Source organism: Lutra lutra, chromosome 4 (genome assembly GCF_902655055.1).
Source record: "Lutra lutra chromosome 4, mLutLut1.2, whole genome shotgun sequence".
Lineage (NCBI taxonomy): Eukaryota > Metazoa > Chordata > Mammalia > Carnivora > Mustelidae > Lutra > Lutra lutra.
The window spans coordinates 170,488,015-170,776,372 of record NC_062281.1 but is presented as its reverse complement, the minus strand read 5'-3'; the positions used below and the strand labels follow the sequence as shown (position 1 = coordinate 170,776,372).

Genomic DNA, 288,358 nt, shown 5'->3' with positions numbered 1-288,358 from the left:
GTTGACTACTTCCTGTAATATAGAAACACAGACTGATGAATCTGATTATATATGATTTTTTTTTTACAAGTAATGTTTTCTCTTTTAGTCTTTCCTTTTTTTAATGCTTTTTTTAAAAAAAAGATTTTATTTATTTTTTATTTGAGATAGAGAGCACAAAAGAGAGCACAAGCAGAAGGGAGGTGCAGATAGAGAGGGAGAAGCAGATGCCCTGCTGAGCAGGGAGCCTGACAGGTGCTCCATTCCAGGACCCTGGGATCTTGACCTGAGCCAAAGGCAGATGCTTTATCAGCTGAGCCACCCAGGTGCCCCAGTTTTTCCTTTCCATATTATTGTCCCTATCCCTCCCATCCCACCTACACCTTTGTAGGTAGTCTTCCATGTTTTTCTCCAGTGCTTCTAAAATCATTATTTGCATAAATGTATACAGATAAATATATATAAGGGTTTTGAAGCTTTTAAAAAATTATTTGTTCAACAGGTGGTATCATCATATACATAGATTTTTCTGCCTACCTTCTCTCACTTAGGAGTACTTCATGATATCCTCCCACCTCAACTGGGAGAGCTCCAACTCTTTATAATATCCCATGATTTAGATGTACAAGTCATCTTTTGCCCTGGTAGGCATTGATATTATTTTAGGTGTTTTTTTTTTTACCATAATAAATGATGATGCATTAAAAATCCTTTAAGAATGTCCTTATATGGGTTAAAAATGTCCATTTTGTATGTATACATAGATTATGAAGAGTGGGTATTGTTCAGTAAAGGTATGTGTAATTTTAATAGATGTTGCTTGCCTGCTTTTCAAAATTTGAATGCCTTACATTTCCATGAGAAATGTATAAGAACATCCCCCCATCCCATTAATGTATATTTTAGTTCTTCTTCAGGTGTGGCAATCTGGCAGATATGAAATAGCACATTGTTAACTTTATTCTGCATTTTTCTTAACTCCTGTTGAATTGAATTAAGCAGTTTTTAATAAGTTCAGCATTTGGACTGGCTCCTCTGTATTGTCTAATTATAAATATTTGTTAACTAAATAAGTATCCTTTGCCTGTTATCTTAAAGTTTTTTCATGACAATTTGTAGTCTTTTAAAATTTTCAAAAAAATATATTTTTTAAAGATTTTCTTTATTTGTCAGAGAAAACAAACGGGAAGCAGCAGGCAGAGGGAGAAGCTGACTCCCTTCTGAACAAGGAGCCTGATATAGGACTTGATCCCCAGGACCCCAGGGTCATGATCCAAGCTGAAGGCAGACGTCCAACTGACTGATTCACTCAGGCATCCCTAAATTTAAATTTTTTAAAAGATTTTATGTATTTATTTATTTAGCGAGAGTGCACACATGCACACATAAGCAGGGGTAGGGGCAGTGGGAGATTGAGTGAGGGATTCCCAAGCAGACTCCATGCTGAGCATGGAGCCCCGACAATGTGGGGCTTGATCTCAGGATCCTGAGATCATGACCTGAGCTGAAATCGAGTCCAAATAGCAACTGACTAGCCACTCAGGTGCGCCAGGCTTTTTTAATACTGTAATATTAGTTGTTAAGGTGAGTCATAGTAGGCATGGTAAAAGATAAATCTGAAAGAAGATTCAGGTATACTTTTTTTTTTTTTAAGATTTTATTTATTTATTTGACAGAGGTCACAAGTAGGCAGAGAGGCAGGCAGAGAGAGAGAGGAAGGGAAGCAGGCTCCCCGCTGAGCAGAGAGCCCGATGGGGGGCCATGACCTGAGCCGAAGGCAGAGGCTTAACCCACTAAGCCACCCAGACGCCTTCAGGTATACTTTTAAAAAGATAAGTAGTCATTCACTCAGAAAATTTAACTTTTAGAATATGTGACCTACAGTTCTTTAAATAATGGAGTAGGGGTTTTTGATTTCCTTTTTTTGGTTTCCTTTTGTTTGTGTCATCTTCTCCTAAACAAAATTTTTTAAAAGACTTTATTTATTTGAGAGAGAGAGCATGCAGAATAGAGGGACAACACAAGTAGGAGGTAGAGGGAGAAATGGACTCCCCGCTGAGCAGGGAGCTGGATGCTGGACTCGATTTCAGAACTCTGGGAGGCCAAGTCTGCTCAACCAGCTGTGACACCCAGGTGCCCCTAAACAAATGTTTTTAATATAAAAAAATTTGATCTTTTTACAATCACAGTTTGCATTCTTGGTTAAAAAAGTTTTTCTTATCCTTTGAATATATGCTATCCTAGTTTCTTGGAGTATGTAGAAAATACTTTTATAAAATATTACATACAAAATATTTATAATGTGAGCTGTATTAAAAATAAAAACCCTTGGCTTCACCACCCAGCTTTTAAAAAATGTGCATCGGGGTGCCTGGGTGGCTCAGTGGGGTAAAGCCTCTGCCTTCAGCTCAGGTCATGATCCCAGGGTCCTGGGATTGAGCCCCATATCAGGCTCTCTGCTTAGCAGGGAGCCTGCTTCCTCCTCTCTCTGCCTACCTCTCTGCCTATTTGTGTTCTCTGTCAAATAAATAAATAAAATATTAAAAAAATAAAATAAAAATGTGCATTATTGTGCTTCATGCCAATACTTCAGTTCCATTTTGTTCTTCTCTCCAAATAGCTATTCTCCTGGATTTTGCTTATTTCCTTGCTTTTCTCTATACTTTTTATGATCTCTACATTATTAACAAGGTATTCTTTAGTTTTGCTTGTTTATGGACTTTGTATTGTTTTTGAATTCTACTGTATATGTTACCACTTTCTGTTTATTATATATTCCTGAGACTTGACTATACTGTTGTATGTAGCTGTCATTCATTTATCAGTGATTTGTATTTATTCATTAAGTACATTACAATTTAAAAAAAATCATGGTAAAAACATAAAATATAGCATCTTAGCTATTTTCTTTAAAGGTTTATTTATGTATTTATTTATTTAGGGAGAGAGAAAGGGAGCACCTGTGTGAGTGGCTGGGAGGGGCAGAGGGAGAGTAAGAGACCAAAGTCTCAATCAAGCAGGCTCCCCGCTGAGTGCGCAGCTGGAGATGGGGCTCAATCCCAGGATCCTGAGATCTTGCCCTGAGCTGAAACCAAGAGTCACCAAGAGTTGGCTGCTCAACGAGACGAGCTATCCAGGCAGCCCCCCAATCTTAATTATTTTTAAGTGTATAATTCAGTATCCTAAGACTGAGCTCTTTAAAGGTGCCTTTAAATAGCCCTTTCAAAAAGAACTTTTGTTCAAACCACAGTTGTAATGTCAGTCAGTTTAGTTCTTTGGGTTGGGTTGGGTTTATCTCCCCTCAGATATGAACATACTTCAAAGATTCCCCACCTGTAATATTTGGGATCCAATTTCTTTATTTTAGGGCCCTGGAAGTCAAATTGTAGGAAGTACATTGATTGCTGTTTTAGGCAAGTGGTCTAAAATTACTGTTCTTTGTTTCTGGTATTGAAAGGTCTTGTTACTTCCTCTCTACTTCATGAGTTTAGCAGAAAATGTTACAGCTCTCATTGTTACCACTGCAGTAAATTTGCTGTGATGGAGGCATAATCTGTGTCTCAGTGTAGTCATAGGTCATACTGTTTCTATTGTAACAACTCAGCTGTGCATTCTTGGCAGGTATATAAGGGTATTAATGTGTCTGTTTCCAGTAAAACTGTGGACACTGAATTTTGAATTTCACATAATTTTCCATGTGTCAGGAAATGTTTCTTGTTCGGTTGTTGGTTTTTTTTTTAACCATTTAAAAATATGAAAAGCATTCTTGGCTCATAGGTCGTACAAAAATACTCCCCTCAAAAAACAGGTGGCTTCTGGATCTGGCATGCACACATAGTTTACCTACCCTTGTTCAAGAGTATATATGGGAAGGTGATCGCTCAGTCCTATCCCGTGTATATTCTCAACTTAATCAGAAATGCAGAATTTATTTTCCTAAGTAGTTTATCTATTTTCACTTATACCATTGTGTTCAGAGTTTTTTTCACTGTGCATCTGGCCAACACATGATGATATTGGACTTTTAAATTTTGTCAGTATTGTAGATATAACATGGAATTAATATTTCTTAAAACTTCGCATTTCCTTGATTAGTAATTTAGTTGAATTTTTTCATGTTTTTAGCCATTTCTGTTTCCTCTTTCACAAAACACCTGTTTAATTAAATGTGTTGTCGGGGCTCCTGGGTGGCTCAGTGGGTTAAGACTCTGCCTTCAGCTCAGGTCATGATCTCTGGATCCTGGAATCGAGCCCTACATCAGGCTCTTTGCTTGGTGGAGAGCCTGCTTCCCTCTCTCTTTCTGCCTGCCTCTCTGCCTACTTGTGATCTCTCTCTGTCAAATAAATAAATAAAATCTTTAGAAAAAAAAATTAAATGTGTTGTCCACTTGCTATTTGGTTCTTGGTCTTTTCTTAACTGAATTGGAGAAGTTCTCTAAATATCTTTAAGAAAAATTCACTTAGTTATTGCAAATAACTTCCAATTCATGACTTGTGTTTTTAAAGTTTTTGCATAAGGAGAAGTTAATTTTAATGCAGTTGAATCATAGTAAATATATAAGTCTTTTCCTTTATGTTTGCTTTTAAAAAAAGTTTTCTTTTGGAAAAGCTTATCTAGGCTGAGATAAGAAAGACCTTGTATATTATTTCCTGAAATAGTCATTGATTTTATCTTTCACATGTAGCTCTTGAATTATCTTAGATTTAATTGTTTATATAGTTTGGGTTAAGGTTTCTTAATTTGATTTTTTCATAATGCTAACAGATTGTCTCACCACCATTTATCAAGTAGTATTTCCTTTTCATGGTGATCTACGAACCTACTCTATAACATGTATCTGGGGTTTTTCCCACATTTTTGGGTGGGCTATTTGTTTATTTCTGGGCAGTACCATGTTGTTTTAATTAATTTGATGTATGATAAATCTTGATAAAATGATAGTTCAAATCCCAGAAAATTGTTCTTTAGGAATATTTTGCTGATTCTTGCCAGTGTTCATTTTAGAAATATTTTACCAATTTCCTTTAAATAACACAATAAAATAACAAAATCTTGCTGGGAATTGATTGGAATTTTCCTGAGTCTATAGATGAATAGAGGATTTGTATGTATCTAATATTTAATCTTCTATCTATGAACTTGGTATGTCTTCGCATTTATTTAAATCTTTAATGCTTTTCAGTAACATTTTATGACCTGTAGAGGATTACCTTGTAAGCTTTTTATGTTTTAGCATTTAAGTCTTAATAATTTGACATTTATTTTTGGATGTAGGATAAGATTAGGATTCACTTTTTTTTTCAGATGGGTGGCATATGCTACCGGATGTTAAATAATGCATCTTTCCATCTAAATAGTTGATCTTTTTGTCACTGCGCTGAATTGGCACTGAGATATATTTAAGTTCTATATGTGTGGGAATCTCTTTTTGGAAATTGTTAAAATTCTGTTAATATTTACAAAATTATATATTACTATATATTAATATTTATTTCTATACCAGTGTCATTGGTTTTATTTGTATGTATTATTATAAAAAATATTTTATTATTACTATATATGCATTGGCTTTGGGTATAGACATTTTCCTGCTGTGTTAAGCCATTGCCTTAATTTTATCCTTTGTTCATTTTATTTTATTTAATTTTAATTTTATTTATTTTTTTAAGTAGGCTCTATGCCCATTGTGGAGCCCAAGGAGGGGCTTGATTCATGACCCTGAGATCAAGACCTGAGCTGAGACCAAGAGTGGGACACTTAATTAGCTTAGCCATCCAGGTGCCCCATCTTTTGTTATTTTAGTTTTTTAAAGAGAGGGGTGGTTACAGGAAGAGGGAGAGAGGATCTCAAGCAAGCTCTGCCTAGCATTGAGCCTGAAATGGGTCTCCAACTCATGACCCTAAGATCATGACCTGAGCAGAAACCAAGAGTTGGCCGCTTAGGCATCTGTACCACCCAGGTGCCCCTAAATCTAGTAGTATTTTATTTATTCATTTATTTATTTATAAAGATTTTATTTATTTATTTGACAGAAAGAGAAATGAGAGAGAACACTAGCAGGGAGAGTGAGAGAGGGAGAAGCAGGCTTCCCACTGAGCAGGGAGCCCGATGTGGAGCTCCATCTCAGGACCCTGGGATTAGGACCTGAGCCAAAGGCAGATACTTAATGACTGAGCCACCCAGGCACCCCTCTAGTAGTAAAATTTGTAGTAGTAGTAGTAGTAGTAAAATTTGAATCTGTAGTTATCCATACAAAACCCTATCAACTAAAATTATTTTATTTCTCTTTTCCAGTGACTGCTCAAATTATATAATTTATTATTTTTGCTAAATTTTAGAGGATTACATTAAATGATAATCATGGTAGTGGTCACCATTGACTAATTTATGAGTTCAGTTAGTTGGTTCTCATATTTTGTTATTTAGGGCTAATTATTGTTAGTTTGTATCACTTAGGCTTTATTACATTTTTTTTAAAGGTTTTATTTACTCAAGAGAGATAGCATGAACTGGCGGGAGGAGCAAGGGGAGAGGGAGAAGCAGGCTTCCCGCTAAGCAGGGAGCCCCATGGCAGAACTCGATCCCAGGACCCCAGGATCATGAGCTGAGCTGAAGGCAGATGCTTAACCAACTGAGCCACCCAGGTGCCCTACATTTTTAAAAATATATTCCCAGTTTACCTTGTGGAATGGCTGAAAAATACTGGTAATTCATATGTTCCTAGGTTCCATTTGTTAATATTTTGTTAAAATGGATAGTTTGTTTACACTTGGAGTTATAGCTTTATTAAATGTTTCCTAGAATTCACCAGTGAAATTTAGGCTTGGAGATTTCTTGGTGTGAGAATTTAAGTTATAAATTAAAATTTTCAAATAGGAATTAAGTTTTTCTATTTTTGTATTTCATTTTTTGTCAGTTCTGGCAAGTTTTATTTTTCAAAGAGTTTGTCCATTTTATTTAAGTAGTCTTTTTGTCTTTTGAATTTGAGGCAATTTAGTGGGAAGGACAGTAGCATCTAATTGTGGTTTTAATTTGCATTTCCCTGCTAATGATGTGTCAATTCTTTTTAATGTGTGGATTGGTCATTCTTAAATGTTCTTTTGTGAAGTGTCTGTTCAAATCATTGCCCATTTTAACTTCGGTTGTGTGTGTTTTTGTTATTAGGTAGTAAGGATTCTTACATGTTTTGGATGCAAGTCTTCTGTTATATAGACCAATAGATTGAAATAGGTAGGGATATTTATCTCCATCTATCTGTATTTGTCTGCAAATTTCTTCATATCCATCCATCCATCCATCCATCCATTTATTTCATGGCTTGGCTTTTCATGACCTCAGTGGTGTCCTTGAAAAGCACAGTTTTTAATTTTGATGAAAAAAACCCCTCATTTTTGTAGGAGGCCACGGTAAGGCTTGAGAAGAGGACCAAACCAGGCCCTGACTTGTGCCTCCTTTAAAGTCCGAATAACCTAACAAAAGGTTTAGGACGGGAAAAGTTGAGTAGCACTGAGAAAGGGTCTGTGCTATGTGTTGTGCGCTTACCTACGTGACTTCCCACACGCTTGCTAAACAAATGAGAACAATTCGGTTGGGGTCATAAGTTCATGGCTGGTCCTTGCTGCCCTAGTACAGCCCATAAATTACTTTCAGGTTTGCTGTATCAGTACACAACAATTGTACTGGCATCAGCCATTTGGCATCACAAGGTCTACTTATAGTCAGTGGTGAAACTTATTATGGGAACTCGTGGTTGTTTAACTAGACACAGATGTATTGCTTCTCCTATGGTAATATCACTATATATATGGCCTTAATGCTTTGAATAAACTTAGCACTGTTGGACATCCTCCTCAGTGCTCCTCCTGCCCTCATCTCTCTGCTTCTCAAGTTCTTTTCTTTATCCTCTTACCCTCACTCACGTTCCTGGTCGATTTGTCGCACCGGCCGCGACACATTTTATTATTATTTCTCTATTTTTGTGGTCTGTGTTCTTTGTGTTCTAAGAAACCTATTCCAAGATCATGAATATTTATACTTTTTTTCCCCCTAGAAACTTAATGGTTTAGCTTTAGCTTTTATAATTAGGTTCATCATCCATGTCAACTTAGTTTTTGTATATAGTGTAATATAAGAGTCAAATATATAATTTTATGTGTGGTATCTAGTTGATTCAGCACCATTTATTAAAAAGGTTATTCTTTTATTGCTTTGTCTTGGTACTTCTGTTGAAAATCAGTTATCTGCATGCTGGGTCAATTTCTGGGCTCACTATGTTCTGTGGATCTATAGGTCTGTTCTTAGGCTGATACTGCACTGTCTTGATTAATTTTATATTAAATCAGTTATCCTAAGGCATATTTTTCAAAGTTGTTTTACTATTCTAGATACATTTTTTTAAAGATTTTATTTGTTTATTAGAGAGAAAGCATGAGCAGGGGCAGGGGCCGAGGGAGAGGGAGCAGGGAGCCCACTGCAGGGATTGATCCCAACACCCTGGGATCATAACTAGAGCCTGACGTCAAATGCTTAACTGACTGAGCCACCCAGATGCCCATTCCACCTCTGTTCTTTTTTTTTTTTTTTAAATATTTTTATTTTATTTATTTGACAGAGAGGGATCACAAGTAGGCAGAGAGGCAGGCAGAGAGAGGAGGAAGCAGGCTCTCTGCCAATCAGAGAGCCCAATGCGGGACTCAATCCCAGGACCCTGAGATCATGACCAGAGCTGAAGGCAGAGGCTTAACCCACTGAACCACCCAGGCGCCCTCCACCTCTGTTCTTAAATACTGTTTTGTCTGTAGAAGTCCTTTGCATTTACATATATATTTTGGAATTAACATATAAATTTATACAGATAAGCCACTAGGACTTGGATTGGAATTGCATTATCTGTAGATTAATTTGGGGGAGAAGTGACATCTTAAATATATTCAGTTTTCTTATTTAGGTCTTCTCTAAATGTTTAAATAGTTTCTAGATTATTTTCTAGATTATTAAGTTTCTAAATAATCTTGTACTTCTTAGTCTATATATTTTGCACATGTTTTATAAAATTTAATATAAATAAAATATAAATAAATAAATACGTGTGTGTGTATATATCTATATCTATCTATCTCTAGTCTTTCCAGTATCTTGCCTGGATTTTTTGTTTGTGGATAAATTTATGGACAGCTTTCCCCCACGGAGATGGCCAGTTATTCCTTCCTTAGTTATTAAATAATAATCCTTTCTTTGCTTCCTTCAAATGTATTTCTACTTTTTATTACATTATAATGATTGAAAATTCTTTTTTCTGGTTTCCAAATGACCTTTATTATCTTTGTAGATATACTCCCTCGTCTGAGGACTTTCTCTTCTTTTTATATTGTTTGCTCAAAGATTTTTTTTTTATGAATGAATATTAAATTTTGTCAAATGATTTCTTTTCATCTACTGAGATGGTTTTGTTTTTTCTTTTATTGTGTTATATGGTGAACTGACTTATTTCAGTACTAAACCCACGTTGCATTCATGGGTTAAATCCTACTTTGTCTTGATGTATTATTTGTCTTATATATTTTCATTCAGTTTGCTAGTATTTTAAGTATGCTAGTCTTTTAAGCATCAATATTTATGAGGGATATTGGTGTAAAGTTCCTTTTTTGTTGTTAAAGATTTTTTTTTTATTTTTTATTTTTTTTAAGACTTATCTATTTGACAGATGGAGATCACAAGCAGGCAGAGAGAGAGGAGGAAGCAGGCTCCCTGCTGAGCAGAGAGCCCGATTCGGGGCTCGATCCCAGGACCCTGGGACCATGACCTGAGCCGAAGGCAGAGGCTTTAACCCACTGAGCCACCCAGGCGCCCCAAAGATTTTATTTATTTATTGAGAGGGAGAGAGAGATTTTGACTGGGGAGGAGCAGAGGGAGAAGGGACAAACAGATTCCATGCTGAGCTTGGGGCCCCATGTAGGGTTTGATTCCAGGATGCTGATATCATGACCTGAGCTGAAATCAAGAGTCCGTGCTTTCCCCGACTGAGCTACTCAGGCTTTGCAAGTTCTCTTGTAATGTCTTTCTTTGGTTCTGATTGCAGAGTAATACTAATCCCATAAAATTAGTTAGGAATTACTCCTTTCTCTTATATTTATTGAAAGAATTCATGTAAGATTGGTATTACATTTCTTTAAATATTTAATTTGTTAGTAAAGTTATTTGGGCCTGGTGCTATTCAGATTTCCTTTTTCTTCTATGTCTGGTTTGGCAGTTTGCACTTTTCAAAGCATTTCCTGTAAGTCAGCATAGCTGAAAGGAACTTTGCTGATGATGGAAGTGTTCTGTATGTACACTATTAAAGTATAGTAGCCACTAGGTACTGTGGCAGTTGAGCATTTGAAATGTCATGAGTACAGAACTGAAGTTTTAATTTAATTTAAATAGACATAGGTGGCTGGTGGCTTCCTTTGTTGGACAGTGAAGATCTAAGCTGGCACATTTATTTCCATAAAGTTCTTAATAATTTTTAAGTGTATTGTCTTTCAGTTTATAGCTTTTAAAAATTTATTCTTAATTAAGTTGTTTATATTTTTAAGAGATTTTACTTATTTATTTGAGAGTTTGTGTCCGAGAGCATGAGCAGGGGGAGGGGCACAGGAAGAAGCAGACTTCCCTCTGAGCAGCAACCCCAGTGCGGGACTCTGTCCCAGGACCCTGGGATCATGACCTGAGCTGAAGGCAGATGGATGCTTAACCAGCTGTGCCACCCAGGTGATCCTGTTTATTTTCAGTCTCTATGAAATCGTCACTACTGTGATACTAGTAATTTTTTCATTTCATTCCTGATACTAGTAACTTTTTGTTCTCTCTCTCCCAACTTCATATTAATTTTTTATTAACATATTTAATTGTGAATATACATAAACTGAAATTTACCATCTTAGCTTTTTTTTTTTTTTTTTTGAGAGAATCTTAAGTAGGCTCCACCCTCAGCATGTGAGCTTGATGTGAGGATTGATCTCACAACCCTGAGATCATCACCTGAGCCGAAATCAAAAAGTTGGATGCTTTATTGCCTGAGCCACCGAGGAACCCCTACCTAGATCTTAGCTATTAAAAAACAAATTTTTTTAAATTCATTTATTTATTTGATAGATCACAAGTAGCAGAGAGGTAGGCCGAGAGAGAGAGAGAGAGGGTGAAGCAGGCTCCCTGCTGAGCAGAGAGCCCGGTTTGGGGCTTGATCCCAGGACCCTGAGATTATGACCTGAGCCGAAGGCAGAGGATTAACCCACTGAGCCACCTAGTCGCCCCGATCTTAGCCATTTTTAAGTGTATAATTCAGTAATGTTAAGTACACTGGCATTGTTGTGCAACCAGTCTCCATAACATTTTCCATCTTGCAAAATGGAAACTGGTATCTTTTAAATAATAACTCCCCACTCCTCCTCCTTCTAGCTGTGTCAGCCACCCTTCTACTTTCTGTCTATGAATTTGACTACTCTGGGTACCTCATATAAGTGGAATCATACTATGTTTATGTTTTTATGACTGGCTTATTTCACTTGACATAATATCCTCAAGGTTCATCCATGTTGTAGCCTGTGCCAGAATTTCCTTCCTTTGCAATTAGTAAAATTGGTGTATCTTTTGTTTAATGAGCTCATAAGAGTAACAGAGTGAAAGTATTACAATTTTACTGATGCTATCGAGAGCAAAAAAGTACATGTCAATCTGTACAGTCTTATAGCTCTTAAAATTATTTTAACATTGCAATTTTTTCTGGCTATAAGGAGTAGGATAAAAAATTAGGTTCTGGATATGAACAGAACCTGTTTATCTCATAGAAAGCGTTATCAGCTGATTCTGGTGGGCAAGAAGGGAGAGAAGATGAAAATTAAAAGTTTCATTTTAGAAATAATATAACCATGTTACAGAAGTTTTGGAATTAGAAGGAAGAATAGCGGGAATGTATAACTATAGGACACAACTGGAACTGTTTCCTCATACTTCTGTGGCATTGTGCTTCCGGAGCTATTGCCTAAATTACTTTTACTTTTATGATTTTTTAAAAATTTCATTTTATTCTGCTTTCAAAAATAATATGCTTTGAAATACTGAAATATTATAAAAACATGTAAATGTTTTACTTCATTAAAGTGTATGAGATTCTGTTATAGTGATGTATTTTAGTTTCAATAGACCTTGGACAGTTTTTAGGTATATATGGAATGTATCAATTATTTTATTTTATTTTATTTCATTTTATTTTACAGAGAGCGAATAAGCAGGGGGAGTGGAAGGCAGAGGGAGAGGGAGAAGCAGACTCCCTGCTGAGCAGGGAACCTGATACAGGGGCTCCATCCCAGGACCCTAGGATCATTTCCTGAGCCAAAGGCAGATACTTAACAACTGAGCCACCCAGGCACCCCAGTTTTCTTTTTTGTTTTGTTTTGTTTCTAACAGAGAGTACATGAGGGAGGGGAGGGGCAGAGAGAGAGAGAATCTTTAGTAGAGTCTGTTGAGTGGAAGGAAGTCTGATGGCAGGCTTGATCTCACTATTCTGAGATCATGAGCTGAAATCAAGACTCAGTCATTCAACAGACTGAGCCACCCATACGCCTCTTCATGTATCAGTTTGTAGATATTGCTGCTTTCTTGATCATTACTTTTAGAGCACTATAAATATCAGTGAACATTAAATAAAGTAGTCTTGCCTTTAGTTGTCCTCAGTGAAGAACAAATGGTTATTTGTTTTACAAGGTGTTTTATAATGTGCTTTAAAATCACATTTTTTTACCTTAATAGTGTACAAAGTAGACTGTTGAAATCGATTATGTGTCATTTCTGTCAAAGGTATTTCAAGTGTCAGCATTTGTTGGTCACCTTTTAGTAATAAAATCTTTTAGTTATAAATAAAATCACATCACTCTGAATATTCCCCTGGTTTTAAACTTCACCCCCCACCATGGGAAAGATAAAAGCAAAAATTAGTGAAAGTAAGTTCTGTGAATCTCACCTATGAGTCTCATCTCTCCTATTGAATGTGTAGAGGTTACAATGAGATACTTGAATAGTTCCACAATAACAATGCATAATTAAATACAAACAAGAAAATAGAGCTGTAATCTTCAGTTGGGACTTCTTGAGGTAACTCATTCATCTTCATTAGGACTTAACAGTCATTTCTGGTGTGGTAGGACATTCATTGGTTCATCTTTGTTGGTAGAAGATTCACTGGACTGGGTTAGTGGGGTGTGTGTTTGTGGAAGAAATTGGACCATCTGATAAGGAGCTTGACTTGACGAATCTGAAGATTGCTTTCAACCTCTGAGTGTGGTGATTTATTATCTGCATAGTTTATTTATGGCTGGCTCATAAAAAACTAGAGCCTGTTACTCAAGGGGTGCTCTCTGGATCATCAATATTAGCATCACCTGGGAGTATCTTAGAACTCAAATTCTGGCTCTCATCCTTGACCTACAGAACGAGAATCTTTTGGGGGGTGGTGTGGAATTCAGGTATCTGTTTCCAGTAAGGTCAGCAAGAGATTCTGGTGGCCGATAATCATTGATTAAGCTTTGCTTTAGCTCAGTGAGCCTCAAGCATATCTGTGCATTAGAAGCAAGATTATCTAGGGGGTGCTTGTTTTTGTTTTGTTTTTGAATTCTTTAAAGTGAGATAAAATTCATATATAACATTGCATTAGTTTTAGCTATGCATCATATTGCTTTGCTTTATGTGTGTATTGTAAAATGATTACTGTAATAAGTTAATATCCATTGTCAGTTATCTAACTTTGACACATATAGAAATATACTTTATGTGGAGACCTATGTGTATACAAGCATTTTTTATAGTATTACTTACTGTCACTCTGAATGATGTACTTCGTTTTCTATTCTAGCCTTTTAAAAATTTTTTTTTATTTTTTAAGTAATCTCCACGCATAACATGGGGCTTGAACTCACAACCCTGAGATCAAGAGTCATATGCTCTACTCACTGAGCCAGCCCTGTGCCTCTTCTATTCTAACCTATTAAAAAACAATTTTGTGGCCCTGGCTTGCTAATGGGAAATAACCTGCAAGTTGAAAGAACACTGGATTGTTGTATTCTAATTATTGTCCAATTTCCATGAAAAGTTTTCTGTTGTTACCGGCCTATTAATAGCCAATGGTTTTTAGTTTAGTATTATATATATGAATTACCATTCTTTGTATTACTGTTAAGGGTACCCTAATGAGAATCAGGGTCTGTCAATAAGGGCGGAAGTTAGAATGACTGTTGAAAAGTGGCTAGTAGTTTCAGACAAAGCCACATAAATTCAGCTTTGATGAATTTCATGTTTACCAAGAGTCAGTTGTCTCCAAACCTATTTCTTTTAGTAATACTTGTCATAGTAATTGTAAGATTTTAATTGTTTTTACACTAATGAAGTTTACTCTGAAAAGTGAGTTGTTTCTGTGAATAATTTGAATGCTTTGGAAAAACTTAGTAGGTAAGTCAGTAAAAACATGGAGGTGCAAGTGTCTTTGTCATCCTGCTTTAAAGAAACCAAAAGAGCAGTCATGAACTTTGCATTATGAATGGGACTTGTAAGAAAGAACTCAGATTAGCACGCATCTTTTGCAAGTCTTGGTTGATCATCAAATGATTGGACAGTGTGCCTTAATATATCCCAAATAAAAATAAGTGTTTCATTTTTTTAATGATTCCTGGCTTTATTGGATTTTAACTATTAAACTACATTCTTGATTTTATAGTTCAATGAGGCTTTTATTATTGAGGAAATTGTATTTTAATGAGTCACAATCACCTCTTAGAAATATCTCAAAATGAACCAAGATTACCTTGTTTTATGCTTATTCTTACTTGTTTTACATGCTTCAGAGTTTTTCTTTTCTTTTTTTTAATCTAAGAGAGAAAAGCAACCTTAGTGTCCCCATCCCTAGAAATGATACCTTGTTGAAATGATACCATGTTGAAGAGAGAGAACCATGATTTTTATTTTAAGATTTTATTTGTTTATTTGAGAGAGAGAATGAGAGAGAGAGAGAGAGCAATAGAGGGGACAGGGTCAGAGGGAGAAGCAGACTCCCCACTGAGCAGGGAGCCCAATGGTGGGATTCGATCCTGGGACTCTAGGATCAGGACCTGAGCTGAAGGCAGTCGCCCAACCAACTGAGCCACCCAGGCGCCCGAGAACCATGATTTCTAAAGTTAAAATTAGAATTAACCTTACTTTATCTCTGAAAATTATGCTTTGATTAAGAGCAAAAATGTATGAAGGCATCAAGTAATATATTGGCAATGAAAGCAACAGCCTTTTGCACTGTTCACTTACGTGTTTATTGCATTTCTTGGTTGGTGTTTGTACCATCATTTTAAGGTATGTTGATTCTTAGGTATAGTGTAGAAATATCAGTATGCCTCTTAAAGCAATGACTAAGCAGGAAGACCAGGAGTAAAAGCTGACCTGGCATCATGAAGTTTACTTGCAGTATCAAATGAAAATATTGTACTTAAATTGCTTAAAATAACTTTAATTCTCGCGGCACCTGGGTGGCAGTGGAAGGCAGTGGGTTAAGCCTCTGCCTTCGACCCAGGTCATGATCTCAGGGTCCTGGGATTGAGCCCCGTATCAGGCTCTCTGCTCAGCAGGGAGCCTGCTTCCCCCTCTGTCTGCCTGCCTCTCTGCCTACCTGTTCTCTCTCTTTCTATGTCAAATAAATAAATAAAATCTTAAAAAAAAAAACAAAAACAACTTTAATTCTCCTTTCACGATGTCTTACAGCTTACTTGAATTTAACGTTAACATATACTCCTATCATTCTTTACGAAGGAGGTTTATGTACTGATCACATCCCCTGTTACACACAAATTTTTCTTCTGAACTCATTAGTTAGTATCTCTTATTGGGTCATTCCCATGAGTATACTACAAGCTGTAATATTCTCCATCTTTTAAAAACAACAACAACAACAACAACAATTCACCAGAAAGTAAAAAAATAACAAGGAAAACAGAACAAAAATATAAAGTCAGAAAGAGTCTTTACTGCAGATTATAATCCAGTTTCTGCTTATTTTCTTTATTTTAGAGCAAAATTCTTTTGGAGAGTTTTCTGAACTTAAGGTTCCCCACTTCTCTCTCCTCTCTCTCTCTGTTGGGGTCAGCCCTCTCCAGTTTGCACACTCATTTTTCCACTGATAAAGCCCTTGTCAAGTTAGAAGTTCATTTCCACATTACCAATATTAATAATCATTCCCGATCTTCATTTTATGTTTTATCTCAGTAGCTTTTGTTATGGTTGCTCAGGCCTTTCTTGTTGAACTACTTTCTTCACTTAGCGTCTTTGACATCAGTCACCTGGTTTTCTTCTTGCCTCATTGGCTGTTGCATCTTAGTTCCTTTTCCTGATTCCCTCCTTTCTACCAGATTTCTAATGTTGAAGAGGATGTTTTAGCTCTTTTCCATCCATAGTAAATAAATTTGCTAGGTGTTTTCATCTAGTCCCATTAGTTTTAAGTACCATCTTTTCATTGATTTCCAAATATACATGTCATTGCTTGGCAAGAGCCTCTTTAACTTCTCTTTTTTTTTTTTTTTTAAAGATTTTATTTATTTATTTGACAGAGAGAAATCACAAGTAGGCAGAGAGGCAGGCAGAGAGAGAGGAGGAAGCAGGCTCCCTGCTGAGCAGAAAGCCCGATGTGGGGCTTGAACCCAGGACCTGGGATCATGACCTGAGCCGAAGGCAGCGGCTTAACCCACTGAGCCACCCAGGCGCCCCTTTAACTTCTCTTTTTAATGTACGTCCAGTTTGAAGTTCTCGAAATTAATAAGGCCAAGATCAAGTTACCCTTTTCCTGTCTGTTCCTCCCTTAGTGTTCCCATGTCAAGAAATGATACCTTGTGTTAACCTTTGCTTCTTTCATATCTGACCTCTTATACATCGGGAAATGCCACAGACCTTTAAAACATACCCAAATCTGACCGTTTCCCCACATTCACTATTACTACCCTGGTTTTAGCCACCAATTTTTCCTTGGATTACTGCAGTTGTCTCATAACTATTCTTTCTGCTTCCATTCTTCATTCCCTGTAACATTTAACAGGCTTGAAGAAGTCATACTGAAGCATGTTAATCCTTCAGGATCTTTTAATGACTTCCTTTCTCACTTGAATATATTGCATTTTTTTTTATGGTCTGCAAATTCATAATAAACCTATTCTCTGGCTTTTTCTCTCTTCTCATTTTTTAGCACTCTTCCTCTCACTCATTCAGTTCCAGCCATATGGTCCTTGCTTTTCCTCACATATGCCAAGCATGTTCACAGTGTCTAACAGCTAGGAGTCTTCCATGAGAAATTTATGCTTTCAAGTGTTACACTTGGTTTTGTGATTCTCAAATGAATGTAGTGTCATGTAGATTTAGGCTGTGAAAAACAGAAGCCATTTCTTTTGTTTGATTATTTGGGCTTTAAGGATGAGTAGAGTTCTTGTCCAGTTAATTACATGTCTTAATATAACTAGTACTTATGTTTTAACCTCATTAAGATTTGTTCAGCCTACAGATCTCTTGTGTGATAACTAGCAAAATTTCAAATTCAAATTAGATGTTTTATTAAAAATTGTTGTCTCTGAAGAAGCTTTAAATCTCAAGTGCATTTTCAAATAAGGGTAAAAAATTTTTTTCTATAAATCATAGATATATGTGCTTCAAAACTCAAGATACAAAAGGTGTGCTTTGAAAAGTAGGTGCTCTTGGGGGCGCCTGGGTGGCTCAGTGGGTTGAGGCCTCTGCCTTCGGCTCAGGTCATGGTCCCAGGGTCCTGGGATCGAGCCCCGCATCAGGCTCTCTGCTCAGCAGGGAGCCTGCTTCCTCCTCTCTCTCTCTGCCTGCCACTCTGCCTACTTGTGATCTCTTTCTGTCAAATAAATAAATAAAATCTTAAAAAAAAAAAAAAGAAAAGTTGGTGTTCTGTCTTCTAGCTACCCAATTATGATATTCATAGAAAATCAATGGAAGATATTTTTATATATAAATAATTATACATACACATAAATTTTTAAAAGTAAATCAGTGATATCACTTAGATATTTCTACTTAATTAACCTGGGAAACTCCTATAAAACTACCTCATTCTGTTTTATGACCACATAATATAATATTGTAGGTATGTCTTGTAATTAATTTACCCCCATTGATGAATAGATGTTTCTAGTCTTTACTGCTATGAATGTTTTTTTCATAGTTCTCTTGCAATATTATATCTGTTGGTCTAATAAAACATTGTATGCTGACTCTACTGGAATTAAAAAATGAATAAAGATTACATCTGTAGGATAAAATCTTAGAAGTTGAAATGCTGGCTCAAAGGTATTAGTATATTTAAAGTATCATATATTTATCTCCTGGTTCTTTTATTAGGATTGCACTAGTTTATATTCCTGCCAGTAGTATTGGATGGTAGCAATTGGAACTTTTTTTTTCTTCCAAGGGCCAGATAGTAAATATTTTAGGCTTTTCAGCTCACATATGGTCTGTGTCACAAACTCTTCTTTGTATATATTTTTTGTCTTTGGGCCAAAGTCTGGCAGCTTTGGCCTACATCATAGCTGCTAGGCTGTTACCAAAACCTTTTGTCATTACAAACCTGCTATGTGAACATGGTATCTCATTGAACTATTACTTTGCATTTATATCTTTCATGTTCCTTTTCTGTGAAATGTTCACTCAAATCCTTTTATATGTGTATTTGGTTGTTTCTGTTTTTACTGAGGTATAAGAATCTTATTTAATCTTTTATTCATTAGAGAAATGACCCTTTCTCATAGAATATACGATAAAATCTTTTCAACCACTTTAATCTTTTGATTTGCTTTGGGTTTTCTTTTCCTTAGGAATTATTATTATTTTTTTGGTTTTACTTATTTTAGGGAGAGAACGAGAGAGTGCATGAGTGGAAGGAGGGGCAGAGGGAGAAGGAGAGCGAGAAGCAGAGTGTGGAGCTTGACTTGGAACTTGGTCCCATGACCCTGAGATCATGACTCAAAATCAAGAGTTGGATGCTCAGCTGACTGAGCTACCCAGGGACCGCTAGGAATTTTTTAGTCACATTTGATCTGTTAATTGTTTTACTCAATAAATTAGTTGGTTTTTTTTAAGATTTTATTTATTTATTTGACAGAGAGAGAGATCACAAGTAGGCAGAGAGGCAGGCAAAGGCGGGGGGCGGGGAGCAGGCTCCCCACTGAGCAGAGAGCCCAGCGCAGGGCTTGATCCCAGGACCCTGAGATCATGACCTGAGCTGAAGGCAGAGGCTTGACCCATTGAGCCACCTAGGCACCCCAATAAATTAGTCTTTTATTCTAGATTTTGTGTCATTTTTAGAAAGACTTTTCCTTAGTTTAAGACTTAAAATAATTTTTCCATTTTTTATGTCAGTATTTTATTTTTAATGTTTTTTCAAGATTTTATTTATTAGAGAGCAAGAGAGAGAGAGCGCGAGTGCACTTGTGAGAGTGCACTAGTGGGGGGTGGGGCAGAAGGAGAGGGAGAAGCAGACATCCTGATGAGCAGGGAAACCCAGTGCGGAATTTGATCCCAGGACCATGCGATCATAACCTGAGCTGAAGGCAGATGCTTAACCTTCTTAGTCACCCAGGCGCCCTGATTTTTTATGTTTAAACATTAAATACCTCTGGAAATTATTTTGAGAGCAGTTAAGGATCCGCTTTTTCCAAGTGGTACCCTTTTCTTCCACTACCACTACATTTAAATGTAGTGATTTTGAAAGTTGCTTGCAATATTACTTTTTACTATTGACTTCTCATATACTAATACAATTTGGATTAAGCTGCTGGCCATATGAAATGCATATTCTTTCATCATGAACTGTTACTGAGCATGTGCTATGTGGTCTGGTCCTAAGGATAAAGTGTTGTTGAAGGCAAGAATATGGTTGCTTCCTATATGTTCATGTAGATGTCCACAGTAAGAGATGTTGAGTGTTGGAGTAGTGCCATGTGGAGAATATTGGAGAGATATTAAGTAGTACAGTTGATAGAATTTGTCCAGAGGGAAGGAGAATTGGACTGATTCTCTTTTCATAAGCAAACTGCTCTCTTGGTGATGCTGTTAATTAAGTGACAGAAATATAGGAAGAGTTTTAGAATGGGAACATGATGAGCTTGGTTTTAGAAGTACTACGTTGGAGATCCCTGGGGTTTAGAGGAGCTAGGTGAATGTAGAGATCTGAATCTTGGAGGAAAGGTGTAAGCTAAAGTGCTTAGGAAGTTCACAGCAAAGGTGAAAGCTACGGGGGTAAATTAATCAGTTCCGAGTGTATAAAATGAGAAGACAGCTGGCATATTGAGGGCAACAACAGAGGAAGAGGTAGTATGAAATAAGTTAATAGACTAGTTAGAAAGATAGGATGAAGTATAGTGTCATAGAAACTAAAGGCCTTTATTTCAGGAGGCATATGCCACATGACAATTGAAAAAAATCAATTGGATTTGATCATTAGGAAATCACTGAAGATCTTAATGAGAGCAGTTCCAGTGCGAAGTTGGGACCAAAGTTGCATTAAGTTCAAAGGATTAATGACTGGGAGATGAAGTAAAAACAAACCAGTGTAGACTTTTTTCTAGAGGATTGACTGTGAAGGAGAGCTGAATAAGGGCTGGGAGATTTTTTAGTTTTATTTTGGAATGCGAGAGATGTAAACATGTAGTTTCAAACAGTAAATAGTTTTTAAATTCTGGCTTGGATAAATTTTATTCTCTATGTTTAAATATTTACTGTTGTAAACATTACCTGCTGTTTTAGAGTTAAACCAGAGACAGTGAGACTTTAAGACCAGAGACCTGGGTTCTAATCTCACTTCCCCCAGAATAATCACTATAATAATTAAAACTATCACTTTTCTGTTCCTTCTGTGTATCAGTCACTGTGTTAAAAGGCCTTTTATAATACTATCATTAATCCTCACCACAAATTAATCTCCAAGGTGAGTATTAAACTGTTTGATAGATAAACCTGAGAGTTTACTTCTCAGGATCACATAAAAGATTTTTAGTGATCACACTATCATTCTAACACAGATATGTCTGATTTTGAAGTTGGTTCTCTCTCTCTCTCTCTCTCTCTCTCTTTTTTTTTTTTTTGTATTATATTGCCTCCTTTCTGACCCAATATAGCTTATCAAGTTTTAGGTCCCTGTTTCCTTTTCTGTCACATTAGGGAAGTCGTATCTGTCACACCTGTATCAAAGTACTAAATGAATACTGTGCTCTTATTTTTCTTATATTTTGTTTGAAAAGAAAAATTATGTATTTGGTTAAGTACCAGACAGACCTTATAAATGTGGTCATCTTTAGCACTATCGTTTGTCTAAACAGTATTTTACTTTTTAAGGTGGTGGTATCATGGATACAGAAATGTCTGAAGATATAGACCACAACTTAACTCCTACCCTTGACAGCATGTCTTATGGAATGCCGAATCAAACAGGATCTGAAAATTCATTGCTGGATGAAGATGATTATTTTTTGAACTCTGGGGATCTTGCAGGAATTCCAGTCGTTGGTAGTGACAATGAGGATGAACAGGATTTTAGTTCAAAGGACAATCTTGTTTCTTCAATTCATACTGATGATAGCTTGGAAGTAGAGAGAAGAGTCACACAGCATGAATCAGACAATGAAAATGAAATACAAATTCAAAATAAATTAAAAAAAGACTTTCCTAAACAGTTTGATCAGGTTTCTGTCTTTAAGTCAATACGGAAAGATTTTAGTCTAGTAAGAGAAAACAGCAAAGAGACATTTTCTGGAAAGGAGAAAAATAGAGACCTAACTTATCATGAACGTGAAAAACGGTTGGATAAACCCCATAAAGAGTTGGATTCAAGGTTGAAAAGCAGTTTTTTTGATAAAGCAGGTAATAATTGTTGGAATAGAGCCATAAAACACAATAAATAACGACGTACTGATAATAGTATAACTTTTATTACTTGTGATGCTAAGCGAAATATGAATAGTTAAATTCATTGTAAGCTTGTCATTTTTCTTTTATCCTTGTTCTTTGCAGAGTGACTGAATTTCTCCCAGTAACTTTTGGTAATGGTAAAAATGATTGAAAAATAGCTCTAAACCTCATTTCTCCCTTCCCTGGTTGCAATATTTTGATGAGAAGGCAAGATACTCAAGTCACCTGTTCATTTTCTTTGGTTGAACATTGGAACCTGAAGTTGGATTTAACTTCTTTGTGCTGTAAGCACTAATTCAAACTGCTGTCCCACAGATTAGTCCAACTTAGGGAGGGTTTTTCTACTTGATAACATTTCTATTGTATGTTTTAGAAGTTTCTCTCTTGAGAAGAGGCCCTCTCTTGAACCTCTTTGCCCAGTATATCCTATACTGTAGCTCCAGTTCCATTCTTGAATATGTCACATATTTTCCTATTTCTCTGCCTTCTTTTCGCCCTGCTATTCCATTTGTCTGTATGTCCTTTTCTTTCTTTGTATATATGCCTGTAAGAGTACGTCTATCCAATAGTACCTAAGTCAAAAACCTCTTCTACTCTGTAGTCATCCCTAACCTCTCTACATGAAGAATGAATTATTTATCTGTATTTCCATAGCATTTTGTTTATACTTCATTATTTGTAGTCCTTACAGTATTATACTTCTGTATTTGTTTTGCCTTACTTACTAGCCTAGGAGTTTATTGAGAACCAGATTGTGTCTTATTCATCTTTGTATTCTTGGGGCCTAACCTGGTGTAGGGAAAATAGTAATATTAACAAATGTTTAATAGATGTGAAGGAAAGCAAGGTATAATATAACAATCCTTACATTTTTTCTGACAATGCTGGGAACATATGGTAGAAAGAACAAATTAGTATCATTAAAAAAGAACAATTAATTTATGTATCTATTATGTACCAGGCTGTAAAGGGTATAGTATATTTTTCATTATATATTACTCTATATATATTTGATATTCCTACAGGGGATAAATTATGAGGGTATTTTTCCTCAAGGAACATAATGTCTAGTAGTATAAGGGGTAAATCAAGTAGTAGAAGCATCAGTGACCAGTTGAATAGCATAAGATTTAATTTATAATTAAAGACAATGGCAGAAGATTTTTTTTTACAAGATTTCTTTCAAAGAATTGAAACAGTGCTTTAGGTGTTCTTAGAAAAAAGCTGATTTTTTAACTCAGTGGTCAGTGAAGATTTATAGAGGACAGGTGGATTTTGAACTGAGGAGAATCTGGAAGACTGTATAGGGATTAAGATAGATAGCTGGGCCTTGAAATGATATTAGCAGAAATGGACAAGAACAAACACAAGTAGTTTTCAGAGCATAGTGATTAAAGTAACACTTTATTTAGGTTTGAGCAAGGAAAGTGTAAGATGAGGCTAAAAGTAAGATGGGGCCAGGCTTTTGAGTGAAGCTATCTTTTGGGTATTTGGGGGACCCATTTCATTCTAATAAGCATCTTTATTGGACAAGAGAGGTGATTATCAAATGACAGCTTTTTAGGTCACTCTTTATAAGATTTGTTATTCATGTACATGTGTTTGTTTTTTTTTTTTTTTCCTTCAATAGCTAATCAAGTTGAAGAAACATTACATACCCATTTACCACAAACCCCAGAAACAAACTTTAGGGTAAGTTTTCAGTGTGTATGTAGATTGCTGTAACTGTGGCAAGTGTCAAAGTTTTCTTTATGTCATTTTCTAAACTGTAACTATATGTGTTAGGTAGAGCACTGGTTTTTAAAAAAATTTGCTTTATTATTTGGTAAGGACATCTTTGAAGGTGTTCTAAGAAGCTTCAGATTCTAGTTTCTTTATTGTATTTGATATTTAGATAGATCACATTTACTTTTAGGCATAGGGACTCTAAGGAATATCCATAGAGTTCTTCATTTCCAATGAGCTTATCTTTGGGTGTTGAACCTGAAGAGGAATAATTTTTAAATCTGAATATTTATTAATCCTTTATATTGTGTTTTAGGATTCCAGCTATCCATTTGCCAATAAAGAATCCATTGGTTCGGAACTGGGAAATTCCTTTGCATCAAATATTAGAATTAAAGAAGAACCTTTGGATGATGAGTATGACAAAGCAATGGCACCACAGCAGGGACTACTAGACAAAATAAAAGATGAACCTGACAATGCTCAAGTAAACATTTCACCTTTACTTTCCCCTTTCTTTTTTGTTCCACACATGAATTACTCATTTGAGAGAGGAAGTTCCTGATTAAGAAGTGAAGTAGTTTGTTGACAGTGTGAGAGGAGACTTTTAATGAAAGTTGAGGTAATTTGAATTATCTTGTGAGAATAATGCTAAGGAATCAAGAATTATATGAAACTTTTCCTGAGTAGTAATTTAGGCTTTTAATCCACTTTGTTCTTTAATACCACTGTTGTGTGATTTTTGCAGTTTCAGTGCAGGACTAGAGAAAGTGAATCTTCAAGGATTTGAAGGTGATAAGCAGGCATGGTTGAAGGTTTATGGTTGTTCATGAGTTTATGTTGTGATTGAGTTTCTACAAAGTAGTAATAAGCCTTTTGCAGTTATTGCTAATGAAGTACAAGCTCTATATGGATTTAAGGGTTGTGGGGGAGGAATTAATGGATAGGTTATCTTTGAAAGAGTTGTTGTAGAACCAGTTAATTTGATCAGTGGATAGAAGGTAAAGGAGGCTTTGGTGGGTGAAATGGGATTCCAAATTTCAGACTTGTAATTAATCAGGAGAATCAAGTTCTGCTATTTCAAGACTGCTCTGGAAGTAAAAGTTTCAGAGATCTTATAACTGAAGTCCTGAAATCAGTGAAGATATCTATGTAGTTAATGATGCTACAGTAGCTAGAATAGAAGAAAAAAATTATGTTAGGTGCCGTAATCATTTTGGAGTATATGAAGGGGACTGAGCGATGAGTACACCAAGTCAGTAATTATTTGAGAGTGTCTATGTTTTACACAGATGGCATTAATTTAGAGGCTGAGAAGTAAAGGTAGCATGAGTTAGTTATTTCTCTGAAATCACATTTGATCTGGAGAAAGGTTATCTTTCCATATATCTCTTTGGAGGGCTGAGAATGTGAGAATTCTGTAGAAGAGGTATTTTCATTCAGTTGTCTGTAAGCACAGTTTCCCAACCTTGGCACTATTGACATTTGGGGCCAGATAATTCTTTGTTGTGAGGGGCTGTCCTGGGCATTGTAGTATTTTTAGCAGCATCCTTGGCTTCTACCTACTTGATATTAATAACACTTCCCCGCCCCCACCCCAGTGTCTCCAGACATTGCCATATGTCCCATGGGAGTAGGGGGCAAAATTGTCTGCTGTTGAGATCCACTGTTTTATAGTAAGGAGTTGGAAGAATAGATACTTTGTATGAATCAGATTGATACCCAGTTAAGCAGGAATTTCTTGGTGTTCAGTGGAAGGTAGCTGTATAGGATAGTGATGATAAAGATGTAGGAGCTAGATGGTTATGAGTGTGGTGGCAACACAGAAGAAGATGGCGGAGTAGGAATATGAAAATAGTTACATACAGGAAGGCAGAATGGAGATCTTTGTTATCTGAATTAGGGTTAAAGAAATGTACTGGTAATCTAGGAAAAGTTCATGTGGCACTGTATGGTTCAGAAGAGTACAAACTTATCTGTATATAGGGAAGATTTCCTGTCTCTTACTTGCCCCAATGTGAACATGGGAAATTCATAAGAAATCATAATACTGGCAGGGATCCAAAGGCATCACTTTCTCTCTGTGACCCAGTGGTATTTTCCTTAGGATGGAAAGGCAGTTATTGCAAAGACCAAATAACCTTCAGGGAAGAGTGCATCAGGAAGGATTATTTGTATTACTTCTTTTAAAAAAAACATTCAGTGGTCTGGGAATACCAATAGGATGGAATTGTTAGAAACACCTACATTTTTATATTCTATTCAGAGAGTACTAATGTGTTATAAAATGACGAATGTGAGAGTTCATCATGATTACAGGAAAGAACTTCCTCAAAGGCTCAGCACCTGATTGATTGGACTCTTCAGAACCAAGCAGGAGTGTGTGTAGGTCCTGGGCATAAGGTCCAGAGTCATTCTTTACCCTGACACTCTAATAGGCAGTCCCAGGATTTTAGTAAACCTAGGTTAATAAACCTAGGTTTTCTCTGAGAAATCCTTTCGGTTATTACCACATCAATTCTGTGGGACCAGACCTTTTATAATTCTTCTAGAGATCCCTCTGGGGACCTTCTGTTAAGATACGTGGTCTTTCTTTTCTTTTCCCTCTTTCCTTACTTTTCCTTCCCCCTCCTTCTTTCCCACCCCTTTTCCTCTCCCTTCATTGTCCTGTTCTTTTAAGGTATTTCTCTGCCATATCATTGGAAGTCTGTATTTTTTGCTGTTCAGTACTGCCTAATGCATTATCACTCTTATTCACTTCCCATAGACTGGAAAAGGGAGTTCCAATGTAATAATCTCTAAAACAGTACTGTTAACCTAACTCTCATAATACTGATAGGTTTAATGGTTGTGGTCACGCTTTACTCTTGACTATCAGTTGCTAGTAGTAAACTTTTCTCGTGATTTAGTAAGATCATAGATTTAGCTCATTCCCCCTTTGTCAAACCTCCTTTGGATTTTCTCTTTGCTTAACTTGTAGTTTTGTTTTCAGCTCACTTCCTAATTCTCCTTTTTACATAATTCATTTTGGTGTTAATTTCATTGATTTCCATACTTTCTTTTCTTTCCAAAGTACCTAAAGTGCTGAAGTGTGTGCCTATATATTTAAAGACTTCTGCCCATTTGTTCTTGTTTATTTCTTCAGTTATGGTGTTCTGGGTTCAGTTGTCATTCTCTTGCCTCTGTTATTGACATAATATCATTTGGCCTTCCAGTTTCATTTCTTTGTTCAAATTCCCATCACATGTTACTATATTTTCTATAATAATTTTACAGGTATAGATGCTTTTATGTGTACCACGCTGTTTCATCTTTCTTACATAAGATGACCAGAGTAGGTGATAATTAATTCCATTCGTAAGTGAGGGAACTGAAGTTCATAAAGGTTAAGCTAGTTACTCAAGGCCATGTGGCCAGGAAGGAGCCACAATGGGGTCATAATCAAGGTCTTACTATTATTAGTCTGACAATCTTTATATAAATAAAAGTTGTATCATTTTTAAAAATGCCTAGAGAAGGTTTTAAATAGAAATTTTAAAGAGCCAGAGACCTCATTTTTCCTTTTCCCTTTTTCTCTAGGTTCTAAAAGTTTGAAATTCAGTGAATACTACATTTAAGATTTTTTGTTCTTTTTGCTCATAATAGAAAGCTAATTTTAATCTCATGTTAAAGTAAATGGATTAGGGTAGGGAAGCCAATCAATTATCAATAATAATGAGTCATATAGTTTTAGGAAATGGAATGCAATAATTAAATGTTGTGGCTTTCTTTAGGTATGTCAGATTAACTTGGCTGAAGGTGTACTGGGTCCTTCATTTCCAAAATACTGTCTTGGGGTACTGCTACAGGTCTTCCTTTATTGTAAAGGGAAGGTAGAGCTATTGATAAAGGATTTTTTTGTTTTGTTTTGACATCTGCTTTTCTACTTCTGAAAGCCTTTGAGTTATCAGATTTTCACTTCTCAAGTTATTAGTCATTGTTTATAATTAAAGGTTTATGAAGTTAGTCATTATTAGGGGGATACTGACATAAACATGATTCTGCTTTGAAGGCATTCTGGGGTGTATAAGTAGAGTACTTAAGATATGTACTTATTTTACTATGTTACAGAAGTAATATGTACTTGAGGCTTAAAGAAAAATCAGAAGTTTGGAATAATTGTCATAAACAGTGAGAAAAGGAGCTGACTGGAGACCATTAAAGTACGCCAATGAGTATTAATTTGGGGGGAGTTTCCTGAGATTAAAAAATTTTTTTTCTTCCTTGAAATTTTCTTTAATATACTATATAACGTAGGAATGTCAGGATGAGTCAGTATTAGGAAATCTTTTAATATATAACTTCAACTGGTCAAATAAGAGTATATGGGTGGATATGTAGATGCAAAAAGACATCGTAATTTACTATTCATTTTTCATAATAGATACTCTTGCTCATGGTAAGGAAATATCTACTTCAGATCAATAACAATCATTATTCAAGAGTAAAATGATGGAAACCTGTTAATAATTACTAAAAGAACACAAATTAATGCTGTCAGCATTATTATTTAACTTGTTGGATTTTTTACCTGGTACATGTTAAAGAAATAGAAGAAATGGAAAAGGGGAGAAAAATTATCATTGTTTACTAGTAAAGATCTATTAGGGAATTAATAGAATTCATGGAAGTTTAATGAAGTAGTTGAATTTTAGTTATATGAAAGCAATATTTCTGTAAATCATTGTTTCTCAGGTAATATGAAAATATATAGTATTCCCTTTGGCAAAGCAACTTTAAAAAAGTACTTAATGTCAGGTAAAAGACAATAGAATAGAGAGATTTTTTAAAAATGTAAGGTATTAGTGATTCCTAAACTAAGAGAGAGTTTCGGTATAATACTGAAAATATCAGTAGGTCCTGATGTTTTGAAGAATAAATAGGCATGTATGCACACAGACATAACATGTGTGTTCTAAAAAAAGTAGGCTGATAATGGTGGACTATTAAATGGTTAGACCTATCCCAATTAGGTTTATTAGGATAGTGTGATATCCTAAAATTAGGTTGATAACGGGGCGCCTGGCTGGCTCAGTTGGTAGAGTGTGCGACTCTTGATCTCAGGGTCGTGAGTTTGAGCCCCATGTTGGGGTAGAGTTTACTTTAAAAAAAAATTAGGCTGATAATGATACAGAATAGATTGCCACAAGACATTTTTAAACAGTTTGGTATATTAACAGTGAATGGAAGAAATTCAGTAGTTACTCAGAGAAGGGGAAAAAATGCCCTTTAAACATCAAAGTAAGTAAATCCCAGGTGGATTAAATTAGGAGTTGGCAAATTCTCAGCAGCACGCCGAATCCAGCCTGCTTTCTTTCTGTTTTGTTTTTGTTTTTCTGCACACTGTTCTTGTAAATAAAGTTTTATTGGATCATTGCTGCATTCATTCATTTACATATTGGGAGTACTTTTGCTCTACCAGGGCAGAGTTGAGTAGTTGTGGTAGTATGGCTTCCAGGGCTGAAAATATTTAGTATCTGGCCCTTTTCAGATAAAGTTTGCTGACCTCTCGTTTAAAGGACTATAACTTTATAAGAAATCAAAGGAGTCACAAAAGTAAAAATTAGATTTTTGGCATAGAAATGAAAACTTCATTACATGAAAAATTTAAAAAGTAAATATCGAAAAAATGTTGATAACATGCTACACAAAGTTAATATTGGTACATTACAATGCTGTTTTTGTAAGTAGATATTACAAAAAGAATTGCAGATTGAGACAACAGTGGAGAAAGACTTTTAAATGGCTTTTTACACAAATTGCTAGCATAAATCTAATTAAAACTTTAAAAAAAACTGTCATTGTCTATCAAGAACATTGACTGTGTTCCTTTTTACCTAGTAATTTCACTTAAAAAATCCTTTCTTTAGAATGTAATGCTAAGTATGAGAGTATGAGTATTCACAGAAATGTTCATCATGGTATTTCTGATTATACCAAATGTTGGGAAACAAGTGGACTGACATTGGGTTATGGTTATATATTCTCAGTGTTATGTAGGACCATTAAATTGGAGACTGAGGCCAAAGGAAAAATCAGTAATACTGATCCTGTCTTTATTTATATAAGTTTTCTTGTTTTGTTCATCATGGATTGTACATTTAAAAAATAATGCATTAAAATATTTATCGTGATTACTGAGATTTTTGGTACCTTAATTTTGTGCCTGAGGAAGGTTTCTCACTCATCTAATCCCAGTCTCATCCCTGTGTAATCTGATATGTCTATTAAATCATTTATCTATCAATATTTCTCAAATGTGAGTAATGCACCAGATACCTCTTACCACAAAAAAGGAGGTTATATTGGAGTTGTCTGAGAATTCCAAGAAAAAGAGGTCTGCTGGGGTTTTGCAAGTTTCAACGTGATAAACAATGAGTGAAAATAAAAGTTAAACCTGCCACTTATAGATTTCACAGTGAAATAATATAATTGTAAAAACAAATAACAGCACTGAAAACTTATAGTACAACTCAGTTATATGTGGTTATTCATGCTGAAAAATGTTTACATTCACTAAAAAAGTCATTGAAATAAATACACATTTTAAAAAAGTATTCTCTCAGAATTCTCAGACTCCCTAGAATACATCTGCAGACCACAGGGTCTTGGAATCCAGCTTAAAAAACACGGATGTAATAATAGCCAAATGTTCAGTTGACTCAAGTGATCAAGAAATCATTTTATTAGAATGATATATTCAGTTTAATTACTGAATATAGTATGATATATTCAGTTTAATGAATCTACTATGTAGAAAAATAAAGCCTCTGAATACAGGAGGGGAAAAGACTGGAAAGAAATATACCAAAAGAATAACAGTGGTGGTTTTGGTGTAATGGAAATCTGAGTAGAATTTTTTCCTTATTTCTGCTTGTCTAAATTTTGTATAGTGTGTATTACTTTTATAATAGATAAACAGCAACTTAAAATACTGTAATAAGAATTTTCAAAAATAATTTAAATTTCAAGTAGTGCTACAGACTGTAGGCTAACTTTCACTTTTTACCTCTTTCTTTCTCAGCATATACAAACTGATTATACCCTTATTGCAATTATAGTTTGCTTGCTATTATTTCTTACTAATGGTAATGTAGTATGAACATTTCCTCCCCGCTGTGTAGCCAAAGAAAATGTGTTGAATGTCTGGATTTCTTTATATACAGTGTATTTCTTCTTTTCTCTAAGTATTTATTTATTTATTTATTTTCTTTTTTGAAGGAGTATAGTCATGGCCAACAGCAAAAAACTCAAGAAGGGGAATTGAAGATTAGTGCTGTCTTTTCAGTCAGTGGCAGTCCTCTTGGTAAGAAACAGAACTGAGTAAATGCATCATGTTTATTTATTCTGACCAGTATGATAAGAAGAAGTATCTACTTGATTAGTAAACTAGGCAGTTCTCTGCCCATTTAGAATGGCTTTAATTGTATATTACATAATTAGTTTTGGATTTCAACACTAGTTCTAGAAGAGAAAGAAAGGATATATATACTTAAAATTCATGGCAAAAAGTAAAACATTAAATTTTTTGTTTGTTTTTTTTTTAAGCTCCACAGTTGACTACTGGCTTTCAGCCTTCACTGGCGTCATCTGGCATGAATAAAATGCTTCCTTCAGTTCCAGCCACAGCTGTCCGAGTTTCCTGTTCTGGTTGTAAAAAAATCCTCCAGAAGGGGCAAACTGCTTATCAGAGGAAGGGGTCTACTCAGCTTTTCTGCTCCACGCTGTGCCTCACTGGATATACAGTTCCACCTGCCCGTCCGCCGCCTCCGCCCACCAAGAAAACTTGTTCAAGTTGCTCGAAGTATAGCAGAATTCTAAGTTATCTCCTTTGTTTGTTTCCTTTTAAAGTACTTTGTTCTTATCTGTGTATTAATTTTCTACATTTCCATGTTTATTGAGAATTCCCGCAGCATGTTGCTGCTCTCAGTTTTGTTTTAAGATTTATTTATTTGAGAGAGACCAGGCTGTGGGGGGAGGGGAAAGGGAGAGGGAGAGAGGCAGAATCTCAAGCAGACTTCCCACTGAGAGTGGAGCCTGATGTTGAGGGGCTTGCTCTCCCAACCCTGAGATCATGACCTGAGCCAAAATTAAGAGTTGTACGCTCAACTGACTGATCTACCCAGGCACCCCTCTCAGTTTTTCTGAATACTAGGTGCTCAGCTTATTTTAAGTGCAAATAATGTGCCTTTTACATATTAAGAGATGTTTTTGAAACAAGCCTTCCCATCCTTGTTAGTTGAGATGCTTTATAAAACAAAAACTATGCCATCATGTAATACCACAACATTTTATCTTATAGGTAATAGAAATCCACAGATATTTGAAGTTGTATATCTTGTTATCTTTTCTTATCTTTAAAAGGTCTCCAGTGTATATATTTTTTATCTTCTCTGAACTACCTCAGAGGTTGCATTTTAGTGTTTAATATCAAAAGAATATGACCTTAGACCTTGATACAGTCATCCTGATATATTTGAAGAACACGAATTCATTTTGGCTGATTTGGTAAGGTGATCATTAGAAACCGCTTAAATAAGCCAGAGAAAAGTGAATAATTCTCTTGTTCTAAAACATTTTGGCTTCTATTTTTAAGCTACTCAAAACACAATTTATTAATTTAGGTATTTGTATTTATAGTTCCTAACATGGATCCTTTCCTTCCTCTGTCTGGAAAGGGAAGAAGATGCTCCCCCTTCTGGTTTAGTTGGAAAAAGGCATTTTATAGAGTTGATAGAAATTTGAATCTGGTTCCCAAGTCTTTCTCACAGTTAGTTATGTTGCTTCCTATTATGTTTCATGTTTGATTTAGTTAAAACAGACTTCTTTATTTATACTGTTTGAATTATAAAACATACTTTTAAAAGTGTGTACTTCATTTCTATATTCTCGTATACTTATTAGCAGGTTCTAAGATTAGATCAACTTGAAAATTATAATTTTTATAGGGTTTTTTTGGTTTTGCCATGAGATAATTGCATATAATAACTTTGTCTTATGCTTCTTTATTTAATTCTACTTTAGTGATTGGCACTTTCTAAAATTTGTTTTATTTCTTCTTTCATAATATTTTCAGAGATATATTAGTGAATTTTAAAATGACCATAGAACACTCACAGAAGTTTTAAAATGTGTGCCCTCTTTCTGTCTGTGTTTATAAATTCTTGTCCATACATAGTCTTTTCATCTAAATTTATTATATCCCTTTGGTTTGCCTAGTGTTATCTGGAGATAGGTCATTTTCACCTACTTGTCATATCTTACCCATCTTGACCTTACATAGTTCAGTTATCTTTTAAAATTACATTTGTCTTTTGTTAAGTTCGGTCTTATCCATAAATCTTCCATGTTTTCACCCTGTCATTCCTTGACTCTTAACTGTTCTATCTCTTCATTCATTCACTTATTCTACTTAACTCTTCTACTTCCTCATTCATTCACTTACCTGTTATGCTTTTTTCACCCCTTAATCTTTTCCATTTGCCTCTTACTATTCTCCAGCAGGTACTCCTTAACTGCCTGTCACCTCTGCCTTTTCTTCCCATTTGCTTCCTGACTTTTCTCCCCTTCTCATTTTATAGGATATCTTTGCTATTGCTGCTCGGCCCTCACCCATGATCAGTCTTGATTTTCCTTGCTTTCTGTTTTGCTTCCTGAACTACTCTTTCATTTCCTTTTTACCACTTTACCCTCCCTACCCTTGTTTTCCTCTTTTTTTCTTCTTCTTTTTTTTAACCCCCTCAACATTGGCTTGAATTCATGACCTTGAGATAGAATCTGACTTGAGATCAAGAATTGGACGCCTACGGATGCTTGGGTGGCTTAGTTGGTTAAGCCTCTACTCATCGAGTCCTACATCAGGCTCCTTGCTCAGTGGAGAGTCTGATTCTCCCTTTGACTGCTGCTCCTCCCTGCTTGTGCTCTCTCTCTCTCTCTCTGACAAATAAAATCTTTAAAAAAAAAATAATAATTGGACGCTTAACTGAGCCACCCAGGTGCCCCTGTTTTCCTCTTATTTACACAGTCATTACAGCAGTTTGGGATAGTCTGGTTTATCTGACTATAAAATTGTTCATTTGGATCATACCTTAAATATAAGGAAATTGGATTCAAAGAAGTTAAAAGATTTCCTCAGAGTCACATAGCTGGTTAATTTTACTAACCCTCTTCTACCTGCTGCCCTGCAGCTCCCCACCCCCCATAGTCTATATTTTCAAACAGGTTTAAATTGTAAGTTAATCCCCTGAAGGATCCCAAGAAGGATTTCAATTTAATTTGAATGGGTGGAGGTAGAAAAAATTTCCTTCCTGATAGCCAGTGCTATTTTTATAGACCAGTAGAAATATAGCAGCAGCACTTGGGTTGAAAGAAACTTATTAGCCATTTGAAGTAACAGTTTTATTTCTCTTAACCTCTTAACCAAATCTCTTAGCATCTTGAATTTAACCTAAACTCTGAGTATACTTTGGGTAATCATCATTTAATTTTCAGGTCTCCTTAGTAATAAGGACCTAACACTGTTTTTAAAAATCTATTTCAGTTCCTCCATAAAAGAGGTAGTTTGGAGGATAATTTTTTAAATATTATTAGAAAGATCAGATTACTTGATGTAATGATACTCAAGTAACTATTTCAGGATTATCTGTATCATTTCTGAATTTTTACTATTTGGAATCAGATACAATCTACAGTAAGATGTAATGTATATGGATGCTAGGCATAATAAGAGAAATAATACCTGCTTTTATTTTTCCTTGCCTTGATCCATGCTGCTCCCCAATCCTTATCTCCTTAACCTTCCAAAGCTCCTATTTTAGATATAGATAAAATGTCAGGTAGGGTAGCCTTTCATGTCACGTATTGTCTGAAATAATTATTTCTTCATTTTTGTTACTATTGTACGTTATGCTTTTTCATAATTATTTTACTTTTATATTTTTAAGGACACTTCTGTGATGGTATTTTATATATGTTACTGGTCTTTTTGTCCCAGTATACTGTAAACTTCTTGAGTGCGTGCTTGTACCATATTGTGACACAGGGTGTACTTAGTGCGTGGTTTAATAAAAGTGCTCAATAAGTACCCCTGTAAATGTACTATATTAAAATCTAAGGGCACCTGGGTGGGTCAGTTGGTTCAGCATCTGCCTTCAGCTCAGGTCGTGATCCCAGGGTCCTGGGATAGAACCTCATGATGGGGTCTCTGCTAAGTGGGGAGCCTGCTTCTTCCTTTTCCTCTGCCCCTCCCCCGCTCATGTTCTTTCTCTCTCTGTCAAATAAATAAACTCTTTTTTTTTTTTTAAATAAATAAACTCTTAAAAAAAACTAATTAAGGGGCGCCTGAGTGGCTCAGTGGGTTAAGCCTCTGCCTTTGGCTCAGGTCATGATCTCAGGGTCCTGGGATCAAGTCCCACCTTGGGCTCTCTGCTCAGCAGGGAGCCTGCTTCCCCCTCTCTCTCTGCCTGCCTCTCTGCCTACTTGTGATCTCCCTTTCTCTGTCATGTAAATAAAAAAATAAAATCTTAAAAAAAAACTAATTAAAAAATAATTGTGAAGGTAAAAACATGCAGAAAGTTAGAAGAGCCTACAGCTATTAAGTACAGAAGATGAGGTATGGAGTTATACACTCCATGAGTATATGCAAGGTATATATGGAAGGTATATATACAAGTATATACAACAAGAAGGTATTCCTTGTGATGATTCTGTTATGTTTACTATTTTATTGAAGTTGTAATCTTTTATAAAAAGTATTCTATTAGTATAATCTGTCTAAGATGCAAGGTTGAATATAATAATTTATATACTATTAATGTGGGTGTATACTCATGGGAGAGAGATACCTTTTAGAAAATTTCCATCAAGGTGTTTTTTTCCCCACTGGCTTTACCCCCGCCCCCTGAGAGAGAGTGCAAGCATGAGCCAACGAGGGGCAGAGAGAGGGAGAGAGAATCTCAAGCAGGCTCCGTGCTCAGCACAGAGCCCAACTTGGGGCCCGATCTCATGACCCTGAGTTCATGACCTGAACTGAAATAAAAAGTTGGTTGCTTAACTGACTGAGACACCCAGGAGCTCCTTCTTTTGGCTTTTGAAATGGTTTACACTTAATGTATTTAATAAACTGCTATGTGGGAACACTGGTTAGGGGTTAGGATAAGGTATGGAATGGTAGGGGGCCTTAGAAGTGTTAATCTTCATTGCCTTTGCTACTAATGCTTACAAATTAAATTATTATTATTATTATTTAAGATTTTATTTATTTATTTGACAGACAGAGATCACAAGTAGGCAGAGAGGCAGGCAGAGAGGGAGGAAGGGAAGCAGGCTCCTCGCTGAGCAGAGAGCCCGATGCGGGGCTTGATCCCAGCACCCTGGGATCATGACCTGAGCCGAAGGCAGAGGCCTTAACCCCCTGAGCCACCCAGGCACCCCTACAAATTAAATTATTTAAAAATAGAAGTACTCCAGGCACCTGGGTGGCTCAGTGGGTTAAAGCCTCTGCCTTTGGCTCAGGTCATGATCTTAGGGTCCTGGGATCGAGCGCCACATCGGGGTCTGCTCAGCAAGGAGCCTGCTTTCCTCTCTCTCTCTGCCTGCCTCTCTGCCTACTTGTGATCTCCATCTGTCAAATAAATAAATAAAATCTTAAAAAAAAAATAGAAGTACTCAATTTTATATAACCATGCTAGAATAGATACTGTGTAGCTTGAAATGTATTTTCACATTTATTTATTTATTAAAGATTTTATTTTTAACTAATTTCTGCATCCAACATGGAGGGTCTCTCAACCCCACGTTCAACAATTGCATGTTCCACCAGCTGAGCCAGGCAGGTGCCCTGTAGTTTTACTTTTTAAAATATGGTATTTCTAAAATTTTTCAAATGTGGTATTATTTTATAGAATATTTTGAAAATGCAGAATAGCCTAAAGAAGAAAATTAACATCTCTTATAGTCCTACCTACTAGAGATAATGAATGATAATTGTTTGATGTATATCCTTTTAGTCTTGAAACACCTTATACTCCCAACAGTTCTATGAAGTAAGCCATGTCTTAGTTCTGTTTATAGAACAGAATGTAAGGATCAGAGCAATTTATCAGTGTACCTGGGAAAACCGAGTTGTTCTTATTTAAATATCAGTGTCCTTTCCATATATATAATTGTCTCTGACTTATTTATTTATTTAAGATTTGAGAGAGAGAGATAACGAGAGAGAGCATGAGCAGAGAGGAGAGAGAGAAGCAGACTCCCGCTGAGCAGGGAGCTGGATGCAGGATTCCATCCCAGGCAGGACCCTGGGACCATGACCTGAGCCAAAGGCAGACACTTAACCAACTGAGCCACCCGGGCGCCCCTGTTTTATTTATTTTAACTGACAAAAAGGAAAAATACAAATGGTACTGTGGCTTATCTTATTTTTGTTGTCATTTTTAGAGATATTTTAAATCCAAAGGATGTGATCAGTGCCCAGTTTGAAAATAGCACCACTAGTAAAGATTTTTGCAGCCAGTCATGTCTGTCAACATATGAACTGAAAAGGAAACCTGTTGTCACCATAAATACGAACAGCATTTCAACCAAATGCAGCATGTGTCAGAAGAATGCTGTTGTAAGTCATCTTACTTTTGGGCAGGGGGTCCAGAGAGGTTAATGTTTGTGCTTAAGAACAGCTTTTGATGGTCTCTGCTTGTTGTTGGTATATTGTTTTTTAATTCCTAGATTCGACATGAAGTTAATTACCAGAATGTGGTACATAAACTTTGCAGTGATGCTTGCTTCTCGAAGTTTCGGTCTGCCAACAACCTCACGATGAACTGTTGTGAGAACTGTGGGGGTTACTGTTACAGTGGCTCTGGGCAGTGCCACATGCTTCAGATAGAGGGCCAGTCCAAGAAGTTTTGTAGCTCAGCGTGTGTTACAGCATATAAGCAGGTACATGACTGTATTTAACTCCAATGTCTTTGTTCCTTTTAGGAGGATCTACTTGTTTTGGTAGATCTTATTTATGAACATGTTGTCACAAAAATACTAAGATGTTATTATTAGCTTAATTAATATTTTTACATATAAATAGAACTTGTCAAATGAATATGTATTAAAAATCCACTTACAGAGTTTTATAAGTAGCATATTTTTCTCTTTGTGCATTTGAAATATATGTTTTTAGGGAATGGCATTGGTATTTAATATATGATTCATGTTTTTGAGCAATATTTCGAAAATGCACAAAGCAAAATAATGCATCTCCCAGAGAGACCCAGTCTCATCTTTTTGGTGAATAGCTTTTTCTGAAATACATTTTTGGTTTGCATATAAGTGTGTATACTTTATTATTTGACAAGGTAAGGTCCAAGTTAACATATATTCTTGCCATCAAATCCATATAGTTGAAATTGGAATTCAGAAAAAAAAATCTTAGGATTGTTTTTATTTTTTTATTTTTATTTTTTAAAGATTTTATTTATTTGTTTGTCAGAGAGAGAGAGAGAGATCACAAGTAGGCCGAGAGACAGGCAGAGGCAGAGAGAGAAGCAGGTTCCCTGCCGAGCAAGGAGCCTGACGTGGGACTCGATCCCAGGACGCTGGGATCATGACCCGAGCCGAAAGCAGCCGCTTAACCAACTGAGCCACCCACGCGTCCCTTAGGATTGTTTTTAAAAGGTTTTTCCTTTTCTTCATGAAATAGGAAAAAAAAAATGTACATCATATATTTTGTGAATTGATGAGGTTTATAGAAGATGAATTAGATGAATGCTGTATGACAAACGTCTGTTAGGTAGTTTCATTTTTACTGAATTTGTATTGTATTAGTAAATTTTGATCATAAATTAGATTTTAAAATTCATAAATCCAAAGGAATAGTAAAAACCTTTTAGATTTTAAATTTTACAGTGCCTTCCTGTTTCAGTGCATTAGCTGATCATTCTTTTTCTTAAAATAGTGAATTTTTATACAGTCTAACAAGATTCATGAATAATGTGTGAGAAATTTCTTTTAAATTCTTAATACTTTGCAGTATTCTGGTAATTTTCAGTGTTATACAATGTTTCTGTCTATTTCTTGTTATTATGGAGCACATTCAAGGGACTTAGTTTTACTATTTATTTCTTCCTGTAGAAACACCTTGGTTTTGCTTTCACAGGGGCAAAAAAGCCAGTATCTTCATGAGCTTATCCTTGTCCAAAGGACTGTTTTCTTGGTATTGTTTCTTGGTATTGTTTAAAGTTACTTGGATTCAGTCCATTGAAAGATGGTTCATATTCCACAAGAGAAGGAGAAATAGGTTTAATCATCTTAATTTTATTTTATTTATTTATTTAAAAAAAGAATTTATTTATTTATTTGACAGAGAGAAATCACAAGTAGGCAGAGAGGCAGGCAGAGAGAGAGAGAGGAGGAAGCAGGCTCCCTGCCAAGCAGAGAGGCTCATGCGGCACTCAGTCCCAGGACCCTGAGATCATGACCTGAGCAGAAGGCAGAGGCTTAACCCCCTGAGCCACCCAGGCCCCCACATCATCTTAATTTTAAATTAATTTATTATTTTTAATTTAGCCAATATCTATTAAATTTCTCACATATTAATATGTACTGTGGTGTAGAGAAAGAATGTGAATTTAGAAGTAAAGTAGATCTCTATTTGATTACTTGACTCTCTATTCAAACAGAATTTTACCATGGGGAAAGCAGTTAAACTCCTGGGTCCATTTTCTTATCTGTGAATGGATATTATACTACTACTGTTACTGAGATGTTGTTAGGATTATGTGAAGTAAGAATGAGAAAGCACCTCGTATAGAACCTGGCATATTGAAGATGGTCATATCTGCTGCTTTCTTTCCTTTTTCGTATATAATTTTTTTCCTTCTTTATATGTAATTGATTAAACAAACATTAGATGTGATTTCCTGTTTTGAGGGTCTACCTGTCTCTTGGGGGAGATAGACCTACAGCTGAGTAGAGATGGTATGATGGAAGTATTATGGTACATGAGGGCACAGAGGAAACATGACCAGTTCTACTTGATAGGACAAGATGAAACTATCAGCAGAAATTTCACAGAGATAATGAATACTGGATATACTTCATAAGATATCCTGAATACGTGATACATTAGTAGTATTTAGCATTGTTTGCTAAACAGACTCGTTGATTGCTTATATGTAGACACTTTGATATCCACAGTTTGCTCCCACTTCATTGCTTCCTTGCTTATTGCTTTGTGTGCTTTGTTGTTAATACTGGTAGAATATTTGGTAATGAATTTTCTAATAAGTTTATTCTCTTGAATTCACATTTTATGGCCATGGATAGCACCTTTTGGAGGGGGGTTCTTCTGATCTTTAGTATAATGTAAGAGCATGAATTGCCTGTTGTGTACTTTTTTAAAATTCCATTTTTAAAACTATAGTTACAATCAATTAATAGATCCCCAAATTAATTGCCAGGTTATGGTCAGCATTATTTTTTAATGAAATAAAATAGAATGGAAAATATAAACATGCGTCACATGCCATCATGATTTATATTGTTTTATGAAACTTTTTCAGTTTTATATACATATATGTGTAATACACAAGTAAAACTTCAAAAGTATGTATTGGGTCACTTTGTAAAATTTATTTCTTACTGAGGATTGTAATCATAAAAGTTTGAAAGCCACTAATTTAAAATATCTCAACAGTGTTAAGTATAAACATTTCAAAGAATTGTGCTTTTATTTATAAAATGAATGTTATTTTATTCTCTTAATAGAAATCAGCCAAAATTACACCATGTGCGCTTTGCAAATCATTGAGATCCTCAGCAGAAATGATTGAAAATACCAATAGCTTGGGAAAGACAGAGCTTTTCTGTTCTGTTAATTGCTTATCTGCTTACAGAGTTAAAATGGTTACTTCTGCAGGTAATACTGGTTTCATAAACTATATAATAGTTGACAAAAGTTATGGTTATTGCTCTTTTGTGTGGTACAGATTTTTGTCTAAATTTAATTGATTTTTAAGGCAGATTTAAAATATTTCAGTTCTGTGTTGTAAAATATCACCGCTTGCCTTGATTTCTTAAGTTACGTTTATTTGCTTGCCTATTTGTGTATTCCCCTTTTTCAAAAGAATTTCATATGGCTTCTTTAATATATCTTTTTATCCATACCTGATTTATTTTGGTATTCATTTATTTTGTAGTTTCAGGGTAGACTGTTCCAACTTTAAATTAACAGAAATGTTATTAATGTTAAGTTAGTTTTTGTCTATATGTGACATGATTTAGTTTCAGTTCCTGCAACTTGACCTGGCCCTTAAATTTTCATATACTGGATAATAGTTACTTATTTTCTCAAATATTTGTATACATTTGTATATATTACTCATTAGTTTTTATTTTGATTTGCTAAGGTGTACAAGTGCAGTGTAACAGTTGTAAAACCTCAGCAATCCCTCAGTATCACCTCGCCATGTCAGATGGAAGTATACGCAACTTCTGCAGCTACAGCTGTGTTGTCGCGTTCCAGGTACGGCTTCAGAAATCTTCCTCTCCTCCAGTCAGTGAGGCGCCTGCTATGTAGTATGTAAACTTGGTAGGTGTTTGCTCCTGTCCCAATTGCCTACACTTTCTCAGTCTTGTTAAACGTGGATTCTTTGACTTTTGGTGTGTTTGGAGGATTGTTGTTTAACTGCCTCCCATAACATTAAGTGGAATTGTTATTACCCAGATTATCTATTGGGAGGATATTATTTTTAAAGGAGGTTATTAGTTTGGGGCCCTGGCTGGCTCAGTCAGTAGGGCAAACCACTTTTCATCTCAGGATCAGGACTTCAAGTCCCACGTTGCACGTAGAGATTACTTTTTTAAAAAGTTTTAAAAATTAATAAGGAGATTATTAGTTACATTATTTTAGTTTTTGGATATAAGTGAAACTGTGCCCATTCAGGTATAAGCTGCTCAAAGATGGCAAATTTTGCTTGTTCATTTGAACAAATGATTACATTGATCATGTTGTTTGTTTCATTTTTCAGAATTTGTTCAACAAACCAGCAGGAATGAATTCTTCAGTAGTGCCCTTGTCTCAGGGCCAAGTAATTGTAAGCATCCCCACAGGTTCAACAGTGTCCACAGGAGCGGGGAGCACCTCTGCTGTTTCTCCTACTTCCATCAGTAGCTCTGCTGCAGCTGGTCTCCAGCGACTTGCTGCGCAATCCCAGCATGTTGGGTTTGCACGAAGTGTTGTGAAACTCAAGTGTCAGCACTGTAACCGTCTTTTTGCCACAAAACCAGAACTTCTTGACTATAAGGTAAAATATAGGATCCTGATAAAGGGTTTGAGTATAAGATGGCCTATATATAAAATCATTTCTGGCTTTTTATCTCTCAGAATTACATTACATGTTTTGAAAGTAAGAGAGAATAGAATTTCCAAAAGATAAACCAAATGTTTAATTAGTACTTGATGATTATTTCTTTGCAGGGTAAAATGTTTCAGTTTTGTGGCAAGAATTGTTCTGATGAATATAAGAAAATAAATAATGTAATGGCAATGTGTGAATATTGTAAAATTGAGAAAATTGTAAAGGAGACTGTGCGGTTCTCAGGTGCTGACAAGTCATTCTGTAGTGAAGGTAAAGGCAAGATCATCTTACTACTGTTGGTCCTTTTAAAAGTAACTGATGGTTTAAGCTGTTACTGTTTAAGCATATCTAGTTTATCCTATGTGTATGACAATGAAGCCTTTTGTTTACACTTGGTTTGTTTTCTTCTTCTGAGCTAGTCCTTCATATCACATAGATGGCAAAATGAAGGAAAAATCATTGAACTGTATTACAGAAGATGGTGGTGATATGAAAAACATTTTCTGTTCTTAGGTTGATAGGGATCTTGTAGTTATTGCACTTTAAAAAATCATTTATTTATTAGGTGGGGGAGGGGCAAAGGTAGAGGGAGAGAATCTTAAGCAGACGCCCTGCTGAGTATGGAGCCTGAGTCAGGGCTCCACCCCAGGACCCTGAGGTTGGTCATGACCGGAGCTGAAACCAGGAGTCGGACACTTAACCGACTGAGCCACCTAGGCACTCCTGTTACTCTTATTTCTAAAGAGAACTTCTTAAATTTTGTTAGCATCCTAAGATTATACTTCTGTTGTTTTAAATGGACATGTTTCTCAATAGGCAAATCAATGTGAGGTAGTTTGTCTTCTTTATTTAGATTAGTATTTTCTATGTTTAAAATGTTTTATTCTAAAACTATACACAATTGGCTTCCTAGACTAGTGGCTTTCAAACCTTTTGACCACAACACACAAGAAGAATACATTTTACATTGTGACCTAGTATGTTATCACCCACCCAAGCAAGATAAAACTTTTATGAAATAAAATTGGCTTTTATTATGTGTGATGCATTATAATGTTTTCTGCCCTGTCTTATTTTGTTTAATAAAAGAAAATGATATTTCTTTAAATTGTTCTCTTAATCTACTAATTGGTGAGGATCCAAGTGTGAAAACATTTTCACAGGGCATTTAAGTTTAAAGATGTAGATACTTAGTATTTTTTTCTCATGTAAATTTTATTTTTCCTGTTTTTAGGTTGCAAATTGCTTTATAAACATGACTTGGCAAAACGCTGGGGAAATCACTGTAAAATGTGCAGTTATTGTTTACAGACATCTCCCAAATTGGTACAGAATAATTTGGGGGGGAAAGTAGAAGAGTTCTGTTGTGAAGAATGCATGTCCAAATACACAGTTCTGTTCTATCAGGTAAATATAATCCACCTTCCTGGAGTTTTTCAAGTTAGGGCATACATTGCTTCCTTTTATTTATTTATTTATTTTTAAAGATTTTATTTATTTATTTGTCAGAGAGAGCGAGGGGGAGAGAGCGAGCACAGGCAGACAGAATGGCAGGCAGAGGCAGAGGGAGAAGCAGGCTCCCTGACGAGCAAGGAGCCTGATGCGGGACTCGATCTCAGGACGCTGGGATCATGACCTGAGCCGAAGGCAGCTGCTCAACCAACTGAGCCACCCAGGCGTCCCTTTTTTTTTTTTTTTTTTTAAAGATTTTGCTTCCTTTTATTTTTTAACGTAGTACGAAGGGCAGTTTAGTGATTTAAAACTTATAAGTGTTAACTATATGGCATTAAAGAAACTAAATGTATTATGTCCTCTTTCAGTATTAATACAAGATTTAGGAAGACTTTAATTTCACTGAAGTTACATTCTGTTTTTAAAATTTCCTTATAGAAGATTTACCAGTCTTATGATATTAAAGTATTTAAAATTAGCATTTTATTAATTTATTATTTATCTAAAATGAATTTGTCTTCTGATAATTTTGAAGGTGATTGTGTCTTATTTTGATTTCACTATGTTTTTAAATTACCCTTTATTGGCATCTCTATAATGTGACTTTTAATGTTTAGTATAAAAGATAAAAAATGTTAAATATTTACCATTTTAGGGTAATTAACCTTCAGTTTTGTGTTCTAGATTCTAAGTTAGTTTCCTCACTTGTCTTTTGTGTGCTGCTTTAATTCTGTCAGGCCACGGATAATTTGTTTTTTACTCCTTTACCATCTTATTTCATTTTTAGATGGCCAAATGTGATGGTTGTAAGCGACAGGGTAAACTCAGTGAGTCCTTGAAATGGCGAGGAGAAATGAAGCATTTCTGTAACCTGCTTTGTATCTTGATGTTCTGTAATCAGCAGAGTGTGTGTGACCCACCTTCACAAAACAATGCAGGTAAAATTAAACTTTACAGTCTTTGATCAGTGCTAGGAACAACTACTGTTCTACAGATTGGGAACTTTAAACAGTTGTTAATAATTTCATAAAATGCAAATTCACAAATTTCATTCTGTTCAGATGACATTAACATTTAAATCCCTGTTTTGTTTAACATCTTGGATTAAGGCTTTGTAAAAATGAGTTCATTATGTTTTCTCTGAGCACATTGAATTAAATAAACTCTTAAAGAACTATGGGAAAGAATGACAGTTAATATTTATAATTGTGTATATACACCTTGACTTCCTTACAAAAGGATTTGAGAGTAAAACAAAGGACGTAGAGTCTAATCACATGCCTTTTATCTATACCACATGCATAGTTGTGCAAGAGAAAGTACATGCAATACTTTTAAGTTTCACTAATTAAAAAGGTACACAAAAGCCCAGTTAATCCTAAAGTGATTCTTAGAATTTAACCTTGCTAAAAGCATCGTTTAACCTCCTTGAGATGTTGGTTTCTTTGTTTGTGCATATAAATTATAAGGTTTTTAAATTTTTGTTTATTAGCAAGTATTTCCATGGTGCCAGCTGCTTCAGCAGGGCCCCCATCTCTAAGAAAGGATTCAACTCCAGTTATAGCTAATGTAGTATCATTAGCCAGTGCTCCTGCTGCTCAGCCCACAGTGAATTCTAACAGTGTATTACAAGGTATGTCTGATTTGAAAGCATTTATCTAGCCTTTTGAAGTTGAATACAGTCAGTCTGTATCTTTTTTTCCCATCAGTGATCATTTCGTATGTTTGACACACTTACGTTATAAGTGGTGCCTCCTTATGGGCTGCTGGGCATTAAATAATGTCTTTATCACTTCCAGATATCTTTTTTTCATGTGACACTTTACATGTAGTATTCCTGTGAATTAAGATAATTCTTGTTTTTGTTATGAGATTTTGTGTCTGTCATTCCACCATAGCTTTAAATGCTGCTGTTTAAACAATTGTGTAAGATCCTAAGTATTTATTTTCATTTATATCAGGTGCAGTTCCAACAGTAACAGCAAAAATCATTGGTGATGTAAGTTTTATTCTTTTAACTGGTATTGCCACTGTATTTATGTTCCAGTTTTATACATATGAATATGTCTATGTTAATTTTCCTTGCTTTATTCTTTCTTATATGAAATAAATTTTATAAGCTCATTTAATCTTTGGGAACAAAATCTTCTGGTTATTTCATTAGGCCTTTTATGTACTTTGATTTCTTTGAATGCTTGTTATCTGTATAGTTACTGAAGGCTATTTTTTTGTTTGTTTGTTTGTTTGGTTTAGGTTTTTGTTGTTTTTTGTTTTTGTTTTTGTTTTTTTTTTTTAGTTTAGTTTAGTTTAGTTTTAGAGAATTAAATTTTACAGAATCCAGGTGTAAAAGGTATTTGAGGTGTTTTGTAATGTCAAATTATAGATGAAATATTTACAAAAAGTACTTTGTTTTTCACCCAGGGCATATTATCCTTAAATAAGCATTCTTGGTTTTTTACTCAGTATTTTTTTTTTGTCTCTTAAAAGAAGAAAAAAATAAATACAAGAAAAACTTATGACTAGAACAGGGGCATTTCTAAAGTGTTTTCCGGTCTCTGGGATAACTTTCGTATCTTTCTTTTACGTTATTTAAGTGACCCTAAGTGCTTCTGTTATTTCTAGTTATCTTGAAAACAAGGTCTTCTAAGACTCAACCCAGGAAGTAACAGTTCTCTTTTAAACATAGCTAATATTGTTATTGGCCAGCAGTATCTTACAATAGAAATAGTGTTTTTCTTGGTAAATAGAACTGTTAATTAGATACATTCAGAGTCCATATATAGTTATCAAACTATTTTATTACTCTTGCTATTTCAGGAACATTGTATTTCTTACATATTTAAGTAAGTTCTCTGTCTTACATGTAATACCAATATAGTATTTCCTTTGAAGTTATAATATTTCTTGTAATTAATCATAAGCTTTTGAAAACCTCTGGTTTCTGATTTTTTTTTTTTTTTTTTTACTAGGCAAGTACACAAACAGATGCCCTGAAACTGCCACCTTCCCAGCCCCCAAGACTTTTGAAGAATAAAGCTTTATTGTGCAAACCCATCACACAGACTAAAGCCACCTCTTGCAAACCACATACCCAAAACAAAGAATGCCAGACAGGTATATTCCTTGCACTTTCTTCCTTTAAATTTTTTTTTAGGGGAAAGGAATATGAAAGCTGCTTACATAGATTGAGTGTCTACTGTTTCCTGCGTTATGTATTTGGTTGCTTATATACTTTACCCAGTTTTGTTCTCACAACAGTGAGTTAGGTATTTTCACCCTCTGAGAATTAAGAAATTATGGCAAAGAGAGGGTTTTAATTTATAATACCATGCTTTGAATACTTCATTTTCTTTTGTTATTAATAACAATGTAATTTTATGAAATAAGCCTAGATTTTGGAATTATATAGACAGGGTCTTAATTAAGAAGAACTGTTGTTGTTGTTATTGTTTAAGATTTTATTACCTATTTGAGAGAGAGAATGGTGGGGGAGGGGGAGGGGAGAGGGAGAAGGAGAAACACACTCCCCACTGAGTAGGGAGTCTGAAGCAGGGATCCCAGGACCCTGGTATCACAACTTGAGCTAAAAGGCTGATGCTTAACTGCTTAACCGCTTAACTGCTTAACCGACTGAGCCACCCAGGTGCCTTGAGGAAATGTTGTTTTGTAGAGCATCCTTAGGTTTGAACTTTTCCACCCTCTGTTGTCGGAGGGCTTTCTTTTCTTATGAATGGCCTCTCCCCCAGGCAAAAGCTCTCAGCTACTTTTCTGGATTCTGGGTGTGGTGCTATCTTCTGATTTTCTCAGTTTGCCTCTCCTGGCATGGAATCTCTGCCCTGCAAGTGATCAGGGCCGAGGGTGATTGGGACCCAGTATTCTTGGCCTGCCATTCCTGCAGTAGGGCCTCTACCCTATAGGTGGCAACTGGGTGAAGAAAGGGAGATCCCAGCCTGTCAGCTGTACTCACTAGGAAATTATCCTTTTCAACTTGGAGTTGGAGGGGATGAGAAATGATGGTGGCCGGTTCCCCTGGTGAGGTATGGTAACCCTTGCTTGGGAGCTGAAGAAAGAGGAGCCCATTCTTTCTGGCCACACTTACCCAGCCAGAGGGGTGGTACTGTAAAATTAAGGTGGCTGAACCTGGGGTATGGAGCAGGTTGTGGATCAAATCTCAGAGTCTCCCAGGGGAGGAGCAGAAAGAGAGGGAGTAAAGTAGAATCTTAATCAGGCTCCACACAGCACGGAACCAGACGCAGGGCTCAATCTCAAAACCCTGAGATCATGACCTGAGATTCAGACACTTAACCTGAGCCACCCAGGCACCCAAAAAGTCTCAATTCTTTTTTTTTTTTTTTTTAAATATTTATTTGACAGAGATCATAAGTAGTCAGAGAGGCAGGCAGAGAGAGAGGAGGAAGCAGGCTCTCTGTGGAGCAGAGAGCCCAATGTGGGACTTGATCCCAGGACCCTGGGATCATGACCTGAGCCAAAGGCAGAGACTTTAACCCACTGAACCACCCAGGTGTCCCAAGCCTCAGAAATCTTAAACCAGAAAGTAATCCTAGATCTGGAAGGTTATCCTGTAGGTCAGTGTTTGAGAAAACATCAATATGCATATGCATTACTTAGGAATTTTATTAAGTACATTGTAATTTAGTGGGGTCTGAGGGTTTGACTTTCTTAAAGCTCCCATGAACCACATTGACTAGTAATGCTACAGATGACATTAGCCTATATTTGTATTGAATTAATAATGACTTAGTATTATGTAGCTTGGTTATTAGACATCGCTAATCAGGTGATTTGGGTGCTTTTGTTTTTGAGTATGGTTAACACATAGTGTTACATTAGTTTCATGTGTACAATTTAGTGATTTGAAAAGTTCATACATTATGTTCAACTCAAGTATAGCTACCATCTGTCCCATCACATTGCTATTACAGTATCATTGACTGTATTACTTACACTCTACTCTTTATTCTTTTTTTTTTTTTTAAAGATTTTATTTATTTATTTGTCAGAGAGAGAGAGAGAGAGAGAGCGAGCACAGGCAGACAGAATGGCAGGCAGAGGCAGAGGGAGAAGCAGGTTCCCTGATGAGCAAGGAGCCCGATGTGGGACTCGATCCCAGGACGCCGGGATCATGACCTGAGCCGAAGCAGCTGCCCAACCAACTGAGCCACCCAGGCGTCCCTCTACTTTTTATTCTTATCACTTACTCCTTCCATAACTGGAGGCCTGTATCTCCTTTTCTCTGTCACCCACTTTTCCCAGTCCCCTATTCTTAAGTAATTTTTTTTTAATGTCCACTGGACCATGGTAAAATTGATCCCATATTATTTCCCACCTCTGACCCTACTCAGCTTGTCAGTTTTTCACTTCTTGTCAATAGCATCATCTTTCTTTTACGTTAATGGTTTTATAATCTTCTAGAGTATTTTTCTGGCACACAGAAAGGACTCTGTAGGATACCTGCTAAATAATTGAATGAATTCTCCATCATACTCACTTTTTCCCTACTCATATTTAGGTTTCTATGTTCTATTTCATCTTTTAGTACCTCAGAACATCTGCTTGTATATATTCATTCTTTTTTATAGGTATCATAACCACCCTGGTTGAGGTCCTCATCATCATAGCTCTACACATTGCAATTGTTGCCTACTTTTATACATGATATTCTTCTTATTCCATGCTAAGAGGGTCTCCAAATTAAACTTTTTTAAGCAAGATTTTATTTATTTATTGAGAGAGAGTGTGTGTACATGTGCACATGAGTGAGGGGAAGGCAGAGGGGGAAGGAGAGGGCGAGAGAGAATCCTCATGTAGATTCCATGCTACCACAGAGCCCGATGTGGGGCTCCATCTTACGACCCTGCTGTCATGACCTGAGCTGAAACCAAGAGTTGGATGCTCAATTGACTGTGGCACCCAGGCGCCCCCAAATTAAACTTGTAAAATGACATTTTCTTTTTTTTTTTTTTTTTAAAGATTTTTTTATTTATTTATTTGACAGAGAGAGATCACAAGTAGACGGAGAGGCAGGCAGAGAGAGAGAGAGAGGGAAGCAGGCTTCTCGCCGAGCAGAGAGCCCGATGCGGGACTCGATCCCAGGACCCTGAAATCATGACCTGAGCCGAAGGCAGCGGCTTAACCCACTGAGCCACCCAGGCACCCTAAAATGACATTTTCATCATATTACTCCATGCTAACCAATCTGTAGTAGTTCCAGGTTATCTACTGGAAAGATTTTTAAAAGTTCATTATAGCCTCACAAAAATGGCTCTTCTGCCTACTTAATCTCCTCAACATTCTGTTCTTACTCATGTTATCAGTTTTCTATTACTCTCTTCTAAGATTACTGTTCCAGTTCTTTCTATTCATTAATCCAAATTATATCCTTCATTCACTGTATCTTCATATCAGTTGTTGTTGTGTTGACCACTTTTTTTTTTAAAGAAAGGTTGGTTTATTTATTTATTTATTTTTTAAAAGATTTTATTTATTTATTTGACAGAGAGAGATCACAAGTAGACGGAGAGGCAGGCAGAGAGAGAGAGAGAGAGAGAGGGAAGCAGGTTCCCTGCTGAGCAGAGAGCCCGATGCGGGCCTCGATCCCAGGACCCTGAGATCATGACCTGAGCCGAAGGCAGCGGCTTAACCCACTGAGCCACCCAGGCGCCCTGTGTTGACCACTTTTAACCACTGCTATCTTCAATCTTTTCTTCTCTACTTCATTTATTTCTACTTTTGTGGACTCTGAGTGTCAAAGATCACACTTACGTTGAACTATAAGTCTGTGTGCTTTATTTTTTATTTTTATATTTTAAGATTTCATTTATTTCTTAGAGCACAAGCTGGGGGGAGAGGCAGAGGGAGTGGGAGAGGCAGATTTCTGCTGAACAGGGAGCCTGATGTGGGACTCCATCCCAGAACCCTGGGATCATTGAGCCGAAAGCAGATGCTAAACCAACTGAACCACCCAGGCACCCCAAGTCTATGTGCTTTCAAAAGTTTTTTAATTATAATTCTTTTGGACTATAAATCTTTGTTCCTTTACAAATTTTTTGTTATTGGAATGTTTCTAACCCTCTTTGTTTTTTGTAATTTTTTTCCCCTTCATTAGAAGACACTCCAAGTCAGCCCCAGATCATTGTGGTACCAGTTCCCGTACCAGTGTTTGTGCCCATACCTCTTCATCTTTATACTCAGTATGCACCAGTCCCATTTGGCATTCCAGTTCCAGTGAGTAATCATTTAGAGATAAGACTGATTTAGTGCACGTATTCCTCAACTAAAATGTTAGAATGCCATAAAAAAACTCTTCACTTGTTTGTAAAATATTCCTGACTATAGTTATTATCATATCACTGTATTTTTTAATATGGAGTATGTGAAGGACTGCCTCTCTTTATACCCTGCCTTCTCAGAGAATGCTGTGATGTAGCCTGTTCATAATGTTTCATACACAATAAGACCACTCAAACAGAAAAAGAACAGAAACTGTGTGTATGTGCTAAAATTCTAGAGTGTAGCGGGGGTGAGAAAGTAAAAACTGTGATTTACATCATTCTTTTTCTTAGAAATGTATTCTTTTTTTATTGGAAACATATTTTTCCTTGGTGAATTCTTAAGGAAAATGGTTGTGTGAAACTGAAAATGTTAAGCAAGAATATAATCAGAAACAAAAATGTGTTAGATAATTACTCTTTTAGGTGATTCAGAAACACATTTTGTTGATTGTCCAGAAAAGCACTGAATTGAATTTTTATTCAAATGGCTCTAGTCTTATAAGAACAAACTAGCAGGACTGTTTTAATCATTAGTAATAGAAATACCTCCATTTGTTCATTATTTTAGTACTTAAATCATCTCACAAATAATAGTTTTGTTGACAGACATACTCCCCAGAAACTGTTCTCGGTCTTTCAGATGCCTGTCCCTATGCTAATTCCATCCTCAATGGATAATGAAGATAAAGTCACTGAGAGTATTGAAGACATTAAGGAGAAACTTCCTTCACATCCATTTGAAGCTGATCTTCTTGAGATGGCAGAAATGATTGCAGAAGACGAAGAGAAGGAGAAAACTCTATCCCAGGGAGGTCGGTATAATTTTAAAGTAAAGAAAGTAAAAAGTACAATTAAAAATATTTGGGTAACTCAAGTAATACTAAGTATTGGATAGTCAGGTGTTTCTAAATAGCAAGTGTATGGATTTGTTAAAATTGATAACTGAAAGTTCTATCCTTTTTATAAAATTAAGTATTAATATTCTATTTTTAGTTCTTAATCGTTCCAGAAAAATATCTGTAAATCAATTTTCATGATTATGTTCTGGCTTTATTCCTATATCCAAGCATGATGCCTATTTAAGAATTCCTGTTGTGTAACAGTAAGCATTTTGATAGAAGGTAAATAGAGCCTTAGGATGGGAAAATCGTTTGGCTCAAAATAACCTATAGATAAATCCCATGCTGTGAGGGTAGACCATCAATAAGAACAGTAGTTATGTGCTTACCATACCCTGGGCATGTCCTAAATGCACTATGGGCATAATCTCATTTAACCTTTACAGCAACCCTGTGGGATGAATACTGTTTACTTGAAACTCCTCATTTGGAAAATAGGATATCATACTTGCCCTGGTTATGCAGTCAGGATGTGATGGAACCAATTGAATTCTGTTTGACTCCAAAGCAAATGGCAGTAACAAGAGGTTGCAGTACATATCCAGAAAGGTTTCTAGCCTTAATTGTACCTCCTTGATTTGTAGGTATAAGAAGAGATAGAGAAAATGGTGTTTGGATAGTTGAAATACACGAAGGCCTTTTCCTGTATCACTGAGGAGTCAGGAAATTGTTCTTTCCTGACATATGTTTTCTTTTTTTCAGTGACAGTTTTTACGAAGCTAGCCACCAGGTTTAGATTTTGCATAATAAATGCTAGATGATTTTCAAAACACTGTAGCATTTGAAAAAAATGTCAGCTTTCCTCTTGTGTTGCCATTAAGTTTTAAAATCATATATATTCTCAGAGATGCATAAAAAGTTTATTTGTTATTATCTCAGTTTCTGTTCTCATTTTGCTCTCTAGTATATAATCTTGTAATTTGAGACCCATTTATATGTGGAATTTAATGTCTTAGGATATTGCCCCCTGTGCTTTATCTTCTAATTTCTGATACTTGGTTTAGAAGTTTGAGCACTTCCTGATAATAAACTTCATTTTAGGTTGGCATCTCCATTCACATTAATAGTTAACATTTTCAGGTGCTTCCTCTGTATAAATATTCTAAGTTTGCCTTAACCTAAAAATTGAGTCAGACCGGAAAAACTTTCAAAACTAACCTTTAAGAAAGATAGTTATAATCACTATAGTGTAAGTAAAATCAAATGGTTTAGAAACATACAGGAGAGAGAAATGAATTCCATCTGAAGGGAACTGGCTAATTTATATATTATTTCAGAGAAAAAAAGCAATTTTCCTAGGCTTTAAAAAGCATTTTTTTTTTTTTTTTAACTTTGAGTCCTAAAACTTTTTAAGTAGTTAATTGGTAAAACTCTGCTCTGTTCTTTTCAGTGCAGTGGTAAGGCATATTATATTTTGGGAGGAAAAAGCAATTCAAAGCATATTTGTCAATTTGTAAGTTGTGTGTGTATGTGTTTCATGATAAAAAAAAAAAATTCAGAAAGCACAGCAGTGTAAAATCTAAAATAAAGGTCTCTTTTGACCTGACTTCTCTCATACTACTACCTAGAAATATAACTACTGTTATCAGTCATAATTTCTTTGACTTCATTTACCACTAATGCCTAGTTTTATTAATGAATCATTCTTTCTGTATATGAAGGCTATTTTAGCATTCACTAGTACGATTCATTTATGTAATGCAGTTATTTCATTTGAGATCCAGTTTACTTTATGTATACATGTAAGTTGTTAAATGTATACCTTTTTTTTTTTTTTTCTTTAGGATCCCAAACTTCTGAACAGGAACTCTTTCTAGACACCAAGATTTTTGAAAAAGGTTTGTAATTCTACATATATTTCAGATCTTAGAATACAATCCTCGGGGCATCTGGGTGGCTCAAGTTGGTTAAGTATCTGCCTTCAGCTCAAGCGATGATCCCAGGGTCCTGGGATAGAGTTCTTGTCAAGTTTCCTGCTCAGCAGGGAGTCTGCTGCTTCGTCTTCCCTGCCCTCCCCCCGCTTGTGTTCTTTCTCTCATAAATATATAAAATCTTTAAAAGAAAATATTTAGTAATACAAATCATAAAGTATTAGTATCCTTGGATTTAATATTTGCAATTTTAGCTACTTGTAGGGTACATCAGGTGTTTGTGTATGCTAATATGTAATGCGAATAATAAAAGGTACCTCAGATACTGTTTTTTTTCTTTCTGGGTTTTTTTTTTTTAAGATTTTATTTATTTATTGGACAGAGAGAGAAAGATAGTGAGAGAGGGAATACAAGAAGGGCATCTGGGGGTAGGTGAAGCAGGCTTCCAGCTGAGAGGGAAGCCCAACGTGGGGTTTAATCCCAGGACCGTGGGATCATGACCTGAGCCGAAGGCAGACACTTAATGACTGAGCCACCAGGCACCCCTCACATACTGGTTTTAAGGACTAATTGAGATAATACTCTAAAGTGTATACCAAGAATATGAAGCCAGTTTTGTGAGGCTGCTGAAGAAGTTTTCATTCTTTAGTGTACCTAGTTAAATCAGCAATCATATCTCAGTTTTGTTATTCTGGAGTTCAAGAAGGTTTCTCAGCTATATAGAGTCTTGTCGTATTTTGAGTTTGTTTTCTGTCTGTTTCAGACCAAGGAAGTACATACAGTGGTGACCTTGAATCAGAGGCAGTATCTACTCCACATAGCTGGGAGGAAGAGTTGAATCATTATGCCTTAAAGTCAAATGCTGTGCAAGAGGCTGATTCAGACTTGAAACCGCTCTCAAAAGGGGAAACTGAGCAGGATCTGGAAGCAGATTTTCCATCTGGTTTGTGTGACATAAAATACTCTTGATTTTAGAATATTGGTGTTGACATTATGAAGCAGATATACTGTGTAATAATCTAGAACACAAATGATCCCTACCTTTGAAGGTTAAATAATAAATGGTTAATTTTTTTTAACCTTTCTATAGTAACCATGTAGGAGGTTTCCTTGATTTTTAAAGTTTTTAAGTGCTATATCCTTTCTCTTAAGAATATAAGTAAGTTATTTTATCATGAACAAAATAATTAATATAGAGATGATTACCTGATATTTCCTCCCCCAGTCTGTCTTTATATAAATCTGTGAGTTATTTACCTCAAATTATGCTTTCTGCTAATTATTATAGAGTCCTTTGACCCGCTGAATAAAGGACAGGGAATCCAGGCTCGTTCCCGAACAAGACGACGGCACAGAGATGGCTTCCCTCAGCCTAGACGAAGAGTAAGCAGTAGCTTAATTTTTTTACCATTTTCTTTCCTTCGGTGTTTTTTAGTGAATTCCATACATTGTTTTACACAGTCTTGTAGTTTTGTGCCTTTATTTCTGTCTCGTAGAATCAAGAGCTGTATTTTTGAATATTTTAAAGGGATGTGTAAACCTCGATGTTTCGGTAATAGAGTTGCTAAGATAAGTTTTCTAGGGCAGCACATGGCAGATGCTTAGTATGTGGTTATTATGTAGCTGCTCAGTGTTTGTTGCGATTGTCATCATCTGGATCATCATTATAAGACTTTTCCATCCGATTGAAGGGTTACCAGGAAAATTTGCAGTTTACTAGTGGATGGTTTGTTACTCTGTTCTGTTACTCACTTGCGTTACAGTAAGTCATTCTGGAGTTACCGGAGTTTGATGAGCTGGGAGCATGTACTTACTCATGGTCCAGGCTTCAGCCATATAGACACAAGAAAGGGCAGCATTCCTGCCACTCCACAATAGCGTATGAACAACACCTTTGTATGTGCCACATAATCATTACATTTTAATGAATTTTTAAAATTCTTTAAATGTATTTGTATTATAATTGATGAACTCAGAATAACAATAATATGACAGACAGCTATTGTTAAAAAAAGACCATTACCTTTTACTTTGTATTTCTTTTATCATGGTCTTTTTCTTTTGTTTTTATAATCGAGGGTGTTTAGTTCTATTTTACTTTAAAAAGTTTTTTATAATCCTTGTTGTACACTTTTTTAAAAGTCTCTAAATTTAGTTTTTTTTCTTTTTTACATATAACAATGAAGTTTATTATTTTTTATAATATAGTATAATAGTGAAATTCACATGGACTGTTTATTATATTGATAGGATCTTTCCATACTAAAACTGAAAGACTAATAGCCTTATTTTTAAAAAATTATCTCTTTGGAGTTATAATTGGATCCAGAAATTTATAAATTTTAAGTATAAAATTTGATGGCCTTCAACATACATATTCAGTATGTAATTACCACCATAACCATAGCTCTTCCACTGTCCCAAAAGCTCCCTCATGACCTTTGGAATCAATTTTCTCTAGCTCCTGATAACCACCAATCTCCTTTACAAATTGATGCAAAATGGTACTGCTTTGCCTTTTTAAAAATTTCATATAAATGGAATTACATAATTTGTAGTCTTCCCTGTTTGGCTTCTTTCACTTAGCGTAATGTTTTGGAGATTCACTTATGTTGTTTCATGTATCAGAAGGCCATTCATTCCTTTTTATTTCTGAGTAGCATTTCATTGTATGGACAAACCAGGATTTGTTTAACGGTTGGAAATTTTGGGTTATTTCCAGGTTTGGGCTATTTCAAATACAGATGCTATGAACATTCTAGATATAAATGTCTGAACATACAGTTTCATTTGAGGAAAAACACGCAGAAGTGGGATTGCTAGGTTTTACTGTATGTGTGTTTTTAACTTTGTAAGAAAGCTTATCAAATGGTTTTCCAGAGTAATAGCTGGTACCATTTTGAATTCCCATCAAGAATGTATGAGTTCCAATCAGCTCCATGACTTTGCTAATACTTGGTATTGTCAGTTAATTTTAGCCATTCTAGCCAGTGTGTAGTGGTATCTCACTGTGGCTTTAGTTTATGTTTTCCTAATGACTGATGATGTTGGGCATCTTTTCATGTGCATATTTGTCATTCTTATATCTTTTGTAAAGTGTCTGTTTAGAACTATTGCTCATTTTTTAAACTGGGTTGTTTGTCATCTCACTGAGTTGTGTTCTTTATTATGGACGTAATTCTTTTCTCAGACATGACTTTTGTTCCTATTCTGCAACTTCGTTTCTGTTTTCTTAATGGTGAAGAGCAGAACTTTTGTGATTTTGTAAAAGTCCTTTTTTATCAATTTTTTATTCTTTTATGATTCATGCTTTTTAGTATTCCATGTAAAAGTCTTTGCTTAACCTGTGAGAACTAAGATACTCTCTTATGTTTTCTTCTAGTTTTATACTTTAGCTTATATGTGTCATTCCAAGATTATTTTTATGTATGAATTGAGTAAAATGTCAAGGTTTCTTGTTTTTGTTTGTGATGTCCAGTTGGTTAGTACCATCTTGGAAAAGACTATGCTTTCCCTCATTGAATTACATTGCACTTAAAAAAAAAAAAACAAAAAACATTTATTTATTTGAGAAGCAGAGGGAAGGGGGAGGGAGAGAATTCCAAGAAGACTCTGCACTAAGTACAGAGCCTGACGTGGGTCTTGATCCCAGGACCCTGAGATAATGACCTGAGCTGAAATCAAGAGTTGGATGCTTAACTGAGCCACCCAGGCGCCCCTGTGTTGCACTTCTGTTAAAATCAGCTGACTGTATATGTGTCGGTTTATTTCTGAATTTCTGTTCTGTTCCCTTGAATAGGGAACTATGTCTATTTTAATATGTCTGTTTTGTATATTTTAATACAGTACGAAATGTCTTGATTATTGTAGCTTTATAATGAGTCTTGAAATCAGGAGTGTAAGTCTTTGAACTTTGTTCTTTTTCAAAATCATCATTTGCATATCCATATAAATTTTAGAATCAACTTGTCAGTTTTTACAAAAAAGTGTGATAGAACTTTGGTTGGGGTTGTTCTGAATCCATAGGTCAGTTTGCAGAGAATTGATATCTTAGCAATTTTGAGCTGTCTGATCTATGAAGATGGTATTTTTCTCCTTTATTTAGATCATCTTTAATTTCTCTCAGCAGTATTTTAGGGACCCCTGGGTGGTTCAGTTCATTAAGTGGCTGCTTTCGGCTCAAGTGTGATCCCAGGGTTCTGGGATCGAGTTCTGCATCTGGCTCCCTCCTCAGCAGAGAGCCCGTTTCTCCCTCTCACTCTATCTGCTGCTCTCCCTGCTTGTACTCTCTCTCTGTCAGATGAATAAATAAAATCTTTTTAAAGCAACAACAACAAGTGTTTCATACTGTTCAAGTCTCATACTTTGCTAAATTTATCTAATAAGTATTTGAAATTTATTTTGATCCTGTTTTAAGTAGTAGTATTTTTAATTTCATTTTCTGGTGTTCATTCTCATATAAAAATGGAGATTTTTTTCTTTTATTTTAATTTATTTCTTTATATATATATGTATATATATATATATTTTGTTTCAAGTTTTTCTTTAAATTCCAGTTAACATGATACTTTTTCTTTTTTGAAAAATTTTATATATTTTAGAGAGAGAGTGAGAAGAGTACAAGCTGGGGGAAGGGCAGAGGGAGAGGGAGAGAATCTCAAGGAGATACGCCTGCTGCGAGTGTTGTCCACTGTGGGTGGGACTTGATCTCACGACCCTGAGATCATGACCTGAGCCAAAATCAAGAGTTGGGTGCTTAACCCCAGCACCCCAAGATTTCTTTTTCTTTATCGATTATATGTACTATGATTTTGCTCGATTGAAATCTAGGATATTGTACCTAGACAATCCTGTTATTTGTGAATAAAGATTGTTTTACTTTTTTCCTTTCCAATCGTAATGCATTTTCTTTTTTCTTTTCTTTTGTAATGTACTAGCTGGGATTTTTTTTATGTATTGTACTGACTTCAGTACAGTGTTGAAATATTCGTGATGAGAGCAGATCTTCATGCCTATTCTCAATCATAGGTCAAGTGTTCAGTCTTGCCATAATAACTAATTTTACTTGTAGGTTTCTTGTGGATGGCCCCTATCAGGCAGGAAGTTCTCTTCTATTTTTAATTTGTTGAAAATTGTTTCCATTGAAGAGAGAGATTGATCTGTAGTCTTGTAATGATTCTTTGGCCTTGTTCTCAGCATAATGGTAGCATTGTACAGTGAGTTAGTGTTTACTCCTTTTCTGTTTTCTAAAATAAAATTGATACAATTTAACTGGTGGGTCTACAGGGGTTTTGTAGGAAAGTTTTAAACTATGAATTAAATGTTTATGGCTGTTTAGGTTATCTCTTCTAGAGCAAGCTTTGTTAGTTTATATCTTTCAGGAAATTCCTTCGTCTGCCTTATTTATGGGCATGACAGCATTCTCTTAACTCCCCTTTTAATGTATCTAGGGTCAGATATTGGTAATTTATGTTTTCTGTCTTTTTTTCCCTGATCATTCTAGCTAGAAATGTATTGATTTTTTTTTATCTTTTGAAAGAACCAGCATTGTTTTGTTTTTTTTTTTTAAGATTTTATTTATTTATTTGACAGACAGAAATCACAAGGAGGCAGAGAGGCAGGCAGAGAGAGAGGAGGAAGCAGGCTCCCTGCTGAGCAGAGAGCCCGATTCAGGGCTCGATCCCAGGACCCCGGGATCATGACCTGAGCCAAAGGCAGAGGCTTTAACCCACTGAGCCACCCAGGCACCCCAGAACCAGCTTTTTAATTTTATTATTTTTTTTTCTCTATCCCATTTTCATTGATTTTTTTCCTTATTTTTATTATTTCTTTAATTTTCCTTACTTTGGGTTTTATTTATTTATTTATTTATTTATTTATTTATTTTTAGTGTGTGGGTAGAGACAGAGATTGAAAGGCAGACATAGGGAGAGGGAGAGAGAATCCCAAGCAAGTGAGCAGGCTCCATGCCCAGTGTAGAGCCTGATGTGGGGCTTGATCTCATGACCCCAAGATCATGACCTGAGCTGAACTCAAGAGCCAGATGCTTAACTGACTGAGTCATCCAGGTGCCCCTCTTACTTTGGGTTTTAATGTGGTCTACTTTTTTCTAGTTTCATAAAGTAAAGCTTTGATTCTTGATTTTAGACTTTGATTTATTTTTCATAGAAACATTTTAATATTATAAATGTCATTGTAAGCTTTAGCACTGTGGGGGAAAAATTGATGTCTTCATTTTCACTGAAGTTCAAAATATTTTCTAATTGCATTTGTGGTTGCCTCTTTGACCATGGGTATTTATAAATGTGTTGTTTAATTTCTAATTCTTCAGGATTTTCTTAACATCATTTCATTATTGGTTTCTAGTTTGATTTAATTGTAATTAGAGAATATATGGGGTCTTTTTTGTATCCCAGAATGGATCTGCTCATCTGTTCCATGAAGTAGACTTGAGTGGTAATAACGGTTATTCATACCTCATTGGGTGGGTTCAGTATCTGGAACATAGTGAGTACTTGAATGTTAGAAATTATTAGAGTTCTGCATTTCAGCTCTATTTTTTTCTTTCCTCATGCGGTTTTGATTAACCTCTAAAACTCTTTCTAGCTTGAAGAACTTGAATCTTTAGGGTCTAATAGTTAATTGTGTGTTCTGTAAATTTATTCCCTTCTTTCATTGAGAACTGTGTTTCTTAAAGATTCAGAACTAAATTTTATATTCTGTGAATTTTTGAAATTCTTACAGGGACGGAAGAAGTCTATAGTAGCTGTGGAGCCCAGAAGTCTTATTCAAGGAGCCTTTCAGGGGTGTTCAGTGTCTGGGATGACACTGAAATACATGTATGGGGTAAATGCCTGGAAGAACTGGGTTCAGTGGAAAAATGCCAAGGAAGAGCAGGGGGATCTGAAATGTGGCGGTAAATACACAGCATGAATTTGTGTCTTGATTGAGAGGGTTGGGGTTATATAGTTCAAGCCATCAGTCTATACAAAAGGGATACCTACTAGGTAAAAAACTGCATAAAACTTTGGTTTTGGTGTTAAATTTTCCCATTTTTATTTAAACTTCTTATTTCTTTTTCTCTTCTTGTCAGGTATTGAACATGCTGCATCTAGCCCGTGTTCTGACTCTTTAGGAAGTTCTCAAGACCATGCACTCCCTCAAGAATCCTCAGACCCAGGCTGTAGAGGTAAAATCATTTCTCTCTTTGTAGTCTGAATTCTCTGAATCGCTTTTAATATTATTGCCAATTTTAAATTTGTAAATGGGAATATTTGAGATTATTTAAAATTTGGAGTTTTATGGTAAAAGAGAAATTAATATCCTCAATTATAAAGAGCTTTTTATAAAGGTAAGGTTGTATCGGCATGAATCTGTTACACAAATACGAGGAATTGTGTTCCTTTCTCTTACATTATGTGGGTGACTCAAATCTGTATTCTTGAGCCCTTATCTGTAAAGTAACCCACATGGAACCCAGTGTAACACTTCTGCTTCTGGTGGTGGTGTTGAGAAAAATACCTGGAAAAGCCTTCTTCCTCTTCTGTGGGAATTTTTCCTAATAATAACCTCTGTGAGACTGGGTGCCAGGAAATTTGGGACCCAATAAACAATTCACATAGAGCAGCAGTGTTTAATTTTAGAGCCTACTTTAACTTTTTTCCTCCCTGGTATTGAAGTTCCTATTCTAAACTTTTGTTTTTAGTTTTTATTTTCCTTTTTTATTATCTGTGTTTTATGTAAGATGCTTGCTGTAATCTTTGTGGAATGAGATGGGCATGGCAAGAAAGGATGAATATGTCTTTGTCACTAGATATTTTGCCTCTTTCCAACTATACCTTCTTTTTAACAACCAGGTAATTGCTTGCACTCTTGGCTTCATCTCAGTCTACCCTGCTGGCTTTTAGGTACATGTCACTCTCCTTATTGGAGCAGTTACTGGCTGCTGTGGTCTGTGACTGACTCACTGAGTTCCTGCAGATCATGTGTAATCTCTGCTGAGTGATAAAAGTATACTTCTGTTAGGGAGGTTTATTAGGCCCTTTAACTCCCAGTTTAAACCACAGCAATCTTTGTTTTAAAGAAGAAAGGGGTAGGGAGAATGGAGAGGTAATATTATATTAGACTACCAGGCCTAAATGCGATAACCACAGGAGATGCCTACTCATTTCTGCTATTCATTCATCCAAAAAGTACTGAATTTATGTACCAGGTATGTACCATGCATGGTAGTTAGTTACTTCGGTGAAAAGGTCAAACATGGTCCTTGCCCTTCTGAACCACCATTTACCTTTTGCAAAACCAAATCAGGGAAGCTCAAGTGCGTCTTTGAAAACATGCAAACATGTCTAAATCCAGAGGAGCAGTGACTAGAAAGAGTGCTTCCACTTTAATCCAAATTGAAGTAGGGTCTCTACTGGAGTATTTTCTCTACATATCAAATTGTAGGATCTGCATTTTCTCTAGGATCTCTGCAAATCAAATTGGGTCACTCTCCTGGTAAAATTAATTCAGTTCCTAGTTGTCTTCAAAGCTTTAAATATGCTAGGTTAGATTTACGACAATCTACCCTGATCTACCCTTCTTGATTTTGTCCTGTACATCTGAGTCCCCTCAATCTTCATTTTTCTGTATTCAGCATTTCTAGGGGCATGAAGATGTTGTATGTTATTTGAAGTGTTCTTTATTCTAATCTGAGTTAGAGGAAGTTACACAGCATTTTTATACAGATATTCTCAGAACCTTTAATAAACCTCTTTTTATATCTCTTCGAAGATTCTTTAGACACAGATATAATATGCTGCTGTTTTCTGAATTTATCAGATCTTAGAAATCTGGTTTTCTCCAGCTCTCATGTTACTGGTATTTTGTGGAATATGCTTTGGTGAATATTTTTATGTCCTTAGATTACAATTCTTTATTCATTTGTTTAAGTCTTTTAAACCTTTCAGGGTCTGGCATTTGTGTCGCATCCTCCACAATCTCACCTGACCCTTCCCTGTCAGATAGATGGTCCTCATTTGCTTTCCTAGAATCCTTCTTAAATTCAACCCCTGTCATAGCACCTGTTACACATGGTGCCCTGCATTGTTTTTATTTCTTTAACTGAAAAAGCCTTGAGATCGGGTTTATCTGTAATCCATGTATTCACCAGTGTACGCTACAGTGCCTGAGCCCACAGTAGTAGTCAGTAGTTTTTCAATGAATAATGTTACTGTGTTTCTCATAAGTTAATGTTTTTTAATAAGTTAATATTTCAGATGTTTTCTACCTTTCCGTAGTCCGTTCTATCAAGCTGAAGGAAGATATTCTGTCCTGCACTTTCGCTGAGTTGAGTTTGGGTTTATGCCAGTTTATCCAAGAGGTGCGGAGACCAAATGGTGAAAAATATGATCCAGACAGTATCTTATACTTGTGCCTTGGAATTCAGCAGGTATCAGTTTCAGTAATTGTTCTAAAATGTATTGCGTTTTTAATAATTTTGATAGCTCTTGTGATTCGAGCTGAAAAATTATAGTGTATGTGGTCGTTTGGTATTGCTTTTATACTCTGTTCTTAATGAACCACTTCCCTTGATTTAAAAGTCTTGATCATATCATAAGCCAAATTGAGACTGTTAGTAGAGTAACAGAAATTGAGGATAGTGCATTTTATTCAGTTATAGGCAAAAATAGCAAAATTCACAAAAAGTGACATAGGCGACTGTATGTGTACATGTGTTTATGTAAATCATGTGGTTTCATTAAAAATTTTTTAAATGCTTATTAAAATAACAGAGGTACCTGGGTGGCTCAGTCGGGTAAGCAGCTCTCTTCAGCTTAGGTCATGATTCCAGGGTCCTGGAATCGAGCCCAATGTTGGGTTCCCTGCTAAGCAGGAAGTCTGCTTCTCCTCTGTCTTTTCATGTGCTCTTTCTCTCAAGTAAAGAAATAAAATCTTAAAACAAAATAAAAAGATATGACATTATTTGTCTATCACATTAGCAAAAAAATTATAACAGTTTTTGTTGATATGAATTCTGTGAAGGGAATTTGCCTTCATAGCTGTTGGTAATTAGTACACACTTTCTAGAAAGCAATTTTGAACACGTTTCAGGAATATTTTTGAATGTTCATACTCTTTTGCCAGTAATACTTTTTGGGAGTCTGATAGGGCTAATACTCTGAAGTTCAGACATCGTTTGCACAAAATTAGAAATAACTTCAATGCCCCCTAGAGTTTTTTTTTTTTTTTTTAAGATTTTATTTACTTATTTGACAGAGATCAGAGGCAGGCATAGAGAGAGAGAGAGTGAGAGAAGGAAGCAGGCTCCCCGCTGAGCAGAGAGCCCGATGCGGGGCTCGATCCCACGACACCGGGATCATGACCTGAGCTGAAGGCAGAGGCTTTAACCCACTGAGCCACCCAGGCACCCCCCCCCCCCCCAGTATTATGTTTAAGTAAATTACGGTATATTTATAAAGTTGTATATTATGTAGCCAATAAAAATTATTCACAAAGTAACTTCTGATAACATGTAAGAATATAATATTAAAGCACTAAATGAACAAAATGAGAGTATGAATTCTGTGTGCTTTGGTATATGTTAACATACAGTGATTTAAAAACCAGTCCTATAAGTATATAATAAAATGAAATGCACCAAAATATGTTGATAGTGGTTATCATCTCGGGTGGTAAGGCTCTGGGTGTCGTTAATTTTTTTTTTTTTCTCTATTTGCCAGATTTTCTTCCATTTGTATGGTGGGGAGGATGTCCTTTTATTTAGGCATTCATTCCTAAAGTTTTGTTTTTAAATTATAAAAGTAGTGTGTGCTCAGTGTAACTGTTAAAACAGTGAGTTGAACGCATAATAGGGTAGTTTTCTCTCTTTCATTCCCAGTCTCTGATAACCAGTGTTGAATCTGTCCTTGTGTGCCACACATTTATGAGTGTGTATAGATGTTTTAGATGTGTTTAGTTTTTAAAATGGGGTTGTTACCATACACATTCTTTTGCAGCTTACTTTTCTCAATCTGTGTGTCCCTCCAGGTGAGTATAAATCAAATTGCTTCCCTTATAAAGGCAAGCTGCATAATATTGCAGAATATGAATATACCAGTTATTCACCCTTTTCTTCTTTTAAAGTCTTCAGGTTATTCCCCCTTATTCTTAAAAACAGTGCTTTAGTAAATATTTTACTTGAATGTCTGATGAACTGGCGCTTTTATTTTTAGGTTAAAGCATACATAGGTTTTTCTTTCCTTCTTTCTTTTCTTTCTTTTTTAAAAGATTTTATTTATTTATTTATTTATTTATTTGACAGACAGAAATCACAAGTAGGCAGAGAGGCAGGCAGAGAGAGAGGGGGAGGCAGGCTCCTTGCTGAGCAGAGAGCCCGATGCGGGGCTCGATCCCACGACACCGGGATCATGACCTGAGCTGAAGGCAGAGGCTTTAACCCACTGAGCCACTCAGGTGCCCCTCATTCTTTTTTTTTTTTTTTTTTAAGATTTCATTTATTAAGTTTATTTAAGAGAGACAGAGCATGGGCGGGGGGAGGGACAGAAAGAGAGGGAGAGGCAGACATCCCATTAAGCAGAAAGCCAGAGGTGGTAGGGCTCAATCCGGGGATCCTTGAATCATGACCAGACCTGAAGGCAGATGCTTAACCAACTGAGCCACCCAGGCACCCCCAAATATAGATTTTCATTTTACTACCGAGAATGGTTAATTTACAGCTTTACCAGCAGTGTTATGCATGCCCATTTCTTGAATTCTCCTCTTTTTAATGTTTATTATTCTGATGGCCTAGGCTCCAGTTTGTATTTTCCAGTTTTATAAAGTAGAATCTTTTTATGCTGTTGGTCATTCAGATTTTTCCTTTCCGTCTCTAGGATCTCTTTTATGTCGGGGATAGGAACTCTGATGTAAATGCTTGAAACAGGTTTTTCCAGTATATTTTTGTCTTCCAGTTTTTGTTTGTATATTTGCCATTCAAAAATTTTTCATTTTTACATAGTTTAATAATAAGCATTTATTTCCCTTTAAAATTCCTGGTTTTTCTGTGTTGCTTAGTATGGACTTCCTACTTTTAATTACTCAAATTCTCATTAATTTATTTCTAAAAAAATTTTTTTAAGATTATCTTTAATACATCTGAAATTCACTTTTGTACATGATACAAGTATATTTCTGATCAATAACGTTTGCGATGGTATCTAGTTATGCAAGCAGCGTTCACTTTCCCTAGATTCAAAAGAGTACTTTCCTTATTTAATTATTGTTTCCTTTATATTTTGGTTCAGTTTCTTGATTGTAAAATATATTTTTAAAATCAGCATATGAGAGGACTTTTATAGGTTCTTTCAACCAATAAAATTTATTACCTATGTGTGCGTTTTGGTTAGGTAAAAATTGTGAAGAGTCTAAGCAGACTTCCTGTACTTGTAGAGTTTATGATATTATGAATCTAAGGAACATTTTCTGGTTTTATCAATAGAGATATCAAGTGTGGTAGTGATTCCTGTTCTGATTTGAATATAATCAAAACGTTGTTGCTGTGATTTCAGTCAAAAACATTTGACTGCTTTGCATACCAAATACTCTGGTACCTATAAAATACTCTCTAATTTGTGAGACAAGTCATAAACTTATGAAAGTTTTTCCTAGTGTATTTATCATGTTTATAGTTACAAATGAGTATAAAATACTATTAAAAAGATTATGTAAGTTAATAAATTGTCAGCTGATTGTTTTAGAAAATAAATATTATGAGCCTTTTACCAATTTTGACAAATAATAACTTTTCCTTAACTGTAAAGAATTTTAAAAAGTTACTTATGTTGACATCTCAAATGTGCTTCTTTTTTTCTGATTATAAAAATAATTATGCTTATTGTAAAGAATTTTGGAAATACATAAAAATGTAAAGAAATAAACTAAATTCAATTGTAATATCAACACCTGGGCCACCACTGTTAACATTAGCCAAGAAGGGGGATGATTGACAAAAGAAACAAATAGACAAGTAACAAGGAAAATCAACAGACATAATGTACAGGAATGCCTAACAATCATTTACTGTGTTTGCTATGTATTAATATAAACTTATTTCATATTTTAACTCATTTATTTGTTGGTGTGCCCCTCTGATGTGTAAGGACTCTCATCATCACCATTTTCTGCTGAGGCACAGTGAGTTAAAACTTGCCTAAAGTCCCCAGGGTAGTAATTGCCAAGGCCAGGATATGAATCCAGATGGTTTATTTTTGGAGTCTGTTCTTACGATTACTTTGGTGGACCACCTCTCTAATATGAAGGGTGTTCAACTATAACCAAAGAAAAATTGCACCCATTAGGCTGATTAAAAATTGAAAGATTGAAAAGTTTGATAATACCAAGTATTAGTGAAGATAGGTGTACGTTTTTCTTGCATGGAGGCCTTTTCAGAGGGCAAGTTGATGTGACTATTAAAACTTTAAATGGATGGAGGGGTGCATGGCTGGTTCAGTGAGTGGAGTGTGCAACTCTTGGTCTTGGGGTTATGAATTTGAGTCCTGTGTTGGATATAGAGATCACTTAAAAATCTTAAAAACAAAACAAAACAAAACTTTAAATGCATGTAGATTCTTCCGTCTAGTAAATCCATTGATCAGTATTTTTCCCCAAAGAAATGCACACACTTGTACATACATATGTACTGGTATTTTCATTGTAGCATTGTTTTTAACAGCAAAAAATTGGAAACCATCTTTATGTTCATCAAAATAATAATGGTTCAATCGTCTATAACCTGTCTGTACTGTTGAATACTGTAGAGTAGTTAAAAAGCAGTGAATTGCTTTTATTTATATTTACATGGAAAACTCTTAGGGACATATATTTTTAAAGTAGTGTAGTGCAATATTTATATTATGATAAAATACACTATCATAAAACAACCATTTTGAAGTGTACAGTTCAGTGGCATTTAGTACATTCAGGATGTTGTACAATCTCATCACTATGTTGCTCTAAACTTTAATACCCTAAATGGAAATCTCATTCCCATTAAGTAACCACTTCCTCTTACCTCATCCATTTCATCCCTGGCAACCATAAATCTGCTTTCTATCTCTATGGATTTGCCTATTCATTTGAATAGAATTACACAGTTTTATGTGGCCTTTTGTGTCTGGCCTCTTTCAACATAGAGTTCACCTATGTTGTAGCATGAATCAGTACTTCACTCCTTTGATGTATGAATTATTTAATTCTTGGGTATACCACATTTTGTTTATTTACTCATCTGTTCATAGACATTTGAGCAAGTTTCTATCTTTTGGCTCTCACAAAAGGTGAATGATACTGTGAACGAACTGAACATTCATGTACAGGATTTTGTTTGAATGTCTGTTGTTAGTTCTTTTGAGTCTTATACCTACAGGTGGAATCACATGGTCATGTGGTAACTCTATGATTAGCTTGTTGGGAATCCACCAAACCATTTTCTACAGTGGCTGCACCATTTTATGTTCTCAGCAACAGTGTATGAGGGTTCTATTTGTATTCCATAGCCTTGCCAACATTTGTTAATTTCCTTTTTTCTTAATAGTCATCTAATGGCAGTGAGGTGATATCTCATTGTAGTTTTGGTTTGCATTTCCCTAATGACTAAAATGCCATTGAGCATTTTTTCATGTGCTCGTTGGCCATTTCTTTCTGTCCTCTTTGGATAAATATTTAAGTCCTTTGCTCCATTTCTGTATTGGGTTATTTGTCTTTTTGTTGTTGAGTTGTAGGATTTCTTTTTATATTCTGAATATTAAACTCTTTATCAGATATGTGATTTGCAAATATTTTTTCTTAGTTTCCAGGTTTTCTTTTCATTCTCTTATTAGTATACATATGTATGCATAAAAATACACATAAAAGTTTTGAATTTTGATGTTCAGTTTTCCTGTTACTTGTGCTTTTTTGGTGTTTTATCCAAGAATCCATTGTCAAATTGAAATTCATGAAAATTTACCCCTCTGTCTCCTTTTAAGAGTTTTATGGTTTTAGTTCTTATGTTTAGGCCATTGATTCATTTTGAGTTCTTTTTTAAATCTCATGCAAGGTAGGGATACATGTGAGTTAGGGATAACTGGGTATGTAGATATCACCTTTTGTTGAAGAGACTGTTCTTTTTCCATTGAATGTTCTGTCTTAGCATCCTTATTGAAAATCATTTGACATGTGTTTGTTTTGGACTTCCAATTCTAATACATTGGTCTGTATGGCTAATCATATGGCAATATACACTATTTTGATTACTGTTGCTTTGTACTAAATTTTGAAATAGGGAAGTGTGATTCTTCAAGGCTCCTTCCAATTCCATATGACTTTGAGGATTGGCTTTTCCCTTTCTGCAAAAAAATAAAAAAAAAATTGTGATTTTGATAGGATAGCACTGAATCTGTAGATTGCCTTTGGCAATATTGCCATTTTACTAGTATTCTTGTCAGATCCATGAATATGAGATTTTTTAAAAAGATTTTATTTATTTATTTATTTATTTGACAGACAGAGATCACAAGTAGGCAGAGAGGCAGGCAGAGAAAGAACCGGGGAGCAGGATCCCTGCTGAGCAGAGAGCCCAATGCAGGGCTTGATCTCAGAACCCTGGGATCATGACCTGAGCCTAAGGCAGAGGCTTTAACCCACTGAGCCACCCAGGCACCCCATGAGATGTTTTTCTTAAATATTCTTTAATTTCTTAACTTTTTTTTTTTTGTAGTTTTAAGTGTGTCAGTCATGTACCTCCTTGGTTGAATTTATTCTAAAGTATTCTTTCTGATACAATTGTAAATTGAATTGTTTTCTTAATTTCCTTTTTGGATTGTTCTTTGCAAGTGATTTTTCTGTTGTTTGTATCCTGTTAACTTTGCTGAATTCATTTATTAACTCTAGTAACAATTTCATGTGTGTGTATGTATTTAGAATTTTCTGTATATAGGCTTATGTCATTTATAAACAGGTAGTTTTACTCCTTAGAACCTTTCCTATTTGAATGCCTTTGTTTTTCCTGCCTGGTTATTGTAGCTAGGACTTCATATACAATGTTAAATGGAAGTGGCAAGAACAGGCAATTTTGTCTTTTTCCTGGTCCAAGGGGGAAAGTGATTTTTAAAACTTTTATTTTATATGATTCATGTGTTTGAGTAAAGGTATAAAACTCAACTCTGTATTTCTAATATGTAGTGAGTTGGAGTATGTCATTCTTCTACTTTCTCTGTATTTTAACTTTTTTCTGTAATGAGGATATATATTTTTAGGTTGTAAAAATTATTAAAAGAAGAAAAAGGTGAATACTTCTCAGCAGTAAAACTGTAATCTGGCAATGTCATGAATTGCTTTTGAAGAGGCCTATTAAGAATGTATGTTGAAATGGCATATAATTTTCACTAGCCAGAACAAATGTAACTAAAGTTTTTCTCCAGGTCATACATTGGATAGAAGAGCAGGAAACCAAAATAGCCATAGATAAATAAGTTAAAAATACTGAATCTCAAAAACAGCAGAAGATTTTCGGCATGTAATTATACCTTGTGTTGTTCTGTAAATGCTCATTTTATTTCCCTGAGTGATGTCATCTACCTGCCCTGTACCCTCAAGATGTTTTTTAGCAGTACTTTACCCACGTTGTTTCATGTTTCCCATTCTGTGAAATGATTCTTGATGAATTAGGATAGTATTATATCCTATAATTAGACTTGAACTTTCTGAAGGCTGGGTTGCAGTACAGAGAACTGAGAGCTGTTTAAAACTTGGGTATCCTTAGGTCACCTGACACTAGCTAACTGAATTATTTTAAGAAGTGATCTTGTAACTAAGCTAAAAAACTAAAAACTTCTGAGAGTACATTTGCATTCAGATCCTGTTAGTTTGAAAAATGATTTGGAAAATACAAATTAGAACCAGTTTTTAGTATATCAGTTTCATGAACTGAGTAAAAGGTACTTGTAGTATTTATTACAATTATTCTGTATCATGCATGTTTTAAAAAGGAAATAGAAAATTTTACTTTGCAAGCTCAGTGGTTGGGATATTGATAGTTCTTATATAAAGGACCTTATAGCTTGCATCCTGGTATTTCAAGGTGTTTCCTTAAAATGTTTCACAATGTTAAGGGCAAAAATTAATGGTAAACTTTATTCCTTCAAATAATCTTTTTTAAAAAGCTTGTGTTTTCTTTGTATCAACATATATGTTTCCATTTTTTCTCTTGTAGTACCTGTTTGAAAATGGTAGAATAGATAACATTTTTACTGAGCCCTATTCCAGATTTATGATTGAACTTACCAAACTCTTGAAAATATGGGAACCTACAATACTTCCTAATGGTAGGATGCTTATCTTTTGATTCTTTTCATGATATGCCTTCCTAAAGTACTTATTTTTTATGATTATCTTTTTATAAATTGTTCATTTATATTTTTGTCTTAATTTATAGCATATTTGGACTTCTGAGGAGAAACTCTTTGGTTTATTATTGATTTTAGTAAAATTATAACTTCCATACAGTGTAACAAAAGTAAAACTGGAAGTTGTATTTACTTTTTAGAAGCCATTTTTGGTTTGGTAGTGTCAGTGAAGTTGAACACTATACCAGCAGCTGACATATACTTTACTTCTAGACTATACCCATTTGCAGTGGACCTTCCTCAGTAGTTCATTATCAGTACCCTGTACTGGTTGTTAGAAGAGTTAAGTCTTCATCGTTGAATTATCTTTGGCCATACGTTGTTGGACAACTTCCTGATTTACTCCTGGTCTTAGGCTCCTTGGCTGTGAACAGAGAGGTTGAACGTGACGTTTAGGATTTTGTGCCCCTTTTGGGCAGAGAGCACCTTTGAAGCGTTCTGAGCAGTGTGGTGTCTTGATGCATTTAGCATCCAAAGAAGAGACAAGGGAGATAAGAGTTGGAAGTAATAAATTCATGCTTGTGGTTAGTCTCCCACTCCCACTAATAGAATGCATAAGCAGCAACAAAGAGGATTGGTGAGAACGTCAGGAAGGACCTGCGTTTAAAGGCTATCATGAGGAGTGTGTGCTTAAAGGTGTACTCATATTAATTCTTCTGTAGGACTCCTGCTTTTCAAAAAGAATCCCATATAAGTCATCACAGTAGTCACTCTTAATGTAATTTAAAATAAGAGGGTGTGTGAGGGAGGGAGGGAGCTAGCTGCCTTTTAATGATCTGAGCTAAAATGAAACTGAACTAGTTAACAGTAAGCATAATGATCTCAAACAGGAGTCTGCAGACTGCTTGATCTGGCCTGCTGCCTGTTTCTGTATAGTCCATGAGTTACAAATGGTTGGAGAAAATCTAAAGAAGAGTAATATTTTGTGGCAAATGAAAATTAAAATTGTATGAAATTTAAATTTCCGTGTATAAGTAAACTTTATTGGTACATACCACACCTGTTTATTTCTGTATTGTCTGCTGCTCCCCATCTTTGGTAAGAACAGAGTTGTTCAGAGCCTCTGCGTCCCATAGTATTTGAAATATTTACCATCTGGCCCTTTACAGAAAAAGTTAGCCAAACCCTGGTCTAAAATAACAATAGATTAAAACTGTTTCAGGGGATTGCTCATGGCATCTGCTTCATTGGACTTATCTGCTCTTTCTTTGGGGTGCCTTTTCTGATTTTCCATAGAAGGGAGGAGGGGAGAAGGGAACAATGGGTCACTTCCTTTATATAGTCCTGTCTGAGAATTTATTACTTGGTCCTGTCTAGCGGGAGCTTAGTACTGTTACTGCTTTCCCCCTTCTTCGGTGCAGGTTACATGTTCTCTCGCATTGAAGAAGAGCATTTGTGGGAGTGCAAACAGCTGGGCGCCTACTCACCCATCGTCCTCTTGAACACCCTCCTTTTCTTCAATACCAAATACTTTCAACTCAAGAATGTGACTGAACACTTGAAGCTTTCCTTTGCCCACGTGATGAGACGGACTAGGACTCTGAAGTATAGCACCAAGATGACATATCTGAGGTTCTTTCCACCTTTACAAAAGCAGGAGTCAGAACCAGGTGTGTGGTGGAGTTTGTGAGATTTTTATTCGAAGTCTGGTTAGTATGCAAATAGAGACTTACCACAGAAGGATAACTAAAAATTCTAGACATGGAAGAGTGTAGCTTTATATGTAGCTTTAAAGTATAGATGCTTTTTTATTGCCAAGGCTAGGTTAAAGACTTGCCACAATCACTTGCTTCTCTGTACTTTTGTTGGCTTTTAAATTAGAAATTCTGATTTAATGGTCAGGAATAGAGCCCAAATAAATCTGCATTGTAAAACTTTCCAGAGAATTTAAACACACAGCTAAGAATCAGAATCACTGATTTAGAGGAAATAGATCACCCAAATGCTAGTTTAAAGGAACGTAATTTTCAAACCTATTATTTCTAAATCTTGATTGATTGATTTTTAGTTAATTTTTAGTTAAAAAAATAGTTAACTAAAACTCTTTATAGTTAATATTAACTGTCAATTTCTGAAGAAACTTAAAACCTGGCCTAGAGTATGCAGATGATGTTTGACTTAATAATTTTTCAACTTTACAGTCGTGAAAAAGCTACATGCATGCATTCAGTAGAAACTGTACTTTGAATGTGGATTTTGGTATTTTCTTGGGCTAGTGGAATGCAATATGATCCTCACTTGTGATGCTGGGTGGCAACAGTCTACAGCTCCCAGTCAGCCCAAGGATCACAAGGGTGGACAGTATGCTTATAGCCATTCTGTACCCAGTCAGCCCTTTCACTTTCTAGTATTGTATTTAATCAATGACATGAGGTAGTCAATACTTTATTGTAAAATAGCCTTTGTGTTAGGGGATTTTTGCTGAGTTGTGGGCTATATAAGTGTTCCGAGCATGTTTCAGCTATGGTGTTTGAAAGGTTACATGTATTAAATGCATTTTTGTTCGGGGTGGATTTATCAGGTTGTAACCCCATTGTATGTCAGGGAAGATCTGTATCAGTTTAGTATATGGTGGAGTAATGTCAGCGGCCACAATTTTCTTAGAAGGTTTATGGTCTTACATTCCCAAAACAGCCTACTCAGTAGTAGTTTGTTTTTAACATTTAAAAAAAACTAACATATTATGGAACTAGAAATTAAACATATTAATTCTAACCAAAATTGTAAGTTCTAAAATTCCAGAAGTCAAGTTGTTACTTTCTTGGGATAAGAATGAAATATATATATGTTTTGAATGTGAGACTTTAAAAATTACTGAAACTAAACTCTGTAAAGAATAATTGTGATGTTCATGGTTGTTTTAACTTTTCTCTCAGTTGTTCCTTTCCTTTAGAAAATGTAACACCATTGTGCTTTCTCACCCCATGACTATGTCCTGTCTCCTTTATTTTGCTCGTGTATAGCCCACTTTATGCTCTTAATTGATATTGGGGGCAGGGAGAGGCAATCAGGTAACATTTCCCTGTTTTCTGATGAGGTGCTTTACAAGACTGGTAGTAAGTTCAGCTTCTTTTCTGAATGAATGAGTCTTTATATTTAGGTACCCTCTAAATAGAAAACTGGGGTGAATTTTAAGTAATAACTGATGCAGGAAGCTGGGGAAAGTTCTTTGCCACCTATTAAGAGCAGCTATAAGAAAAGAAGAAGAAAACCCTTTTCTTCAGGTTCAGATCCACCACCCACTAATATTCTCTTAAAGCCTGAATGGAGAAAGTGGGAAAGAAACAGCTCTACTTTCCATGTCTTCACCCTGGTTTCTTTTTGATAACCCTTGGCCTCTACAAAATTCTGTTGGTGAAAAAGGGCTTGCCCTTTTCTTATCAAATGGTCAACTTAGAATTTGTTTTCCCAACAAAGATTCCATTTTTCATAATACTGTGACAGCTAGAAGAAACTTGATAGTACCCACTGGACTCTGATGCCCCACAGTAAAAGTATTTTCAGGTAAAGAGGTGACAACTTCTCTCTTGGTCTGTTCTGTAGAAGAGCACTTAGAACCCTTTTTTCCCCCTTCTTTATCTTGCTGTGGCTTAAGATATACCCGATGAAATTTCATAGCAAAATCAGGTTCAGAATTAGGACCTAACTCTCTAGTACCATGCTTTTTGCCATGCTACACCCGTTTTGGTGAGCTGGAAAACATAAATTTTACAGAACAGTGGCTTTGATTTGTTCAGTCCTATTAAGCAGTACTTAAAACACTGTCTAGGGCCTCCGTAGGTGCTCAGTCAGTGCTCGTGGGAGGAGAAGGGACTGACAGTTCTGACTGGAAACAAAGCTCAGTGCCTGTCTTGAGACTGGAAGAAAAGATTCTTCTAATCTTTTGATTATTATTTCCCATCTCAAGATAAACTAACTGTTGGCAAAAGGAAACGAAATGAAGATGATGAGGTTCCAGTGGGTGTGGAGATGGCAGAGAATACTGACAACCCATTACGATGTCCAGTCCGACTTTATGAGTTTTACCTGTCAAAATGGTAAGCAGCCTTCCTCCGGACTAGGTTCAGCACAGTTCAAAGAGTAGTTAACATGTTTTAAGATACATGATTAACATGATTTAAGATACTTGAATATCCGAAATACAACTTTAGACAAAGGTATACCTTTAATCTCCTTTTTGTCCCTTTTCTCATATCTGCCTGGATTTTGGACCCAAAACCAAACTGCTTTATCTTGATAATTGTTTTTCTAAAAATCTCTTCAAAAGCAAGAATCACAGCTATTGTTTGATCTTTACAACTGTTGCTCACCCTTTATGTGATAACTATGTTGTGATTTTGCTATTTATTTAGGAAAAATTTTAGAGGAGAGGTTGTACTCCTAAACCTGTAAATAGAAAAACAGTTTATTTTTAAGGAATTTCTATTTTTTGAATGGTCTTTCTCTTATAGAAACTTTAAGACTTTAGAGTTATAGGAGCCACACTAAAGCACTTTTTTCTCAGAGAAATGTAGTGACTGGGTTTGCCCCGTGGTAATGTGTACTGAATGCTCCTGGGGATCATTGCAGGTTAGTGGGTGCTGAGGATATGTGGTTCTCAGCCATAGTGTCATATGTGAGTTGAATTTTTTGTTGCTCCTAATAATGTTTTAAATACTAAAGTTCATGAATGACTTATACTCTGTCTTCTGTTAATATTATACTCACCTCTGGTGAGTATAGAAAATGTGCAGTCACAGGTTGCACCAGGGGGAGTGTGCTTGTAAACTTACTTATCTCCCTGGGTGCATCGCTTATCTATGACATTAGTCACAGTAGGGAAAAAGGCGAGAACCACTATATTAAAGAGTAGTTACATATTTCCTACATTTTCTGATCCCCAATTTCCTTAGTTTCTTTCTTTCTTTCTTTTTTTTTTTCCCTGTGGATAGTTCTGAAAGTGTGAAGCAGAGGAATGATGTGTTTTACCTGCAACCCGAGCGCTCCTGTGTTCCGAATAGTCCCATGTGGTACTCCACATTCCCGATAGACCCTGGGACCCTGGACACCATGTTAACACGTATTCTCATGGTGAGGGAGGTACACGAAGAACTTGCCAAAGCCAAATCAGAAGACTCTGATGTTGAATTATCAGATTAAAGTGGAAGTGGGGTTCCTATTTTCATACACATGGGTATGCACCAAACTGTGAATGCATCCAGCTTTGGAAAACGATGTACAAGTCCAAGTCCTCTTGACTTGATTATAAGATAATGGAAAACAGATGACTCGTGAACCACAGTGTGGATGTACAAATGAAAACTGAAGGAAAGAATATGAACCTGAGAAATGTTCTTTGGCAGTGATAGAGTTCTTAGACATCTTCAGAATGACTAACCAATTTCTCTGAGTGGTGCATAATCTTATTTTGTTTGGGAATAACAAATTGTGGAATATTTTTAAGGAAAACTGTTGTATAAAACTCTACCATAGTAACCTTAGACCTTAGAGAGGTAGCTTTGGAATCAAACCTTGGCTGCAGTAGGCTACTTGGGCAAGCCCTATGTGCACGTCAGGGGAGAAATCAGTGCAGAGCTAAGAGTGACATCAGATAAGGACTGTGGGACCCAGACTTGAAGACCCAATAAAAATACTCAACTTTTTTTTAAAAGGTAGAGAGTGATGTGGTCTTGATTTTGATTTTCACTGCCAAGCCAGTTCTGTGAAGGATAGAAGCCTCTGGTGCTTTTGCCATGGGCCCCTCACATCAGGGAAAAAGGCCTTCACTGCTGTTCACACAGTAATGTGTCCCTTCACTTTCTGGGTCTAGCCTTCTCACCTGTGGGTCTAAATGTGGGTAAATTGAGGTAAAGGGGCTGAAACTCCACGAACTGATTATGCACACAGAAAATCTGTGGAGCCCATTAGACCCCAAGTGTCTTGAAATGTTTGTAGAAAACCCACTAAAATGCCCACTTCTCTGGGTGTCAGCCTTTATTGCTGCTGTCTCATAGCATGAGCTGTGGTACACAGAAATGGGGGTTCTTTTGTTTTCATTTTATCCCCAAATGGCAGCTTTTCTCTCATTGTTTTATCTTCCTATTTCCCAGATCCTCTTATTTTGTCTTTTGCACCAGTTTCTGGAGGCCCTTGTCATTTCAAAAAGAATAGTCTCTCTCCTTACTCTGGCAAACCTGTGAGTGATTCCACAAAGACACAGTATTACTTAGCTGTCAGAAGTATGGTAGAAAAGGTCCTAGTATGTTCCTGTAAAGCATTTGGAAGATGATCTTATTGCCCTAAGAAACTTGAAAATATGGATTCTGGGGTTAGGATACAAAGACATTGACTGTCTTGCATATCCACAGCAGGTCTTATAGCATTATTCCAAACTCTAGCTGTTTTAGTAGTTCTTTGAGGATTGCAAGTCATAGGTGTGTTTGGCATATCAGTCCATCTCCCTCATCTCCATTCTCAGCTTCTGCCCCCAGAAAATTTTGACTCAAAGCTTTTATGATGTTGGCCAATCACAGAACTTCTTTAGCTGAGGTGAATTTGACCCTGTAATAGAAATGCAAGAAGTCCAAAAAGCCTCTTAGAAATTTTAACCTTGAAAGACTTTTCAGTATATCCCATTTTTTAGATGGGGGTGGCAGGTGTTTTGGTTTTTTTTAAATAAATGAAAGTCATTTAAGTACAATAAAAGTTTAAAAGTAGGCCTTTTGACGTTGTATACTTGATGGTTCTGTCCCTCTGCCTGTAACAAATTTCGTTTTGGTTACCAGGAACTTTGTGAAAGAAGTAAATCTGCCCCAGTTCTGTATGATTAATTCCATCTGTGTTTGTCATTTCTGACTGGAAAACTTCTTACATCCAGATCTTGTTTGATATGGAGGAAAAGCAACTGGATTGTCTGATAAGTCTGCCAATAAACTATCCAGAAATATCAGTTGTAATAGCCCCCACTATACAAATTTTATGGTTTGTATAAACACTAACATTTCCCCTTCTGTAGTTGTATCAAGAACAAATATTGTTGGCATAGTAGATACATTTGTTAGAAAACACCAGAGAGAAAAAAAGAAATCTGTATCTTTTAACTGAGAACAGCTAATACCCAGGTCAATGACTGTATCAGGACTTCAATTGCATGTTAGTCCACAGAGTTATCCAGACCCTAAATTAATACGTAAAAGAAAATCTTGATTAATTATTGGTCATTCTTCATAAGCGTAGCTGTTGATATGTGTGTCAGACTATTTGCTTTTTAAAATTTTATTAAAATTATGTAATATTGCATTTTTATTTCCAGGGGAGGAAAAAAAAAAACATCAAACAAGCAAAACATCTAAATTATCCTTTCTGTTCTTTTTTGTTTTTTAACCACTTTTGGGTTTTCCCCTTGCAGAAACTACAGAAATATTCCCTTAGAATAAAATAGTATATTTGTATTTGATGGGTGAGTTATTCCTTTTCTTTGTCTTGAACGAATTTTAAATATTTTTTTTTCTGTTTAACCTTACGTGTATGAGCCAACAGATGGTATATTACTAAGAGAGAGCAGTTTTCAGGAAATAAATTATTTGGATTTTACTTAGTGCAGTAAGCATATTGTTTCATTGCGAAGTCTTTTCACTTGTTTTCTTTTTCCATCAAAAGACTCGTTCCCATTTTTAGTTAACTATAGGGAGACCCTTGAAAGCTTAGAAATACCAGGTATCCTATAGGTATATGTTTCATTTCAGGCAAAGTTTTTTGAGATTTACAAAGTTTGCATCATTTCACCTTGAATGATTCTGAAATTGTGAGACTGGGATAAAGAACATATATCTATTTCTTAAGGATAAATACGTAATTTGGAAATGTGAGACTAAATGGCATTTTCCATCAACTCTCACTCTATCTGGGTATTGTGCAAACCCACTATCAATTCCACATGGACTGTTTCTGTCTACTGCCTTTTGGCATTCCTAATTTAGTAGAACAGGAGTTTTCCAAGAAGTCTAAAGTAAAATGAATTTCTACGTATGAATCCCAGCTTTCTATTAAATTCAGAATTTAATTTTCCATGCAAATAAAAAAGTTCACTGTGGTAGTGAGTTGAAATTTGAGGAAATAATTAAGCACTAATTCACTAGTTCCTCCTGTGTATTATCATTGTTGAAAGAATAGTCATTGAGAGGCATTGTTACAGAGTAGGAAGATCTGAGGCTTTGGAGCCTAGTCTTTCTACTTACTGGTTGTATAGCTTTAGGTAAATCACTTAACTACTGTGTGCCTCAGTTTTCTTATAAAGTGGGAATAAGAATAACTTTTATGAGTTTGGCACATGTTAGGCTTTTGGATGTGATAGATTTTTTTATCATAACATTGCTAGGCATATAGCAAGACTTTAAATAAAGGTTAATCCCCTTCCTGCAGCCTGTATTTTCAAAGTTCAGTGCTTCCGATTCTTTTTTTTTTTTTTCCCAAGATTTTATTGATTTATCTGACACACACAGAAAGCACAAGTCAGGGGAGCAGCAAGCAGAGGGGGGAGAAGCAGACTCCCCACTGAGCAGGGAGCCCAGTTTGGTACTCGATCCCAGGACCCTGGGATCATGACCTGAGCCGAAGGCAGCTGCTTGTTTAACCTACTGGGCCACCCAGGCACCCCAGTGCTTCCAATTCTGCAAAACATAATATCTTATATGATTTGAACCAAATATTTAGAATAACTAAGTGCCTTATGTAATCATAAGTTCTTTACTCATGCTTATATACATATGAAGAGTAATTGACATCACAGAAATCCACTGATAACTTAATACATTGAAAGAAGGAGGAAATACATGATATACTTTTTTTTTTTTTTTTCAATTGCAGAAATTTCCACAATTGAATGAAATGAAATTTCATTTACTTAGTAATGGTTATATACCATGATTTGGGAGCAAGACAACTATACAGCAATATACATCTCCCCACTTCTTCTTTCATTAACAGAACCCCCTACTCCTCTGCCTTGTTTTAGCTAGGCAGTAGTTTCTTTGGTAAGCGCTTATATTTTCCAGGCTACTTTGCAACTGTGAACATGGGACTGACTTTTGACCAAGGGGATGGAAACAGTTTATAACTAGCAGGCCACATCCTTTTTAAAAGGAAAGAGCTTGCCTTTGTCTTGTAATTTCCCCTTTTCAATGGGCCAGAATGTCACTACGCTCATGGCAGCCCAGTTCTGTCTGCGTGGGAAAGGGCAGCATATCAAAAGCACATTAACCTCGTAAGGCAGAGGCACTTCTCTACTGAACTGCCTGCTAGCTCAGACCTTCACATGAGAAAGAAACTTTCTGTCTTACTTCAGCCATTGTTATTTGGTCTCTGCTAAAGTAAACAAATGCATTTCCTAACAGATTTACTACACCCAGGGTCATGCTACTGCTTAACATAGAACTAGAAATTCTAATCCAGACCATAAGGAAGAAAAAGAAAGAGACTGTCAGTATTGGAAAGAGGAAACTCATTATTTTTATTTTATTTATTTATTTTTTAAGTAATCTCTACACCCAGTGTGAGGCTCCAACTCATGACCCTGAGACAAGAGTTGGATGCTCCACCAGCCGAGCCAGCCAGGGCGCTTATGAAACTCATTATTTTTAAGTCATATTTTCAGATGTGCAATGACACCTGCATTTAAGAAAACAGCAAACTCTGAAAAACAAGCTTAAGAATGGTAGCTACAAAATAGTTCATGAAAATTTCAAGCACTTTTCTACTAGAGCAACAGCTAATTAGACAATGTGATTAAAAGGTAAAGATACTATTCACAGTAGCACTGAAAGCTATAAAGTATTTAGTAATTAAGTAATGTGCAAAAATCCTGTGTTTGTTTTAGTAGGTGGTGTTGGAAAACTGGCTTTTTACATGGAGAAAACAGGATACCTAACTAGCATCATGTCCAAAGGTGGGCTCTCAATGGATTTAAAGGTCTTAAATGTGAAAGGTAAAATTATAAAATTAATAGAAATACGGCAAATATTGTTGTGATCTGGGGGAGAAAAGGAGCTTCTTAAATAAAATTCCCAAAGCACAAACCATATGGAGAAAATTTATATATTAACTTTGTATCAGAATTAAAGATAATTGTCAGTAAAAGATAGCAAACAAATGACAGACTCAGAGAAGACACAGGTTTCCCCGCTCTCTGAAGATACAGCGTTCCTATGAAAACTTAAGTAAGCCAAAACAGTGTAGAATGGATATCTATATGGAAAATTTTAGCATTCCCAGACCCGACCCCTCTTAGGTTTTTCTGATTCTTGGCACATCTTGCTAACAGATGCAGAAAATAAACAAAGATAAAGCACAGATGCTCCCAGACACCTTGCAGAGATAGTTACGGAGACAGAGGTGGTTGATGCTGAGACGCTGAGGGTAGTTCCCAGGAAAGGAGCTTGGTGGTGCTGCTTTTGCTCCTTGGGGTGTGCACTGCCTCTGTAAGGACTAGCTGTAAAATTCAGAATGCTATTTTGGCGTTGTGCCTTTTTTGTGAAAGTGAAAATCCTCTTCTGATATCTTTCGGTTAGCAAAAATGGGTACTAATGTAAGTTTCTGTAAAAGTGAAGTGGCCTAATATCAACTTTCAGAGAGCGGGAATACCTGTACTTGCAAAACCACCAAATGATATATATCTCGAATATACACACAACTGCTGAATTGTAAAGAAAAGCGAACAAAGAATAGTGAGTACTTCATAGAAGGGAAACCCAAACAGGGAACATGTATGCGAAGAGATGTTCAGATTCCTTTAGTAATCATGGAATTTCTCTTCAAATCCATCAGTTCATGTCCTTAAGATTGGCCAAATAAGAAAAGTGAATAATGCCAAGTGTATTCATATTAGGATATAAAAACCCTTACATATTGCAAGAATAACTGATCTGTATAGTTGACCCTTGAACAACGCAGGAGTTGGGCAGTAATCGCACAGTTGAAAATTAGAGTATTAGTTTTGACTTCCCAGAAACGTAACTACTGATAGCCTGTTGTTGACTGGAAGCCTTACTGATTTAACAGATAGTCAATTAACACATATTTTGTGTATTATATGTATTATATGCTGTATTACAATAATGTGAAGAAGAGAAAAGAAAATGTTACTAAGAAAATCATGAGGAAGAGAAAATATTTATGATACTGTGCTATGAAGTAATCCAAGTATATGTGGACCTTCCAGTTCAAACTCATGTTTTTTGAGAGTCAACTGTATATCCAGTCTGGAAGGCAATCTTAACCATAAAGATAAGAAAGTTTTGATAGCTTTTACTAAACAAAACAAAACAAAAAACAAAAAACCTCCCCTCCCCCCATTAAATAAAAGAGTGTTACCAAATGCATTTTATGTATCTATATAATTTTGTATTATTATTCATTTAGTGAAATACATTGGTCGATTTTTCTGATCTCAAACCATCCTTGCATTCCTTGATGAAACCCTAGTTTTACATGTATTTTTAATATATACTTTTGGATTAGATATATAACTTTTACCAAGGACATTCCCTTCTATTTCTAGTTTTTCTTTGTTATAAGAAAGTATTGAATTTACAGATGCCCTTTTTTAATAGTCCTTATTTTTTGCCTTTCTTAATGTTATGAAGCTCATTAATTTTCTTATGTTGGACAGTTTTTGCATTTATTTACAAAACCTTATTAATTTAAAAATATGTATATTTTGTTAGGTTTGGCTAGCTAGTATTTTGTTTTTGTGTCTGTAATCACAAGTGAAATATTTCTTAATTTTTTTTCTTGAATTCTCATCTGAATGAGATGAATGAATTTGGAATCACTAGATTCTAGAATCAATAGAGTCTAGAATCACTGGAATCACTAGAATCTAGAATCACTAGAGTCTAGATAATCACTAGACTCAAAAAGAGTTGGGCAAGTTTTATTCCTTTTCCATTTTGTGGAACATACAGAAAACTTGTTTTTGAATGTATAGTCAAACTATAAAATTTATAATTTTGTTAATTGTTTTTATCCCTCTAAAGGGGAGCCATTTTAATTCACTGAATGTTCACTGGCCTATTCAAATTTTTTATGTCAATTTGGATTTTTATATTTCTCTATAGTTTTGTTTTCTCTATAATTTTATATTTATATTTAAGTTTTTCATAGTTTCATTTATGTTCAGCTTTATTAACATATTGTTCATGAATTTTTTTCCTTCTTCCGTTCTATATTTGATATTACTTGCCTTTTCTCTTTTTTCTGATCCATCTTTTCCAAGAATCTTTTCAAAAAAACCACCATTTGGTTTTGTCAGTCTTGCTTTTCTCCTTATTTCTGATTTTGTTACTATGTTTCTTGCTTTGTTTTTTTGGTTCATTTTTTATTTTATTTTTTTTTTTTTTTAAAGATTTTATTTATTTATTTGACAGAGAGAGATCACAAGTAGACAGAGAGGCAGGCAGAGAGAGAGAGAGAGAGAGAGAGGGAAGGAAGCAGGCTCCCTGCTGAGCAGAGAGCCCGATGCGGGCCTCGATCCCAGGACCCTGAGATCATGACCTGAGCCGAAGGCAGCGGCTTAACCCACTGAGCCACCCAGGCGCCCTTGGTTCATTTTTTAAATTGAATGATTGTTTTATTCATTCTTAATCATTCTTATTGCTGAAAATGATTTCATGAAAATGAAAAATGACTTCAGATCTATTTTCCCCTTCAGCTCTTTAGTGGTGTCCCTAGATTCAGACATGATTTTATTATCATCAGTCTGTTTGGAAGTGTTTTCTCATTTCCTTTTTTAACCCAAGTGTTATCCACCCTCCCTTTCCTTGCCTAAAATTTTGTCAGTTTTGAGGTATACTAATATCCATTTTCTTGATTAATTGCTCTAATCAGTATGCAGTCTCTCAGCCTTTTTTTTTTTTTTTTTTGGTATTGAATTCTGTCTTCTCAGATACTATAAATATTGATCCCTTACCTTTCCCATAATTAACGTTTGCCTGATAATGTTTTCCCATCATTTTTGCTCTCTGTTGTTAGATGTTTTATATAGAATTCATAGAATCTTTTAATTTTTTACTCTTTTGTTTATATCAGTATAGACTCATGGATTCCTATTTTACTCATTGGGTTATAATCTGATGCTCTCATTATTTGTTTTAATACTCAGATTGTCCTAGATTTAACCAATGGAAGCCTGTTCTGGTCGCCTCCTATGTCCTTCTGATATATCCCCATCATTTTTTCAGCATTTACTTACTCAAAACAAGATGTTCCAAGATTATTCTGTACTTTCCCTGCCCTAATCTTGGAATCCGTCGTGGAATCCTAATGCCTTAGCACTTGGTGCTCATCTTACTGAGGTAAAATTGTTTCTTATGTCCTATTGGTGTATAGAATGAGTCAATCCATGAACAAATTATACACATATCACATAACTGTATACAACTATATCTATCTATCTGCCCATTTATTTTAGCTTGTGAGTTCTTAACATTTCTTGCAATTTCAATCCAACCCCTTGGTTAGGGTTCTTTCTAGCCTTCTCCCTTTACACATTCATAAATCATTTTATAAAACAGTGAGAAATCCGGCTCCCATTATTAATATATGCACTTACTTTCTGAATTACTTACTTGCACAATGTTTTCTGTCTCCTTACTGTTCCGGCCACCCACAACCTCATTTGCTCTGCTGCTGGGCTGCTTCACTGTGGTGCCCCTCACCAGCAGACTTCCTGGGCTCCAGGCACACCCAGTTACTCCACACCCTTTGCTTCCTCAAATGCTAATGTCTCTGTGCAAAAGTTGCTGGTGAAGATGGAAAAGAAGGAGTGGGAGTCTGTCTTCAGTTAAGTTTAAAATGTTTATATTCATTTTAACTACTGCTATTAGAACTTATATCTACCATTATTTTTCTTTTCATTGTGATAAGTGTATTCTTTAATCTCCATCACCTGTTTCCCCCATCCCCCTCAACACCTGCCTCCCCTCAGGTAACCCATCAGTTTGTTCTCTATAGTTAAGAATCTGTTTTTTGATTTGTCTCTCCCCCTCCCCCCTTTGCTTATTTCTTCCCAGGTATAAGTGACATCATATGGTATTTGTCTTTCTCTGACTTATTTTGCTAGCATTATACTCTAGCTCTACCCATGTTGCAAATGGCAGGGCTTCATTTGTTTTCATGGCTGGGTAATACTCCATTCATCTCTCTGTGGGCACTTAGGCTACTTCTGTAGTCTGGCTATTGTAAATAATGCTACATTAAATATAGGCATTCCATGTAATCTCTTGGATTAGTGTTTTTGTATTTTGGGGGTAAATATCCAGTAGTGCTATTACTGGATCACTTTGCATTTCCACCAGCAGTGTAAGAGTGTTCCTTTTTCTCCACATCATCACCAACTCTTGTGTTTTTGATTTTAGCCTTTCTGACAGATGTAAAGTGATAGCTCATTAGAGTTTTGATTTGCATTTCCCTGATTATGAGTGCTGTTGAACATATTTTCTATGTGTCTCTTGGCCACCTGTATTTCTTCTTTGGAGAAATGCCTTTTTCTGTTTTCTGTCCATTTTTTAACTGGATTATTTTATCTTGTTGAGTTACCAGTTTATATTTTTGGATATTAACCCTTTATTGCTTATGTCACTTGCAGATTTCTTCTTCCACTTAGCAGGTTGTCTTTTAGTTTTATTGTTTGATGTGCAGAAGCTTTTTATTTTTATGTAATCCCAGTAGTTTGTTTTTGCTTTTACTTCCCTTGCCTCAGAAGACATATCGAGAAAAATGTTGTTATGGCCTGTGTCAGAGGAATTACTGTTTGTTCTTTGCCCAAAGATTTTTATGGTTTTAGGACTCACATTTAGGTCTTTAATCCATTTTGAGTATTTTTGTATATGATGAAAAGAGTGGTCCAAAGTGATCCAGTTTCATTCTTTTGTATGTTGCTGTCCAGTGTTTCCAATACCATTTGTTGTAGATACTGTCATTTTCCCACTCTATATTCATTCCTCCTTTGTCAAAGATTAATTAATACTTGTGGGTTTATTTCTGGTTTTCTGTTCTGTTCCGTTGACCTATATGTTTTTTTTTTTTTAAAGATTTTATTTATTTATTTGTCATAGAGAGAGAAGCGAGAGTGAGCACAGGCAGACAGAGTGGCAGGCAGAGGCAGAGGGAGAAGCAGGCTCCCTGCCAAGCAAGGAGCCCGATGTGGGACTCGATCCCAGGATGCTGGGATCATGACCTGAGCCGAAGGCAGCTGCTTAACCAACTGAGCCACCCAGGCGTCCCTACCTATATGTTTATTTTTATGCCACTGCCATTCTGTTTGAATTCCTACCACTTTGTAATATAACTGAAATTTGGAATCATGATACCTACAGTTTTTTCTTTTTCATTTTTTAAACATTTTATTTATTTCTTTGAGAGAGCATAAAAGTGAGAGAGATCACAGAGGCAGAGGGAGAAGCCAACTCACTGCTGAGCAGCGAGCCTGATGTGGGACTCAATCTGAGACTGTGAGATCATGACCTGAGCCGAAGGCAGACACTGAACTGACTGAGCCACCAGATGCTCCTGTTTTTCATTTTGAGCATCGCTTTGGCTGTTCGAGGTTTTGTGGTTCCATACAAATTTTAGGATTGTTCTAATTCTGTGAAAAATGCTGTTGGTATTTTGACTCAGATTACATTAAATCTGTAGATTGCTTTGGGTAATATAGCAATTTTAACAATACTTGTGCTTTCAGTCCATGAGTACGGAATGTCTTTCCTTCTTCACATCACCTTGAATTTCTTTTTTTTTTCTTTTTTTTTTATTATTTATTTGTCAGAGAGAGAGAACACAAGCAGGCAGAGCGGCAGGCAGAGGCAGAGAGAGAGGCAGGCTCCCCACTGAGCAAGGAGCCCGATGCGGGACTCGATCCCAGGACTCTGGGATCATGACCTGAGCCAAAGGCAGCAGCTTAACCAACTGAGCCACCCAGGCGTCCCGTCACCTTGAATTTCTTTACCAGTGTCTCAAAGTTTTCAAAGTACAGGTCTTTCACCTCTTTGGTTAAGTTTATTTCTAGATATTTTATTGGTTTTGATGAAATTGAAGATGTGATTATTTTCTTAATTTCACTTTTTGCTGCTTCATTATTAGTATATAGGAATGCAACAGATTTCTATACATCGATTTTATATCCTGCAACTTCACTGAATTCATTTGTCAGTTCAAGTAGTTTTAGGTAGTCTTTAGGGTTTTCTGTATATAATATCCTGAGTTTTACTTTTTCCTTACCAATCTGGATGACTTTTATTTTTTTATGTTGTCTAATTGCTGTGGCTAGGACTTCGAGTGCTGTGCTGAATAAAAGTGGTGAAGAGCGGATGTCCTTACCTTGTTCCTGGCCTTAGGAGAAAAACTCAGTTTTTCACCATCAACTATAATGTTAGCTGTGGGTTTTTCGTATAAAGACTTTATTACAGGGGCGCCTGGGTGACTCAGTGGTTTAAGCCGCTGCCTTCGGCTCAGGTCATGATCTCAGAGTCCTGGGATCGAGCCCCGCATCGGGCTCTCTGCTCAGCAGGGAGCCTGCTTCCTCCTCTCTCTCTGCCTGCCTCTCTGCCTGCTTGTGGTCTGTCAAATAAATAAATAAAATCTTAAAAAAAAAAAAAGACTTTATTACATTGAGGTGCATTCCCTCTGGGCCTACTTTGCAGATGGATTTTTATCATGAACGGATATTGTACTTTGTTGAATGTTTTTTCTGCATCTGTTGAAATCATCATCTAGTTTTTATCCTTTCTCTTATCGAAAACGGTCATACTGATTGGCGAATATTGAACCACTGTTCATCCCAGGAATAAATCCCACTTGATCGTGATGTATGTGTGTTTTTTTTTAATGTATTGTAGGATTCCATTTACTAATACTTTGTTGGTGATTTCTGTGTCTGTATTCATGAGAGATGTTGGCTTGTAGTTCTCTTTGTTTATGGTGTCTTTATCAGGTTTTGGTATCGGGGTGATACTGGCCTCATAGAATGAATTTGGCAGTTCTTCTTCTGTTTTTTGGAGTACGTGGAGAAGAACAGGTACTAACTCTTCTTTAAGTGTTTGGTAGAATTAGCCTGTGAAGCTGTCTGGTCTTGGACTTTCGTTTTTTGGGAGTTTTTTGATTATTTAATTTCTTTGCTGGTAATTGGTCTATTCATATTTTGTTTCTTCCTGCTTTAATTTTGGTAGGTTATATGTTTCTAGGACTTTACCCATTTCTTCTCAGTTGTCCTATTTGTTGCAAGCATGTAGTTTTCATAATATTCTGTTACAGTTGTTTGTATTTCTTTGGTATTGGTTGTTATTTCTCCTCTTCCATTAGTTATTTTGTATATTTGGGCCCTCTTCCTCCACCCCTTTTTTTTGTTAGGAGTCTGGCTAGAGGTTTATCAGTTTTGTTGACCTTTTAAAAGAAACCATCATCTGGTTTCATTGATCCGTTCTGTTGGTTTATCTTAGTTTCTATAGCTCTAATCTTTATTATTTCCTTTCTTTTGCTATGTTTGGATTTTGTGCCTTTTCTAACTCCTTTAGGTGTAAGGTTAGGTTGTTTATTTGAGATTTTTCTTGCTTCTTGAAGTAGGCCTGTATTGCTATAAATTTCCCTCTTAGAACCACTTTTGCTGTGTCCCAAAGATTTGGGACCATCTTGTTTTCATTTTCATTGTTTCCATGTAATTTTTGATTTTTTTCTTTGTTTTCTTGGTTGACCCCTTCACTTTTGAGTAGCATGTTATTTAACCTCCATGTATTGGTGGTCTTCCTGGATTTTTTCTTCTGGTTGATTCTAGTTTAATAGCATTGTGATCAGAAAAGGTGCATGGTATGACTTTTTTTTTTTTTTTTTTAATTTGTCGACCCTCGTGTTGTAACCTAATATATGATATTATTCCGGAGAATATTCTGTGTGAAAAGAATGTGTATTCTGTCTGCTGTTTTAAGATCGGATGTTCTGAATAGGTTATGTAAATCCATTTGGTCCAGTGTGTCATTCAAAGCCACTGTTTCCTTGTTCATTTTCTATGTGGATGATATGTCTCATCAACTTAAGAGGGGTGTGAAAGTCCCCTACTATTATTGTATTATTATCAGTAATGTCCTTTATGTTTGTTATTAACTGTTTTATATCTGTGAGTGCTCCTATCTTGTGTGCATAAATATTTACAATTATTATACCCTCTTGTTTGGTTGTCCCCTTTATTTTTAATAGTGTCCTTAGTCTCTTGTCAACAGTCTTTGTTTTAAAGTCTGTTTTGTCTGATACAAATATTGCTACTTCACCTTTCTTTTGACATCCATTTACATGATAAATGTATCGTTATCTTTTTAGGTCTAAAACGAGTTGCTTATAGGTATCATATAGGTGGGCCTTTGATCCATTGTGTTACTCTGTCTTTTGATTGAAGCGTTTAGTCCACTTACAGTTGAAGTAGTTATGGATAGGTGTTCGTTGCCATTTTGTTACTTGTTTTGTAGTTGTTTCTATAGATTTTTCTCTGATTCTTTCTTCTCTTGCTCTCATGATTTGTTGGCTTTCTTTAGTGATATACTTGGATTTGTTTCTCTTGATTCTTTGCATATCTTTGCATATCTATTACTGGTTTTTCATTTCTGGTTATTAGGTTTGGCTGTAACATCTTCTGTATATTGTAGTCTATATTAAGTTGATGTTGCTTAGATTTGAACCTGTACTTTACTCCACTCCTCCCTATGTTTTAGGTATATGTTGTCATTTGCATCCTTTTATTAATCCCTTGACTTATTTTTATAGAAATACTTATTTTTACTTTTTTGTGGGTTTTTTTTTTATTTTTTATACTCAGGGTCTTTCCACTTAGAGTCCCCCCCCTTTTTCTTTTAATTTTTATTTATTTTTAAAAGATTTTATTTATTTATTTGACAGAGATTACGAGCAGGCAGAGAGGCAGGCAGAGAGAGAGGAAGGGAAACAGACTCCCTGCTGAGCAGAGAGCCCGATGTGGGGCTTGATCCCAGGACCCTGACATCATGACCTGAGCCGAAGGCAGAGGCTTAACCACTGAGCCACCCAGGCGCCTCTAGAGTCCCCTTTAATACTAATTTCTTTTAGGGCTCATTTAGTGGTCATGAACTCCTTTAGTTTTTGTTTGAGAAACATTCTCTCTCCTATTTTGAATGATAACCTTACTGGATAAGAGTAATTCTTGGCTGTAGATTTTTCCCTTTCAGCACTTCGAATCTATCAAACCATTCCCTTCTGGTCTTCAGGATTTCTGCTGAAAAAACCCGATAACCTCTGGAGTTTACCTTATATGTAACTGTCATCTTTTCTCTTGCTACTTCTAATTTTTTTTTCTTTAGCAGTATTTTTTGCCATTTTTAAAAAGATTTTATTTATTGGAGAGAGAAAAGGGGAGAGAGAGTGCACAAGCAGGGGCAGAGAGAGAAGCAGGCTCCCCACTGAGCAGGGACCCTGATGTGGGGCTCAATCCCAGAACCCTGAGATCATGACCTGAGCCAGAGGCAGAAGCTTATCTGAGCCAACCAGGCGCCCCTATTCTTTGCCATTTTTACTTATTTATTTATTTATTTATTTATTTATTTATTTATTTATTTATTTATTTAAAACATTTTATTTATTTGACAGAGAGAGACACAGCGAGAGAGGGCACACAAGCAGTGGGAGAGGGAGGGGGAGAAGCAGGCTTTCCGACAAGCAGGGAGCCCGATGCGGGGCTCGACCCCAGGATCATGTCCTGAGCCGAAGGCAGATGCTTAACCGACTCAGCCACCTAAGTGCCCTTCTTTGCCATTTTAATTAGTGTCTTTCTTGGTGTGGACCTCCTCAGGTTGAAGTTTTAGGGGTATCTCTGGTAGCCTCCTGGATCTGGGTATCTGTTTCCCTCTGCAGATTAGGGAAGGTTTCAGCTCTTATGTCTTCAAATAAATTTTTTGCATCCTTTTCTCTGTCTTCTGAGATGCTCTGTGTTCTTGGTGTCCGGTTCTTTTTGCTTCTGTGTTAAGGGTCTCATTGATATCATCCACTCTTATGTTCATTGAGTATCTTTATGAACATTGGTATAAATTCTCTATCGAGCATATTACTTATATACATTTTACTTTGTTCTCTTGCTGTGGTTTAGTCCTGTTCTTGAGTTGGGACATATTTTTCTGTCTTCTCATTTCGTCTAACTTTGTGTGTCTGTTTCTGTGCATTAGGAAGGTTAACTACTCTTGCTTTTAACAGTAATAGCCTTATGAAGAGGAGGTCCCTTAGTGCCCTGAAGTGCAGAGTGCTGTGTTTCCTGCTCCTCAGGGCCCAGCAGGGAGTATCTCCTCTGTGTGTTGTGTGTGTTTTGCTGTTGAGTCTGGCCTCTTTTTCCTTACTCTAGCTGCGTGTGGAGGTTCTTTTTGACCATTGTGGGCAGTGTTTGATCCCCAGCAGGGGTGGGGCACATTGCAACAAGGTATGTGGTGGTCTGCTTGGGAAAAGAGGCCTGATGCCTCCTCCCTCCCCATCCTGCCACCTCCAGAGGTCCCATAAAACAGGAGTCAGGAGATACTTTGGCAGGGTTTGCACTGTTCTTTTGTAGTGGGGCCAGAACCACCAAGACTTATGGTGTCACCGAGAAGAGCAGATATGCAGAGGTGAGGAGGGGTGGGGTATGTTGGTGCAAGGAATTTAGGTAAAGTAATCAGGGCAGGATCCCTGCTGGGTGGGTTTATACTGGGGTGTTAGGGAAGGAAATGGTGCCTGCCAGCTTCTTTGTTCCTGGAGGCATCTTTCTATGATCCCTGTTCTTCCAGGCCCTGCTCTAAGATTAGTAAGTCACTCACCCTCCCATCTACACCTGGTGTTTTTTCTGAAACTGCTGCTTCCATGCTGTTTTTGCCTGGGCTGTGCTATCTCTTTAAGGGTGGGGACTCTGCTTTCTAAGGCCCTGCAGGCAGGCTCTCCTAAGAGCTGAGCATGCAGAGTTTTTAAAATGCTAGGCTTGGGCGCCTGGGTGGCTCAGTGGGTTAAGCCGCTGCCTTCGGCTCAGGTCATGATCTCAGGGTCCTGGGATCGAGTCCCGCATCGGGCTCTCTGCTCAGCGGAGAGCCTGCTTCCTCCTCTCTCTCTCTCTCTCTCTCTCTCTCTGCCTGCCTCTCTGCCTACTTGTGATCTCTCTCTGTGAAATAAATAAATAAAATCTTAAAAAAAAATAAAATAAAATAAAATGCTAGGCTTTAGGGGCACCTGGGTGGCTCAGTGGGTTAAGCCGCTGCCTTCGGCTCAGGTCATGATCTCAGGGTCCTGGGATCGAGTCCCGCATCGGGCTCTCTGCTCAGCGGAGAGCCTGCTTCCTCCTCTCTCTCTCTCTCTCTCTCTCTCTCTGCCTGCCTCTCTGCCTACTTGTGATCTCTCTCTGTGAAATAAATAAATAAAATCTTAAAAAAAAATAAAATAAAATAAAATGCTAGGCTTTAGGGGCACCTGGGTGGCTCAGTGGGTTAAGCGTCTGCCTTCGGCTCAGGTCATGATCTCAGGGTCCTGGGATCGAGCCCTGCATAGGGCTCTCTGCTCAGCGGGGAGCCTGCTTCCCCGCCCCCCCTCCCCCATCTCTGCCTGCTTATGATCTCTGTCAAATAAATAAAATCTTAAAAAAAAAAAAAAAAAAAAAAAAGTCCTAGGCTTTAAATCCCTCTGGTTTTGAGAACTCACAAAATTCTGCCCCTGTTGCTTTCAAAGGCAAATAGTATAGAGATTCATCCTCCCTGATCATGGGCTGCCTGATGGGAGTCTTTTCACCACCACCCCCCACCCTTGCTCTGCACCACTGGCTCCCTTCTTCAGTGTGGCCCCTTCTCTTCCTTTAGTTGTGGAGTTTGTTCTGCCAGGCTTTGGATCATTTTTCTCTGTTATTTATATTGATGTGAGTGTTTTGCATCTGTGGGAGGAGGCGAGTTTCGGGTCCTCCTACTCCGCCATCTTCCCAGCTGACCTGTTTCTGCTGGTATTTCAGAGTTCAGGTACTGTGCTCTCTTTCCCCCTTGCTTTCCATGGAGTAGCAATGGAAAATTTTCTTCTACCTGTTTAAAAGTAGTAATACATTCCCATTTTATTTTTTTATTGATTTTACACAATATTCATCATTTCTGTTTACCACCACCCCCCAATTGGTATAACTACCATCTAAATCTTCCTAGTAAGACTATTATACTCTTATGTTCTTTTGGACTTCCCAACTGTGCCAAGTTGGTACTCTTCGGAGTTTTGATTTTAGATTGTTGATATACTTCATTTTGTATTCCATTGGCCCTAGCTGTTGCAGATTACAAACTTTGCCAGAGCATTTTATTTGCTCACTTTTACTTCCTATAGCTCTTCTCATGTCTAAATTTATTTTTCGTATTTTACTGCTTCTTCCAAGAGTATTTTTTAAATGGATCTTTTGTGAAAAATTCTGAAGCTTTGTATTCCTGAGAGTTTGGGGTTTTTTGTGTTTTGTGTTTCTTGTTTTTTGTTTTAAGTAAACTTTGCCCCCATTGTGGGGCTTGAACTCACAGCCCCAAGACTGAGTCACATGCTCCACTGACTGAGCCAGCCAGGTGCCCTGAGAATATTTTTTATTACATTCTCATGTTTAAATGAGTTTGTCTTGATAGGAATTTTGAGTTCAAAGTTTCTTTTCCTTTAGCTTTTTGAAAATGTGATTCTTTGTCTCTCACTTATGGATACTGTTAAGAAACCTGATGTCGGTCTGGTTCTTTTCTCTTTGTAATTGATCTGCCATTTCTCTTGGGAGCTTTCAGTTTTTGCTTTTCTTAGATGGTCTTAAATGTCTTTTACTATAGTGTTTCTGTTTGTACATTTCCTTACCTTTTCATCCATGAATTCTTTCATTGTTAATTGTGCTCAGTTTGTCATATCTTCAGATATTACCTCTTGCACTTTTCCCCTTTTCTTCGAGGACTCGCAGCTACTCAGATGATGGCACTACTACTCTGCCCCTGCTGTGCAGAGATCCCAATGGCGATCCCAGGACCCCGGACCTGAGCCGAAGGCAGAGGCTTTAACCCACTGAGCCACCCAGGCACCCCTCCAGTGTGGTTCTTGTTCCTGTTTCATATGGCTAATATTTCCCTCTACATGTATTTTGCTTTATTTTTAGTTCCTTGCCAGTGTGTATGTTTAGTTTGCTGTCCTTGGGGGCTGAGGATTTTACTCCTCAGGCAGCATCTGGTTACTTTGGCCTATAAGCTTGTCATGTTCCTTCACAGCATCAGCCTCTGTCTGGTGACATTTACTGATGAAGGGCCAGGGCCAGGGGCCAGGCTCTATCCTGTCCCAGCGAGCTTAAGAAGGGGAAAATAATGACCTCCAGATATCTCATAGTCACTGTTGACCACTCCCACCAGTAGGTGTTCAAAGATTTACCTTCATATCCTTAGAAAGCAGCAGCAACTTCCCAGCTGTCATCTACCAGCCCTAGGGCTTTGGAGAAGGTTTTTTAATCCCAAGAGTAGCCTAGCCCATCCCTTTTCTTTTCAAGATTTTGTCAGATATAGAGAAGGGACCACAAGCAGGGGGAGCAGCAGGCTCCTCACTGAGCAAGGAGCCCAATGCAGGACTCCATCCCAGGACCCTGGGATCACCACCTGAGCTGAAGGCAGACCCTTAACCAGCTGAGCCTGCCAGGCATCATGAGCCCATCCCTTTTCATCCCAGCAGAGCTTTTGGGCTGCCCTAATAGTGTCCCACTGACACCAGTGACGTATGTGACTGACGATCCCACCATGTACAGCAAAGGCAGACAATGTCACTGTCACTGATGCCCTACTTCCCAGTTTATGATGACCTTCAGTCTCCTAGGGGTTTTTACAGGATTTGGGAGGGATTTTTGGTAGATTCTGGGGAAGGGAGCCACTTCATTGTCTTAATAGGAGCCAAAGCCCATAGTATAGCTTACTATCTCTCTCACACACACACACAATCTTTCAGTTACATTTTAGGTGTCTCTCTTATATAGTTTTACAAATATATTCAATCTATTAACTTCTGTTTGGAAGTAGTGGTGGTGGTGGTTTTAATACCCAGTCTGATAGCTTTTGCCCATTTAAGTGTCACATTTTTAATGCTTTTTCCCCCTTCTTTCCTGTATTTAGTTTCATTGATTGATGTATTCTTAATTTTTTTTTCTCCCCTTGTCTGCTGTAGATGTTACATATTCTAGTTCCCAGTGGCTTTCTCAATTCTTAAAACATGAATACATGACTTAAACTCTAAAGCTAATCATCATTTTTTACTGTCCTCCTATGGAAGGATCTTAGCTTACTTTAATTTCAGTCATTACTTGATCCCCAGCCCCCCCATTTTTTGTTACTGTTCGTATTTTAATTCCTTCTCTTTATTCTACTCCCTAAGTAATATTACTGGGAACTTAGTGGGCTGTGTCCTCCTTGGGTGTCAGCTCAGCTCAGCAGTGAGAGATCTGCCATCTTTTCCCTTGTTCGACTGCCATTTCCCTTTGAGGAACCACGTCTCCCACTCTCTGTGTTAGCCTGTGCTCCTCACAGGCACACTGTGAAGTGTGGACCAGCCGCTGTGCTGGGGACTAGCAACAGGACAATGAGTAAGAGGACATGGGTGCTTTTGTAATGCTGAAGGGGTATTTCAGTGCTCCTGAGCCGGAGGCAAATGGAGGATAGCAGCATCAGTTCCTGGATTTTGCCCTTTTTATTTATTCAGCTCTGAGATGGAGGCATATCCTCAGTGAGCTGTGGCTGAGGTTAGTTAGATACAGAAATGATACTCACCTGCCAGAACAGGAAAAATCTACAAAGCCAGTAAGTGGTCAAATCCTGTAGTTCCTTCCTGAATTCTTCACAGCTTTTCTGTCACACTCAGCTCCCCAGATCCTGGTCACCTGCCCCTCTGCCTCCTCCCGTGTAGCCTGACCTGCACAACTGAGGAAGCCCATACACCCAGCCTGGAGCAGTATGAGCTTTGGCTTCTCCAATGACCTCCGACCACCTTCAGGATGGGACACCTGTTGCCTCTGTTGATGCTGCACTACATATTGTGCCTTTAGACCCACTGGTTCTCTCAAGTGTGGTCCCTGGACCAGCAGCAGAGCATCCCCTGGGAACCTAGTAGAAAGGCATATTCTCCTCTTCCACTGCAGACCTTCTCAGTCAGAAATTCTGCAGTTGAGGCCCCACAGTGTCAAGCCTCCCAGGGAATTTTGATGGAGACCAAATAGATTCTGCAGGGCCCGAGTTCTAATTCTGTCATTCATTGTATGTGGACTGAGTTACTTCTTGCTATGCCTCAGTTTCTGAATCTGTTAAAAGAGCCAATACTGCCCACCCCCAGTGGGTTTTGTTTTGTTTTATTTTTTTTAAGATTTTATTTATTTATTTGACAGAGAGATCACGAGTAGGCAGAGAAGCAGGCAGAGAGGGGGGGAAGCAGGCTCCCTGCCGAGCAGAGAGCCCGATGCAGGGCTCAATCCCAGGACTCTGAGATCATGACCTAGGCCGAAGGCAGAGGCTTAACCCACTGAGCCACCCAGGCGCCCCCCCGCCCCGCCAGTGGGTTTTTGTACACAGGGCCTTGGGTACAGTATGAATGCCACTGTCCCCTCCCCTCCCTGGGTGTCCCAAAACTGTACACCAACCCTCCTCCCCCACCCCCATGCTGTGCAGGCTGCTCCACGAACACTGCAGTGTTCCAGGGGCACGAGGCTGCCCTTACTGCTTTGGAAATCCTAAAGGGAAGTGCAGGGGCCCAGCAGTCTCAAGTCTACACCCTGAGCATCAGGACACTTTGAATCCCCTGCTTGGCCAAGGGGGTGGGGGAATGAATCATTTTTGTGTTAACAGAAGGTACAGAGAAGAGGACAGAAAACCTGCCTCCCTGAGAGCTAGAGAGGAGCAGCTGGCCGGCAGGGGGCCAGGAGCGCGCACTCCTCCGCCCAGCCAGCAGCAGCTGAGGCAGAATTCCCGCACCATCGGCCATACGCACTGACGATGCCAGGCCTGCAGCCTGCCTCCTGGAAGCCACCGCATCACCGGGATGCGCAGATGACTGGACCCATGGTACAGGTCAGCGACGCAGCACACCTGGCAGGCACACGTACAATTAAATAGCATGTTTAATCATCTCACAACAGACAGTAGTGCAGTAGTGTAAACTAAGTTTCTTTCCAAAAAGTCACTCCCCGAAGCTCCTGTTCCTCAACACTCAGAACATGGCTGAGGAACCGGTGACAGGGCCAGAGGGGTTCAGGAAGTCTCTGTTCCAAAGAGCTAAAAGTCTGTCCAGGTCAAGGTTGCCTTGCAAGTAGCCGAGAGCCCTAGGAGGAGCTGATGCGCGCACATTCTGACACACACATGCAAGGGACACACGGAGAAGATGTAGGTGGACACAGAGGACCCACAGCGGGGCAGTCACACACATGCGCTCATGCCGTCACCTTCCAGTCAGCATGTGACTGTCTCCTGCTGGCTCAGGGTGGGGGGGCCTGAGCCCTGAAGCGCTGGTCAGGAGGAGGAAGGGACACGTCTGTGACCAGCCCCGTGTCTGACACAACAGTGCAGCCAGAGGGGTCCCTCCCCATTCCTGAAACAGCCAGTCCTCCTGGAATCTCGGCCGGACACCCGCATCAGTGGTGAGGACGGGGGTGCCACTTCCTCTGGACCTAGTGAAGGGGTGCGTTCTGTCCCAAATAAGGGAACAAAGAACATGCCCACAGGCAGGCCTGGGAGCTGGAGGCTGGGAATGCTTGGTTCTATAGCCGGGTGTTGGGGGCACAGCCCGGCCTCCCTGTGCAGGCACCCTGGGAGCAGCAACACTCCGGGCAGGGAGCCGGAGAGGAGACTGGGAGCTGCCTGGATGACCCTTGGAGGAGAGGAGGGGTTTTCGAGAAAGGAGGCCCTGAGGTGAGGAGGTTGGGGTGGAGGTGGGGCTACCAGAAGGGTTTAAAGAGGAAACCTCTTCATTCACAGCTTCATTCAGGGTTCCTGGAGAATGTCTCTGGATTCAAGTACCAGCAGCTCTGGTGGAGGGGATTAGGGTGGAGTGACCAGCAGATGCTGGAAGAACAGCTGCCCACACATGGGAGGTCTGAGGACCAACCCGGCAATGCTCTGGACCCTGGCACTGCCCACCCCTACCCTGAGGCAGCAGACCAGGTGGCTACAAGATTTCCTCCCGTGGGCTCCTGGCCTTGAGTGGGGTCTGCCCGTTGGGCACAGAGCCATTCTGACCATGCAGGAGTTTGCCCTTCTCTCGGTCTGGCCACGTGAAGATGGCATCATCGCTGTCCAGCTCTGACTCGGAGCGCATCAGGCTGCTGCTCAGCATTGGGCCTTTCTGTTTGCTGCCTGCAAGAAACCAAATCCAGGGTCAAGAGCACACACCTTCCTCGGCTTTAGCCAGGCCCTGTACCCTTCTCCCAGCCTGAAGAGAAGCAGAGGGACAAGGAACGTCCCCACCGCCTGTCCAGGCTGCAAGGGGCTCCCTGAGTCTTTGTCCCAGTCCTGGTTAGCTGGAACAGTTCCTTCAGGAAAGTCACACAGTGAGTAGATGGGACCAACAGACCTGGGGTACAGTGTGGATTCCTGACCTCCGGCATCTGTTAGCTCCGCTTAGTGCCACCCAACAACATTCTCCTCGTTGAAATGTGGAATGTTTATCATCTCACCTCATGAACAGGATGGAATTCCCACAGGAGGCAGGAAAGCACAAGAGGTCAGCTCTAGAGGAGGAACTTTTCACCATGTCCTGGCTCAGCATGGATGGCAAAGGGCCTGCCCGAGTTCCCCACACTGAGGGAGGATACAGCCTCATGCCCCAGAGGGGTTTGCTCCGGCTCCATGGCGTGCGTATGGGAGGCGGAGAGCAGGCCCATGCCTCTGAGAGGTCGCTCCTACTGAGAGCGCCCGACTGGAGTACCGGGACTCCCAGACACAGCCCCAAGCCATCAGTTCATCAGAACACACAAACAAGGACCCATAAGGAACACCCAAGGTCAGAAAAAATGCTTGAGATTCTGTAAGCCATTGGAGTCACCTTCATTCTGTGTCATCCCTAAGGCTGCAAAAGCTGTGCCAGAAAAAGCCAAAGGCAGGCAGAGCCAGCAGCACAAGGAGCGGGACATGCCCAGGGCGAGGACCCAGCATGGCAGTGCTTCTGGCCCCACACCACCCACCCTGGACCTAAACTACCTCCTTTCTTAAAAAGGTGACCAGACAGGTGAGGTGTGTTTGAACCCCCCCATATCCAACAATCACTCTCCCTTTCCCCTGGGCCCACCCAGATCCCCCAAAACTCCAAAGGAGTGTTTCTCAGGATTCTCAGAACATTTTCACGTCATTCTGGGCAGAATGACATAAGGCTGACACCAGCACCCTGAGCTGCTCCAGGGTGGTGGAGGACAGTGGCAAACATAAGAGCAAGGTCCCCCAAACCCCAGCTCTGCCCCTGCAGCTGAAATATCCTCCTCCTTCTGTCCTGTGGGGGCGACCCCTCCAAGCACCCACGTGAAGCCTCCCTCTCTCAAAGCTGGCCCCGAGCCCTCCTTCCCTCATGGCTGCTGAGGACAGGAACCCGCGCCTGGCTCCACAGTAGACGGTTCTCACACGAACCTGCCCACACGAACTCCTGCTCTGCCTGGAGAACAGCGACTTCCCCCACTAACCAGTACAAGCCGGGCACGGACCAGAGCGTTTGCAGCGGCACTCCTCATAACAGCCCAAAACGGAAAGAACTCGATTGCCTGACGACCGTATACCCGCCAAAGACATTCACACAGCGGAAACAACACAGCAGGGAAAGAACAGACTCGTGCTCTACCTAACAGTACATGTGAACGTCGTAAATGTAATGGTGAGTGGAATGGGCCAAATGCAGTGACTCCATTTATATAAACCACTCCAAGATGGTAGAAGGAAGTTGGCAGGGGGAACGCAGTGACTGGAAAGAAAGGGGGTGGATTATATGGGTATGTTCACTTACCGAAAACCCATCAAGCTGTCCTTATGATCTTCTGTACATGTTAGACTGAACCACAAAAAAAACCCCACCAGTTTTAAAGGTCAGAGAGTCAAATACCCGTAATTTTATATGGTTCAATCTAATATGCTCACTAGAAAGCTTTGAAAAGTCAATAAAATAGCGAAACAAACCCCAGAACCACAGTTGCTGAATGTAAACCAGGTCTCCTGAGGGTGGTCATCCCTCAGGCCCTGCCTGGTGGCCTTGGGCGCTCCAGCTCCCCAGAGACCCCTCGTCCAAGCTCAGCATGGCTCCCGGCAGACAGGGTCGATGCCCGCTCACCTCCACACCCCAAAATGGCCTGCTAAACCCACGCTTCGAGCTGAAGAACTGCCATTCTGAGCCTAATGCTGACAGGCTCGAATCCCATTCTCCCTGTCCTGCCAGTGGCTCTACTCTGGGTTGCACCCACTCATGGGCCAAGTCTAGGACGAGAACGGGGCTTCAGCCTGGTCAGCTGCATAAGCCCAAATGCCCAGGGACTCTCACTGCTCCCTCAGCTACACATTTCCTGCACAGAAGGGCCCTCCTGGCTGTCCTCTGGTCTCACCCTGGTGACCCAGATGCAACTGGCCACCGTGGGGCTTTCCCTTGCCACAACCCCCTTTCACTGGACATCTGCCTCCTTTGCATGTTGCCTCTTCAATCCAGCACTTTCTCCTGCCCTCCCCCAGCCTTTCCCTCCACGCTATCTTGCCAAAGCAACTCCCTGTATCTCCCACCCTCTCCTTTCCCCCCACTCCCTCTCTCCTCCTCTGGAGCTTCACCTCTATCTTCATTTCTGCCGGCAGCCTTGCCCTCCAGCCCCACTCTGCTTTTCCACAACTCACTGCTCCACCCGTAAAGGACTTCTCAATAGTCACGGTCCATTTCCTCACCGCTTACTCACTGCCTGAACAATCTGCATTTCTCTTCTGCTGCCAGTCCCCATCCTACTCCAGCTCTTCAGATGACCAGAAACTTCTCTAGTGATCGTGGAAACATTCTGTCTGTCTTCTGCAGCAGCAGACACTCCTGACCATTCCCTAATGATGCCCCCCTCCCTCACTGATGGTCCTTCTCGGGCTCTTCAGTTCTGGACTCTTCTTTTGTCCCTCAGTATCCTCCCTAGAAGGGATGTGACCCACTTTTGTGTTGACCCTCATCAGTATCTAGAAGATTCCTACATTGATGCTTGGCAGTTCAACCATTCTACTGAGTTCAACTAAATTCATCTTTTCTTACCCAAGCTATCACTGCTCCAATGCCTTAATTCTGTCTATGGAATCATTCTCTGTCCCTCAGGTCAGAAGTCAGCCCTAACCTTTCCTGTTCCTCCATCCTCTTGACCCCATGCTGGTTGAGCCATCGTCACCTCCCTCTTAGACCACTGCAAAAATCTCCCTGCTGGCATCCACCAGACTTTCAAGATGACACTTCTTGTCACCATCAGAATTCTTAACTCCTTTGGCTGATTTTCAGTGCTTTTACACTTTGGTCCTTGTCAGTCTTCCAGCCTCATTTCCTCAGCCCCATTCACAAGGATCCTAACTAAACACTACTCGTCTCCAGCACTTCCTCTCCAGTACCACCCGGTCCACACATTCTCAAAGCAGCAGCTCAGTGACCAGACTGCACGTCTGCTTTTCTTCCACACCCCTTGGCCAGCACGCTCTGAACTGCATCACGTCTTCCCTGCAAAGGCACCTGGAATCTCTGGGCCTCCTTATGTCATCACCTCGCCACCATTAGGACATCCTATCGAATCCTTTCACCCATTCTTGCCTCTCTAATTCCCTCACATAGCAGTCAGGGTTTTTAAAGATGTAAGTCAAACAGATCATTTACCTCCTTAAAAAGTTGCCCGTGGCTCCCTATTGCTCTCAGAGGGAGCGCATAGCCAGGTCCCTGCTCACCTGCGCAGCACTGACCCTGTGCTTGCCATGTCCAGTAGGTCACCTTCTACTTCCTCAGATGCCTCCGCTCCTTCCAACCAGCTGGGCCTTTACCAACTCTGCTCCTTTGCCTGGACTGCTCTTTCTCAGAGTCCTTCTGTGGCTAACGCCTACTCCTCCCTTGAGTCTCAGTTCAAGCGTTCTTTATGTTCCTGTGAAGACCTTTCATTACCACATTCTGTACAGTTGTGAGTCCATGTGTTTCGTGTCTGTCTGGGAGAAGCTGCACAGGAGCAGTCTGTTGGTGGGCTCACCATAACGTCACCGGTGTCCGGCAGAGGGCCTGGCACACAGTGGTCTCAATCCATGTGCACTGAGGAGTAAGACACAGTCCCGCCCTCAACGATTCCACTGACTGGTAAGGGGACACGCAAGTAACTAGTATAATACAGGGAGAGAAATGCCAAAACAGACACGTGGCAGAGAGATGAGCACAACGTGAGCAGGTTAAGGGAGGGATGAGAAGGAGCTTTCTGGACAGAAATATGAACCAGCAGAATTCGCTGAGTAAGAGAGAGATCAACAAGGAGGAAGACCTCAGAGAAGCAAATAGATGAAAGGTCACCCAAGGCCACATCAGCCAGACCCAAAGTCAGCCACTGAAGGGTTTCAAGGGGTGGGGAACCTTTGGGAGTCATGTGAAAACAACCTTGGCTGCTATGTGGAGGGTGGACTGTGCATGTTTTTACCCCCAGACCCCTCTCCTGCTTGAGGAACCCCACACTTCCTCCAGGTGCCACCCCGCAGACTTCCCGAATCCAGCTGCCCAGGTGCAGGCCCAGACCGCCTCAGAGCATTTGTTTTCTGATGTGCCTTTGCTCCCTCTGTAGCCTGGAATGCCGAGGGCAGAGCCTGTTGTCTTGGAACGCTTTGTACACCCCTTCTGCCTCTCCTAATAGAAAGCTTTAACTATGAGTGCTGTTTCGTACTTTGTCTAAGAACAGTTCTGCTTGCCAAGTGTTTAGGAATAGCTCTACCTAGAAGCCCACAGATACTCGATGCCTACCAGGGCCTCGGTGCACGGAAACCTTGCCGACGACACCAGGCCAAGGAAGGGCGCCCCTGCCCACACCCTCACCAAAGCCACCTCAAAGCTGGCGCAGTTGGTGATTCTTGGGTGGGAGGCACCAGACAGATGGGCCCCCGTGCACCGGAGCCAGCAGGCAAGCTGCCCCCCCGCCGCCTGCTGCGGGACAGCAGCAGAGCTTGTGTGTCTGCCAAATACTGGCTAGAGGAAGATGGGAGAGGAAGGCCCACGGAGGAGGACATCTGGTCCTCCTCCAGATGAGGTGAGGAGCTGCCTCACCTTATTGTCTGCCCAGAAAGGGCAGACTGGTTAAGGCCTAAGAGACCCAGGTCCCTAGGCCTGATAACCGGGGACAGCCTGAGGAGCTGAAAGCCAGGAGGCAACCCTGAGGCAAATGAGCAGGCCAACAAGAGCAAGAGGCTGAGTCCCTTGGCAAAGTGAAGCAATCCTGAGAAGTGGCCCCAGCTCAGAGCTCATCCAGCACACGGCTTCTGACAGGGTGGTGCCAGGTCAGCCCTCCACCTTCATCAAGCAATAGACAAAACACTTTTCCAGAATGAACAGCTGTTAGCGACAGATTTAGGAGGGAACTAATGACGGCGGCTCTTCACAGGGAGAGTGCATGAATCTAGAGGCCCCACCCCTAACCCCAAGGGCCACTACCTGCTCGGGAGGTTGGCTTCAGTTCCAGACTCTCCTGATCTGTGGCATCCAGGATCTTGTACTTGCTTTTCCTCTTGGGTTTTCCTTTCTGCCTGAAAAACACAATCCCCACCGCTGCTCAAGAAGGGGGTTCTGTGTGAGACTCAGGTGGCTCAACACAGGGTGGCGGCCAGATTACGGAGAGCGCCTGTCCCCTGCGAGCTGCCTAACAGGAAGACTGTTTTTTCCCCTGTGCTTCCCAGCCGAGGGACAGTGGCAGCTGTGACTGGTTCTTCACATACTCCTCACCAGTTCCGGGAAGGGAAGGGAACTATGACTATCTGACCAAGGAGTCACCACTGCACAGTGCAAGGAAGCAGAGATTGGTTAAAAACACAGCCGTAACGGAGTACAAGCTCGCCATGCTCCCCACATGACACCTGAGGGGAAAGACGTTTGGGGCAAGAAAAGCAATTTGAGTCAGAAAGCCAACAAAACGAGGAGATGGTGGACTCCTATCCCATAGAACCATTTTCCCCAGCGTGAGATTTGAGCTGCTTTTATGTAAAGGGAGTGAGAGGAGGCTGGAGTCAAAAAGTGACTGATATCTACAGACGTCCAAGAAGGCTGTGGAACTTTGTCCTTGGTCAGTTGATCTCTAGGAATCTGCCTGTGAATCTTAAACACAGCACAGGCATTTCTATATGTACTTATCTTCTCGAGGTAGGTAGGTAGGTTTCAGGTAAAACAGTTTTTTTGTAAATGTCAGTGATTGGTATGCCCATGTGCAGGGCTCAGCACAGGTGCCTAAGCTGTAGGTCACAGCAGCAAGGGAAGGGAAGCAACATGAAGTCAGACATGCTCCGTTTCTCCCTATTAATCAAGAGAACAAGAAACTGATGCTTGAGGGGTAGAGCGTTGAGGAAAGCATTAAACCAAGCTATTAATGGTGGTAATTTTTTAAAACTGTTTTCACTTTCTGTGTTTTATGTGCAGTTAAATTGCAGGTTAAATCTCAGCTCTGCTACTAATTAACTGTGTGTCCATGGACAGGTGAGGCCATTTTCCTGAGCCTACATTTCCTTAGCTGTGAGATGAGAAAAGGGGGTTATATGCATTAAAAAAAAAAAAAAAACAAAACTATCTACAAAATATCATCCTGGTACTTGGCACAAAGTAATGCAGAAATCATACTTATCATTAATAATGAAAAAACATCTAATAAACATTCCCTAAATACCGTAAGACTAGATAATAAGATGCCAACCAAAAACAGCCCAAATGTTTAATCATGACTAACCGAAGTCCACAAATATGTGGAAACATGTAGACACATGAATCCCAACTAGAAAGAAGGGCTAAAGAATTGAGAACTCATGTGTTGAGGTAGGTGTGGAGTAGAAACACAGCCCTAGAGAGGTGAGCCAGGCGCACAGATAGGCCCTCCTGCTCCCACCTGGTCATGGCCACACTTCCCAGGCTGCGAATCGGTACAGTGACAGCCACTTGGCTGAGGGAGTGCGCCCCGGTCCTCAGGAGTAGGAGAGGGTGACGAAAGCCTTTTTGCACCTGCCTCAGGCCATGACAGGAAGCAAGGGATGCCAAGACTCAGTGTCTTCCATGTGGAAGATGCCAGATTCCTCCCTAATGAATACACAACTAGAAGCTTTAATGAATTTCCGAAGAGACTCCATCTTACCTCTTACAACAACAGATCACCGTCCAGGACAGGATTCCCAGGGCAACAACAATGACAAAGGAAGCAATGATAACATACAACACGCTCCACTCTGCCAAGAGAAACAAAATGGAGAGGGCTGTGAAGACAGAGGCCAGGAGGGTGGCCTGGGGTGCCCCGGCCTCGGCAGGTGGCTTGGCTCTGCGGACAAGGCAGCCCCACAGCAGCCCAGCGCAGGGGAGACCTTGCAGCTGTGGGCAGCTGAAGCTTTCAACCTCCTGCACTGTCCCTGCTGAGCCCGTGGGGCAGAGGGGCAGGCTGTAAGGAGCTTTCTCAGGGGGCCGGGGCACCCAGAAACCTGAGGGCTTCCATTGGGCTGCCGCACAGAGGCACTCCAAAGAGGAGGCTGTGCAGCTGATCCGACCTAGGCTGCAGTTTGCACTCAGTCGGACTTAAGCCTGGTTCTTCGTACAAACTCGCTGCAGAATTCTGCTCTAACCCAGAGCAGCGTGGAGGAAGGAAGTAAAAGTCCTCTGCAAACAGAACATACATAGAGTTCTCCTCCCTTGCTCATCTGCCTCGGAAACACCACCACCCACCTGCTCAACTCAGAACTACGTTCAGCGCCAAAGCCACTGGCACAGTGCCGAGCACAAGACTTACCACAGTTGCTGTCTCCATCCCTCAGCTGCACCTTGATGAAGTTCTCCATCCAGAAAGGGTCGCAGATACAGCGTTTGGTGAATGAATCACAGTGGCCATGGTCAGAACAGTTCAACTGGCACGCTGAAAGCAGCGGGAAAGGGGACGAGGGGCAGGAGTCAGGGCTGGCCCAATGGCTGCCAGCGCACATGAGGACGGAAGGCGCCTCTGCCCTGTGGTCTGCGGTGCCCCTGCCTGGGGGCCTCTGCCGGCATGCACGCCGCCCGGCCACGGTGATGGTCATCGGCAGATCAGCCAGCAGTAGGGAGCAAGGCCACTGGCACAGTCCAGCTGTCCTGCTTTGCTGCTGCTCCCTGGGGGAAGTTCTTAATCTCTCAGCGCCCACAGACCCCTTCTGTGCATCCCATTAATGCCAAAATAAAATACACAGTACTATGAAGGAAAGCAATGATATTGCACGTTTTTGAAATATTTAAGAATGTAGTTTTAAGCTAATAATATATGTGTGTCTTTATGAAAACATTAAGTAACCAGATCTAGCAGCAGGTCTAAGAACTGCCATAATTTTGAAGTAATGATGAGTAAAAATGACATTTCGTCATGTAATGTGCTATGAAATTACCTGTGATTTCTACTGCCTTAAAAGTCACAGGTTCAGTTAATACTACTGGGGTTTTTGCCTACCTTCATAATAGCGGGAAGTAATGGATTTCAGTTAGAGGTGGGTGAAAACAAAGACGTCAATTTTTTTCGCATTCAAGCTCCTAGCCCCTCTGACCATTGTCTCGCGGGCCCATGGAACCCAGGTAAAGAACCCCTGCACCGAGTCGGGACGCTTTCAGGACACTGCTGGTGGAGCAAAGTGACTGTCTCCATGCTCCTCGAAAACAGGAGACGAAGCCTGAGGACAGGGGGGCTGCGGGGGCTGTGGGCACTGGGTAGGCTCTTCTTCCCAGCTGCCCAGGATTACTCACTGACAGTATTGATTTCCAGAGCTCTGAATATCAGAAAGTCTGCTTTTTGCTTCCGCAGCTCACTCTTGAGCATCGCTGCCACCTCATGGCCTTTGAAGATCTGGTGGGGAGGCTCGTTTTGAACAAAAAATACCATCTTGGTGCTGCAGAGACACGCGACAGTGTGAATGAGTGGAAGCCGTGCCCAGCAGCGGCAGCTACGTTCGCTACAGAGCACCGTGCGCTGTGCTGGACACTGGGCTAACTTCTAGATTCCTTCTCCCCCCGCGAGCCAGCAAGAAAGCTGCTCTCTGTGTCCTCTCCATTTCACAGAGGACAGTGTGGGCTCGGAAGGGTTAAGTAACTTGCCAAGGATCACAGAGTTAATCATGGCAGAGCCAAATCCCAATGCTGAGATGTCTAACTCCAAAACCTATGCTTTCAGAAATGCCCTGAGTGTCCCAGCTCACAAGACGACCTATTCCAAACCAGTCACTGGAGGTCAGGAAAATGGGGATTTGTTTGGTTACTACATGTCTGCTGCCAGCCTTTAAACAGCTGAGACTGTAGTGTAAGGCTGTTGCGTTTATGTCTAGGTTACCTGTAAGACAGACCACCGTGCTCTGAAAAATGTCTGCTGTCGGACAGCATCAAAGCATTATCCATGGGAGCACCTGGGTGGCTCAGTCGGTTAAGCATCTGCCTTCAGCTCAGGTCATGATCCCAGGGTCCTGGGATCGAGCCCTGCATCAGGCTCCCTGCTTGTGCTCTCTCAAACAAATAAAATCTTTTTAAAAAGCGCATAATCCATGGATCAGAACAGCCAAATGATCATTACTACACAGCAACAAGAAAGACCCTACACAGTGGTGTGGTTGGTGCAAGACCATGCTACCCCATGTCCAGAATCTGTTTGCTTTTCTGTCCGTTTCTGTCCAAGGCAGACCATGTTTGACCTCACATTTATGTAGGCACAAAGTCTGTTCTCTATGGCTCGGTCTTCATCTCACGGAGCCCATGACTCCACATTACTCTCACAGCCAAACCTTTGCAATCAGTGGGTCACACTGGGTTGTAAGTGCATCCAAGATAGCGATCCCCTTGGCACACAGGGTGGCTGCTGGGACCCAGAGGCCCTGGATCAGTTCCTTCCAGTAAAGCAGCCTCATCAATTTACCCCAAAGTGCCCCACACGTGGCATTGCTTCCTGTGTTGGTACGATATAACCGGTTAGGAATCACTGTCATAAAAGACTTTCTGTAAGTTTGCTGCATGATGAGATGAACAGTGGGGTATTATAAATTCCAGAATCTAGAAACAAACCTTTGCCATAAAGGGTCTGTGGTTCACTTCTCATTATTTTCTCCCTGTTACCTAATCCATGCTGACAATTTCAGTATCTCTCTCTATACCAGTAACCCTCAAACCTTCACCTCTTCTCTCCTTGTCTCTCCTGAATGACCACATCTACAAAAGCTTGCTAGAATACCCACCCCACCTCTCTCTCAGGCACTTCCAATCCAACAGGTCTCAAACTTAAAATAAGCACCAATTGAGCACTCTGTGTGGTAGGGACGGTATAAACATCCTCTTATTTAATTCTCAGTAACAATCCTATGAAAGGGGACTAGCATTTTTACAAGTGCACACCAGGTTCAGAGAGGGGAAGTGCCTTGTTCATCATCCCAGAGCTGACCCTGACAGGTTTGTCTGGTGTCAGCCTTGTGCTCTTTCCCACTGTCGTATATTTCCTGCATACCCATCCTCCTCCTGAATTCCTCAACTAGGCCAATCAGTCCAAGCCAGAAACCCAGAACCACTGTGATCCTGCATCCTCTTCCAGATGCAGTGAGGGTAAGTGTGCCAGCAAACCCTTCCAGGACACTTCAGCAGCACACCTGCTCACGAATTAGCATTGTGTCTGCCCCGATCCCCACCAGCTCTGGTCAATCCAAGCAGCCACTCGCCCTGTTCCTACTCCCAGGCAGCCAGGAGAGCTTAAAGAGAAAGCCCTAGTCATCACACTCTGACCCAGTGAGCCCCAACTGTGTGCGTGTAGAGAGCTCTGAGGTTTCAGGTGCCCGGACCTCACTCCGGACCAACTGAATCCTAGTCTTGGGGGGTGAGATGCAGCTAACGGCATATTCAGTAAAAACTCCCTGTGTGGGGAGACGAACCATGCAAGACTGTGGACTCTGAAAAACAATCTGAGCGTTCTGAAGGGGCAGGGGGAGGGAGGTTGGGTGAGCCTGGTGGTGGGTATTGTGGAGGGCACGGATTGCATGGAACACTGGGTGTGGTGCCTAAACAATGAATTCTGGAACACTGAAAAGAAGTTTAAAAAATTAAAAAAAAAAAAAAAAAAAAAAAAAAAACCACCAATCTCCAGGTGTTCTGTCATGTAGCTGGAGTTGGGAACCACCACTCTCATCTCCTGTCTCTAGCTTTGCCTGAGACCTCAATACTGCTCAAAGCCAAAACCCTTTTCTGGAACTCCTATTCCCAACCTTTACCATTTTCCTCAGGCTACCCACCTCCTTCTCACCTCCTCAAAGCAGATGGCCTTGTCTCCAGTTTCAGAGACAAAACCCAGCACACTGGTACCAAAGCTGTCAGACACCATCCTGTGTGCTTCAGAATCCATCCATTATAGCACATCTGCCCGCCCTTCCTCCCCCCTCCAGAGAAAGTGCTGCTGCTGCTCCGCCCACAGCTGGGCCCCCAGACCTGCCCCCATTTGGAAGCCACCTCCCCAGCCTCTACCTTCTACTTTTCTTCTGCACCTTCCCTCAGTCTATAAAAGTGCTCAAGTATTTCCTGTCTTTGAAAGGTGTTCTTTCAACCTCCCATCTTCTCTTCAGCTCCAGCCCCTCGTTATATTTACCATCTCTGTATCCTCCAACCATGACATGAATTTGCCTTCTGTCCCCAACATCGAAGTAAAATCCTCTCACTGTACTTCCAATGATCTCCCAATCAAAAAGCCAAAAGCCTGTTTTATGTCCTCACCATACTCTTCCTCTGTGGCATCTGAACCCTGTGGCAGCCCCCACCTGCCAGCAGACTGCTCCCATTTGCTTTTCCTCCCACCTCTACTATTGGTTCCCAGTTGCCTTTGCTGGCTCTTCTTTCCTTGCCTCCTCCTTAAATACTGGGGTTCTCCGGCACGCCGGACACTCCCCCAGCGTGACTCATCTGTCCTCCCGGCTTTGATTCCTGCCTGTGTGCCATGACTCCCTATCTCTGGCTTTTTTCCCACCCCAAGTTCCAACCTATACTTGCCACTGTCTGATGAAATATCTCTACAAGTTACCCATGAGACACCCAAAATTCAACAGTCAAAATTGAACTCATTATCTTTTCTTTGAAACTGATTCCTTCTGAATCCCTAACTTCAGTAAACGGGTCCACCATCTGTGCAGGCGCGTAAACCTAAAGCCTTCGGTTTGATGCTTCATTCACCTCCACTCCCAAAGGATCCCTAAGTCCTTCTGATTTACCTCTGTTTTCTTTTCATTTCTTCTCCTCTTCTGTTATTCCATTGCCACTACCTTAACTTGGGTTTTATTACCTTTTTACTAGACTAGTTCTAGGCTCCCCAACCCTGCGTCTCTCCCTATTTTGGTTTAGCCTCCATAGTACTGGTCTTCCTAAAACAAAACAAAAACCAAATTTCCTTGCTTCAAAAACAAAACAAAAACTTCATACATATAAAACTTGAGTCCTCCCCTTCCCAAACTTTTATAAAAACGAAACTCCTTGGCTTGCTTGTGACTGTTGCCCATCTGTACAGCTGGTCTCATCTCCCCCCTTGTCCTGGGGCCTAGGAAGTGCTCTGAACCAAAGGACTTCTTCCAAGGGAAACTCTGTACTTTCATATCACAGGACCATGGCTCATGCTATTCCCCTTTCATGAATTTCCTCTGAGTCTTTCTATGCTTGCTCGGTGGAAAATCTTTGGACCACATCCTGCCCCTACTCTTCTGGAAGAATTAATTGGCCTTGCCCATGTCTCCGTGATACTACAGTCTGTCAAATTCACCCTGTATTAATGTTATATGCTTATTCTGATTGTCTTCCCTACTAGACTATGACCTGGTACCTGACACCCTGCTACAATATCTAATACTGAGTATGTGACCTGTGCTAGAAGAGACAAGTTCATTCAAGGAACAGAAACCATGAGCAGTTCTTGGTCAGAGAGCCCACTCTTCTCTACCTACCCATACTACTTCTCAGCTCAGTCGGGAAGCCCAGGGGGCTCCTGGTCTTGCCTTCTCACCCCCCCCACTCCATTGCCCAGCTACCTCTGCTCCGTGTATGGCTGAATCTTTTGCACAATGATGTCGGAATCCAGCACCCCCAGGAGGACCCCAATCTGGCGGATGAACATCCCTTTCAGCCTCTCAGTTAGCTGGCTGACGTTGACATCCAAGATGATCTCCACCAGGTGGTTTTTCCTGGGATCTGGAAAGCACGTGGATCAGTCATGGCTTTGGAAGGAGGAAAGTGAACACAGACCTGCCACTGTGCATCCATTCTGTCACAGGAGCGAAAGCAGTGAGAGCATTCGGGAATGCAACTGACCTCCTGCAAGGGGGAAGGGACTGGACTGAACTGCCAGTAATGCAATCGGGGGCTGGCGTGGAGAGCTCTATGCCATCCTGACAACTACCACACGTGAGCTGGGCATCGGGCCATAGCAGGCAGACCAGAGGTTTGGTGAAGGGAGTGGGGAAGAGAACACTTGGAGGTCTGGTCTAAAAGCTTCTGCCCTGGGGCGCCCGGGGTGGCTCAGTTGGTTAAGCGTCTGACTCTTGGTTTGGCTCAGGTCATGCTCTCAAGGTCACGAAGACATCAGGCTCCCCACTCACTGGGGAATCTGCACAAAGGTTTCTCGCCCTCTACCCCTCCCCCCGCTCTCTCTCTCAAATAAATAAAATCTTTAATAATAATAATAATAAAAGCATTTTCCCAGTTGACTTTGCTGAGCTCTCCAGGCTGAGTGGGGGATATCTACAATCTCTCCACAATCTGATTTTCAATGACTTGCTGTGCTTTGTCTACAACAATGGGAGGGAAAATGTTCATCTCAACAATCTTACTGATAATGGAAATGTATCAGCCCTACAGGTTTGAAGACAGTAAACACACAAAAAGTCTGGGTGATCAAGAAACAAGGACTTCGGGACGCCTGGGTGGCTCAGTTGGTTAAGCAGCTGCCTTCGGCTCAGGTCATGATCCCAGAGTCCTGGGATCGAGTCCCACATCGGGCTCCTTGCTCGGCAGGGAGCCTGCTTCTCCCTCTGCCTCTGCCTGCCACTCTGTATGCCTGTGCTCGCTCTCTCTTCCTCTCTCTCTCTGATAAATAAATAAAATCTTTAAAAAAAAAAAAAAAGAAACAAGGACTTCCCTAGAGCAGTATCAGAGCACGATGTTCTTGTAACCCTAGAACTGGGAGACCACTATCCTTCATTTCTGATTGTGTCCTAGAGACTGCTCTGCACTTGGAAGTTAAAAGCAATTATTCAGAATACCTTATTCCCATAATTGGATGCACCATTTGCCTGTCCTAATGTATCATTTACATAATTTACATAATAGTAGACTATCTGTGATCTGATTTTAAACACAGAAGAGACTTTATAGTGTCTTGGCTGTTGTCCTTCATAGAGGCAGGACAAGGACCAGAAGATCTGCCAAGATCCCTTCCCATCTAAGACATCTGTACATGAGCTTGGCCTATATAACAAAGAGTAGATTTAAAGTTAATACCTTCTCATCAGATGCTCAGGAATTTATAAAGCTCTACCCCACCTCACACTCACTCCTTCCCTAATACCAAATCAGCCTCAAAGCAAAATAAAAACACAGTTCTATTTAAGAAAGAAATTTTATTTCTGCAAATCTGAAAAATGTAAAGGATACCAGTTACTTTACCTTCCCTGGGTTGTCAGATAAAGCCTGGGGCTCAACTTATAAAAATAAATTGTTTTCTGCAGCTGGGTGGTGATGAGACATCATGACTCAAGTTATTCCTGTGCTCAGATTCCCGAAGCACCCAGAGCCCTCTCTCATCCATCACAGGGACAGGAGGGAGTGCTGGACCAGGGACATGAGGGCCTGGCTCTGACACAACTGTTGTGTGACACTGAGCAAGCCCTGCCCTCTGGGAGTCTCAGTTTCTCCATCAGAGATGGGGGGTTGGGGCAGGGGTCCATAATCCTGCGTGGGGAGGAGGGGTACTGTTGAAACAGTCTCCAAGGATTTTTCAGCTCAGGTTTTCTCGAGTGTTTAGAAGCTGGCTTTGCCACCTGTCTCTGTCCTCACCGGGGGAAAGGGGCCCAGGTCCGAGGTCCTGCTGGGCTAGGCCAGCACTCCCAGCCAGTCCCAGTGCTAAATGAACTCACCAGGCTTCACCTCCACGGTAGTCCGATCCATGTCACTCTCCCCCTTCGCATCAGTCACGTGCAGGTGAAATGTGTAGGTGCCCTCAACCAGGTTCGAAAGAAAGAGGATTGGGTGGTGGTCAGAGTGATTTAGCACCTCCTGTGGGGTTGAACAACACTGGCTACACCGAAGGGCAAAACCAAACTCCTTTTGTGGGGTTGGGTGCTGTTTCTGTTAAGCTCCCTCTGGGCAGCTCCTGCTTTGTAAGAGCTTTGCAGCCCACAGATGCAAGATTAGGGCATCCTATTCAGCTCAGGTCCCGATCCTAGGTTCCTGGGATTGAGCCCCGCATCAGGCTCTCTGCTCAGCGGGGAGCCTGCTTCTCCCCCCTCTCTCTGCCTGCCTCTCTGCCTACTTGTGATCTCTCTGTCAAATAAATAAATAAATAATCTTAAAAAAAAAAAAAAAAGATTAGGGCATCCTAGCTTGCAGAGCAATGCTAGGCAAATCATTTGGGTCCCCTGAATTTCAGAGGGCAATCCAGGTTTGACATAAGAGACCCCCCCCCATGTTGAAACAGATCCTGGAATGTTTGGTTCAGCCTCCTCTCCCCATCTCATCACCTTGACCCTGTTTAGCTCTCCGGTTCCTGACACTTACCCCTGCCGCTGGGCTCCCTTCATCTCGGGTCCAGAGGTAGCTGACTATTCCCTTGTCATCTGAGGACTTGGAGCCATCCAGCTCTGCTGTGTCCGTGGGCAAGGTAATCACTACATTCCCAGTTATCTTGGCTACAGGTGGTTTGTTCATTTCTAACCAAAGAGATATCAGTGAAATAACATTCTGGAAAAGAAAGAATGCTTCTTCATGATGCTTAGGGGGAAATTAATATCGAAAGTATCTGAAATGGAGAAAACTATCATAAGCACCTATCCATGCCAGCACCTAATAGCAGAGCGGGGGGTTTTTTTGACAATGAACTAACTTTCAATTAGTTGGGGGTTAGGACCCAGTGAAGACCAGGCTTCGGTTCCCCTCTCTCCATAGTAATAAAACCCAGCCCAGTGAAATGTTCTTCTGACATCGTCCAGCAGAGAGGGCTGAGTCTTCTCCTGGGTCCTCCTAGCAGCTTCCCTGAAAGGGTTCCATGTGTCTCCTCGGGAAGCATGTGGTGACTAGAGACAGAGACCCCAACTGAGCAAAAAAGCCTTACACTTTAGATTTCATGTAGCTGATACCACACATTCTCTTCAAAATATGACCTAAAAATGTTATTTTTTCAACATCTTCTTTTATTCCTTAATACTCTAACAGAGAGAGGGGGGAATAAAAGGATCTCTCTTCTCCTGGGCCCCCCCTGCAGCCTTGTTTACTCAGGTGTGCAGTCTCTAGCCACTGAGCGCGGACACCCTAGCAGGAGTGACCCTCGTGCCTCCCGTCCACTTACAGTCCTCCGCCAGGGCCATTGCCAGCCTGGGCCTGCAAACCTCAGCAAAGCCACAGACTCCTGCCTCGTGCTGGCAGCCGGTCCACAGGCTCACAGAGGAGCACAGGGAACTACAGAGCATGACAGTCATTCTAAGGCCTGACAGCAGGTGTCCCTGCAGCCAGCAGGAGAACCACAGAAACCCCACGGCTTAGCAGTGGAGGCAAAATAAAAATGCAAAGGAAAAAATCCCAAATTCTTTCCCTATTCAACTGAGAAGGAAGGTGGGGGACAAGAAGTTAAAATTCCCCTTGCATTCACTCCCAATTAAAGGCTGTTTTAGAAGCACGTAACAGCCGCCCTTCTCCCCCGTTTACCCCGCCACGCCTCATCTCTGGTCAACTTCTGCTGCCAAAAAAGGAGAAGCCCGATTCCTCAGGTATCTGACCCAGACTGCACCCACCCAAGGGCAGGGAGGTACCTTCTTTGACAATGACATTCACAGAACTTTGGCTTTGCAGGTTTCTCTCATCTTTGACAGTCAAGGTAAACACATAGGTTCCGACTTGGAGCCCAGTCACAGTGGCGACACTGCTGTTGGCATTCTCAAGCTGCACGCCATCAGGTCCCCTGGACAAAGACAGAAACCAGAGGGTGGAGTTGTACCTATCGGCTATTCTCCTGTCCCCGACTCAGCAGGAGCAGACGATTACTGCCTCCGCTGAGACACGAACGATGGTTTCCCAGCCCTTGAGAGGGCATGTTTAAAAATATTCCATTTGGACAGAGTGTCATTTGGCCCAAAAATACAGGCTTCCCTGCTGATCAGAAAACTCCATTCACCAGCTTTCAAACATGTCTGGCTTTATCCTTTCTATGAGTTTCTAGAACATTCAAACTGCTTGCTATTCCAGTTTATAAAGGGAAGAAAATGCTCTGAGCAGGTCTCTGATCAAAAGAATGATTTCAGAGTGATGTTTCTGAAAAGCATTTCTGGCCCAGTAGTTGGTTCAGCTCTTGCCAGCAAAGAAGCAAGATGCGTTTCTTAATCACATGCCAAACTCCCTCCTACTGAAAAGTCAAGGAAAGGAAATGGGCCAAGGCTGTAGAGGAACTCTCAGCAAAACCATCCTCGTCTCAGCAGCTCTAAAGTCAAGCTCCCTGCAGCTCCTGGACAGTGGTCACAGAGGACCCCGGACACCCTGCAGCCTTCCTCCTCCCCTGTGGCCTCACACAGCAGCCTGCAGCCAGGGAGTGAGTTCTGTGCCAACATCCAGGCACAGCTCTACACATTCCAAGGAGCAGAATGCCCCAGAGTTTTCCTTAAAATTACAGGATGACAAGAGAAATCTGCAGTCTCCCAGGTTTTGCTTTGTTTTGCTGATTAAATCTATAATCTCTGGCCCTAGTCATCCCTCCGAAGCAGATTCTCCTCCAAGAAGCTACTCTCAGCATTAGTTCTGCTGTAGGCACTAGGGAAACTCAGCTGAAGGTTTATCAGCTATGTCTTCAACAGTTATAATTCAAACACACTGGGCTGAGGAAGACTTGGTTCTCCATAAGAGATAAGAGCCGAGGAAAAGAATTTCTAAAATCCAACTCAGCAATCGTTAAGTCAAGTCCCTTCTACAGTCAAGTTATAGCCCCTTCCCACCCATTTCTAATGCCCTCATCAAAAACGAAAATAAAACGAACTCAGTCTGTCCTGTCGTTGGTACCTTTGGAAACTAAGAATGCTTTTAACTCTTCCTTAGAATTCTTTTGCTTCCCGTGGGATCCTGCATACAATCTGAGTTCCATTTGTTATGGCTTAAAGGAGCTGAAAGAAACTGTGAGAACCAGAAACGGTTCGATTAGGTAATTCCAGTTTAATTAGTATGATTTTGGTTAGTGCCTTTGGCCTCTCACTAACATAATTCGTAAATGGTGTCTTTAAGGAAATGATACCAGAGCAATGTTTTCATTGTGCAGATGAATTTTCAATTCTCTGTAATAGCTTTTCTGCCCCATCCCCACTGCCAGCCTTACCCAGTTAATTTTAAGCAACGGTATTTTTCTGCTCCATTACCCCCTTCCATCCTGCCTCTCAAGTGTAATTAAACTGTGCATTTTGGCAGATGGATTGTACCTGTAAAAGCACCAGGACCACAAAGTACTAACTGGAGACTAGCTGACGGCAAGCATTGTTTTTTTTTTTCTTACAATAATTATTTTCTGTCATTTTCTTAGAGTTGAAGTTTAGGACTGCTAACGTTTCTTTCTCAGTCATCCCCCTTGGATAAGCCAGCAAGAGCAAGTGAACTCTTAAACACAAGTAAGTCCTTGCTTTCAAAGGCCTGCAGACGTTGCAGCATAAAGGTTTTGCGTCAGCACTCACTGTGTTTTCTCCCAGAGATAGGAGATAATTTTCTGGTCATCAGAGCTTTTGCCGCCATCCAGGGTTGTGCTGTCCACCGGAAGGGTCAGCTCTTTATCCGGGCCTGCGTCTGCCTGTGGAGGCTTGTTGTTTTCTAGAAGACAGAGACAGAGAGGTCAAAAGCAGGCTGTTCAGCTGGGAAAGGAGAGGAACTAACAGGAACATATGTTCTGGAAGACGAGAACTCTGCCTCTCTGCCCACAAAACTATCAGAGACTGTGGGTCAGGGAGCGCACAACGAAGAATGTTAAGACTGAACCCTTTTTATAAGAACACAGCGGAATGTAATGAAGTTGTCACGCCATGCTACATTTGAGACTCGATGCTCTGGGTGTTCAGAAGAGAGGGTTTGAGTGATAAGGTAGGGCTTTCTGGAGGAAGTGGGCTTTAAGCTGTCCCTTAAAGGCCATGGGAGGGTTTGGGATAACAAAACTCTATCTGCTAAGTCCCCTTGAAAGCACAATAACCAGCCACAGGCAAGACCACAGCTGAGGTTGTGAAGTCCTGTCTCTCTCTACCTCTGAAGCAAGCACTCAAAATGGACAACCACAGTAGCCAGTGACCCGTGGACTGCCACCTCCCACTCCAGCATCGTAGAGCTCAGAACCCAGACCCTCTTGTCCCGCACAGTACAAGGGGCCGAACTGCAGAAGGGCCTGCACGATAAGGCTAGAACTTACCAGGCTGCACGATGACAGTCACCTGGGCGGTAGCCTGCTGTCCAATAGTGTCCGTCACTGTGAGCTGGTAAGTGTAGTCTCCTTCTTGCATGGCAGAGAGCTGCAGGGTTGGGGTTCTAACCCCCTGCATGTATAAATACAGACAAGTGGGACAGCAGACTCCCAGAATCACAACATCACACAAGTCCTACTCTAGCCTAAATGATGCACCTAGTTTTCTAGAGCTAGTGCGCGTGGCATCAGACACTGTGGGACATCCTGTTAAAAGTAAAGGGCTCCCCTTTCAAGGGGACAACCTTCCCTGACAGCAGCAGTTTCAAATAAAGTCCGAGTTCTCACAAGGGAGAGGAGGACAGGAAAATGTGCAGAGATAACCAAGTTTGGTCTTTATGACCCAAGCCAGAAAGGAGGCCAGGAGTGTAGAATAAAATAACACACTTTAAAAAACCATGTTCTTCCTGCTTGAGGCCACTCAGTGATCTTAACTCAGCTGCCTGAGTAGCACGTGGCAGCAACGGCCGACGCCGCGCCGTCACCAGCTGGGCTGTGCGGATTCTGCAGCAGCAGAGAAACCGAACAGGATATCTAACAAAAGCCAGGTGAAATGTGAGCTTTAAGTCAGGCCTCCAATTTGGAAACACAGAGTGTCAGAAGGAACATTATACACAATTTAGGGCAAACTTCCAAGGCAGGAACTTCCTCTAGAACAGTGGACAAAACTTGACAGCCTCTGGGCAGAATCCAGCGTGCAGACATTTTGTTTGGTCTGCAGTGTCTTAAAAGCTGGAAATTTTCTTTTTCTCTTTTTTTGAAGATTTTATTTTTAAGTAATTGTTATACCCAACATGGGGCTCAAACTCACTCAAACTCAAAAGAGTCACATGCTCCTCTGAGCCGGCCAGGCGCTCCAAAAGTTGGAAATTTTCACATACAGGTCTAGATTTGTTTTTTTCTTGGAAAGCTGGGCCCCTCTAGGAATACTGGGACCATATTTCCATGTGGCAACAACTCACTGAGGCGCAGCTGATCACTTCAGTCAGGGGTTATGTTGTCTGGTTTGCCACAGGCCCTACTCAGTTTTATTTACTTACATCACCGGCCTGGTAGCGGGTCTAATCTCCTAAGTATGTCCAGAGAGCCGACTGGGCTACTCCCAGTTCTAGTAGAGCTCATTAAGATTTGAAACCTTGGGACACCTGGGTGGCTCAGTTGGTTAAGCAGCTGCCTTCAGCTCAGGTCATGATCCCAGAGTCCTGGGATCGAGTCCCACATCGGGCTCCTTGCTCGGCAGGGAGCCTGCTTCTCCCTCTGCCTCTGCCTGCCATTCTGTCTGCCTGTGCTCACTCTCTCTCCCTCTCTCTCTCTGACAAATAAATAAATAAAATCTTTAAAAAAAAAAAAAAGATTTGAAACCTTGTATCATGATCTCAGGGTCATAGGATCTTCAAGCCCCTGTCAGGCTCCATGCTGAGTGTGAAGCCTGCTTGAGATCCTCTCTCTCCCTCTGCCCCTCCTCCCTGCTCTCCCGGTACCCCGAACACATGAGTGTGCTCTCAAAAAAAAAAAAAAAAAAAAAAAAAAATCTGTACCCTTGTGGCTTCGGAGCAGTCTGGCTCTCTGGCATCATCCTAGAATACACCCTTTAATACTAAACATTAAAGACAAAGGTTTTGGTAATGTGTTCCTTAAAGACTCCTTAAATTTCCTACTTTTTTTTTTTTTTTTTAATTCTAGTGTTCAGTGTTCTATATCCATCTGGCTTTGGTCATTAAAATGGGAGCAAAAATAAGCCTCATGAGGGCAACCCAGTCCAGCAGCTGTAACTCTCCTGGGCAAGGACAGACGGAAGCCATTCCCTCCTACCTGCATCTCCACCACTTTCCCCTTGCTGCTTGGGCTGAGTGACCACTCAAAGCTGGTGATGCCGTGGTCATCAGTGCTCTGGTTCCCAAAGAGGGTGATGGAGTTCTGGGGCAGGGTGATCACTTGGTTGGGGCCTGCGTTGGCCACAGGGGGGTAATCCACCGCTTTGTTCACCGTCAGACTTGCAGTGGTAGAGCTGCTTGCTCCGTCAGAGTCCACCACCGTCAAGCTAGCAGGGCAGAGAAAGGAGTGCAATCAGGGATGGGCTGAAGGAAGAGGCAGCGATCTGAGAGGACTGAAAAATCGAGGCTAAGAAACACCAAGGCAGCAGGGGTACCAAATGGTTACCAATTCTTTATCCATTCTTGTCGGACAGGCAGACTACAACTAAATGCTCACCCTGACCGAGCGCCAGGCACTGTTCCAAGTGCTTCCTATCTCCTTAAATCCTCACAACGGCTCCATAAAGCACGACCCTCATTTTACTCCTTACATATACGAGGAGACTAAGGCACAGAGAGGTAACTTGCCCAAGCTTGAGTGGAGTCAGAATGCGAATCCAGGCACTCCATCGCCAGCACCGTTCTGCTCTGCCACCTGCACGTGTCTGTGCACTGGGACCTTCACAGGCACTGTCTGCCCTGGCCCTCCCAACAATCGTATGAAGTAGGTGTCCTCCATCTCCCTGGACAGGAAACTGACAGAGGCTACATCACCTGCCCAGGGCTACACAATGAGCCAAGATGCAAGCAAGCCCAGTTCTCTGACTCCAAAGCCCAGAAACCAAGTTTTAAGCGTAGATAATCCCTGGCCCCTAAAGCCGTGGGGCTCAAAGGTGGCCCCGAATAGAGCAAGCACGGACTGCAGCCCGCTCTCCTCCTGCCATCCTGCCTCAGCCATGCACACAACACAAGAAGGGATGCCCTGGGCAGACAGCCCCTGGGATGGACCAGGAGGGCCGGCTCCGGTAAGACAGGAGCCCGAGATGCAAATGAATTCTCCTACGCAACAGCCCCACAGCTTGTGCCAATGTGAAACAGGATTTGCAAGAGGAAAAAAAAAAAATGTTCATTTATAAGAGCAGGCTTTTACCTAAATGATGCCTTCCAGCTGAACAGCCTAAAGCTTCTCTTGCCACCTCAAAATGTGAGCATAAGCAAGCAAGGAGGTTTGGGTTCCTTCCATTTTGCTGACAGAAAGAGGAAAAGCATAGAAAAGACATGTCGTTTGTTTAAATCTCACCACCAGCCACAGACAGAGCCAGACATCTGTGGGGCTGCATCCCACAGTCTCACCTTTTACCTAGGGCCTAAAGGGGATTTGGGGGATTTTAGGCTTTAGAGAAAGAGCACAAAAACATCAGACACACAGACATGTGCAAATCAGCAAATATCTGAAGAAGAAAAATCCACAAAAATTTTCCTCTTTTTCCATTTTCCATGTTGTTTTCACAGTTTTTTTGTTTTTGTTTTTTAACATATCCTATTTATCTCCTATTTCAGAGCAAAAGCAAGTTATAGACAAATGGCAAGATTGCAGCTGTCCGTTTACTCTTTCACCTCAGTCCCAGGCTTGCCTGCGAGAATCCTGGACCCGATGAGCAGCCGACCACAGGACTGGGGAGAGAGGCCACTGCCATGTCAAAGGAGGAGAGAAGGAAAGGTGATTGGAACCAAACAGACTGGATCTTAATGCTAATCAAATCCAGTCCCATCATTTCATAAATTGAAATTGACAGAAAAGAAGAATCACTCCCAATACCGCATCCGCCCAAACACTATGACTGAAAGTGCAGACTCGAGTCATGCTGCCTGTGTGACCTTGGGCAAGTTACTTAACCTCTCTGTGCCTAAATTTCCTAATCTACAAAATAATAGTAATTATAATACTTGCTATAGGATTAAATGAGCCACTGCCTGCACAGAGCTCATAACAGTATTAAACACACAGTAAGTGTTCCAGAAGCAGGAACTATTATTATTACTTTTTTAAAAAGGATCAGCCTGGCCCAAGCTAAATTTCTTAAGTGTTAGAACTCCTATATTAGAAATCGAAGGTAAAAACCAACTCACGTTTCCATTTTAAGCCAATGAGAAGGCTCTAACCTTGTGGAATGGCAGCTGCCTTTCATTCATCTGAAGTCTTAAGTCAGTAAGAGTGCTGCTAAGTCATATTTATTTACAGGGCAGATGCTGTTCTAGGACCTGTCACTGTGTCTCTGGTAGTGTCAAAACCTGGTACACTACAGACCCAGCGGGGAAGAGAGACGCCCACGAATAAACTGTTGAACCACAGAGGTAGTTCGGGTGCGACAGTTCCGGGAGAGACATGTTCCCTCCTCTCGGAGGAACCTCAGGAGGGTCTACTCTGCCTCACAGAAAACTGAGTAGGTCCTTAAGGATGGGCAGAACTCTGATGGACTGAGAAGAGCATTCAAGGAAGCATGAACAAAATATGTAAGGTCAGGTCAAGGAGTGGAACAGAGCGAGTCCGGACTTGGTTACAGAATCTGTACTTCGGTTCTAGCTGAAATGTGTGACCTCAGAGAAGTTAGTAAATACACTGAGCCTCATTTTTCTCAGCTGTAAAATGAATTTAATATCATGTACATACAGTGTTTTATGATACTCACATACAAGTGCTCTGTAACAGACAAGGAGTTTTGCAAACCTAAATAGGACTACTCTAGAGTCAGCTCACACTCTTACTAATCACATCCTAGAATGTCAACACGAGTTCCCAGGACTATCTTTGAACGAAATTCTCTAAAAACCCCCAACAGAAAAAGATCCCACAAATCATACTGAAATAAACCACTAGTCCAAAGTAAAGATTTTGAGATCTTGAGGAAGCATTTACCAAAGGGAAGAGACGAGATGGGAATGGGTTCCTTCTAGATCTTTCCTGAGAAAAGGCACAGGAAGATAGGCCCTTTCACTTAATGACAGAAATCCCAAAAAAATGGGGATCTGCCAGGCACAGCTTTGGGAATGGTTAACTGTGGTGGGTCCTGATCTACTATGCAAGGCCCGTTGCCCTAGAAACATCACTGTTGTGACCACAGCCACCAATAGGACTCAGAGAACTAATGGAACCAAAGGTTCTATCATTTCTCGGCCTTTTGGCTAAGATCAAGTGTGGAACCAAAGGCTCTATCATCAACCAAGTCTATAATGACTTTGATATCTGTCAGAGTTACTTCTAGGAGAATGTAAAACCCACAAGGGAAAAACATAGCCTAAGGGAAACTTGAAGGGTCCTAATTTACCTGAAAGTGTAGTTCCCAGGGACGAGCTTACTTAGTTTTAATATGGCCGTGTCTTCTGAAATCTTCTCTTCTCTCAGAGGTCCCTTAAGCTCCTCCCAATGGTATTGGACGATTTTATCATCATCAGTGCTTTCTTGACCATAAAGAAACATCAGTTACAACACAAGAGCGCTGGGTCTCAGCACTTACCCAGCTTACACAAACCAGGGCAACTACCCAGAGATGTAAGGCTAGGAAAACTTCATGAAAGGACAGACTATCTCTCCAGACTGTTTCTCCCCTAGGAATATTGGGTCATTCTGCCTCGCTATGAATATTCCACTGTGTAGTTTTCCAAGGAGCCCAACACAGGCAATCTCTGGTTAAAATGCTACTGTATGAAAAAAGAAAAATCAAAAATTCTTAAACCTGTGAAAAGATAAAACCTTACTTAAAATAAAAGAAACACAAATTTAAATTACACTTCAGATACTGTTTTTTTTTAACCTACCTGCTTGGTGAGGCCAAAGTTTCAGAACACACTCTGTGGGTACAGGTGCGGAGCAAACCCTCTCCTGAGTCACGGTGGAAGCGCACGCTCATACCCTCTCCATAAACAGCAACCTAGCAAAACTGGTCTTTGCCCCTGCAATTCCTCTTTGAGGAATTTATCCTACAGATTCATCTGCACATGTGTTAAATGTCACGCTTACAAGATTATTCATGGCCACATTCTCTGTAGCAGCAAAGGACCAAAAATAATCTAACTGGTCATCAATAGAGACTGACTGAAGCCAAGGATACAGCCACACGGGGACATACACAGCCATTCAACGGAAGGCTGTGCAATCCATCAGAGAAAGAAAACAAAACTATTTCATGTACTGATTCAGAAAAATTCTTCGACATAGAGAAACAAGCACGGTACACAACAACGTGTGCTCTGTGTTATCGTAAAGACTACATACGTATTTTCTTACATATGCAGAGACAGTCTCTAGAAAGAAACACAAAATAATACCATTGACTGGAGGACAACTGGCTAGCCGGGAGATGGGAGTCGCGGTGACTGTCTCCGCTGTACACTCTTACACATTATTTAACTTTGACCTATTCACCAATACACAGTAAAATGGGGCTACGTGACCCTTTTTGCCGCTCTCACAAATCCTTCTTCCTGTTCTCTTTTCTCTCTTGTCCTGTTATTCTTCCACCCTCCTCTTCTTGCCAGTTCCCTCTATGTAAAATGTTAAACCTCACTGGAGATTCCTCTGCTAGAACAGTACTGCCTTGCCCATTAGGATGACTGTTGGCAAGACAATCAGGGTAGCAGGGCCTTACTAGGCCGCCAAGGGGACCAAGTAAATACTGCTGAGATGACAGGCCTGAAACCCCTTGCATGCATAGCCAGCCTCAGTGGCAAAGACCCACAAGTCTTTTCACATCACCCATCAGGGGATACTATTCCGAAGGGTGAAATGTTCACGAGCCCAGTCGGGGCACGGAGCATGTTCTGGGAGTCTCTCCGGGAGGAGGCTGACAAGAATCCAGTCAGCCTTGCACGCTAGGGGAGGGCTCCCAGCCGAGACCCTCACTTACTTATCTTGCACAAGAGGAAGGAGCTTTGTTTCTATAGCTGAGAATGGTGACTCTATCTAAGCAAATTTGAAAACAAGCAAGTTTCATACAAAATAATGCTAAACATCTGCAAAATCCCATTTTCTTACCATCTCAAAAGAGCAGAAATATTACTTCAAACAAGTCACATGGGGTTTTTAAATAGGGTCTGTCCAGTTTTTACTTCCTAATCAGTTGCTTGAGATGGGTAGTCTTCCCGTAACATGGTCAAGAAGATGGGCCTAACCAGAATATTGACACAGGTGGCACCAAATCTTCTTCTTCTTCTTTTTTTTTTTAAAGTGGGCTCCACACCCAGCAGGGAGCCCAACACAGGGCCTGATCTCATAACCCTGAGATCAAGACCTGAGCTGAGATCAAGAGCTGGGCATTTAACCAACTGAGCGACCCAGGTACCTCTGGCCCCAAATCTTCCACAGCGTTTTCTACCACAGTTCACAGTGAATGCTCCTCTAAAACATCATGCCTAGATAAGTACTCACGGCTGCCATCAATGACTGTAGAAGTGGTTGGCAGAGAGATCTCCTGGAACTGTGGTGACACGATGGCAACAGGAGGCTGATTCTTCCGGGGCTCTGCAAGAAAAAAATGCAGAAAACACTGGAAGAGGAGCTTTTAAAAAAAAAAAAAAATTAGCCGTTCTTATTTATTCAATTTTTAAAAGACTTTATTTACTCATTTGACAGAGAGAGAGAGAGAGAGAGAGAGTGAGTGAGCATGCACAAGCAGGGGAAGTAGGAGAGGGAGGACCAGGCTCTCCACTGAACAGGGAGCCCAATGTGGGGCTCAGTCCCAGGACCCTGGGATCACGACCTGAGCTGAAGGCAGAGGTTTGTTTTTGTTTTTAAAGATTTTATTTATTTATTTGACAGAGAGAGAGATCGCAAGTAGGAAGAGAGGCAGGCAGAGAGAGAGGAGGAAGCAGGCTCCCCGCTGAGCAGAGAGCCCGATGTGAGGCTCACTCCCAGGACCCTGAGATCATGACCTGAGCCAAAGGCCGAGGCTTAACCCACTGAGCCACCCAGGCACCCCTGAAGGCAGATGTTTAACCAACTGAGCCACCAGGTGTTTTGTTTTCAGTTTTTTTGGTAAAGATTTTATTTACTTATTTATGAGAAAGAGAGCACAAGCAGGGGGAGTGGCAAGGAGAGGGAGAAGCAGGCTCCCACTGAGCAGAGAGCCCGACATAGGGCTCAATCCCAGCACCCTGGGATCATGGAAGAGGGCCTTTATAAATTATAGGAGGAGCAGGCCTATGTGGGTGAATTATAAATTAGTTTCCATTACATAACTGATGGGTGCAGCATCACCGAATGGAAAGTTAAACACCAGGTTACCATTCCAGCATAAGACACATGGAAGCATCAGAGCTCTTCCAAACTTGACTACTCCTAAGACCGTGCCTAGTGCATGCTTTCAATGCTCACGTGCTATCTTGTTCATGACAAGGACTACAGTGGCACAAGCTGAGTAGAGGAGGACAACAAACAAGCGTTGCACAACAAGGGCTTTGACAAACTATCCCTTGGCACAGACTATGCTGAAAAGAGAACGGATGATTTCCCAGTCATCCCTAAGCTGATTGTGTCTAGGCCGGAGTGATGGCAGGGTCAAAAACTGCTCCGTCCACCCAAATGACTACGAGCTACAAACCCAGTGGCCTTTTCTTTGAGAGAAAAATCCAACAGTCTTTATGTTAAACACATTTTTAGGAAGGTGAAAGGATTACCTTGACTACAGAGTTCAAGGAGCAAATAGAAAATCTATTACCAACAAAGACAGAAAACAGTATTAAGAATTTGTGCCAATGTATATATCACTCTCCAACTTGCCCCAAATTTCCCTAAAAGTGTAAAACAAGATACTTTGTTATTGCACTGTAATTTACCAATGGTGGATCACTTAAAAAGGATGACAGGATTTGCTTTCCAAGGTGAAAAAAGACTGGCAGGGTTTAAATGAGGAATTCTGTGTACAAAACCCGTATCTGGAAAGAGATCAGAAGACCCAGCCATTTGGCTGGTTCTCCTTCACATGCCTCTCCCAGGCTCCTGGCTTTCTTGTGTCTCTTAATCACAACACATGGTCCTCTGTCAGCATGACCTACGTGGAGAAGCAGTTCTCAGACAGAGGCTACTGCTCAGGCCATACTGTACTGGGGGCCATGTGACTAATACTCCTTTGCCTAGCCAAATGTTCCAACTAGAACTGAAGTATATACTCTGCCACCCTAACCTTTGTTTGTTTGTTTGTTTTAAGATTATTTATTTATTTGACAGAGATCACAAGTAGGCAGAGAGGCAGGCAGAGAGAGAGGAGGAAGCAGGCTCCCTGCTGAGCAGAGAGCCTGATGCCGTGCTGGATCCCAGGTCTCTGGGATCATGACTTGAGCCGAAGGCAGAGGCTTTAACCCACTGAGCCACCCAGGCGCCCCTGACCCTAACCTTTTACTACACTGAACTAGGAATTGCCCAATGAATACATTAAAAAAAAGAACAACAACACCGGGAATTAAAAACCCTTCAAGTCAAATCTCTCTGTCTTTGGGAATCCTGCAGAGAAAGCAATGGAGACTCAGCCAGGGCTGGGAAATTCATACCTGGTTTTACTGTCACGTTCACATAGCCTTCCCCATGGGCATTTTGACCGTCTACAATCACTTTGAATTCATATAAGCCTGGAGTAAGCTGCAGAAGTGAGAGAAGATCTTTTAGACAACCAAAAGGGCAGCAATTCTATGTAAAATAACACATGTATCTGAACTTCCCATGCTGATACAGCACTCCTGCATAGTTTCCAAAATGGAGAGAGTAAACCAGCTGAGGAGATGAAACAATGAATTATAAACTAAAAAACCATAGCTTTTAATGTGAATCTTATTACTAGCTGACTCTAGAACAACAAAAGGGAATTCAATATCTCTGTACTCCCATTTTCTTTTCAGAAGAACATTAAGGGCCCAACCATTCTATTTCATAAAGTTATGAAATTAAAATAATCATCTCTGCAAAGAAAATCATTTTGTAAAAATACCAAACAGCTCCCAAATATCTGAATATTTTCCCCTTCTGATTTCCACTAACTATATAAACATAATATAAAAGAAAGAAAATCACCCACAATCCCACTGTCCTAACACACCAGTTAATCCTATTTCTCTTACTTTCTTCCAGTCCTTGACCACATACAAAGAATGGCTTTTAAATAGTTCATTCGTTCAGCAAACATTTATTGAGAGCCAATTAGATGCTGGACATTATCCTAGGCTTGCGGTTTGGAGAGGAGTAAGATGAGACCACTACCTCTAGGAACTCGACTTTCAAGCTCCAGTTAGAATCAAAGTGTGCATCAAGCTTTTTGTTGTTGGTGTCAGTTCTTGTCTTTTATTAACCCATACACAAGTACTCTGGTCTTCTGGCTTGTTGAAGCAGTAAGTCAGACAATATCTACCACAAGAATGCCTGTCAGAGTGGCCAGCCGTAAAAATTCCAGCATCGCGTTCATCTGAAGGGCACTCCCGATGAAGGTGACTGGTTTTGCCATTCTCATCCACCTTCTGGTATTTCAGGACAGCCAGCTTAACCTTCTTTCTCTTATGCTTATTCTCCTTGGGAGTGCTACAAGACTCCTTCCTTCTTTTTAGCCCCACCACAAAGTTTCAACACAAGATGAAGAGGGGCCTCCTTTTGAATGCTGTAGTCACACAAAATCCATCCACCTTCCAGTTGCTTGCCAGCAAAGATCAGTCTCTGCTGATCAGAAGGAATTCCTGGATCTTGGCCTTTATGTTTTCTACTCTGAGGATTCAACCTCAAGAGTGATGGTCTTCCCTGTAAAGGTTTTCACAAAAATCTGCATCTTGGCGGCAGTCCCACTGCAGATGGCAGATCAGAAAGAAAAACCTGCATCAAGCTTTTTATTATTCTCTCTTCTGTTCATTTACGATCAGCACCTTCCCCCATTATAACAGTCTTTTTAATGGTCACTTCCAACGCTGCAGAATAGTGCACGAGTACACGTGTCATATCACACAAGCGTTCCACATTGTTGGCATCCAGGTTGTTTCCAGGCTTTTACTATTATAACCAATACTGTGATAAACATCTTTCAGACGAACAAAGTTCCTCCTTTCTTCCAAATGATCTTTGAGCAAATGCTAATTGACTAGTGTTTTTGATGTTTTTCCTCTTGGAAAGCTCTCGTTCCTTGGCTTTCACTTCTCTCATTTCCTTCTATTTCTTCTTCCTTGCACACCTTTAATCACTGTGCTCCCCAGGATTCCAACTGCACTCTATACACTCTGTCGGGATGATCTCATACATTACCACGACTTAAAATGTCATCTGTTTGAGGTTGGTGTGCAAATTTCTCTCTCTAGCACAGACTTGTGTCCTGATCTCTAGTCCCTGAGTCTCAGCTACTTCACAGGCACCTCAAACTCACTCTGTCTAAAAATAATTTAATCATCTGCAAACCTCATCCAAACTTGCTCCTCTTTCTGTGTTCTTCATTTTAGTGAATATCACCACTGTTGTGCCAACATCTACCCAAATGCCTGAGCCAAAAGGCTAGAATGATCCTAGACTTCCCTTCCCCAACACTGCCACCCCATCACTTGATCACCAGGCCTTATCAAGTCAACCTCCATTATACTCCTGACATCCACTCACTCTGTCCACTCACAATGCCATCACCTTAGATTTCAACCATCATAGCAAAGTTATTAAAAGCAAGAGCTTCAGGGATGGAAAGTTCCAGTTCAAACCTACCATTTAATAGCTTTGTGAACTTTGGCTAAATTATTTTTCTAATTTTTAGTTTTGTCATATAAAACAAATATTAGTATCTACATCTTGGGGTCAGTTAGTGCATAAAGCAATTAGCACTGTGTCTGGCACATATTATGAGCTCAACAGTGGTCTTTAAGTTTTGTTTTTCAACCCAGGCTATCACCATCTCACACCTACATCTTTCAACAGATTCTCAATTGGCTTCCCCAGTTTGAGTCTTATTTGCAGTCTCAGGGTAAGCTTTCTAAACTGAAAACCTGAACTAGTCTTTCTGTTGTCTAAAACCTTTCAAAGGGTCCATATTCCCTGTGCATAAGATTCACAGTCTTCACTCTGCGACCCATGCATCTCTCCAACTTTGTGCCACTGCTCTTCTAATGCCAGAGGGTCTAGTCATGCTGAACCACACAGAATTACCTTTCTGCCACATTTTCTGTTTGGCCCAGTGGACATTGCTTCCCCTGCATCAGCATTCCACCCTTTACCAAGAAAGTGAGTCACTGTCATGACCCCACTCGGTAAACTCTAAGAAATCAAACTCCCCAGGGCTCCAATACTCCATGCACTGACCTAGTGCATCCCCTGTTATACTTGTCTGCTTCTGGCCAGTATCACTGGTGAGACTCTACTGTCCTTAAATGTGAAGATTTTGATCAATCCACTGGTAAATCCCCACCGCCTGACACATAACTAGTGTGCGATGAACAGTTGTTAAAGAAAAAAAGAATGAACGAATGAATGAGACTGCCGGGCTAAAGGATATGAACATTTTTATGGTTCCTAATAACTACACTGAATCCCAAAAAAGACTGAGCCAATTTACACAGTCTTGTGGCCACAAAAAACTTAGCTTATCTCCCAAATTCTAAAATCCTTATGTTACCCTTAAAAGCTGTTTAGTGTATATTTTCAGCTATCACCACCATGCTTATAGTCTCCTCACCATAAATGAACATTTGAGAATCATACACTAACAAATACTGGATGTCAGCCAGACTTTTAGAGGATTCACTTCTGAAAGATCGTTCCTGATTTAAGTGTGAACAGAAAATTCTACATTCTACATTTTAGAAAATGGTCAGCACCTCTACCCCAGCCCTGCAAGTGAGAGGAAGCAAATTCACCTTGGACAGTTTGAGGATCTGAGAACGTTTCCCTTCCATCTCTCCACTGTAGTCTTTAGGATGAGTAATCAGCTGCCAGTTGTAGGTGTAGGTTTCTCCTATAGAAGGGCAGTTACAGAAATCATGAAAACACACACCCACACATAAAGAGGGCAGCCGCACAGCCTGCCAATAACAAATCTCTTCTAAATCTTGACAAGGCCTCAGTTTTTAAGATTCCGCCCCAGAGCCTACAGGAAACCAAACATCTTGTTCAAAGAAAGGGAGGATACTGCTGACTCAGCTACAGTCAGGGCTTCCTCCACCCTCTCCCAACAGTGCTCTCTCCTGCCCCACAGCCAGTCTCCCTTTGAAAGAGGCCAATCCCCCTTCCACTCACTCATGAGCAACTCAGGTTGCTCATGGTATGGCATCACAGTGAAAATACAAGCCCTATCAACCACTATAGATGAACTCACTGGGAACAAAGGCCATTTTCTTGCAAAACTTCTTTTGCAACAAAGAACAGCAATGACTTCTAAATAACATGGTTCAAAAATAGCTTTTTTACAGAGTGCTAACAATGCTTGTCTCACTGAGGTCATCACACCCTGGTGAGTTAAAAGAGCTACTTCATTCCTGCTGAGCTAAATAACACACTGCAGAAGATGGTAGGGGATGGCCCATTTAAAATAGGCCCCACTGAAATTAATTAAGATCAAATGAAGCATTAAATGGTCCTCATTTGTAACTCAGACTGTATGACTGGGTAGGACAAGGACAGGATCCCGTTATCTAAATGGAATCCCACCCCCATGAAAGTGGTCTTAAATTTAGAGAGAAACGAAATTCGCATCTGATGAGGGACAGACGGGGTTGGGTATGAAGGCTTAGTTTATGTTACTACCCAGAAGGAAAATAAAAGGAAAAGAGAAGAAACCTCAAAAGCGTAACAGAGAATGGTCATCTCTTTCTTAGTTCATGAGTTCGAAAGTGAGTTAGCACATAGAATCGAATTCCAAGATAGCCTTCATCTGAAGACCAGATTTTATTTTATAAGCTTGAGATGCAAGATCTATCACTCTTCCTTCCTCCCCAAAATACTAGCTTTGTGTTGGACAGTCATCATGCCTGGGCAGCTCTCACACATATATTCTGTGGAAATCAGGTCAGGTGAGAAGCAGGAAAGCAGCGGCAGCCATGGGACTGGTGCTAAGAGATGACCTTCCAACTAAAGTTGGAAATTTTTCTTCCACACAGAAAACAGACTCACATTAGTTTGGGAACTGACAATTCTACAATATTTCAGGCTGGCTATGCAATTTCAAGAGAGGGCAATATTCCTAGGACAGAAAAGTTTGGGGGATGAATTATGCCTCACAGCCAAAAATTTACCCAAGGGTAGGAACAACTGATGACAGGCTGCTAGACAGAATGCTGGTTTAAATGATTTAGGGCAGTGGTTTTCAAACCATGCCTCCGAACCCGAGAGCAATCCTGAGGGGTGCTTCAAGGGCTACCACAGGAGATGAGGGGGAGGATGAGTAGGCAGAGCTGGTCCTGTTCACTTGTCCCCAGTCTGTGAAAGTTTGAAAACCATTCATCTCATGTATCTGGTAAAGGCTGAACAACCCATGGAGAGGACAGTTGAAAGGAATCTTTCTCAACCCATGTGTTTTAGACTTCATAAAAGTCTCCACTGTATTTTAACTACAATCCCTAAGCCCTCTTTAAATAGAACCCATGTCCTGATCTACAAGGTGACAGCAACTCACAGACATGTATATGCAAATAGGGGTTAGACAAGAAAATAAAGCAGAATCCAGTGCTTTTCACAAAACAGTGGAGGCAACTGCAGCTCAAGGCAGTTCTCTCACCATCTTCAAAGGCCAGCAAGTTCAGTCACCTGAACTTACCACCAGAGGGAGTCCGGATAAAGCTTCTCTGGAGGAAGGCAGAATGAACCAATAAGGAAACCTCAATTTGAGGGCAGAAATATAGAATGAGGAGAGCATTTAGGTTCTGGAAAAGTACTTTTGCATAAATACACTAGTTGGTAATAGGCCTATTAGAAATCAGGACTACAGGGGCGCCTGGGTGGCTCAGTGGGTTAAAGCCTCTGCCTTCGGCTCAGGTCATGATCCCAGGGTCCTGGGATCGAGCCCCGCATCGGGCTCTCTGCTCAGCGGGGAGCCTGCTTCCTCCTCTCTCTCTCTCTCTCTGCCTGCCTCTCTGCCTGCCTGGGATCTCTATCTGTCAAATAAGTAAATAAAAATCTTAAAAAAAAAAAAAAAAAAAAGAAAGCAGGACTACTGTATAAGAAAGGTGTGGACCTAATCCTGAATCCTAAAGTATGGCATTCGATTTGACTAACCCTGTAATGAGAGTAGCATAAACCCAATGCAATCATTTTCCATCAAAGTATACTTCACTATGGAAGCATGTGTGCTTCTAAGCCAAATTCTGGTATTATTAATATATTAATATATATTTCAAAGGTGAAAGGAATGCTCATATTATAAAAGTTTTCTTAAATAATGAATGCAGCATCCCCTAATTTATGCATTTCATAGATCCCAATTTTATGTATCACATTGGGCCTGTCTTTTTTTTTAAAGATTTTATTAATTAATTACTTTATTTATTTATTTATTTATTTGAGAGAGAGAGAACACAAGAGCACAAGTGGAGGGAGGGAGAGGGACAAGTGGGGCTCAATCTCACCACCCTAAGATCACGATCTGGGCTGAAATCAAGAGTCAGACGCTTAACCAACCAAGTCACCCAGGAGCCCTGTCTTCCTTTTTTTTTTAAATGTCAAATCTCTATTAGCCATAGTCTTAAGTAACTCCTCTACAAGTTCTATCTCTACTATTTACTAGTTGTTTGGACAAAATAAATAGGTTAACTTTAGTCTCAGGTTCTTCCTCTTTTAAAGGGGTATAATCCAACCTCCACTTAATGAGCATCACCTATATGCTAGGCACTGAGGTAGGTCCCTTATATACTGTTTCATTTTGCCCTTAAAGTAACCTTATGAAGCAGAAATTATTATCCTCATTTTACTGAGATAGAAATTCAAGCATAAAAATAATTTGCTTCAAATCATTCAGCTAATGTCTAGCTGAGCTGGGATTTGAACCCAGGCTTAACATCAAAGCCCATGATTTCAAACGTTATATTATATTGTCTCTCACAACAGATAAACATTTGTGCCTGTTCTCACAGGACTGCTGCAATGAGTAAATGAGTTAAGGTATGTAAATATCATAAATTAAAACATTATCCAAATGTAACTAAGGGGATGTTTTACCTTCAAGTGGTTCTTGGAGAACATATGCATTTAACTGAACTTCATTCTTAGGCAGGGTAATCTGGACACTCTTTCCAGCAGATACCACCAGTTCCTTCATAACTGGAAACAAAGAAAAGAAATAGGAGATAAGAAATTAGAGCCAGACTACCTTATTCCTCTCCATCCTTTTGGGGCCAAATTTCTTTTATAAACAATATTCAGCTACTGCCTTTATTTCCTTATTATGTACCTACTCTCTAATCCCCTGAAATCTTATTCTGCCCCATTTTCCCACTGAGAAAGATCTTTTGAGGTCATCCACAAACAGCTCCTTAGCAAATCCAGTAACTGTTTCTCAACCCGCATCCTTTACTTCAGTGGCATCTAATACCGCTGACTGCCTCGATATTGAAACACTCAGATTATCCTGACACCATATTATTCTACTTTTATTCCTTTGTCTCTGAGTGTTTCTCCACTGTATTTTAACTATAGTCTATCCATAAGCCCTCTTTATATAGTAATTTCCATCGAGTTCAATAATCAGCATTCAACAGTATTTCAAGGATCATCTTTATGCTGATAAACAACTTTCTAATAAAATACATTTATAAAATTCCAAAAAGAAAAGCCAAATGTTGATCACAAAGATGGCCTTAATTTCGTTCTATTCCAATTGCTACAACCACAGACTTAGGTTATTCCAACAATCTTAACTGGTCTTCCCTCTGCCAGAACTCCCCACTCTAATCCATTCTGTCTTCCTAAAACACCCACCATCATTAGTTTTTCTAAAATACTCCCCCCACCATGTTACTCTCCTACTTAAGAATCCCCACTCCCATACCACATTCAAGGCCAACTGCCAACCTGGCATTAAAAAACCATTACCATCTGATCACACTATCTCACACTTCCTACCCAATTCTGTCTGTAATTATATTCATTTTCCTTTCTGTGCTCCATGGAAGACATGGTCTACACTTGGGGACTTTACTAATGCTATTTCCTTCAACTGGGATGTATGCTTTCTTTATTCTCAATCAGTACTTTGTTTCTAGCTTAAAGCCAGTCTTCTCTCCAAGAAATCTTCTCAGACCATTTCGGTTCAAACTTGTCTACTTTCTGAATGAAGTACCTCAGCATTTTTGGAATACCCACGTTAGCTAATAGCTACATACAGTATATTTTCAGTATAGTCTTCACACTATTTCAATAGCTATTTCATATATGTCTGGGTTCTCAACCTTGGCACTACTGACGTTTTGGACCAGGTAATTCTTTGTTGTGGGGGTGGGGGAAATTGTCCTGTGCACTGCATGACAGCTGGCAGGATCCCAGGCCTCCACCCACTAGGTGTCAGTAGCATGCCCAAAATGTTTGCAGGTTGTTGAGAACCACTACTATGTAAATCTTATTTCTCCGAAAATAATTGTTATTTGGTATGAGATCTAGGAACTAGAGAGCTTAAAACAAACAAATGGCTGGTCCACTCATATTTCAAGATTGAGGGGTAAGAAGGACTTCCTAGACAATCATGAAATTTGAGATGTATCTGTCTGCTTAGGAACACTGCACTGAGGAAGAAATTAAATCTTCCTTATGGAAACTTCAACATTTAGACACCCTAGGAGGCTGAATAAGAATTCTCTGAAGTGAATTTCAAAAAAAAAAAAGAAAGAAAGAAAGAAAGAAAGAAAGAAACCACCATACTCAGAAAGAGTATAATGGACAAAAATAGTGTTACTCAAACCCTTCAAAATCGTAATATCAAAAATTACAGGCATTATGCCTGAACACAAAAATTATTTTAGTCCCTTCGGATTGAAACCCCCCAAATTTCATGTTATACTACCATGAAAGAAGAGCCTAGGAAATCAAAAATCAGCAAAAATTCATTTTTACTGGCTTTGCTTCACCCTGTTGCCTTTTTCAGGGGATAAAGATCAAGTTAGTTTCCTTGAGTAACCACTTCCTACTAATACCTTAGGACAGCACTCATGAAGCATAGACTTGTTGTTAAGGCAACACTCCTTATAAATCTGATCCCTATGGATGGTTGCTTTAAAAATAAAGATGCTGCCAAAATCAGAAAGACAAATATCTGACCTACAGTCAGCCATTCAGAAGGCAAATAGGTACAAGGATCCAACTTTCTTCCCATTGGCTTCTATTTGTTTGGTTCCTTGGATATTACTTCATCGAATCTTGTGCCTTTAAATTCCAGGCACAGTGGAATCTGGATCTGGGAAAATGAGCCTCATTAATTCCCATAGGCTGGGGCCTGTTGAAAAAAGGATGGAGAGCCCCAAGTCCTATGATTACAGGAACAAAGATAGGATTATTTTTTCTCTAATCTACAGTCCTCAAAAATCATGCCTCTCTCCTTTCCTTGCACTAAAGAGAACACTGTGATCAAATGCTCTACTTTTCCATCCTATCTCCAAGGGCAGAAGCAAAGGGCCTCACCTGGGTATGGTGCTGAGGTGCTCTGGAAAGAGGCCTGGGGGTTAGGGGTAACATAACTGTAGGAAGGAGCCACTGGCAGAGGGGTAGAAATCTGGATTTTCCCAAGGCTTTTTACTTGCTGAGTGCTAGGTGTAGTACCAGGATCCTCTGATGTCTCAGGTTGGACTGACACATTCTTTGACCAACCAGGAATCTCCGCAGCCAGGACGGGGGTTAAGGGACTGGAAATTATAACTGCCTTGTGGACCTAAAGAAATGCAAAAATTCATTTGAATAGGCAAAAGTTATACTGCCAGTTTTTTAGGTTATGTCTCATAAAATAATTGCACGCTAAATGTTTTTATGAAAAATGCAAAAACCGACAAAAATATTAAAGGAACAAATCTCACCACCCAAACTGGTGTTAAAATGTTGTTATAAACCTTCCCAGTCTTTTTCTCTATGCACAGAGGTTTGCTTAAAACAAAACAGTAATAATCATTCTACGTATACTTTTCTCTTCTTTTCTCAACATTTATATTCAATCTTTCTACAAATACTTACTAAGCACTTGTTACGGCATGGGCCTTGTGGACCCAAAACATAAATGAAAGTAAGTGTGCTCAACGTGTGCACAATCTAGTGAGAGAGAACAAAAATGTAAGAAATCAAAAGGACGAATACACCTATAAAAGTTAACAATGAACCGAAAAACTATAGTCTGAAGAACACTTAGTTCCTCTCTTGGAGTGTGTGAAGAAGGATGGTTTAAATAAATAGATAAAGGCATTCTCTAGAGGAGAGTCCTAAGCTGAGTTTTAAAAGGTGAACCATTGTTTACTAGACAAAAAGCTGAGGGGAGAGATGAGTACAGGCACAGGAAATGAGATCAGCATGGCTTGTGCTGGGAACTGAGAGTCCATAAGCAAAGTGAGAGGCTGGAAGTAATAGAGGACGAGCTGGATAGATAGTCAAGGGCCAGGCGAAAGAAGACATATGCTAGTCTAAGGTGCCGGGTAATGGTGAGCAATTATTGGGTTGGATATGGGGAAGAGAAAAAGTCAGATTTCTGTTTTAGGTGGATCATTCAGGTTGCTGCATCATGTAAGGGTTTGAAGAACTAAGACAACAGCAGAAACACCACTTTGGAGGGTACTGCGCTCATCCAACTGAGAAATGATGAGTGGCTAAACAAAGCTGGTGGTATGGATTTTTTTTAAAATCAACGTAACTGAAGGGTAATTTACACCAAATAAACTGCACACATTTAAAATGTATAGGTCTATGCATTTTGACAAGGGTCTATACCCACATAACCACGATCAAGACAGAAACCATTTCGATCAGCCCCAGAAGTCAACTCATTCCCCCTACCTCCATCCTCAGGCTCATGCAACCACTGGTATGTTTTCTGTCCCCACTAGTTACTTTGGGCTTTCTGGTATTTCATATAAAATTAATCATATACATACTATTTTCGTTTCTGGCTGCTTTCACTCAACATAATGTTTTAAAGATGCATCCATGGTATTGTGTATAACAGTAGTTCATTCCTTTTTATTACTGAGTAGTATACTATCCTAGAGATATACCAAAATGTATTTATCCACTCATATACTGATTTTTGTTTTCAGTTCTCAGCTCTTATAAATAAATCTGCTATAAATGTTTGAAATCCAAAGTTTTTGTTTTTGTAAACATGTGTTTTAATTTATTTTGGGTAAATACTCAAAAGTTCTTTATTGCTGGTTACATATAAGTGTATGTTGAACTTTATAAGGAACTGTGAACTGTTATCTGAAGTGGCCCTACCATTTTGCATTTCCACCGGCAGTACAGGAGAGTTCCAGCTGCTCCGCAATTCACTAATACTTGATATTCTTGGCCTTTTTATTCTTTTGTCATTCTAATGACACCTCACCGTGATACCTGCAGGTGTTCTTGTTTAATCTGATGACTAGCCAAGAATTTTGCAATAGGTTGTACTCAGAATTGGGTCTGCTCTCTCTGTACTCTCTTTACTTCAAAAGATTACTCCCTAATTTTTTAGCCTTCAACTCTGCACTCTGACTCCTCAAGTCGGTAAGACTTCAGATTTCTGCCACCTGTGCTACGCATGGCTGACGAATTCACAGTGCTCACCTGGCATTAGGTTTTGTCTTTCAAAGACAGAACTCTGCTTCTCTGATCTCTGCCTCCTTTTTTATCATGGCTTCTGGAATCTTCCTATTTGGGTGTAGTTTAGAGGTTCAGCCAGGGATTTTAGTAGAGTTTCTAGCGAGGTTGTGGGCTTCACCACATTCTATGGTTTTTTTTTTTCCTTTTTTTAAAAATTAACATATAATGTATTTTTTGCTTCAGGGTACAAGTCTGTGAATCACCAGTCTTACACAATTCACAGCACTCACCATAGCACATACCCTCCCCAATGTCCATAACCCAGTCACCCTCTATTCCTTCCCCCCCACCCCCTAGCAACCCTCAGTTTGTTTTGTGAGATTAAGAGTCTCTTATGGTTTGTCTCCCTCCCGATCACGTCTTGTTTCATTTTTTCCCTCCCTACCCCCAATGACTCCCCGCTCAGGTAATTTTTCTATACTGAACTCTGTTCTTTGCCACCATAAGAAAATAAGACTGAGGTTTTCCACTGCCATTTTCCTCTGCTGTGGGAGTTAGTGAATGCCCTCAGGCAAAAATTTTAAAAAGCTGCAAACTCACAATTATTATCACTTCTAGTTGCTGTTTTTCAAGAGTAAGCTCTCCTGTAGCTTCTGTCTGCTTTTGGATCCTTTCCAGTTTCCTTAAATACATTTTTTTTCACATATTTTATAATTATTATCTGTGGGAAGATTCAGGAGACCACTTTACTCTGCCACCATTACTGGAAATTCCTCCAGTGGGATGGATTTTAAAATATTAAGGATCTAATATTTGTGAAGCTGAAATACATCTGGGGCTTGGGGAAAAGAATGCAAGATGACTCCCATGTTTCTAGCTTGAATTGAGGGACTAACTATAGTAGTGTCAAAAACTAAGATAGACTACAAAGGAGCAACTTTAAGAAAATAACAGGCAAGTTTTGTTTCAGACATACTGAACCTGAAGTGCAGCTGAGAAATTCAAATAGAGACCCAGGGTTGGAATCAAGTTCCCAAAGATAGCAGCTGAAGCCATGGGAATAAACAAGCTTGCCCAAGATGAGCAAGTAAGGCAAGGAAACGGGGCTTAAAAACAAGAATTCCCGAGAATACTTCGGAATAACAATGTTCCTGTAATGAGGAAAAATATCTATTAATTAAAACTGACCCAGAAATAACAGAGGTAACGGAACTAGTAGACAAAGGTGTTAAAATAATTACTATGATTGTATTCCATATATTCAAAAAGCTATAGGAAAGATTGCATGTCTGCTTAAATTAAGGAGAAACACAGAAGATTTATTTTTTAAAAGACCCAAATCAGAGGTACCTGGCTGGCTCAGTTAAATGTGCAACTCCTGGTTTTGGCTCAGGTCATGATCTTGAGGTTGTGAGTTCAAGACCCATGTCGGGTTCTGCGCTCAGTGAGGAGTCTATTGAGATTCTTTACCCCTCTTCTCCCTCCCTCACTGCTCTTTCCCCCTTCACACACTCTCTCTAAAATAAATGAATAATAAAATCTTTTTCAAAAAGACTCAAATCAAGCTTCTAGAGATGAATATTATTATGTCTAAGATGAAAAATACACCGTAGAAAAAAATTGTTTTGAACCACTGCTGTGATAAAGGTACGTTTACCCTGGCTTATGTATAGGCACACACATAAAATACACTGTAAAGATTTAATGGCACCGTAGACAATGCATAAGAAAAGATCAGTAAACTTGAAGACGTATCAACAGAAATGACTCAAAATCAAACACACAGAGAAAAAAAAGAATGAAAAGAAATTAACAAAGAAGCAGGCTTTATGACAGAATCCTCTTTTCTTGCTTTTCCCATTTTAACCCACTTTCTTTAGTTCATAGTCCCCTTCCTTCATCTTCAAAGCAAGTAATGTTCTATCTGTCTTTCTTCACAGTTATATTGTCCTCTTCCACTTTTAAGGACCTTGTATTTAAATTGGGCCCACCAGGAAATGGAGGATCACCTCCCTATTCTAAAGTCAGCTGTTTAACAACCTTAATTCCAACTGCAATCCTAATTCCTCTTTGCTATGTAACATAACATATTCACAGGTTCCTGAGAGTAGGACACTGACCTCCTTAGGGGGACCATTATTCTGCCTATCATCATGAATAAATCAACAAAAGGAGATAAAATGGAATAAAAAAATACTCAGTTAAATTCAAGGAAGAACATAAAAATAGGGATAAAATGAAAGAAGAAGGCATGGGACAAACAGAAATAAATATTTCTGTTTGATAAAGTAGATCTGAATCCAATCACATCAGTCGTCACTTTAAATAGTCTATACACCCCAATTAATCAGCAGACTTTGTCAGATTGGATAAAAAGCAACATCCGACTATATGCAGTTTACAAGAAATCCACTTTAAGTACAAAAACACAAATAGGTTAAAGGTAAAAACATGGAAAAAGATAGATTACTCTAATACGAACCAAAAGAAAGCCTGATCGACTATATTAACATCAGACACAACAGATTTCAGAGGAAAGAATATTAACAGAGATAAAGAAGATAATTTTATGATAAAAGGGTCAACTCACCAAGAGGACATAACAATCCTAAACATTTACACAGCTAATAAAACTTTCAAAGTACATGAAGCAGAAACAGATCTAACAGCAGAAACAGATATACCCACAAATACAGTGTGATATTCCATCCTCTTAACTGATAGAAACTAATAGAAAATAAGGATATAGAAGATCTAAACAAAAGTAACCAATTTGACCTAGTTGACATTATAGAACACTCACCCAACAACAATAGCAGGATACATATTCTTTTCAAATGCACAAGGAATATTTCCCAGGACAGACCATTTTCTGAGCCATAAAACTGATCTTGGTGCATTTAAAAGGATTCAAGGAAGGCACACCATAAGAGACACTGAACTCTAGGAAACAAACAGCTGGAGGAAAGGTGGATGGCAGGGAAGGGTGATGGGCATTAAGGAGGGCACCTGATGTAATGAGCTACTGAGTGTTATATGCAACAGGTGAATCACTAAATTCTACCTCTGAAACTAATATAAAAAATGTTTAAAAAAAAAAAAGGATTCAAGTCATATAATGGTCACTGGCTACAACGCACTAAGTTATTGATCAATAATACCACAATATCTGGGACCCCCCCCAAATATCTGGAAACAACATAACATACATCTAAATAATCCAAGGAAGTAGTCAAAAAGGAAATTTAGGAGTATTCTGAATTGAATGAAACTGTAAACACAAAATATCAAAATTTGTAGGATGCAGCTAAAGTAATACTTAGAAGGAAATTTATAGCACTAAAACTGTTAGAAAAGAAGTCTCAAATTAACGATTGAGATTAAACCTTAAGAAACTTAAAAAAAGAGCAAATGGAATCTAAATTATGAAGAAGAAATGAAATAATAAGATTAAAGCAGAAATCAATAACATAGAAACACAACAGAGAAAAGGAATGAAACCAAAGTTTCAGGAAGAAAATCTAGCCAGTCTGATGGGGGGAGGGAGGTGGGGAGGGAAAGAGAACACAAATTACCAATACCATGAATGAAAGAGGTAACATTACTCAGGTTCTACCGGTATTACAAGGGCAATAAGGGAATATAGTGAGCAACTTTATGCCAATACATTTGACTACACAAATTCTAAGACACAATCTGTCAAAGCTCACCCAAGCAGAGCTATTATAGATAATCTAAATTGTTATGTATCTATTCTATAGCTTGAATTTATAGTTTAAAATTTTCCTGCAGAGGCGCCTGGGTGACTCAGGTGGTTAAGCACCCAACTCTTGATTTAGGCTCAGGTCATGATCCCAGGGTCGTGAGACAGGGCTCTGTGACTGGCTCCATACTGGGCATGGAGCCTACCTAAGACTCTCTCTCTGCCCCTCCCTCGTGCTCTCTCTATATAAAATAAAGATTTCCTGCAAAGAACTCCATGTCCAGATAGCTTCACTGGGGAATTATACTGAATATTTAAGGAATAAATAGTACCAATTCTACACAAACTTTTCTAGAAAATGAAAGAAGAATAAAACTTCTCAGCTCATTTTAAAAGGGCAGCATTACTTTGATGTTAAAATAACAGGCCAATATCCCCCATGAACACAGATTCAAAATTCATAACAAAATCTTTGTAGAACTTGGGGCACCTGGGTGGCTCAGTGGGTTAAAGCCTCTGCCTTCGGCTCAGGTCATGATCTCAAGGTCCTGGGATCGAGTCCCGCATCGGGCTCTCTGCTCAGCACGGAGCCTGCTTCCTCCCCCCGCCCTTCTCTCTGCCTGCCTCTCTGCCTACTTATAAAAATAAAATAAAATATTTAAAAAAAAAATCTTAGTAGAACAAATATAACAATATCCAGAAAGGATAATATACCACAACTCAGTGGGATTTATCTCAGGAATACAAGATAATTTAACACTCAAAATCAATCAAGTTGTTCACCATGTTAACATACTGAAAATAAAAACCTGTATGACCATGTCAGTAAATGTAAAAAAAAAAAAAAAAAAAAAGCATTTGACGAAACCCAGCATTTATTCCTGACACAAATTCACAACTAGGAATAGAAAAGTATACTTTCACCACTTTTATTCAACATTGTAATAGACGTTCTAGCCAGTACAATAAGCAAGAAAAAGAAGTAATAGGCAACCACATTGGAAAAGAAAAAGTAAAATGGTCTTTATTCACAGACAACATGATTATAAATAGAGAAAACCTAATGGAATCTACAAAAAAGCTACTGCAATGAGTAAGTGAGTTTAGCAACGTTTCAGGATATAGGATCAATATATAAAAAGTAACTATTTCTATATACTAGCAACAAACAGAAACTGAATTTTTTACTTTTTTTTTTTAAGATTTATTTATTTATTTATTTTACAGAGAGAGAGAGATCCCAAGTAGGCAGAGAGGCAGGCAGAGAGAGAGAGGAGGAAGCAGGCTCCCCACCAAGCAGAGAGCCCGATGCGGGACTCGATCCCAGGACCCTGAGATCACGACCTAAGCCAAAGGCAGAGGCTTAACCCACTGAGCCACCCAGGCGCCCTGAAACTGAATTTTTTAAACCACTTCTTTAAAAATTCAGTTTTTAAAATGCCAATTATAATAGCACCAAAAATATGAAATACTGAGCGATATATGTGACAAAATACGTACAAGATCTGTACCCTGGAAAGGACAACACACTGCTGAGAAAAATTAAGGATGATGTAAATAAAAGGAAAGATACACTGTATTCATGGATCAGTAGACTCACTATTGTTATTAGGCTATCAATTCTCACCAAACTGAGCTACAGCCCCAACATAATCCCAATCAAAATCCCAGAAGACTTTTTAAAAATAAAATGACAGGGCACCTCGGTGGCTCAGTAGGTTAAAGCCTCTGCCTTTGGCTCGGGGAATGATCCCAGGGTCCTGGAATTGAGCCCCAAATCAGGCTCCCTGCTCAGCAGGGAGCCTGCTTCCTCCTCTCTCTCTGCCTGCTCCTCTGCCTACTTGGGACTCTATAAAAAAAAAAAAAAATCTTAAAAAAAATAAATAAAATGACAAGATGATTCTAAAATTTATATGGATATATAGAGGGCCTAGAATAGCCAAAAAATGTCTGATAACAGAGAACAAAATTGTAAGATTACATCATCTGAATCATCTGAATAAAAGACTTATTACAAAGCTGTAATTATCCGGGGGCACCTGGGTTGCTCAGTGGGTTGAGCCTCTGCCTCTGGCTCAGGTCATGATCTCTGGGTCCTGAGATCGAGCCCCGTATCAGGTTCTCTGCTCAGTAGGGAGCCTGCTTCCCCCCTCTCTCTGCCTGCTGCTCTGCCTACTTGTGATCTTTCTCTCTGTCAAATAAAAAATAAAACCTTTATTTAAAAAAAAAAGAAAAAACAAAGCTATAATTATTGGGACACCTAGGCGACTCAGTTGGTAAAGTGGCTGCGGTCATCTCAGGTCATGATCCTGGGGTCCTGGGATCAAGGCCCATATTGGGATCCCTACTCAGTGGGGAGCCTATTTCTTCCTCTCCCTCTGCCTCTCCCCCTGCTTGTGTCTGCTCTCTTTCTCAAATAAATAAATAAAATCTTTACCAAAAACAAAAACAAAAAACAGCTATCATTATCAAGACAGTGTAGTGTTAGGGTGCCTGGCTGGCTCAGTTGGTAGACTATATGACTCTTGATCTATGGGTCATAGAGTTCGCTTAAAAAAAAAAAAAGAGGGGCGCCTGGGTGGTTCAGTGGGTTAAGCCGCTGCCTTCGGCTCGGGTCATGATCTCAGGGTCCTGGGATCGAGCCCCGCATCGGGCTCTCTGCTCAGCGGGGAGCCTGCTTCCTCCTTTCTCTCTCTCTGCCTGCCTCTCTGCCTACTTGTGATCTCTCTCTCTGTCAAATAAATAAATAAAATCTTTAAAAAAAAAAAAAAAAGAAGTATAGTCTTGTTATAGACAATATATGAATATAAACAAAATGATGGAACCAAAAAAGTCCAGAAATAGATTCGTACACACATGGGTAACTGATTTTCAATAAAGGTAAAAAGCAATTCAGTGGAGAAAGGATTGAAAAAATATGGTGCTAGCACAACTGGATATTCATATGGCAAAAAACAAAACCAAACCCTTCCATCCACAGCTCCCACCATGTACAAAAACATTCTGGACCTAAATTTAAAAACTTAAAACTAGGGACGCCTGGGTGGCTCAGTTGGTTAAGCAGCTGCCTTCGGCTCAGGTCATGATCCCAGCGTCCTGGGATCGAGTCCCACATCGGGCTCCTTGCTTGGCGGGGAGCCTGCTTCTCCCTCTGCCTCTGTCTGCCATTCTGTCTGCCTGTGCTTGCTCTCTCTCCCTCTCTCTCTGACCAAAAAAAAAAAAAAAAAAAATCTTTAAAAAATATTAAAAAAAAAACTTAAAACTATAAAACTTTTAGAAGAAAAGTTAGGAGAAAAATCTTTCTAAAATACAATACCAAAAGCATGATCTATAAAGAAAAAAATGGATAAACTGCCTAGACACCATCAAAATTAATATCGGCTCTTCAAAAGACACTGCCAAGAGAATGAAAAGACAAGCCACAGATTGAGAGAATATTTACAAATAAAATAGTTGACAAATGACTTATATGCAGAATATATATGTTAAGAGGATAATCCACTTTTTTAAAATGAGGAAAAATATAAACAGAAACTTTACAAAAATATATGAAAGGCAAGTAAGCACATGAAAAGATGTTCCACATCATTAGTCATGAAGAAAATGCAATGAAAAACCACAATGAGCTACAATTACACATCTATTACAATGGCCCAAACTAGACTCACCATACAAAGTTTTGGTGAGAATGTGGAACACCTAGAACTTTCGTACATTACTAATGGGAATGTAAAATGGTACAATTGTTTGGAAAAAACAGTTTGGTGGTTTCTTGTAATATTAAATATATACCTACAATATGGCCCAGCCATTCTACTCCCAGGTATCCAAGAGAAATTAAAGTATATCCCCATACAAAGACTTTTATACAAACATTCCTAACAGCTTTATATGTAGCCAAAAATCTAGAAACATTCCAAACATCCAACAAGAGGTGAATAGATAAATGATACATCCATACAGCGGAATACTATTCAGCAATTAAAGGGAACCAACTACATATATATAGTATGTGACACATAGTATAACATGGATGAACATGAAAACATTAAGTGAAAGAAGCCAGACTCAAAAGACTATGTATTGGGGCGCCTGGGTAGCTCAGTGGGTTAAAGCCTCTGCTTCTGGTTCAGGTCATGATCCCAGGGTCCTGGGATTGAGCCCCGCATCAGGCTCTCCGCTTAGCGGGGAGCCAGCTTCCTCCTCTCTCTCTCTGCCTGCCTCTCTGCTTACTTGTGATCTCTGTCTGTCAAATAAATAAGTAAAAATCTTTAAAAAAAAAAAAAAAAAAAGACTATGTATTACATGGTTCCATTATATGAAAAGTCCACAAGGCAAATTTATAGAGAGAGCAGATTAGTGGATGCCTGGGGCTAGGAGTGGGAGTAGGGATAGCATAAGGGAAGTTTTTGGGGAGACAGAAATTTAACAAACTGGATTGTGGTGATAATACAAAACTCTATACTTACTAAAATCACTGAACTGTATGCTTAAAAAGAGTAGGGAAGGGTTAAAGCTTTTTTTTTTTTTTTTTTTTTTTTAATTTATTTGACAGTGAGAGAGGGAACACAAGCAGGGGGAGTGGGAGAGGGAGAAGCAGACTTCCCATTGAGCAGGGAGCCCAATGCAGGCCTCAATCCCAGGACCCTGAGAATATGACCTGAGCCGAAGGCAGACGGTTAAAGACTGAGCCACGTAGGTGCCCCCAAAAGAGTGAGTTTTATGATATAGAAATCATACCTCAATAGAGTTGTTAAAAAGAAGAGTATGTAATGTATGATTCCATTTATTTAGAAATTCTAGAAAATCTATAATAAGCTAAAGCAGATTAGTGGTTGCCTAGGGATAAGGGAGGGAGTAGGAAGGACAGATTATAAAGGGACAGGAGGAAACTTTGGGGTAATGGATATGCTCATTAGCTTTTATGGTGTGTGGTGATGGTTTTATGGGTACAAATACGTTAAAACACATCAAACTGTACACATAGTTTATGATATGTCAATTACACTTCAATAAAGCCGATTTTTTAGAGTATGGTCTCCACAGAAGAGCAAGCATTCAGTGTGGCTGGAGTGGAAAGCAGAGGGAGTAACAAAAGAGCTGTTCATATATCAAAAATATATTTGTAATGGCTGCACAATCTCTACTTTCCCCTTATTAGACAAACCGCTTCCATTGTTTAATTAAATAAATAGCACCTCATCATTGTCTTTGAAGCTCTTTATTTAGAATCAGTGCTTTAGAATAGATTCCCAGAAATAGAAGAAGAGTATAAATATTCTTAAGCAAGGCAGGCAGATTATTATTTTTAAAGAAAGAATTTGTTTATTATTTGTTATTATTAATTTTTAAAGAAGCAGGAAGAAGAGGTATGAAGCAAATGATTTTACTTCAGAAACTACAAAGTAGTTTGTAATGAAAATTTGTATTGGATGATAAAGGGCTGACACCTGGGTGAAATTTCCTTGGGCCATTTTTGCTGACACTTGACAGAAATCATAAAAACCAACCTAATTCCGAAATCACCGTAAGTCATCTAATCATGCCCCAGGTGTCCACACCTGTTTCATCTTCAAAGAAGCTTTATTCAGAATGATGCAAGGCTTCTATACACACTCTTTCTCCATCTCGCCATTCCTCCCTCCCTCCTTTTCCTGCTTCTTCCTTCTCCCTTCCTCCCAGACCCACTCGGGGCTGCCCTCTCCTAATCAAGCAAGCCAACCCAGTGATTAATACCATAATTCAAGATGACCCGAAAAACCTCCATCACAAGCTACTGCTCTGAGTATCAGAAGCCTGCAGGTCCCACGTAGGACATTCTCACCAGTCAGGGTCACACCATCACAGTCCAGCTAGGGGGCCCTCCTTGGTAACACACATGCTACCCAAGTGACTACTAAATACTAAAGATTGGCTCACAAAAATTGGCCCTTTGACACATTTTGATTTGAGACACAACTGTATTAAAATAAAACAAAAACTATCATTGTCATTAACAAAAATCCTACTACAGTAAAGCCAGTATCTTCCTGCAACAGCAAAGCCAGTGGCGTTTAAAGACATATCCCAACCAGTTCTCAGCAACTGAAGCTGAGGCTGGAGAACAGGACAGGGTTTATCTTTGCAGGAGTTAGTTACAAAGTCATGTCTCTTCATAGTCTCCTTGGAGAAACTAAGACTGCCATGAAGTGAGGAAGGGGGAGGGATGACAGGAGGGTTAGCTAAGAAGTAGCTGGTTTTCAGACTTTCTTCCCATGGCTCAAGCTGTGCCAGCTGGCTCTGAGAGTCAATCCACACCAAAACCTGCATCAACTCTGGCTTCCTAAGTTAACAAAGTAGCCAACAAACACATTTTCAAATTCATTTCACACAGTAAAAACCAGATAAGCAGATAAAAGAATCAGAATACTTAGGAGTTTAGAGCAGAAAGTGAGCAGTTAAGGGGGGGAAAGTAAGGAAAAGGTATAATGGTTCAGGCACTAATAACTGTGAGAAGGAACGATACAACTGCAGGGATTTCTGCACGCCCACACACAACAAGAACGCAGCCTGCCCAGTTTTTGTCTCGATGCAACAAGCCAGTCATGTAAGGTTAGAATGGGGGAGTGGAGTGTTGGTGTAGCGGGGGCGCTTAGTGTATACATGTGCATAGATGATACTGGAAGACCGTTGGTCACCGAGGGGTAGGAAAGCCACACAAATTATCCAGGCCAGAGGGCTGGAAGGAGGCCTGGGGCTGAACAATTTTTGGTGAAAGTTATTAGCCTGTCTGCTGCTCAGATAACTAAGAATGAGGATCTGGGGAGAACTAGGCCCGGAGGAATTCCAAACATGTCACAAAATAATAGAATAAATGAACTCTCGGCAAAAATTTCACAAGCCTAAAAGATTACAGGACAGATTTTTTAAAAAACAAAAACAAAGTGATCAAGCAAAAAACTCTGAAAACCAAATCAAAAACTTGGATGATGGGAAACAGAAACTGGGTTTCTGTCCCAGGTTATGCAAGGCTCTTCTCTGTCACTGCCTACAGCCCACACCTCTATCTGCTGGTAAGATGTAAGCTCCAGTTTTAGGTAGAGTCAGCAAAAGAATTTTCCTCAGTAAAAAAGGCAGCAGAGAGGTGCCCAGAGGCTCAACTCCTTTATCCTCTCAGTCATCTGTCCCACAGAAAGGCACTGGCTTACAGGGGCGGGAATGCTGTGGTTGTCTGCAAACAGGGAGATGGTGGTGGCAGAGAAAGGAGCACCTCAGTCATCCTAAAGCCAAACCTTACATGTGGGGACACCTAGCTGCACCTTCATGTCCTGAGCTTAGGGAAGAGTCCTCCTCCTTTCACAAAGCTGGGCTGGCAGCCTTAATTGCCAGTGGCTGGACTGCAACAAGGCTTCATGCTCCTTCTGCCAATAACTCAGAGGTTCACAGCACAGAAAGGATACGGTACTGAAACCAAGCAGTACACGCCTCTCCTTCTTTCAGCTGATAAAGGGGGATTAATTGGTGACATTCCTTTCACTTTTGGAATAAAGGTTCAGAATACCTGCTCTTAGATACAATATATGTATGTTTCCAAAGGAATGAAGAATGCTACTGAGGACCCAATGCCTTTGGAGGACTGCAGGCATCTCAGGCAAGACAAGAGCAATTCAGGATACAATTTCTTACCACTCTGGATGCAGAGTAGCTTGACCTACCTTAGGGCAAACAGTACAAACTAGAAACTAGTACTGCTAGCCAGCCATCCCTAATTAGAAAGAGAAGATCTGCAATGTATACACTTCTTCCCCTTTCCCTAGTGCTTTAATAAGCAGAAGTTTGAACTACAAGTCCTCTCCTAAAAGAAATACCTACCAGTTCATCATTCCGAATGCACAAGGCGGTGCTAGGCCCCTTACAGAGCTATCCGTGGCCTTCAGGATAAGAAGCAAGCTCCTAAGAGTGGCATATAAGGTCAAACGTAATCTGTCTGGAACTGAAGACTTCACTTTGCCCTATTTTTTAAGAGTGCTTGCAGTTCTCAGCAAGTGATGCCAATCTACATAATGCCTCCGTGCAACACTGCACAAAGGCCTCCTCCCAGTCTTGGGGTTCATAATTCAAGTTCAGTGTTCCTCCCCCCATATCCGCCCACTCTCTGTGTTAGACATAAAACTCCAGATCCTGTTCACTAGCAGCAATTTATCGCCACTGTCCACTGCAGGTGAACAAGAAGAAAGAGAACTCCCTAGGCAACACAACCCCAGGATCCTCCTTCCAGTGTACACCTGAAGTCACTAAGGCCCAAATTCACCATCTTCCAGCACACTGTCAGGCCTACATAAACCATATTTCTCTTTTTGCTGGTCTGTTTCTCATTCTACTGATCATGATTATCTGGGCAGTGTGCTGGAGCTGGCTCACCTGAGCGGGCTGTGCCTGTATCTCCCAACTCTCTATTCAGTGATTCATGTTGGCAGTTCCAAACTGGTCACTGGTGGTTTTATTTACATCATGGAAATTGGCAAAGTCTACAACTCAGGGCTTCTGTTTTTGTTTATGTTTAGGGAGGGGGGAATACCCAATTGTTAAACATTTACTACACCACAATGCTTTCCCTGAATGATTTATACTTCCTCTCCTGCGAGACCTAACTTCCTTTTCTTTTCACCCAAAATTCCATTGAATCACCTAGAATTTCTCTTCCATAATCAAAAATCACCTGGATGCGCAGTCATTTCATGTTTTGTTCCCTAGACCTCCTGTAGGACAGGCTACAGAATTTGCAAGATACAGTACAAAATGAAAATGTGGGGTTCCTTGTTCAAAAAATAGTATTAAGGGAGCACCTGGGTGGCTCAGTCAGTTAAATGTCTGCCTTCGGCTCATGTCATGATCCCAGAGTCCTGGGATGGAGCCTCACATTGGGCTCCCTGCTCAGCAGGGCATCAGCTTCTCCCTCTGCCTCTGCCTACTGTTCTGCCTGCTTGTATTATTTCTTTCTCTCTCTGTCAGAAAAATAAACAAATAAATAAAAACTTTAAAAAAGAAAGTATTAAGAATTTCAAGACAATGGAGTGCCTGGGTGGCTCAGTCAGTTAAACACCTGCCTTCGGCTCAGGTCATGATCCTGGGGTCCTGGGATCAAGCCCCGCATTGAGCTTCCTGCTCAGCGGAGAGCCTGCTTCTCCCTGTGCCCCTTCCCCGGCTCATGGTCGCTCTCTAATAAAAATAAATTTTAAAAATCTTTAAAAAAATTTCAAGACCAAAACAGCAGAGCATTAAACTAAGAACAGGGCCCAAGTGTCCAGACTTGGACAACTGTACAGGTCCCATGCCCATATGGTGGTCCCTGACTACCTATCCTTAACTGTGAGTGTGCCCTTCCCTGAGGATACTATTTCCTCTGTAGCTCTGCGGAATGAGGGCTCCTTACTCTCCCATACTTCAGGATTGAAGGCAGGTTCGTGTTTTATTTGCTCCCCTCCCCAGTGCCTTTGCATATCATTCCTCTTCTAGCTTTCCCATAAAACCTCTCCCCTCTGTCATCTTACTGCATTTCAACTCTCACCACAGCTGTCCTCTCCCAACTGCCTTACTCCTCCTCCTACTTTGCTGAGGGCTTTGACATCGGGCTTTCAAAACTTCTCTTTATCCAAGTCCCTGCCTAAAGAGTAACAGGGTCAAGAGGATAGACTCCGGATAGAATCAGACTGCCTGGGTTCAAGTCCCGGTACTACCACATACGAGCTATTGTTGCCTTGGCCATGCTTCTTAACCTTTCTTTTCCTAAGCTTCCTCGTTTCTAAAATAGAGAAGACTAACAGTACTTCATTGGATTTCTTGTATAGATTAATAGTTAGAATATGTAAAGGATTCAGAATGGTACCTGCCACATAGTGAGTGCTCACTCAGTAAACATTATCTATTGCTATCATCACCATCAAGTCTAAAGTCTACCTCTATGTCTACATTGATAACTCATGTAATACATATTTTGAGCTTCCTGAGTTGTTTGAACTCCTTGTCTCCAATCAGTTCCTACTCTACCCTGCCTCTGCAACCCCCTTCCTTTTAGCTACACCTAGATCCTATAATCACCAGAACTTCTCCACTTCCAAAATCTTAATATCCCATCCCCTGATGACTACTTCCAGTCTTCCAGAACACACATGCCCCTTGTATCTGCCTCCCATGATGGAAACCTCTGAATGCCAAACTCCTCTATCATATCTCCGTCAGCCCCTCCTACATCTGCCTCTTCTTACAGTCTCTCCTTAATCCACTCTCTTGACAATAACCTTAATTTCCACGCCCCAATTTCTTCCTGCACAAGACTGGCAAAGTTCCGATCTTGGGTAAATCAAACTATCAGCCTTATCTTGATAGGGTTGCTGAGAGCTACTGCGGAGACTCACGTGACTGCAGAGATAAGTACCAATGTGATAAATTCGTAATCTCCTACCACCAATCTATTTCCTTACTTGCTTGGCCATCTCCTTCCCTTCACAATGGCTATTCCTCTCCAAACCTCTAATTTTCCTGCCCATTACCTACCTGTGCCCACTCCACCTATCTCTGTTTCTTTTTTTTTTTAAATTTTTTTTTAAAGATTTTATTTATTTATTTGAGAGAAAGACAGTGAAAGAGAGCATGAGCGAGGAGAAGGTCAGAGGGAGAAGCAGACTCCCCATGGAGCTGGGAGCCCGATGCGGGACTCGATCCCGGGACTCCAGGATCATGACCCGAGCCGAAGGCAGTCGTCCAACCAACTGAGCCACCCAGGTGTCCCCTATCTCTGTTTCTATTCTTAGGAAATGATCTACCCTACTTCAGAAGAACACTCGTTTGACTAGAACGACAACTTCCTCCTACTAAACCTATAATCCCACCTTAGCCACACCGGTATTCACCAATTCTTCCTTCTTATCACGATGAAGATGTCTCTCCTCCCGCTTAAAGCTAAATCCTCTGTGCGCTAGATTTTAACCCACTTGCCCTGAAGACAGTGGTTCTCGATGTGTGCTTCTCAGACTAGCAGCACCAGCACTCTGCAGGAACTTGCTGCAAATGCAAATTCTCAGGCCCCTCTCTAGACAAACTCTGGAATTGGAGCCCAGCAATCTGTTTGTAACAAGGCCTCCAGGTGATTCTGATGGATGCTAAAGTTTGAGAACCACTGCTCTAAGGAATTATTTGTTGTTTACCCCTTTTCCTGTATCTTCAACCTCTTTCTTTAAGGCAATGGTTCCCTTGCTTGAAGAGCCTCCTATCCGATTCCTCCCCATACATTCTTGCCCCTCTCCAATCTACTGACCATACAGCAACATATCTGATCAAGTTATCCCCTACTTAAAATTCTTTGGGGCACCTGGGTGGCTCAGTGGGTTAAGCCTCTGCCTTCGGCTCAGCTCATGATCTCAGGTCCTGGGATTGAGCCCCCACATCGGGCTCTCTGCTCAGCAGAGAGCCTGCTTCCCCTGCCCCCCACCTGCCTGCCTCTCTGCCTACTTGTGATCTCTGTCAAATAAATAAAATTTTTAAAAAATTCTTTAATGACTTCTCACTGATCTGAAGAGAAAGACCAATATCTTAAGAAGGCCTCAATGTTCTCCACAGCTAGCAAGCCTCCTCATACACCTCTGGGTCACTTTGTCGTGTAAGACGAGCCTCTTTCAACTTCCTGGTCTTGCCATGCTCTAGGGCACCCAACAAACTTAGAAATTGTTCTTTCTCTGCCTAAAATACTCTGCCTGACTCTTTTCCAAACTCTTTCTACGTCAAGTCTCAAAGCACACCTTCTTTACTTAAGTGTACCTAACCTTACCCCTTAGTCTCAGTTAGGTCCCTGTTAGATGCTCTGATAGAACTCTGTACTTACCCTCTCAAATCCACATCCAACTTATAATTATTTAATTATAATAATTGTGTTGTCGTTTTCCTTGGCAGAGCATAGGCTCTGTTGGCGCAGAAATCATGTCTATCTTGTTTACTATAATATTTCTAGTGTATACCTTCCACAGAGTAAATGTGTAGTAAATGTCTACCTACTGACTGAGCCTCTGCATACACTGTGCCTCTGTCCAGAACGTTTTTCACTATCTTTAATCTCCCAGTGAAATCCAACATATCATTCAAGAAATAAATTAAAGATGGTTGCCAGAGGGGAGGTGGCTGGTGGGAGGGATGGGGGAATGGGTGAAGGGGACTAAGAGTACCCTTACCTTTTTTTTTTTTTTTAAGATTTTATTTATTTATTTGACAGACAGAGATCACAAGTAGGCAGAGGCAGGCAGAGAGAGGGAGGAAGCAGGCTCCCTGCTGAGCAGAGAGCCCGATGTGGGGCTCAATCCCAGGACCCCGAGATCATGACCTGAGCCGAAGGCAGAGGCTTAACCCACTGAGCCACCCAGGTGCCCCAAGAGTACCCTTATCTTGATGGGCATTGAGTAATATATGGAACTTCTGAATCACTATATTATACACCTGAAACTAAACTAACACTGTATGTTATTACACTGGGCTTAAAATTTTAAAAAAGAAGATTATAATCTAGTATAATAACACTTAAAAAGAAAAAGGAAGGCGCCTGGGTGGCTCAGTGGTTAAAGCCTCTGCCTTCGGCTCAGGTCATGATCTCAGGATCCTGGGATTGAGTCCCGAGTCAGGCTCTCTGCTCAGCAGGGAGCCTGCCTCCTCCTCCTGTCTCTCTCTGCCTGCCTCTCTGCCTACTTGTGATCTGTCTGTCAAATAAATAAAAAAAAAAATCTTAAAAAAAAAAAAAAAAAGAAAAAGGAAAGACATTAAACGTTTCTGTGAAGTCTTCCCTGCACATCCGTACCACCTGCCTGATCAAGTGAATCACTTCCTCCTTTCTGTTCCTACTAAATTGTGTACGTAACTCTACTAATGCGATAATTACACACTATTGTAAATACCTATCTTTGTGTCTGAGTCTCCACTAGACTGTCAACTCCCTGAGGGTATGGACCACATCTTGTTCACCTTTGTATCTCTAGTGCTTAGAAAGAGACCTCATGATGACAACAGACATCTAAATGTTGATGGGCACGTTAAACCTAAGATTATATCTCTAATATCGCACTGAAAGGTTTTTTCCTAATATTAAATCTGGGTTCCAATTCTAGGCTTGTTATTCATTAGCTGCATGATCAAACTGTTTAACCTCTTTGGACCTCGGTTTCCTCACTAGGGAAATGGGGCTAATAATACCAACCTAGAAATACTGCTATGGAAATTAAACAAAATGACACTGTACAACAATTAGCACACATAGTGCCTGGCATGTAGTCACCTCCCCACTCTGGCTTCAACTTGATAGAGACAACTAGGACAAAACAAATACAAAAATAAGTCACAGCAATCAAGGCAAGCTGAGCACAGAGTGAGTCACTCCTTTTAATCATTTGCCTAGGAAGATCAACAATGAAAAAACATAATAAGCAGAATAAACTCTACTGGTGGTAGCCCCCTTGGCATATAAAGCTGGGTAAGAACTCCCCCACAGACCTCTTGGCTCATGGCCATATCTGGCTCCCTAGCCCAGCAGGCCAGGTCTTAGTCTATGGCGCCAGGAATGGCTACCTCGACTGCAAGACACTACCCCATGAGGAATGTGTGTGCATGTGGGAGATGGGGAAGGGGGAGGAGAGCCTGAATGCAACCACATCTATCAAGTGTTTTGCAATCTGGCAGAAAATACTAGAGAATTGTTGGTGAAGACAGTCCCCACACAACTGCACCTACCTGTAGCCAAGAACCACCTCAGACTAGATAATGAGCAGATTTCTGCTTTTACCAAGACAATGGTCAGACCTGCATGCAGTGAGCATCTCCGAGGTCCAATTATGCTTGTACATCTGGGCAGCACCCACAAATACGACGCCCCATAGCTTCATACACACACTCCTCGGCACAGAGTGCTGCCCACAAGCGCCAGCTTCACTGCTCATGTGTACCAAATATACAAGCAGATTTAACAGTTTCTCTGCTCCTTCTTCATAATGTGCTTACCTCTGCAGAACCGCTGGTGTTCGGATGACCTACTTCCTTGGAGTCATTCATTTCATGCTGTGTCACTGCATGTGTAGTTACTTCTTCACTGGGACCATCTCTCTTCCAAAGCTTCCTGGGTAAGCTATGATGGCCACCGGAAGATACAGTAGGTCTGAGTGGAGCTCTGGATGCACTCTCTCTCCTCCAAGATGTCCTGCTCCAACCTAGCCCCAGAATATGTGGTACATCATCTTCAGGGGGAAAGCCCAAATCATCTGCAGTTTGGAATTTTTTAAAAAACACCAGCATGGAATTGGAAGAGTCGGTCCTGAAAGTGCGGCAGCTCTGGGGCCTGCTACAGTCTGCCTGAATGCACATCCCTTCTGACCACCAAAAGGCATGGCAGGCAGGGTCCTGGCAGCAGGCAGCCCAACACAACTGCAGAGAGGAGGTTCCTTCAAGAAGCTGGAGGTGATTTTCTCCCCCAGATCTCAGGCCAACTCCAAATTCTGTCTTTGCCTGCTGGCACCTGCTCTCACTGGCATCTAAAAACAAGGAATGAAAACATTTTAAGATGTAATAAAAACAGACGACTGCTCTGTAAAGAGCCCTGAACACCAACATTTAAGGCTATTTTGAAGACTGATTTTTAAGAGAGTGGGAAAGCTGTCTAGCAAGTGGAACAGAAGAAGCAAAATAGAGTGTTTTTTGGCTCAAGATACTTTAGCTTATAGAAGTACTGATCCACATTCATCACTGGTTCCCCTTCTCAATGAGTCTGTTCCACATAGACCTTTCCTACAGAACTCCAGTTCATGAAACAGAAAAAAACAAAAGAGCTATCCTGGTAGAAGTGTATGGAGGGGTGGGGGGAGTCCCACCACTTAACCTTCCACTCACATCCTGCCACTTCTCAGGGACAGTGTGACCACTATGCGAACAGAAGAACAGGTAGCGAAACTGGATGGAATAACTACCCCCTCCCCTAGAACCGACAGCAACACAAACTGAGTACTCTTAACCTCTTACAGGTTATAGGTTCATCCATTTTCTAACTACCCGTTTGCCAGAGAAAGGCAGTTTTGCACATCACAGTATCAGCCAGAGCAGTAGTCAGATTACCAAGAAATTTAATCATGAACTGGATTCTGCTAGAATGAACTTCCTACTGACAAGTCATGTCATGGTAAGAAATAAAGGAACAGAAGTACAACAGTGACCTACTGTAGTTAACCTAAATAACTTGGTCCAAAATTCTAGCTAATGTTGCTTCTGCATAAACTCTAGGCTACTGAATTACTTCAGGTGTGGCATTAATTTTCCTGAAGTATTACCTCACTTCTGTCTTCTCAGATGCAGAAAAGTCAAAGCATGTTCTAAACAAAAACTGTTATAGAGTTCATTTTAAGGTCTTAGTTATATAGGTATCTGCGCCCAAATATGGTCAAGGTTATACGGAGCCAGAACCAGGGTGAGGCAAGATAGGTGCCTCAGGCACAAAATTTAAGGAGGTGCGCATTCTCAGACTCATGTAAGCACGGAGCTGGCTTACCCAATCTTGAGAGTGAGTGTCTCCTTAAATTTTGTGCCCTAGGTGTCTCCTTCATCACCCCTGCCCTGGCCTTGGGGTTAGAATGTAAAAGATATTTTAAAATTACATACAGAAAATATGCAGTAGAATCAAAACACCGAAGATACACGGATAATCCTGTCTGCATGTACACAGAACTGAAAGGGGACTCTGACTAACCAAAGCAACAATGTGATAATCAGCCAAAGCCAACCTGACTCCCAGGAAATACTAACAAAATGTCCAGCAGACTAAATGTGGACACCAGTCAAATGAGAGAGAAAAGGAAAAAAAGGCAAGCTTCTGGATTACTGAGCAGGCGCTGTGGAAGCCAATCTGCCATTGTTCATTAAAAGAAAAGAGAGAGACTGGCACAGACCTAACATCAGACAAGGCAATTTAGAAACCTAGAAAAAATAGAACTTCCTTAAGAAAAATGAAGAAATAGCAACTACGAAAAAAAAAAATGAAGCTACCAAGAGCTACAGAAATACCCCTCATATCCTTATCCACCTTCCCACACAGTAGCCAATGGTATGAATCTTGGGAACAGCTATCTGAGTATACAGACTGTGTTGAAATCAATAAATGGTTACCTCAGTAACTACTGTCAGTCACCTTTATACCAATTTTCCATCATTCTTCTCAGAATAATTCTCTCACATTTAACATAGTGAGGAGGTCCACACAGATGAAAATAACCTGCACTTTTCTGTATGCCACTATGACATTTAATTTTTAAAATGTACCATGATACCCACTTTTGCCCCTGCAGAACAAATTGCCACAGGACTTGCCCTCACATCATGAACTAGAAAACTAGACTATATGAAACAACTGTTTCTAGACAATGAGCAACAGGTGGTCCAGGACTGTGATCCCAAAGAGGAAGGAAACAAACAGGTAAGCCCTACGACCGCCCTGGCTTTCTGTATGGAAGTGCGCTCCAGACAGTAGCACAGGGAAAGAGAGCCGAAGCAGACTAGGGCAGACTTGCTGAGTTGAGGAAACAGAGTTTCAGGTGACTGTGACGGCTGGAATTTTGGAACGAACAACCAGAAAGGAGGAAACAACACAGAGAAAAAGCTCCCAATATCTGGATAATGGTCCCTTTCAATCTTTGACTGAATACTAATTTACCCCAATTATGGGTTGAGACAACAAGAGGGAAATTAGAAAATATTTTTAACTGAATGAAAATGAAAACATAACCTATAAAAATCCATGAGATGCAGTTAAAGCAGTGTTTAGAGGGACAGTTATAGTTGTAAATGCTTATTTTAGAAAATAAGAAAAGTCTAAAATTGATGATCTACATAGATACACAGGGAGAAGGCCATGTGATGACAGAGGCAGAGACTACTACAAGCCAAGGAATGCCAACGATTGATAGTGACCACCAGACGCTAAGAAAGTCAAGGAAGGGATCTACCCAGAGTCTCAGAAGGTACCAACCCTTTATTTTGGACTTCTAGACTCCGAAACCATTGGCTTCTCAGGATTTTCTGCCCTTACCTAAGAGAACAGTTAAGAAGACAGAGGGCTCCAAGACTACCAAGAGTACACATCCAGGGACCACTGACATTTAGGTATGTGGCTGTGATCTTTACCCAGACTGAATGGAGACACCTGGATTCATTCAGTGGACATGCACAAGGACATGATGCTGGAAAACCATGGGAATCTGAGGGGCTTTTCTTTTTTAAACCAAAATTAACTGCCCAACTGGAGCAAGGGGTAAAGCCCTGGATGGAGGTGTGAAAAGTTCTGCCAGGTTTCTGTATAGTCTAGGAGTACTGGTTTGAAACAAAACCATCAGTCCTAAAGCAAAATATTTCTGAAGGATCAGCTCCAGAAGAGTGAACATAAGGTGTCATCACTGATACAGGCCTGGAATGGGAGAAAAGAAGTTCCCCAGAGAAGCAGCACTGTAATGTGACAAAGTCTTTAAATATAATTCCTCCTATATCAGCCATCAGAAAAATCTTATAGGTGAGATAACTCATTTATGTACAGAATGTGGGATAGCCTTTATGAACAGCTCATTTCCTTTAAATCATCATAAAATTCACATAAGCAAACAACCTTACAGATGTACTCAATGTGGAAATTTCTCAAAAAGGACTCAACAATTATTAATTACCAGAGAACTCATTGTAGAGAAACCCCATCAATGCAATGTATGTGGAAACGCTTTCAAAAAGAACTCTACCTTTTTTTTTTTTTTTAAGATTTTATTTGTTTATTTGATAGAGAAGAGAGAGGGAACACAAGCAGGGGGAGTGGGGGAGGGAGAAGCAGACTCCCCGCTGAGCAGGGAGCCCGATGCAGGACTCAATCCCAGTTCTCTGAGATCATGACCTGAGTCGAAGGCAGACACTTAATGACTGAGCCACCCAGGCACCGAACTCTATCCTTTTAAGCCATCAGAGAATTCATACCAGTCAGAAACCCTATGTACGTAAAGACTAGGAAAAGCCTTTGCTCAGAACCCAGCCCTTACTCATTATGAGAATACACAGAGGAGAAGAGTCTTTCAAATGTAATGAATATGGGAAAGCTTTCAGGGATAATTCCCGGTGGAACATCAAAAATCCACACTGGTAAGAAACCATATTGGTGTAGCGAACGTGAAAAAGCCTTTAGGAAGAGCTCAACCCTTTTGGTCATCAAAGAATACATACAGGAGGGACACCTACATGGCTCAGTCAGTTAAGCGACCGACTCTTGATTTCAGCTCAGATCTTGATCTCAGGGTTGTGAGACGGAGCCCCGCATCAGGCTCCACAGTGGAGCTTGCTTAAGATTCTCCCTCTTCCTCTGCCCCTCCCCTGCCTCTAACAACAACAATAAAAAAAAAAAAAGAATACATATAGGAGAGAAACCGTATCACTGAAATAAATGTGGAAAATCTTTCAGGTAGGGGTGCCTGGGTGGCTCAGTTCTTAAGCGTCTGGCTTGTGCTCCCTCTCTCGCTGTCATGTTCTCTCTCTGTCAAATAAATGAATAAAATCTTAAAAAAAAAAATCTTTCAAGTATGTATCATTTGCTAGACATCAGAAAACTCACAGTGAAAATAAACCCTATTGGTGTAAATGACTGTGGGAAAGCCTTTGTGAAGAGTTCATTGGATATGAGAGAATTCATACTGGACAAAAATCCTATCATTGCAAGAAATACAGGAAAGTCTTCAGGCACAGGCCCGGCCTTGCTGAACATCAGAGAATCCATATAGAGGAAAACCTCAGAAATGTAATAAATATGGGAAGACTTTTCCCAAAGCTCAATCCTTAAACAACATAAGAAAATTCATAACAAAGAGCCACCAAATGTAGTTAGTGTGGTAAATCACAAAGAAAGGGTTTATTCCTTCAAGTATCAAAGAAGAGACATTCGATAAATTATACATTTAACAAAAATATTCTGTGCAGGGACGCCTGGGTGGCTCAGTGGGTTAAAGCCTCTGCCTTTGGCTCAGGTCATGATCCCAAAGTCCTGGGATCGAGTCCCACATTGGGCTCCTTGCTCGGCAGTGAGCCTGCTTCTCCCTCTGCCTCTGCCTGTGCTCCCATGCTCGCTCTCTCTCTCTCTAACAAATAAATAAATAAAATCTTTAAAAACAAAAAACAAAAACAAAAAAAATATTCTGTGCACCTCCATGCCAAAAAACTTCTCACTTGTAAAGATTTCATTATAGTATGGTTTGGACTGGTGAAATATTTGAAAAACTTCAAGTCTATAAGTATGAAAATAGTATAGAATACCATGCAGCAACTGAAAACAATGAGGTAGAATTGTATATACAACAAAAGAAATAGCCCCATGAGGGGTGATGGGATGGCTCAGTCAGTTAAGCAGCCGGCTTTTGGTTTCAGCTCAGGTCCTGATCTCAGGGTCCTGGGATCAAGCCCCATATGGGGCTCCACACTCAGTAGGAAGTCTGCTTGAATATTCTTTCTCTCTCTCCTCTCCCTTTGCCCCTCCCCCAGCTCACATGTGTGTGTGTGTGTGTGTGTGTGTGTGTGCTCTCTCTCTCAAATTAAATAAATAAATCTTTAAAAAAGAAAAGAAATATTCCCATGATATCTTAAATTAAAAACCCAAGTTGCAGGGGGCACCTGGGTGGCTAAGTAGGTTAAGTGTCTGACTTCAGCTTAGGTCAGGATCTCTAGGTCCTGGGATAGAGCCCTGCTTCAGGCTCCTCTCTCAGTGGGGACTCTTCTTGTCCCTCTCCTTCTGCCCCATCCCCTGCTCATGCTCGCTTGCTCTCTCTCTCTCTCTCAAATAAATAAAATCTTAAAAAAAATTTTTTTTAATTTAAAAAGCAAGTTCACAAAAAAATATATATATGATGCTCTTATTTATATTTTTTAAGACAAACCTTTTTTTGTTTCTACATATATATTATATACATTGCAAAGGATCTGGAAAAATGAAGACCAAACATTAACAGCCAAAACCAATTTTTTTTCAACAATGATCTGCGCTTTCATCATAAAAGCTGGAAAAGAGTTAATTATACCCAAAATAAGTTGAGAAAAGAAAAGATAAAGATAAGAGTAATCAATGAAACAGAAAACAAAAAGTAGAGAAAATCAATGAGACCAAAATCTGGTTGTTTGAAAGATCAACAAAACTGATAAAGCTCTAGTCAGACCAATGACAGAAAAAAGACAACAGTCACAAATTAACAATATCAGGAATGGAAAAATAGTTATCACATCACTACTGATTTAACAAACCATGAGCAGCAAACTATGGCTCACAGGCCAACTCCAGCTACTATTATTGTAAATAAAGTTTTATTGGAATATAGTCACACTCATTTATTTATATTGTCTACAGCTCTTTTTGCTCCCCAATAACTAAGTTTTTTTAAAGATTTTATTTATTCATTTGAGAGACAGAGTGAGCGAGAGAGAGAGAGAGAGCACACAAGCAGGGGGAGAGGAAGAGGGAGAAGCAGGCTCCCCTGCAGAGCAGGGAGCCTGATACAGGGCTCAATCCCAGGACTCCGAGTCACAACCCATGCTAATGGCAGACACCCAATTAAATGAGCCACGCAGGCACCCCCACAATGGCAGAGTTAAGGAGCTGCAACAGACTTTTATCTTAAGGCTCACAAAGCCTAGGGGTGCCTGGTTGGCTCAGTGGGTTAAAGCCTCTGCCTTCAGCTCAGGTTATGATTCCAGGGTCCTGGGAAGCTTCCCAAGACTGCTTCCCCCCGTCCCCCGCTCTCTCTGCCTGCCTGTGATCTCTGTCTGTCAAATAAATAAATGAAATCTTTAAAAAAAAAAAAAAAGACTCACAAAGCCTAAAATGTTTACTATCTGGCACTTTAAAGAAGTTTGCCAACCCCTGGTCTAAGAGAATGTACTTTTGTTTGACTTATTATTAATTAATGAGTACAGCCTAAATTTGGATGTTAACTTATAGAAGACTGATGGGTTACAAATGATTTTGATTTTTACAGAGATGCAAATTATTTCTGTCTAGTAAAAGATAACCTCAAAAGTTTAATTAATTAGGCGCCTTTTCTTCCCACCTAGCTATTATCTTTATTTCTTTATTCATTCATCCATTCAATAAATATTACGGTGCATTTGTTTCACACCAGGCATTGCTTTGATGGAGCTTAGAATTTGGATGGGGAGACAGAAATTAAACAGACACAATAATGAATGTAGCATTGCAAACTAATATAAGTGCTCTAAAGAAAACAAATTCAGTCTTGGGGCACCCGACTGGCTCAGTTGTTAAGCATCTGCCTTTGGCTCAGGTCATGATCCCAGAGTCCTGGGATCGAGCCCCGCATTTGGCTCCCTGCCCAGCGGGAAGCCTTCTTCTCCCTCTCCTACTCCCCCTGATTGTATTCCCTCTCTCGCTCTCTGTCAAATAAAAAAAAACTTAAAAAAAAAAGAGAGAGAGATTCAGTCTTTACAGAATAAAGGTAGATAAATTTGGAATTTACTGAACAGATACATTATCACATATGTGACATACTAGCAAAGATACTCACTGTAGGGGCGCCTGGGTGGCTCAGTCAGTTAGGCATCCAACTCTTGATTTTGGCTCAGGTCATGATCTCAGGGTCATGATCTCAGGGTTGTGAGATCAAGCCCTCTGTAGGGCTCCACACTCAGAATGGAGTGTGCTTGAGATTTTCTCTCCTCTTCCTCTGCCCCTCCCCCTACCCACACTCACTTGCTCTCTAGCTCTCTTTCTCAAACAGTAAATAGATAAATCTTTTTTTAAAAGATTTTCTTGGGCGCCCGGGTGGCTCAGTGGGTTGAGCCGCTGCCTTCGGCTCAGGTCGTGATCTCAGGGTCCTGGGATCGAGTCCCGCATTGGGCTCTCTGCTCAGCAGGGAGCTTGCTTCCCTCTCTCTCTCTGCCTGCCTCTCTGTCTACTTGTGATCTCTCTCTGTCAAATAAATAAAGAAAATCTTAAAAAAAAAAAAAGATTTTCTTTATTTATTTGAGAAAGAGAGTGAGAGAGAGAGCATGAGAGGGAAGAAGGTCAGAGGGAGAAGCAGACTCCGCATGGAGGTGGGAGCTCGATGCTGGACTTGATCCCAGGACTCCAGGATCATGACCTGAGCCAAAGGCAGTTGCTTAACCAACTGAGCCACCCAGGCAATAAATAAAATCTTTAAAAAAAAAGATATTCACTATATGTTGCTTGAAACGAAAAAATACTGGAACTAACTTTTAAACTTCTCAATAGAGACCGATTAAATAAATTAAAGAAGATCCATGCAGTTATGGAGATGAATAAGGCTACTCTATATAGTACTAGTATGCAGTGATATCCAGAATACACTATGTAGAAAAAGAAAAGTTCAGAGCAGTGTGTCTAGTATGCTACAATTTGTGTGTGTGGGGGGAAAGAATATAATGTTTATGCATATCTGCACAGACTATTTTTGGAAGAATAGTCAAGAAGTTGGCATGGTTGCCTTCAGCAGGGGAAAGGAGGTAGCTCGAGAGACTGAAGTGAGAGACTTGTTTGTTCACGAAATACCCTTTTTTACCTTTTGAATTTGTACAATGTACATGTATTATCTTTTGAAAGATAAATTTTAAAAATGTAAATAAACAGAAATGTCGATGGCTTCCAAGGGCTCTTAGGGTGATAACCAAAATCCTTAACATAACCTAAGAAGATCCTGTATGATCTAGACCATATCTATCTTTCTGGCCCCACCTTGTAGCAGTCTCTCCCTCAGTCATTATGTTCCAACCCACCAGCTTTCTTTCAATCCTCAAATGGACTACGCTCCTTCTCCTAGCTGGGCTCTGTGCATGCTGCCCGCTCTGCTGGGAACTCTCTTACCTCCCTTCTTTGCCCAGTAAGCTCCACTTATGAGATCTCAGTTCAACCATCATTGCCTCAGAGATGCCTCCATGCCAAGTCAGGTCTCTCCATTTATACACTCTTTAGGCCCAGTCGCCCCTTTCCTTTAAAGCAATTATTGCTCTTACAAAATTACATTTCTTGTGATAATCTGCTCAGTGTTTTCCCCACCACCACACTGTAAGCTCGAGGATGACAGGGCCATGTCTGTTTTGTTTTTTTCTCTCTCACTACTATACCCCCAATTCTGGCATGGCACTTAGCACATTACACTGTAGGTGCCCCAAAATATCTTTCTGAATGAATGCACAGATAAAGGCATGTATGCATATGGAGGAAACCAGAGGGCCTGGTATCAGGTAGGTCATAATAAAGACATCCAGGCCGATGACAAGACTTCAAACAGAGATGAGGCCCATATGCCACAATAAATGGGGGGGGGGGGGTGAGTGAATGATGGTTGGTAGATGAGTAATGACTAGAGGTAGGAAGTGGTATAAACCTCAACGAGCAGAACTTTTACATGACACTGGAGGAGTACTGTTTCAGAAGTGACAGTGAGAAATGATGAGGACATCAGTTCCACCTCCAAACTCAGGGATACATGGGAAATAGAAGGATGAGCAACCATCGCCTGCAGGCTGGAGGGAAAACGAAGTCCTTCTCCAAGAGAAACCAAGGTCTCAGAACATTCTCCCTATCTAATGTCTTAACTGATAAGTTTGAGTCTAGAGAGGGTTTAATAACTCAATGGATTCTTGTCACAGTTAAAAAGTTGAGAAGGGAGGGGTGGTAAATGTGAGTTGAACAGCACAAAGTCATACAGGAATGTCAAGTCAGACTCACGCAAATCACAACGGTTAAGGCACTTCCTAGCAAAAAAAAAGGAGAGGATGGAAAGTTATGATGATGAACTGATGACAGGGTTGCTGCTTATCCAGCCTCAGTATAAATGGTGAAAACTTTGAGGCAAATCACAGAGAATTTCTGTGGAATCTGAGGGAACAGATTTAGACTCAGGGGAAATGGTCAAGGAAATTTATGGGAATTACTAGGTTGAAAGGAAAGGAGCAAAAAATCCTAATTTCCTGGTTGTTGCTAGCAGCTCTTGTCAAATTCACATCTTTGAAAGAAGAGGAGATAAAAGTGGGAGTGGATGGGGGTTAGCTATAAGACTGGTTTGCCCTGCAAGGGTCTTTCACTTCCATGGCTCCCTAAAGAATGTCACATAAGCTACGCAACTATCTGGTAGTATAAAAGAGAAACATTTTATTTTTAAAAAATTACTTATTTATTTATTTGACAGAGATAGACATAGTGAGAGAGGGAACACAAGCAGGGGGAATGGGAGAGGGAGAAACAGGCTTCCCGCTGAGCAGGGAGTCCAATGCAGGGTTCGATCCCGGGACCCTGGAATCATGACCTGAGCTGAAGGCAGCTGCTTAACGACTGAGCCACCCAGGTGCCCCAAGAGAAACATTTTAGAACCCAAACACTCCCCTGCTTTGTGAGGTGACCTGGAAGCCTCAGTTAGAGATCTTATCCATTACTTTGGGCAAGAGAGAGCATGTCCAACGACAGAAGGAACAACCTGGGCAATCACACAGGATGTTTCAGACTCTCCCAACTTCACTTGGACTTCTTGATTGCTGTATTCTTAAAATTATTATTGAAGCTTAGTGACAGGTAAGATCTCTGACTCATGTGACTCTTACCTGACAATATGATCCTTTATCTTAGCTCAAGGAAATAGAACCTGGGAGAGGTCAAATGGTCAAAAGCACGTATGTCTTTGACAGTGACCAAAAGTAAAAGAAAATGTGAAGTATGGGGCAGGTTAACTGGCTATGGCATTGCTAAGAAAATTAATCCCAATAGTTTCCAATAAGGAGAAGAGGTACTCTGATCTCTCAGTTCACATATTTACTAAGCAGGATTTTGACTGAGTTATTTATTTTTATTATTAACTGTTAATTTTTTAAATGTTGCTCCATTATATGTTCAATAATAAACGCATGGGGGCAAAACAGTTCTTTCCCATCCATTCAGTAGATCATAATTCCTCCTCTCAGACGGCTAAAAGACACAGGTTACAGATTCAGCTGTAGGTCCTTCATTTACTATAAGTTAACCTTTGAAAAGTCACTTAACCTCTCTAAGATTCAATTTTCATTGTTGTTACTCTTGAGAAAAAGAGTTCATCAGAGGAGGAAGCAGGGGAGCACTGGTAGAGTCAATATTGGATTCTAGAAGTAACTTGGATAAAAGGTAAGATGAAAATAAGCTCCAATTTTAGATCAGTTCCTCTCCTGCCCACGCCGCCATAGCCTGGCTCTGCTCCCAGGGTCTAAGCAAAAGCAATATTAAATCTTTACAAAAGAGGGATTACATAGAACCTTAGACTGAAAACTCTTTGGGAAAGTCTGGATCACACTGCTGGTAGAAGCAGGTAGAAAGCTTACCCAGGTAGAGTACAGGAGGGCAGAGCCAATCCTTCTAAAGCCACGACAAAGCAGAGAATACAGAGCTCCCATACGTACTACCTGGAAAATCCCCAAAACTGGGAACTCTGACGCTAGCAATGCTTACTTATCATTACTACTTCTCAAAATACAGAATTCTAATAAATCTAGCACAAAATCTAGACCTGGTTTCATAATTCCAAGTAGCAGAGTGGAAAAGTCTACAGAATAAATTATTGCCAGAGGAAATTCATTAAATGCTTTAGGAAGCCGTGAACAACTCCTGAAACACTGAGAAGCAGTGCTGTTGCCTCTGGCATCTGTAAATCTCAGGTAACAAGCCTGACTTTTCCAGGTAATTTGGAAACTGCTCTGGCTGCCAACCAAGAAGGAAGCAGAGACAGAACGCCCACGACCACAGGAACCATACTGTTAAGGTCATTGGGAATTCATACTTTAGCCAAATTTGTCAAATCGTATCCCCGTGGAAGGCTGACATGGTGGGAATGAGAGTAGAGGGAATGCCCTGCCAGTATGACTTCAAAAAACAAAACAAACAAACAAACAAAACCAGCTGGTACATTCTTCTGCTGGGGTGAAAGGGGAGCCAAGTTTCTGTGGACAATAATGATATTATATAGGCAAAATTTGCACTAACTTTTAATATCCATTGAAACTAAAATTCCTTTCTAGAAATCTCACTATTTTATAATACGGTTAAGAATCCATTCGAAACTTTCCTTTGATGATGATAATTGTAAGGAACTATTATCAAGCAGTGAAGCAGCAACCTTAAATCTGGTGAAGTCAGTGACTGAACTCTAGCTCCACACCGTCTTCCTGCAGCTATAACCGAAGGTATGCATTCTCTCAGAAGCAATGGGTCTCGGCCAAGATGGCTGCCATATGAAAATGAGACAAGCAGGCATATTATCAATCCCGAAACAACTTACAGGAACTGTTCAAATACAAACCACCTCAGGGGGCACCCTCCACCTTCCTTTTGACTGTCAGCATGTCTGTCACCTGTACACCCACTAACAAACAAATACAAAAATGGTTCCAGTGACTCCCCACACCAGTTCTCTCCCGCGGGCGTTGGCACATTCAGAAAGCAAAGCAGGGGAGGTAACTAAATCCTCTGAAGGGCACAGTCAGGTATTATGAAGTTTGGTAATAACCGGTGCCCTTTCTCCCTTCAAAAGGGCCAACACTTTTTCCTCAACTGCGCACAGGTTAGATTGAAAGGTGGCAGCAACCTCACAAAGCAGCCCTTTGAAAAGAAAGTAATTACCATTCATTCACTGCCTTTGCTGTGTGCCGAGCTTTGTTAGGAGCACAGTTTGTTAAATGTTGTGGTGTAGGTGATTTGCTGAAACTAAACTAACTGCTAAATAAGAATCAATAGGCTTTGTGTCCATATTCTGACTCCTTTCCCTTGACTGTATGTAACATTTCCATTTTTCCCAAAGACCATTCTGATCAAAGACAAACTCCCCATGGAACCAGCTGCCCAAAAGATACCACACAGCCACTATTCACGTTAACTCTTGATGGTCTGCTAGATGGAAAACAAGCTTCCAGCGACATGATCACAAAACCTGAGCCCTGTAGCACTTCTCTGATTAAGAGTACTCTGAAGAGGGGCGCCTGGGTGGCTCAGTCCATTACGTGTCTGCCTTTGGCTCAGGTCATGATCCCACAGTCCTGGGTTTGAGTCCCACACTGGGATCCTTGCTCAGTGGGGAGCCTGCTTCTCCTTCGGCCTCCCATTCTCTCTGCTTGTGCTCTCTCCGACAAATAAATAAATAAAATCTTAAAAAAAAAAAAAAAAAAAAAAAGCACTCCAAAGACTAAGTCCTCCCTGTAAACACTGTCACTAAAGAAGCCTTAAGGTGCTGGATTATGGCAAATTGCTGAAGAGAAAAACCATAACATCTCTGTGGAAGATGGCAATATTTATGGGTAAAAGAGGAGGAAATGTTCTTTTAATCTACCTACCTAAGGCAGAATACTGATACTTAACAGGTTAAAGGAACTATGAAAACCACCCTCATTTAATCTTGGTTTAATGAAAAAAAAAAAAAAATACATCCAGTATCCAAGGTGAGGATCATACAGAACCTTCTGGAAATCTGAGTTTTAAAAAAAAAAACAAAAAACAGGGGCGCCTGGGTGGCTCAGTGGTTAAAGCCTCTGCCTTCGGCTCAGGTCATGATCTCAGGGTCCTGGGATCGAGTCCTGGATCCGGCTCTCTGCTCAGCAGGGAGCCTGCCTCCTCCTGTCTCTCTCTGTCTGCCTCTCTGCCTACTTGTGATCTGTCAAATAAATTAAAAAAAAAAAAAATCTTAAAATTAAAAAAAAAAACAACAACAGCAAACAAAAACAAAAACAAATTGTTTCCAAAAGAAAATTCCATATCAAGATCAATACCCTTATTCTATCTCACCCATCTTCTGTCCCCTACCACACAGGTTGAAGTTGTGGCCCCTGAAACAGGACTGACTGGGTCTGAATCTATGCAGCCAACTTAACTAGCCATGTCATCTTAGCTCATTTCTCTTGGTTTCTTCAGGAGTAGAAATAGGAATGATAACAGTACCTAAACTCACAGGGTTGTTATAGACATAAAAAAAGGTAAGCTATGCAAAGTACTTAACACAATGCCTGACATGTAGTTAAAGCTCAGTATATATTAGCTGCCATTACTTTTGTTGTTACTACACTTCATTTTAGCACAGGCACCACTTCTTCCAGAAAGCCTTCCTTGAGGAAACCGTTTCCCCAGGGTCCCTCTCTGCATATCTTCCATCACAGAATTTTCTTTCACTGGATCATATTTGTCTACCTCATATACTCTTCCCCGTTTAAGTGCTGGGTTGCTTCTCATATCTCTGTATTAGTAGGCCCAGTAAAATACTTGGCATATAGAAGGCATTCAAAGAATTGTTTAAACACTTACCCAAAATTTAAATAAATGTATGCAATTTTTTAAACTGACAAAATGTAGCAAAAGATGTCAGCTCCACTACAGATTTACTTGAGTTGTTGTCATTTGAATCAGCTCCTTAATATTAATTAATTTCCTTGGCTAAAATGCAGCAGGGACAGGAAAGAAAAGCAAAGTTCCCAGTTCACTGAGAAATGAGAAAATAGCTTTCTGAATTAGACTGAAGAGAGCACTGAATGGGAGGTATGAGATGTGCAAAAGAGACACAGAAGAAAAGCCAAATGGATTAAGAAGAGGTTGTTGAATCGAACATAACCAGCTAGAAAAGAGCCTTTCCTGCCTAAACTGGAAAATCCTTTCAAATCACAAAGCAATCTTTACTCATGAAAGGACAAACCAAATTTCCGTTCCCCTAGCTAGTTCAGGTCACTCCACCTCACTCAAAGGAAAAACAGGCTTTCAACACAGAACTTTCTGAACAAAGTGACAGTGGAGAATGGTTTCCAGTTCACCTAGACAAATGGCCATTCATCACAGATGACATCTAGGTCCATTCAATTTTCCTTCTTCTGAGCAGTGACAAGAAGGAAAAGAAAAAACTCCTCAAAGTTTTGCTCACCTAGGCGGAAAAGATGGAAACCAGTCTATCACAATTCTAATGCCTCTAGCGTCCACCTGATACTTTTTTTTAAAAATCAAAAGTTTGCATTAACTGGATACAGTTGCTATTAAGTTTCAAAGACCTATCTGTAAGGTTTAGACCAAAGCCATTTTCACAACCAAGCAGCAAGTGAGAGTATTAATCAAAACACTGGTAGAGCTGAAAGTAGCTCTCCTGCCATAAAGTCACCAAAAATGATCCAGTCATCAAGGCCCTTACAAAATTTAAAGGCAGATTGGAGCAAAATGATTAAACCATTAAACAATTAAACTTATAATATTTAAAGGCAGATTGGAGGCAAATGATTAAACTATTAAATGATTAAACTTTGTAATATTTTAAGGCAGATTGGAGGCAAATGATTAAAAAAAAAACACCAAAAAACCTGTAACTAGGGGGGTATATGGCTGCATATAATATACTCAGACTCTCCTGCTTCGCTTTTTCTCCCACCACCTTATGACTAAAAGACTGAAGAATGCTGTCAGCAAGAGGAGCACGCCTCCAAGCCACAGCATGAAGGAACCCACACCTCTCTAAGTAACACTGGCTTTGTACCTCAAAAAGCACAGGTATCAAATGATAACAGATAAACCCTAGCCTGTACATAAAAGCGGTTCTAAAAAGAAACTGTTTTTCTATAGAGAAAGCCCCCAGGTATGATGTGATGAACCTATCAATTCCCTCTATGGACCACTTGCAGATGTTACTGTTAAAAACCTGCAGTTGACTGCCGTCTCTGACTGCAGGGCTGATAAATTATTTGCATTCATCACAATCATACCAACCTTCTCTGGAAACCCACACAGTGAACCTTGAATCAGAGCACTGCTTTGTTTTGGGGGAAGGTTTTTAAAATTTTTTTGCTGGCTGATTTGGTTTTCTAAAGAGAAGGTCATTTAGAGGACTGTGGCAGAGATGTGTAAATTAAATAAAATAACAGTAAGCTTGAGAGGAAATAAGAAAATAATGGAGCAAACCATGAAGTGCTATTTCAGCAGATAGGGCCAACAGATGAAAAGTTTATGTCAATTTATCCATTAAAAATCTCTCTTTTTGGAGAATTATGTAAGTGTCATAAAAAAAAAAAAAAAAAAAAACCACCCTGCAGTGGGCTGAACTGGGACATGTGAGGACTCAATACAACCAAGCTTCAAATACTTAAATATCTTAAACCACTTTTTGCTTATAGCAAATAAAATGCAGAGCTACAGATGCTTTCTCATCTGTGTGTAAATGAAAGCAAAACTGTGTGAGTAGTTAGTATTCTTAGAATTTTTGAGAGCCAGTTTATTTAAATTAAATCCAAGCCAATCTGTATCTGTACAGAAATAATTTTCTCAGGACTCTTATTCTCTAGACTTTACAGAGCTGTACATACTCCGTCTCTACCTCTCTCTCTGAGATAAAGAACAGAAAAGCGCTCTGCGGGTTAAAAACCACTTCAAATGACTCTGGGAGAAGGAAGTTCAAAGGGATTAGAATATCACTTGTCTCAGCAGCCTGTTATAGAACAGGGTTCAGCTCTTCCCTGCCCGATTCTTTGTGCTCCCATGGCACATCCTGGAATTTATCATGCTTCTGTATGTTTCTATATCTATCTCTGCCTCCATAGTGTCAACTCTTTGATGCCAGGAACTAGGTTTTATTTAGCTTGGGACAGTGTCTTTTGACCTGAATTGTATGTATCTACAGTATGTACATAACACCTAGATATAAACTATCATTAGGTGATTTGAATTAAGCAATCTAGAGAAGGTATTAAAAATGCAATAAGCATATTTTAAGGCACTGAATATAAGACAACACATACAAAGAACTAAGGGTCATAAATATTAGGAGAGTGTAATCTAGTTAAAGCTATCAACATAATGCAGCACCAACATTCAGATAATTTGTAACGTTTGGTTTATTTACTGCAGTCATGGGGCTCCTAACAGACTTCATATTGAAGACATGTACTTACACATATCCTTCTCTTAAACCTCCATTTTCAAATTCATTATAATACCCATTCTACTGACAGAAATAAAAACTGGGGCAAGATGGTCAACACTTCTCACTACCAAATGACACAGTATGGACTCCCTGGAACCACAGAGACACTGGCCTTTCCTTAGCATCATCTGTAAACCAGCAATACTACTCTGCTGCTTCAAAAGTGACATTAGTTCTGGGCAGGACAGTAAGGATATCCAAATGTGTGTGACTAGCAGACACACACACACACACACACACACACACTCTCTCTCTCTCTCTCTCTCTCTCTCTCTCTCCCCTCCCCCCACAGACACATAGGAAAACCCTTGAAAACACACCATACACAGGGCCTTCGCTCTTCACCTCTTCCTCCCCACTGACAGAGGCAGCCATGCTGCCAAGACAGCAACCCCCACGTGAAAGATGAAAGAGTGGAGGCGAAACAGCTCCATCAAAACAGCGTGGAAAGGAAAGGAGGGTGTGCTTGTCAGCGAAAGTCTCCGTGGAAAGGCCAGACAACTTTTGCTTCTGCCTGGGCCATCCCGGGCAAATGACCCTGCTCAAGGTCCGCTTACCTGAGCTTAGAAGCCAAAGCCCTCCCTTTAACCTTTCACAGACAAGGTAACGGGAAAATTCACCCTGTTCGTTGAAAAGTGCAATGTGAGAAATGTCAGGGTGCGGCTGATAGGCATACTCTGGAGAGCGCAGCTGAGAGCGGTTTTGAAAAGAAGCAGTTAGAGACTGACGGAATAGAACGCACAGGTAGAGAGAGTGCAACACTGCTTCTGCACTTGTGGCTGTTTTGCTTCCTGTGAAAAGCCACAGACTGACCCAGCAGGACGCAGATTACTCAACTTTCTGAAATGGAATCAGGCTCTTCAGCTTCTCTATTTATTCTGATGAAGACTCACTCATTTTACCTGGCCGACTTCCGTAAGCCTCCAGCTGATGCAGGTTGCCCCCAGTTAAAGACAATAAACATGGAGCTGTATCTCTCTCTCTCTCTCTCTCTCTCTCTCTCTCACACACACACACACACACACACACACACACACACACACATATACACACAGAGAGAGATGCAAACAGAAGAGCCATTTCTTTTAAAAGCCAGTCCTTTCAAAAATTTAAGCCTGAACCTGAAATTAGAGGAGAGAAGGAAAACCAGATCAATATAAACACGCCATCTCCCAGGTCTGATTATACCAGTCATTCCCCTTATTACCTAAAAGTGAGAGAATCCGTGAGCACACATTTATTTCAAACTCAAATGTGCTGCTGGATTAGAATCAAAGCATAATGTTAAGCCAGTTGGAAGAAAGACAGCATTCCTAAAAATCTTGTCATTCACTGGGAGGGTTTGAGAAGGGGAACAGGATGAGTGACACTGGGCACTCACCACAGCAGCAGCTGTCTGCAGTGGGTGGGGTTTCGAACAGGGCTTGGCCAGCATTCCTCTATGCTTTTGTTTCTCCTAGAACAGTGTCTGTGATGGTTAACGCACCATTCAGGGACATTCTTAACTCTTGCTTATCTTAGGGTATTTTACAGTTTTTTTGTGATTAACCAGAGAAGTTCAGAATTTGTAGGATTCGGTGCTTGCCTGATGCTAGGCATTGGAACCATTCACCAGACGGCCTGAATAACCACCCTGATGCCAAAAAGACAGGACACACTGACACAGAAAGAGTTTTGAGAGCTGCCTGGCTGGGTATATCTAATACTTCTTATGAAGTCACCAGAGGACAAACACTCCAAGTAGGGACAAAGGCTGCAGCTGTCACCCTTTCCCAAATCTCGAGATAACCACCCTCACCGCTTATCAGTGGACACTGGTGGAGAGAGTAGCTATTGTGGAGAGAGTAGAGATTGAAAGGAAAGCTGGAAATATACTGTATTGTAGACAGGGGCTTCACCTACACAATTCTTAGCAAAAGGTTACTCTATTGAAGCCAGACATCAAATTGCCTAGTCTCCTACATTTCTAGGATTTTGCAAAGAAGACTGGGTCTCCTCTGTCACTGAATTACCCTGGGACCCCAGGGAGACATCAGCCTCTTCCAAGGGACTCTTGATACCAGTGATAACATCATCCCTTCCAAAGAGATTTTTCTGTCCCCTAGGAATGGCAAAGGAATCAACACACTGCAAGCTCCAGGAGCACAGAGACCATGTCTGCCTTACTCACCACTGGATTTCTAATGTCTAGGATTATAGGTACGCAATAAATGGGTTTCAAAGGAAGGGACTAACTCTGGCAAGCTACTTCTGACACAAAATCCAAAAGTGCTATTGGATCAGCCTCAGTCAAAGCAATAACCAGCCCTAGCACAAGGCCTTACCAAGCACGGCACATCATCAGTTTGGACAGTGAATCGAGGCTGAGGGCCAGGTAGTGTCATGAGAGCAGAACAGAGCTCTGTTCCAGAGAAAAAGTATCCCTGGCTAAAGGAGGAAATAAATGTCATGTTCCTCAGTAGCATGTTGTTAAGTATGGAAAACGGACAACAGAGCTCATCCTGTCAACCAACCACAGGTCTATAAAGGGATATGAATGATGGCTTCCTTTTCCTAACAGTGCAGAAAGGCCAGCTGCCTACTTCTAAAAATGTCGGAACTGAGATCCACTGGGTGGAGGTTCAGGAAGCTAGCAGAGAACTCAAACCCGCTGCCCACTGAGTCATCTTGGGGTTAGACAAGAGTTGAACCAAACAGGATTTCACATTATCATTTTATAATGACTACTGTTAACATGTGCTGAATTGTTATTTATGCACCTGGGTGTAGGTAAAATATTTGTGTGAACATTTTATTTAATCCTCACAACAATCCTCTGAGAGGTACTGTCATTCTCATCTTGTAGATGAGAAACCTGATGAAAGGTGGGTTTCAGTAACGCCGCCCCGTATATAAGAGAACCCGGACTCGGCTGATGACTACGTAGGTAGTCAAGCCCCATTCCTGCAACTTCTTTCTAAAATTTATCCATTATTGTCTGAAATGAAAAGTGGCTCAAGGATCTTAACCACATAGGCTGACTTTTCTTTTCTTTTTTTTTTTTTTTGGTCAGAGAGAGGGAGAGAGAGAGCAAGCACAGGCAGACAGAATGGCAGGCAGAGGCAGAGGGAGAAGCAGGCTCCCCGCCAAGCAAGGAGCCCGATGTGGGACTCGATCCCAGGACGCTGGGATCGTGACCTGAGCCGAAGGCAGCTGCTTAACCAACTGAGCCACCCAGGCGTCCTAGGCTGACTTTTCTTAACAAAGCTCTTGGATGAAGGATCAGAAAGAAAGCTGAAAAGGCAGGCCCTCAAACCAAGAGCTATGCATTTTGACCCAAACTTTTCAATACTACTCATCTGAGATGTCTAAACATGAACCACACACACAGTTCTCGATCACATTCCTACCAATTTCACATGATACGGTGAATTGGAAGCCGTTCCAATTAGTAAGATTTTTATGCAATTTCCAAAATAAGCCAAAAGGCTTGCTTTGGCCCCACAATTGTTATTTTGTTTTTATAAATTCCTCCACTTTTATTACTCCCTCCCTTGAGGAATTCCTGAGGCAAGTCCACTTCAGACAGTTTTTAAATCACATTGGATTTACTGCTCAATTATGCCATTTTCTTATCCCTCTTCAGTTCACACAAGTTAGGAAATACATTTGTGTTTGCATTATGTTTCTGAAGGGCAAAAAGTACTCACCAAAATTATACTCCAAGATACAGAGCAAGACTTAAGATGGTTATCTTGTACTGAAGAGTGTCTAAGCAAGACACAATTACTTCTTCATTTCATTGGGAGAAAGGTTAATTTTAGAGGATTTTCACTGGTCTTAGATCAATTAAATTGTGATATAACAAGATCCCAAAGACTTGCTTAATGCTAGCTGAATTTTAGAATCAAAAAGCCTGCACGGTTTATGTTAACAACCAGAAAACTCTACCTTTCCCCAGCTGCCATGTACTCAAGTCATTATCCTACAATCTGAGGAGACAGATTTAGGATTAATAATTTATCACCTTCCTGTACTGCAATATAGTTAAGAATATAGGACAGTTTGGCAGGAGAAAGTTCCTGCTGAAGGTTCATCATTAAGAGATCTACTCCATTAGTCATCCACCTTAAATTAGGTACCCAGCAAGAAGAGCAGAGATATAATGCCCCCTAAAAAGTCTCCTAAAAATGTTTTCTCCTAAATATCAGACCAATGCATGGTCAAAATATATTACTCTCTCTCTTTTTTTTTTTTTTTAATTTATTTATTTGACAGACAGAGATCACAAGTAGGCAGAGAGGCAGGCAGAGACAGAGACGGAGGAAGCAGGCTCCCTGCTGAGCAGAGAGCCCGATGCGGGGCTCGATCCCAGGATCCTGGGATCGTGACCGGAGCCGAAGGCAGAGGCTTTAACCCACTGAGCCACCCAGGCGCCCCAAAATATATTACTCTCTTAAAAGAAAAAGATACCACTTGGTCTGTCTGGTATTATAGCAGTCAAAGTACAACCAAAGAGTAGAGGCAAAGGAGGAAAGTGAGTTCAGGTGTCTTCTGTCTGTGAGGGGCAAATGGTGGCAGTTACGAGAACAGAAAGAGAATGGCAACTAGTGGAGAAAAGACTTTTTGCTAAGCTAGGAGCTGTCTTTGTCCCATCCTACCCTGAGTTTGGGACTAAATTAAAAATAAAATATAGCAGGGGTGCCTGGCTGCCTCAGTCAGTATAGCATGCAACTCTTGATCTCGGGATTGTGAGTTCAAGCCCCACGTTGGGTGTAGAGATTATTTAGAAAATAAAAAATTTAAAAAATATATGGCTGAGATAAATGGAGATCAAAATATCTTTACAGGGGCGCCGGGGTGGCACAGTCGGTTAAGCATGACTCGTTTCAACTCGGGTCATGATCACAGGGTTGTGAGATCAAGCCGAGCACTGGGTTCTACCCTCAGCACAGGCTGTGCTTAAGATTCTCTTCCCCCTCTGCCCCCTACCCCCACATACACTCTTCCTCACATGTGTGGTCTCTAAGATTAAAAATATATATATGTGTGTGTGTGTATATATGTGTATATATATATATATATATATATATATATATATACATAAAATCTTTATAAGTGGTAAGGTGACTGGAGAATATAGCTTAGATGTACAGTCACAAATGGGCTTTCCAGTACTTAATTAAGCTTAGCCAAATGGACACATGCAGGCTGTTCGGGCATGGGCAGACCAGTTAGAGCATGGCAGGGAGAGAACACATGCCAATCCTGAAGACTGGCCATTCCATACAACAGGATTCTTTTCCAACCTCACCAATCAGAAAAAAGCACTCTTCCCTTCAGGGAGAGAACCAGAGAAAAGGTAGAAAAAAGAGCAAAAATGACCTTCCAGCTTCCGTTCCCTCCTGGGAAGTGAAGTGCCCATTTAATGAGCCACGATAGAAAAACAGAGTAGGAAAGAACAATTCTCCTCAACGTGTATATTCCAACATGGTGCTATTTCCAGCATTGTCTTTAGGTTAACCCAACAAACCTTTACCGCCACCTACTACGTGCTAAATGCTAGCTATGTAACTATGATTAAGACAGTTTAATGAAGGAGACACGTAAGTGATCAATCACAGTAGCCATCTGCTTCCAGCCACATCTGCTAGGATTACTTAAGTTACTGACTTAGAACAGAGGTTACTCCTTGGCATACCTGGCACCAGACCCAATATCTACTATAAATAATTACAGAACTAGACAGAATATACAAGTGCTTTTAGTCAGGAGATGACAGGCAGTGCAAGGCTGCAATCCCCGAGAGAGGGGAAACTTGACCTGAGGCCTACAACTGCCCAGTTTTCTGTTAAGGGACAACTTCCCAACCATGGCACTGAAAGCTGGAACCCGAAGAAAACACAGGGGACTCACTGAGCCCAGGAAGCCGAGTTCTAAATTTGGCTACAACTGGAGAGGTGAGGCACTGGAAAGGAAGGAGCTGTGAGAAGAGGGAGCCCCAGAAGTCCTTTGGGAAGGTCCCTTGCCAGCCTGAGGGCTGGAATGTAAAGGCACCGGGCAAGATCTGAGGTTTATTAGATAGTAGATGCTACAGCACTGAGAGGGAAACAGAATCACCAGAGGTCAAGCAGGGCTGGGGGCAGGAATAAGAGCATCTGGAATTTGACTCTGTCAGAGTGAAGAAATCACACCTCAGACTAGCAGACACCAGAAAGGCCTCACCTTAGGACTAAGGACTACACTTTAGAGTAAGACCTCCTCTGAACCTCTCCTCAACACAGCCTAAAACCCCACAGTATAGCATAGTGTAAGAAAGATGTACAGACTCTATGAGAACATTAAAGAGTAAGTTCAAACCAAGGACCTCAGGGAACATGTCAGAAAGGAGTTTATGCGTACCTGAATCAGAATCCATCAGTGAGAACAGTAATGGCATATACCGAGCAACAGAGCGCTCTGCATGAAGGCATGAGACGGTACTCCATGAATAGCGATTCTAACATGGAGGAGAGAAAGGAGTGTGCAATGACTCAGGGATTTCTACATCGGAACGCAAGTGGAGGTGGTCTCTTCACTGCTGTAGGGAATACAGCAGAAAGAGGGGTAAAGGACCACAGGTTTGGTCTTGATACATTAAGTTAGAGGTAACCGTGAGACATCCAGTTAGAAAAATGTGACATACAGGTGGCTGTGTGCTCTGGAAAGGAGTAAACAAATAGCTATGAATTTGGGAGTCGAGAGCACAGGGGTCACAGTTATAGGGAAAAAATGAGGTTGCCCAAGGGAAACACACAAGAGTGAGACAAGAAAGAGTAGAAAGAAACAGAACCCTGAAGAATAAAACATTGAAGGAACAAGCTGACAAGGGAATGAGGGAAAAATAATTACGAAGTGCAGTGCATCATCTGGAAGGGGACAGAGAACAGCACTGCAACCCTCTGCCTTTTCACCTACCACGGCACAGGTCTTAAACATTCATTGCCCTCGGGGAACTGGGAGATCTTCCAGGGCAAGAAGTGCTGTACCGCGTTGTTCGGATCTTTATTACCCGCATGCCTACCCTAGGACCAGACTGCTAGTGAGCTCTCAAAAAACTCGTTCCGAACTGAATACTTCTCTGAACTTACTTATTAACTAACTGTGTAGTCTACCTCCCAGCAGCAGGGGAATGGCAGTGAGAGTGTTCAGAGCCAGTTGTTAGCTTTCAGCTTATAGGAGCCTCTGTAACTCTCCATGGCTTAGGTTTCCAATGCTGGTTCAGGCCCTCTCACCTCCCACACACATGCAGACAGAACTCTGGAGATGTACATATTCTTTCTTTAGATATGTTAATATATTTGTGAATACTTAAATCAGATCTTGTTTCTCTCAAAGGCACTGTATCTCCTTAAGGTACCTTCATGTACCTCTGTTCTGAGTGTGTTAATTTTAAGCTTTACCTCTCAAATGACAGATTATGTTAAAGTTTAATTCTCAAAGGACAATTCCCTTATTTCTAACTTACTAATTTATTCAGTCAACAAACATTTTTGTGGTGCACCTACTATCTGCCAAGCACTCGGTACCTGCTGGGAATACCCAGTGTAGGTAAAACAGGCAAAATGTCTGCCCTTTAAGAAGCTGATATCTATTGCAGGAATTTCCAAATTCTTGGTGTCACCTCACTTTCACCTGCAGATAATCCCCAAGTCCAAAATGCTACTTTTAAGCCATTTAACAATAACATTAAATAGAAAAACACTGATTCAAAGGTCCCTAAGGAAAACATAGAGCAACTTTTGTCAAATTATAATCACTGCTTTTTAGCAGTGGGTTTCAGTACCAAACCCAGAAGTTGAAATTAAAAAGAAGCCCACTATGGGGCGCCTGGGTGGCTCAGTGGGTTAAGCCTCTGCCTTCAGCTCAGGTCATGATCTCAGGGTCCTGGGATCGAGCCCCGCTTCGAGCCCCGCATCGGGCTCTCTGCTCAGCAGGAAGTCTGCTTCCTCCTCTATCTCTCTGCCTCTCTGCCTACTTGTGGTCTGTGTCAAATAAATAAATAAAATCTTTAAAAAAAAAACAAAAACAAAAAGAGCATCTCCCATGTACTTATTCTTCTAAACTGTAAATTTTGAAGTTGGATAATATTTCACATGTGGCATTCCACAATCTCACCACGCTCCTGACAGGTTGTGGCAATGTTTTCCAATGTAGAATAAATGACTGTTTCATTCACAACCATCTAAATATATCCTTGAGATAAACTCCTAAAAGGGCAATTACCAGGTCAAAAGATACTAACTTTTTAAGGATCTCGGTATTTACGTCAAAAGTTCTCAGTTCAAACTTCCCAGCACAGTATGAGGGTAACCACATCACCGCTAGGCAGCATTAAATATATTTACTCTGATCCTCATCAATATGATAAGCTAAAAAAAGATCTCTCATTTTAATCTGCGGTTCTTTGGGGGCACATGGCTGGCTCAGTTGGTGGAACATGGGACTCTTGATCTTGGGATTGTGAGTTTGACCCCCACATTGGGCACCGTGATTACTCAATTAAAAAAAAATTAATCTGCAGTTCTTTGGTTAGTAATGAGAATGTACATTTATAAATGCTTATACATCATTTTAATTTCTTATTTATGATACTACCTGTATGTATCTTTTTTTAAGATTTTATTTATTTATTTGTCAGAGAGAGGGGCACAGCAAGAGAGGGAACACAAGCAAGGGGAGTGGGAGAGGGAGAAGCAGGCTTCCCGCTGAGCAAGCAGTCCAAGGTGGGGCTCGATCCCAGGACACCAGGATCATGACCTGAGCTGAAGGCAGACGCTTAACGACTGAGCCACCCAGGCACCCTGTATGTATCTTTTTTCTCTCTTTGTATGTCCTTTATTCATTTTTTCTATTAAGACACTATGTTTGTTAAGAAACTGATGTGAAAAAGTTCTGATAAATTAAAATACATAACAAATCTGTCTGTCTTGTGTTACCTGCATGTTCCCTCAGTTTGAACACACATGGTTCTTGATTCTCCCATGGCAGAAGCTCCAAACATCTCTAAAATGAAAACGGTACAATCTAATCCCCACCAGAACCACTCCTAACAATACCACTTTTGCACTTCTATACTCAGTCTGCTCACCGTTGCTGTTTTTAAGCACCAAGCCGAGGGGATACTAAAGCCTAGCCCAGTAAGCCCACAGTATTCTGTTTAACCAAGTGCTATTGACTACAAATACAGAAACACTCAGAAATGCTTCTCCCTCCCCTCTAGGTGGAATTCCTCAAATAACAAGCTGCTCATCATGGTTCAGCGTAAAAACCTATCTTTGGTCCTCCAAAAGATTACCTGTGGTTGGAAGGCATAGTAGCCGAAGAAAAAGAGCACAGGCTACTGAGTGAACAGACCTGGATTCAGACTCCTGGCTCTGTAGTGTTCTTGCCATGTGATCCTGGTCAAGTCATTTTGCCTCTCTGGGCCTCAATTTATGTATAAAATGAGACTAAAACTACCTGTTTTAGGATTATTGTGAGGATTAAGTGAGATAAGCTATGTAACGTTTATAACCAAGGGCCTGGTATTTGGTAGGTACTCTTCAAAAAATGCGATTTTCCTACTCTGATAGTGCTAAATCAGTTACTTATTTAACTCAAATGATCTTACATAAAATGTTGGCCTGAAACAGTTAGCTGTCCCAGCAAAGCATCATCTGGGTAAAAAAACATTTAGGTCAGCTTTCTGTCAACTGCAATTTCCACTGCTATAATTATGCAATCATCAACCACCACTGCAAGACAACAAAAACCCCAAAGCTGATGTTACTGAAATTGCTAAATACAGTAATTACTTGATTCTCTAGATCACGACCACCAATTCCTTTGGGAAAGCAACAGAAATCTTTGGAATTACAGGAGCCAAAAGGTTGATTAGCTATCCCAGACAGTGGACTCTACAACACAAAGCTTTGTCACTGCCCAGAATGGCAGCATACTGTGAAGTCTTTCTGAAACTGCTCTTCTCTCACATTCCATACTCTGCAAAGAACAATGTCAAAAGAAGAACTGAAAGGGAAAAAATGAAAGAAAAGAAAGAGGACTTCTTCACACTCTTTCCTGGCAAGAGGTTCTAGCCTGGCGAAATAATCTCTAGGAAGAAAGCATTCTTCTTACAAGTGAAGATGACTTTAGGAAAGGAAAGGAAGCAAAGAATCATTTACTGAGCACCTATTTTCACAGGGCTGTACAACACACTTTAATTACAGTGTCTCTCATATCAACCTATAAGGTAAATCTTAGCCTTCTTTACAGATAATAGGTAACTTGCTCAAGTTTTCATAGTAAGTAGAAACATCCAGCTCCAGAACTCAGGTCTTTCCAACTTTCAAATGTTTTTCTCTTCATTTACATCTTCACCAAATCTTAAAACGATCACGCCAATCCCCCTTTACAAAAAAGAACTCAATTTTAATTGTGTTTCCAAACCCAACAAACTAAATGTCCACCAAAAGGATGACCATTCAGACTCCTGGGTGGCTCAGTCGGTTAAGCATCTGCCTTCGGCTCAGGTCCTGATCCCAGGGTCCTGGGATTGAGCCCCACATCAAGTCCCCCATTGGGATCCTTGCTCAGTGGGGAGCCTGCTTCTTCCTCTGCCTTCTGCTTCCGCTGCTTGTGCTCACTCTCTCTCTCTGACACATAAATAAATAAAATCTTAAAATACAAAGGATGACCATTTCTGTCAATTAGCAAATTACTTTTCTGCCTCCTACTTGTCTTTAATATGAACTGAAAGACTCATGCAAAGTGCCCTTTTATCTTAAATCTATATAAAGAAAATGGTACCTGTTGACAACCACAGAGCACTGAAGCAGAAGCAAGTATAAAACGGGTACAGGCTTCTCAACCATTTCACGGTTATCTGCCAACAAAATCCCAATAAAATCCAGGAAGCAGGGCTTGGCTTGACTCCCAGCCTCTTCTCCATGGCCTTCCAGACAGGCGGAACCAATTCACTATAAAGACAGAAAGAGAAGAAATTATATGCCAAGTAATTAATAATTGATTCCTGGAAATGAAGAGTGCTAGAGAATGTGACAGATTAGGGGGAAGAGAAATTTCAAGTTTGTCTTTCACTGTTCATACCTGCCTGTAAATTTTAAACCTGAGCCTTGACAAAGCCTATAATTATCAGGATAAAAACATAGCAAGGGATATGAAATGAATCCACTGTAAAACTGAAACATTTTACATTCTATTATTTTCTAAGCTAACAGTAAATCACCTGTGAGGAAGAATGGAAAACACCAGCCTAAAGAGTTTCAGTTCCAGTTCTGCCACTAAGAGCTTTCTGACTTTGACCAAACACACCTTCTTATCTATGAAGAGTTTGGACTACCAGAGTTGAGCACCTGAGTGTTTTGTCTAGCTGTGCTTTAAAAAAAATTTTCATGTGACTGTCTTCAGGAAACGCATGCACTCTCCCATTTACTATTGTCCCACCACTATGATCTTAAAAATCTATCCACGTTATACTTCGATGTCACCTCCCTGATCTCTAGAATCATTTGCAATTCCTGACTTGAATTCATAGGTACACTCAACAAATATTTGCACAGCCCTTACTATGTGCTAGATATTTTTCTGGCTATTCCAGAATCTAGGAGCCAGATAATTTAGGTCCCTTCCAGAGAAAAAATAATTGTCATCTGTTTCATCTGTCTTATACAACTTCCCTACACTGTATAAATTATTACATAAATCTCGGCAATATCATGAAGATTGGGTGAGTTCTGAAGAAGCAATTCAAATTCTTCTGTCCTAAATGTGCACCTGTCACCCACATGTGGCAAATAACTCCAACCGCCAACCGCAGCCAACATACAAGGGTACTGGCGTCACAAAGGCTGGGGATCAATATTAACTAAGACCAGAAAGTAGACACATGCACACACAGACATGCACACACAGCTGCAAAACTGACGTACAGCCCACCCAAGAAAAGGTCTTCACCTAGCCTCAAGCATCTGAAGGACTTCTTCCTCATTCACTTCCATCCATTCTGATTTCTACTAGTTCTGAAGTTGTACGTTAGGGAGCAGGGAGCTGAAAGATGTGCCGGCCAGTGACATGTTCAAGAGATTATGAAATGGAGCCTAAGTTAGAAAGTCTATCCAGCAACTTCTCTAGCCTTCCAAGATGGAACAGGGAGGGAGAGAGAAAGAGAGAGAGAGAGAGAGTGTGTGTGTGTGTGTGTACGGATCTTACCCAACACATTTCTGCCTACCACAAAAGGATTTTAAACTCAAAGTGACTCAACACCTGTCATCAATAGCGTGACAGGTGGGCGATAGAAGCATAAAAGACATGAATAGGTTTTGAAAATGGGAGTAATAAACACCATTGAATTAGCAAGCCGATTATAAGTGCAATGTCTTACAAGCCGTGCATAAGAGAGAGGCAGAGCTCTTTTCCTGTGAACTCCCAACCAGCCATGCCTCTGAAATCTACAATTGCCTAAGGGCACAAATCACTGCTAGAGTCCTCAAAGCCTCGCTGACCACAGGCAAGAACAACACATCACCAAGATCCAAACGGTTTGTTATAGAATCAAAGGGTAAAAACCCAGGGAGAGAACACACACCCCCACATTACTTGACAAACGAAAATCTAGAAAAGCTTGCAATAGTTTTGGCATTTGGGGCGTTACAAGTACACCCGAAATAAAAGCACTCTCTGTTGCAGCAGCTGTTCAGACAGAGCAGGGGGTAATGTTTACTTAATACTTCAGGTTGATGGGGGAATGTATCATAGTTCAGTCTGTCAGCTACATACGTGGAACTCCATTTATGTACACAGCGATAAGATATGTTTGAACAACGACAGAGCAAGTCTGAAACAGCCTATTCAGCTGGTATGAGTAATCAAGAATAAAGCTCTTTAAAAAAAAAAAAAAGTCTCAAGATATTTGGGAAAGTTACAGAACAGACTGCCATGAATAACTCTGCTTATATTTGCAGACATTGTTTTCCAAATAGCTGGAAAAATGAACAGATTGTTCTGGGAGGCCGTCTTTCCAGTTTGTTCCCAGCTCCCAGTCTGTTAATCACAGAAGAAAGCACAAGGACAGTCAGCTAATTCTCTACACTAACTGCATCTATGGTCGGTTGAGCACAAGCACCAGGAGACGAGAGGAGGAAAAGCTTTCCTAGAATCGCCCGAGGTTTTCTCTTTTGACTTCCTGCGTTTCACCTTTGTGCTCATTGCAGACACCACAGAACCCCTCCGTGGGGAATAATTTTCTAAGTCCGTAATAAGGCAGGTTTCGCAGGGTAATTTACCCGCCCTGCTCAGCCCCGCCCCCCTTATTCCGCATCAACTTTCTATCTTGGTGAGGAGACCAAACACAAGAGACAGCAGCTAAGGGCGGGGCTGCCAAAGTCAGGGGAGGAAGGACAGCGGCGCCCCGAGACCGGTCAGTCTGTCAAGGGATGGAGGATGCTGCGTGACCAGGCCCGGGCCCGAGAGAAGCGGGGTTTGGCCTGGGACTCCAGCTCCGCACCTGCAAAAAGCCAGAAGCAGCTGGCTGCCCTAGCCGGGCCAGGAGCGCCACCTCCGGGTCCCAACACCCGGCCAGCGCACCCTCAGAAAGAGCCCGTCCCGCTTGCCCCTCCCCTGAGCTCGTGGTCCTTGGCCTGGCAGCCAGCCGCCCCCGGCCACCTACCGGGGCTCAGGGCCACACAGCGGGGCCCCGGCTCTCGGCGGCCTCCGCCTCCTCCCGGTCCATGGGGTCGGGGCCCCAACCTTCGCTCCCCTCACCCGGAGGAGGAGGAAAAGGAAGAAGGTAGTGCGGGCTCCCCACCCGGACAGCTCCCTCTCGCCTCAGCCTCCCAGGACAGCGACCGCGGCCGGAAACGCCGCCTCCTCCCACCTCCCGGGCTCAACCCGGAAACACACTCTTCATGCTAACCAGCCCTCCCGAACACCCCCCCCTCTCCGGAAGCTCAAGTCCAGCCGCGAGCCGGAGGGGGAGGAGGGGCAGTGCTGAGGGACAGAACTACGCACGAGCGAAGGAACCTGGACCCCCCAGGCTGTCTCCTCCCGCTCTCCACAAGAAGTCTGCTCCTTCGCCTGCCCTCCGCGAGCCCCAGGCCCGGGACTCGGGCAATACCCACAACCAAGATGGCGGCAACGGCAGCACCCCCTACGGCTTAGCGCCCAGGCGTGCCATTGGCCAGAGCCCGGAGTGAAGCCGCCGTGGATTGGTCGAGAGCGCTGCGGGGGTGGGGGTGGAGCTGCAGCCGCCTGGAGCCGGGAGTGGGCAAAGCGGCGTGAGCAGCGGCCCCAGGCTCCCGGAGCATCGAGCTCGGAGAAGATTTCGCCGCTCCGGGCCGCAGCCTGGTGAGCTCAGCCCCCTTCAGGCCCTCCCCTACATCCCAGCCGGGGCCTCGCCGAGCCGGCGCTGATCGATGCCGACACACCCCGGGGACCCTATCGCGACTCCATCGCGCCATATCGCGACATCATCGTGCCCTGTCGAGACTCCATTTTGTCACAGCCCTTTTCAATATATACCTATATATATATATTTTTAATTTGCCCTGTCATCTTTGGGGGCTGTCCATGTCGTGATTTTTGCCGTGATCTCTTCGTGACATCACCGCGCCATCGTGAAGTGTGATCTCATCGCCGCCCTGTCGTGACTTCATCAATGTCGTGTTGTGACCTGGCTGCGGCGGGACAGGTGGTGACCGCCAGGAACCCTCTTCCCCTTCTCATCTCCCCATCTCAGCAGCCCCGCTTCGATTATCCGGCTTTTGGATTCTCCGTTGTCCTGGGAGCTACCCGGGACCCCTTCTTGCTTCTCCAGCCCCTGCCGGCATCCACAGGCTGGTAGCGGGGCAGGGAGGGCGAGAAGAGGGAACGCGAAGGGTTAATTCTACCGCTGCTTCTGCTGCTGCCGCTGCCGCTGCTGCTGCTGCAGCTTCTGCTCGAGGGAGGGAAAGGAGAGGAGGCAAGGAGCCTGCGGGGGCGATTGAGAGCCCTGGCTGGAGGGGTGGGGTCCCCAGAGGGGCCTCCAAGCCTTCCCTCGTCAGCACCCTGCATCCTCACTTCTGCTGAAGCTTGTCTCCTGCCTGTTCTGGAGAAGGGAGGGGAAGGGAAACCTAGGATGCCCTTTTCCCTCATGTCAGTCTGAGTCCGGATAATCGAACTTCACCCATGTATGTCTCCATTCCTTCCTGTCTGTCCTCCCTTCTCCCTCCTGGTATATGCCTGGGTGGAGGGAGATTAAACCAGCCTCTGGTGCCAGGGGACAGCTGAGCAGTGGGGCCAGCCCCCTCCCACTCCTGGGAAATTGGTAAGGAGAGCTGTCCAGCTGAGCAGCAGGATGCATGGCCCTTCCTTCCCGCTTTCTGGAGGTGACCTTGGACCAGGGTCCCTTCTTCATCCCTAAGGACTTGAGGGTCCAGTGCCTTTAAGGGGCTGCCACAAGGGAGGTCAGTCTTGTGCAACCCATCCCTCCTGATCCCTCCCTCTGTGCTAATCCCTCCCTCCATCCTCCACTCCCACCCCCACCCCTCCTCTGCAGAGGGATGCTCAGTCCCTCTTGTGTTCACAGTTGGGCAAGGCGGGCATCATGGCCTCGGATTGCGAGCCAGCTCTGAACCAGGCAGAGAGCCGGAACCCCACCCTGGAGCGCTACCTGGGAGCCCTCCGTGAGGCCAAGAATGACAGCGAGCAGTTTGCAGCCCTGCTGCTAGTAAGGCACTGACTGAAAATTGGGAGGTGGGAAGGGCTGGGTGGTTGGGACCCCTTGAATGGGGACAAAAAGTCCCCAAGGATACATAGGTGATTGCTGGCATTCCTGGAGGCACCAAAGAAGGCCCCAGAAGCCTACCTTTGGACTCTTCTTTGCTCCCCTGAGTATGGGGCCAAAGGGGAGAATGGGGGTGAATAAGACTTGGGTCCCTAGGAGCCTCGGAGGAGGCTGCCTGGGTCTGCACTCTGGGGCGTCCCGGAGCAGATGGGAGCTGACTCATAGGATGACAGCAGCAGGTAGTAACTAGTGCAGAGTACTTGAGGGCTGGAGATGATTGCTCTGGGGGTGGAGAGAACAGCAGAGCTAGAAGTAACTGGGAAGGGGTCTCAGGGGATGGCCGGGAGGCAGTAGGTAGGTTGAGGGTGAGGATGCTGGTTTGGGGCTTAGCCCTGTCGGAAGAATCACACTGGGGCCAGCAGAGCAGGAGCTGCAGTGCTGGGAAAGGGGGGGTTGGTGTGTGGGGGGTGAAGGGAGGAGGGAGTACAGTTGCTGCTTGTTTGCCATGGCAACAGGGAGAAGGCTCCAGAGTCAAGGGCTCACACTGCAGCAGAGGAGGTGTTGAGGTGAAATGTAAGGGGAAATGTTTTGACAGGCAGAGTGGCGAGACACAGGAGCCATTTCCCCTGAGAAGGTGGCGGGAATGGATCAGAGGCTTCTCCTGGGGGGAGCAATTAGGGAGAGACCCTAAACCCATGGGAGATTTTAAACTGAGATCGAAGCCCAACTCGGGTTGTTGGCATCTAGATGAAATACCAGGAAGAACTTCCCAAATGACCAGGCGATGAAACATGAAGCATGAGTAGTTAAGGAGGCTTGGACCTCCCTTTTGTGGAGGTAATCACAGATGAGGGATCCCAGAGGTCACAACCCAGGGGAGGGAAGGAGCTGGATGAAATGACCTCTGGACCCTCGCATGAGTCCCCTTCCGTGACCCAACCTTGCTAACGGTCAGCGCCCCCAGGGGGCAGGGGGGCAGTCTTCCTTTCATCCCGCTGATAGCACATACCCCCCTTAGGTGACCAAGGCAGTCAAAGCAGGTGACATCGATGCCAAAACTCGGCGGCGGATCTTCGATGCTGTAGGCTTCACCTTCCCCAATCGTCTCCTGACCACCAAGGAGGCACCAGATGGCTGCCCCGACCATGTTCTCCGAGCCCTGGGTGTGGCCCTGCTGGCCTGCTTCTGCAGTGACCCTGAACTGGCCGCCCATCCCCAGGTCCTGAACAAGATCCCCATCCTTAGCACCTTCCTCACTGCCCGGGGGGACCCGGATGATGCTGCTCGCCGTTCCATGATCGATGACACCTACCAGTGCCTGACAGCTGTGGCAGGCACACCCCGTGGGCCCCGGCACCTCATTGCTGGGGGCACCGTGTCCGCCCTGTGTCAAGCATACCTGGGCCACGGCTATGGCTTTGACCAGGCCCTGGCACTTCTAGTGGGGCTGCTGGCTGCTGCGGAGACCCAGTGCTGGAAGGAAGCGGAGCCTGACCTCCTGGCTGTGTTACGGGGCCTCAGTGAAGATTTCCAGAAAGCCGAGGATGCCAGCAAGTTTGAGCTCTGCCAGCTGCTGCCCCTCTTTCTGCCCCCGACAACCGTGCCCTCTGAGTGCCTCCGGGATCTGCAGGCCGGGCTGGCACGCATCCTGGGCAGCAAGCTGAGCTCCTGGCAGCGCAACCCCGCCCTAAAGCTGGCCGCCCGCCTGGCGCACGCCTGCGGCTCCGACTGGATCCCAGTGGGCAACTCCGGGAGCAAGTTCCTGGCCCTGTTGGTGAATCTGGCATGTGTGGAGGTACGGCTGGCACTGGAGGAGACCGGCACAGAAGTGAAAGAGGATGTGGTGACCGCCTGCTACGCCCTCATGGAGTTGGGGATCCAGGAGTGCACCCGCTGTGAGCAGTCGCTGCTCAAGGAGCCACAGAAGGTGCAGCTCGTGAGCATCATGAAGGAGGCCATCGGGGCTGTCATCCACTACCTGCTTCAGGTGAGGGCACAGCAGCCCCGCACAGGGAGCCTAGGGCGGTGGGGGGCTGGAAGGCAAGGCAAAGAGGGACATGAACGTATGGCTGGAGTAATGGGGAGAGGGCAAGATGCCACTCTGAGGGCTGATCCTGCAGCATTCCCGGGAGTAGTGTGGCCGAGCCTCCCTCTCCCTCCCCCCTGAGCCTCCACACAAGCACCATACCACACACCATATGTGCACTCACATCACAATACACACACACGCGCACACACACAACACGGTGACTTCCCACTCACAACCCTCCCCCCAGTACACACGCACACCAAATCGAAGCAGTCTGTTCGGCTCAATGTCTCGCATTGTTTCATGCACCTGCATGTGCAGACCTGTGCCAGAGCCGGGCAGAGGAGCGGGGCTGCTGGTTCCTGGCCTCTGGAGAGGTTCAGCTAACTCCTCCCAGGTCAGAGCTGCTATAGAGGGAGGGTCTAATTAGCTTTGGACCTGTGAGTTGTGTTGGAGCCTTGAGGTACTTTAGAGGTGGGGAGGGGGGGTTGAGCCCCAGTGAGTGTGGGGACATATCTGAAGTCCAGTTCCCCCAGCAGACATGCCCTGAGGGCATGCTCTGTGCTAGGCCCCTGCTGGGTGCGTCTTTACCGTGTGCCAGGTGCTGGGTACACTGGGCTTCCCTCTTGAGGGGCTCCCTGGCCAGAATTCCCTTCTAGTTGTGTTATTCCTAGGCTGGCTGGCATGCTGTCCCGGCCGGGGAGGGTCTCTGGTCCTGCTCCATCTCACGGGGGTCCCATGGCAACAGGTGGGGCCAGAGAAGCAGAAGGAGCCCTTTGTGTTTGCTTCGGTGCGGATCCTGGGGGCCTGGCTGGCCGAGGAGACCTCATCCCTGCGCAAGGAGGTCTGCCAGCTGCTGCCCTTCCTTGTGCGCTATGCCAAGACCCTCTACGAGGAGGCCGAGGAGGCGAATGACCTCTCCCAGCAGGTGGCCACCCTGGCCATCTCCCCCACCGCCCCAGGGCCCACCTGGCCGGGGGATGCTCTCCGGTGAGTTTGTAGTTAGAGTCTGTCCAGCCAGACTGTTCTAAAGAAAAGTGTAACAGGGGGACACCTCCTCCCCCCCACCCCCCCGAACTGCTCTGTGCCAGGCTTCCTGATTGGGGCATGAATTTTCCTTTAGGATTATTTCTGGGTTTTGGGGGGGCTTGTTCACGCAGGACTCCTGCTCAGCCAAGTCTTACTTGCCCGGCCCAGATTTGTCTATAAAGAGAGAACTTGTGCTTATTGAGCAGTTACTACACGCCAGGCATTTTGCTCTACCTTTTAACAAAACAATCTCATTCGGTCCACACAGCAGATCTATGACAAGTCTCATCCGTGTGTTCAGGATGAGCAAACCGAGACTCAAGGTTAAAGTAACTGGCCCACACGCGCACCACAAGGCAGAGCCCAAGTTTGAGCCCAGGCCCATGAAGGACCACAGCGTGTGTATGTTCTCTGCGGGACCTACAAAGCTGGGTCCTTCCCCCCTGCTTTCATTTCTCTCAGGTGGGATGCCCCAAAAAAGGGACTCCTTGTGCCTTCATCTCTCCCCACCCCTTACACGTCTGTTCCTTCCACGCCCCTAGGCTCCTTCTGCCCGGCTGGTGCCACCTGACTGTCGAAGATGGGCCCCGGGAGATCCTGATCAAGGAGGGAGCCCCCTCACTTCTCTGCAAGTATTTCTTGCAGCAGTGGGAGCTCACGTCCCCGGGCCACGATACCTCAGTGCTGCCTGACAGCGTGGAGATCGGCCTGCAGACCTGCTGTCACATCTTCCTCAACCTCGTGGTCACCGCACCGGGGCTAATCAAGTGAGGCCGGGGAGGAGGTGGGAGGAAGCAAGGGGGGCTGCTCAGACTCACCTCGGATCTCCATCTCGACTTTGCTTCCCTGTGCCCGTGGGTTCCTGTTACGGTTAGAATGAAAGGCTCCCAGAATAGACAGAGACACCCCACGTGAGGATTTGGCATGTCCAGAAGGCCTCTGGGCCTGTCTTTCTGCTCCAGCCGTGACTGTCTCTGCTCCCCAGAGGTCATGAATGGGCCCAAAGTTAACTCTTGACCCTGCTGCCTCATTTCTTGCCAAACCCTGCCTGGTGAAGCTGGGAGCCCCAAATCCCAGGTTTTCCCGGTCCTTGGTCTAGCTCCACCAACCACTCCTCCCCCATCTTTCCCTCCCTTTCTCCCCAGGCGAGATGCCTGCTTCACATCTCTCATGAACACTCTGATGACGTCGCTGCCCTCACTGGTGCAGCAGCACGGGAGATTGCTTCTGGCTGCCAATGTGGCCACCCTGGGCCTTCTCATGGCCCGGCTCCTCAGCACCTCTCCAGGTAAGCCCTGGGGACCCAGTCCTAAAGGGTAGGGGCAAAGGACCTGGGTGGACCTGTTGTCTTCTGGGCATAAATCCCCATTTGCAAGGAACGGTTTGAACAGAATTTTCCAGTCAAGAGGCAGTCTCTGAAGTGTGTCTCCATCCCCCACCCTACCCCACCCTTCTTCCCCAAATGATAACATTCTCTTCCTTCTGAAGACTTTTAAGGCAAGGTCTGGTGGGTGTAAGAACAGGCCTGCTCGAAGGCACAGGCATAAGCACCTGGAATTCCCAGCAGCCCAAGGAGTCTGAATCCAGTGTTTTCAAGGTGGAGCCTCCCTCACCCAGGCCTTGAGTCAGAAAGCTTATTCCTCCCATTGAGGTTTTTCTCTGCTCAACACCTCACCTCCCTCGTGACAGGCTTCAGCACTTTGGTGCTCCTCTGCACAGACCTCCTCAACCCTGCCTCCCCCTGGCTCTGTGCAGGGGGAGGGAGGACATACCCTCCCGCCCCTGCCAGCCCTCTGTGTCTCCCACTTTGGCCGTGGGTGTCTGCTTGGGTCCCTCTGTCCCCGCCTGTTCCCTGTGCCCCATCTGTCAGGTTGGAGGAGCTGAGCAGATGCCTGGGAACAAGGCGTAATGAGCCTGTACCCTCAGCTGCCTCTCTGTTCCCTGTGCGGGGATCCCAGCAGGGTCCCCCAGCAGTGGGAAGGGAACATGTCCCAGTGGACCCCAAGCCGCCCGTGTGCTCTAGCCCCGTGCTCCCTCAGTCCCAGGCTGCCTCATCTCAGCCCCTGAGTAGAGCCCCAGTGCTGTTCACCCACAAGTGCCACCAGGTTGGACTGACAGCCTCCCTGAGAGGGTCTGCAGTAGGGGGGTGAGCCCCCCTGCGTGGCAGGTAAGCCAAGCCCTGCCCCCCCCACTCTGGCGCCCTCTTCTGGCCCAAAAATCAATTGGCATGAGCGCCATCCCCCATAGCTCTCTAGGCCCAGAGGTTCTCCCATCACTACCCCGGCTACAGGAAGGCCTGACCCTGAGCTTGAGTGTACCAAGATTATTACATTTAATTCTCACAACGGATTGCTAAGATTAGCACTGTTGGCCCCGTTTCACAAGTAAGGAAATCAGAGCCAGGAAAGTGGATTAGACAAGGTCACACAGTAGAGTCGAGGGTAGGGCTTGAGCCCAGGCAGGCTGATGGCAGGCCACACTTGGGCTCCAGGAGTGTGTCCGCCATGAGAGGGGAAAGTAAGGGTCTGGGCAAGCAGCCGGCCCACTGGCCTCATGCACCCTCCACCCCCTTGCCTTCCAGCTCTCCAGGGAACGCCGGCCTCCCGAGGTTTCTTCGCAGCTGCCATCCTCTTCCTGTCACAGTCCCATGTGGCGCGGGCCACACCGGGCTCGGACCAGGCAGTGCTGGTCCTGTCCCCCGACTACGAGGGCATCTGGGCCGACTTGCAGGAGCTCTGGTTCCTGGGCATGCAGGCCTTCACGGGCTGCGTGCCCCTGCTGCCCTGGCTGGCCCCCGCCGCCCTGCGCTCCCGCTGGCCACAGGAGCTGCTCCAGCTGCTTGCCAGCGTCAGCCCCAACTCTGTCAAGCCCGAGATGGTCGCCGCCTATCAGGGCGTCCTGGTGGAGCTGGCACGGGCCAACCGGCTGTGCCGGGAGGCCATGCGGCTGCAGGCGGGTGAGGAGACAGCCAGCCACTACCGCATGGCTGCCCTGGAGCAGTGCCTGTCGGAGCCCTGAGTGGGTGTCCACTGGGGACAGACCCGGGGGTGGGCAGCGAGGGAAGGAGGGAGGAGGCATCTTCCCTGAAGCTCCCAGACTGGACCCCCTTCCCCAAACTCCCCACCCCCCCAAACATCCCAGCTTTCTGGCTTTTCTGAGGGCAAGGGCACGGAGCCCACCCCTCAAGTATAAGGAACTGCATCCCGTCCCCCTCCCCCGGGTCCCCATGGGGGCAGGGATTGGCTTGGAAATCAATGTGGCTGTCCCTGCCAGGCCGGGGAAGGTTGGAGCAGCCCCTAGGGAAGGGGGGGCACTGGTTGTCATTGTGCCCTCTGTCAGGCTCCTCCACAGGAGGGAGGCCCCAGGGTGGTATAGGGCTGGCAGGAGCTGGCTGCCTCAGCCCATGTACCCTGCCGGCCAGGGCGTGGGCTCCCCTAAGGCTGTGGTGTCCCCTCTAGCCTCCCAGGTCCACGTCCTTCAAATTGGCCATTTGGCTCTTGCCCTCAGCCCCTTGGGCGGAGAGCAGACTCAGGCCACTGACATCGCAGTTCTTCCTATCAAATTCAATGACCCAGGGTCTGAACTGCCCCATCCTTCCAGGGAATCCTGGGGCAGACAAGCCTGGCGTGGGGGTATGGAAACCTCCTTCCACCTGAGCTTCCTTGAGGGGACCCAGGAGTCCTTAGGCCCTGGCCTCTAAGCTTTTGTGTCATGTTGCAGCAGAGTGACAATGGGGGTTGAGGATTTATTTATTTTGCCTGTCCTTATCCCTGCTTGGACACCTGAGCATCTAATCCCTGTCCCCCTGGTGCCATCTGGCTTGGCTGGAGCCAGGAACAGGAGGGACACTTATCCAGAATCCGCATGTTTCCTTAGTGGTTGCCCCTCATCGCCCTCGTGGTGCCTGGCTTTAATTCCCACCCCTGCTTATGATTCCTCTCTGCAGAGAGACGCGACTTGCGGCTCCAGCAGGGACTACCTTTCTTATGAACCCTGGGGGACCCTCCCCCAAACCTCATCCCTTGCTTCTTTCTCCTCTTCCCTCCCCAGTGCGTTCTGTGATCTCCAAGTTCAAAGCTGTGCACATGCGGACACTCAATAAATGTTCATTGGTGACCGGCTGGTCCTTGTGTGGTCTGTCCTGCACCTTCTCTCTTCCTTCTAGACTCCAGCAGCTCACAACTACCATTTGCAGAGCCCAGGCCCTGCCACACACACTTCCACAGGTGTTCTCTCATTGAGCCTGCCCCAGAATCCTGTGACACAGGCATTATCCTGATTTTACAGGTGAAGACCCTTTGGCATGGGTAGGTGGTTGGCTCAAGGTGGTGCGCCAGTAGGTGTCAGAGCCAAGACCGGGCTGGCCGCTGACTCCTTAGCCCACACCCGGCACCTGTAGAGCAGGATTGCAAACTGGTGCCAAGGGGCCCAGTCTAGTGGGGCTTTGGGGCTCTTGTGTACAAATGAAGTGCTGACATGAAGGGCCACCAAGTAGTAGTGCCACATCTTCCAGTTTTTAAAGACAAGTCAGAAACCCTCATTTTTATGCAAACTCTGATTTTGGAATGTTGATAATTATTTTTTTTAACAAAATCACTGCTGCCCCAACAATACCTCCAGGCCAAAATGGCTTTTAGGCAACAAGCTGTTCACCTCTTTTTTTTCTTTTTTCAGATTATTTATTTGACAGCACAAGCAGGGGGAGTGGCAGAGGGAGAGGGAGAAGTAGGATGTGGGGCTCAATCCCAGGACTCTAGGATCATAACCTTGGCTGAAGGCAGACACTTAACCGACCAAGCCACCCAGGTTGCCCTGTTCAGCTCTGTCCTATGCCACATAAGAAGGGGGGGAAGGGGACTGAGAGCTTCAGCAGGAGGTGGGAGCCAAGCACCTACTGCTTCACCAGGCCTGAGCCAAAGCTGTCAGACTGGAGCCAGATCAGCACCCAGCCCGCACTAGGCAGACATCTCTACCTATGCCCTCAAGCCAACAAACATTCACTAAGCATATCTCACGTGTCTGTCTGTGGTGGGCTATGCACAGAGGAAAATTATTTATTAGCTGTACAGAAAGTCATGTTCATAGCATGGATTCCCTGGGGAAAATATGAAAAGACAGACCCTGCCATCAAGCAGCTTAAAATCTAGAGAGGAAACAGACAAGGCATCAGACACTACAGGTATAATCAGTTGCTTCTCTGGGGGTCTGAGCGAAATATGGCTGGAGCATGAGGAGCCCCTCAGCCTGGCTGAGTAAGTGAGGAGAGACTTGCCAGGTAGACAAGCAGAGGAACAGCAGGTATAAAGGCATGTGAGCTTTGGAACCGCAAGTAGCTCATTGTTGCTACAATAGAGAGTGTGAAGTGGGATGAGGTTGGACCAGTGGGCATGGACCAGATATTCCAAGTCCTGGCATGCCCTGCTCAGAAGCTTAAATGTGTGATCATGCTGAGATTTTTTTTAACAGACTATGATCCAGTTTGCATTTTTAAAGATGACTGGCTGCAAGGGGGACAACTGAGGCAGGGAACTCAGAGAGGAAGTACTAAGTCTGAACTAAAAGCCCGCGGCGGTGAAGATGGAGAAAATATAGGTAGGAGTTGGTTAATAGGGCTTGGTGATTAACTGGCAGTGAGGAGGGATAAAGAGCCCTCCTGGATACCTGATCTGGGCCACTAAGTGGATAATGGGGCCATTCACTGTCACCGGGAACACTGGGAAACAGGTTAATGAAAAATATAAACTCAATATGGTAAATGGTGAGTTTGTGCTGCGTGCGGAACATCCAGGCATCAGCTGCTTTCTGCAGTCTGTTGCTCAGAGCGGTCTGGGCGAGTGACAGATTTGGGAGTTGGCCGTGTAGAGTCTTAAAGTCATGGGAGTGACCGAGATCATCTAGGGAAGTAGCAAGAGAAGGGAAGGGCCCAGAGCAAGTGGCCACCTATGGTCCCAGCTCTCGAAATACTCTCCCTCCCGAGATGGAGGAGCCAAACCCTGCAGAAAGGCTTATAACAAAAGGTAGACTGAGCTCTGTACTTTAGTGAGGGATGGTCAGAGAGTTCTGGGCTCCTGAATGGGGAGAGGGGCTTGGCTAACTCTGTAACAAGACCAAGCTTGCTTTTGGTAATTCAGGTGCGAGAAAGGGCGACCTGAGCTGCAGTTGTGAGATAGAACCACCAGGTGGCGCCTCAGCATCTCCTTGTGCCAGATGCTCCCCCACTCGGCAAACACCCAGCCAGGCCCAGAGCAGATTGCCAAAGGCGGGGAGGAGGATGGCTGTGTCAATAAAGGAGGCAGGCCTGAGTTTTTTCTTAACATCGAATCCAAATGCAAGCTTGCTTTTTGAAAAGAGAGGGAAAGATTTGAGACCAGGAGAAGAGCAATAGGGAAAGACTGCCAAATGGAAATCTAGGATGTCTGAACATGAGGACCTATGGGTCAATACATGTCCTGTGTATGTATGTTTCCCAAGAGTGTCTCTAGGTATGTTGTATGCCCCACGTGCCCAGGAGAGTCTGCATGTGTAACCCCATGCACATCCCAGGCCTCCACGTGTGCACTCCTCTCCCAGAAAGAGCGCAAGCAGCAATGCCCACCTCCGTGCCTCAGGAAGTGAGGAGTCCCTTGGCCCTGAAAGAGAAGAGCAACAGAGTCTGCGGCCATAAGACCCTGTAGGTTTTAGAAGCCCCCAAAGCAGTCGCAGGTCACGAACACCCATCTCCTCAGTAGCCATAAGGAAAATCATTTATCAGATAATCTCCTCAGAGTATACGTGGTTTCTCTGTCTACCTACCCGGGGTCATGCTCACATGGAAGCTTCCCAAAAAGACCCCTCAGTCAGCTGAGGAATTCACAAACTCATGCATTCATCATTTTTTTAATAACTTTCCACTGAGCACCTGCCATGCTCCCAAGCCAGTGCAGGACACACTCTCTGTCTCTCCTTGCATCTTCTTACGGAATACTTCGTGAGGCAGAAAGGAAAAACCAGTTGCAGCTGGAATGCTGGTTAGGGTGCTGACACTTTTTTTCCCCTGCAGATGGGCCATGAGGAGCCTCAGGAGAGTTTTCAGCAGGAAGGTTACATGGTTCCCTCCCTCTTACCGCTAAGTAGAATGGGAAGTGCGTCATCAGGGTACTGAACAAAGGCAGGAGACCAGCTAGGGGGTTGTTGTCATGGTCTAGACATTAGTTCTCAAACCTTAGTGAACTTCTGAGTCATCTGATGAGTATTGAAACAAACTTCCAGTCCCCACATTCAGCGTCCTCCGGCGTGAGGTCCAAGGAGTAGCACTTGTAACAAGGTTGCGGAGTCTGTAGGTGATACTGGCCCAGGAAACACACTTCTAAAACCACTGGTCTATGAGAAAGACTATGGGACCCTAAAGGGCTGGCAGGGGGCGGGGAGAGATGTGTAAGGGTTAGAAATGACAACACTCCATGACGACTGGTTTACGAAGGTGAAGGGAAGGCCAGAGTCTGGGATGACTCTGTTTTCTATTTGAGGGATGGGGGTGCCATGTACGGAGCCCAGAGAAGAAACAGGTTGAGATGGGTGGTGTGGGTGGAGGGGATGTCAAGTTCACTTGTGGACTTGGAAAGTTTCAGATGGCTGCAATGAGATGCCTGAAGGAAATACCCACCCTGGCAATTGCATCTGTGGGTCTGAATATTTAGGGAGGGACGCAGACTGGATAGAACAAAGTTGAGAGATAACAGCTGACTAGCAGTCACTAAAGTCTTAAGGAATGAACTCACTCACTCGTGAAGAGTGCAGACAGGAAGAAAAGGCTGAAGCTTCAACCCTGAGGAAGAATAACCAACATGAAGGATGTGGCTGAACGATGAGCTAGAAAAGTAAGCTGAGGGAGAGTCAGGGTAGAAAGGAGGAGAACCAGGCAAGAAGGGAGTGTCTCAAGCTGCAGCAGGGTAGAGTGAGAAAATCCACAAAAGCCACTGGACAGGCAGCCTGTCCTGTCATTCTGGCCTTCCCCAGCCAGAATTCTGCTGGAGAGAGAAAGGGATCCCCAGAGCTGGGCATGAGCAGCGCTGGCCTTGCCACTCCTGGACGTCCCCCAAAGGGTCCACCAACCTGCGTGCCATGTACTAACCCACATACACCTGTCCTAGAGCCTCACTTCTGAATTTGAGGATGGAGGAGAAGGGGTCTCGTCACTCACACATCTGCATATCCAGACACATGCAAACACACTCTCCGGACCTCTGGTCTGTCCTGGGCAGCTCCCCAGCTCTGCGTCTTTCCCCACCCTAGCTGGTGATTCCAGCCTCCAGAAAGTTCTTAGTGATGTTGCTGCTTCTAGCCTCCTCCCTTCCCCATGGTCCCCCAGACTGAGATGACTCAGACCTGAGCTCTGCCCCTGCCTCTGGGATACCCCACTCAATATCCCCTCCACATACATTCCACGGGTCAATCCCCCTCTCTTCTTAACCTACCTCTGCATCTCCACCTTTCTTTTCTCATCATCCGCTTCACCAGAAAGGGGCCTCAGAAAACATCCAGTCCTCTCTGAGCCACCCTGCTTTGTTGCCACTGTTGTTGAAGTTGCAGGAACTGAGGTCAGGGGCGAGGAGGGACTCGCCCAGGGGCACAGGTTGGTCAGAGTGAGAACTACATCTGTAGGCACCTGCGGGGTAGGCAGTACAGCACAGAGAGAGGCTGGAGGCAGACCACCCTGGCTCTGCCACTTCTCTGGCTGCTGTCTGCTCCGTGATGACGTTGGCCAAATCCATTCACCTACCTCCCTGTGCCACATCTTCCTCACCAGAGAGCATGACGGTGAAGCAACCCAGTACTCACCAGGGACTTAACACAGGACACCGCACACTCTGTAATAAGTACTTGCTGTGATTATTTCAGAATTCTATGTTTTTTTATCTGAGCATCTTCTTGCCTTTTTTTTTTTTTTAAACATCTTCCTTCTGCTTTTTAAATTCCTATTCTTCTTAGTATTCCTCTCATTCCCTTTCTTTAATCCTTGATCCTGCTTCTGGGGCGGGGGGCAGAAGAAGAGAGGGTTGGGTTTTGGGAGAAAGGTGGAGTGACTGAAGGGACGGGAATGTCCTTGGGAGACAGCCAAGCCTGCCATGGTAACCCACAAACACACAGCCTGCACATGTCAGGGTGCCGACTGCACACCATCCACATGGGGCATTTACACATATCTTCACCCAACAGTCTCTCTCTCTCTCTCGTGTGTGTGTGTGTGTGTGTGTGTGTGACAGACCTCCACTCAGTCAGCCCAGGCTCTCCTGGCTTCAGAAACATCTGGAGTCCTTTTCTGGTGGAACCCTTGCCCAACCCCCAGCTGGACAACCCTCTTTGTTGGTGTGTCCCCCTTCCTCAGAGGCTTGGCATTGGGAGTTATCAGCCCCTGGAGAAGGCGAGTGAAGTGGGCACCTTTAGAGGGTCTTTGATCCAGAAACATTCAGAAAGACTGTGATGGTTCTCTATGTGTGTATGGCACGTACACACATCACACGCTGACACATGTGTGCACATGAGCCAGTGGGCTTGGGTCTGCAGCTCTCAAACTTCTTCCACATTGACGGTGGCCCATCCACAGTCCGGTGAGGGGGTCAGTGAAAGGACTGATACCCATTTTACAGACTAGGAAGCTGAGGATGAGAAAGAGTCGTGCCTTGTTCAAAGGCAAATAAAGGCGGTAGAGCTGAGATTCAAAACCACCATCCCTACATCTTAGCCTCCAATCCTTCTATGTTTCACCGCAGCTGGAGCTTTGAGCCCAGAAGGCGGCTCAGACCAGCGGGGCTTGGATTCACGCCCCGCTACCCACCCCACGGGGTCGCGCCAAAGCCACGCCTCCCCTGAACCGTCGCTGGGGAGAAGGGAGAAAGCGGCCACAGCGTGTCTCTTTAATGCGCGCCCCAGAGGCCCAGCGCGCCCCCGCCACTATAACTGGAGTGCATGGAGAGGGCTGCGCTCAGAGGAAGGAGGGCGGGCGCTGGGCACCCGTTGACCGACTTTTTCAAGTGCGATCTGCGCCCGTCCGGCCCACGTCCCGCCCCCATGGACCTGCCCCAGGGCGCCTACAGCTGAGGACCCGACGCCCGCCGGGCTGCGGGCCGGGCTGCACCCCGCCGCCCCAAAGGGCACCCGCGTGCTGCACAGGCTCCCCGCGCCTCTTCCCGCGGCGCTCGCCGTCGGGCGAGGGCTCCGCCGCCGCCACGCCTCGCGCCCCGCGCCACCCGCCCCATGCTGGTGCACACTTACTCCGCCATGGTAAGTAGTCTCGGGGCGCGGGATCAGGGAACCTGAGCGCCCGGACCTGCCGAACCTCCACCTCCAAAGAAATCTCGGCAGGAGGGGGCCGCAGGGACTCCGCCAGCTGCGAACCGTGCGGGTGCGCGCGGGACACCGCTGTCCTAGCTCGAGGCTCCCGCGCCCGCGGGCCCCTCCGAGCTAGACCTCAGGCCCCGCGACGCCCGGGCAGGACGGCAGCCGGATCCCCGCGAGCTGAGGACGGTCCTCTCGGGCCGGGGTCGTTCAGCTGCCAGCGGGTCGCCTAACGCTCCCCTCTCCTTCCCCAGGAGCGCCCCGACGGGCTGGGCGCAGGGGCGGGCGCGGCCCGCCTATCGTCTCTGCCCCAGGCGGCCTATGGGCCGGCGCCACCGCTCTGCCACACGCCAGCCGCCGCCGACTTCCAGCCGCCCTACTTCCCACCGCCCTACCCGCAGCCGCCACTGCCCTACGGCCAGGCGCCCGACGCCGCTGCAGCCTTCCCCCACCTGGCCGGGGATCCGTACGGCGGCCTGGCGCCCCTGGCACAGCCGCAACCTCCACAGGCCGCCTGGGCTGCGCCCCGCGCCGCCGCCCGCGCCCACGACGAGCCACCCGGCCTGCTGGCGCCGCCCGCCCGCGCCCTGGGCCTAGACCCGCGCCGCGACTACGCCGCCACGGTGCCCCGGCTCCTGCACGGCCTGGCCGACGGCGCGCACGGCCTGGCAGACGCGCCCCTCGGCCTCCCTGGGCTGGCGGCGCCGCCGGGCCTAGACGACCTGCAGGTGAGGCCCGAACCGGCCGCGGGGATTTAGGACTCTGGCTGGAGGCACGGTGACGAAGGCGGGCGTCCCACTCGTCTCTCACCCTGCCACCTCTCACTCATGACTCCGAGGAGGAGCCCCAAATCTGGGTTACATGCAGCCTGTCCATTCAGGCGGCCGGGCGCTGAGTCAGTGCGCGGTGCCTGGAGGGCGGCAACCCCTGGTGGAGTCAATGGACAGAGGCTCAAACACGTCCTTAGCTCTCTGCTCGGCCACGTGGGGCATCCATGGTCCAGACCCAGTCCGCTGGGGCAGCCTGCGTCTGAAGCGGAGAGAGGCGGAGGAGTTTTCTAAGGTTCAAAATTGTTATTTCGCAGGGCAGGGTGAGGTATCCAGGGCTCCAGCCACCAGGCAGTCCTGGCCCTGTCTGTGGCTGCCCCAAGGGTAGGTGGAGAGCACTGGGCAGAGCGGACAGCACCAGGACCAGTGACTGCAGGGACTTGGGAAGTGACAGGGGACTAGGTCCATAAGCCCCCTTACCACTGCCTCTCCTATTTTCAGGCCATGGATGAGACGGGAATGAGTCTTCTGGATCAGTCCGTGATCAAGAAAGGTAAGGAACAGCATGCATCAGCCAGGGCAGAACTGGGGGACATGGTGCAGGCTCCCCTCACACAGAACCGTTTTCTTCCCTGTGGAGCTTGCCTCCTCTGTGTCGCTGTCTTCTAGCCATTAGAGGGGCAGCAGAGGCTGGGGTGCTGGCCAGAGCTTGGGCAGAGGGGAGGGTTGGTGGGTTGGCCCTAGGGCCTGCCATCTAGGGTGGGCTGAGCCCATCGGACTCATTCTGCAGCAGACCCTCTGTGTGGCTTGGCCTTTTCCTACCAAGGGGAGGGTGTTCTTGTAGATCTGGAAATAATTTGCAGAACGAGTTAAACTACTTCCCTGTTTCCTAAGAGGTGGGAAAGGGGGTGCAGTTCCCATGGGTTTCCTTAAATGATTTCCACATTACAGTGCCTTACCATTTCTTAACCAGGCAAGATTTCCTTCCCAGCAGGACCTTGGGGTCAATTAATGGGGGGGGGGGAAGGCTCAAGGTTCCCCCAGGGAATTTTCTATCCTTGCAGGAGCCTCTTTCCACATTTAGGGTTGCGGGAGTTGGTGTGTGGATATCGTGTGTTACTCTGAGTATAGGAGGGCCAGGACCTGCCTGATCCTGGATGTCCTATGTGAGTTCAGGGTCCGTACATGTCTGGTATGTTCCTTTCCTAGGTGTCTTTCTGGTATTTCTTGGCGTGTAAGTGTGTTTCTGATGCTGAGTGTGCAATGCATGTCCACTATGTTGGTGTATATTTCTGAGTGTTTGGGAGTCTGTGTGAGTGTGTGCGTGTGTGTGTGTGCGTGTGTGTGTGCGTGTGTGTGTCAGGGTCTTTGTCGTATCCTGGAATTTGTTCTCTGGTTCTGAGGATCTCTGAGTATGCAAGGATCAGTTCCTGTGTGTTTTGGGAGGGTGTTTGTGTCTCTGCATTGGTTGGAGCCAGGGGTTTGAGACCTGCCTCCACTGGATTTTCCAGCTGGAGGACCAAATTCTGGACATGCCAAGAAAAGGTGAGAAAGAGATCGAGATGCAGAGGCAGAGGGGTCCAGGCTTTGGGCAGGCTCCATAGATTTGGGGCCAGTGCCCCAGGAGGAAATTGGTGACACACACAAGCTTGTGGTGCCTGAGGCAGGCACAGCTCCTGCAGGATTTGGCTCCAGTCATTTTTCAAGAGTGAACTCAAGCCCAGGCACTGTTTAGACTCCACGTGTTCTCACAGCGTTCTCACGGGAGACTGGGACTGAGAGGCTGGGGTGGGGGGGCTGGGGGTTGGACTTCTACGAGTGGGGCTGGGTTACCAGAGCCTGAGAGTTAGTCGGACAGCGTAGAATGTGTGGGGAGTAAGAAGAAGGGACAAGCTTCACTGAACTTAGGGGAGGAGAGCCTCCAGGTGTTGGGCTGTGTCACCTGGGGACGTGGATGTGGAGAGGAAGCCCAGAACTGGCTTCCTGGAGTAGTCACTGCTGCCTTGGCTTAGTGGACTTTTTGGACCCCGTGGGAAAGCAGAGCTCTGTCTGCGGGTGGCAAGAGCCTGCCCCTGGGCTGCGTCCACCAGGAGATAGGATCATGGTCCCCACCCCCAGTTCCCGACTCCTGCCCAGGCTGGCGGGGCTGGGGCGTGTTGCGGATCGGCTAGGCTCACTGACTCCCTGGAGGAGCCCAGACTCCCGCATTCGACAGTAGGAGCTTGGGAACCTCTGCCCTGGGGAAGAGTGAAGGATCAGCTGGGGCTCTGGGCACCTTAAATTCCAACCCCCAGGCCAGAGCCAGGACTGGGAACTGGCTGCGAGGAGGCGCTGAATTGCCCTGAGTTGGTTTCTCTCAAAGGACATCAGCTGTCATAAATTCTGGGTCCTAGGTGTGCGCCGGAATCCCCAACAGCGGTCCCAGGACCACAGTGAGGGCAGTCGGGGGTGTCGCCAGTGCGGCCCGTGGGGTCCGGCGGGGCTGATGTGGGCGCTGGCGCTGCGCTGGGGGTCCCGGGCGCGGGCGTGCACACCGGCCGTACCGCGGTGCCAGCCTGTCGGTGGCCGAGCGCCGCGAGATGGAGCGCGGGGACCTGGGCGCGCCACCCCGGGCGACGAGTCACAACCTGGAGCGCGGCGGCAAAGGTCCAGGGGTGCAAGCCCGAGGCTTCCTGAGGAGGGAAGCGCCTGGTTCGCTAGCCGCGAGCTCGGCCTTCCACCCGCGCGCCGCGCCTTAGGGAGGAGAGAGGGTCAGTACTGACGCTTTCGAGCTTTGCAAACGCCGAGGCAGAGCTGGTCCCCGAAGGTCCTCGCCTAAGGGGCCGCATGGACGAGCGACGGCGCCGAGCCGCTGCGGCTAAGCAGGTGGGCCGGCCAGAACCCGGCGCGCAGCGGGCAGTTTTCGCCTGGGACTTCCGCCGTCACTGCGGGACTCGGTGTCGTGGATTAGCGTCCTTCTTCGGCCTCAGGCATCGAGAGCCCCTGTAACATCCTGAAGCCCTCTGGCGCCCGCCGGAGGTAGTGGGGGACCCAGCGGCCCCCGTGGACCCTGGAATGATAGGAAGTCATTTTGGGCTCGCTGAAGCATCCGATTCCTCCAGCAGCTCCAGGCCCTGGCGGGAGGGACAGCTGAGGTTGAGGCCGGGCAGTCGAGGCCCTGGGTGCGAAATTGCAGCCACCCCGGCCCTACTCCTGAAGCCGTCTTCCTATCGCAGATGTATCGCCCGAGAGGGAAGCTTGGGAGCTCTCGAGGGTCCAGACCTTGCTTGTAAAACTTTCCATACCCCAAGCACTTACTTGTCCTGGGGAGAGGGGAAGCGAAGCCTCTGCTCCGCCATCACTTCCCTGTTGGCTGCCCCTTGCAGCCACGGTGTGGGGCCAGAGGCGGCAGATGGAGCCGAGGCAGACCCAAGGAGAGGCCGGGAACCCTCCATTTTCTGCCCACGTTTGTTACCTCCAGTTTCATAACCTGCCCTAGGGACACAGAAAGCGAGCGGGACTGGTGGGGGACACACACCTGGATGGGAATATTTTCTAGCCGAGAAATGTGGTGAGGGGGATCGGCACTGGTCGTGTGAGAGCTCAGGGGAGGAGCGCTGAGTGCCTGAGTTTGGGGGCTTCCTACAGGAGAGGTTAGGACGGTCTCCGCAGGTGCTCCATGGGTGCTGGTTGAATAAATGAGTGATGGTTTTTGAGGTCTGAGCGCATCGGGAGAGAGGTTGTAGAAAGGGCGGAGCTATTTTCACCACCCGAGGCACAGCATGTGCAAACGCCTTCCACTGTGGAAAAGCCAGCTACCTTACAAAGGTTAAAATCTGCCGGGGTTTCAAGTTCTGCAGCCACAGCTGGAGGGAAAGGGTTCGGGGATGAGAACTGAGATCAATTACTCCTCCTCTCCGGGAGAGTGGGTGGTTGCCTAGTTGGGGGCGGGAACATCCCCTTTGCGGGGCCCTGTGGTCGAATCTCAGGGTCTCTAGGGCAAGGGCTGAGGTAAATAGCCACCCTCTCCGCCGCGCCGCTCGGCTTGGCTCTAGGGGAAGAAAGGGAGATGGGGAGGGTCTGGGCTTCCCAGTGAATCTAGGCAGGACCAGGCCTCCGGTGAGTGAGTGAAGTACTCACCTCTGAGACAAAGATTAGATAAATAATATAGATATATATTTTAAGATTTATTTATTTACTTTAGAGAGGGAGGGAGAGAGAGAGAGAGCACGTTCGTATAGCAGCGGGGAGGGGCAGGGGAAAGGGCGAGGATCCTCAAGCTGACTCCTGGCTGAGCACAGCACCCCCGCAGGGCGCAATCCCAGGACTCTGAAATCATGACCTGAGCTGAAATCAAGAGTCAGACACTTAACCAACTGAGCCACCCAGGCACCCCAGGTAAATAATGTATCTTTTTTTTTTAAGATTTTATTTATTTATTTGACAGACAGAGATTACAAGTAGGCAGAGAGGCAGGCAGAGAGAGAGGAGGAAGCAGGCTCCCCGCTGAGCAGAGAGCCCGATGCGGGGCTCGAACCCAGGACTCTGGGATCATGACCTGAGCCAAAGGCAGAGGCTTTAACCCACTGAGCCACGCAGGTGCCCCGTAAATAATGTATCTTAATGCAATACTTTAGTATAAGAAGTACTTCCAAAAATCCACAAGAAACAAAAATCAAGGTTTTACATAACGAGAGGATCTGACCCAGCGCTTCTACATTCCTGCCGTACTTGCCTCCCCAGAGACTGAAAACCCAGTGCCCACGCAGATAGGGTTTGGATGATAGCTGAGGGCCACATAGGACAGGAGAGTGAAGGTTAGTTAGTGGGAAGGAAACTTCGCCAGCAGGCCCCACTAAGGGCAACAGAGAGGCTCAAGTGGGCTGGGAAGGTCTGCCTTCCTCCAGCCGCTCCCCTCCCCCACTCTGGGCCAGCGTGTGGGCTAAAAACACCACGTGCATCAGAATCCCTTGGAGGTGCTTATTTAGAAAATGCCAGATTTCGTGGGCACCACTCCACATCTACTGAATGAGAGTCCCTGGAAGTATGGCCCTGGAACTTGCATTTCTTTTTTTTTTTTTTAACATTTTTTTTTTTTTAAGATTTTATTTATTTATTTGACAGAGAGATCACAAGTGGGCAGAGAGGCAGGCAGAGAGAGAGAGGAGGAAGCAGGCTCCCTGCTGAGCAGAGAGCCCGACATGGGGCTCCGATCCCAGGACCCTGAGATCATGACCTGAGCCGAAGGCAGAGGTTTTAACCCACTGAGCCACCCAGGTGCCCCTGGAACTTGCATTTCTTAACAAATTTATTGAATTAAAATGTACAGACCTAAAAAAATCACCCATTTAAGAGTATGATTCAATGATTTTTAGTAATTTATAGAGTTGTGTAGTCATTACCACAATCAGTCTTTTTTTTTTTTTTTTTTAAGATTTCATGTATTTATTTGACAGAAAGAGAGCACACAAGCAGGGAGAGCAGGAGATGGAGAAGCAGGCTCCTAGCTGAGCAGAGAGCCTGACATGGGGTTTGATCCCAGGACATTCCCAGGACGCTTAACAGACTGAGCCACTCAGGTGCCCCTACCACAATCAGTCTTAAGACATTTCCATCATCCCCTAAAATTCCTCCATTCCTATTTGTAGTTAATTCTCATTCCCACCCCAAGCCTTAGGCAACCACTGATCTGCTTTCTTTCTATATATTTGCATAATCCAGACATGTTATATCAACGGAATAAATAAAGATGCCCACAGGTGCATCTCTCCTTTTACTCAACATAATGTTTTCGAGGTTCATCTGTGTCATAGCAGGTGTGAGTAGCCCCCTTTCTTCGTGTTGCTGTGTAGGCCTCCACTGCGCGCTTGAAACACATTTTGTGTATCCATTCGTCAGCTGATGGGCACTTGGGTTGTGCCCACTTTTTGGCTCCTGTGAATAATGCTGCTCCAATCATTCACATACATGTCTTTGTGTGGACGTGGGTCCTCATGGCTCTTAGGTCAATTCCGGTGGATGAAATTGCTGGATGTTATGGTAAGTTTGTGTTTAATTTCTTAAGAGACTGGCATGCTGTTTTCTAACGGGACTGTTCTGTTTTACATTTCTACTAACAACAGCGTGAGAGGGTTCTTCACCTACACTTGATATTATCTTATCTTTTTTTTTTAAAGATTTACTTATTTATCTTAGAGAGAGGGAACCAAGGAGCATGAGTGGGAGGGGCAGAGGGAGAGGGAGAGAAAATCAGATGCCCCACTGAGCGCAGAGCCTTACTTGGGGCTCCATCCCAGGACCCATGAGATCACGACCCAAGCCAAAACCAAGAGTTGGATGCTTAACCGACTGTGCCACCCAGGCGCCCCAGTATTGTCTGTCTTTTTTACAATAGCTCTTGTGGTAGTACCTCAGTATGTTTTGATTTGCATTTCCCTAATAACTAATGATGTTGAGCACTTTTTCACGTACTTATTACCCATCCATTTGTCATTTTTAGTGAGCTATCTATTCACATATTTTGACCTTTTTCCAGTTGGGCTGTTTATCTTATTATAGAATTACAAGAATTCTTTACATATTCTGGACATGCATCCTTGATCAGACATGTGATTTTCAAATGTTTTCTTCAAGTTGATGGTTTGTCTTTCAGCTTTTTTGGCAGTACCTTTGAGATGCAAGGATGTTTAATTTTCCTGAAGTCCACTTTATCATTATTTTCTTTTGTGGCTCATGCTTTTAGGGTTGAATCCAGGAACTCCTTCCCCAGCCCAAGAGCACAGAGATTTTTCTCCTATGTTTTCTTCTAGACAGAATTCAAATTGTAGTCAGTTTTCTGGGAGAATCTTTTGTACTTTCCCCAGATTCTGTGGTCAGACCGTATCTACCACCTGTGGACGGAGTGTGTAGACAAGTGTGTGGGTTTGTCTGACAGGTTGGACAACTAGGAGCTCTTGCATCTGTAGTGTCTTGGCTTCTGCTTGTGTAAAGGGCGGGGGGAGGCAGTGGGGACACCATGAGTAGACCATTCAGCCCTAGGAATCACTGTGGTGTGGGAGACAAACACCAGTGGTCCTGCTTTGCAGTCTGTGCTAGTTTAATTCCTGCCTCCATGACTGTCCCTTTCTTGTGCCATCCACTTCTCTAACTTTGGGTCCCATTGCTCTTGCCATTGAGGGAAGAGGCTCTGAGGAAAAGGGGAAGGACAAGCAGGGGGCGGGGAGTGAGGAGGGGAGCAGCAGAGTCTGTTCCTCCATATCCAGACATACATCCACCTGTCATACACCTACACTTAGCAGCACCTGTATTTGCATACCTCGGGCAAACACTCCATGTTTAACTATATGGACAGGATCAGGAGCCCTTGCAGGTACCCGTATGCATGTGGCCACATCCCTGCAAAACTCAGGGGGGCAGAAACTCTGTCTGCATGTATAGCTGGGACCCAGTCTTGTTCAGTGAGTAAGTGTGCACATGCACAGTCTGGCCCTCAGTGCTCTGTCCATGACAGGCATCGCGGTGTGTGTGGTCATTTTTGTGACTCACATTGATCTCTGTTTGCATGTGCACAAACAGCCTCATGCAGCCTTGGTCTCCCTCCCCTCATACAGAGCCTGGCCTCAGGGAGCACCTGGTTTGAGATGGAGGAGGCTGCCGGAGGAGAGAATTTTCTGTTCTTTCTGACTGCTTTCTCTGGCTAGGGGTCATGGGAAGGAGAACGGTCATTCTGCCCTTCTTTTTATTTACTTATTTTTTAAAAAAAGATTTTATTTATTTATTTGACAGAGAGAGCGCACAAGCAGGGGGAGTGGCAGACAGAGGGAGAGGGGGAAGCAGGTTCCCCTGCTGAGCAAGGAGCCCGATGTGGGGCTCCATTCCAGGACCCTGGGATCATGACCTGAGCCAGAGACAGATGCGTAACTGACTGAGCCATCCAGGCACCCCCCCCCCTTTTTTAAAGGCTTCTTTTTAGTTTTAATTTATCAATTTGTAGTTGTTTTTTTTTTTTAAGTCAAGCTTGAGGTATAAGTAACGTTATGTCTGCATTTATTTACATTTTGACAAATATAAACATTGGTTATGTAACCACTATGATATAGAGTAGTCCCATCGCCCCGAAGAAGTACCCTCCAGAGAGAGGGACACAGGTGAAGAGGGAACCACGTACAGGCCTGGGAGACATGGAGCAGGAGGTGGGCATGGCTCCCATTGTCTGTCTGTCTCGTGTCAGTGTATCTGTTGAGTTAGGACGTCTCTGCTCCTCACTCTGGGAGGGGGCTGGGACTAAGAAACGGGCAGCGAGGCAGGGTGGAGCGGAGAGCAGCATCAGAGACTGTCATCAGAGACTGTTTCTAATTAAAACATTGATTTTTGTCACCAGGTCTTTTTTACATGAATTTTTATTTTTCAAGATACTGCATTAAAGGAGCACCTCGGTCGTGTAGTCGGTTAAGCGTCCGACTCTTGTTTTCGGCTCAGGTCCTGATCTCAGGGTCGTGAGATTGAGCCCAGAGCAGGGCTCTGTGCTGATGGTGGAGTTGGCTTAAGGTTCTCTCTCTCTGCCCCTCCCCTCCTCAAATATATATTGCATTAAAATACTGTTTATCTTGCTTGCTGAGTTTTTGGTGCCTCCTTAGATTTTTGCCCCCAAGGCGAGTGCCTCACTTGCCTCTCCCTCGTTGCTCCTGCTCTGGGAACAGAGACTTGCCTGGGGTAGAATGTGTGCTGTTCATTCCCTCCACATTCTGCCCTTTTCCTCTTCTTCCACTTGCCCCATCTGTAACCTCATAGCCCCTCCCTGGTACCTGAACGGGGACCCAGGGAGGAAGGGCTGTTTTACTACCCATCGCTAAGACAGGGACGAGGTTCTCCCGATGCCCACCCTTCCCCCCAGTCTGGGCTGTGGGCCATCACTCTTCTGCCCATTTCAGGTCTCCACTCATTTATCCCACATGCACTGAGGCCCACTTGACCTTGATGAGGTCAGGGCTGGAGGGTGAGAGGGGCTGGGGTCGTGGGCCCAGAAAGCAGCCAGGAAGCTTTGCACCAGTGCCCGGTGCCCACACTGCGGCTTGGGGAGGAGGGGCCTGCTCAGGAATATGGAGACAGTGAGCCCTTCTGTGGGGCCCAAAGAGCTAGCGCGCTGGCGTCCCCCACCCCAGGCAGCATGGCACATCATTCACTGTGTCCCTTGTGGCCTATGCTGGCTTTTTAAATTTTTGAATCAGTTGCCAAGGTTTAAGAATCCAGAATTCACAGAGAAATCCAGCATCCTGGTTTCATCAGCAAACAAATAACGCGGGAGTTCTGGCAATGTTGGTGTGTCCTGCATGGTAACCCCCAGCCAAGCAGCGGCTTCCTGTAGGGCAGCACCTGTCCCCCACAGGCTTCCTCATTACCCCTCTTTGAGTTCTAGAGCTGTGCTGTCCACGGTGGGAGCCATCAGGCATGTGTGGCTGTTTGGCACCTGAAATGTGGCAAGTCTGAATTTAGATGGGCTGGAGATGTAAAATAGGCATTGGATTTTGAAAGCTAAGTACAAAGGAAGAATGTAAAATAGCTCATTAATAATCTTTAAAATATTGATGACATGTTTCCACGATAGTATTTTTGACACACTGGGGTAAATAAAATATGTTAAAATTAACCTCACATTTCTTTTTACTTTTTTAAAATGGAGCTACCAGAACATTTAAATTTAAATTTATATTCTATGTATATATATAATGTGTGTGTGTGTATACTATATATATAGTACATAGTATATATATAATATAGTATATTTCTGTTCGTCAGAGCCTAAAGGACAGATGGGGGACCAGGCAAGAGGGGTAGGCAGCAGCCAGGACACAAAATGGGCAAAGGAGAGCATTCCGTGGACAGTGCTAGGATGACTAAGGATGTGAACTTCGGAGTCTGTGATCAGAGTTCAAGACCCATTTCTGCTTCCTACTTGCTGTGCCATCCATCTGAACCTCTCTGAACTTTTAGTTTCTCCAACTTGAAATGGGGATGGAGAACAGCATCTGCCTCCCAGAGCTGTTTGTGTAAAACACTTGGTGTACAGTTGGCACTCGCTGAAGGATAAGCCACCTCATCCTGTCCAGCTCTGACACTGGGATCTGATTCGAGGGGCAGTGATGGCCATCAATGGGTGTCAGTGTAGAGAGTGATGTGTTTCAGAAAGATCCTTTGGGGCGGGGGCAGGGAGACCAGCACAGAGCTGCCCCGAATTTCAGATCAGAAGTGAGTGTCTGTGCATGTGTAGAGAAGTGGCTGCATCATCTGGGGCCCATGGAGAAAGGAGAGCTGCAGGACACAGTGACAGAAGGGATGTGGCGGGAAGGAGCAGTATGGAGGGCATCACTGAGGTTTCCGGCCAGGTGTCCTGATGGAGGGTGGGATTCCGCACATCCAGAAAATCCAGGAAAAGCAGAGGGGCTCTGCCTGGCTGGGAACCCGCAGGCCTCCTTACCTCCGCATTCCCAGCACACAGGGCTCAGTGAGTAATGGCTGAATGGCTGGAGGGCTCCTGCCTTTGAGACTGCAGTCCAGGTCTTGTAACTGGTTCTCAGTCTAGCAGCTGTGTGATCTCAGGCACACTATTTCACCTCTCTGGGCTTCAGTCTCCCCATCTGTAAAATGGGAATAGTAAACATAGCCCCCTCCCGGGTTGTTCCGGGGACTCAGCGACATGATCCGTGTAAAGTACATAGCACAGTGAGTTCCCAGTTAACTGCTGGTCTCCGGCTTCCCACTTAGTCCCTCCCGGTACAGACACACAAGGACTGCCTTCTCTCCTGCTTTCCCAAGGCTCTCACTTCCTTGTAGGAAGAGAAGCCCAGGTGGAAGCAAGTTCCTTGATTATTCTCTCCTCCCTTTGAGGCCAGGCAGGAGGATGGAGGTTAGACCACAGAGAGAACTTTCTTTTAGGGCCAAGAGTATCCAAGTGGGGTTGTTTTGTTTGTTTGTTTGTTTTCAAGTAGGCTCCACGACCAGCGTGGAGTCCAACACGGGGCTTGAACTCACAACCCTGAGATCAAGATCTGAGCTGAGATCAAGCGTCAGACACTTTACCGACTGAGCCACCCAGGTTTTAGAAAATTAACTTCTCAGAGTCCCTTCCCTGTCCTACACAGATTAGTGGACTGAGAGCTCTTGGGCAGGGGCCTGTGGGGGTGTATCTCTTTATTCCTGTCTCTTTGAGCATCCCACAGTGACTCGGCAGCCAGGGGGCCAGGGCCAGAGGCCTAATGGGGCCATAACCTTCCTGCACCCAGGATGTGGAATCCCAAAGTCCCCAGGCCTTCACTGATCTGGGGGGGTGGCACGTGAGGGTCATAAGCAAGTAGGGGGAGCTGAGGACTCCTTGCGTTTGTGCAGACCTAGCTGGGCCCTGCGGCAGTGACCCAGAGCTCCTGCCTCTGCATTTGTGGCTCTCTCTTGGATTGCACTTGCCCAGACTCCAGGACTCTGCAGAGGCTGTTTGAGTTAACAGCGCACCAGCCTGACTCAGAAAAGGGAACCCAGGTGCAGGAGCCAGACAACTCCGGGTTGTTTCCACCACCCCGTTAGCTGAGTGGACTTGGGTGAGTCGCGATAAACTCCGTGTGCCTCAGTCTCTTCCTCTGTAAAGCAGGGACAGTAGAACTGCCCTCTGAGAGGCGCTGGGATGGTTCGATGTGGCTGCGTGTCCAGCATGTGGCCCGGTGCCCAGGACACAGTCAGCGCTTCCTCAGTGCTCCCGCTCCACAGCTGGCCAGCGTCCGCGTCCTGCGGTCCCTGGCTCAGTGTCGTCTCTCTCCCCCTTGCCCTTGCTTCCATTCTGCAGTCCCCATCCCCTCCAAAGCCAGCAGCCTCTCGGCCCTCTCACTGGCCAAAGACAGCCTGGTTGGTGGCATCACGAACCCCAGTGAGGTCTTCTGCTCCGTGCCAGGCCGGCTCTCGCTGCTCAGCTCAACGTCCAAGTACAAGGTGACCGTGGGGGAGGTCCAGCGGCGACTCTCACCTCCCGAGTGCCTCAATGCTTCCCTGCTAGGCGGTGTCCTTCGCAGGTAGGACGGCCAGCCCACACAGTTCCCTGCCCAAATCCATGGTCATTTCAGACCTTCTCTGGGGCACAGAGAGGGGCCCGCCTCACGCCAGGTCACGCCTCCTCTCCATCTCTGTCTCCTTAGGGAACTGTGCATGTTCTGGGGGCAGGCCCCGGTCTCCAGCAGCTCCCACAGGTGTGTGGGTTTGGGGGTGGGGGTGGACAAAGAAGGCCGATCACAGAGAAAGGACGGAGGACTGACCTGTGTTGGGCAGGACGGGCCAGGCTGGTGCTGGTGAAGAGAGGGGGCCATCTTCATCCTTTGCCCCAAGAACGGGACCCCAGGACTCAAGGCCCAATCCCTGCAGAACACAGGCCTCTCTGGTGTGTGTGTGTTTTGAGGTCTGTGGTTTGTCTTCATAGCTGGGTGTGCGTCTCTCAGTGCACGTCCTAATGCCCTGGTGGGGCTAGGAGTGTTGATGTGTGTGAGGAGGGAGTGTGCATGTGGGTGTGTGCGAGTGCATGCATGCACGTGTGTGTGTGTGTGTGTGTGTGTGTGTGTGTGTGTGGTATAGGGGACAGTCAGGCGTATATGTCTCCATGAATGTGAGTTTCTTGTGTTGCATTGGCTAGAGTGTGTCCTTCTCTGTGTGACTGCGTGTACTTCTAGGGATAGACATATGTGTGTTTACACGTCTGCAGCTCCGTGTCGAGGCTGCATTTGTGCAGGGGTGAGGGTGTCTCTATTCCCGGTCTCTTTGAACACCCCAGAGGGGCTTGTGTGAGTCCGCGAGTGTCTGTACATCTGTACCTGGGATCCTGGCTCGGTGTGACCTGTGCTTCTGCACCCGTGTGTCCCTCAGGGCCTGAGTCTGCGTGTCTCTGTGCGTCTGACGATTGTGGTGTGTGTGTGTGTGTCCTTATCGCTCTCAGTGTGTGTTCGTCTGTGTGCCTGTTTATCTGTGTGTCCCTGGGTGACTGTGTGTGTCCCTGTGTATCTCTGCATGTCATCCTGTGTGTCCCTGGGTAGCTGTGTATGGCTCGGCTGGAGTGCTAAGGCACCTCAAGATTCGGGCCTATCCTTCCCTACCCAGGCTGTCCTCGCTGCTGTTGAGAGGATTAGAGGGAATTGAGCGGCTCTGGGAGCTGGGTGCTAGGCCCCCCAACCCCACCTTGGCTACGAAGTCAGTGAGGTTAGAAAGAGATTGGGACGAGGCTGAAAGAGGCCCCAGAGCATCCCCAGGGCCAGACCCCAGCTTCAGCAGGGGCAGGTGGGGCAGCAAGGGCCTGTTGGGGCCACTTAGCCATAGGCTTCTTTCTTGTCTTCATAGTGTGTGTCTGTCTCTCTCTGTGCACATCAAGGGCCAAGTCCAAGAATGGAGGCCGCTGTCTGCGGGAACGGCTGGAGAAGATTGGGCTCAACCTGCCAGCTGGCCGTCGCAAGGCCGCCAATGTGACACTTCTGACGTCACTGGTGGAGGGTGAGTGAGGCCTGAGGGTGGGTGTGAGTGTGAGTATGCGGGGACCTGTGTCACCCAGTGGGACTGTGGGACTGTCCCTAACACTGTCATGTATAAGGAAGGGGTGTGTGTGATACATGTGTATTGTCTTTATGTGTCTGGGCACGTGCACACATTTGTGTGTGTGGGTTTGTGGAGGGTTGGAGAGGAGTGGCCAGTGTTTGGGTGGGGTGAAGGGATGAGGGGGTGAGAGTCTCTTCCCTGGAGGCTGGGGACTCTGGGCTCGCTCACGTTGAGCCCAGGCTCTGGGATACACAGTGGGCTCAGGGGCCACCCATGAGCTTAGAGCTCATCCCCTATGGTCCCAATGGAGGGCAGCGGGCTTGGGGCTGAGGCTGCGCTGGGAGGGAAACCAGAGGAAGGTATCTATAGGAGGGGGTGGGGTAGAATGACTCCCAGCCATGGGGAGGGAGGTTCAAGGCCAGGCTCCAGACTCAAAGGTATTCAGGGCTCTGCCTCTCCTCCCCGCCAGGAGAGGCCGTGCATCTGGCCCGAGACTTTGGCTACGTCTGTGAGACTGAGTTCCCAGCCAAGGCAGCCGCTGAGTACCTGTGCCGCCAGCACGCAGACCCCGGGGAGCTTCACAGCCGCAAGAGCATGCTGCTGGCCGCCAAGTGAGTGAGGGCGCCCCGAGGGGGTGCTCTGGGGCACCGTGCACCAGGCACACAGAGGGGCAGTGCAGACGCACACACCGGGCAGGGGCACTGTGGACACCACTCACGAGCACACGTGATGTACGATTGGCACCACATGTGGGCACAGAGAGGCATCTCGTGGGGCCCGCCACAGGGCACACGAGGACATGCAAACATACCTGGGTTCTGTGCATCAGCAAAACCGGAGTCACTGCCCCATGACGTCACCACCCCCATTCCCACCACGATGGTCTTGCTCCCCCCGCCCCCTCGCCTGAGCCTTGCCCATCAGCCCTTCTGCTCCAGCGACTTCTATCAGGGCACCAGTGCTCACCCAGCCACAAGTTGGCCCTCCCTTGTCCTTCAAGTGACCCCCTTCAAGTCCTGTTGGGGGCTCCCCCACTGCCACTCCCATGCTGCCGCCTCAGCTCTGGCCTGCTGATCTCACTCCTGGACTTCATCCCAGTGCTCCCCTGTTCCCCCAGCGTTCCTGCAGGTGTCCTTCTCCCCTGCCCAAGAATCTTCAGTGTCTCCCCACCTGCCCCATTGATTTTCAGGCTAGGTTCGCTGGGGATGCTTTAGGGCCTGTTTAATGAACTGGTATTCCATTCAGATTTAGTTTTTAGAAGGGTCCCATTGCAAGAAAAGACAGAGAGAGGGAAGAAGAGGAAGTCTAGACTCCTTGGAGGGCCCCACAGTCTGGCGGGCACAAACCCCAACCACTGCGACTGACCTTCTCGCTGTCCCCCTGCCCTCATGTCTGCTACTTAGAATACCATCTGGTCCCCCATCTAAGGCAGTCCTAATACAGTCAGATCCCACCTCCGCCCTCGTCCTCTGGGACTTTCTCAGGCTCCTGAGGCAGAAGTGGAATCACAAACTCAAGGGATGGCCCTGTCTCATGGGACCTTTGAGGCTGTTCTTATCATTGCTGGAGAAACATATCCAGGGCAGGGCTCCCCTCACCCATGAGGCCTCTAACTCATCAAGATGTCCTGCGGCTCAGTCATGTGTAAAATGCTGACTGGGTTCCATGGCGATGCAAAGGTGAGACAGGGGTACATCCTCCCACCTGAGCCCCATGCAGGATGCAAAGAAACGGCTAATGGCCACAAACTGGAACAAGAGTCGGATCCCAGCTTCGTCACCTGGACAGGCCAGCCAACCTATCTGAAACCAACTTTAGTATGTGATGAGGATGATGATGACTGTGTAGGTTTGTTGTGAGGACTCAGATGAGGTGGCCAGTGGTTGGCACAGCCTCTAGGCCTCACTTCACGGTCACTGCCAGCATTGGTTCAGCTGGTCATTGTTCCCTAATTACTTCAAAGACAAAGCTCTGTGAAGAATTGGGTATTTGGGATGGGAGCGGCTGAGGGGATCGAGGCAAGTTTCCTGGATAAGGTAGTAGAGCTGGACTTTGAACGTGGTCAGGACATCCACGGGAAGAGACTATAGGGTATTGGCAAAGCCCGTTCACTAGCTGTGTGATATTGGGCAAGTCAGTCAGTGTCTCTGAATCAGCTTCCTTTTCTGTAGAATGGGTATGATCATCATTTGCAGACTTTTGACAGGGTGAGCAATCATAAATATATAAACATTGTCACACACACAATAGGTTCTTCTCTAGGCTCAGACTTTTGTCCTCTAATCCCCACCCTCCTTCTCCCACCAGGCAGATCTGCAAGGAGTTTGCAGACTTGATGGCTCAGGACCGCTCCCCGTTGGGCAACAGCCGCCCAGCACTCATCCTGGAGCCTGGAGTACAGAGCTGCCTGACACACTTTAGCCTCCTCACCCATGGCTTTGGTGGGCCCGCCATCTGTGCTGCCCTTACTGCCTTCCAGAACTACTTGCTGGAGTCACTCAAGGGCCTGGACAAGATGTTTCTAAGCGGTACGGGCAGTGGGCACGGTGACGCCAAGGCTTCAGAGAAGGATGCCAAGCACCGGAAGTAACTGTCTCCGCTACCTCATCCCAAAGAGGTTGCCAAGGCCTGAAATGAGGCCTTAGATCCTGGGAGTGGACCCGAAAGGATTAAAAGGCAGAGCTTGTGTCAGGCCAGAAAGAGAACATTCATCTCAAGACCCCTGAGCGAGAGGTTGGAGAAGCGGAGGTGGCTTCTCTGTGGCCGTTTGTCGAAAAGGGCCCAGAGCTCTGCCGTGTGTGTGCAGTTTTCTGACCCTTAATTGCTGGTAAGTGCTTGGACAGGAATGGCTGGAGAAGCCTGGTCTTGAGGCTGAGCCCTGTGCATCAGGGTGCCTGGGCAGCAGTGGATTCTCCTAGAGGCCACGGCCTTGATGTTTTTACTTATGGCCAGGGGGAAATTGTTAACAAACCAGATGTGTTGAGGAGCTGGCATCCCTCACCCCAGCATCTCCAACCCCCAGAAGAGGGGTGCTGGTGAGAGGCCCCCGTGGGTCCTGGAACCATCCCACTTGGGGAGAAGTGGGCAGGGGAAGCCCTCAAGGAGCAAAGATAAAGCACACATTGTAGAACTTGAATCCAGGCTGCATGTCACAGTCCTCTTGCTGTCTGTCCTATTTATTTATGTATGTTGTAATTAAATTTGAAAGTCTAAAAATGTCAAATGCAACTTATTTATCCTGAGTTGAGGATTCTTGTTTCATTGTTTTCTGCTTTATGCACCAAGATGTCCAGCTGGACCAAGATGGAGAGGGTGTGTTTGCTCACAAAGGGCTGGGGGAGGGCCGCGGGGCTTGGGGAAGAAAGATTATGTCAGAGATCATGAGGTTTTCATGAAGATTTTGTATTTGCTGTTGTTTCTCTTGACCCTATAATTGATGTACCTCTTTGGCTCTCCGACTGCTTTTTCATTCTCTTAATAAAATTTTTTCACTGGGTATAAAACCTCCCTGTCCTTCTTCAGCCCAGGCCTAGATTTGCCTCTCAAGTGGGGAGGGGCCTCTGAGGGAGAAATCATAGCGGGGGGCTGTGGGTACCAGGGTGTGTTGGGGGGCTGCAGATAGTGTATCTATCTGATTCATCAGTGTGGCTGTCATTTCTGTGTGTGTGTGTGTGTGTGTGTGTGTTTAAGAGAAGTGGATCCCAGGTGTGTATGTGTACTCTTGGACTCGGCGGGCCTGTGTCTAAAAGTGTCCGTCTAGCTGTAGGTCTATGTGATGTATTAACACGACTGTTGGTGGTGGGTCTGTATGTGTCAGTATGGATGCTGGTGACTGTGAGTGTCCAGTGCTAGTCTGGCTGTCTTCTTGAGGATTTCATTCTTCAGGCAGCCTTTCCTGCATCCATCAGTGTCTCCTTCTCTACACAATCATCTACTACGTCACTCCCCAAAGCACTCCTGTTCTAGGGTCTGTCACCTTACAAAACATAAACCTTCCACCATTTATCTCCCTGAGTTCAAGTTTGTGAAAGATCAATACCCCTCTGCCTCCACTTCCTCCCCCTCATTCACTCTTCAACCCACTCCACTCTGGCTTCCAGAGTCTATTGAAATTCACTCAGCAAGGTCACCAATGGCCACAATGTCAAATCCGAAGGCCTTTTTCGTGGGGTTAGCAGCCCCTGACATGACTGACAACTTTCTTTTCTGAAACACTCTTCTCTGGCTCCCAACATCTGGTTTCTCTGACCTCTCTGGTTCCAACTCTGGCTCCTTCTCTATTTGATCTCTAAGTGTTGCCCTTCCTTGGGGGCGCCTCCCTGATCTCCAGGCTTGTGTGTGCATTAGTCTGTCTGTCCTATGTCTCCACTGGATGAACAGGCATCTCAAATGTACGTCCAAAATGCAGTATATGACTCAGATTCTCACATCTCGAACTCCACACTTTCCCTCTGAGAACATGGCACCACCCTCCACCCAGCTGCTCAAGCGAGAAACTGGGGGGTCATATTTCTTTCCCTACACCCAATTCATCAGCAGACCCATTTTCGTCTGTCTCCTCTGCCATGACCCTAGTCCTCGGGACTACTGCAGTAACCTTCCAACCACTCTCGGTTTTGACCGTACACCCTCATACAAAGCCCAGCAATGACCCGGGCTTTGCCCACCTCCAACCTTATCTTAAACTATTCTCTTTCTGATTCCTTTTGAGCCAATCACACTAGCTTCCTGATTGTACCTGCAATTACCACTTAGTCTTATGCTTCTGGGCGGCTGCACTCACTGTGCTCTTTGCCAGGAATGCTCTTTGGCCAGTTGCTTGCAGGTGTGTTGTCCAAGATGTTGAGTGTTTTGCAGAAGTGAAGAGAACAAAAGGTCTAGCGATCATCTCCAGGGTAAAGGTCCAAAGATGTGACCTCTTTTCCCAAGAAGGTTCACTGCCTCATACTACCCATATGGAAGACAGAAGGGAAGGACGGCAGGAAGCATGTATGCTCTGCTTTGACCAAAGTCCTGGGCCTGGAAAGAGACACTCAGCCACTAAAGTTGAGACCTTGGGAAGTTGAGGGGATTAAATGAGATAACACATACAGCACTTAAACAATGACCAACACATAGCAACAAGTCAATATAAGGCTGTAGGTATCTCTAAGGTGAGCAAGGAGGAAATTAGTTTATTACGGATGACTCAGTGCTAGACAACTTTCCCTGTTAACCATGTAGTCTTAACCAAGTCCTATTTTAGAGATAAGAAAATTCTAGCCCAGAGTAACTTGACTAAGGTCACAGAGCGACCAAGAGGAACCCATACAGGTCTGTCTGATCCACCCCTCCATTCCCAATGCTCCCCATGCTCTCTGCAGAAGGGCTCCCAGATCTGAGTCCAGCAAGGGAAAGCAGGTCCTGCAGTCCGTTGGGCCCCAAGGCTCTGGTCCTCCAGTCTACGGTCAAGATGGTAGCAGTAGAGGCAGGAGTAAGTGTGGGGAATGTAAGTGGCATAAGAAGCTTCAGATGAGGCCTCAGCATTTGATTCTTCCCAGTAAGGTTTGTTTGTTACTCCACGGGGGGAAAAATTGTGTGTTAGCCTCTGACAAACTGGGTCTAGCCCTAAAGAACAGTAGATGATGATTAAGGGAAAAGTATATACAGACGGATTACGTGGCTTCTTTTCTGTAAAGCAAGTAGCTGTGAATTAAATGGAGAGTGTTTAGACTGGGTAAGCATCAGTTTTTGGAGTTTATATTCATTTAAAGAAAAGACTTTCCTGTTCTATTTTAAAGGCTCATGGGGCTCCAGGAAGAGTAAGAGTAGCCTTTGAATACCTGTCCCACTTTCAAACCTCATGACGTTCGGTGAGTGAGGCTGAGTGGCAGGCCTTTCTCCCGTCAAACACGTATTCCTAACCCACACGCCAGAGCTAAGGGAGCGGCAGACGGTTCGAATCCCAAGAAGGCCCCCCCTTCTGCTTCTACACAGCTGCTGCTTCGGGCCAAGGGCCATGCTGAGGAGACAGCGAAAGGACTCCGAGCTCCAGGCATTAGCCAGGATTCAGGCAGGGCAGGCTCAGCCACTGTTCCTGAGCTGGGAAGCCAAGCACTTTTCAAGCTATTTCAGTGCCCTCCTCCACTGTTCCTCATCACTTCCCCAATCTCTTCACCAGCTGGGGCTGAGCTTCCCTACCCTGAGGCAAACCAGCTGTTCTCTTCTCCAGCCTATCTCCTCTCACCTCAGGTCTGGAAAGGAATAGACTGTTTTCTGTGTATTAATCACCTAAAAGCAGATGGGAACCAATCAGAAGTCCGTTCTGAGGAGCCCGGGCAGGAGTGTTAAAGAATCAGTGAATTCCCAGTGTTTTTCAAACTTCAGGAAATCAATTTAAGAGGGACACAGTTGACATTAAAAAAAGACAAAATCTGGGGGTGCCTGGGTGGCTCAGTCGATTGGGTGTCTGACTCTTGGTTTCAGTTCAGGTGGTGATGTCATGGGTTGTGAGATCAGGCCCCTGCATCACTGGACTCTGCACTCAGTGGAGAGTCTGTTTGAAAGATTCTCTCCTGGGGGCCTGGTTGGCCCAATCGATTAAAGCCTCTGCCTTTGGCTCAGGTCATGATTCCAGGGTCCTGGGATCGAGCCCCGCATCGGGCTCTCTGCTCAGCAGGGAGCCTGCTTCCTCCTCTCTCTCTCTCTGCTTCTCTGCCTACTTGTGATCTCTGTCAAAATAAATAAATAAAATCTTTAAAAAAAAAAAAAGGAAAGATTCTCTCCCTCTGCCCTCCCTCGCTCTCTCTCTCTCATAGATAAGTCTTTAAAATAAATAAATAATCTAGTAGACTACAGATTAGAAAACATCAGAGTATACCACACTATGACTCAATCACATACATATACATCATCTGTAAGAAAAGCTTCTTGAAGCAATGTTTACCCTTCATCTAGTAGGTACAAACAGGTGTGGAGTAAAAACGCATGCTGAGTCCATAGAAATTCATTTGAATCGAGGGCTTTACAGGGTATAAAAGAGGGAAAGGAAATTGGGGAGCTAAGCATGGAGATTAATAAACGCCCAGCATGTCAAACTAAAGAACTGTAAGTTCCACTACTCTAAGTAGTGGAAAATCATCAGAAAGTTTTTGTTTTGTTAAAGATTTTATTTATTTATTTGACAGAGACAGCCAGAGAGGGAACACAAACAAGGACAGTGAGAGAGGGAGAAGCAGGCTCCCCGCCGAGCAGGGAGCCCAATGTGGGACTCAATCCCAGGACCCTGGGACCATGACTTGAGCCAAAGGCAGACGCCCAATGACTGAGCCACCCAGGCGCCCCCCCCATCATAAAGTTTTAAGTGAAAAGAGGTATGAATGATCAAATTTGTAGAGTACAGAGGAAGAACTAGAGAGGAAAGAGAGGAAAAGTAGAGAAGGTAGAAGGCTGTTAAAGTAGTCCAGGAAAGGGGCACCTGGGTGGCTCAGTTTTTAAGCATCTGCCTTTGGCTCAGGTCATGATCCCAGGATCCTGGGATTGAGCCCTGCATTGGGCTCCCTGCTCAGTGGGAAGCCTGCTTCTCCCTCTCCCACTCCCTCTGTTTGTGTTCCCTTTCTTGCTGTGTCTCTATCAAATGAATAAATAAAATCTTTTAAAAAATAGTCCAGGAAAGAATTATGAGGGAATAAATCAGAACACTGGGGTAGAGATTTTTACTAGAAGAGATTCAGGAACTAATACTGTTAGAACTTGGTGACTATGTGAAGGTAGGAGAAAAAGAAGGCACCAAAAATGGTGCTTAGCTGAGTACAGTGTGGTATCCTGGCCTATATTCCAGAACAGAAAAAGGATTATTAGTGGACAAACTGGTAAAATCTGAATAAAACCTGGAATTTAGTTAATACTAATGTATGAACCAATAATGGTTTCTTAGTTTTGACAAATGCACATTGACTATGTAAGATGTTAACTTAGGGAAAACCATGTGAGAGGTACAGGGAAACTCTGTATTATCTTTGCAACTTTTCTGTAAAACCAAGTTTATTTTATATTCCATTTATTCATGAGAGAGAGAGAGAAGTAGGCTCCCCGTGGATCAGGGAGCCCAATGCAGGACATGATCCCAGGACCCCTGGGATCATGACCAGAGCCAAAGGCAGATGCTTAACCATCTGAGCCATCCAGGCACCAATTAGATTACATTTTTTAAAAATAAATGATGCCTGGGCATCTGTCTGGCTCAGTTGATACAGCATCTGATGCTTGATCTCGGGGTTATGAGTTCAAGCCCCACATTGTATACAGAGATTACTTAAAAAAAAAAAAAAAGATGCCTAGGTTTCTGGTTTGGGTACTTGGGAACTAGGTGACTATTATTATCTAAGATGGAATGCTGCAGAAGACTTCTGGATGGAGCAGATGGTAAAGCTCAGCTTTAGACATGATAGTTCCTATGGCAGGAGGGTAAGCTAATTAGGAATAAGTTGATCTGGAGCTCAGGAAAGAGATCTGGATTGGAGAAAAGAGATTGGGAATCAGGGTGGGCTGGTGGCCTTACCTAGATTGTCCTGGGGACACCTAACATTCAGAGGCAGAGAACCATTTCATTCCTAGTGAGGCATGGACACAAAATACCAAGTTTACCAACAATTATATCCTTACTGAGCACATACCGCATGCCAGGCCCTGTTCAAAATGCCTTAATTACCTCATGGAATCCTCCTAACTATCCCCCATGGAATAGATACAATTTTGACCATTTCACGGTTGGAAAAAAACAGGAAGCAGGACCGCCTATACTTTAGTAGTGGTCCTCTACTGGGGCAAGCATCAGAATCACCTGTGGAGCTTTAAAAATAGATGCCCTAGAAAGAGGCTCAGGAATCCAGTCAAAAGCCCAAACCCACGCATATTCATAGTCGCACTAGCGGTTGAGCGAGCTGTGGTGATATGAATCATCTCTTTTCCCCAACTATCCAATGATTAACTTCCTTCTTAAGGTATAAAGCATTTACCAGTGGCTTATCGAAAAGTGTATGATATTCTAAGCTGATGTTAACACAATACTGTTAGTACAAATGCTCTGATCTGTAGAGAGATGGTATTTTACTTCAGATAAACAAAAAACCTATCTGTATTTGATATTAAGAGTAGCACATGGGACGCCTGGGTGGCTCAGTTGGTTGGACAACTGCCTTCGGCTCAGGTCATGATCCCGGAATCCCGGGATCGAGTCCCACATCAGGCTCCCAGCTCCATGGGGAGTCTGCTTCTCCCTCTGACCTTCTCCTAGCTCATGCTCTCTCTCACTGTCTCTCTCTCAAAAAAAAAAAAATAAATAAAATCTTTAAAAAAAAAAAAAAAAGAGAGTAGCACAGAACCGGATAAAGTAGGCCTTATCTTAGTTTGAGATCAAATGGGGTTTGACGTTTGGTTGCTGGACCAGCAGCGGCAGCTTCAACTGGAAATGTTAGAAATGCAAGATCTCAGGCCACACCCCAAACATGTAGAAGCTATAGGGGTAGGACCTAGCAAGCTGTGTGTCAGTAAGCCCTCCAGGCTTAAGTTTGAGGGCCACTCTCTAAAGAAACTTCCACCCAGTGGTTCTCTATCATGGTTGAATATAAAAATAAGTTGGGAAGCTTTAAAAAATATTCCTATGACTAAGACCCAAACCTACTTAGTTAGAATCTGGGAGTGAGGGGTGCCTGGGTGGCTCAGTCGGTTAAGCATCTACTTTTGGCTTAGGTCATGATCCTGGGGTCCTGGGATTGAGCCCCATGGCAAACTCCCTACTCAGGGGGGTTCTACTTCTCCCTCTCCCTCCCCACACACACCCACCACTTATTTGTGTTCTCTCTCAAATAAAGGAATAAAATATTAAAAAAAAAAAATAGAAGAAGAAGAATCTGGGTGAACAGCCTAATCATGTACCCAGAAAAAGAAAACTCCCCAGGTGATTCTGATACAAACATCCAGTTAGGAACCACTGTTTCAATAGCACTAATCAAAAAACACCTACATTATTCATGTAATTACCCAAAAAGCTAGATTAGGAAGTAAAACAGGATCTGGTTAGCTGCCTATAGTACATCAATTTAATAGAATATTACAAAACTGTCAACAAGAATATGTACACACACACACACACACACACACACACACACACACACACACACACAGATATAGAACAATCTCCAGTATAGTGTTAAATGAAAAAAACAATATGCAGAACATTTAAAAATATTTTCAGTGGGGATATGTGTGTGCATGCACGCATACATGTGCATGCTTTATACATGTACATATACAACTTAGATCTTAAAGGATAGATAAGAAATTAGTAGCTGAGGGACGCCTGGGTGGCTCAGTTGGTTGGGCAACTGCCTTCGGCTCAGGTCATGATCCCAGCGTCCTGGGATCGAGTCCCACATCGGGCTCCTTGCTCATCAGGGAGCCTGCTTCTCCCTCTGCCTCTGCCTGCCATTCTGTCTGCCTGTGCTCGCTCTCTCTCCCTCGCTCTCTCTGAACAAATAAATAAATAAAATCTTTAAAAAAAAAAAAAATTAGTAGCTGAAGTTTCTTCTGGGAAGGGAAGCAGGTGATCAAATTATAGGGAAAGGAGAAATATTTTTTACTATGTAATTACTTTGCAATTTCTTCTACTTTATAATTTTCTTACTATGTAACATTTTACTTTGTATCCTTTGCATTTTTTAATTAAGTGTACGTATCACCTATTCAAATTAATTAATTTTTAAAATGTTAAGCTTAGGGGCAAAAAGAACCACTGCTTTAGGGGAATGAGACATTAGCGAGCAAGATATATGAAGAGCCTGACGGGCAGTGAAACAGAACGTGGGGCTGTCTGCTACTAAAGGGCAATTAGAGCATTAATGAAGGGAAAGGGGCAGAGGGAGAAACAGTCCTGGCAAAAAGTCCAATGCAGATAATCCTCTCTCCGTTTCTGTCTTGAGGTGGTATTAGGTAAACTGAGACTCAAACCAGAGAGCTCAATTTATCCAGATTTAGCTTTATTCTGAATTAACCATCTGTCAAGGATGCATGTCAAAAGAGTAGAAAAGATGAAGGAGCCCATCAAAAAAAGTCCCCTGGCAAGTGGGAGGGACAGCGTAAGGTTAGGAGCCCTGTTTAGGGAAGGAAATGTTGTCCAGGTCATGGATGCCATTTTTGTCAATGATTCGAACACTGAAGGTTGGCAGATTCAGGATGAAGCGTTTCTGGAGCTGCAGAGAGACATGAAGAAAATCAGTCAATAATCTTTACTTAGCACTACCTATAGGCCAGGCTCTCTTTGAGGCACTGGGCATACCGGCAGATAAAAATTCCTGCTTTTGTGGGCTTATTTTCTACCGGGGCAGTCAGTCCTCAGACACCGAAGAAAGCCCAAACTGCAGCTGGAAGCTGGGGGGCAGGGAGCAAGAACTGGGAGAGGCAGCTGGGAGCTCGTCTCTGGTCACTCAGCTGATGAAAGAGTAAGACAAGTCAAGGCTCTATTCCCCACAGTCAGCTACCAATCAGTCTGGTAAACGTGGACTTCTTTTTTAAAATTCTCAAGGTAGTGAAGCCAACAAAGGAGTGACTGCCCTAGGAATAAGCTTTGGACCAAAGCAATGTACTCCTACATCCCAGAAGTTTGCTCCAGTCAACCGCCCCCCCAACATTATATAAGGCCCAGGTGTGTGCAGCTAGAGGAATGGGAGGGAGGAGGTTGGCAGACCTGCTCTTGGAACAACCCCTGCTTGACTCCTGCAATCCAAGCTGACCTGTGATTAAAGTAACATCTCTGCACTCTCTGAAGATTCTCTGCTTGAGAGGCTGTTCCAAAGGAGCTGTGGTCTAGGTGCGTGGAAGCACACAGCCCCCACTAACCTGGCTAGAGACATAGCTGAGGAACACAGCTGGAGGAAATCTATGCTTCTGTGGCCACCCTTCCCAGATACCTCACTTAGTCTTCAGAGAGAAGGCAGAAAGCTCTCTATTTGCTCCCTTAGGAGCATATCCCAGAGATGCCCACCTCCCCAGGTCTAAGCCCACCCTCCCATATTTCCCATCTCCTCTTACAGCTGAGGACTAGGCATCGACAACAACCCATTCCATTTCCTGAGACCCCTCTAGCTGATGGCTCCTATGCCCAGAAACAAACTGCAAAATCAAGAAAAGGCGACAATAAGGAAATGTGGGTTTCTAAATGATCAAACTGAGAATCCATGGTGAATAAAGTCTCAAAGCACTTGATATGCCAGTGACTTCTCCCTAGTGGCCCCTTGTAACACTTAGGACTACTGGACTGATACAGCCTCTTAGCTGAATGATTGAAGAAAGCACATGAGTTTATTCTCAGCTTCTGCTTTGGAAAGGGGATTCACAAACAAGAGGAAGAAGGGGGCACTGTGGACTGAAAATGACAGGGCTGTATAAGAGGCAAATCGACATCATGCCCAATGCTCCCACCCGGCTCTCACCCTCCTACTCTCTCACCAGACCACAAATTCAAGTTCATCCTTAGGCGACAGAAACAGAGAAAGAATTCAAATGCCTATGGGAGCTGCTTTCTCTTCCTCCTCATCCTCCATATGTACCCCAAAGACTCTTAGGAGTAGTACTGGAATGGGTGGGGTCCATGTGCCTGGCCTCGTAAACTAAAGGCTACCCTTCTCTTCCACTTTAAGCTTCCTAGTTGCTTTCTGTGGCCTCCTGAATTCTCAGTGAAGGCTTTCTCTCCAGGACTACTGCACCGTGAGAGAGCAGGCAGTATGGCAACTCCAGGGGGCACAAGAACACAGCAGGTATAAAGTCTAGGGCAGTAGTAGTTCGTAAAGTATGTTCCAGTTACCACCTGCAACAAAATCACTTGGCACTGCCAATTACTCAGGCTCCACACCAGGACAAATGAATCAGAATGGGCACCTGGGTGGCTCAGTGGGTTAAAGCCTCTGCCTTCGACTCAGGTCATGATCCCGGGGTCCTGGAATCGAGCCCCGCAGTGAGCTCTCTGATCCGCGGGGAGCCTGCTTCCTCCTCTCTCTCTCTCTCTGCAGGCCTCTCTGACTACCTGTGATCTCTGTCTGTCAAGTAAATAAATAAAATTTTTAAAAGAAAAAAAAAAAAAGCGGATGGAGGTGGGAGTGGGATAGTCATGAATCTGCTTAAAAACAAAACAAAAAATAAACAAACAAACAAAAAAACCCCACAGGTCCCTAGATTATACACACCAAAATCTAAGAGCCACTAGGCTGGATGAACCTGTCCACCCCCACTTAACAAGTAACTAAACTGTAAAACTGACATTGATGAGAGGAAACCCAGGAGAGGAAAAAACTAAGCTTGTTACCCACCAAACTCTATACCTGGTAGGAACTTCACATCTGGTTAGTGGGTAGTATTACACCTTCTGGCAAAGATCAGAAAAAAATGCAACCAAGGAACGGAACAATATTGGCAAACAGAGATAAACATTCCTTTCAGGATCCTGTGGGAGCTACTCACCTCCTCTAGACATTTCCTAAGAAGCTCCACTGCCCTCTCACGAGAGATAGCTGAAAGAGAACACAAGAGACCATGCACTCAAGGTGATGCCATTAAGTCTATCTGCCACAACTTCTACCTTTCAAACTTCTTCAGGTCAGTATGCCACACAAATGGAAATGGCAAAAAAATGCCTAGCCTTCTAGTTTGCAATAAACTTATTCCATATGCAGTGGAAGATGCCCCAGACCCAGTGCTCTGGCAGCCACAAGCCATTGCAAATTGATTTGCTACAGAGAAGGGTAAGCATGACGGAATTCTGCCTCCCATGGCCAGGGCCTGCCTCTAGAGAAGTCCAGCGGCTTGCCTCTTTTTTATAGCCCATCCCCCTCACCTCTACATGCACCCCAACCCCCCCTTTTAGACCAGGGCTTAAATCAGTTCCATCTGCCCTAGCCAGCTGCAAGTCAGGGAAAGGGAGGACAGGGCCCGAGTTTTAGCCTTACTTTCCCAGCTGGATCTCCCTTTAACAATGGAAAGAGAATTCATAGGATAGGGCTGAGACTCTCATAAAATCAGAGCCAAAGGAACTGTCCAGAAGCATGGCAAACTGGGATGACATATTATGCAGTTCAGCTTCAGGGGTGGTTAGTGGTGATTTTGGTGGGCAAGTCAGCTGTATTACTGACAGATGCCAAATCAAGAAACAGTCACTAGGAGGCAAGGCTAATTCTTTTCAGGATGTGGCCTAGAGCTCTGGCATGGCTAAGGTTGAGTGAGAGGACAGCACCAAAAAAAGAGTGGAAGAGTCAGATTTTTCCTGTACTGACAGGGAAGAATGGAATTTAAGGAGAGAAGTGGCTATCTGTGCTGCATCTACAGCCTGTAAAAAGTGAAAAATCCCAAGTGCCTGTTGCTCATGGTGGCGAAAACCAAGGTTGGGACTGGAGTCAGAAGATAAAACTTAGCACAAAAGCATTCCTGTGCTGAAAGCTTGGCCAAGCTGACAGTTTATCGACAAGGAGAGAGCCAGCTTTTTCTTATAGGAGGGTCAGTCATCAGGTGATAAGAACCAAGGGAGGGGCCTAGACTTGTGGCCTTCAAAAGCGTTCACATTTTAAGCAAAAAACATCCTCAGTTGTCATGCTAGGGACCTGTTCAACCTCACAAGCTCAAAACAAACACACAAACCACTTGGTTTATTTGCTCGTTCTTTATAGCTGAGATGTTAATAAGCATCTAGGCAGAGCAAAGTGAGTTTAAAAACTGAAAAATTAGTCTTATTCCCTACTCCCACACCCTTCAAAACAAAACAAAACCCAGCTCTGGACATAGGCAGTATCTCCTTTTGTCTGGCAGAAAGGGACTACTTTTATTAGCCCTTCTCCCCTGCAGGGAGAGCAGCTTCCACAAGGTACCTGGATGTGCTTCCCAGGCCCCATCCATCCTCTACTCAAGCCCTGACCACACAAGCCCAAGGGGTGGTGTACAAAATGAGGAAGCAGCTCAGGATGGGGCTCTGCTACTACTCCCTACCTAGTGCACTAGAACTTACTTGGTGTATAGTATCGGTCCAGGATACTGAGAGTCAGGAAGGCACCATAGCCATGGGCTGCAAAAGGGGCCTTGGCCAAGGCTGCCAGGTAGTCCATGTAGTAGAGCGCTGGACCCTCATGCTCATCATAGCCAGCCAGGAGGAGGTTGACATGATACGGGGTCTGCAAAAGAAAGACATGGTCAAATCAGGAACACCAACATCTCTTCCCATGACAAATGAGAACATACCAAATTTTTTTTTAAAAGATTTTATTTTTATTTATTTGACAGAGATCACAAGTAGGCAGAGAGGCAGTCAGAGAGAGAGAGGGGGAAGCAGGCTCCCCGCCGAGCACAGAGCCCAAAGCGGAGCTTGATCCCAGGACCCTGAGATCATGACCCGAGCCGAAGGCAGAGGCTTAACCCACTGAGCCACCCAGGTGCCCTGAAACATTCCAATTCTTTTTTTTTTTTTTTTTTTTTAAGATTTTATTTATTTATTTGACAGAGACCACAAGTAGGCAGAGAGGCAGGCAGAGAGAGGAAGGAGAGCAGGCTCCCTGCTGAGCAGAGAGCCCGACTCGGGGCTCGATCCCAGGACCCTGGGATCATGACCTGAGCTGAAGGCAGAGGCTTTAACCCACTGAGCCACCCAGGCACCCCGGAACATTACAATTCTTGATTAAGAAAACAGCACCAGCTAAGGAAATCATGATGAAAGTAAAAACTGAGAAAAATCTAAAGGTCCAAGAGTGTGGTAAGAGGTAAAGGGAGGCTGGCTTCTTTTCTCTGAACAGAAGAGCATTAGGAGCACTTTAAGGTATTAAAAAAAACAAAAAACAAAAAACAAAAACAAAACTGCTTTCTTCTTGAAGCCTATGGACAAGAACTTGTTACAAAAGCATTTCAAAGGCAGAGAAAGCATCGGTGCTCTTTCGTCTGTCCTAATCGCTGAAATCAACAAACACCGTTCTGAGAGTGTCATGCCACAGACTAAAGCAAGCAGCAGCCCCAACCACTGCTTCCAAAATAGTTTCAGTTTGGGCACTGGGACCAAACTCTCAAGCGGCAGACCATATGCCCCAGTATTAAAGAAACAACTCATGGGATGCAGAAGGATAGCAGTCTCAAAAATTTAAGTCAAATCACTAAACTTTTTTTTTAATTCTTAATTTTAAGTAGGCTCCAATGCCCGATGTGGGGCTCAAACTCACAACTCCTAGATCAAGAGTTGCATGTTCTCCCCAACTGAGCCAGCCAGGTACCCCTCAAATCACTAAACTTTTAGTCCAGACAGTAATAATGGAAGTCCAAAAATATGCTAGAACTTTGGAAATATAGTAAATACTAGAAGAACTATAGATTTAACTGAAATGTTAGTAATATTTTCCTTATATAACAAGGCTCTCCTAAGATAACTGAAAAGTAATTTATAGCAATGAGACAAATGTAAAGTAATTAACAGGTGTCTTTTCTTTGTATTATCAGCAAATCTAAACATGCAAGTTTCTTTTTTTAAAGATTTTATTTATATATTTGACAGAAAGCTCGAGAGAACAGGAACACAAGCTGGGGAAGAGAAAGAGGGAAAGCAGGCTTCCTGCCAAGCAGGGAGCCTGATAGGGGGCTCGATCCCAGGACCCTGGGATCATGACTCAAGCCGAAGATAGACGCTTAATGACTGAGCCACCCAGGTGCCCCTAAATATGCAAGTTTCTACAAAGAACCTTGACCAAGTCTGCCTTGCTCTTCATCTCCAAATGGATGCTTTTTTCTCTTACACCAGCTGGGCCATTTACCATGTTACATTCACCCTGTCTATGCCCCTAGGCATCAGTGGTGAGACTCCCATTTTACATAGCTTCCTTTTTCACTGCAAAATGTGTTTTTCATCTTACATTTGCCACTGTGGGTAGTGAGCAAGCCTTGCTCAAGATTATGTGCCCATCCTTAAAGTTACATATTCAATTAAATGCACATTAAATGAAACTGAATATATTTACACACCCTTTTACAGAGCATCAAGTAATAACAGCTAGTGGTCTTTAAAGTGACATCTCACATTCTTGGAAAAATGGTTAACATGGGCACTTGAAGAAACTCATGTTAGAAGAACACATGAAAATATTATATACTTACTTGGAACTCCAAGCCAGCTGTCCTAGTAACATTTCTCAAATACTACAGAGTAGCTCTAAACTGCAAACAAGGTTCTGCCTTAGGGATAAGATGGTGGACGGTCTGAGAGGAGTAGGAACTGACCAGCAGTAGTCAAGTCTTCTGAGAAAATAATTACCTGCCTGTCACATTTCCTGGTGGGCAGTGTGCTACACTCTGCCAGGCTCCAGAACTCTTTGCCACATTCTGCAACTACGTTCTTAGTAAGTCTGACTTTAGGCAAGACACTTAACCCCTAGGAGCTTCTGTTTCCGTATGTGTAAAACTGGGTTAGTTAATCCTTCCCCTTTCTATCTTCCAGGGAGTATGGTGAGAAAAAATAATAGAGGTGAGCATCCCAAACTCTGGAAGAAAAGATGCTACCTAAATTTCTTAGTATATTAGCCATACCCCAGTCTCCTTTCAGTAGTTTACCACTTTAAACAACAAAGACAAAACTGTTTAAATTGGCTAGAGATAAAAATATATATCTAGGGACGCCTGGGTGGCTCAGTTGGTTAAGCAGCTGCCTTCGGCTCAGGTCATGATCCCAGCGTCCTGGGATCGAGTCCCACATCGGGCTCCTTGCTCAGCGGGGAGCCTGCTTCTCCCTCTGCCTCTGTCTGCCTGTGCTCATGCTCGCTCCCTCTCTCTCTCTTTCTAACAAATAAATAAATAAAATCTTTAAAAAAAAAAATATATATATATATATCTAATAGAATTTTTTTCCAAGTGTGAAAACAGTACTGTAAAATCAGGCAGACATAGAATACCTTCATGTTGTTATGGTTAAAAGTGAAATAGCAAAGAGGAAACAGAGAGAAGAACAAGGGGCAGGGGGAGAAAGACAGAGATGGCAGAGATGGGGATTCTAGTTGGTTTTCCTCCCCAAGAGACTTCATAATTAAATTCTCTTACCTATCACAAAAAAAGTTCATCTTTTCGCTAAGAGGTTAACTCTATTTTTTGTTCACAGGCCAAAATGCCCACCATCTGGTCAACTAGAATAATTTTATCAAGTTGTAATGGTAAGTTAAGGATCCACTCTGCTACCCTAAGAAGTCTAAGCAACAGAACCTGGATTATGTTCTGTCTCCAGGGATGATCTTGTCTACACTATTATAGATTACGCTGTGTTTAAAACACGTGATTTTAAAGGCCACCACCAAAAGATTTTTACATGAAACTGTATCAACGGAACTTCAAAAGCAAACTGTATTGCTTAACTGGTCTATATAATATCATTTATTTATGCTGAAGCATCTGATACATGCACTCGTCAAAGTCAGTATTCAGAAGCCACAATACGTGGTAGAGAAGATAACTCACAAATTATTGTGTGACTTTGAATTACCAACTTTTGCAAGTGTGAGATGCTTAAGCATAAATAAATGGTGTTATCTAGACTAATTAAATCAATACATCTGTGTAACAACTTGGCAGTTTCTGAAATTCTTCTGACAATGCTCCATCGAAGATCTCTGGCTCACACTAGTTTTTTAAAATTAAATAAAGTCTTGTATACTGTCACTCCTGCTCCTCTGAGAATCATGGTGTTCAAAGTGACAAAGCCATAGTTATGGGTTTCTTGACTGTTATAGCCCCTCATATTCTCGAATCCTTACCACTGTCCCGGAAAGAGACAAATTCCAAGCCCTTCAATTTTGTGCTATTCTGACCACATACACATGTGTGACTGCTAGTGGTGTGTTTAGGGAAATACTTATGTGGAAGCTACAAATACAATATAATTTGTATTGAATACAAATATTCAAATATTTATGCCAATTATAAGCTCCATGAAGGCAGGATTATGTGTGGTTTGTTCAATGATATGTAAGCATATAGTACACACTCAATATAATATTTGCTGACTGAGTAATAATCATACCAGAAAGCATTACACATTTTAATTTATATGTGGCTAATGCCTAGTATCCCAAGATGAGGAAAATCACTAAACAAATGTCAGAAAGTGGTAGGTCCTACTTCCAAGAATTCACTCAAGTCTAAACAGACTGCCAGCATCTCTCTGAATGTCCACACGCTGTTGCTTTTTGCTAGATTCCTAGGTCCTTCTCTTTCTACCTCCCTTCAGACATGGGTTGCTAAGTAAAGAAAAACTAAGGATACAGATACAGAACTGAACAAAGGGAAAATAATAGCATAAATAAGTATCTTAGGAAAAAATTGCTGGGTTACACTATACACAGACTTGAGTTCAAAATCTGGCTCTCTTACCAATGTGTGGTCTTAGAAAAGCTTGTCACTTAACTTCTCTGAACTTTAGTTTTCTCATTAAAAACGGGCTAATACCTACACAAAAGAGCTACGGTGAAGATTCAAAGAGATAATGCATATAAACAGTAAGCATAGTGCCTAAGACATAGTAAAGACTTGATAAATGCTAAAATTATCACTAGAGAAACACAATCATCTATGCAGTTCACAGTGCCCATGAAATACACAGAACAAGAACTCAGGAGAAGCCCACCTACTCCTAGCATATGTGTCTTCATAAAGAGACATGGAGGTATATTAATAACAAGTGCCTAGCACACTGCCTGACACATGGGAGAAATGCAGTAAATGACAGTTTCCTCCTCTCCCCTTACCAGACTCTTTTCAGGGGCCTCGTGGTGACTGTATTCACTGCCAAAGACATTCACAAGCATCTTAACTTAGAGCATACCCACTTCACAGTGAACCTACCCTAACCTATCTTGAGATTGATCACAGACCTGGAGACCTAGAGATTTTCTGGAAGCCTGAAAAAATACAAACAAAAACAAACCTTACACGTAGACTTGGAGAATAAATAAAAGTACTTTATTTATTAAGTACTTTCATGCTGTTTCCGCTGCTATAGATATGTGCACCTGAGTGCCAGGCCTCACTTTCTAGCTACCTTTTTTTTTTTTTTTGGTAAGATGATACACACACACACACACACACACACACAAATATATATATAGTACATATATATTTATTTATTTGAGAGATTGAGAGAGAGCACAAGTAGGCAGAGTGGCAGGCAGAGGGAGGGGAAGAAGCAGGCTCTCCGCTAAGCAGGAAGCCCGCCACAGGACTTGATCCTAGGACCATGGAATCATGACCTGAGCTGAAGGCAGCTGCTTAACCGACTGAGCCACCCAGGTGCCCCTCCAGCTTTTTCATCAGTTCCATTCTATCTCATGATCAGCATTCCCGGTGAGAATCTGCCAATTATTCTAGCGAAATGGAATCCTTTACAAAGTAATCCTTGTTCTGTCATGATATAATCTAGTCTTTGGCTGTTACCATTATTCTAATTATTTAGAGAGCAAGTCTAGGTAATGAAACAAAGTTATGAGGTCCCCAAGGCAAGAACTGTATCTTCTATGTCAAGGCACCCTTCACAATATAGGCTGGGACTGAATATTAAACACAGTTTTGAACTAACGTAAACATCCAGATGACCAATAAATGAATCCAAATATTTAGATCAGACACTCTCTGCCCAACAGCCTAGCAAACACCAAAATGCTTAGTTTTAAAGTTATATCTAATTGATAGACAAAGAAAAAATTTAAATGCACCACTCTGGTAACACGAAATGAATTTTAGCTTCTAAAACAAGGTACCACCAAAATTTTGCTTCTTTGGGGAGTCGGCAATGCTAGACAAATGACAAATGTGCTATCTTTTCCTCCCTTTAAAAAAATACACAATGGAGTGCCTGGGTGGCTCAGTCTGCTAAGCATCTGACTTTTGATTTCAGCTCAGGTAATGATCCCAGGGTCTTGGTATCGAGCCCAGTGTGCCCAGTGTCGGGCTCCCTGCTCAGCGGGAAGTCCACTTGTTCTTCTCTCTCTGCCCCTCCCCCTGCTTGTGCTCTCTTTCTCAAATATATAAATAAAATATTTATAAAAAAATCTATGAGAGGAGCCTGGGTGGCTCAGATGGTTAAGTGTCTGACTCTTGATTTCAGCTCAGGTCATGATCTCAGGAGCCTACTTAAGATTCACTCTCCCTCTTCTCCTCCCCCTGCCCCTAATACATGACATAAGGTTATTTTAAAGTGGAAAGCTTTAAGTCATTTTGAGATTTCTTCATCTATACAACAGGGATAATAACAGTAAATGTAAAGTGTCCAATGCAAATGCCTGTTAGACAGTAAAAATACAGATTAGTTATTATAACCATAATCACCACTATGACGGGTACTTTTAGGATATGACTGTATTATTAACAGATCTGACTAGATAAATAATATCGAGATGTCCCACTAAGAACCAATAAAATCACCCCCGTTTTTGGTTGTAAAAAGGGATAAAATTTAAGTCAGGGAAATTAGCCAATAAGCACATCTCCCGTGCACTTCTTCCTGGGATTGAAATGGACTTCCTAATACCTGTGCCCAGTGGAACTGCGCTTGGTTCCACTTTGTGTATTTGGGCGTGAGACGGCACACACATACAAACTTTCCTCAAGTTAGGTAGAGCATTTCCCCCCTTCCAACTCTTACACACACAACTCCTTGTATATTCCCTCTCTCATGAAAAAGAAACACTGTAGTGATTAAGAAGAGTGTGAAATTCCATAAATTTTACAGCTAAAGAGAACAGTTGTGATAAATACACTGAAACAACAAAATCAGCTACGAGAGTCTGGGCGGTGACAAGCAGCGGTGTGACATCTGGCGGAAGCCAAAGTCACAGCAAGGGGGAGAGAGGTGGGCGTGAGGAAGCATCCTGCCGAGCGTGGACACAGAAAAAGAGAGGAATTGACAGTCTTCCTTTGGAGCCAGGCCAGCCTTTGCCACCTCTAATTGAATAGGACGACGTCGCTGGGAGTGAGGTGTTCTGGAGGTGCAGTTGCTTTTGCCTGTGCTGTACCTTGGAACATTAAGCAGTGCATGAAGCATACTCCCATTCCCGGGGTAATGGAAGGAGATGCGGAACCACCAATAGGACAAAGGAGTTTGTCTAGCGATACAGGGTTTTAATAAACTCGCTTCTAAATGCACTAAACAGAGACAGGGCTTGGAAGGGCAGTGTGTGCTATTTCTTTCACCCCAGCTGACTGTCAAAGCTTCCTAAAATCTCACCTTTGGCACCAAGAGTATTTCACAAAAATGCAGTTTACAGAATTAGAAGAAAGCTCAACTAGTTTGTGCAACACCCCTTTTACAAATGTGGGGACTCAATCAAAAAAGGGACAATGATGTGCCCTAAGCCGCGCAGCTAATTAGTGTCAGGACCAGAATTTAGGTTTCTGATTCCGAGTCTTGTGTGCTTTTCTAGGAAACCATGCTGCCTCCACAAAATGGAAATCAGTGTGAAAATATGATTCCGTATGTAAATGTCAGTTTCACACTCAAATATTTCAGGATATACTATTTTGCATACCAGTATCTATTGTTCTCTATTTCATGCATCACATCTTACATGACCAATAATATTTTAAGTTTTAAAACGGCAGATTTAATGTCCGACCACATGACTCCCCCAAAGTGTCTAAAACTCTATAAAACATGTAGTAAGTACTTAATAAATACCTGTGATGATGAGCAGATACCAATACCATAACTGCTTTGCCAATGCCCAATTTTATAAATTCATTAATACACAAAATGGATTAGTTATCATTTCCTTATACTGATACTCTGACCTCTGAATCAGGAGCTTGTTTCCAATAATCAAAAGAATTCACTAGATACTAGATACCTGCTTTGCATGGGTTTGATGACCTAATTTTAAAATTTCAATGTCAGGGCACTTGGGTGGCTCAGCTGGTTGAGTGTCTGACTTGATTTCAGCTCCAGTCATGGTCTCAGAGTCCCCACATCAGGCTGCGTGCTCAATGGGGAGTCTGCTTGAGATTTCTTCTCTCTTCCTCTGCCCCCTATTCCCCACATCATGCTTGTGCTCTCGCTCTCTAATAAATAAATAAATTTAAAATTTCAATGTCAATTTTACCATTTTAATGAAAGGACTTTGTATCTATATTAGAATTGCAAGGTTCACTATATCGAACACTTAAAAAAATCTCAGAGACTTCAGCAACTTCCAACTAAGCCACTGACTAAGCCAGCCAGGCGCCCCTTTATTTTAAATTCGACAGATGTTACTTAGCATTTACTGTGGGTGCTGGTGAATATGGGAACATGTATACCTAGTGAATTAGGTGACTTTGTCAGGAAGCAGAAGAACTGGGATGATACTGTCATTGGCTTCCTAAAGAAAATGAACTTCACGGGGCGCCTGGGTGGCTCAGTGGGTTAAGCCGCTGCCTTCGGCTCAGATCATGATCCCAGGTCCTGGGTTCGAGCCCCACATCGGGCTTTCTGCTCAGCAGGGAGCCTGCTTCCTCCTCTCTCTCTGCCTGCCTCTCTGCCTACTTGTGATTTCTCTCTGTCAAATAAATAAAATCTTAAAAAAAAAAAAAAAAAGAAAGAAAATGAACTTCACTATGTAAACCGAAGAGGAGCCAGTGAAAACCACTCCTATTCCCCTGCTGAGCCAAGCCTTTTCCACATCATAGGATACTACAGAAGCAGTAGGGATGGAAGGGGAGAAATGGAATATGAGATCTATTTGGAACATAGAATTGACAGGAATTAATAACTAGTAGAATAGAAGATGAGAAAGAAAGAGGAGTTAAGGTTCTCAATAAAGGAAAAGATGGTAGAGCAAGTGTAAAAAACTCAATTTGGATCCCATGAGCTGTCGAGAGGCAGCTGGAAAGAGAAAAGAGTTTACAACCCAAATTAGGAGCCTGAATGAAGAGCCAGCCAGTTAGGAGGTTTCATTTCTACAAACACTCATTCTTGTACATGTGGAAGACAGTGAAAAGTTCACATGTGTAAGAAAGATAGTGAACAATTACAAAAGGACACTGGCAGAGCTATCCCTAGGTTGCCATGAGACCACAAAGGAACTGAGGGTGACATGTGTGTGTGTTTGTGGGGGGCGGAGTAGTATAGAGAAAGTTTCCCCGGAAAATGCTGAACTGAGTCTTAAATGGCAATTAAAAGTCAACCAGTTGGAGACGTAAAAGTACATTCAGGCATGAATGACTAGTAAAGTGGCCTGGTCAGCAAAAACAGAGAGACGAGAAAGAACACACAGCAGGCTGGGGAGTGCGAGTGACTGGGCATGAAGTGGAGAAAGCCAGGGTGACAAGGGTGAGGCAGGTCAGCAGTGGAAGGTGACAGATGAAACAGAGGATGATCTTGAAGACTGTGCACTGACTTCTAAGTTTAAGACAGACATTCTGGGGAGCGGAGAAGAAACTGGACTTTCTTTATGATCACAAGCTGGGACCAGCTCTGTTACCCACTGTTTCTACTTACAGGGTAAAAAAAAGGAAGTATGAAGTTGGAAGTTGGAAAGAGTTTCTTCCTAATCCTCTAACTGAAAAAACTAAGAGTTTAAACCAATCTGAGCTTCACAACCAGGAAGTTAGATTAAAATGACCGCCTGATTTGCCTTTTCTCCTGTTTGGGATACATTCATCTTTGTAGTGCTAAAAAACAAACTGGCCCATGTTTATAGATTCTCACACTAACTTGAGAAATAGAGAAACAAGGAAACCTTTGATTTTTAGAGGCCCAAGACAAAATAAAAGCATTACCCTGAAAATGAGAGTGTCTAACCAAGATTTTTCTTTTTCTTTTCTCCCCCATAGGTCTATTTGGCGTACCTGTTTGATGCTGGTGGATGTGAAATCATCATAATGCAAGAACTGTCCTCACTTTCCTTTATAATGATGAGCTCATGTCAAATGTTTCGTTTAACACACTGGCAACATTCTTACAATGGCTGAGTTCTCTAAGTTCAGCAATCTCTAAATTACTGCAATTACCACCATTTTAAAAATTAAAAGCAAACATCTTTTAAATTATTTGAATAAACTATGATTTTAGATGCTGTAAGTCAGAAGATAGGGATGCATTTTTGTGAGAAAAGCAACGATGACCCAAGATCAACTGCAGCTTTGTCATTTTTCATTTGTTACTTGAGACAGTCATTTGGCCCTGGAGGAGCAAGTGCCCCGTCAAATATGGGGATGGTATTGCCTGCCTGCCAGCTGTGAGGAATAGAGTGCTATTCTATGTTAACGTTTCTGAAAGAAGGCCTAGTAAGTAGTAGGGGCCCAATAAATGTCAACTGAATCTGAATTTTAGGAGCAAAAAAACTGAATATTGTGCATATTTCAATTTTTAGCAAAATTAGGTTTTAAAGTTCTCCTTCAATAATTCCAAAATTTCTGTAAATTTTACTTCTCTAATGCCATCACTAACCTCAAGTTTAAAGAGTTCTCCCATTAAAGTTGTAATCTTACCGTAATTAGAAGTTTAGAAATTTAATGAGTTGAAATGCAGCATGGCACAGATGCCTTATTATACCAACTAGTTAACATAGTATTTGTTTTCTACATTAATTTTACTTGCTAATCAAAAATACTGCTTTCTCCCAAATAACATCAAAATAAAATTGCTGATGGTGCAATGGTAAAACCAACACCACCATTGTCTGCAACAAGGCCACTTGAATTTTTTTCATGAGCTAGCAGTTTCCAGGGAAAATTCAAGATTCTATATACCTTTAAGTCAGTTCTCAAAAATTTAAGTGCAGAAGCCATGCTTTGTACACTACAAGGCAAATATCAGGTTGTACATACTAAGCATGCCCATGAATATCTATGGATATTGAACATCAGAGCTGATTCACCTTCCTGGAGTTAATAAATAAGTCTGCTGGGAAAGACTATTTAGGACCATATATGATTGTGTATGTTTCTGGATGGCCACAGCAACCGCAAGTGTTCAGGACCCCTTCTATTAGAACACAGTTCTCCCCATTAACAGCCTAGGCTCAACACAATTTATTCTTACCTCTTCAATTGGCAGGGAAGCTTCTCATTGGTCTCCCTGCTTCTCTTTTCTTTCCCCAAACACTTCACCAAAAAGGAGCAAATGGTCTAGCCAAATCTCATCTGATCATGCTAACCCCCTCCTAGTCAACAAGCTTCCAGAGAGCAACACTGCTTTAGCATAAAGCTTTTTCATCAAAGTCTTCATAACATGGACTACCTCTCTAGTTTCAATCTCTTCCATTCCCCTAAAAATCTCAGCCATATTTAACAAACTATTTAGATTGTGGATTTTACATATGTAGGATACATAGTAAAAACTATATAGAGATATGTATTTATATTTGTTTTTTCAATCAGTAGAGCCCTGGTTAACCCAACTGGTTAAAACAGCTAAAAAACTAGGAGTAGGAGGCTCAGAGAACTATTTGCCCCCACTCCAAACATCATTAGAAAACCCCTATGCCTGACTTAACACACTCTCACACACCTCTTTGGCCTGTGCTTCTGGTTTTCCTTTTTGCTTCACCTTTGCTTTAATGACAGCGGGTCCTTTAAGGCTCAGGTTAGGTTCTGTTCCCAGAGCACCTCCCTATCTCTGTATGGCCAATGTGCCACCTGTCACGCTGCAGTGCAATTTCTCCATCTAAAGGCGCTCACTGAGCTCTACACTTGTTTCTCCAGGCCCAAGGACAATGCAAGCTATAGATTTACTGAATAAATGCTATCAGCACCTGCAGAACTTCCCACCCATAAAAAACTGCACACATTAGGAGGCATCAGAAAGGCAATGCAGAGTTTGGCAGGTTACTTCAATTTGTAAAGACTCAGAGATCATTAGTTCCTCTCCCTGCCTTTTTTCTTTCCAAACTAATTAATCCTATTTGCTCTATGGTCTACACTCAAAAGCAATGGTAAATCTGAACTTATTTTCTTCAACTTATCAAAAAATGTGTTATGCTTTCTTGCCCTTTTACCCTTTTCATTTGCTTAAACTTTTTTTGTGAAGTAACATATACATATAAAGGTGCATAAAATATACACACACAGGTTAATGAATAAGATGAGTATATACATGTTAACTACTTTCTAGGTTAAGAAATACTACAGTGAACTCCTTCCCTCTTCAAAAGCTTCCCACTGTCCTGGGTGCCTGGGTAGCTCAGTCAGTTAAGTGTCTGCCTTTAAGACCCAGGTCATGATCTCAGGGTCCTAGGATTGAGCCCCATGTGGGAGGGAGTCTGCTTCTCTTTCTGCCTCTATCCCTCCTCCTGCATGTGCTCTCTCTCAAATAGCTAAACAAAATCTTAAAGAACAAACAAACAAAAACTTCCCATTGTCCTTTGCTTTAGATAACTAGAATACAGGAAAACCCCATGGAATTATTGGGACCAGCCACTGAATTCATATGCCTGCATGATCCTGGGTTAGGCCAAAAAAAAAGAAGAGAGAGAGACATCAAGTTGAATCACATATTGTATACCTGAAACGAATTTAATACTGTATGTTAACTATACTGGAATTAAAATTTAAGAAATAAAAATAAAGGCATTAGCAACTGCAGGTGGCTAGGAGACATGGGAAGAGGCAGAGTATTTGCATATTTTTATCTGTGAGTATGTCTGAGAGAATGCCCACACAAGCCAGGGTTAAAGCAATCCTAAAAGGCAGGGTAAACCTGTACTTCTGATGGTAAACATTTTCAAAATAAAAGCATGTTTTTACTAAGCAGACACAGTACTCTGCTGCTCCAAGCTTTTTTAGTAGGAAATAGCATAATTTTCAGGACACGAGTTTCAAAACAGTATGAATTTAGACCAATTACCTTCAACCCCATTGTGGGTAGGAAAGATGCTTTAAGTGAAAAGTTGGCATTATGGGGTTGCACAATCCCAGCTACCCAATAAGCTCATTCCATTCAACCAGAACAGGGGTTCTCTCTGCTCACAGCAGGCATCCAACAGGGTAGCACATATATGCTCTCTGAGTGAGAAAGCAACACCTTCTCACATACAACCCCCTGGAGAGAGATGGGGAAGGGGAGGGAGGAGGACTTTACACCTGCAAACTCCTAACTCTATCAGCACTAAGGCTGGGAAAAACAGCACATATTTAAAAAAAAAAAAAAAAAAAAGGATTCCTGATGAAGCCAGTAACTTTCAAAGAAGGATCTTCTTAAACCATTTTTTCCTTAGAAGATGAGTAAGTATAATGATTCAACATTCAAGTCTTTGTCTTCTTAATGGACTTAGTCAAGCCCTAATGACTGTGTAAACAAACTGTGTTAAAGGGCCGCTGTCAGAATTCTTATTCTTCTTGGGAGGAAAACACTGTAAGCACCAAGTGTTATCATATTAATTAAGGCATCTCAACTTGAAGGCATATCTGTGGCTGGGCCCTTGGATAATCAAAATGACCACTAAAAATAGAACAGCACTATCTCCAATGGGGCAGACATGAGCCACCCCCAATCCTAAGAGACTCCTGTGAGATGTGACCTGAGATGCACATGTGTTTTGCAGTACCACTAAATATCCATCTAAATGCAGTCATATGTTTTCAGTTTTTACTGTATGTCCTACTCAGGCTAGGAAACCAAATAATTAAAGAATATACAACTCTGGGCCCATCTAGTTAGCTGACTAGTTGACTGAGGTCTGGTGGGAAAGAAGAGTTCTCCAGGTCTAAAAGAGCTGCTGCTTGCACTGAAATTCCATGAGTTTCATGATGAAAATCTTGATTTTTTTTTTTTTTCTTCAATTTCCTCATCACCAAAAGTAAGCCAGCTCTGTCTGTCAAGATGCCCAGGCTGTGTGGCAGTGGTGTCAAAGGCTGCCATTTGCTCGAAGGCACTGCCATCTGTGGCAGCAAAACATTTTGTCTCCGGAAAATAAACACATCTGCCTTTGCCAGTGTCCTCCCACTGTGCCGCCCATCTGGAGCAGGTAAGCTGGAAGGCAAGCCTGGGCATGGGTGAGACGGGAGTGAGCAGGGGAGACAAGGCCTCAAGGGAGATGGCACATGGAGGAAGAAGGCAGTGCTGTGTCATGTCACATCCTGCTAACCACATTCGCCAAAAAGCATGTGAAATTACCCTTGTTAGTGATATTTTAATCATATGTAACAAATGGTTGGTCGTGTTTAGAGGACAAGACCTGCAAAGTCAAGGTTTCACCAGGGCCATCTGCTCACCATGTCACATGACCTCACTGATAACAATAAACAGATGATATCTTTGTGCCAGCCAAGAGGACAGTAACTCTACTAGTCAGATTAGAGGCTCAAAGCAACCAAGATTCTTCTAGGACAAGACCACATATCCACGCCTACTATAAGCCAGACGAAATACACTCAAAGTCAGGCCAGGGTGTTGGAATAAGTCACGGTCACTTCCAAAAATGACTAATACCTGAAATTCTTTCCAACACATTCTTTACCTTTCAAGTCTGGTCATGGTCTTGACATCACATCTTTAACTTATACTATCTGAGGGCTAGAAGAAACCATAAAAATTATCCAAACAAATTCTCTCTTTCTCCCAGGGTTTTCAACTACCTCACAAGAGAGATGGTGCTAAAACTTCCCAAAGCAGGGCCCTTTCAGTTCCACCTACTGGTTTCCGAACTCCGGCCGAAAAGGGACCATGAAGCTGCTTTTCTCAAATAAAATCCTACAGGGAACCCCAACAGATAAAACAGAACAGAAGCAGAGCTAAAGTTTCACCACAGTGGTCTTCCTTGGTGACTTTCCTGAGGCAGCTTCATGGAACAGAGTTTGAAAACCACCACGCCAGCCTGGCTGATAATTTTTCCAACTCGTGATTTCCATTTTTTAGGTGCTAAGCAATAGCAAGTATAGCGCTATAAAAAGATAAATTACCAAAGGCTCACCAACTACTTGGCAGAAAAGGTTCTATGAGAACACTTTGGCCAATGAGTAGCAGCAGTAAAGCCCTGAAGATTACATACCATGGAGGGACGCATTCTACTCTAAGCCTTGCCATGCCACAGTCCCTAAGGATATCAGATTTAGCTGGCTCATACCTTGGTCTCTGCATACGTGAAGTGAAGATCTGGGTGGATAATAACAGATAATTTTAGGGCGTTCAAATACTATGCCAAATATGCCACCTAATTCATTTCAAGCAAGAAACAGACCCTTTACTTATCACTCTCTCTTCTATAGCCCATTAATCAAATCATAAGGAGACTCGAAATAAGCATCGTGCAAACTATGCCTATAAGCCATTAAAAAATTTTCCAAAATAATCCTATTAAAAATCCAAATAGCATGTTCTTAATGATGAAGTCATTATTAAATACTTGCTATTTTCAGGGAGGTATCATTCACTCATTCAAATATATTTTATTAAGTCAATGGCTAATTCTCAGTTCTTGTAATTCGCCACATTTGATCACTCCTTCCTTCATAACAGATGAAGAAAGTGAGGCTTAGCAAACATAAGTGATTTAGTGAAGATCACAGAAACTAGAATATATGAGAGAACAGATTAGAACGCTGATATATGTGACTCCAAAACCCATGCTCAAAGAAGCCTCATAAATAATCAAAAAACGGGGAGACAAACCCATAGCAAAAAGCCTAATAAGCCCTTTTCCTGCTCCCTGGGGTATAATAAGGGGGAGCTCAACTTAAATGTACACATGCATTTAAGTAAACACTAGAACGAAGGCTTTGATTTTTTTCTCCCATTCTGTGTTTTTTTTCCATCTCTTCCTGCTGATTTCATCTTTAATTTCATAGTACATGGCAAAGCAACATCAATTCATTAAAAATATTTTAATAAAGGGTGCCTGGCTGGCTAAGTCAATTAAGCACCTGACTTTGGCTCAGGTCATGATTCCCAGGGTCCTGGGACTGAACCCTGCCATACTTCCAGCTCAGTGGGGAGTCTGCATCTCCCTTTCCTTCTGCCCTTCCCCCAGACTTGTGCTCTCTCTCTCTCTAATAAATAAATAAAATCTTTTAAAAAATATTTTAATAAAATTCCCTTCCAATATATAAATGTACAATAACATTTTCAGCGGTATCTGTGGACCAACTGGGTGACATTTATTCAGCAAATACATATATGTTTTTAAGGTTGTATTTACTTATTTGAGAGAAACAGTGAGAGGGAGAGCACAAGCAGTGGGAGCTGCAGAGAAAGAGGGGGAAGCAGGCTCCCCACTGAGCAGGGAGCCCGATGTGGGGCTTGATTCCAGGATCCTGAGATCAGGACCTGAGTCAAAGGCAGATGCTTAACTGACTGAGCCACGCAGGCGCCTCGATTCAGCAAATATTTACTGAACACCTACAATGGGCACATATTTATATCTTATCTATATAATCCTACATGGAGATCTTTAAAAAGATTTTATTACTTGAGAGAGAGAGAACGCATGTACATGCATGCACTGGAGCTGGGGGAGGGGCAAAGGGAGAGAAGAGAGAGAACCCCAAGTAGACTCCATGCTGAGCATGGAGCTGGACGCAGGCCTGGCCCTCACGACCCCAACATCACAACCTGAGCCAAAATCAAGAGGCAGACACTCAGCAGACTGAGCCACCCGGGTGCCCTCTTATTTGGAGATCTAAACACTTGAACAGAACTGGAAATTTTATAATTCCCCAAACGCACAAACATACTTGTATATTAGTCCAGTCACTAATTAAGGAGACCGTATGAAAGAGTATGGTACTGGAATTTAGAATTTTACCTCAGACTTTGACGGGCTATACACGTGTCTTTGGTATACTCAAGACACGAAACAGAAATATTTAACCTCTTTATTAGTAACCAGTCTAAAGTAGGCTTGTAAGTAAAATGGGGATAACATTCATCTTATGATGCCATAGTAAGCATTAAATCAGGTCACATATATAACTATCTAGAACAGCACTGTCCAAGAGAACCTCCTATAATGATGAGGATGTTCTGTAATGTCCAGCATGGTAGCTATTAGCCACATGGGGCTACTGAGCACTCGGAAAGTGGCTACTATGACTGAGGAACCAAATGTTTGTATAGAAACAAAAGTTTATTTTTCATTCAAAGTCCAAGAGACTCTCACCTAGGAGCCAAATTTTAAATTCTATTTAAGTTTAATTATTTTAAATTTTAATTGCCACTTATGACTAGTGGTTACCATACTGGACTGTGTCGATCTAGAACAAAGCCTTGCACATAATAAATGATCAATGTTGCTTTACTTCCACCTTCCCTATTCATATCAATACTTTTTTATATCCTCTTTACCAGCAAAGAAGTTCAACTAAACTTGCACAACAAAGAATCTCCATAAAAAACCAACCAATAGCTATTAAATTGCTTCTTCAACCAAGCAGCAATGGCAGCACAGAAACAAGTGACTGATTGGTCATATGTGCCACACACTATGTTAACAGCTTTGTATGACCACTTCATGTAGTTTATAATAATTTTGTAAAGTAGGTGCTATTATCTTATAAGTAGAGAAATTAAGCTTAGAATCTGTCCAAAGACACATAGCTAGTAAGTTCGTGAGAAAGAGATTTAAACTCAGGCAGGCTAGGGGGCATGCAGGTGGCTCAGTTAAGCATTCAATTCTTGGTTAAGCATCTGACTCCTGACTTGGGCTTAAGTCATGATCTCGGGAGTCATGAGACTGAGCCCCACATCCACTCTGTGCTCACCAAGGAATCTGCTGTCCTTCTCCCTCCCCATCTGCTCATCCCCCTGCTTTCTCTCTCTCAAACAAATAAATATCTTAAAAAAAAAAAACAAACAAACAACCTCAGGCAGTCTAAATCCAGAGACAGTGCTTAACCACAATGCTAAACGTGCTTGCATCTTAAAGAACTAATTTACAATAAATTTATTATATATTCTGCAATAAGTGAATGTCCTCCCCACCGAACACCACCCCCAACGACACACACGTACATACACACACGCCAAATTAGGTATCAGACAATTTGAGCTATAGACACAAAGTTATACATGGGAACTGGATGACCCAAAATAAGTCTCATGTGCCACCTGGTGTGACTGCATAAATGAACCAAATCTAGTGACTTCACACTTATTAGAAAGACTGAAAAAATATCATCACCTTTCTCCCCAGAATAAAATGACTAAAATATCAACTCATATTTTAGAGCTAACAATCTAAGTTGATAGAAGGGTAGGAGAGCAAAAGGTTAGGGTGAGAACCATAGGCAGATGTAGTCAGTATTTACTAAAGCCCTATGTCACTGTCTACAAGGGGTATTTATTTGTTAAGACATCAAACATTTCTGCTAGGAGATTAACCAGATCCACTGCATTTACATGAAGCACACTGCCTGCTACTCTTATCTCAATTCTAAAAGGAGCTTAACTTACTTCATGTCTGCTATATTTATGACAAAGTCTTTATTGTGCCCAAAGCTGGAATTCTTATTCCAGTTCTGCCTGACAAGTCAAAGGAAGATTTTACACAGCAAGCCACAGCATATTCTTTACCAAACACCACAGGAATTTCTGAGAGGCAGGAAAGGCCTTATCTGACCCATTTTCCTCTCTCACAGAGCAGTGAACAAGAAAAGGCCACTGACCTTTTACCCAGATCAAAACAATATAGGTAAATCTATCTCCTTCTCACCAAAATATCTTTAGCTTCCCTTCAAACCTCATGATCCTTATATTGCATAAGCCCCTGGGTCAAAGGTAGCACTGAGAAAACGAGGTTCTATTTATTGAGACATTCTGATGTAACTTTAAAAAAAAAAAAAACAAAACAAAAAAAAAACCCTCTACTTTAGATTTCTGTCATAGTTCAGCTTAAGCAAGTGCAGATGAAACTAAAACCATAGTAAAAATATGAACAGCACTGATGTTCTAGAAACACTACTGAAAAATCAAGGAGCTGACATAAGGCAGAACAGTCAAGTAATTACGGCACCATTAGTGTAACTTTGTCTGACCTGCTATGTGACCTGGAGCTAGTCCTTTTCCCACTTTATGCCACTCATTCCGAATCAGTGATAGAGAGTTAACTACTATATATCTCAGTGGAATAGTGAGTAGATTAAATTATTAAGCAAAATGCTTTGGGCAAAAGTCATATGAATGTTAAATATTATGATTTACAAGCATTCATTTTCCTAGCACTCCTGTGGGGTTAGGAAGTTATCTCGATTTCATAGATGAGTAAACAGGCACAGGGGGTAAGGTCACATGGTAAGGCTCCATTTACTTAGTTCCTGTGGGAAGGGAGTAACACACACCTTTAGCAATCATAAGAACTTTCTTGGCACATCCTCCACAATCTTTAATACATTCAATGCTTAACTTAATGTTGCCATTTTTTAACATGCTGTCCGAGGAACAAAAACAGCTCTAAGATAGCAACAAGGCCTAAGTAAGTGAAGATGAATAAATCTGTGTGCTTTGGCAAGAGTAATCACAGAAAGACACATAATCTTAAAATGAAATTGTGGGCGCCTGGGTGGCTCAGTCAGTTAAGCTTCTGCCTTTGGGACAGGTCATGGTGCTGTGGTTGTGGGATCAAGTCTCAAATCCAGCTCCCTGCTCAGCAGGGAGTCTGCTTCCCCCTCTACCCACCTGCCCCCTGTTTGTGATCTCTCTCTCTCTCAAATAAATAAGTAAAATCTTAAAAGAAAAAAAAGATGAAACTTGCATTGTTATTTTTTTTTAAAGATTTTATTTTATTTATTTGACAAAGAGAGATCACAAGTAGGCAGAGAGTCAGGCAAAGAGAGAGGGGGAAGCAAGCTCCCCACTGAGCAGAGAGCCCGATGCGGGACTCCATCCCAGGACCCTGAGATTGTGACCTGAGCCGAAGACAGAGGCTTAACCCACTGAGCCACCCAGGTGCCCCTGCATTGTTATTTTCAAAGTTTCACCTCCACTACCACATAAGAACCTTCAGCCACTGGAATTAAAGAACATAATTTGCTATGAAAACTTTAAAAAAATGTTAAAGGCTTTCATAGGCCTTCATATTGGTGTGCCCAATCCAAATTCTCTGGGAGTGTATTTGCCCTTCGGGCTTTAATTAGCAACTATGCAGAAAAAGAAAACAAGTCCATAGAGTCTGAAGAATGAACAAGTACCAAGAAGAATGGCTTAGGAAGTCCAAAAAAGGGCAAAAATGCTTCCCATGTATAGTAAGATACAGAAGCACAGAAGATTTTTCTGCTTTCATGTAAGGCTGCTTGATGTATTGCTCACCCGACTCCGAAGACAATCTGCCAGGTTTCGGCGTGTGAAATTAGCTGCTGCTGTGGGAGACAATTCATAACCTGGTACAAGAGACAAACAATCATACTTAAAAGTGAAGCAGCAGGAATAACAGCACCCCAAATCATTCCACTACTCCTGTTTTCACATCCTTCCACTCTCTGTACGCCCAGAGTCAGACTGGTTTCCTCTACAGAAGGAAGGGAGTACAAATGCATAGGTATTGGGGAAAAAAAAAAGAGGTTTCAAGATGCTGATTTTTAAAGTTGATTTAAAAAGAATATTGGGGGGGGGGGGCGCCTGGGCGGCTCAAAGACCCGCAACTGAGCAGACCCATGCATAAACTACAACTTTGGAAAGACAGCACATGTTAAGTTATCATCAAACACCAGTGCTACAGCAGGTAAGATCTGGTGTATATGCTGCAGAAGCAAGCACAGCAGGTAAGATTTAGATTAAAATTCTAACAATTACTTATTGAACAGCAGCTATGTTTCAGGGTCTGTGCCAGGTGATTTCACAGTTTATTAAACTTCATCCTCACAACCAGTCTATTAGTGCATATTAAATTATAATGCAAGCAACTGTGAACAAGTAGGAATACTTTTCAATTCTCCACCTAATCCCCTAAACACCACTAAGGATTTGACAGTCATCTTAAAGGCAGAAAGGTCTGATGCCTATTTACATATAGATTTTTTCCCTCCTTTCCCTTATTTTAGCTCAGTTCTTGACCTTTAATATGCATAAGAATTGCAGTATAGGGTAATATAAACAAAACTACTCTTGACAGGTAATTTAAAAGATTTTATTTATGTTTTTTAAAAAAGATTTCATTTATTTCTTTGACAGAGAAAGACACAATGAGAGAGGGAACACAAGCAGGGGAGAGGGATAGGGAGAAGCAGGCCTTCGGCTGAGCAGGGAGCCTGATGCAGGTCTTGATCCCAGGACCCGGGGCTCATGATCTGAGCTGAAGGCAGATGCTTAATGACTGAGCCACCCAGGCGCCCCAATTTAAAAGATTTTAAAGGCCATTTTAACCACACATAATTTTTGTTTTGTGCACTGACTTTAAACCCTAACATCTACGCAATAAGCAACCCTCTCAACTCTTGTTTACTCTCCCTCCCTCTCCTAGGACAGGACAGTGACATATTGCTGTAGCTAATTGAGAAATATACTTGAGAAACAATACTGGCATCCCTCACCTGCCATGTAGGCATGAAGTAGAGAACCACTAAAAAATAACTCTTGAAATATTCTCAACTTGCTTAAACTTGAGTGCTACGTCCTTTAGGTGTTTTTCATCTTTGAATTCCCTATGGTAATAGCCAGAGTCCTTAAGATAGAGCAGGCCTTCAAAAGTATTCATGGAATTAAATGCATGATGCTAAATTTGCTGCCTAAAATCTATATAAATGGGTCATATCTAGCCATTTTATACAATTATATTCAAATTAAGTTCTTTCACAGTCCCACATTGTATCAGTGCTGTGCATAAGTGTATTAAACTGTGAAGTAAGTAACTGAAGTAATGTCCCGTCTGCTAAGGTGTCACTATAAACTTCCCTGGATCATAAAGCTAGTGGCTAATATTATGTTAGTGAGGCTTTCTCTAATGAGGAAATCCTAGTGAGGAATCCTCTAATAAGGATGACAGCTTATTAGCCCCAGAGGGAACTCACAAAAATCCTAATTATCTTCCTAGACAACAATCTACCAGAAAGGCAAGGCAGAACTCTTCTATTACATTAAATCTCCTCCACAACTACACAGAGCATTAAGTTTACAAACACTTTACATGTTATTCATTAATATTATTATTATCCCATTTTAGATGTAAGGAAAATAAAGACTCAAAGAAGCTAAGTGACTTGTCACATTAAAAAAAAAAATAGTAAAACCAAGTTTAACTGAGGTCTTTTAGTTCTGAGGTTCAGATATACTTTAGTCAAATGACATCCTCTGAAATATCTAACACTTAAAAGCCTGATACTACCATGTTCATCTCCAAGGTGGACCTCAAGTATCAGTGTTGTAATGGTTCTTTTCTCAGCTCTGGGATTTTTGCAGAAAATTTTTAAGATCAGGAGGGTCTAAATAATGTTTTAAAAGTAGGAAGATTCAAGCAAAAATATGACCACACTGGTCTGCTCATGTGTAGAATTGCCAGTAGAGAGTCAACTTTTTAATTTCAGATTTAAAGACAACAAGCTACATTCCAAAAACATAGTTACATTCCAAGTATTACCCACCATTTCGCATCTTATAAAGTTGCACATTTTTCTGAATATATTCTGCAAACTGTACAGTGTCTCCAGCCTCTCCAACACATAGGAGTAAGATTTTTTCACTCATCTTAAACATCTTGTCATGATCTGCTCAAAGAAAAAAAAAATAATGTTAAAAATTACCTCATCAGAAATTTACTGCTATTACACAGGCAACCACAAACAAGTTTATCAGTCACTATATTGAAAAATTTTACTAATCACTGTTTTTAGAAGACTTTAATGGGCAACTGTATTAATTATTCTCTTTCACTTTCCATGTTAAACCCATTGGCCTATTTTATTAAGGTCAGTCTCAGTTGGAGAATATATTTGAAAGCTGAAAACTGAAAATACAGTTAAATACATTTGAAGGCCCCTGAAATGCAAAAACTGAACTTTCAAAGACTGAAGGAATCAAGCCAATGGCCATTATCTTTAGGTTCATGATTTCAAAGCCCTGAAATGTCTTTACATATACAAATTTTATTTTATTTATACACACACAAAAGCATACATGAAGAACCAGTGCTACACTGAAAATTAAGGAGTCATCTCGAGAAAGAACAAAAAAATCAACTGAGAATATAAATTACCTTAAAAAGTAAATTAACACCATTTCCAAAGCGACGAGAAAATTATAATGCCAGAGCAAAAATTCTAATGAATATTTTAACACTATGCTATTTAAAAATACCTCAAAAATCCCAATAGTCTAATCTTATCTAGTTGAACCAGACTCATTCAGATTACATAGATAAATAAATATTCAGATAGCAGTTAGTGCCTAAGGAAGAAAACTCCAAATTCAGTCTGTAGCTTCAGAAAAAGCCTAAATCTCCCTATCTCACTCTCACTTTCACTTTTCATTTTTCAAATAGTGCTAAATAATCTTCCCTGGGAGACATGTTTCCTGTCTGAAAGCGTCTGAAATGTCAAAATCCCTTAATAGGATTTAGAGAACAATATGCTACAGTCAAATATTCTACAAATGTTCGAAAGTTGTAGAACCACAATGTGGCTTCTTAGACTTGGGGGATAAAACCACACAAATTGTATCTGCAGAGAGTATCAAACTGCCTTGCAATTCCTGAACAAACACACTTTTATGTGTTGTAGGCTACAGATTTAAAGACTGTTAGTTTGCAAACATGGTCATAAAAGAAAAAAATTCAGGGCACCTGCATGGCACAGTCAGTTAAGCAGCTGCCTTCGGTTCAGGACAGAGTCCTGGATCAGCTCCACGCTCAGCAGGGAGTCTGCTTCTCCTTCTGCCCCCACATCCCAAAAGATTATAAAATAAACTGCATAAAAATAAATAAAATCTTTTTAAAAAATTCACGTATGGATATATTATCCATATATTATATTGGATATATATATAATATACATATTATATATATATATTATATATATATAATATATAATATATATATTCACTTATGGATATATTATCTATGCAAAGAAAAAGGACCAGAAAAGTATTAGATGCCACTGGCATCTAAGTTCTTGCCAGTGGCAAGAGTATGGACAATTTTCATTTCTTTCTTTTTATTAGCATTTCCTAAAATGCCCTGTATCATTTCTGTAAGAACATATTACTTAATAAGCTTGCATTCTTTTTTTTTTTAAAGGATTTTATTTATTTATATGACAGATAGAGAGAAGAACACAAGTAGGCAGAGCAACAGGCAGAGCGAGAGGGAGAAGCAGGCTCTCTGCTGAGCAGGGAGCCCAACGTGGGGCTCAATCCCAGGACCCTGGGATCATGGCCTGAGCCGAAGGCAGCTGCCTAATCGACTGAGCCACCCAGGTGCCCCTATTATTTTCATAATGAGAAAAAAAGCTGGGTTTTTTTTTCTGTTTTTTAAAAGATTTTATTTATTTATTTGAGAGAGAGGAAAAGCACAGATAGAGAGGAAGAGGGAGAAGCAAACTCCCCACTTAGCAAAGAGCCCAACTCGGGGCTTGATCCCAGGACTCTGAGATCACAACCTGAGCCGAAGGCAGACACTTAACTAATTGAGCCACCCAGGCGCCCCCAAAAAAGTTGTTTTTATTTTGGAAAGAAGAAGCTTGTTTATAAAGAATTAATGTCACATTAAGAAAAAAATGCTAAAATTCTAGGCAGTAAACTGTTCAATTTTGAAATGAATTCAATACAAGGCCAAAAGTGTGTTTTAAACATTTATTGTGTGTCCAGTGAGTGGTAAAAGGGAGGTGTTATAAATGCTAATGGCTCTCCAAGGAAACAGCCTGCATAACACTAGGGAATTTCTGATCCTTGACAAAGAACTTAAAAAATCCACACAGATGAAACAAACGGAAAACAAATTGAACATCAGCATACAATACTGTGAAAGGCCAACTATACTAGAACCCATCAGTCTTTAGTTATTTTTATTTTTTTAAAGTAGGCTCTGCAACGAAGGTGAGGCTTGAACTCACAACCCCAAGATCAAGAGTTGCATGCTCTAATAACTGATCCAGATACCCCATTAGACCTATATTATAACCTGGACTCAGCACTCTGAACTTGGGCTCTAGTTTCCAAGTGTATAAAATGGTTATACTATCACTTACCCTACCTGGTACACAGGGAAAACTATACATGAACAATATCACATATTCAGTATTAGTCAGTGTAGCTCAGATTACACATGGTATATGAATTCAGAAAAAAAAAAAAAAAGCATTCTGTGTGGGTTTAAGTGCTCTGAATAATGTATATTTTTCAATGACTTTATTTTTATTTAGTTGACAGCAAGAGAGAGTACAAGCAGGGGGAGGGGCAGAGGGTGGGAGAAGCAGATTCCCTGCTAAATAGGGAGCCTGACGTGGGACTCAATCCCAGGACTCCAGGATCATGACCTGAGCTGAAAGTAGATGCTTAACTCACTGAGCAACCCAGCACCTTGCTCTGAGAAATGTAAAAGCAATTCTATACAGACCAAGAGACAAGAGACATGAATTGTAGCATATAATCAAACTGAAGATGTGGGGCACTTTCATAAGCAAGCAATCTCTGGGAAATATCTTCTCTATATCAAAATATCTTACAAAAGTGACAAACCAAAAAAAATTATTGGAATTATCATTCTTATTTTATACTTGGAGAAAATAAATCCCAAAAGGCTATCCATTTTCAGCATTCTGCTTACCCTACCTAAATTCCTTCATGAAATGAAAGGTAGGAAAAGTCCTCATAGAATTTCAAAGCTCCTATCATAAAACATTTTTTTTTAAGATTTTATTTACTTTCGGGACGCCTGGGTGGCTCAGTTGGTTAAGCAGCTGCCATCGGCTCAGGTCAGCGTCCTGGGATCGAGTCCCACATCGGGCTCCTTGCTTGGCAGCGAGCCTGCTTCTCCCTCTGCCTTTGCCTGCCACTCTGTCTGCCTGTGCTCACTCTCGCTTCTCTCTCTATGACAAATAAATAAATAAAATCTTAAAAAAAAAAAAAAAAAAGATTTTATTTACTTTAGGGTGCCTGGGTGGCTCAGTGGGTTAAGCCGCTGCCTTCGGCTCAGGTCATGATCTCAGGGTCCTGGGATCGAGTCCCACATCGGGCTCTCTGCTCAGCAGGGAGCCTGCTTCCCTCTCTCTCTCTCTCTGCCTGCCTCTCTACTTGTGATCTCTCTCTGTAAAATAAATAAATAAAATCTTAAAAAAAAAAAAAAGATTTTATTTACTTTATTTGACAGACAGAGATTACAAGTAGGCAGAGAGGCAGGCAGAGAGAGAAAGGAGGAAGCAGGCTCCCTGCTGAACAGAGAGTCCGATGCGGGGCTAGATCCCAGGACCCTGGGATCACGACCTGAGCCGAAGGCAGAGGCTTTAACCCACTGAGCCACCCAGGTGCCCCTATCATAAAACATTTTATACCAGAAAAGACTACAGGGAAAATTAGATTTGAGTGCAATTATTTCCAACCCATTTTTCAAGAACTAACTCAAATTCATCTTTCTTCCATACAACAGTGATGTTTCTTTTCTCTGAATACCCTTAGGCTTTACTCCTGAAATCATTATTTTAAAAACTAATACTGACTAGTGATACTTCTTTTATCATACAAAATCATCTTGTAGTACTTATTTCCTTGTTTTCTTAATGTCTTATAGCCCTGTGTGGGTTATACAGAGTATCTGTAAAGGTATTGATTTGGTTATTGTTCTACCCAGACACTACTTCCTCCTAAAATCACCTGTATATCAAAGGTCTTAGTATTCAAAATAATTTGCCCTCAAAACAAACTGACTCCTTTGGAAAGCATGATTTACAAATAAAACTTCTAGGGGCACCTAGGTGGCTCAGATGGTTGTGTCTGCTTTCTGCTCAGGTCATGATCCCAGGGTCCTGGGAGCCAGCCCCATATCGGGCTCCCTGCTTAGCAGGGGGTGTGCTTCTCCCTCTCCCTCTGCTCCCCTGCTCCTACACTCACTTGCTCTATCTCAAATAAAAAAATTAAATTAAATTTAAAAAGGAAGAAGAAGAATGAAAGAACAGAATTCAAGCAGAGTCCCTCAGTGTTCTTTCCATCTCCCCAAGTGATGATAGCCTGACAATCAGATGCCTGTTGCTTATAAAAGCAGTGATGGACACATACTTCATAAAATTCCAGATTTAGTAGTTTTCTTTTCCTTAAACCAAAGATGAACTATACCTGCCTTCTCAAAGCCTTCCCTAATCTCTACAACTAGAAAGAATCAATCTCTTCTTCCTCTACATTACCCGAGAAGTTTTTTTTTTTATATGTAGCATAATTTTAAAGCTTGTACTATAATTATTTGTACACATATCTGAGTCCGTTATTAAACTGTAACTTCCTTTCAGATACAGGCCACATCTTATTCTTCTTGCATCCCTTCAGAACCTAGCACTGGTAGTGGGCAACACAGGTGTCAAAACACATGTATATTTGTCAAATAAACATGAAGTCATCTGAGCCAAAGCATTAATACTTTTTCAACAGTAGCATGTCTGTGATCAATCAAGAAAACACACTCTTAGATTCCACAGATCAACAAGCAAAATCTTTAAAAAATTATTAAGTACTGACTATGGGGAGACAGTACAGTATAGCAGTTATGGGCAAAGGATCAGAGTCAAATTGCATAGGTTTGAACCTGGGTTCTGCCTCCTGTGGTCTTAGGCAAGTTTCTTAACCCTAGGCCTCAGAACTAACATCTGTAAAATGGCAATATGATAGTGATCTTAAAAGGTAAATGAAATAATGTAAATCACTTAAAATAGCACCTGCTTAAGTCCTTAGTATTATGACTACTATTTGTCACTGCATTAAGCATTTGCACTAAACTGTTTTACTCCATACTCACAACAAGCTTGTGAGGTTGGTATTAATAACCTCACTTGACAGATGAGCAAATCTGGCCACCGTGAAAAAACTTGTACAAAGTCACAAAGAAAGTAAGTCATAAGACTCCAATCTGCGAATTCCACTACTACTTAAATACAAGGAAAACTCGGCAGCCAGTGCCCCGGAAAACTGGAAAAGGAGGATAAGAGCTGACAAAGGGGAAGATACAGGTAGCGGAAGGGAAATGCCAAGTTTCTAGTCCCACAGTCTCAGTCTTCCCAGGATCCCATCTTACACCGCCAGCAAACTTACCTCATTAGCAGCGACAACAGAAAAACTTAAAAGATTCGGGGATCTAGGGAGCTTGGTGCCCGGCAGGCGCTTAAACACTTAAAAACTGAATTCCCACAAGCACCTTGCGCCCAGCAAGCATTTAGCGAAGGCCGGAGCAGGGCACTACCTCGGAGACCTAGGAGGAGCGACTGCCAAGGCCCTAAGCTAGTCTGCCCGGCTCCTCCTTCTATAAAACATACAAAGGCAGAGCAAGACACGCGGGGTTCCTAGACCTCCCTGGTGCTCACCGAACTCCCCCCCACCCCCCATCCCGAACTCCCTCCGACTGCCCTTACACGCAGGCCTCGCCGGGCCTCCCTTGCTTCCTCTCACCGTCCTTCATCTGGACAATACTGCTAGCGGCCACCTGGTCGGAGGCGACAAGGACATAATCGGGGCCCTGGATGCCGATGAGGTACTCCATAGCGGCGGGAAGCCGAAAGGACAGTGTGGGACTCTCCGGCTTCTCGGCCTCACCGGTGAGACAGCACCGTCGAGCGAAGATTTCGTGCGACACAGGCCGCGCGACCGCCCGGGCCACCGGCGCTTTCGGATGACGCACAATTGTCGCGAGAGGTTGGAAAGGGGGCGAGGCTTTGGGCGTCAGGATTCTTAACGCTCGCGTTTTGGCCTGTCGGCTTTCTTGTAAATCCGCTCTACAGGCTGCTTTTCTTAGGTAACGCCCAGTTTCTTTACTTATGAGTTAAGTTCAAAACTCGCGTTGAGTTAAAATCACACACTGCAAATAAAGTGCCGACCACGTGTGGGTGCCAAAAAGGCGTGCGGACGTTCCTAAATGATTGTTTCCCTTCGCTCGGTAAAACAAATCGAGAAACTCCCTTGAAAGCCAGATTACAGAAAAATAAACTTGACGGGAGCCCTCATTACATGCTTCACAAAAATAAAACATGGTTGCGTTAAAGATCTAAGCATGAAGACATTATAAAAGATCTTTACAGATGTCCCAATTTCAAATTATATGCAGTTACTTCCGGTAACAGCGACTTGGAAGGGAGGACTCTCACTTACTTTATACACATCTGTATTGTTTGAATGTTCTACAATGCTCATGTATTACTCATTTCTTATAAATAGGAACACGCTTGGCCATCTCTTTATATCTTGCAGCCATTCTGGGAAAATCTGAAATATTCCATGATTAGTTCCTGACATTCACAATTTTGTCTTCATGCCAGCCTTACTAGCTTCCTGAGAAATGGCAAAACAGTTGCAATTCTATTTCCAACACAACTCTGCAATTCATTTGCTCCTGCAGAAATCTGTAGTCCTCACTCCCTTCAGAATGTTTCTAACAGCTCTCTGCCTGTAAAGGAATATAGAGCCTGAAGAGTTAGGGGCAGCTCATCTATCGTAGGATGGATGCCACGGGCAAGTGAGGTCATTAAGTCAACCACACCACTAAGAACACAGACGCATCCATCATCCTAGAAAGATTCTTAAACTCCATGGTGGAAGAAGTCTCTTGAGTCTCTCCCCCACCTCCCTTTCTCTTTGTGTGTGTTTGTACATTTTTTAATTGCAAAAAGTACACAGTTGTACCCTAAACACGAATCATGCAGAAGAAATAGAAATACCTCTCCTCCTCCCACCAGAGGTAACTACCCACCAGATATCTGTATCTTTCCAGATTTTTTTTCCTTTGTACATACCAATATTCATTCATTCATTCATTCACAAAAGCTACAGCACTCTGAATTGGAAAATGAACCCTCTTCCCCCTAAAAAAGACACAAGGGTCTTTAAAGCTGTATCTTCCCTCTTCCTCCCAGGAATCCCCTCGAGTTAAGTCACACTAGATATTCTCTGTTGGTATAAAAGAAAGTAGATTTTCAAGACCTAACTTGTACTATCTCACCAAGAATCAGGGAGAATCCTTTATCTACTTAAAGTCTTAGAATAGGGGTGCCTGGGTGGCTCGGTCAGTTAAGCGTCTGCTTTAGGCTCAGGTCCTGATCCCAGGGTCCTGGGACGGAGCCCCAAGTTAGGCTCCCTGCTCATTGGGGAGCCCTGCTCAGTGAAGAGCCAGCTTCTCCCTCTCCCTCTGCAGCTCCCCCTGCTTATACTCTCTCTTGCTCGCTCGCTCTGTCTCAAATAAATAATAAATAAAAATCTTTTTAAAAAAATAAAGTGTTTGAATAACTGAGTCTTGGAATTAGAATAAGTGTCTGTGGAGGCTCCAGAAAAAGCATAATGTGGCCATCTCTTTCTGTAAAGGGCCAGACAATAAATATTTTTTAATTTATAGGTGAAATTGTATCTGTCACAACTATTCAACATCGTCACTGTGTGTGGAAAGCAGCCATAGCCAATAAATAAGTGAGCAAACATGGTTATAATCCAACAAAACTTTATTTACAACAGCAACAAAAAAAGATGAGGGAGACGGGGAGAGGTGGATTGGCCCATGGGCTATAGTTTGCAGACCCCCGATGGAGTGAAAGACCCGTAAATCAACACCTAACTTGGCTCTAGCTCTACTTCTTCCAACCTTGCTGCAAAATGTATTGAGCCTCAATTTCCTTATTTATAAAGGGACAATTAGAAGAGAGATTTGCTTTGTAATTCTCTTGAGATGGGGAGAAGATGCAGGTTTCGTTGGTTCCATGAGTATAAGGAACTATATCCGGTCCCTTCATGAACCCTGGGGAGTCTGGCAGGATCTGAAAGAAGAATGACTACAGTGTACCTAGAGAGCATGACCGTAATATGGGAGGCTACCAGCTTTGCAACATTCCCAAGTCCGAGGCTTGACATGGAAGCTCACACTCAAAAGACCCTGTGAACTTACACAATAGAGTTGGGACAATGGTAGACTGGAGATCAGAGGCCTACCCCTAAATATTCAGGAATGTTAATTTAACATTCAGGAATGTTAATACCTGCCAATGGCCCTTTTACCTACCTGTGGTAGCTGCTACCCCTCAGGGGCTATACGTGTTTGTTGATACAACTCACAACTCTCCCTTTCTTCAGAGATTTCCCTCAATCATATGGGAGGCATCCTTGCCTGGGAGGCTATGCACCCATACCCATGCCCTAGCCAATGACTGATTGACACAAGGACAAAAAGTCAATTCTCCTAACTATAAGTGGGATAGAGTTTGTCCTCCAGAGTTTCCCCGTAGATCATGTTCCTCACCACCCTGCCCCTGGCCCTAGCTTGCTTCTGTTACTCCCTTTTTCCCGAGAGCAGTTTCCCAATAAATGATTTGAATAAACATCCTCATTCTGGTTCTGTGTCTAGGAATTCAAACTAAAATATCTGGTGCCAAAAGTGATCCTAGAGAGCAGTCTCCAAGGGATTGCAGAGTGAGAACACTCACTAGGTGAATGACAGTGAGGACACAACCCTGGTGGCAGAAATACTCAGTCTCAAACCTGTAACACTGCAATTCCTAAGACTTTCACTTGTGTTGAAGTGGAAGGGCCTATGTCAAAGGTGTTTTCAGTCATAGACAAGCTGAAAAAAATCTATCACCAGAAGTCCTGCATTACAAGAAATATTAAAGGAAGTCCTTCAAGTGGAAATGAGATTATACTGGACAAAAACCTGGATCTCCACAAAGGAATGAAGAGCTCTAGAAATGGTAATTCTGTGGACAAATTAAAAGACTTTGTTTCTTATGATTTGAATATCTTTAAAAAATAACTGGTGGTGGGGTGCCTGGGTGGCTCAGTTGGTTAGGCATCTGACTCTTGATTTCAGCTCAGGTTGTGATCTCAAGGTGGCGAAATGGAGCCTTGTGTCAAGCTCTGCACTGAGCCCAGAGTCTGCCTAAGATTATTTCTCCCTCTCTCTGCCCCTCTGTGCTGTGTGTGTGTGTGCTCGCTCTCTCTCTCTCTCAAATAAATAAATAAATAAATCTTTAAATTAAAAAATCTTTAAAAAGTAAAAATAAATTAAATACATAAATCTTTTAAAATTTAAATCTTAAAAATTTTTTAAAATTTAATTTGTTTATTTGACAGAGGAGAAAGAAATGGAGAGAGCACAAGCAGGGGGAGCAGCAGGCCCAGGGAGAAGCAGGCTCCCCACTGAGCAAGGAGCCCAGATGGGACTCAATCCCAGGACCCTGGGATCATGACCTGAGCTGAAGGCAGATGCTTAACCATCTGAGCTACACAGAGGCCCCTAAGATTTTATTTTCAAGGGTTACCTGGATGGCTCTGTCCATTAACCATCTCCCTTTGGCTCAGGTCATGATCCCAGAGTTCTGGGATCAAGCCTCAAGTCAGGATCCCTGCTCCATGGGAAGCCTGCTCTCCCTCTCTACCTGCTTGTGGTCACATGCACTCTCTCTCTGTCAAAATCAATCAATCAATCAATCAATCAATCAATCTTTTTAAAATATTTTATTTTCAAGTAATCTCTACACCCACCATAGGGCTCAAACTTACAGCCCAGAGACTAAGAGACACATACTCTACCAACTGAACTAGCCAGGCACCCCACCCATTTTAAATTTAAATACACACAAAGACTTGCACATGAATGTTCATAACAGTTTTATTTGTAATAGGCCCAAACTGGAAAAGTTGGAGGGAGTCATGCTCATCAACAGATGAATGAATAACACGTTGTCTATCTGTACAATGGAATACTACTCAGAAAAAAAAAAAAGAACTGTTGTTACATACAACAACGTAGAAAAACCTCAAAAGAATTATGCTGAGTGGAAAAAAAAACAGACAAAATGAATACACATTGTATGATTTCATTTATATAAAATTCTAGAAACACAAACTAATTGGTAGTGAGAGAAAAGCTATATGTGGTTGCCTTAGATGGAGAGGGTGGAGAGGGACGGGATGAAAGTGTGCAATGGGCATGAGGAGGTTTTAGAGGGTTACGGACATGTTAATTATCTTGATTGTGGTTATGTAGACATACAACAGAGATATTGAGAGTTCCGTTCTAGACCACTGTAGTAAAGCGAAAATCACAATAAAGCAAGTCAAATGAATTGTTTGGTTTCCCAGTGCACATGAAAGTTATGTTTATGCTATACTATAGTCTATTAAAGGTGCAATACCATCATGTCTAAAATCGATGTACACACTTCTTCAAAGATTTTATTTATTTATTTGTCAGAGAGAGAGAGAGCACAAGCAGGAGGAGCAGCAGGGGGAGCAGCAGGCAGTGGGAGAAGCAGGCTCCCTGCTGAGCAAGGAGCCCCACATGGGACTCAATCCCAGGAACCCAGGATCATGACCTGAGCTGAAGGCAGATGCTTAACCAACTGAGCCACCCAGACATCCCAATGTACATGCTTTAATTTAAAAATACTTCGTTGCTGGAGCACCTCAGTGGCTCAGTTGGTTAAGCATTTGATTCTTGGTTTTGGCTCAGGTCATGATACTGGGGTTGTGGAATAGAGCCCAACACCTGGCTCAGTGCTCAGGATGGAGTCTCCTTGTCCTTCTCCCTCTGCTCCTCACTGCCCTCCCGCCCCACTCCCTCTCTCTCTCTCTCTCTCTCTCTCTCTCTCAAACAAATAAATAAAATAATAAAATCTTTTTAAAAAATACTTTATTGCTAAGGGGCGCCTGGGTGATACAGTCTGTTAAGCCATGGACTCTTGGTCTTAGCTCAGGTCCTGATCTCAAGGTCCTGAGATCGAGCCCTGCAACAGGCTTTGCATTCAGCAAGGAGTCTGCTTGAGATTATCTCTCTGCCTCTCCCACCCCCACACTCTCTCCCCCTCACTCTTTCAAAAATAAATACATAAATCTTTTTTTTTAAGATTTTATTTATTTATTTGACAGAGAGAGATCACAAGTAGATGGAGAGGCAGGCAGAGAGAGAGAGAGAGGGAAGCAGGATCTCCGCCGAGCAGAGAACCCGATGCGGGACTCGATCCCAGGACTCTGAGATCATGACCCGAGCCGAAGGCAGCGGCTTAACCCACTGAGCCACCCAGGCGCCCCCATAAATCTTTTTTTAAAAAATACATCATTGCTTTTAAAAAGCTATCATCTAAGCTTTAAAGTGAATTGTAATCATTGATCACAGATCACCATAACCAATACAATAATAATGAAATGTTTGAAATATTGTAAGAATTAGCAGAATGTGACAGAGAGACATGAAGTGAGCAAATACTGTTAGAAAATGGCACTGAAAGGGGCGTTTGGGTGGCTCAATCAGTTAAGCATCTGCCTTCAGCTCTGATCGTGGTCCTAGGGTCCTGGGATCAAGTCCCACAGGGAGCCCTGCAGCAGGATCCCTGTTCGGCGGGGGGTCTGCTTCTCCCTCTCCCTCTATCCCTCCCATCACTTGTGCTCTCTCCCTATCAAATAAATAAATCAAATATTAAAGAAAAAAATGGTGCTGATAGACTTGCCTGACACAGGGCTGCTACCAACCACCCTTTAGTTTGTAAAAAATCGAAATGATCTGCAAAGCGCAATCAAGCAAAGTGCAATAAAATGTGGTACAGCTATAGTTTCACAGGTGTGTACATGTGTCAACACTCATTAGATTGTATGTGTCTTTTATTTTATTTTTTTTAAAGATTTTATTTTTAAGTAATCTCTACACCCAATATGGGGTTCAAACCCACAACCCAAATATCAAGAGTCACACACTCCATCGAACAAGCCAGCCAGAACCCCTGTATGTGCATTTTAATATACATTAATTATATCTTGAGAAAGCTATTTTAATACATTATTATGTGTGGCAGAAATTGGTGTGACACTCAAATATTTCTCTTCTTTTTTACGATTATTTATTTATTTATTTATTTGAGAGAAAGAGAGAGAGAGAAAACACAATTGGGGGGAGGGACAGAGGGAGAGAGAGAAGCAGACTCTGCCCTCCATGCAGCTCAATCCAGGACCTTGAGACCACCATGGCCTGAACCAAAAGCAGATGCTATAACTAACTGAGCCACTCAGGCACCCCAAGTGTGACCCTCAAATACTTCAATGATGTTGTGGTGGTCATCTCATCATAACTCCATTTTTTAAAAGACTTTATTTATCTGACAGAAAGAGACACAGCGAGGGAGAGAACACAAGCAGAGGAGCAGCAGAGGGAGAGGGAGAAGAAGCCTTCCTGCCCAGCAAAGAGCCCAATGTGGAGATGGATCCCAGGACCCTGGGATCATGACCTGAGCCGAAGGCAGACGCTTAACGACCAAGTCACCCAGGCGCCCCCATAACTCCATTTAATTCACCAATCTGTCACTTGCAAAGATTGGAAGGGCTACAACAGATGACAAGGGATCACTGCATGTGTAACCAAGTGATAGCTTTCATTGTTTCTGCTGTGTTGGACTCTGGAATAACATCAGACTACATCAGGCCATTTGACCCAGCTGACTGCATGTTACTGAGGTGCCTTTGGTTAAGGAATATGCCATATGGATCTTCTGGTAATCCACAATGGAAGAGTTGCAAAATGCAAACCTCTAGAAATCTAGAACAGGGGGTTGCCATCTTGGTAGAAACCAAGTGTCTGACTATAGAGTATCAAATGACCATGTAGCTTGAACTTCCCATTATGAGCTACGTTCTGTCAAACCCATCAGTTTATAAGGTCTTGTGGGCTCAGCAGTAATATATCATAAAATAGAAGTGGTACAAAATTGGGGTGCCTGGGTGGCTCAGTCGGTTAAGCATCTGCCTTTAGCTCAGGTCATGATCCTGAAGTCCCAGGATCCAGCCCAGCATGGGGCTCCTGCTTAGCAGGAAAGCCTGCTTCTCCCTCCCCTTCTCCCTCTGCTCCTCCCCCTGCTTGTGCTCTCATTCTCTCTCATATAAATAAAAGGAAGTACAGAGAATATAGGTAAGCTGCACAATCTGTCAGAGGTAATTAATCCTAATCATTATGAGGACCTAGAGCTGCTGCTACCTAACAAAGGCATAGAAAAATGTTTTTGGCATTCAGGTGATCCACTGGGGGCATCTTTTGATCCACTTATGCTCAGTTGATTATAAATGTGCAATTATTGCCACCATAGCTTGAAAAGTGTGGTGACCAAGAGGCCTGACTCCCTAGAAATAAGAGTGGGGCATCTAGGTGGCTCAGTTGGTTAAGCAGCTAAATGCTGATCTCAGCTCAAGTTATGATCTCAGGGTCCTGAGATTGAGCCCCATATTGGGCTCTGCGTTGGGTGGAGTCTGCGTGAGGGGCTTTTTCTCCTCTCTGCTCCTCCCCCGCCCAGTAGTGTGCATATACACATGCACTCTCTCTCTCTCTCTCTCTCTCAAAAAGTAATAAAATAAAATATGTTTAAAAAGAAATAAGAGTGTAAATATATATGTCAAATCATCACATTGTATACTTTAAACTTGCAAGATGTTATATGTCAGTTATATCTCAATAAAGCTAGGGAGAAAAGAAATGACAGTATACATCAACTCACCAGGCAAGCCAAAGGGGAAGGAGATCTAAAATGGGTAGTAATGGAAGGAGGTGATGAGCATCAGTTACAACTCATGAGCCAAATGCAACAACAGAGGCCAAAGTTCATTCCATTAACCCTTCTCTTGCAAGTTTTCACAAAAATCATGGCCAGTCAGGATCCTGGAGCAGCCATACCTAGACGGAGTGAATTTAATGTAAGAAGCAATTGGAGATAACTGGTACAAGAGGTGGACTGCTGAGAATCTACTGGTGTACCCACACCCCAACTACACTGATGGTTAACAACTCACACCTGCTGTATTAGTCATCTTGGGCTACCACAGCAAAATACCACAGACAGGGTGGCTTAAACAACAGAAATTTATTTTCGCACAATTCTGGGGGCTAGAAAGTCCAAGATCAAGGTACCAGAAAGATTCAGCTCCTGGTAAAGCTTTCTGCCAGGCTTCCAGATGGCTGACTTCTCACCATGTCCTCACATGGCCTTTCCTCAGTGCATGCACACTGAGAGAGAAACAGGAGAAAGAGTGCTTTTCCTTTCTTCATTTTTTTAAAAAACTGCGATATAACTGACATGTAGTATTGCATAGCTTTAGTATACAACATAATGGTTGGATATATGTATATACTGTGAAATTATTGCTATGATAAGTTTCTTCAACACCCATCACCACATGTAAGTTACAAATTTTTTCTTGTCATGAGAACTTTTAAGATCTACTCTCTTAGTAACTTTTAAATATACAATATGGCATTATTTACCATAGCTGCCATGCTGTACATTACATCCCAGGACTTTATTTTGTATCTCTTCCTATTCATATAAGCCACTCATTCCATCATGAGGTCCAAACCCTCACAACCTAATCCAACCTTAATTACCTTTCTCAAAGGTAATTACCTAATTACCCCGTCTCAAAATGGCATCATATTTGGGCAGTTAGGGCTTCAACACATGAATTTTGGGGGACACAAATATTCAGCCCATAAATGCTACCCTCTCTTACGGAGAACTGTCAATTCCCTCAAGTGGGAGGCTCTATTCCACCTGGGCAATAAACAATTGACAAGGGGATATGAAAGACTGGCTCTTTTGCTTCAATGGGGAACTGATTCTGAGGTCCAATTTATGTTCCAGAGCTTTCTTGTAGAATCAGCTGAGACCACATCCTTGCCAACTTTTTACTCCCTGTCTCATTCTGCTTCTCTCAGGCTTCCTCCAGAAACGACTCCCCCAATAAATCACTTGAACAAGAATCACTGTCTCAGACTGCTTCTAAGCAAACCAATCCAAGCCAGAGTATGCTGGTCAGAATTTTTATGTAACCTTATGGAGAAGTAGAGTTCCCCCAAACATTTCTGAAATAGAATTTCTTGTTAACCAGAGTGAGTGAGGGCTTAAATAGTATTTATCTAATGTACAAAATATACCACATCTTACATGTGAGTGTTGTAAAATTCACACCCATTATGGGTGAATATTTTGTTGTCATATGGTTTACACCGCACTTCTTCCAGTGAGTGGATTTATTTTGAAAAAGGTGTCTCTTCCATTGCCAGATGCAAGTCAGCGCTTCTTAAAAGCATTCTTTACCTCACTTTTTGTTAAATTCTAGTATCGTTAACATATAGGGTTATATTAGTTTCAAATGCACAATATAGTGTTTCAACAATTTCATCCATCACCCCGTCCTCACCATGACAAGTACACCCCTCAATCCCTATCTTCTATTTCCCCCATCACCCCACCCACCTCTCCTCTTGTAACCATAGATTTGTTCTTTATACTTAAGAATCTGTTTCTTGGTTTGTCTCTTTCTCTCACTTTTTTTTCCTTTGCTCATTTGCTTTGTTTCTTAAATTCCACATGTGAGTGAAATCCTAAGATATTTGTCTTTCTCTGACTGACTTATTTTGCTTAGCATGACACTTGCAAAACAGTCCACAACTTGAGAGGAAGCAGTCTCATGCTCGCAAGGCACCAACTGCAGAACCACGGTTAACTGAATGACCATTTCCTGACTCAAGCTTCTGGGTTCCTTGTTTCATTTGTGTCTGCCAGTTGTAGCCTTTTACTTGGTACATTCTGACTGAAACTTCAGTGATGACAGCTTTACCTTTGGTCCTACCTTTGCCTCATAGACTAGTCATGATGGCAACCACTGACATTCCTCAGTTGACCTTGGCTTCATCTCTCAATGCTACCTTTGCCTCCTTGATTGCATCTGACATATGCTAGTTGCCCGTCTGGGACAGGCCCTGATACTCCTGAGGTTTTAGTCTTTGTAGACCCTTTTTGTATAAAACATCCTCTTCTATATTCAAGTCAAGTGTCCCATTCTACTCAGCCTTGTTGGTACCTCTGAGGCTGTCCACCCCTGGCTGGGTAAATACTTTAAGTTCATTTTTTTATCATCCCTATTTTGTTGGTGATTAGACACCTGAAGTCATAAGCAGCATTTCTAAATCCTATTTATAGGTATTTTTGTGTTCGTATTACTAGCCTCCTCCTTTTCTACAAAGGACCTTTCTATATTACATCTTTGACCTTCATGGTATCTATTTTTACTTTAGTCTGGATGTTCATCTTTCCTCATCACACTTATATCTAGCACTTGCTGCATTGTGTCAGGAAGATTTCTTCCAGACATACATTTCTTTTTTTTTTTTAAAGCCATTTATTCTTTTTTTTTTAAGATTTTATTTATTTATTTGACAGAGAGAGATCACAAGCAGACAGAGGGGCAGGCAGAGAGAGAGGAGGAAGCAGGCTCCCTGCTGAGCAGAGAGCCCGATGCGGGGCTCGATCGCAAGACTCCGGGATCATGACCTGAGCCAAAGGCAGCAGCTTAACCCACTGAGCCACCCAGGCGCCCCCAGACATACATTTCTTAAATATCTATAAAAACAGTCTCTAGGGGCACCTGGGTGGCTCAGAGGGTTAAGCCTCTGCCTTCAGCTCAGGTCATGACCTCAGGGTCCTGGGATCGAGCCCCGCATCAGGCTCCCTGCTTGGCGGGAAGCCTGCTTCCCCCTCTCTCTCTGCCTGCCTCTCTGCTTACTTATGATCTCTCTCTGTCAAATAAATAAAATCTTTTAAAAATAAATAAAACAGTCTCTATACTAACCAGTGATGCTTGTCATGTTCTGAGAAACCCAGGTCCTCCAACTTGGATAGGCACCACAACGTGGTGTTTAACAGCTTGTATTTTGGGGGCACCTGGCTGGCTCAGTTAGTTAAGTGTCCAACTCTTTTTTTTTATATAAAGATTTTATGTATTTATTTGACAGAGAGAGATCACAACTAGGCAGGGAAGCAGGCAGAGAGAGAGAGGGAAGCAGGCTCCCTGCCGAGCAGAGAGCCCAACGCGGGACTCGATCCCAGGACCCTGAGATCATGACCTGAGTTGAAGGCAGCGGCTTAACCCACTGAGCCACCCAAGCGCCCCAAGTGTCCAATTCTTGATCTCAGCTCAGGTCTTGATCTCAGGGTCATGAGTTCAAGCCCTACATTGGGCTTCAAACGAGGTGTGGAGCCTACTTAAAAGAAAGAAAAGAAAAAAGAAAAGCTTATATTTTAAATAGAACAAGCCTGAGTTTGAATCCTGGCTCTACTACTCACAAGCTAGGAGACCTTGACCAAAATGCTCAACTTCTTTTCATCTGTTTCATTTTTTATAATACAGACAATGAACATACTAGTAATTACCTCATAAAATTGTCATGAGGATGAAATGAGATCAAGCAGTGTTTAGCCCAGAACCTAATATGCAGTATACATGTCATAAATGATATTATTATTATTTATTCACCATCTTCAAAGGCAGCTATTCAAGCCCAGAGTTATGCAGCACTTATGCAAAGGGCCAAGAAATACCTAGTAAGAACTGTCCATCAGAGCCCTCACCACTGTGGGAGATAGATAAACCAAGGCTGCACCAGAAGTTCATTACAGAAGAGGTTGGGCAAGAGAGCAGTCAGGCCAGATAGAACACAAGCACCAAGCCAAAGAGTGGAAGGGGGAAAGGCAGCCCCTCAAAGCCTCAACTAGAGAGGCAGGGCAGAGGAGAAGACCAGGGATAGATGAGTGTGTGTTTGGGGTGACGAGTGAAAGGTTAAAATATAAATGGGTGAACTGTACAGATTTGGAACAAATACCCTGAAAGACAATATCCTTCCAGACCCAAGGTACCCTGAGTTGATAGAAGCAGAGGCTTAGAAGAAAAGAGCCAGGACATATCAGAACCTTCTCAAATTTCAAGTTTTCTCTCCTGCTTCCCCACTTCTGACCTGGGAACAAAGAAGTTTGGCTTTCAGTAGAAGACTTTGGAATGAAGCCAGTCTTGGGGAGGATACTAAATTTAAAATCAGGGACCTAGAGATTGAACAAACTTTGTGACTGGATCTCATGCATCAGGCCTTAGTTTCTCTGCCTGGGAAAGAAAACTTCTGCCGAAAATGGCCCAGTTTCCCCTCATCATCCCTGGGATGTGATTTGCCTAAACCGCAAACACCAAAGCTGGCTGATGTTTTCAGCATCAGGCCCCAGAATCTGAGAGGCTGTCAGACAAATGACACCTTCCTGCCCTCTCATCAGCCCCAGGGACCAGGATGGTCATATCTGCTCGTGGCCCCGAATACAACTCTTCTGGTAGTTCTCACAGAAACTGATGCAGCCCCCATAGAATTAAAGTGGTCCGTGATCAGACACCTGCTGCTCCCTTGTACTGTCTGAATCTGATGGCACCATGCACGTGATTGGTAAACAATTGTTCTTTACCACCTGTAATTGTTTCAAACTCTTGCCCAGGGGCAGGGGAAGGGGGTTTAATGCCCTTTAGAGAATCCCAGTGGCCCAAGAAGTCTGAAATAATCAATACAGTGATTTTGGGAAACCTCAAGAAAAGTCATAGAGGATTTCTGAAGATTCTGCCCAAATATCATTTTTTTAAAAGATTTATTTATTTATTTGGGGCGCCTGGGTGGCTCAGTGGGTTGATCTGCTACCTTCGGCTCGGGTCATGTTCTCAGGGTCCTGGGATTGAGTCCCGCGTCGGGCTCTCTGCTCGGCAGGGAGCCTGCTTCCCTCTCTCTCTGCCTGCCTCTCCGTCTACTTGTGATCTCTCTCTGTCAAATAAATAAATAGAAATCTTAAAAAAAAAAAAGATTTATTTATTTATTTATTTGACAGAGAGAGTTCACAAGCAGGCAGAGAGGCAGGCAGGCAGACAGAGAGGAGGAAGCAGGCTCCCCGCTGAGCAGAGAGCCCGATGCGGGGCTCGATCCCAGGACCCTGAGATCATGACCTGAGCTGAAGGCAGCGGCTTAACCCACTGAGCCACCCAGGCGCCCCTGCCCAAATATCATTTGTGCCCTCGAATTTCTGGTCCCCGAGGAGATTTTACAGAACCAGGAAGCCCTCTGAGCCTCTCCCCAGGTCTTGGAACTATAAAGGAACTAGGACCATGGTAAGCCCTACCTTACCTGTCCCTTGCCCCCATTCTCACCCCAAACCAACCTCCATGGACAGCCCACCCTTAATTACCCACTCATGATGCAATGAAAGTTGATAAGCCATCTTGCTCAGGGCCCTTTAATCTGGTGGTTTCTGCTCCATAGCACCCGTCCTCTATATCCCTACATCCTAATAGATCTAGAGCTTAGGACTATGGAGACAGGAGAAAGATGCCAATAAGCCCTGATGCCAACCACCCAGAACGGATGTTTGGATTGCTGAGACTCTGGGCTGAAAGCCTATGCTGAGCCCAGTCCTCCTTGCTGCTTATCCTCTAAGAGACTTTGCTTCCCTGATGCTTCTCTTGCCACAAGGAAGTATGGCAGGCCAGTTTGCTGCTGGCACCTGCCACACTGTAGCATAACACCAACACTAATGACAGAAATAATCATGGTGACAACAATGGCGTGGTACACATGCAGAAGGTACTTGTCATCTCCCCAGGAGCCTCCTGGCCTGGGGCTCAATTGTGACAATGTACCTGGCCCCTGGCCCACACTGTGGCAGTTGCACACCAGATTTATCTGAATGGTTGACATTATCATTACTGTCATCACCATTCTTGATAACTATTAATTTATTCCTACAAAACACATTTACTGAAGATGAACTACGAACTGCATGCCTGGTACCATGCAAGATGTTAAAGGAGTTATAAAGATTAACATCTTCAGGAAGTCCACAGGGAGCAAGAGAGCTCAAAAAGAATTCCAATGTAGGATTATAAAGACTTGTATATGGACATATTTCCAGTGCCTAGAAGAATATTAGACCATAGTAAATACTCAATAAATATGTTTCAATGAATATTGAAAGAATGAATGAATGGAACAATGAATGAATATTTAAGAACTATAGGATCTAAGAGTGGGGAAAAAAGTAACTTTGCTGGAAAGAAGTCAAGGAAGGATTCAGAAAAATTGGCATTTGAGCTGAACCCTGAAAGCTGAAAAGGCAGCACAGTGTACTGGTTAAGAGCATGGAGTCTGGATCCAGAATGCCTGGGTTTGAACACCAATTCCATGTGGTTTGGGGTATATTACATAACTTCTTTGTGTCTCAGTTTCCCCATCTATAAAATGGGTTCACTTAAAAATATTTTATTTGGGGTACCTGGGTGGCTCAGTTGTTAAAGCATCTGCCTTCAGCTCAGGTCCTGCTCCCAGGATCCTGGGATCAAGCCCCACCCCTGCTCAGAGAGCCTGTGCTTCTACCTCTGCCTCTGCTGCTCCCCCTGCTTGTTTTCTCTTTCTCTCTCTCTCTTTCCAGCTCTTTCTCTCTCAAATAAGTAAATAAAATTTTAAAAATATTTTATTTATCCATAAGAGAGGGAGAGAGAGAGAATGATTAGGGGGAGAGGTAAAGGGAGACAGAGAGAAGCAGACTCCCCACTGAGCAGGGAGCCTTATTCGGGGCTTGATAACAGGACCCTGGGATCATGACCTGAGCTGAAGGCAGATAACCAACGAGCCACCCAACTACCCATATAAAATGGTTTCATAATAGTACCTCCCTTATGGGGTTGTTGCAACGATTATATGGGTTGATATTTGTAAAATGCTTAGAACCTAAGTGTAAGTAGCACATAGCACTATACAAGTGCTTGGTAAATAAACACAACTGGCTAGGAATTCATCAGGCTGACAGGGTGGAAATTTAAGGGTGTGAAGAAGAACATTCTAGATAATGTAATGGTATTGAGGTTTCCAACAGAATGTCATCCTTAAGAAATGGTGGTAAAGCCATGGGGGGCAGGGCTTTGCTAGGGGATCTTGAATATCAGGATAAGTGCTGTGGTGAACCATGACTTATTTATTTGTTTGTTTGTTTGTTTAATTTATTTTTAGAGAGGGAATGAGGGGAGGAAAGGGCAGAGAGGGAGGGAGAGAGAGAATCTCAAGCAGGGTCCACACCCTGTGCAAAGCCCAATGTGGGGCTCGATCTCACAACCCTGAGATCAGGACCTGAGCTGAAATCAAGAGTCGGATGCTTACCTTACTGAGCCATGCAGGTGCCCCAAGCCATGATTTTTTTCAAAAACTTTTTTGTTTTGGAATAATTTTTAATTTACAGAAAAGTTACAAAGTAGTGCTGAGAATTTCAGGATATCTTTTACGGGGATTTCCCCTAATGGTTTCCCCAAGGGAGCCATTGCTGCTAAAGCAAGAGTATAACATAGCCAGGCACATGTTTTAGAAAAGCTGGTGTAGCAGTTGTGAGGAAGAGTTGGAGGGAGAGAGACTAGGGGTCAGCAGACCAATGAGGATGCTGTTAGCGCCATCCAGTAGACAGACATATAGTCAGGACCGACAGTGTTAAGAAGACCTGATGTGACTTGTCCAAGGTCACACAGTTAGAGTTGGCCTGAGACTGAAACCTAGACCTATTGGACTCTCAGCCCAGAATTCCACTCTATTGTTCTACCTGGCAATGGTTTGGGGAGTGAGATTGTAATATGGGGAAAATATACAGAAGACTAAAGCTTTCAGGAGACCAGAGGTGCAGAGTTAACCAGCTTCTCAACCCCTCAAGGACAAATGGCCTGATGAGGCTGGTTGAGGACTGTAGAGAATGAGGAATCGATCTGCCATCCCATGTGAAAATGGATTGTAGCCCCAGCTTCTGTGTGTCAATGGACCTGATTAGCACTTGCGTGAGTTTCTAGCCATCGATTGGCAGGTGAGAATCATTCCAGGAGCAGCAGGGAGCCAGTCCTCTCCCACCTCCATCCCCACCAGCTTCCTCCCTCCACAGAAGTTTGCTCCCCCCTCCCTGCTACCTGAAGTCTCCAATTCTTCTCAATTCCCAGGCCTAATGGGTGCTCAGAGGAGGGCATGGCTACTACCCATCTCATTCAGCCATGCTAGGTACAGCTGGCAGGAGGACAGATGGCCTTTTCAAAAGGCACTACCTGCTTGGAGGGATCGGTGAGTGAATGGGTACAGGGTTAAATTTGTAGCTTATAACAAGCTATGGAAAAAGCAAGGATTGTACCACATATTGACAATGTGACCATGGGCAAGTCATTTGCTCCTCTGCACCCCAGTTCTCCATGTGAATGCATGATGGTTAATTTTACATGTCAAATAACTGGGCTAAGAAATGCCCAGATGGCTGGTAAAACATTATTTCTTAGTGTGTCTGTAAAGGTGTTTCTGGAAGAGATTAGAATTTGAATCGGTAAACTGAGTAAAGAAGATCTGTCCTCACCAATGTAGGCAGGCACCATCAAATCTGTCGGTGGACCCAAATACAATAAAAAGGCTGAGGAAGAGCCAGTTCTCTTTTTCTCTTCTTGAACTGAGATATCCATGTTCCATGACTGCAGACATCAGAGCTCCTGGTTCTCAGGCCTTTGGACTTGGATTGAATTATACCACCTGCTTTTTTGGTTCTCCAGCTTGTAGATGGTGTATCGTGGGACTTCACAGCCTCCATAACCATGTGAGCCAATTCCTATAATAAATCTCCATATATATATATATATATATATATATATATATATATATATATGTCTAAATATATTCTATTGGTTCTGTTTCTCTGGAGAACCTTGAATAATACAGTATGGGATTAAAAATAACTTTTCTCACTGGATTGTTTGGATTAAATAAGGAAGTGTATATAAAAGTACTCTGCAGTCCCTGGCACATAGTAGTTAGTTGGAATTGATTCTCCATTCTCCTCAAGAGACACCCACTCTGGGAAACCTGCTGTAGTTAATCCTCGTTCTATCTCTCTTTTCATCACTTGAGTGTCATGTTCAAGTGACAGCAAGAACCTTAGTGTTTGCTATGACCTGGAGAAGTTTGTCCTCCAAGGAACCTCAACCTGTAGTATTGGGTTGCCTTTGGAGGAGTGTCAAATTCCAGTAAAGGGACCAGATAGGCTCAGATTCATCAGACACCCCCCTCAAGATTCATCTGGATTTAGAGGTTCTAGCCCAAGCTTGTTACATGGTATCTAGGGGGTGCCCTTAGCATTCTTGTGCATGCCAGGCTGTGCCCTCTCCCAGTATACTCAATTGTGCCTAGTCTATATGACAAGCTTCCTTCATTAGTTTTCTTCCCTGTCTCTCTAAGGCTGGAGCTCTCTCCACTTGGTAGTAGCCTTGATTTCCTGCCTTGAACTTGCCCCAGGGGTATGGACTTATATACTTGTGGCTGGTCTTCTTTTACAAGAGCTTGGCCTCCCCGTTGCCTTAGTTGGCCACTGTGGGACCACTGAAGTTTTCTGAGGCTACAGCCAAAGGGGAGCATCTTCTTGAATCCCCAAATTTGGAGAATGTGACTTGGTTATAAACTCATATCAAACCTCAGGCTATAGTGGAAAATGATGAGATTGTGGTCAGAACCATGGATAGAAGCAAGAGGGTTTGGGGTGCTTGGTGTGAGGATGAGTTCAGTAGCCCTGACTCCCTGCTGCTGCAGTGACTAGGGGCACAGAGTCAGCACCATGGACAGATGCCATAGGTTGCTGTTATACTGAAAGTGCAGTCTTTTTAAGATCATGGACTAGTCAAGAAATGGAAACCTACTTTAAACTAGCCTAAGTTAGTCTTTGGTTGAGCTGGATGAGTGAGGTGGGGCCTATGCTGACACTGAATGCCCAGTCTTCTTGCAATGAGCTGTGGGAAATTATAGGCACATCCCCCTTTACCTTAAAGTATGATGTGATTTCTCTAACAGCTGTAGGGCTATTCCACTTGTCTATTTCTTCTTGAGTAATTCGAGGAAATTGTATTTTTATCCAATTTATTGGTGTAAAATTGTTCATAGTATCCTCTTATTACTTATGAACCTTTAAATTTTTTTCTTTGCTATTTTTTAATCATTTTTTAAATTTATTTTCAACATAACAGTATTCATTGTTTTTGTACCACACCCAGTGCTCCATGCAATCCGTGCCCTCTCTAATGAACCTTTAAATTTTTGTGGATCTTTAGTAATAAATAAACCCTTTCTGGTTCCTGATGTTGATATTGGCAATTTACATCTTATTTCCATTTTTCCTGATTAGTCTGACTCGAGATTTATAAATTTCATTGATTTTTCTTTTTCTTTCTTTTTTAAAAAAGATTTTATTTATCTATTTGAGAGAGAGAGTGAACATGAAAGGGGGAGGAGCAAAGGGAGAGGGAGAATCAGACTCCCTGATGAGCAGGGAGCCTGTCTAGGGGCTCCCACCACAGGACCCTGAGATCATAACCTAGAACACGACCTGAGCTGAAGGCAGAGGCTTAACCAACTGAGCCACTCAGATGCCCCTCACTGACTTTTCATTATTCCTTCCACTACCTCCACTATGGTAATTTGGGACATTATCATTTTATTGTGGTGGCCTCCTAAGAGGCTTTTATGCCCTTCCCCTCCATTCCAGTACACTCTGTCTTCTGCTGCCAAATGATGATCCTGCAAAGGTTTCTTTCATCTGGGATTCTCACTGAAGCTACGTTGTTTTTGAATAATTTCCAGACCCCTTCACTTGATGCTCAAGGCCATCCACCACCATCGGACAAACATTTACATCCCCAGTCATCACCCATTCCTCCCCTGCATGAATCCTCCTCTTTTCTAGCCAAACGGGCACGTCTGTCCTTCCCATTAAATCTAGGTAATTTCTCAGCAATGTGCTTCTACAACTCTTCAGCTGTGGCAGCTGAGGAAAAAAACACAAGATTTGGAGTCTGAAGGCGAAGATTGGAAATGAGAATTATCCCATTTATGGGTTATATGGCCCATTTTCTTCATCTGAAATATAGGGTAATAATGCTTACCTTGTGGAGTTATTCTTGATTCATACAGCAAGTGATTGTTGAAGAAATATGCCTTGAGACCTACCCGCATACCTGTGTGCATGTATGTACATGTGTGAACTTGCATGAGAAACAACACCCTCATGAAAGTATGTGCCTTGAAGACAAATACGAAGAAAAACGATAGGCAGCATTTATTGATTGCTCGCTGTACAGTTAACCCTTGAACAACAGAGCATTAGGGATGTTGACCCTCTGCACAACCAAAAACCCACACGTAAATTTTGACTCCCCCCAAAATTTAACTACTGATAGCCTACTGCTGACCAGAAGCCTTACCGATAGCATGAGCAGGTGATTAACACCTATTTTATATGTTATATGCATTTTCTACTGTATTCTTACAAAAAAGTAAAGAAACAACCAAGAAAAGCATAAAGAAGAGAAAATACAATTACAATACTGTATTATATTTAAAAAAATCCATGTAGGTGGATGTGTACAGTCCAAACCTGTGTTGTTCGGTAGTCAAATGTATTTGTTTATTGAGTGCTTACTGTACTAGGCTCCAGGGCTCACAAAACTCCCTGCCCTTTTGGAGTTTACATTTAATCCTTACATTCTAATCCTACATTTAATCTTCTGGAAATCTGAATTGAAGGCTGTAGTCTTTTCTTTTTCAATTAAAAATTTTTAATTATGGTAAAATGCACATAACATAAAATTTACCATTTTAACCTTTATAAAGGTGCAGTTCGTGGTATTAAGTACACTCACATTCACATGATCACCAACCATCTCTAGAACTCTTTTCATCTTGCAACAATATAACTCCATACCCACTAAACATTCCCCCTATCACCCAGCCTCTGCCAACCACCATTTTAGTTTCTATCTCCGAATTTGAATAATCTAGGTACTTCATATAAATGGAATCATACAGTTTTTGTAACTGGCTTATTTCTTTTAAATAGGCCCCATGCCGGCGCCTGGGTGGCTCAGTGGGTTGAGCCGCTGCCTTCGGCTCAGGTCATGATCCCAGGTCCTGGGTTCGAGCCCCACATCGGGCTTTCTGCTCAGCAGGGAGCCTGCTTCCTCCTCTCTCTCTGCCTGCCTCTCTGCCTACTTGTGATTTCTCTCTGTCAAATAAATAAATAAAATCTTTAAAAAAAAAAAAAAAATAGGCCCCATGCCCAGTGTGGAGCCCAATGTGGGGTTTGAACTCATGACCCTGAGGTCAAAACCTGAACTGAGATCAAGAGTCAGACACTTAAATGACTAAGCCACCCAGGTGTCCATAACTGGTTTATTTCACTTAACATAATGTCCTCAAGGTTCACCCATGTTGTAGCATATGTCAGACTTTTCTTCCTTATTAAAGAAGAATGATATTCCAATGTAAATTTTTTTGAGACAGAGAGAGTGTGTATGGGGGGCAGGGTGGGGCAGAGGAAGAGGGAGAGAGAGAATTTCAAGCAGGCTCCACGCCCAGCACAGAGCCCAACTCAGGGCTCAATCTCACAACCCTGAGATCATGACCTGAGCTGAAACCAAGGGTCAAACACATAAGCAACTCAGTCACTTGGGCACCACATATATTTATTTCTTTTTTTTTTAAGAGTTTGTTGCTTATTTTAGAGAGAATGAGAGTGAGAGTGAGAGAGAGAGAGCATGCATGCGAATGGGGGGAGGGGCAGAGGGAGAGAATCTCAAGCAGATCTTCACTGAGTGTGGAATCCCACATGGGGCTCAATATCATGACCCTGAGACCATGACCTGAGCCAAAACCAAGAGTCAGATGCTTAACTGACTGAGCCACCCCCACTTTTTTAAAAAAGCAAATCAATATATGTACATCTGTACATGGTTTTTTTTGTTGTTTTTAAGATTTTATTTATTTATTTGACACAGAGAGAGATCACAAGTAGGCAGAAAGGCAGGAAGAGAGAGAGGGGGAAGCAGGCTCCCTGCCGAGCCAAAAGCCCTATGCGGGGCTCGACCCCAGGACCCCGAGATCATGACCCAAGCCTAAGGCAGAGGCCTAACCCACCGAGCCACCCAGGTGCCCCGTATACATAGTTTTTATTTTTTTTTTTAAGATTTTTTTTTATTTATTTATTTGACAGAGAGAGATCACAAGCAGACGGAGAGGCAGGCAGAGAGAGAGAGAGAGGGAAGCAGGCTTCTTGCTGAGCAGAGAGCCCCATGTGGGACTCGATCCCAGGACCCTGAGATCATGACCTGAGCCGAAGGCAGCGGCTTAACCCACTGAGCCACCCAGGCGCCCTACATAGTTTTTAAAAGTTAGCTAGTAATACAAGTATAACCGCAAAAAACAACAGTTCATACCCCACGCCCTAGTCTCACTCTCCAAGGCAGTCACTTAAAATAATATGAGTTGATTCTACCAGTAATTAACTCTCAATATCTAAATAACATGTCTTTATGCTAGTTTTTAATCTATTAGGAAAGATCATTAAATCTTATAGCACCCTACCCCTACACCTCTCCCTCTTGCATCCTTCTAATATAATTATATCACAATTTTTGGTTACATCAATATTCAGGATTTGCCTTATTGATTTTGCACACATCATGCATTGCTGACACTGATATTGCATGACCTTTCCTGTACAGTTTTTCTTCATCTTCCCTTGTGTTAACAGCCTTGTTTTATTTCCTTTCTCCCATTTTCTTGGTTTTGTACTTGCTTATCATTCATTCTTCCCAGACTCTTCAACAGAATGTAAAAACCTTCTAAATGCTAATTTCCACATAGCAAAACACATCAGATAATCTATTAATTCTACTTTTATTTTCTTCTTAGGGTATCCCTGCTGGAACCTTCCACCTACCTGCTCAATGTGTATTGACTCTTTGGGCCACAGTTGGTCATGGAATCTCCTTTGTAATTTTTCTGGGCTGAATCTTCTTTCCTGGATCCCACATCTTTTTCTTTCTTGGTTAGTCCTTCCTTTAGATGGACATCCATTAGTAGCTTCCTGAGAAAGCATAGATGAGAAGTAAAATTTCCAAGACCTTGAATTTCAAAAAATTCTTTATTCTACTTATTCTACTTTCACAGGTGATTTATAGTTGGCTGGTATAGGAATTCTTTAGAATTTTGAAGTCATTCTTCCAACATGGCTGTTGAGAAGTCCATTGCCATGGCTGCTTCCACTGTTGTCCTTTATGTGTATATTGTCCTTTCCATATGGAAACTTTTAAGATTTTATCTGTGCCCTCACCCATCTAAAAGTTCATGAGACTTGATAGGGGCCTATTGTAATTTATTTTACTTGTCACATCTTTGGTGAGCCTTTTCACTCAGGAAATTCATGTCTTTTATTTATTTTTAAAAGATTTTATTTATTTATTTGAGAGAGAGAGAGAGTACATGAGCAGGGGGAGGGATAGAGGGAGAAGGATAAGCAGACACCCTACTAGGCAGGGAGTCCAACGCAGGGCTTGATCCCAGGACCCCAGGATCATGACTTGAGCCAAAGGCAGACACTTGACAGACTGAGCCACCTGGCACCCTGAAAATTCATGTCTTTCAGCCCTGAGGAATTTCTTCTATTATTTCTGTGAACCTCTTTTCTCCATCTTTCAACATCTAAAGATCCTTTCTCTGCTCAGTTTCTCCAGTGAAGAACCCACCAGTCTCCACCTGAGCAGATATGCCCCTGGCCACAAGCATTTTAGAAGCCATGTTTCATGAGCCCTAGAGTCTCACTCTTCAGACTCTCAGTTAATGTTCCTCTTTTCATTGGGACAATTCTTCTCTGATTACTATAGTGCTGAGTGTTCCTAGACTAGAGCCTTTCTGGTTTGCTTTTTTTTTTTTTTTTTTTTAAGATTTTATTTATTTATTTGACAGAGAGAAATCACAAGTAAGCAGAGAGGCAGGCAGAGAGAGAGGAGGAAGCAGGCTCCCTGCTGAGCAGAAAGCCCGATGTGGGGCTCGAACCCAGGACCTGGGATCATGACCTGAGCCGAAGGCAGCGGCTTAACCCACTGAGCCACCCAGGCGCCCCTCTGGTTTGCTTTTGAAACAGAATAAAACCTCCAGTCCCTGCCAGGTTAGGGGAGGTGTAGTCAGGTATCTGTGTGTAATAAGGAAGGGGTCTGTTTCTGATGCTCCCTTGTTCCCAATTCCTTGTTCTTAGCCCTATGCCTTACTCCCACCTTCTGCCTCCAATATCTTTTCTTGGGTCTGGGTCTCCAACTGGATGACTCCTCTTTGGTATCTTTTGTTGTGGCACCTGGTATGCAGCTATCCCAGCTCTGCCAACTTTTCCATCCACTTGCTAATCTTCCGAAGATGTGCTGACATCTGTGGTCCACCATTGCCTCTTTTATATTCCTTTACTTTTATTTTAGTGAGGCTTGTTGAGGCCTCAGATATAAATGCATGTATTCCATCTGCCACACTTAACCAGAAATCCAAAGACTGAGCTCTTAATTACCATGCTATATTGCCTCTCAAATGAGACAGTGCTTCTGGGATCCCACAGCCCAGTGAGGATGAAATGAGGTTACACGTGTGAACATACTTCATAAGCGCCAAAGAGCCCTTTGAATGAGAGAGTGTTAAATTCCCCTACCCAAGTTCCCTCCTTTCTTCTCTCTGCTCTCTGATTCCTCCTCATCTCCAAGGTACAGCTCAAGCTTATCTCCTCCTTGGGGCCTTCCCTCATCAACGCAGCCAACAGGATGGCCCTGAGTCCTGGGCCCTGAGCCACCACAGGATTCTCTGTGCACCTCCCTTGGCCCTAAGCAATGCTACTTTATTCTACGGTGGGCACAGAGCTACTGACCAAGATGCATAGTAAAATGTGGATCTTTCAGTGTATAACAAAAGAGATTTCCTCCTTCCTACAGTCAAGAGACACAAGCCTGACTAAACAAGGATGAGGTTTGGAGGCAAGGGAAGGAGAGTTTTGTTTCTTTGGTAATGAGTTTAGAAGTTAAGGTAGCTTCTGTGTCCTTGCAGTCTGAGGTCTATCTTCTCCCTCTTGCATCCTCTTCTCTCTCCAGAAGTCTCCTCCAGGCAGACAGGGCAGTGGCAGTGGCTGCACCAGCAAGTCTGTGCCATTGGTCCGAGGCTGCATATCACTCCTTCCCTCTCACCAGACCTTTGATGTTGATTCGGAGAGCTTCTGTTCATATCCACAGAGAGCTTAGGCCAGGACGGTGGTGGAAAAGGGGACTGGTCTCTAGCCAAAAGAGCTGACCTCAATCTCACAAAGATTCTGATTAGCAGCACTGCTCTCAATAACTAAAATGTGACCAGTAAACTATGGTGTATACCCAAATAGTATTCAGCCTTAAAAGAAAGGAAATTCTGACATGGTACCACCTAGATGAATCTTGAAGATATGATGTTAAGGGAAGTAAGCCAGCCATAGAAAGACAAATACTATCTCATTGCACTTACATGAAGTACCTACATTAGTCACATTCAGAGACAGAAAGTGGATTGGTGGTTGGCAGGAGCTGTGGGGGGCAGAGGGGAATAAGGAGTTATTGTTTAGTGGAAACAGTTTCAGCTTTGCAAGATGAAAAAGTTATGGGGATGGGCAGTAGTAATGGTTGTACAACAACGTGAATGTTTTCAACACGACTAAATTGTACACTTAAAATGGTTCAAACAGTAAATTTTATGTTATGTGCATTTTATCGCAATTGAAAAATGTGGAAAAAGAGGTGATCCTGATTATTTTCCAAGAGACAGAGTCCATCTGAGTCTTTACAGAACACTCTACTGCAGTAAAATGTGCCATCTCAGGTCCCCTGACTAGTGTTGAATAGAATGAAGGAAACTGAGTTTTGCCTGAGGACTGCAGCTGTAGGGAGCTGTCCCAAGGTCAGCACTCCTGTCCAGGTGCACACACAGACACACATGCATGCCCGCACACTCGCACTCCCATCCCCAGACTACCTCCCACCCACAACTCTGGGTACAGCAGCAGCACTTTCTACCCCACGTGTGTGCGCCAGGGGAGAAATCTAGTCCCTCTTCATTCTCCCCAGTCCTTTCCAGACCCTTCATCTTGGAGACCCTTGAAACAGGGATTGATTTGGCTAGAAATAGCCTGCAGGAGCAGCGAGATAGGAGAATGGCCAAGAAGAGAAAAGACAGCGAGGAGGTCCAAACACTTTGGCCGGCCTGCATCCTGCCACAGACTTCCCCGGGCTTAGGATCCCAATTCCCCCACTTCTTTTCTGTCTAGAGCTTGTCATTCAAAATGGGAGCCACTAGCCATGCGTGGCTGTTGAGAACCTGAAATGTGGCTAATCTAAATTGAGGTGAGCTGTAAGGGTAGCATATATATCAGAATTTAAAGACTGAGGAAAAAAATTAAGAATGTAAAATATCTCGTGGAGAAAAAATGTTTTTATATGAATTACATGCTGATATGACAGCCTTTTAAATATACTATTGGGTTAAATAAAATATATTACTATCATGAATTCCATCTGTTTCTTTTTATTTTATTTAATGACATCTGTGGCTTGCATCATATTTGTGTTGGAAAGCACTAGCCTGCAACCCGTCCTGATCCCAGACCACTTGGCTGGGCCCTGATCCACTGCTTGGATCTTGTCATTCCTTTCCACAGAAATGGGACCCTTGTCACCATGGGAGTCCCTTGCTGAATGGAGTAACCAATGGATTAATGCCAAACCCGCCTGACGTGGACATCACCACCTGCCTGGACTCCTTCCCACTGTCCAGAGTTTTTGTTTTGTTTTGTTTTGTTTTGCTTTTTCCTGGCCAGAGCATGCCCGCTCCTCCTCCCCACTACCCATTCTGCTTGAAGTCCAAACACATGCTGGGTCTCTGGCCCAGACACGGGCCCAGAACTCTCCAGGAAGCCCCTGACAGGCTGGACCCACACCATCTGCTAAATGTAAAAAAGTAAGAGGCCACAAACACCATGTCTTTCTCTTATTTTTTCCTCCTTCCTTCTTATCCACCCTCTCCTCCCCCCACTGGTGCTTCTCTTTTTTAAAAGTCTAATTCTGAGCAGCAGGCTCTGTTCAGCCTGACTGGTTTGTTATGGCTTATAATCTGCGCCAGGATTAATTAGCTAATTACTGACAAACGTCCGCTGGCAAGATTCTGTTCCAGCTTGTCAGCTTGAAGTGTTTAATTATTTTAATCATTTACTTTCATCTTCAAAATTTATGCTACCAAGAGAGTTGCAGGGCATCTTTTAATTATGATTCGGGGTTTCTGCTGGGCTATGTTCTGTTTCTGGGAATAAAGGATATTACTTTTTACTAGTCTTCCACCAAGACCTGAACCCCCTTCTACTCCCAGGGCCCAGCATCATTCTCCATGGATTGGAGGTGAAGCGAGAGTTTTGTCTCCAGAACATGATATGCACAGGAGCATGATAGGAATGTGCATTTTGTGAGTACCTGCTGTATGCTGGGCATCGTGCTACATGTTATCGATATCATTTCTCATTTGTGAGTGTCTGTAGACACAGAGCACAGAAACAGCTTGAGAACTGAACAGAGTGGCCTAAGGTGATCAGTGGTGAGAAAAAACGTAAAGAATGGGCTTTGATTATTCGTCTGTGGCATAATTTACCAACAGTCAAGTGAGGTTGTCTAAAATATAAAGCTCTGTGGTGTCACATATGTGTACACCACCACCCAGATCAATGTACCCTAGAGACTCCTTTACGGCCCCCTCCCAATCAATACCTCCCAAAGGTAACACCTGCTGACCTCTATCACCATAGATTTGTTTCCTCTCGTCTTCACTGTCATATAAACGAAATCATGTGACATGTTCTCTTTTATGTGTGACTTCTTTCACTCAACATTTTGTCTGTGAGAGGAAAGGTTCTTTAATATAAATCATAGTCCCTGGCCAAGGCTTTGGTTTGGGTCCAACTGAGAGATTCAACCCAAGTCTTTAGAGAGACTTGGCCATGGTTTTCTTTCTCCTTAACATCACCCTAAAAGCAAGTTTGGAGGTAATTTTTCTCCTTCATCTCCTTATCTTCTCTACTTCCCCATATCTCCTATCCTCCTGCCCTTTTCTTCTCCATGGCCATAGACACATTTATCACCATGTCCTATTAGGAAGTTATTTTTGAGCTTCAGTACACGCCATTCCTGGTGCAAAGGTTAGGTGTTTCCTAATGACACATGGTGTCGGGAGGGAGATTGTGAAGGGCAAAAGATTGTGTCCCTGTGATTGATTGGATTCTAATCTCCAAGAAAGATATGTTGGAGTCCCAGCCCTCCCCCACCTCATAATGCAACCTTATCTGAAGATAAGGTCTTTCCAGAAGAAATCCAGTTAGAATGAGGTCATTAGGATGGACCCTCATCTGATAGGACTGGTGTCCTCAAGAAAAGGGGAAATTCGAACTCAGACACACACATCAACATCTCCACATGAAGATGAAGACAGAGATGGGGGTGATACTTGTACAAGTCAAGAAATGCCAAAGATGGTCAGCAACCCACCAGAAACTGGGAGGAAGGCCTGAAACAGAGTCTCTCTCATAGCCCTCAGTAGGAATCAACCCTGTGGACAACTTGACCTCATAATTCTAGCCTCTAGGACTGTGTGACCACAAATTCTGTTATTGAAGCAACTTAGTTTGTCGTTTTTTGTTATGGCAGCCATAGCAAACTAATCTACTGCCAAAGGGGGACTTTCTGAATATGTGTCATAAAACCAACAGCAACTTCTGCAGGATCTTCTTTTTTTCTATTTCTTTTTTTTCCTTTTATTTATTTATTTTCTGTGTGTGAGAGAGAGGTGGGGGCAGAAGGAGAGGGAAGAAGAGTCTCAAGCAGACGCCTCACTGAACGTGGAGCCAGACTTGAGGATTGATCTCATGACTCTGAGATCACAGCCTGAGCTGAAACTAAGAGTTGGACTCTTAACCGACTGAGCCACCCAATGCCCCAACTGCAGGATCCTCTATGCTGGAGCCACCAAGGGTTAACTCAGCCCCAGGCTAGGATTGTCTGAGGTGACAGCTCAGAGC

General features: G+C 42.3%; 5 protein-coding genes, 1 non-coding gene and 1 pseudogene across 19 annotated transcripts in view; 3 read left to right on the top strand and 4 right to left on the bottom strand.

The window, feature by feature from the left end:
* Positions 1–82,363, top strand: part of ZMYM4 (zinc finger MYM-type containing 4) — a 122,571-nt gene extending 40,208 nt beyond the window's left edge. For 6 of the 12 annotated variants that reach the window (XM_047724757.1, XM_047724758.1, XM_047724760.1 and 3 more), the window contains 28 exons: positions 21,386–21,910; positions 23,589–23,650; positions 24,000–24,170; positions 30,944–31,028; positions 31,271–31,526; positions 37,160–37,334; positions 37,445–37,657; positions 40,478–40,628; positions 41,119–41,234; positions 41,740–42,015; positions 42,189–42,339; positions 43,304–43,476; positions 44,309–44,459; positions 45,014–45,154; positions 45,483–45,520; positions 46,491–46,635; positions 50,648–50,766; positions 51,454–51,625; positions 53,497–53,550; positions 54,347–54,526; positions 54,872–54,966; positions 60,328–60,499; positions 60,677–60,772; positions 62,865–63,016; positions 70,817–70,928; positions 72,371–72,619; positions 74,917–75,046; positions 75,941–78,444. In XM_047724757.1, coding sequence (XP_047580713.1) covers positions 21,386–21,910; positions 23,589–23,650; positions 24,000–24,170; positions 30,944–31,028; positions 31,271–31,526; positions 37,160–37,334; positions 37,445–37,657; positions 40,478–40,628; positions 41,119–41,234; positions 41,740–42,015; positions 42,189–42,339; positions 43,304–43,476; positions 44,309–44,459; positions 45,014–45,154; positions 45,483–45,520; positions 46,491–46,635; positions 50,648–50,766; positions 51,454–51,625; positions 53,497–53,550; positions 54,347–54,526; positions 54,872–54,966; positions 60,328–60,499; positions 60,677–60,772; positions 62,865–63,016; positions 70,817–70,928; positions 72,371–72,619; positions 74,917–75,046; positions 75,941–76,148 — 4,568 coding nt within the window. In that variant the 3' untranslated portion in view covers positions 76,149–78,444. Of the gene's footprint in view, positions 1–6,555; positions 6,686–21,385; positions 21,911–22,060; positions 22,243–23,588; positions 23,651–23,999; positions 24,171–30,943; positions 31,029–31,270; positions 31,527–37,159; positions 37,335–37,444; positions 37,658–40,477; positions 40,629–41,118; positions 41,235–41,739; positions 42,016–42,188; positions 42,340–43,303; positions 43,477–44,308; positions 44,460–45,013; positions 45,155–45,482; positions 45,521–46,490; positions 46,636–50,647; positions 50,767–51,453; positions 51,626–53,496; positions 53,551–54,346; positions 54,527–54,871; positions 54,967–60,327; positions 60,500–60,676; positions 60,773–62,864; positions 63,017–70,816; positions 70,929–72,370; positions 72,620–74,916; positions 75,047–75,940; positions 78,445–80,862 lie in introns of those variants that run through there. The other 6 variants (XM_047724768.1, XM_047724767.1, XM_047724764.1 and 3 more) reach the window with 5 other exon arrangements.
* On the bottom strand, positions 3,475–3,558 carry LOC125099561 (small nucleolar RNA SNORA1). The gene has a single exon (XR_007127271.1). It is a non-coding gene; the product is annotated as a small nucleolar RNA SNORA1 (small nucleolar RNA).
* A 14,756-nt stretch (positions 82,364–97,119) lies between the features above and the next one.
* KIAA0319L (KIAA0319 like) lies at positions 97,120–187,184 on the bottom strand. Of its 3 annotated transcripts, none has more exons than XM_047724771.1 (21): positions 187,072–187,184; positions 183,853–184,022; positions 156,065–156,591; positions 136,255–136,501; positions 133,804–133,905; positions 130,512–130,609; positions 127,197–127,284; positions 125,080–125,172; positions 122,981–123,113; positions 119,713–119,941; positions 117,850–117,973; positions 117,131–117,263; positions 115,235–115,383; positions 113,988–114,139; positions 113,348–113,486; positions 111,245–111,404; positions 106,959–107,101; positions 105,985–106,107; positions 105,343–105,433; positions 103,665–103,756; positions 97,120–98,368 (listed from the first exon to the last, which is right to left on the bottom strand). In XM_047724771.1, the coding sequence occupies exons 2-21, from the start codon at positions 183,992–183,994 to the stop codon at positions 98,181–98,183; spliced, it is 3,153 nt and encodes a 1,050-aa protein (XP_047580727.1). In that variant the 5' UTR covers positions 183,995–184,022; positions 187,072–187,184; the 3' UTR covers positions 97,120–98,180. The 3 variants fall into 3 exon arrangements, with proteins under 3 accessions (XP_047580727.1, XP_047580726.1, XP_047580725.1); XM_047724770.1 differs by lacking the exon at positions 187,072–187,184 and adding an exon at positions 186,826–186,925; XM_047724769.1 differs by lacking the exon at positions 187,072–187,184 and adding an exon at positions 186,731–186,863.
* LOC125097188 (ubiquitin-40S ribosomal protein S27a-like) lies at positions 127,730–128,644 on the bottom strand (annotated as a pseudogene).
* A 136-nt stretch (positions 187,185–187,320) lies between the features above and the next one.
* NCDN (neurochondrin) lies at positions 187,321–195,998 on the top strand. The gene is made up of 7 exons (XM_047724772.1): positions 187,321–187,750; positions 188,627–188,767; positions 189,843–190,811; positions 191,602–191,843; positions 192,425–192,649; positions 193,028–193,170; positions 194,464–195,998. Exons 1-7 carry the CDS (start codon positions 187,718–187,720, stop codon positions 194,898–194,900), a joined length of 2,190 nt encoding a protein of 729 aa, XP_047580728.1. The 5' UTR covers positions 187,321–187,717; the 3' UTR covers positions 194,901–195,998.
* A 6,117-nt stretch (positions 195,999–202,115) lies between these two features.
* Positions 202,116–219,957, top strand: TFAP2E (transcription factor AP-2 epsilon). The gene is made up of 7 exons (XM_047727219.1): positions 202,116–202,142; positions 202,451–202,924; positions 203,465–203,516; positions 214,773–214,995; positions 216,336–216,454; positions 216,966–217,107; positions 218,804–219,957. Exons 1-7 carry the CDS (start codon positions 202,116–202,118, stop codon positions 219,084–219,086), a joined length of 1,320 nt encoding a protein of 439 aa, XP_047583175.1. The 3' UTR covers positions 219,087–219,957.
* A 7,533-nt stretch (positions 219,958–227,490) lies between these two features.
* Positions 227,491–260,197, bottom strand: PSMB2 (proteasome 20S subunit beta 2). The gene is made up of 6 exons (XM_047727598.1): positions 260,001–260,197; positions 254,003–254,125; positions 251,736–251,806; positions 231,522–231,684; positions 229,988–230,037; positions 227,491–227,724 (listed from the first exon to the last, which is right to left on the bottom strand). The coding sequence occupies exons 1-6, from the start codon at positions 260,089–260,091 to the stop codon at positions 227,617–227,619; spliced, it is 606 nt and encodes a 201-aa protein (XP_047583554.1). The 5' UTR covers positions 260,092–260,197; the 3' UTR covers positions 227,491–227,616.
* Positions 260,198–288,358: the final 28,161 nt, after the last annotated feature.

Bases quoted from the DNA above. Each gene is read 5' to 3' on its own strand.
- TFAP2E (XM_047727219.1), top strand. From the start codon at position 202,116: ATGCTGGTGCACACTTACTCCGCCATG. The intron at 202,925-203,464 runs GTGAGGCCCGAA...TCCTATTTTCAG, and splicing joins CGGGCCTAGACGACCTGCAG to GCCATGGATGAGACGGGAAT. The intron at 214,996-216,335 runs GTAGGACGGCCA...GTGCACATCAAG, and splicing joins CTAGGCGGTGTCCTTCGCAG to GGCCAAGTCCAAGAATGGAG.
- PSMB2 (XM_047727598.1), bottom strand. From the start codon at position 260,091: ATGGAGTACCTCATCGGCATCCAGGGCCCCGATTATGTCCTTGTCGCC. The intron at 254,126-260,000 runs GTGAGAGGAAGC...TTCTTTGAGCAG, and splicing joins TATTGTCCAGATGAAGGACG to ATCATGACAAGATGTTTAAG. The intron at 227,725-229,987 runs GTGAGTAGCTCC...GTCTCTCTGCAG, and splicing joins TTAGGAAATGTCTAGAGGAG to CTCCAGAAACGCTTCATCCT.
- NCDN (XM_047724772.1), top strand. From the start codon at position 187,718: ATGTCGTGTTGTGACCTGGCTGCGGCGGGACAG. The intron at 187,751-188,626 runs GTGGTGACCGCC...TTGTGTTCACAG, and splicing joins ACCTGGCTGCGGCGGGACAG to TTGGGCAAGGCGGGCATCAT. The intron at 188,768-189,842 runs GTAAGGCACTGA...TACCCCCCTTAG, and splicing joins AGTTTGCAGCCCTGCTGCTA to GTGACCAAGGCAGTCAAAGC.
- KIAA0319L (XM_047724771.1), bottom strand. From the start codon at position 183,994: ATGGAGAAGAGGCTGGGAGTCAAGCCAAGCCCTGCTTCCTGGATTTTA. The intron at 111,405-113,347 runs GTGAGTTCATTT...CGTGCTTTCCAG, and splicing joins TACCGTGGAGGTGAAGCCTG to ATCCCAGGAAAAACCACCTG. The intron at 107,102-111,244 runs GTAGCTGGGCAA...GTGTCTCTGCAG, and splicing joins CAGCCATACACGGAGCAGAG to CACCAAGATGGTATTTTTTG.